This window comes from Engystomops pustulosus, chromosome 10, assembly GCF_040894005.1.
Source record: "Engystomops pustulosus chromosome 10, aEngPut4.maternal, whole genome shotgun sequence".
Taxonomy (NCBI): Eukaryota; Metazoa; Chordata; class Amphibia; order Anura; family Leptodactylidae; genus Engystomops; species Engystomops pustulosus.
Window position 1 is genome coordinate 29627232 of NC_092420.1, and position 257324 is coordinate 29884555.

The window sequence follows — 257324 nt, forward strand, 5'->3', positions numbered from 1 at the left end:
CACTTGGCCTGGGCGCCTCCCTCTATCCTCTTGCTCGCCTACTTGACTACCCCTTACTCCCCTTATCCTATTACTCTCTATTACTCCCCTCCCCATGTCTCTTTAGGGAGTTCCTTATGGGCACTTAATTGGGTCTAAGGTCTCCCTAGTGGTTTTTGTTATTGTTTTCTAAAATTATATAAAAATGGTGAGAGTGTGGAGGAAGCAGGGGCGTATACATGAAGTAGTACACCAAGAGTTGCATTCCGGTATATTTTGTCATTTATTACGATTTATGTTTGACTGTATGTACTCAATGTTACAAGGACTGCACTCCTGCTCTTTATTTGTACTCTTACTGCCAATAAAAACAAATTAAAAAAAAAAAATACAGACACACTTTAAAGCCGATCATTGCAGCCTGGGACTAACGTAACAGCATCCAGAGACCTTCACTAGAGGTCCCAGTGGGCAGAGGGTCCGTCTGTAAGTCAGGTGTCCTTAAGTAGGCCTGTATTAGAATGGTGCACATTTTATCAGGTCATGACTGTGAAACCTGAATTTTCATGGACAATTTACTTTTCATGATTTAAGATCCATTCAGGCCTCATTTATCAAACCTGTGTAGAAAACCGATCAAACTTTATAAGGTTGTAAAGAAATTGGGTACCAGCCAACAGAATGAGGGATTTACTCCATGTTATATTTACTTCCATAACACTGGCAGCAATCCCAAAGCTTGTGAGGATCAAGTGGATTTATTCCAGAAATACTACTAATACTGTTTATACGTTTAAAGTGTAACTGTAAAGTTACTGACAAATAGTTTTAGCAGAGAGCGCCTGTGACAACTATTTCAATGATACTTGTATCATGTTGCTGGCTTCTTCCTAGCCCGAGATATAGCCTGGTATATCTATCAGCCCTTGTTATAAAATCATATTCAACTGAATATATTCAACTGAATATTCAATCATATTCCTGAAGTGGGCGACACTCCCTGGTTGTGACCTCAGCTAAGGGCACTGAGGGAATTCATATGAATCAGCACAGCATATTTGTAATTGGCCGGCCTGAAGCATGTTATGCGTCAAATGCCTGTGACATCACTCAATGTACTGGTTTCTTGCCACGTCTACTACTACTACTGCCCCTCCCAACAAGCCTCCTGTGTCTCTAGCTATTATATACGGTTTCTCATACTTACCAGGAAGCATGGCAAATGAAGATTAGCCTGGGGGGGGGGGGGGGGACAAGATAAAACCTCTTAATCGCATCTAAACACCTGCAAATAGCTAATTAGAGTAAATGAGAGAATTGCTTCTTTTTGCTTAGTGCAGAGTTAGGCAAAAGTTTTTATATCTTACAGTTGTTCTTTAAACATATCTGTTAGTAGGGTTTCAATAGAAATTGGCAACTAGAAACTGTTGAAAACCCTAAGTGATTTTTCTCAGAGACACTAAGCTCTACATTTTACACAAATCACATGTGACACAGTCAAAGTCTGTCCGACGGAACTCAATTTTGGGTAACAGGCTTTATACAGATGTAGAGAATGTGAAGACCCAAATGTTTTATAATTATGAAGATGTGTGATAAAAAAGGCAAAGAAAGTGCACACTATCATCATCATTTTCCATGGTATTTATTCATACAGTAAAGCAGCACATTATTGGGATTTCTGTAGTGTAACTCATTGTCAGCTGCTCTGTAATATATGTACATATATGGACTAATTTACAAATATTTATATATGTAAACATGAGTGATATACGGCTTCAAAGGAGGTCTCCCCCGGGCGTCCCCAGACCTCAATCTCGAGGAATGTCAGGAAACCAGAAACATTGTAAACAAAGTCACTTTTATCATCTTGGTGGCTTAATGAAGGATGTTGTAGGTATCAGAACCCTCGTATTCCTCATTACACGGATCCTTTAAAAAAAAAAAAACATTCTAATTTCATGCAGCACAAAAATGATTCTACTGTTTTGATTAGTTGTGATCACTCAAGCAGCAGCATGATCCGCCAGGCTTTAAAGGGGTTGGCAACTTTTCAATAAATCTTTGCCTCCTATGAGAGCTTAAAGAGGTTGGCCACTTTACCTCATGTTTTTGTAATGTGTGTGTAAGTGTGGGGGGTAGGATATCAGGTAATTTACTAATATTCATCTATTAATAGTTCTGCTCCACTTTCTTGATATGTAAAGTGAAGCCTCCTGTCTCTTACCTCATCAGCCAGACATTACTGCCCATAACATGGCTACAGATGGAGGGTCATAGTGATTGCTCATGGGCCGTTACAGATCACATGACCCTCCATCTGTGGCCATGTTATGGTCAGGAACAACAGACAGAAGTAACAGATCTCAGAAGGCTGTACACACTGCTGATCCATAGGAATGGTTTTCCCAATGTCCACACAAGGAGCCTCAAAGTAAGTCTTCAGATGCCACAATTAATTTGGACCACATCATTTTGAGGTTAAAAGGGGTTAAGCTCCAATAATGGCTGTGAAAAGGCAAAAACCAAGCAGTTACTGTACCTGCCACCTCCTGAGCAGGGGTGCTATTTCCATGGGGCTACACAATGTCTATGAACACAGCTTTAGAATTTATTTTCCCTAATGTTTATCAGCAAGTGTAACACCTAAACCTAGAAGAACTTGTATGCTGGAAGAAACCATAGATTTTACACAGCAATTACCAGACACTTACATCCAGCTGATCTAAGAAGTTGGTGCTGACCCCATATACTGGATTAGGAATGGACACTAGTGGGGGATTTTGTAGATCTATATCTTCATCCTCTTCCTCCTTTAAACAGATACAAATATAACGCAGTGGACAATGTGATGAGAATATATGGCAGAACATCAGGTTATATTTCATAGACACGTTTTCGGTTGACCACTGTAGGCCTTTCTTAAAGGGGCAGCGTCTTGGAGAATTTTCTTTGTGTCTCAAAAACAGATGAGCAGCGATTATGGTAAATACAAGGAAAGGGGGAGAGTACATGCAGTTCAGGGAGTAGATCTATATGTTATATTATTACAAACCTTGAATTGCCTGAAGTGAAATCCCTCAGTCTTTTTCCTGTAGTAAAAGAAACCGGCAGACACTGCAGCCACAATGACCAGGACCAGCAGTGTGACCAGTGCCGAAGTAACGGGGTGAGAGATCCGGCTGTCTTTTATCTTCTGGAATGGAAGCAGAATACAAGGGGTTCATATCGGTGCAGGGGCGCAACTACAAGGGTAGCAGCGATATGGGGCCCCAGGATCTGGGGTATTGGGTGTGAATATGCTGTATGTGTGTATATGTGATGTGTATATGTTCGAGATGCATGAATGTATATGATACTGTATGTATGTATATGCTGTAAATATGTAAATATTTTTTTAAGGAGTAAATGGGGCCCAGCCTCTCCTAGTTATGTCACTGTATAAGAAAGTCCCGGATAAGTATCCCACATCTGATAGGGGTTTAGTTACCGGCACAGGCGGCGCAGTCAGGGGTCCTTTTATTATATGGATGATTCCATTGAAGGCTGGGATGTCCCAGTTAACAATAACCTTATCATTTACTAACTTTGGACACTGAGGAGAAAAAAAAAAAGAGTTTGATGTTTGATAAAGTTTTACTGTTTAGCCAAACTCTAACACAAGGAATGATACAAAAGAGAGGTCTAATAAAAGGTATAAAATCTACATTGTCACAATAGTGCTATATACTTACCGGAGCTGTGGAACAATTAGAAGCCTGTGAAATTGATAGGTTGTATCCTAGATCGGAAAGTAAAGTGCTGCCATTTGTCAGATTTGTGTATGGTACTAATAGGTCCGGCTTAGACATGTGATACTCCAAGTCCCGCCATGTTAAAGTCTGGGAAAGAAGATCAGTAACATGCTTATAATAAAACAAAATTCCTGCTGTAATCTGTGCAAACTACAGGAGACAACTTACCTGTAACTGAAAACAAAGGTTTCTGTACCAAATATAAAGTTCTGCTTCTCTATTGTATCAAATACTTATTTCATGCAATACAATTCAAAGTAATTGTTTAATAATACAATGTGATTGTGGATTTTTTTTTAGATCCCGTCTCTCACAGTTGAAGTGACCTGCAATAAACATTACAGACCTCTCCATTCTTTATAGGTGGAAAAAACGTGCAAAATTAGGCGAGCATCAAGTGCCATCAGTCACTTCATTAGCAAATCATTAGATATTTTACGACACCCACTGCTTTTGGTAAATTTTGTTATCTTGTACAAAGCAGCCAAAGGGAAAGCTCTGAGAAATGACTGCAATGTCTTCTATTAACCTACATCTGTGGATAACTAGGCAAAAAAAAATTATGGGGGAGATCAGTTTTGTGGCACAGAAGCGCCGAAATAATCTTGTGAAATGTGACTACGCCACCTTCACGCCGTGTAGGTTTGGGGCTGAGTGGGCTGGTTGAGGGTCGTGCTTCCGCTTGACAGATGCATCAGGAAGTCTAAGCCTTTCAATGTATCCACCAGGGAGGGGGGACGCAATGCACACGGGGCACCAGCTAGGAGAAATGTCCCCCTATACGTCTATCCTATACATCCTCTGCTACAATTGACATATGATACAAGTATTGGTTCTGCAGCTCAAACCTGCAAGAAGACAACATATCACAAAATATATTTCCAAACATGGACTCACCGCATTATCGTCAAAGCTGTCGTCATCTGGAACAAATAATGTTCTATGAGAGGTGTGATTATATGCGGCCAGTATGTCTACAAATACTAAGCCCTCCGAGCTCTTCAAGCTGTAGTCAGAAATATACTGAAGAGAGACAAATAATCAATATTGTTCTGCTAGAATCAATAAGAATTACTGTTACAATCAGTTTTCATGATACTACCTGCCCCCCCATTCCACCTGGCACGAGATCTGCCCGAATTCTGTTAAAGCCTACATCTGGATTCTGGTGCCATAGAAAATGCACCCACAGCCCACCCTCTATCCCCACTTGGTGGAAGGGTGATGTAGGGTGGGAATAAGCCGAAATGCAAGTGCCAGGAATTGCAACATTTCTATTCCTTATATACGCCAGGGAACTGGTATACAAGCCATGATTAGTGCCACCCTAAATATCAGTGTAACAGATAAGTAAATAAGACAGTATATGCCCACACTACCCATCCCTAATTGAAAATTATATAAACAGGGAATCTATCTTCAAATGCATCATGATAAATCAGACACACTTCTCATAGATCCAGGTACCGTGACTATGGTAATCTTCTTATATTTCTTATCTATGGGCTCCTTCCTTCTAAAATCAACTTTTTCATTAAGATAATGAGCCTGGGGGGTGTTATCAGAGCCCCATCCATGCTGCAGATACATACACTGTTACTGTGTGCTGACACTTGGTGCGTCAAGATTACGTCAGAGAGAGGGAGGGGAGACAGTGTAACAGCCTGTGAATCTGCAGCATGGAGGGGCTCTGGGAAAAACCCTAGTAGCCTTTCAAACTCAGCATAATTTTAAAAGTTGAGTTTAGAAGGAAGGAGTCCATGGATAACACATATAAGATATATATCCTGCTGAATTGGTCACTGTGCTTTTTATGGCTCCCTGCTGACAAGGTATATAGCACTCTGCACTTCTATACCTACAGCTCTCCGCTCTAAGCTTCTATGAGATATCTCTTTGTGACTTGTCTAAAAGTTAATTTGGTAAAGAAATAAGAATTCATGGCGGACAATAACTCACATAGAAAAACTTGGACATCCCAGGAGTTGCCTCCATAACTTGTAGCAGGTTTCCATTGCAGAAACTCCCATCCCCCACGTAGCGGTCCGGACACTTACATTGTGTGTCTGTAAAATCAGAAATATCATCAGCACCTACCATGGGTGTACAAGTCACCGTCATACAAAATCTACTAACCTTTCAGGCGGTAACAGTACACATCCCATTTCTCACTCGTGTTTGTTCGTGTTTTATAATCCACAATTCCAACATGATTCGACCCACAACTTTCACTGGGATATACTATGGGATAACCCGCTGTCCTGTTATCCAGCCACCCGACCAGGCACCGATGATAACCCAACTTTAGAAACCCATAAAATATATACTAGTTAATAGAAGGAAAGAAGAAGAATGACAAGGATACAATACACCTAGAGGACCACTGTACCTGCTGGGCAGCAGAGAGCTGCTGGAAGGTGGCGATGCTGGCTCCCTCTGACTCACAGGCGCCCCCTGCCTCTTCATACTTGTACTGATATTTACCTTTCGGTGACTGCAGGTGAAAAACTCCAGCAGTTGTTTCTAATAGATGAAAGTTGAGCGATTATTCAGCTACAGATCATTTATTAGATGTTTAAAAGCAGAATTAGAGTCTATGGACATTGCTGATGTTTCCCTCTATATGAATGGAAAGCCCGGAGGCGATGGTAACGTACCCTCGAAATGCAAATCTGTGCAGGTCGCCAGAGGATCGCACCCTCCATTGTCTACAACACAACGGTTTATGGGGGGAATAGCTTTTTCCAGACACTGGACCCCATTACCCACATAACCTTCATGGCATTCACATCTCCGGGATTTCTACAGCCCAAAAAAAATATTAATATTTCCTGCAGGAGAAACATGCAGCCCAGTGAGAATTACTTATTGGTAAGTAGAATGGGTAAAGAAAATCTACCATCAAAATCCAGCACGATAAACCAGGGACAATTACTCATAGATACAGACACTACGACTGTGGTAATCTTCTTATATTTGTTATCCATGGCCTCCTTCATTCTCAAAGCAACATTTAACATTTTGCTAATGAGTCAGAAGGGCTCCTGTGGGTGTTACCAGAGCTCCGCTGTGCTCTGGCTTCACAGGCTGTTACACAGTCTCGCCTCTGCTTCCTAAACACTTTCCCTTCCCTTCGCCTGATATAATCCCCCTGCAGCAGAGCAAGTTTCAGCCCACAATGGGGGCAAAGTGTAACAGCTTAAGAATCTGCAGCACGGAGGGGCTCTGGTAACACCCTCAGAGCTCTTAATACTCAGCAGAATTATAAAAGTGCTTAAATCATGCTTGATTTTGGTTGCAGATTTCCTTTAAAGGAAAACAACCACTTCGAAAACATAAAAAAACCTATTAAATAGTCACCTCCGCCCCTCTGGGCTGTTAATTATGCACGCCCTCACACCTCCCTGTCCCATGCTGGGAGCATGGGAGAGTAAGGTGATATCATGCAAGGGGTGTAAATTTACAGCTCTCACTTGACGTCACCCCCTTTTCCAACATGGGAGAGGGAGTCATGGGGGCGGGCCGGAAACACCCACCTTGTATATGGAGGGCCCAGCCTGTGAGCCCTCTCCATCAACCCACAGCTGACATGTGACCTACAGATACATCACATGTTGGTAAGGGGTTGTAATAATTATATGCTTCAAAAAAAAAAAGGAAAACAAAAAAAGGACAATGTATTGGCTGTATATAGGCAAACCTTCTTAGTAGATACATCTATATATAATCGTGCATTCTGCTTGTAATGAGACATATTGCAGCTCAGGGTTGGGGATTCAAGTCTCATGATATGTCTCAAGGAAATAAACTGAAGATAACGAATTTTAAATTAGATTGTGTCAAGGGGAACACACTCCTAAAACAGGGTGCATGCGTGTGCCAACAGAGAGGGATGTGAGTTCCACCTCTGGCACGTGCGCCATAGTATCGCCATCACTGCATTATTGACAAGTACTAGGAAGTAATTAATTCTATTCTAATTATATAATATTATTCTATTATATTATTATAATTTGTTCTTTCAAAAATAAATAAATGGCTCTAGAACCTCAGAGCAGAACTCCTGCACTAGGAGAATGTTCTGCACGGAGAAGACTAGATTTCCCACTCACCGGACCAGTATAGAAGCACGTTGCGTGTTCACTACATCCACCATTTTCCCCATTGGCGCAGAGATTGATGGGAGTGCAGACATAACCGTCCCCCTCATATTCCGGGAGACACTCGCATGAGACTTTTATGCCAGTCTGAGAGCACTTGGCATCACTGCTGCAGCCGCCATTGTAATCGCTGCACTGGTCAATTACTGTAATGAAGAAAAGCCAAAAATTATTGGCATCGGTAGCCATCACTCCGACATCACTCAGACTATAGCCCATAAGCGTGGCTGAGCTGGGTCCTAGATGGCATAGACTCATGACAGGACAGAGGGTCCCCTGTGACTGCACATCTTCTGGTGCAAGGGGCAGTTTCAACCTCTATATCATTGCCCCCCACACCCACACCCATGTATTCAATATGGATTCCACAACTGGGAAAGGTGAATAACACCATGTATTGTCCTTGTATCATAGCTGTATATTCTAATGCATGAAAGCTAAAAAAATAATAGTGGCCTCTAGTTACCGAGCCCTCTTCTCCCATATTCACACCTTCCTACATGTCTACTAACCGCTGCATGTTCTTCCATCTCCATCATAAAACGGGTTACATTCACATTCATTATTGGCTCTGCATGTGGCATTCCCATCACACGCTGGAGAACAAACCGGAGTAGTCGCTGCAAGAAATGACATAGACGTTAGATAGAGAAGTAACTGATAAGAGAACATATAACTCAGCTAACAAGCATTAGCTATATTTGGAGATGAAAAGTTTCAGAAATGGTTAAAGGGGTTGGCCACTATTAAATAAATCTGTTCCATTAGAGATGTCTCTGCATGTTTATGTACGTGATCCTTTGCCTCCTTTCAGTGCTTAAACCTTTCCACGTTCTCCCCATGCTGCCCTGTGTGTATATACACAACTTCCCGTTTCTCACTCCTCCAACCTGTCCTCATGGCGTCACCCAGTGTCACCCAGTAACTCTCTTACATAGTCCGTCCTCACTTACAAACACAGAATGAGGGGAGAGGGGAGCTGCATGAGTTATAATCTATTCTTCAGCCACTCATATCCATCACTGCTCAAACATGTAAACAAAGAAACATGAAGAGTCTGCAGGCCATACAAAAGTAAGTATCAAGAATGCTGAATCACTTGATCAACATTCAGGGATTAAAATTAAGGCAATAAAGGCACATGCTAAAAGAGTGGCCAACCCCTTTAAAAATCCTTACCAACCGATATATTATCTTGCCTTATTACAATGAATAATATTTTAGTGTTTTGTGTATACGGCTCCTCTGCAGTCTTTTATAGGTCTCACTTAGACAATGATGTCTTAGTACTGTACAGTGCTCGTAGTCTGTAGCTTAGCAAGAAGGAGGACGATGTATGACAACTGTACCGGACTAAACAACCATGGAGACACATAGGACTGTGTTAGAGCTGTAATGCTAGGAGATGACAACTTGCTAAATGTCTCATATTTCTATTTTCTATTCAAGAAATAAAATAACATTTTACAAAGTAATTTTAATGTTATTTATTACAGTCATTGGAGGCCTGAGTTACACAAAATAAAATGAAGTCTTACGCAGTTGGATTTCACATTTTTCACCAGACCATCCTTCAGCACAGTAACAAGATCCATCTCCGGAGATGCCCTCATTACACTGACCATGTTCAGCGCACGTACATTCTGCAAAGGAAACAGTCAGTAAGATGGGGAATAAGAAGGAAGCGCAAGTGTTCTCCTACAATGTAGCAACTCAAAATATGAGAGAACTGAGATTTTAGAGGGAGCTTCTAACCACACAGTCACAATGATGATCTATGGAGAGGATTTGCTTACCTTTACAATCCGGCCCAAATCTATTGGAGTCACACAGCTCACAAGCCGTTCCATTGAATCCTGTGGAACAACTGCACGTCCCGTTTCCATACATTTCATCATTACACCTTCCGTGGTTGTTACAGGGCGCCTGCAGCCCACCAGGACACACTAAAACACAGAATCATTTGTTCCATCTATGAAATGTTGCACTTGTCACTTTATAACATATTATAGGCTTTTAGGAATTTACACCTTGGTTGGTTAGTTAAAGGGAAGGTCTCATCTGAAAATAATTAAATAGTTTAAGCAAAAAATGTATTTCCCTACAAATCTTTTCCCCTTTCCCCGCACAGTGATCTCTGTACAGCTCACAGACCATGTCTAGAAACTATCCAGTATTTCAGTGAATTCCAGGACAATTATTATAAAAATGGGAAAAAAGTGCAGTTGCAAGCATCTGTGGTGGAGATATGGGTGAGAGTAACCACTAAGGGTCCAAAGGCATGTTCTGGACTAGTCGAAAAAGTAGGGATGATAAATTATTGGTATCTAAGGATGCAGTAAACCCCTCTGTGGTCGGGTGAGGGGACCAGACGGGATATGTTTGTAATTCTGGAAAAAAAACAGGGATACCGGTGCACTTCTAGGTACAGACTTAGATCCATCCTGCATCAACCGGACCTTACCACATCATCTGGTTCTCTCACGCCAGTCCCCCTGTCTAGCTCTGCTCCAAGTATTCTTGACCTGATGAAGACGCCAGCTCGGCGTTGAAACGCGTAGTCCATTAATACTAAATACATTAATTTATTTACACCACCCGGGTCTAAGTCTCTACCTGGAAGCGCATCCGTGTCCATGTTTTTTTTTCAAAATGACAAATACTGCTATTCCAGGACAAGCGTGCTCGGCCTGGTTGCTATATACCTTTTGCGCAGTCTACATCACATCATGACTTCTGTTCCTTGAGCTAAGTGACTACTGCAGCTAAACTTTGGCAATGATTCCACACATAAGCACAAAGCATAGAAGAACATGACAAGGAGATTATACAGTAGCTGACAGGTTCCCCGACACTTGAGCCAAGACCCAGTTTGGCTGCAATAACACCAAATTACAGACAGCGCTGGGATGACAAAGGAATCACAATGGAACCATATGTGGAAAGATTGAACATCACAAAAGCCTAAGAAAAAGTAGGAGAAAAAAACCACAACCAGTGTTTTAACTGGTTCCAATAGTTGGGGTGTGAGCGGTTACTTTGATCAGGCTGTCCTGATCTCTTTCCGTTCTTTCCATCTCCTGTAAATGATGGACTATTATAAGAATTTCTTACCATTGCAGTATTGTCCATAGTGGTTTTTACAGCACCGAGGCTGCCAGTCTATGGAGTAACAAATTCGTGCACACTGTGCTCTGTAATGAGCTGTGGGTGACTTCCAGCTCCGCCATGAAACACAAGGTTTTACCTCCCCCTGCAGGATTAGAAAATCACAACAATGAAGGAGAGTTGAACTTTTTTGTAAGGTAGATGAAGTGTGTGGGTAACCTGTGTCCTTCCCCAGGGCCGGCTCCAGGTATTAGTGGGCCCCTGGGCGACAGAGCCCTAGTGGGCCCCTTTATGGGCCACCCTCCAGTAGTCACACTGCCCCCCCATCCCCGTGTACACATCCCCCCCCCTGCATACACTCCCCCCTGCCCCTGTATACACACTGCCCCCCAGTAAGTAATGTCTGCACACAGCCCCCTAGTAAGTAATGTCCTCACACACAGCCCCCCAGTAAGTAATGTCCTCACACAGCCCCCCCAGTAAGTAATGTTCCCACTCAGCCCCCCAGTAAGTAATGTTCCCACACAGCCCCCCAGTAAGTAGTGTGCCTCACACAGCCCCCCAGTAAGTAATATGCCCACACAGCCCCCCTAGTAAGTAATGTTCCCATACTCTCTGTGTGCTCACTGCTTTCCCCAGCAGGTCATGTGACCATGACATCATCAAAGGTCCTTCAGCCTCCGGGGGAAAGCAGTGAGTGCAAATGTTCTCATCACGATCTGTGTCCCGATGACGCAGATCGTGATGAGAGAGGGATGGAATCTCCCGGGCAGCGGGGCTGATGTCCTGCTGACCCGGGGAGATCCGGATCTTTCGACCTAGCGACGCCCCTGGTACAATAGGCCCGGGGGCCCGAGTGGGCACCTCCAGTACCCCAGGGCTCCGGCACTTGCCCGGGTTAGCCGGGTGCTGGCGCCAGGCCTGTCCTTCTATCATGGAGCACTCTGGTGTTTTTTTTCTTTTGGTATCCCTGGTTTCCGTTTCAGTGTTACAATAATGACCTGAGGAACTTCTAGATGGAGCATAAAAATTATTTTTGCTCCATTCCTCCATTGACCTCCATCCTATATTGTTTTAGTGGCCTCTTCAACGTGGCTGAAACATTGTTAGATGGAGGAGGGCAGTGACAAGTTCTAAAGTCGGGGACAATTGGACAGGCCAATTGGACAATCGGTTTACCCATTGATCTACCAGCTAGCCAGAAATCTTGTCCATCAATTCGGTTACTAAAATCAAGTATAAAATGCAGAAGCCAAGGATAAAAAACAGCTACACTGCTTACATATGTAATAATGGTGAGTAGTATAAATAGCTGTGCCATTTGCGGACCTTGGATGGTACGTAAGGTCAAGTTATTATCGTTTTTATTGACACCAACTGAATGCATGTGTGGGAGGCGCAGCAAGTGAGTTAGAGTTGTCCACACAACCACAACATCTGGTATGGCACAACAATTACCCACAACCCTGAATGGCTGAAAGACCCCTTCCAATACAGCCTCGGTGAAACAGAACTTTATTAGCACAGTAGGCCGCCACCAGCTTCTCATTTGATATAAGCCCAGTCCGTAACAGGATTATATCAGGTTAGAAGCCAACCCGGTAGCATGTATATAACCAAAACACGGACGTGGGAATTCATGCACCGTGATAAAAGAACGATGCATGTTAAATTTTATATTTAATTGCCTTAAGGCACACTAGACGGACAGTACACAAAATAGAAACATATAGTTTAGCAGATGACAAATTATATGATATCTCCCAGGGAAGAACAATGGACACAAGAGGCGTCCTGATTATATTAGGTGCAGACACATCCCTTCAAACCCACTGGAGTGCTCTAGGAGCCCTCCTACCTTGGATCAGATCCAGGAGCTTGGAGGAGTTCTAGCTTCTCAATGGGAAGTCATAGGGTCAGTGTTGTGGTGTCTTTGGAGCTGGATAAATCCCAGGATCACATTGAGACTAGACATGACCCATTAATTATGCTCTCATTGAGAGTTATATCTAGCTCTTTGTCCAAAGGTGCTAGACCAAATTGAGAGACAAGTATGTGTTTTGCTTGTTGTCTAGATTCCAAATATGCATTTGTCCTTGGGCTGGGATGGAACATAATTTCATAACTGTCCATATCTGACATATTGTTGATTTCAGCCTTTGGACCCTCACCATTCTTTATGTGGATAGGAAAGAATATTACATTTTGGCCTAACCCTTTGAAAAATTATATATTTTTGGTTATTTTTATGGCTACAAAGTATAACTGGAAGAAGCCTTGTTGTTTTTTTTTATGCGGTTTATGAGTTTAGATTCTCTGTTGCTATAGACCAATAGAGGAAGTGGCATAATGTTCGCAGTTGCAGATACAACTAGTGCGACTGGGCCAGAGCTGGCCAGCTCGTGGGTCTGCCAAAAGGGAGAGAGAATCAATAGAATCAAAACGGCACAGGCCAAGACACGTCTGTACGCTCTGTCTGTGCACACTATGGCACAGGTGGTGCACATTGGGGCAGATTTATCAAGCTGTCTGAAAGTCAGAATAATATTTTACACTGCTGCCCACTGGAGTCTTGTTACACCATTGATTAGAGGTTTGGTAAGAAGTGACCTGATAGCACAGGTCGCCTTCTGTATCTCCCTGGATATACTGTCACAGGCAAAATAGACCAAACCAAAGTAAGTTGTAAAGATGCATTGACATTTCTGGCTTTCACCTGTAAATAACCTCTTGAATCCAGACTGGTATAATCATAGTATCATAGTATATAAGGCTGGAAAAAGACGCAAGTCCATCAAGTCCAACCTTTAACAATTAAACAAATGTTTTATCCCCATAACCCGTGATATTTTTTCTCTCCAGAAAGGCATCCAGGCCTCTCTTGAACATGTACATAGAGTCCGCCATAACAACCTCCTGCGGCAGAGAGTTCCACAGTCTCACTGCTCTTACAGTAAAGAACCTTTGTCTATGTTGATGGTTATATTGCCTCTCCTCTAGGCGTAGAGGATGCCCCCTTGTCCTGGTCATAGGCCGAGGTATAAAAAGATCTTTGGAGAGATGTGGTGACAGAAAATATAGATGTAGCTATGAAGTATTTTCAAACTGTGTAAGATTTTTTTTGCACTCCATACTTACTTTATCAATTGTTCCAGATGGGCAAGGCCTCTCGAAGCCGCACCTGCTGCAGGAATACCGTGATACCTAGAGAAACAAGATACAAGTCACAACATCACACAAAGACGTCTGCCCTCCAGAGGCAAGAATTTTTTCCTTTTTCCTTCCCATAATTAGTTGTAATAACAATAACTTATTTTTTATTTTTATGTATAAAAAAAGCTGTATGCAGTCTTGTTTTCTGTGAAATGTGCATTGTTTTTAGGATGGGTTGGGTAAAAGCAGAAAAGTGTAGAACCACATCATTTTGAGTGACATGTTCTTATGTCTTAGTGGTTACCAATGAGCACCCGAGAACATACTCATTCCTTTGGAATTTTGATTGTAAGTGTTGGACATTTTAATGCTGCACCAGATGTCTCACTGTTATATTTTTCTTTGCAGAGACCTGTGAGATGTATGAGGGCTTGTTTTCTGCATAACAATTTGGACAATTTTGAAGCCTCCACATGCAGTCTTTACAAAGAAATTAGAGCTATTCCATGGAAAGTTCTGTAGGTTGGACTCTTAGCAAAGACAACTATACAAGCCGTTAATGACCAATTTTGTGAGAAAGATTAATGTACCAGGGGGGCAGCGATCACATGGAAATAAAAATTTTCCTCATTTTCTTCATAAAACTCATTGGCTCAGTGTTACTTACTAGCATCTTTCTTTCCACAAAGGCGTCACAGCGGGCACCAATGTTGGGAGGCTCCATCAACTGATCAATTCCGTGGGCAATCCCATCCATAAACTCCATGTCTCTTTGAATTACTTTAATGTTATTCACAAGAAGTTCCCCCTGCAACATAAAAAGTCATATCGGTAATTGTTATTCATATATTGATTCTATAAATATATATAAAGACCTTTTTGTTTAAGAAAATTTTATGAATTTTCATGGAATCCCTGATCTCTGTGGAGGCTGCAGAAAACTCCTTTTCTGCCCATCTTTGCGATGTTATCCACGTGCAGTCTGTATTTGCAAGTTAACACAATCACGTGGCACTTCAAGGAGTTGGGACCAGTCACTGACATTATTTGCCAGCCATCTGGGGTTTTTTCTGTAAAAATGGACAACACAAGGACCATACATCCAGACTACACACTGATGACACATGGACCACAAAAACAGACCATGGATCCATTGTTTGCAGTCCAAGAATAGTCACATTCTTTAGTAGGAACCATGCATCCATTTTGGTCAAATAGGGTGTAAGTCCCAAAAGAACTACATCATCAGGAGACTTATTACTGATATCAGGGGACAAAAACTGCTTTTTCTTGCAAGACCCGCGATGACATCATTGATGTCCTGCCACCCCCAGAAGAACATTAATACCTGGAGGCTTGCGATGATGTCATGATCACATGACCTGCAGGAGAAGACAGTGTGCAGGGCTGCTGATAGTTAAAGTAAAAAAATGTTTAAAGGGAACCTACCACCATGATTCTACCTATAAAGTGCATGTATAGGACTTGAGGATGGCCCTTTTTAGAGTTAATCCTCACGTCCCCGCTATCTTTTTGAAATCTTTATGCCCTAATATGTAAATTTTGTAAAGCGGCTACTTGGGCGTGGAGTATCGGACATGAGGCTACACGTCGCGGCTACTCCACGCCCCAGTAGCCTCTTTACTCCTCCTACTCTGAGATCTTCGGCGCACAGCTCCTCGTAGCTGCGCATCCTTATCCGAGAAGCCAAACGCAGGCCTGCCGCCACAGCAACGAGGCCGGAGCTACTGCGCAGAACTCTGGCTTCTCGGACGAGGGCACACAGCTATGAGGAGCTGTGCGCCGAAGATCTCAGGGTAGGAGGAGTAAAGAGGCTACTGGGGCGTTGAGTAGCCACGACATCCCATACATGCACCTACCACCCGCTCTACCTTTATAGGTAAAATCGTGGTGGTAGGTTCCCTTTAAGGCCAGCTATCTGTATTTGTCCCCCCAAAAAACCACTGCAAACATTTTTAAGTGTTGCGTAGAAAAAGATATTATGGTCCTTTGACCAATAAGTATGAAAATTTGCTAAACATTCCCCAGTCATTAAAACCTTTTAAGGCCTGGTCAAAAAGGAGTTAAGATAATTACCAAATGTGTATATACTGTACAAGTGAAAACATTTAACTGATGATTATTCAATTTTTTTAGGCCATGTCCCATACATGTAATGGCAATAGAAGCAGCACAAGTATTCACTGAGAAAATCTATTTTATTTTACATCTGTATTCTAGTACAGGCAGTTCCCGAGTCACGTACAAGATAGTTCCATAGGTTTGTTCTTAAGTTGAATTTGTATGCAAGTCGGAACTGTATATTTTATAATTGTAATTCTAAACAAAAAGTTTTTTTGCCCCAGTGACAATTGGAGTTTCAAAATTTTTTGCTGTAATGAGATCAAGGATTATCAATAAATCTTCATTACAGACTCCTTACAGCTGATCATTGTAGCCTGGGACTAAAGTAACATCCAGAGAGCTTCACCAGAGGTCATAGTGGGCAGAGGGGTCCGTCTGTAAGTTGGGTGTCCTTAACCCCTTAATGATCGCCCTATCGGGAATCTACGTCGGTCATTAAGGGTACTTCTTCTGACGCGACGCCTTTCTACGGCGCCGCGTCAGAAGAAGATTTCGGGACATCGGGTCAGTATAGTGCCGGTGTCGGGCTGTGATATCACAGCCCAGACCCGGCACTAACACCCGGGATCGGAAAAACTCCGATCCCGGGTGTTTAACCCCTTATACGCCGCGGTCAAGCATGACCGCGGCGTGCAAGTGTGTCCCCCGTGGATCAGACCCCCCCCGGTGCGCTTACCGGGGGATCCGATCCCTCCTGCCGCTGCCCTGGGTCCCGACGAGTGACCCGAGGCTGTCGGCTCCTCTTCTCGCCGGGTTCTGCCTTCCTGGCAGGACCCGGCTGTAAGTAACTGAGCATGCGCGGCATGCTCAGTTACTTACACTATACACTGCAATACAAGTGTATTGCAGTGTAAAGGCTTGAATAAGTGATCGGATGATCGCTTATTCAAGCCAAAAGGTTGAAAATATGTGAAAGTAAAAAAGATTAAATCGTTTTATAATAATAATTAAATAAATAAAATAAAGTCCCATAATCTCCCCAGTTACACATATAATGCAAATACAGTATATAAAACACACGAAAAATGTACATATTTGGTATCACCGCGTCCGTATTACTGTACAATAAATATAAATCAATATTGAACCCGCTCGGTGAACAATGAAAAAAAAAATACGAAAAACTTCCCGTAATATACCATTTTTCATCAAACACCATCACAAAAAATGTTCTAAAAAGTGATTAAAAAAAAGCTACGTTCCCTAATATGATACGACTGAAAAGAACAACTCTTTTCGCAAAAAATAAGCCCTCAACCAGATCTGACAACAGAAAAATACAGAAGTTATGGCCCTGAAAATTTGTCAATAGTAAAAACAATGCGATTTTCTCCAATATTGGTTTTGCTCAGGAAAATTGAGCAAAGATAAGAAAAACTATATAAATGAGGTATCACCGCAATCGTAGTGAACCAGAGAATAAAGATAAAATATTATTTTTACATTACGGTGAGCTGGGGGGAAAAAAATGCTAAAAATCCTAAATAAAAATTGATGATTTTGTTTGTGTCCCCATTGAAATAGTTAATAAAATCTCATGAATAAGCTATAGACCCCCTAAATGAATTATTTATACATTGTATCTCATTCCGTAAAAAATAAGCCCCCATATGTTCGCATTACCAAAAAAAATAAAAAAATGTATAGGTCGTACAATGTGACAATACAAATCTGCTGTGGACGGCGCCTCCATTCATTCTATACTCGGCCGTGCGCCCGTACAGCAGTCACCACCACATATGGGGTATCAGTACACTCGGGAGGAATTGGGCATCAAGCGTTGCAGTGCGTTTCATCATTTAATTTATTCTGAAACTGTCAGTTTGGCCTAAATGAATGTATTTTCCAAAAAAATTCCATAGTTTCTAAATCGCAGGTCCATATTGTTTTAACCCATGTGAAACACTTAAAGGGTTAATGGACTTAATAGAAGTTTTTTTACATACGTTGAGGGGTGAAGTTTCTATAGTGGGGTAATTTATGGGGTTTTACTATTACTTAGGCCTTACAAAGTCACTTGGAAGCTGAGTTTTCCCTCAAAATGTGAGTTTTGGCAATTTTCATGAAAATGAGAAAAATCGCACCTAAAGTTCTGCGCCTCATAACATCCTAGAAAAGTGAGAGGATGGATAAAATATCATCTCATCATAAAGCAGACATTCCGCAAATGTAATTTATCAAGCTTTTTGGGTAGTTTTACTTCCTGTCTGGAAAGCAGAACATTTCAAACTTGGAAAATGAAGAATTTTTACAAACTTTTGCCAAATTTTCACTTTATTTCAGGATGAATCGCAAAACGTATCACTTAAATTTTATAACTAACATGAAGTACAATGTATCACGAGAAAACATTCTCAAAATCACCAGGATATGTTAAAGCGTTCCGAAGTTATAACCAATTATCGTGAGACATGTCAGATTTGAAAAATCGAGTCTGGTCATTAAGCTGAAAACTAGTGTCGGTGATAAGGGGTTAATTAGGGGACCGCCTGTATTTTTTCAGAATGGTTACTCACAGTGTTGGTTGAGCTGCACTGGAAGGAAACAAGAGAACCGTAGAGAGTCCTGAGGGATTTTCGCTCGGGTAGGTCAGCTGCAGACATCTAGAACAAATAACAATTATGAAGCAAATAAGCTTTTATTAGGTTGACATAATGCTGTTGTGGCCAACACACATAATTTACCAAGTTTAAAGGGGTGTTCCCATATCAGCAAATAAATGTTATTGTGTAATGAAAAGCACAGAGCTATCAGAGCTATGTGTTATAACGAGCTGATTACTTGACCTGCCGCTTCATTCAATAACTAAGACTAAGGCCGGCGGCACACGTGGCGTTTTGAACCCATTTTTTGTCTGTTTTTAAGTAGTCTGTTAAAAAACACATGCGTTTTTTGACCGTTTTCCAATTATCCTAATTAAGAAAAAAAAAAAAGCGGGTTTAAACGCATGGTAAACATACAAAAACATGCATGCGTTTTTAAACGGACTGAAAACGCATGCTTTAAAAGTTCTAAAAATGCAACGTGTGGCATCACCCTTACTCACCCCACAAATCTGTTATTTGTGATGGGAAAAATACTCTAAGGCTACATTCACACGACTGTAAGGGAGACTTATGTACGGTCGCAAGCTTGTGGACGTACCTACGTCCCCCATAGACGGCAATGGCTGCACAGAGCCACACATGTGGCATCGTACTGCTCCCTACACGGGAAAACGATAGTACATGTCCTATCTTTCCCCAGGTGTACGGCCTCGATTTCTATTGAGAGGGAGGATGTCACCCCTCCTCCTTGCGCTGCACATATGCCCGCCCAGCTACGGTCCGGCAGGCATACGTTCGTGTTGGACAATGTGTTGTGTTACAACCTACACAACTTACAATTCAGATCCTGCATGGATATCCCCTAAGATTCTACGGTCAATAGCAATCGTAGCATCATAGTGGTTATACAGACCGTAGGGCCCACGGCGTTACCTAATCTGCTTTTATTTACTTTTCCCATCCCCTCAAAATATTACATATTCATGCAAATCCCCCTAAATAAACAAGAGAAATCACAAAACCAAATGATAACATTTTTACTTCTGCACTCTCCAAATATAATCAAATTAAAAGTGATCAGAATGTGGTATTTAACCTTAAAGGGCACCTACCACCACGATTCTACCTATAAAGGTAGATCGGGTGGTAGGTGGATGTAAGGGACGTGAGGAGAGCTCTTTTTAGAGCTAATCCTCACGTCCCCGCTAACTTTTAATAAACTTTATTCCCCTAACATGTAAATTTAGTTATGCGGCTACTGGGGCGTGGAGTAGCCGGGCACGAGGCTACACAGCGCGGCTACTCCACGCCCCAGTAGCCACGTTACTCCTCCTACCCTGTGTGTTCGGCGCGCAGCTCCTCGTAGCTGCGCGCCCTCGCCCGACATGCTGGCGTTCTGCGCGCAGAACTCCGGCTTCTCGGATGCCGCGCGCTGAACACACAGGGTAGGAGGAGTAACGTGGCTATTGGGGCGTGGAGTAGCCGCGCTGTGTAGCCTCGTGCCCGGCTACTCCACGCCCCAGTAGCCGCATAACTAAATTTACATGTTAGGGGAATAAAGTTTATTAAAAGTTAGCGGGGACGTGAGGATTAGCTCTAAAAAGAGCTCTCCTCACGTCCCTTACATCCACCTACCACCCGATCTACCTTTATAGGTAGAATCGTGGTGGTAGGTGCCCTTTAAAATGTTGGTAATAAAACTTGTTAAAGAGAACCCGTCATGCAAAATAACCTCCTAAACTAAATATATTTTCATAAACTGCCATTAGAGAGCATTGCCTCTATCCCTTCATTGTCCCTCTACATGCCTGTAAACATAAGCAATGAGGTCCTAAGGCTGGATTCACACGACCGGTGCCCGCCGTACCGTAGCACGGTACGTAGCTGCTTACCCCCGCCCCTCTACATAGGGATACATGGCGCACGGTGTCGTACGCCGTGAAAAAAATAGGACATGTCCTATTTTTTCACGGGGTACGGAGCGGTACGGTGCCGTACCGTACCGCTCCCGTAGGGCGCCGCGCGCCCATTGCCATCTATGGGAGACGTATATTCATGAGTGGGAGGCACAGCCACACCCCTAGTGCTTGACTGACAGCCTGCATAATGATGTGAGGCTGTATAATGATGTGCTTCCTGGTGCTGGCGCCCCCTGCAGCCTGTGTGTGTGTATAGGAGAGATACAACAGCTCCAGGCTGCAGCCATGTTATATCAGAAGGATATATTAGGAGGATATATTAGGAGGATGCAGCATGTCAGCAGATAAAGCACAGACACTAGCAATTCTTTACTATACATTACACACAGACATGAGCAGGGGGAGGGGTAACAGGAGTGACATCACTGCCTCTGACCATGTGACCAGCCTAATTTACATAATAAAGAAAAGATGATTTTACAATGATTAATGTATGAAATAACTAGATAAAGGCTGGGATGGGATCCTTGTGAGCTGCTCCAACAGGTAGTGGTGACAGGACTAGTGGCAGAGACCTGATGACAGGTGTCCTTTAACAGTCCTGGAATAAAAAAACCTTATCCAAGAAATTCGGAATGCAAAAGCTCGTGGACGAAAAGAAGGTATTCGGACCAGCACTCGACACAACTAAAGGGAGATTGATTGTATTGTCACACGTTTCAGCTCCGGACTGGAGCTTTCATCAGGCCTGATGAAAGCTCCAGTCCGGAGCTGAAACGCATTGCAAATCTGTAACAATAAAAGTGACAATACACTCACGAGGCTTCAATCTCCCTTTGGTTGTGTCGAGCGCCAGTCCGAATACCTTCTTTTCGTCCACGAGCTTTTGCATCTCCATCCGCTGTTACCGAGGACGAGTGGCCTGGGTTCAACATGGATGATACAAGGATCGGCTGCCATCATTTTTCGAAGATTCTATCCAAGGCCTGCTTTCACCCTAAATCAGATGAGAGTTTTATCGTTACCCATTTTATCTATCTACATTTGCAATATCACACTAGGGTTGCGCCCCTCTGTCCTGTGCTTATTCCCCCGGTGGCTGGACGCACGGTTTCTACCCGTGTGCCCACACACTCCAGGTACCTCTTCTCAAGGAATACGGAATGTGTTTGAGTATCAGATTGTAAAAAGCAAAGAAAATTTGTCCAACGAGTAAAGAAAAAACAGCAAAAGGAAGGTAAGGAGAAAAAACGGGTGTATAAAAGGTCAGAAGGACATGGTCCATATTGTTGGCCAGAATGACCTTCTCTGTATTGTATAGATTGTATAGATATCAGAGAAGATAAGAGAATGGAGCATACAAGTAGCATCTATAAACTATACATTATACCTTTGCATCCCTGATTATATGATATTTCAGATACGCCTCCAGCTTGTCTTTGTGATCTTCATGGTACAGCCACAGCTTTTGTTCTTCGGAAAGAGAGTCAAAGGCTTTGTTTGTAGGCCACAGAGCTGTGATGGGTTGGTGAGCTTTATCCAGAACCAAAGGCATCAGATTGGAATCCTACCAAAATAATACAAAATAAATGCAAAAACTATATTACAACTTATGAAACTTTTTGTAGGAGAAAATTTAACAAATTATCCTTTGCACAAGCAAAGTATTATAGCACATAAGGAACTAGTCGACTAATTTACAGCCTTTGATTATTTCCATTATACAGGTTCATTCTGTGAGAAGGAGTCAGGTGGGCGGTGCTGAATCAGAGATCAGCAGTTAGTCGCCGAGTAGGACCACAGTTTTTGATGCAAAAGCACAGAATGAGCAAAAATATAAAAGGACAAGTTATAAGGAACTTTTCTTAAAGTACAACTATAAATCAAATAATAGTTATTTGGGGAAAGTCCCTAAAAAGCCCTTTCTAAAATAAAATATGGTGATTACAGTCATATTGTGCCATACCTGCAAAACCAGTAGAATGAATATAACTCAAATATATCAACATGAAGAATCAACATGAAGAATGTATACTGCCTCCTGGGCATTAAAAGAAATGACGTTACCTGGAGAAGTTGGATGAATTTAGAATACCCATAAAATGTGGCAGCTTCACTTAATGTTAACTGAAAAGAAACAAGGATCTTTAATCACAATGTAATATATACACTTTTAAGCAAACATCTATAAGAAGCAGCAAGTACTGACATGTGTCAGAATTTCCACACTGGGGCTCATGAATGAAACTGCCTAAAAGATAGACTGTATGTCAGGAGCGTAACTAGGAGCGGCTGAGCCCCATAGTAGACTTCTGCTTAAAAAATATCCATATTTGTACACTCACACATGTTTATACAATCACACACATCTATACATTCATATACACATGTATAAACACACACATACAGTACTGCACGTATACACACATGCACACACTTCTATGCATTCATATATAGATTCAGTGTATACACACATATAGTATATAAACATCATCATATTACACATACAGTGTATACTGTATACAGAGATGAAAGACTTCTAATCCTGCCTTCCTGCTGTCCCCTCCCCCAAGATTTCTCATCTTTGCTGCCGACTTTGTGTACTGCGGAAGATGTGAACTGTTTTATATATATGTGCAGCATAATATGTATTTAATGGTGCACATCATCCATTCTGTAGTGTGATAAACCATATACCCATACAGCATAAACACACATACCATACTGTACCATATACAGGCATACAGTGTATACACATTTTACACCATATACATACAAACCATATACATACAGCATATACACACCATATACATACAGCATATACACACCATATACATACAGCATATACATATTATATACATACGGCATATACACATTATATACATACACATACACATTATATACATACACATACAGCATATACAAACATATCCGAAAATTACAGTTTTGCGCCGAAATGCCCCGGGTTTTTGGCGCACGCGATCTGATTGTGGCGCATAGGCGCCGGCATGCACACGATGGAAATCGTGGGGTTTGGCCGTCGGAAAACCCGTCGGATTTGTAAAAACCACCGTATTTTTTTAAAAAAATGTGTCGCTTAACACGCACTTACCTGCACCCAGCATGGCTTGGTGAACTCGACGGACTTCGGCGCAGCAGCGACACCTGGTGGACATTGGGCACACTACCTTAGTGAATCGCCGGAAGACACGAATCAGCGTTGGAGAACCCGCCGCTGGATCGCGAATAGACCGGGTACGTAAATCTGCCCCAATGTGTATTTAATGGTGCACATCCTCCATTCTGTAGTGTGGCAGGTCAGGTGGCTAGGCCCTCTGATACTGAAGGCCTGGTAGCAGCTGATAAGGATGCTTGTAGTTACGCCCCCACTGTCTGTAGCCAGTAGAAACCAATCCGGACAAGACAAAACCATGGAAGTTGTGTTGTGATTGCAGAGGACACGGCGGCACTACCTTCCAGAAAGGATTTTAGGAGATTACAAGTTTATTTCATTGTGAAATAAGGTAACTGGGGCACTAAAAATGGGCACAATTGATCAATAGCACTGAAAAAAGACCAAGCTAATCAAGAGGCACAAATGGAAGGGGAGGGACAGGGTTACTCCGTCTAGTTCCGGTGCCAATCACTCAGTAATTCCAAATGTAGTAGTTAGGTAAAACTCATTTCAAGCTCAGACCGATCTCTTCCTCAGTTACAGGTAGCAAGGGGGCTCTATTAAGGGCATCATTACTGGTGGTGAAGGCACTATTTAGGGGGTCATTCAGAGGTGATGCAAATTAAAGAGGGGGCTGAAACTTGGATTGTATTGTTAAATAACCTTGTGGAGTAAACTCTAAATTTTTTTTAGTAATATTAAACCATGAGGTATTATCACAGTAATGTAGTATTTTTTGAAAATAGTTAAAATAACCAAAAGATTCACAATAATTAGGATTTGTATTCAACCTAAAACAAAGACGGCCTGTCATCAATAAATTTATTCTATGTTTGGCCAATTTAACTAACCAGTTGAGATCCCTGATCTAGATGCACATCAACAGTTGTAGTGTATATGCCAAATCTCAATGTAGCTTAAAGGTCGTCTACCATCAGTTTACTGGTGTTCTTATAAGTTCCTGAGGACTTCTTTTATTATAATTCTATATGCCACAACGGCAGAAATATAGAGTTATAAAAGTTATGCTAATTACCCTGGGGCACCCAGGCCATGTCACCCTAGTGCGTCAGGGAGCCTCATAATCTCATTTATGCAGCCTGAGCACCCCAAGGTATAACTTTTATAACTCTATATTTCTGCAATTGTGACATATCAAGTTATAATAAAAGAAGTCCTGAGGAACTTCTTATTAGGACACATCTACCATCAGTAAACTGATGGGAATTTTAAAGAACATCTACCATCAGTAAACCTACACTTACCTTACCATAAAGCAACAAGGAGATCCCCTAAGGTACAATAAATCGTATACAGGCGGTCCCCTACTTAAGGACACCCGACTTACAGACAACCCATAGTTACAGACAGACAGACCCCTCTGACCTCTGGTGAAGCTTTCTGAATGCTTCATTATAGTTTCAGATTGCAATGATCAGCTGTAAGATGTCTGTAATGAAGCTTTATTGATAATCCTTGATCCCATTACAGCAAAAAATGTTTAAACTCCAATTGTCACTGGGGCCTAAAATATTTTTGTCTGGATCTACAATTATAAAATATACAGTTTCGACTTACATACAAATTCAAATTAAGAACGAACCTCCAGACCCTATCTTGTACGTAACCCGGGGACTGCCTGTACTCACCATATTTCTATTGTGTAGAGGAGATTCTGGAATTAAGAGCTTATCAATAATATGAATCACTCCATTATTCGCCAATTTATCACTCTTTGTTATTCTTGCAATATCATTTATGTACACTTCACCCTAAAATACATAATACAGGTTATGTCTGAATTGAATCAACCACATTAAGTAACTCTGAAGACATTTCATGCAGGAGTGCGATCCTCAAAATTGTACTGTAAACTTCGCTGGCGCCATGTACAAATCAGTGCGAGAACTAATAAAACCCTGCAATAAGCTCTTTTTATCTTCAGTTACTTTGGCTCTTATGATGGTCCCTACTTCTCTCCTAAACTATTTTTTAACTCTTAAACGTCTGCATAATTTAGTCTTGCATGGAGAAGTTTGCAAAGGCATAATATAGAAGTTGCAGAGGGAGGGGGTACAAGTTGTGAGCTACAGCAGCTATGTCTTACCCATTATACTCACAAAGGTATTAGATTACATAGTTTTAAAAAGTTTTATGCATAGTAGAGAGGGAGGTTTGATTCACATCAACAGAGCTGCACAGACACAGCTCTCCTGCTAGCTACACACAGAGAGCATCACAACCTCATGACCATTACTTGAGTTCCTTCTCTGCAGTACCCCTTCCCCTCTGTAAAACTGTATATGTATTCTTATTGTAAACAAGATACAGTCTCACAGAGATAAGCATCACATCCAGGGGAGACAACTAATTTATGGAACTGGCTAAAAAGAGGAGGATAGCAAAGAAACTACTAGACAAATTTAGTCAAGATAATAGGCACATTTCTTCTATGTGACAAGAGCTATTGAACTGTGAAAAAATTATTGGAGCTGTGCTTTAAATATTTGCCCATCAAATTTATATAAAGGGACATTTGATACATTTTAGGTAAATTATGCCTCACATCCAGGGGAGAAAACTAATTTATGGAACAGGCTAAACTGAGGAGGAAAGCAAAGAAACTACTAGACAAATGTAGTCAAGATAATAGGCAAATTTCTTCTACATGATAAGAGCTATTGAACTATGAAAAAATTATTGGAGCTGTGCTTTATATAAATTTGATGGGCAGATATTTAAAGTGACATTTGATACATTTTAAGTAAATTATGCCAATGCCGACTCCAGCCATACAGAAAAATCCCCAATGTGATAAAACTCCATTGTTAATCTTCTAAACATATGTATTGTCTATAATACAAAGTGACACATGAGAGCACATATACTAGGCATTAGATATCTAAGAAACTTATAAAGTATACAGTGGGATGCACCGAGAATGCAGATAAATCATATAACTTACGTTCTTTGTAGACAATTTTATGGTATCACCAGAAAGTGTTGTTAGAGATGACACGTTCTGAAGCTCATCAATAAGTAGCTTTCTACAGCCAACTAGATGGTAGCGGAGCAAATGCTTCATAAGGTTCTTCCTCGTCCGGTCTGAAATCTAAAAAATAATATGATACCCCCATTAAAGGCCCATATGAACCCAGCAATGATCGGGATTCCTTTTTTTAAAGAATAACTAAATCTTTGAAAATAGTTTTTTTTTAAACAAATTCAGAAATGAATAGAGCAGGCGATAATAGTAAACTTAATAAAAACAGCTTCTCTATGCAACTTTTTATGATTTTGCTTTCAGGTCCTGACTTCTGAGGTCAGTCCACAACAGACAGATAAGGAGGCTAATGATTAACTAATTCCAATCCTATTGAATATTTTTCAGTTGTTTGAAGAGATGAAACTATCCAAGGACTGTCTGTAAGAGTTAAGTTTAATAAAGTATAATAAAAACGGAACTTTTATCATCTGTACTATTCATTTATGCACCTTTGTTGACAGTTTAGTGATCCTGTAAGGAATTATAATAACTTGGTCAGGGTTATGACCCCTTTTTCACCCCACTCATTTGTGTTTATAGACCTATGTACTATGACCCCACTTGAAAATGGTCATTCTGACCCAAACATACCTTCAAATAGCAGTAGGTAAGCTAATGCTAGAAGTTATTTTGTTTAGGCGCAGAAATTAAGAGTTTCATCCAAAAATCGATTTATAAAATGTGCAAATGAGCCTGTGCTCCTCACCCAGGGCTCTCGGCGCTTGGTGATTATCATAACTATGCACGCTCCTAGCATGTTTCAAAGTTTTCCCCCCACCCTCCCTGTCTTGCTCCTGAGGGCCGGTGACATCACCAAGCTCCCGGGAGCACTGGCGCATGCGCACTGCATATTAATGATGCGCAGTTGCCTGCTTTGCAGGCCTGGAAGTCTTGTAATCTTGCGAGCATAGCAACCATTGTAAACAAGCACCAAAGGTCCACCAGGTTAGTTCCCAAAGCCGCACTGGAAAGCAGGCAGCAGTCCGCATGCACCAGAGCTCCCACACCCTTTATACCACAAATTGTACAAATTCTTCCAATACATCTGTGGCAGAAATCTGGCCAACTATAAAATGAGGTAAACCCCTACTTAATTGGATGAACCAAGCAAAGGTCCTCAAGCTCTTTATGGAAAATACTGACTTGACTTTATCTAGATTTGAACAGATGGAAGAAGCAACAGTGTGTTACTGCTTGTGCTATTGAACAATTGTTGTAAAAAAACTACGGCTGCAATTGCTGACTACTCTTCTAGTAGATTGTCTACTCCTGATTGTCTATGGCCTCTTTTACTGTCCACAGTCATATAGAACTTTCCCAAAAGGATCTGTCCCAGTCTGTACTTCTTCATATACAGGCTCTTTGGACTGTATACATATATCTGCAAGGAATATACATATCTTCAGCAAGACAACCCCCTTGATATGGGGATGAGGTCTCAATAAAGACCACCGTTATTAGAAGATAACCTTCAAACCTGCTCTAGTTTCCAGCAGAGGATTGTGATGTGTGTTGTCTTTTCCACATCCTAAATTTTTTAATTTACATTATGAATTTTAATTTCATTTATTGTACCAATGCCGCCGTCATGTTGTTTTCAAGAACCTGGTTCTGTGGGACAAATACGGTGAAAGGTCCATCTCCTGCTAAATCCTTGATGTTGTTTCCCTGCACCAGAAATGTAAAAACATTGAAAAATGACAAATCAAAACATAATTCTCCAAGGTCCATCAAGGCTCAATCGTATAATTGTATGACTGACCTGGAGTTGAGAATAGAACCTGTTTGTGTCTTTATCATATTGCAGGGCCTAGAAAATATAGCAATGATATATTGTAAAATCAGAGGAAGCCCCTTCATAGGGCAGATTGTCATTATTAGATAAGTGGGGTGGAGGACCTGAGGAATTTTCCCTGTGCAGGTAATACCATCGCCTATGAATCCAAACATGCAGCTGCAGAAGCGTCTTGATGTGCCAACAAGTCTGCATATTGCATAAGGACTGCATCCTCCATTGTTCTGTAAAAAAAGAAGAGATAGGTCAACAAAATGCATGTGTGACCTAGAGAAAATATTGGGGGTCATTTACTAAGGGCCCAAATCGTTTTTTTTCATTGATTTTCCTGAATTTTTCCAATTTGCGACGAATTGCCACGGGTTTTTGGCGCACGCGATTGGATTGTGGCACATCGGCGCCGACATACATGCGATGGAAATCGGGGGGGGGGGGGCGTCGGAAAACCCGACAGATTCGGAAAAAACGCGGTATTTAAAAAGAAAAAAAGTGTCGCTTGACACGCACTTACCTGCACCAAGAAATAGAAGGTGAACTCCAGTGAACCTCAGCGCAGCAGCGACACCTAGTGGATATTGACGCACGGACCTTAGTGAATCCTGGCCGGACCCAAATCAGCGTCGGAGAACACGCCGCTGGATCACGACTGGACCGGGTAAGTAAATGTGCCCCATTGGGTGGTTAAATGTGGTAAAAATATGATGAGTAAAAACTAGTTATAACTTGGCAATTACGGTGTTTCCACAAGAAAGTAAAAAGGTAACAATAGGGCAGCCTATAGACACAGCAACATGTGCTGTCAGTCATTGGAATGTACTGAAGTGAAAGTTGAAGAATTTTTAGTTTGGAATCGTTGGCTTCCATAACATCTGAAAGGGACATGGATGTTACACTGTTTCCTTTTCCCCCCTCTCCACTTCCGGCTCTCTCTGCCTTATGTAATCTCATTGCAGCAGATGAAGTTTCGGCATGCAGTGGGAGGGGGAAGTGCTCCTACACAGTGGGGGTCATTTACTAAGGGCCCGATTCGTGTTTTCCTGACGTGTTACCCGAATATTTCCGATTTGCGCCGATTTCCCCTGAATTGCCCCGGGATTTTGGCACACGCGATCGGATTGTGGTGCATCGGCGCTGGCATGCACGTGACGAAAATCGGGGGCGTGGCTGAACGAAAACCCGACGGATTCGGAAAAACCGCCGCATTTAAAAAAAAAAAAAAGTGTTGCGGAGCTTGCACTTACCTTCACTTGGAATAGGCCGGTGAACTTGAGTGCGTTCCGATGCTCTTCAGCGCAGCAGCGCCACCTGGTGGACATCGGAGGAACTGCCTTAATGAATCCTGGCCGGACCCGAATCCACCGCAGAGAACGCGCCGCTGGATCGCGAATGGACCGGGTAAGTAAATCTGCCCCAGTGTAGCAACCTGTAAATCTGCAGCAGGAAGGGGTTCTGGTAACACCCTTAGGAGGCCTTTAGTTGATTTTAGAAGGAAGGAGGTCATAGATAACAAATATAAGATTACCACGGTCACGGTGCTTGGATCTATGAGTAAGTGTCTCTGGTTTATCATTATTGATTTCTATGGGATATTCCTTTAAGAAAACTGTGGAAACTTTAAAAAAATCTGGTCTGCTGCATAGATCTCAATGGTCCTACATTAGAAGGGCCATTCCCTACAGAAATCATATATTTCTCTTTTACAAGTGATCTGCAATAATATATCTACTTTATTATATCCATATAGTTATTAAATGGGAGTTCCCATTTTAGCAAAAAAAAATATTATGGTTTATATAATGAAAAGTTCTACAATTTCCCAATATACTTTCTGTATCAATTCCTTGCTGTTTTCAAGTTCTCTGCTTGCTGTATTTCTATGGGAAACTTCATTGTTTAGTTCCGGTAGGGAGAAATCGGTCCCTGGTCATGTGATGTCACACAGGTGCACGGCTCATTATATACCTGGTCATGTGATGTCACGGAGGTGCACGGCTCATTATATCCCTGGTTATGTGATGTCACACAGGTGCACGGCTCATTATATCCCTGGTCATGTTATGTCACACAGGTGCACAGCTCGTTATATCCTTGGTCATGTCATGTCACACAGATGGAGGGCTCATTATATCCCTGGTCATGTCATGTCACACAGGTGCACGGCTCATTATATCATTGGTCATGTGATGTCACACAGGTGCACAGCTCGTTATATCCCTGGTCATGTCATGTCACACAGATGGAGGGCTCATTATATCCCTGGTCATGTCATGTCACACAGGTGCACGGCTCGTTATATCATTGGTCATGTGATGTCACACAGGTGCAGGGCTCATTATATCCCTGGTCATGTCATGTTCATTATATCCTTGGTCATGTCATGTCACACAGGTGCACGGCTCATTATAACACACGGCTCTACTTGCTCTCTATGATACTAACGAGCCGTGCATCTGACCATGGACAGATTTCTGTCCACAGGAAGTAAACAAAGAAACCTCCTGACAACAAGTAGAAATCTAGAAAACTTTAGAAGTGATACAGAAAGTATATAAAAAAAATGGCATAACTCTTCATCATACAAAAAATAATATTAATTTTTCAATTTATACATGCGAAACGCATCAGTACTGAGTGCTTCTAGCTGCGCCGCCATTGCTGGATCACCATTTTTGTATGAATATGCACTTTGAGGTTATACATTAAAAAGGCAGCGGTTTCCGAAGGCAGCATATTATAGAGCTAGATTGTACATTGGGGCAGATTTACTTACCCGGTCCTGTCGCGATCCAGCGGCACGTTCTCAGACAAGGATTCGGGTCTTCTGGCGATTCACTAATGTAGTGCGCCCGATGTCCACCAGGTGTCGCTGCTGCGCCAAGGTCCGTCGGAGTTCACTATCCTTTTCCTGGTGCAGGTAAGCGAGTGTCAAGCGACACATTTTTTTTTTTTAAATTCTGCGGTTTTTCCGAATCCATCAGGTTTTCCGACCCCCCCCCCCCCGATTTCCGTCGCATGCATGCCGTTGTGCCACAATCCGATCGCATGCACCAAAAACCTGGGGCAATTCGGTGCAAAACGGTAATTTATGGGAAACCCGACGAAAAATAACGATTCGGGCCCTTAGTAAATGACCCCTATTGTGTTCTCTCTACAGGCAGCATGTTATAGAGCAGGAGGAGTTGAGTAAATTGCACATAGCGCCCCTATATGCCAGGATCATGTTATCGAGCAGATGGAGCTGAGTAAATTGTACATAGTGTCCTATACGCAGGCAGCGTGTTGTAGAGGCAAAGGACTGGACCCCTAAGCCCGGGGTTTGGATTAACCAAAAATTGTGATGTATGCTGTTCCAATGTTATCCTGTGTGTGGTTTTAAAAAAAAAACAAGCATGCAAATTAAATACTGTATTTGAAAAATATATTGTAACTTATAAGTAAACACCAAACCTCATCGCATAAGTTGATTTGTGTACAATTTAGTGTACCATTTCCTCTGTATCCTGGAAGGCAATTGCAAGCGACCTGCAAAACATAAGAAATGTTAGTAAGAACCAAAAAAGAATCAACAGTAGTATTGTATTAAATATTCCTTTTTGTTAGTTATATCAATAAAAGAAAGTCATTTGAGTTGTTTAAGTATATTTTGTCCCTGTACTGTGACATCACTGTGTGTATTATCCCCTGTACTGTGACATCACTGTGTGTATGATCCCTGTTCTGTGACATCACTGTGTGTATGATCCCTGTACTGTGACATCACTGTGTGCATTATCCCCTGTACTGTGACATCACTGTGTGTATGATCCCTGCTCTGTGACATCACTGTGTGTATGATCCCTGTACTGTGACATCACTGTGTGTATTATCCCTGTACTGTGACATCACTGTGTGTATTATCCCTGTACTGTGACATCACTGTGTGTATTATCCCCTGTACTGTGACCTCACTGTGTGTATTATCCATGTACTGTGACATCACTGTGTGTATTATCCATGTACTGTGACATCACTGTGTGTATTATCCCTGTACTGTGACATCACTGTATGCATGAGCCATGTACTATGACATCACTGTGTGTATTATCCCTGTCCTGTGACATCACTGTGTGTATTACCCGTGTACTGTGACATCACTGCGTGTATTATCCTTGTACTGTGCCATCACTGTGTGTATTATCCCTATACTGTGACATCACTGTGTGTATTATCTCTGTACTGTGGCATCACTGTGTGCCTGATCCCTGTAATGTGACATCACTGTGTGTATTATCCACGTACTAAGACATCACTGCGTGCATGATCCCTGTACTGTTACTTCACTGTGTGTATTATCTCTGTACTGTGACATCACTGTGTGTATTATCCCTGTACTGTGACATCACTGTGTGTATTATCCCTGTACTGTGACATCACTGTATGTATTATCCCTGTACTGTGACATCACTGTGTGTATTATCCCTGTACTGTGACATCACTGTGTGTTTTATCCGTGTACTGTGACATCACTGTGTGTATTATCCGTGTACTGTGACATCACTGTGTGTATTATCCCTGTACTGTGACATCACTGTGTGTGTTATCCCCTGTACTGTGACATCACTGTGTGTATGATCCCTGTTCTGTGACATCACTGTGTGTATGATCCCTGTACTGTGACATCACTGTGTGCATTATCCCCTGTACTGTGACATCACTGTGTGTATGATCCCTGTTCTGTGACATCACTGTGTGTATGATCCCTGTACTGTGACATCACTGTGTGTATTATCCCTGTACTGTGACATCACTGTGTGTATTATCCCTGTACTGTGACATCACTGTGTGTATTATCCCCTGTACTGTGACCTCACTGTGTGTATTATCCATGTACTGTGACATCACTCTGTGCATGATCCGTGTACTGTGACATCACGGTGTGTATTATCCATGTACTGTGACATCACTGTGTGTATTATCCATGTACTGTGACATCACTGTGTGTATTATCCCTGTACTGTGACATCACTGTATGCATGAGCCATGTACTATGACATCACTGTGTGTATTATCCCTGTCCTGTGACATCACTGCGTGTATTACCCGTGTACTGTGACATCACTGCGTGTATTATCCTTGTACTGTGCCATCACTGTGTGTATTATCCCTATACTGTGACATCACTGTGTGTATTATCTCTGTACTGTGGCATCACTGTGTGCCTGATCCCTGTAATGTGACATCACTGTGTGTATTATCCACGTACTAAGACATCACTGCGTGCATGATCCCTGTACTGTTACTTCACTGTGTGTATTATCTCTGTACTGTGACATCACTGTGTGTATTATCCCTTACTGTGACATCACTGTGTGTATTATCCCTGTACTGTGACATCACTGTATGTATTATCCCTGTACTGTGACATCACTGTGTGTATTATCCGTGTACTGTGACATCACTGTGTGTATTATCTCTGTACTGTGACATCACTGTGTGTATTATCCGTGTACTGTGACATCACTGTGTGCCTGATCCCTGTACTGTGACATCACTGTGTGTATGATCCCTGTTCTGTGACATCACAGTGTGTATTATCCCTGTCCTGTGACACCACTGCGTGTATTATCCTTGTACTGTGACATCACTATGTGTATTATCCGTGTACTGTGACATCACTGTGTGTATTATGCCTGTACTGTGACATCACTGTGTGTATTATCCCTGTACTGTGACATCACTGTGTGCCTGATCCCTGTACTGTGACATCACTGTGTGTATTATCCACGTACTAAGACATCACTGCGTGCATGATCCCTGTACTGTTACTTCACTGTGTGTATTATGCCTGCTTTCTGACATCACTTCTCTGCAATATGACCTCACTGTCTGCGTTATTCCTGTATTATGATATAGCTGTGTAGATTATCCCTGTATTGTGGTATCACTGTGTATACCTTGGACTGTGACATCACTCTATGTATTATCCCTGCACTATGACCTCGCTGTGTGCATGTTTGTCCCCATTGTAATTATGTAATTATGGTAACAGCATAATTTGAATACAATAACATTTTTATTATAGATTATCAGGATACAGTCACACAGGTATATGGCACAGCGCCCTACGGGAGCGGTATGGTGCAGCGCAAGTGTGGCACCGTACCGTTCCGTACCCAGTGAAAAGTTAGGACATGTCCTATCATTTCTCGGAATATGGTGCCGTGCGCTCACCTCCTCCTCTTCCCGGCGCTGACGTGTGCCCGCCGTGCTACGGTACGGCGGCCACACCTCAGTGTGAATGTAGCTTAAAATGAATAAATAGTGTTGGTCATTGCTCACTTTTTGTAAACAATAATGCAAGATAATGCAGGCTATTTAAGTCAGTAACCATAGCTACAGTACGGATACTTACCTTGTTAGGCCCAGTTTTAATACACTCAGCATAACGATGGCAGCCGCCGTTATTTTCTAGGCATGCATTGATTTCTGTATCAAAATGAGACAAATCATGAAGATACTTGAAAAAAAATCAGGTCTACTGCATAGATCTCAAGGGTCCTACATTAGAAGTGCCATTCCCTACCGAAATCATATATGTCTCTTTAACAAGTGATCTGCAATAATATATCTACTTTATTATATCCATATAGTTCTTAAAGGGGTGTTCCTGTTTCAGCAAAAAAATATTATGGTTTATGTAATGAAAAGTTCTACAATTTCACAATATACTTTCTGTATCAATTCCTCGCTGTTTTCAAGTTCTCTGCTTGCTGTCATTCTATAAGAAACTTCATTGTTTACTTCCAGTATGGAGAAATCGGTCCCTGGTCATGTGATGTCACACAGGTCCATGGCTCATTATATCCCTGGTCAAGTGATGTCACACAGGTGCACGGCTCATTATATCCCTGGTCATGTCATGTCACACAGGTGCACGGCTCATTAAATCTTTGGTCATGTCATGTCACTCATTATATCCCTGGTCATGTCATGTCACACAGGTGCACAGCTCATTATATCGCTCATGATGTAATGTCGCACAAGTGCACGGCTCATTATATCCCTGGTCATGTGATGTCACACTGGTGCACGGCTCATTATATCCTTGGTCATGTGATGTCACACAGGTGCAGGGCTCATTATATCCTTGGTCATGTCATGTCATGTCACACAGGTGCACAGCTCATTATATCGCTCATGATGTAATCTCGCACAAGTGCACGGCTCATTATATCCCTGGTCATGTGATGTCACACAGGTGCACGTCTCATTATATCCCTGGTCATGTCATGTCACACAGGTGCAGGGCTCATTATATCCTTGGTCATGTCATGTCATACAGCTACACGGCTCATTATAACACACGGCTCTGATTACTCTCTATGATACTAACGAGCCGTGCATCTGACCATGGACAGATTTCGGTCCACAGGAAGTAAACAATGAAACCTCCTGACAACAAGTAGAAATCTAGAAAACTTTAGAAGTGATACAGAAAGTATATTAAAAAATGGCACAACTCTGGCAGCCGCCGTTATTTTCTAGGCATGCATTGATTAAAATGAGACAAATCATGAAGATACTTAGTGTAAAGTAAGTGCATGCAATGTTCTTCAGATGGCAATGCAGTGTAGACTGTAAAATAGCAGATACCCATTGTGTTCCCCTACTTTCCAGTATGTAACAATGACACTGCCCCCGAGGTGCACATGTCCTACAAAAGCCCAACCCACCAGGTCCAACTTAGTAGTAGCAAAAAGGAGACCACATCAGGGAACCTCTGCAGGATCCTATCCTGCTCTGATGATATTGGAGAGACAAGACAATGTGGGTGTAAGAATAATACACCTTCACGAAAAATAAAAGTATATACATTTCTAAAATAAGCCATCTGAAGAAATTGTCTTATACGTTACATTCTACAGTATCTTGGGACCTCCAAAAACCTCCAAGTATGAGATATGTCTATTTACTGATTTGTTATCTATCTAAAGCCCTACTGAAACCGAGAAGAGACAAGAAACTCTGCGATTCTCACCAACACAGACGGCTCCATCTCCACTGTAGCCATCAAAACAGGTACAGCGGGCCTGACCCAGGGGAGCTCGGGAGCAATTAGCATATTTGGAGCATCCCCCATTATTCACTGTGCAGGGATCCACTTCTGAAATCACAAGGCAAACAAAATTAAGGACTATGCTTTCTTGGTTATGAATATTGTAACATAAAAACAACAGTTCAGTGTAATATGTGAATATAGGCCGAGATATATTATTTACAGTGCAACGCTCAATACGGCCTCATGCACACAGTGCTTGTTTAGGGCTGTCAACGGGCAACAAACAGCACCATTACTTTCTATTGGCTCATGGCCATTACATGCAAGGTGCTATCGTCAAGCTGACTGTCTGTGCCTCAAATTATAGGGAAGCAGGGACGTAACTAGGAGAGGCAGGGCCCTGTAGTAGACTTTGGAATGGGGCCCCCCCTTCCCCCTCAGAAAATAAACATATTTGTATACTCACACATTTCTGCACTGATATATACATTTACACTTACACAGATCTGACCCAGTAGCTGCTGAGCACATGAGGGAAGTACATAGCAGATATTACAGATGAAAGATCCGTTGTCCTGTCATTCTAATGTCCCCTCCCTCTCCCCCGAAATTTCTTATCTGAGCTGCCGATTCATGCTGTATAATGTGCAACATAATAGGTATATAATGGTGCACATCCTCCATTCTTTAGTGTCATGTCGGATGACGGGGCCCCCTGACACTGCGGGCCCCATAGCAGCCGCTATGGCTCCTACCACTGTAGTTACGCCCCTGTAGGGAAGAGTGATAGCTCTGAATGCTTTAGTGAGGACTTGAGTGACTACAATGTTATGTGTATTAAAACAATGAGCTCTAAACTATACCTGTGCAGTTTATGCCATTTCCAGCATATCCAGCAATACATGAGCATTTCCCAGTGGAGTTCGTGGCATCCGCGATGCAGCTGGTAAAAAATAATAATAATTTCTTACTATTGATTCAGAAGCAAATAAATGACATGATCACTTTCTAATATCCATTTAATGATCAGCTGCATAGCCTGAACGACGTATTATTTGGTATAAAATCTGTGCAAGTGTCTCCCGTTGTACTGTGATGGGCAATGATTTCATACATTATAAAATCATATGCTGGGGCCAGAAACTATGGCGGTCTAAAGTACGCCAGCAAATGCCATGTGAGCGTTCAATGGGAACGTTTGCATGGTCTTGGTAGCCCACAGTCTCAGGGCAGGAACGCACCGCACCCGCCCACTCTGCCACGCCCCCTTCCACACCCACTTTCCGTAGAGATGAAGGGGAAAATAATGACAACTACTGGTATTTCACAAGTAATTGCGATTATTTCACCAGTTTTTTTGGCGTAGAAGGCCTGATAAATATTCCCTTATATTACTTATACTATTTAGGTATCCACTGGCCATTAATATAGTCCTATCTACCATTATTTAAATGTTAAAAGCTATTAGATTTTTTCACTACTCCTGTATATTACCCCTGTTTTCTGTGTGTTAGCAGAGGATTTACACCAGGTATCCTCTAACCCTAAAATCTTAGTAATATAATATTGCATTATTTCCTATTTCTTGCATTATTTTTCCAATCCTTTCCAGAATACACAGAGAATCACATCATAAAATAAAATAGCAAAGAGAGACTAAAGTCTGAGGGATTTTCAAAAACTAAGTTACATATGACCTATGCAGCAAGTCCTTCAGGTGCCGCTCAGGCTAGCAGTTCTTTCCCTTTTCATGGAAAGTAAGGTCACCTTTTTGCAGCGCTATACAATGTACACTGTGTTAGGTATACAGTACAGAGGCAGTAGCACTGGCCTGAAGAGCTGACTTCCGGCAGAGGTAGTGGCCGTTGTAAATCCTCCAATATGAGATTTAACAAAGAAAAAAACAGAATGGAGAACCAAATGTCCTCCAGGTGATCCTGACTGCTGACTTCCATTATCTGATCACTCTCCTCCTCCCATATGCACCCAAATACCTTCCATTATTCACATTCATGTGGACGTCTACTTACTTGGCGTAGATGCTGCAACTGCCATTGCACAAATCTGTTTTGATATCTGAAAAGTTAATGAAATATCGGTTTATATAAATAATTAGAATAACAAATCCATCAATTACTGTATATACTCTAGTATAAGCCATAGTTTTTCAATGTGCTGAGAAACCCAAACTCGTCTTATACTCGAGTCAAAAAAGGAAGAAAAAAAAAAGAAAGTGAATACTCAGCTTTCCGCCCCCTCCCCTCCACCACAGTTCTTCTCTTCTGCCGTCCAGCAGTAGCAGGTCTGTGCGACGTTGCGGTGCATAGACTCTGACGTCATCCGCCACTAATGTGTGCTGGCTGCTGGCACACACAATATGATGGCAGCAGTGACTGACATCAGAACCTGTGCGGAGAAGAGAAGACCTGCGGGGTGGGGGGCATCAGAAAGGTGAGTTTTTACTTTTTTTTTGTGTTGGGCATACTGGGGCTGGCTATATACTGGGGTAAGGCTCGCTGGCTATATACTTGGGCAGGGGGCTGGCTATATACTAGGGGCTGGCAGGCTATATATTAGGGGCAGTTTGGCCGGTATATACTGGGGGAAGGAAGGTTGGCTATATACTGGGGGCTGGCTATATACAGGGGATTGGTTGGCTATATACTGGGGGCTGGCTATATACAGGGGATTGGTTGGCTATATACTGTGACTGGCTACATACAGGGGACTGACTGGCTATATATTGGGAGCTAGCTGGCTATATACTGAGGGCTTGCTATATACTGGGGGCAGGCTGACTAGCTATATACTGGGAGCAGGTTGGCTGGTTATATACTGGAAGAAGGCTGGCTGGCTATATACTGGGGGAAGGCTGGCTGGCTATATACTGGGGGGTAGGGGGCTGGCTGGTTGTATACTGGGGGGGGGGGTAGGGGGCTGGCTGGCTATATACTGGGGGGAGGCTGTGACTAATGCATTTCCCACCCTAGGCTTATAAATGAATCAATAGGATTTCCCAGTTTGTTATGGTAAAATTAGGAGCCTTGGTTTATATTCGAGTTGGTTTATACTCGAGTATATATGGTTATCATCAACTTTAAATTAAAGGTGATTATTTGGTTGGGAAGTTAATTAAAAAACACACGATGTGGTGACTTTTCTCTCTTTTCCAATGATGAAGATGGCATTATGGGTAAAACATTTAGCTACCCTGTTTCCCAGAAAATAAGCCCTACCTTGAATTTGAAGGCTTTTCAGGGTAGATTTGAGATGTATACAGTAAAGAAGTTATAGTCACTTGACTCCTGCCCTTGTCTCCATTCTCCAGCCCTTGAACCTATTTGCTGAAGGTAGCATGGAGAAGAAGTAGAAGGAGGAGGGAGGTGACAGATACATTGCACTATAAGCAGCAAAATGGGCTCATGTAAGAAAAATAAATTATATAAGACCCTGTCTTATTTTTATAGAAACATGGTCCAAATATACCAGGAGGCCAGAACCTCTGATTGTTTACAGAGGGGTGGGACTTAATCATTGGCCAGCGTATGGCATCCCGGCATATGATAAATCCCCCCCAGATGCCTTCATGTATCAGAAGACCTGTCACCAGAATTTTGCCCCTCACACTAGTAATACCTGGGGGTAAAGGGTCAAAAGTCCTTAAAATTATTTGCCTCATTGTACCTTAATTACAGCCATTTCTAAAGACAAAGAGTCAAATTAGGAATAAAAGTTTCTCCAGGCTCCCATTGAACCATGTCTCCTTATTTAGATTTTGCTCAGTGTCTTATCCTATCTCAGCCTGAGCAGACAGGAAGTCCCCTCCTTGTCCACTTCCTGTCGTTACCAGAATGCTGTCCCTCTCACTGCATAGTGTATTCAGCAGTGAACATTGTGTGGGAAACTGCAGATCTTCTCACCAGATTTAAGATTGGATGCCTGCAATTTTCAACAAAGGCACAGTTGGGGATGAGTAGGGTTTATTGTGCCTGCTCTTGATGACAGGTTCTCTTTAAGAAATCCCATAAGAAGATATACATTTGTTTTGCAAAGATAACCCTGTAAAAGATTTACCTATGTCACAGGTGTAACCAGTCCAGCCTTTTTCACACTGACAGAGTCCGTCACCATGTAGTCCATCATTACATATACCCTGAACACATTCACATTCTGTTAAAAAGACAATAAAAAAGAATATTTGCAACCATCTGCTTTACTGCCATTTATTACATTCAAGAAATGTTAGAATTTGAAGTAGTTCTGTAGTTACACAGAGCACTTTTTCCCTACTATACATTAAAGGGTTTGTCACAAGTTTCTAAGTTATCAAGGTGATCAGTTATGGTCTGATTGTTGGGACCCCACTGATCCTGATCACACACCCTGCGATCTGGAGAATGGGGTTCCCACTAATGTATGGATGGGCAGGCTGAGCTCCCTGCTCCAGGGATAGTCAAGTACTTTGTTTGGCAATCACATAGTCAGTATATTGGAGAGGAACGCCACTTGGTGTTACACGGGGGACAATAACTCACAATTAGAAAGCCATTGCAGATTGAGGTATAACTGCAGGTCTACATGGAATACAGCCACTAGATGTGTCTTTAGAGTAATAGTATCATATGAGGTCATCAATACTTGGAGAAAAAGAATTAAATTCACCTCCTTGGCAGTCTCTGCCATATTTTCCAGCCTCGCAGGTCTCACACGCAGTTCCATGGAAACCTTTCTTGCATATACATTCTCCGCTTCCTTTAATCCCATCTTGGCAGTTTCCATTATTCGAACAGACATTGTCCTGCCCCCCCGGGCACACTAGACACTGCCCTCCAAAGTAGCCTTCACAACACTGAAGATCCTGGGACAGGGGAAAAAAGCCTTTTAACGGGAGCCCAGATCCCAATATTTTTTATTCCGGTTCATAAGCCATGAGGCTTTCCTATTACGTATGGATAGATCTTAACATAGTGGAACTGATCACCAGGTACAGGCAGTCCCCGGGTTACTTACAGGATAGGTTGTGTAGGTTTGTTCTTAAGTTGAATTTGTATGTAAGTCTGAACTGTATATTTTATAATTGTAACCCCAGCCACTTTTTTTTTGTTCCTTGTGACAATTGGATTTTAAAAATGTTGGGTTTTCATAATCAAGATTAACAATAAAGCTTCATTACAGACACCTTTAATAACTATTATATCTCTTTATTGTAGTCTAAGGCTAACGTACAGTAAATTACCAACATCCAGAGGTTCATTTGTAACTAGGGGTCAACTGTAAGTCAGTGTTCTTAAGTAGGGGACCGCCTGTATATGGAAATGATATTTAACATATTTGTGACCATTTAGTATAGTTATCAGTTATCATTTCAGTGGCACCAATGAGATTGGTACTGAAAAGGTTGAAATAATTAAGTGTGTTATTAGGATTAACACAAAAGTTAACCTATAAATGATCATAATGGGTACTTACATCTTGTGAGGCGATACAACTGAATTTGCAGCCTTTAATAAAATTGTTTCGTCTTTTATATGTACATGGTCCTGACCCTTTGCCTAATGGTTCCTATGCAGAAAACAAACAATAGTTATTCCCTTTACTGAAACGTAAAAACTGTAAAGTAAAATAAAACAAGTCGATCGCCCTGGGATCTGAGCTGTAGTACCCTGGCATGACCACTAAACAGTGAATGGAGCTGTCTGCTTTACCTCCCCACATTGTGAAATGCCACCACAGGTAGCTGCTGAAATCTAGTCATTGGGTGTCAATTAGTTATTGGGTGTCAATCTAATGATTCGTATTTACAGTATTTACACTGATGTATCAAATGGATGCATCAAAGTGGAAGTGACTATAACTTACAATGACAATCCCAAGCAGAAGACCTCTAATACACATGTCCTAATGTGATAACTGTTTTAACTTGATGCATTGTTCTACCAGTTGCCAGTCATTTATACTAGAGCTGTAAGTCACTTACCTTAAGAACTGAGTCGTTTGGACATTGAATTCCTCTTTCGCATGACCCGCATTTTGTCTGTGACAAAAAGAAGAGAACTGAATAGTAAAAGAGATATGTTTTCAGTGTTTTCCTTACAATTACTAGCTGCATAGATGGCTAAGTGGTATAAAGGTTTTATTATATAGGCAGATTGAAATTTTACCCCATTAGTGAAAAACACCATAAATTTACTGTGCTGATAAAATATAAGCACAGGATCCTTGGACGGGATCTTTGATAATGCTAAGGATATTTAACCCCAGGGCTGTGGAGTCTGTAAAACTCCTGCAACTCATACTCACCAATTTACTGAAATTCGTATCAGAAATGGTCACCGATTCAACAGTCCTGTTTTCCTGGTCCTGACATAAGTGAAGTCATTCCTTCCCAGTGCCTTATTCTACTTATCTATAGCAGAGGAGCTTCACTCCTGAGCATGTACAAAAAGTGCAGCCACATTCCTATCAACTAAAAAAGTTCAGGGGTGCACAAACCCTGACAACAGGTTATATGCAGCTTATTTGTCTTCTCTGGGGGTTCCCAATATTTTTCTGCTCTGGGAATCTCTGGTATTATTAGTTTTATGCTCTGCGGGTCCTCAGTATTATTGTCTGCTATGGGGGACTTTAGTATTAATATTTGTCTGCTCTGGGGATCTCCAGTATTATTATCTGCTATGGGGGTCTTCAGTATCAGTAGTTTTATGCTCTGGGGGTCTCCAGTATTTTAAGCCTGCTATGTGGTCTCCAGTACTATTTTTGTCTGCTCTGAATGTGGTTTTTGGTTTCTGGGGTGTTATTTATTGCTGTACTGTGGTATTAAGAATTTATGGGGTGGCATTTTGTGCTGTCTTGTGGTTGTTGGTGCATTTAGGGTAAATATTACTGATGTGGACCCTTAAAGTATGACAATGTGGCCCTTGTACCAATATATATTGCCCACCACTGGCCTAAATCCTACGATCAAGAACAGAACATACATTTAAAGGAAATTATAACATTTTTATAATGTATTATATGTTTGTGGAGTGCCATCCTTTGCCATAGCTAATTAAAGGGTTGTTTAATGAAAAGATGATCATCACTGAGAGGCTCCACCATGGGGGGGTTACAGGAGGAGTATGAGGTTGTACAAAGGAAAGAACTCCTGGGATTCTATGGGACGCAGAATATGACTTTTTCGTTCCATCGCTCATAATTCACTTTCTGTTACAGGTACATATGAACAGGATACAACCAGAAATAATGCTCTACATGTATTCACCCTTTTCACTGTAGTTTTAGTGGTGTCACAGCGGTTCTTTAGGATTCTTATCACTTCGGATGTTCCCATTAGCATTCCATTATCCGTTTCAAAAAAGTTGCCATCTAGCTGAGCATCATGCACAAATGTCTGTTAAGAAAGGAAATACAGAATATGTACATTCTTTATGTGAAGATGCTTATAGGGTAGTATAATGGTAATATCAGATCAGCGCAGCCCACTACAGACTCTACAACTGGAAAAGTTCAGAGCTGGAATTTTATATCTATATCATTTATGCATAGGGCACCTGATGAAGACTGGGATTGGGTCTGAGTCAGTTCTGTGTTATGTAATACAATCTTCAGCCTTCAACATTTGACCTTTTCCCTGGTGACTCCCGATTTCAACATTGTAAGTCGATGTCATCCAGTGGTCAGCTAAATGGTCTCCAGCCAATGACCGATGTAATATAGAGGGTCTATGCTGTGCCTATGATCACACAGAACTATATTCTAACAGTTAGAGTGAATTCCTCTAATCCTTTATGTATGGCCACATATGTTGGCACTTATGCAGCCATGATGTGCCGTAAAACTGTGAGTTAAGAAACTTCAGGCCACGTGATGGCCACTATGTGTGACACCTCCCTTAATGCTATATGCCATTGTTTTCAGACACTTTTAGGATATAGCAGGGGCACAATGACTTTGCTACATCTGTACATAAGCAATGGATGGAAACCTATGTGATATCTGTACTGTACCTGGTTGTACCTTTTGTAAAACATCAGCCAGTAAGAAGTCCCCAGCATGCTGCTCCTATGCATCCCATCACTTATGGCTGAGGGTGCTAGTTTCTCTCCCAGTATGACATGATATTTTATTGTGCTGTTATCCTGAAAAGCAAAGTGAAAAAAAAAGATTTATAGACAAGTACAAGCGACTACTTATATTGCTTTTTGTATCCTTCTAAATTATTTGATCTACTGAATTAATAAAGATGATTTTCCTGTGCTCCCGAAGCCCCACTGTTTTCCATGAGCACCAACAAGGTGGTCCACAGAATACAGCAACAACAAGGTCACCTTTACAGTAAGGAAGGCAAATGTATTTCTGTCCATCTGCAAAAGAGTTAACTTTATAATCACAAAAGGTTTCCCTTGCCTCTCACCCAGCTTGATAGAGCCAGAAAAGGCACTATGGGTACCCTAGAAGTGGGAACTTAATTTAGGGGTTCCCCTACAGTTATTAGGACATAATCATGTTCTCTGTCATTGCAGAAAGGGTGGATTCAGACAGCTGTGTGCTCGATCAGACCGAACCAAGGCAAGCACAGGGCTGGGAGAAGGAGGGAGTAGGGGTGAGCACTCCTTTCCCATCCTCCCGACTTGTGAGACATTGGGGCACATTAACTAAGAACAGTGCAAACTGCAGTACGTGCAGTTTATCTGTGTATATTGCAGAGGCCGCCAGATGCAGGATTTCTGGTGCACGTTCTTTATGAAATGAGCACCCTCTGCACTGCCTTGACAGAGTGCACCACTTTTTTTCTGACACATTTCTGTCTGACTTTGCAGGATAAATGTGGCGCACGGTCCAACTGCGCAGAAATTTGTGTTTCATGAAGCATAGTGCAGCCGCACCACAAAACAGTCATGTGCGGCACAAATGTGGCGAAGGCACTTTCTAAATACCTGTGCCATCAGTTTGCACCTAAAAGAGCGTTCAAGGTCCGACAGAAAACTGGCGCAAGGGCCTTAAAAAAAGTGCTCCACTGTGTGCTCCCTGGGCCTTCTCAATCACATTGCAGCCCCTCTCTACTGCATGAGGCCTGCCACTTTATGGCTATGTATTCCTGGCTCATAGAGCTATGAAGGTCTCTATTAGTAATACTGACAGGGCTCCTCGGACCATAACAGTTCACGACAAGGGCTAGAAAACAAGCGAAGGGTCAGCCGTGCAAATCCAAGTTTTCACCAGCCCTCTGACGAACATCTGATCTAGATTTAAAACTTTCATTACTTTATTGAACTACCTACATGTTTCGATTTTAGCAAGTCTTCCAGGGGTCAAGGGTCAGCCATGTTTTATGAAACTGTGAATGGATAGTAATATAGGTAGTAATTCAATGTAGGTGTACAGCGGTGGACTCCCTAAAAAGACACTCCAGTCCGACATCTAAGTATACAAAGTGTTCAATTGCATAGCACCTTCTTACCAAATAGGTAATTCCTGACTGATTGTAATATGCAGTCACAGCAGAGTTGCTTGGGACAAAAATTGTGTATTTCTCTCCGCTGGATTCAATTTCTGTAATTAGTCCAATTTCCTGCAGTGAGGAGAGATTGACATTAATAATTTTTCATTCTGGTCAGAAGTACATCCAACATTTATACCTATGAAAACAATTATAAAAAGAACACTGTAGGCTCCCTTCAATTTAAAGGAAATCTGCCATCAAAATCTATCATGATAAACCAGGGACACTAAGGCTACATTCACACTGCCGTTGCCCACCTTACCCTAGCGCGGTGGGCACACGGCAGTGCTGGGAAGAGGAGGAGGGCGAGAGTGCCACTCACCCCGCCCCTCTCCACAGGAATATACAGCGCACGGCACCATATTCCGGAGAAAAATAGAACTTGTGCTATCTTTCTACAGGGTATGGAGTGGTACGGTCCCGCACATGGCCGCACATGTTGGGCATCATGCACCCATTGCCGTCTATGGGGGACATATATCGGCCGTATATACGTCCCCCATACGGCAGTGTGAATGTAGCCTTACTCAAAGATCCAGGCACTGTGACTGATAATCTTATTATATGTGTTATCCACGGCTTCCTGGCTCCTAAAATCAACTTTAAAAATTATTCTAAAGAGCGGGTAGCTTCACAGGCTGTTGCAATGAACAAAACATGTTTATGTGCAGGAGAAGGAATCACATCAGCAATTCCCTCCCTATGATTACAAGTGATTCTTGCAGTGGGAAATCATGTCATAAAAGGGATGGTCCACTTATTCAGTCCTCATATTCTAGTCCCAGAGTTGAATGTTGGTGCCAGCGTTTACAAACATACTAGAACTTACTTAGTATTAGAAGGCTTATATTTCCTTGCAGGAATCAGACAGCATCACGTATCACTTCCTGAACATCACAACTTCCTACCATTCATGTTGAGTATCCAAAACCTGTTGACCTCCGTTTCCTATGGTGAATAACCGGTCATCCATTTCCTGTATCATGTAACCTCTCTACATTCCTGGCAGGCATTGTTCTGAACTTTGCCAAAGACAATGGCTCACCTGCATCGCCTGCTTAAACGCTTCAAATGAAGGAACTTGATTTAAAATTCGGTAAAGTCCTGGCCGTGTTGGTGGTATGGCGCTCAATGGTGGGATCAAAACCTGAAGGAACAAAGAATTTATTTATATGCTGATTTAAAGGGGTGTTCCCGTTTCAGCGAGTAATTGATATTGTTTGAATAATGAAAAGTTACACCAATATACTTTCTGTATTAATTCCCCAGATTTTTCTAGATCTCTGCTTGCTGTCCTTCGATAGAAAGTTTCTTTGTGTACTTCCAGTGAACAGAAATCTGACCATGATCACACAGGTGCACGGCTCGTTATTACACACAGCTCTAATTACACTCTATGATACTAACGATCTTTGCACCTGTGTGACCATGGTCAAATTTCTGTCCATTGGAAGTAACATAGAAGCTTTCTATAGCAGGACAGGAAGCGGAGATATAGAAAACTCTGGGAAATTGATACAGAAAGTATAATGGAAAATTGTATCATTTTTCATCATACAAACAATAACATGAATTTGCTGAAGTGGGAAGACCCCTTTAATGCACGTTGAGGCACGTAAGTAGAACAAGTGAATTACATCTCATATATTTGTAGATTTACAACTTTATTCAGCATTTTTGTCTTTTTGTAAATGCTGTGCACATAAACACTCAAAACCAACAAAATTTCATAAAAGATTAGAATGTATTTCTATTTTTCCAACCATTTTCTTCTATTTTTGTACCTTTGTAAAAAGTAGGGGAGAAATAATTAGGTATCTTATTCTGATTACTTATTCTGACTCTTATTCTGACTACTTAGGTTTTTTGTTTGTAGTCTGTAACCTTGGAGACACGTGTAAATGTGCAAAGGTGTTGTAGGCCTGTAAGCCATGCAACTCCATATCTAAATGTGCAATGCCAGCACCTGCATCACTTTACAAAATGCATCCTCTAGGTCAGTGATGACAAACCTTTTAGAGACCGCGTGCCCAAACTGCAACCAAAACCCATTTATTTACCATCAAGTGCCAACATGACAATTTAAACAGTAATCCCTGTTCTTCCACAACATCCAAACGTATCGGCCTCCTGAGGACTCCAATACAGTTGAAAGCAAGAGGGGAAATTCAGACATAATTGTAGCTTCTCTCAAGAGTTTCTCTGTACGGAAGAATGATAGGGCAAGCAAGGGGAGCTCAAAAGATAATCTGGCCCTGTTCACAGCTTCTCACTGTTCCTGCAGTTCCAATCAGTCAAGGATGTGTCACCTTAAAAGAGGGTTGAGAGCAGCATCTCAAGTCCTGTTTGGTGAACACTGTCCTGCGGCGACAGCTTGGGTGCCCACAGAAAGGGCTCCGAGTGCCACCTCTGGCACCCCTGCCATAGGTTCCCTATCACTGATCTATGTGATCCTAGTCACTGGCCCATATTTTTATGATAGTAAAACTCTAACCTGGTTGATAATGAAAATATATCCATTCGAAGCCGGAATATTCTGGACAAGGATACTTGCATTATTCACTGTTAGATTCTGCAATGAAGAATATACAATGATATATTATAGCACAAAACCTCTTATTTACTACAGACTTGCACTTGCATTTTATTGCTACTTTCTCTATGTATCCTTTTAGTTTTACTGACTCACTGGATAAAAATGCTTACCCCTTTCATAGAACCAATCTCCCACTTTGTCCTTGGGTCAATTGTATCCAATTCTTGACCGATAACTTGTTGTAACTGCTCAGATGTGAAGGCTCCTCTAAGAAAGTGCGCCCTGCAATAAGACAGAAAGGTTTGAACAAAACCTCTGCAGAGACGTATGGATTTCCACATTGCAGTCCCCTGAATTGTCAATGATTGGACTTAGCAAAGAACTAATAGTGAGAGTAGTAACATAACCAGGTGGATAAATAGTCAGGAGAATAGGACAGCAACAAAGTTATAGCTACTTAATAACTGAATCAATACCTTGACCAGAACAAAGATTAAGGTAAAAGGTATCAATCACCATGATACCTACCCGAAAAAGCTTTTTGCCAACCATATTTTTGCTTTTAATTTGCAGCAGCTCCTTCCATGCCATCTCTTCAGGCCCGGAAGGGCACTGGGTGGTGGAAATGTGTCAGGGAGAATTGTTATTGCTATGTTCTTTAAAGGAAATTAACCATCAAAATCAAGCATGGAAAAAACAGGGATGCTTAGACCCAGGCACTGTGACTGTAGTAATCTTATATTTGTTATGCATGCCTCCTTCCTTCTAAAATCAACTTTTAAAATTATTCCTATGAGCCTGGTTCCCAGAGCCTCTCTGTGCTGTAGCTTCACAGGCTGCTATACTGTCTTACCCTCCCCTCCCTCTCCCTGATGTAATCTCACTGCAGCACAGGAAGTTTCAGCACAAAGTTGATGGGGGTAAGGTTTATCATGATGGATTTTGATGGTAGATTTTTTTAATGTATAAGCTGTGCTGGCAGACAGTAAGTATCTAGCCTACTTTATAAAATAATTCAATTCAATAATAATAATTCAATAAAACCATTTGAAAATGGTTGTGTTCTTGTTTTTACCTTACTAAAAAAGGCAACTTGTCCAGCCAAAATGTCCTAGAGCTTTCAGAAAGAGCAGCAATTGCTGTATCAGAGGGGATTAATGCGGTAACATTGACTCCTCGTGAAATAGAGACTTGGGAATTCTGAGTGTAAAAGACGAAAGAGAAAATGTATAATTTATAGGACATTAGAATTAAATTCTTCTTTAAAACATTATTTAACATTATTTAAAAGTAATGTAATGAATCTGAATATGGCACATCCGGTAAAAAGAATGGCACCGGAAATACTGTAACATCTTGAATTATGCAAAGGGCATGTTCGCTTAAAGGGAACCTGTCATCAGGAGCCCTTTATCTCCCTCCCCCATGTCCCCATAGAGAATAGTGTACACACTGCCAAAGAAGTTTTATAGTAAAACTGGCTTTAAAAAAAAAAAAAAAGTTGGATAAAGGTTTACCTTCACTGCAGAGCAGTGTCTCTAATCCCATGGGAGTGGCCAGAGGAGTTGGGCAGACATGTATGATCGCCTGAACGGGGGAAGCAACAGGCAGAGGAGATATGGGGGACATGGGAGTTTTTTTTAAAATTTGAAATTGATGTATGACGGAGCCGTTTCCCAAGGTTGGGGGGCACTACTCCTCACTGGCCACTCCTATGGGATTAGGGACACTGCTCTGCATACAGAAAGGTAAACTTTGACCCAACTTATCTTTTTCCTGGAAAAAGCCAGTTTTACTATAAAACACTTTGGTAATGTGTACTCTATTCTCTATGGAGACATGTGCCAGTCAGAAAAAGAGCTCCTGATGACAGGTTCCCTTAAGGAAGCAGTTAGCCTAATTGCACATGCATGTTGTTTTTGTCTGTGTGCTATCCAAATTTCAATAAATAGTACATTCACACATTCATGTCATTAGCGTGTGCACATGGCTGTGTTTCCACAAGCTGTCTGTCTGTCTGTCCTGCATAACTCAGAGCACAGCCTATTCCTACTCCTGTTTGATGCTCTGTCATCAGTGCATAAGCAGACAACGGACTGTGGATTCATGGTCTGCATTTTTGGATATTTTCAGTATTTTTTCAGTGCTTCATTGGCACAGAAATGAACTTCAAATATCAGTAAATTAATTACCTTTATCCATGTATTGAAAACAGCTACATCAGGGATGCCCAGTAGTTCCTAGAAGAAGACAAAAAATTTCAGTTTCATCAGTAAACATAAGTAAATCCTTTTATGAACCCTTTCAAGTCTAGTGAACCCAAAAATAAACTCCAGAAAAACATATATTCCCATTTGCCTGCAGTGTTGGTAGGCAACCAACACAGTTTATATGCTGTTATTGTACATTTGCAATCTCTAAACAAAGATTTATACTTACCGTTAATACATCAGCATAACAGGTAATGCCATCCCCATTAAGCCCACTAGGACAGACACATGTTCTCTCTCCTCCAGAAGTTGGCATACATGTAGCCTAATAGAACAGATTATTATACTTATGAATTCCACAATGGTTGGAACACCAAACCTGTAAAACTAACAATACTCATTACATTATCACTGGAGGAAGCAGCTCCCAGTCCAATGTGTGGGGAAGCTCACTTTCCTGATACCAGATACTGAGGTGCAGAAGAATCTGGCAGTCTACAATCACAGAAATAGCAGAAAGGGTTTACACTCACTGCAAAGGGGGTAGGTAGTCTAGAATGATGGAATATGGATCTTCATTATCAACAGAGAGATAAAATCTGTTACTAAGGGGCACTTTGCAGCCTTTTTTTGTTAATAAACTAAGAATATTTTAATACTCTAAAAATGTTCATAATTATCCACCAGATGCAATATTAAAAATGATCTCAGATGACGGCTACTCTTTAAGTTGATTATGTATGTAAGTCAGCACAAGTGTATTTTGTAAGTGTACCTTCAACACAAATTTAGTTTTTTGCCCCTGTGATAATTAGACATACATTTTAGCTTGTCATGAGAACATAGATTGAAAATGGAGCTTCACTGAAGAGCTTTGTTAACTCTTATAGAGACCTCACAGTGAAGCTTTTTTTTGCTTTTCACCTTAGCCCCAGCATGCTTTGAGTAGTAAGTAGAACAGGGGCCTACAGATCATTGCAGTCTGGGGGCAAACAACAGTAAATTCCTGCAATCCACTGAGCATCACCAGAGGTCACAGTGGGCAGAGATGTCTGGTAGTGTCCATTTGTAATAGTCAATTTCCCAAATATGGATGGCACTCTAAGATAGTGCTTACCCCGTGCTCGTGGAAAACATATATCCAATAAAGAGAAGAGGTCCTGGCACGTCGAGGTAGCAGATACATTTATTTTATTGCTGATACATCATATAGACATGAATAGCATCCATTAACATTCCAGACACGTTTCGGCTCCTATGAGCCTTTTTCAACTAAGCAGTTGAAAAAGGCTCAGGAGAGCCAAAAAGCACCCGGGATTTTTGTGGATGTTATTCATCTCTAAATGATGTATCAGCAATAAAAGAAATGTATCCGCTACCTTGATTTGTCGGGACCTTTTCTCTTTAGTGTCCATTTGTAACCAGAAGTAATTTGTAAGATGGATGTTCTTAACTCGAGGACTGCCTGTATTTAGAAGTAATGTAGGGCCCCATATAGAAGTACAGGCAGTCCCCAGGTTAAGATAGGTTCCGGAGGTTTGTACTTAAGTTGAATTTGTATGTAAGTCGAAACTGCATATTTTATAATTGTAGATACAGACAAATTTTTTTTTTGTCCCAGTGACAATTGGAGTTTCCCATTTTTTTGCTGTAATTGGACCAAGGATTATCAATAAAACTTCATTACAGACACTTTACATCCGATCATTGTAGTCTGGGACTAAAGTAAAGCTTCCAGAGAGCTTCACCAGAGGTCACAGTGGGGAGAGAGCTCCGTCTTTAACTAGGGGTCGTCTGTAAGTCGGGTGTCCTTAAGTAGGGGACCGCCTGTATATGGGTAATAAATTCTATATAAGGTCTAGGATATATTTAGCAGACAATTGTAAATTCGATCAAGGTTATTTCCTGCATTTAAGCAGGATATCAAGTCTTTTACCATTGACGTTACCAACCATTTGGTGACAGCCGCCATTGTCTTCTAAACATAGGTTAACTGGGTCACAGGAATAGCCATCACCAGTGTATCCTTTCTTGCAAACACATTCATTCTGTGTATTAGAACAAAGAATATACATATCTTAAAATGTCTGTTCCTTTATATCACATGTACTCACTTTCTTTATCATATGTAGCATTTACCTGTCCCGGTTGAGTAAATTTGCAGTCAGCATTGACATGGCAATCCCCCCTATTTTCCTGGGCACAGTTGTCAATGGGTACACATTCTATGCCATCTCCACTCCAGCCGGGATTACATTGGCATGTAACTCCTCCAGTTGGTGCCATACTACAGATTGCCTGAAGGTGTAACATTAATTCATCATATTATTTCACAAAACATGGCATAAAGGGGAATATATTACCTTAAAGAACATCTTGCATATGTAAAAAAAAAAGTTAATTTTTGAGGCCGTTGTAAGAAATAAGGAAAACTGCAGTCTAAAAGCGGTGCTGGGAAGGGAAGGTGAGTGAGACACATCTACCATTGGGTAAACTGATGATCGATGTCCTTTAAACCATACTAGGGTCTAGCAGCGTCCATTGGAAGACCCCGGACAAACATGAGGTGTGGTAAGAACTCTGATTGTGTCTCTTATAACATAAAAAGGCGGGTGGCAGAGGGCAGTAGACAGAAAGCTACTGTACATACATTGCAATTTAATACAATATCATACTTGCATCCGATGCTAAGAGGACTGTCCAGTGAGCCAGAACTCAAAATAAGTATAATTCATGCTAAAACCAGTGTGTTGAGGGTAATGTCAATAGGGGCTCTAAACATATCCCAAAGTTTGGACATTGATATGTTACATAAAAGTAGGTCACATTAAATTACTAATAGGTTACTAATAGGTCACATTAAATTACTAAAGGATGAAACTTCAGATGGCAACGTGTAAACTCACATTTTCTGAGCAGCCTCCTCTGTCTGGCATTCTGCAGTCATCTAAAGGTTGGCAAAAAGACCCATCGCCTTCATATCCGTTCTCACACATACAGCTGAAAGACAGATCAAAAATAAGAATATTCATAAGGAGTATTCTGAACATAACATATTAATATCATACATAGGTTGAGGCCAACCCATATGGAGAATTCGAGTCCTTTGACACCCTATGGAAAAGGGCGGGGTGCAACCACAAAATGAGGAGAAAACAAAGAGAGAGCAGACAAAGCACGGGTGCTATTCTATAATACAGTATAAAGGAATACCATGGCTGTAAGTACAATGGAAAGAGTGGTGTACCTACCTTGCCTATCCCCACTTCTCTCATCTCCTACACTTGACCACTTTAGTTTGTTAAGCTATGTCCAGTATGTCTCTCATAACTGCCATTGCTGTTTTTTCTTAATTATCAGAAATTATGGATGCATATGGGTGTATTTATCGAAATTGTGCACATTGTGAACCCTGTCTTTGGAAAGCAGGTAAATCAGCTATTCCGCTATAATGGTGAATATTTAAAGAGAACCTGGTAAAAACAGGAGTATGGGTATAGTAATTTTCTTTTACTTTGTGCAATGTCTGCTTTCTCAAAAGATAAGTGATACATGGATGGAGTCTATCAACAATCAAAAAATAAAGCCTTAGACAAAGTCTACACCTCTGGCGAGGAGAGGTGGGTTACCATTGTACTTCTAATTATAGGAACAGAATTGTTAACTAATACAGACTTGTACTAAGCTGATCAACCAGTGTCCGACTGCTGAAACCCCCAGGGATCATGGGAAGACACCGCCAGCAATACGGAGAAGGGGGTCCAGTTTTTATTGAATGACAGAGCGGCAGTGGCATCCTACTACTCAATTCAATAGTATAGGAGCAGTTGGCGAGCACTCGGCTATCTCCAGCACTACCATTCACTGTTTATTGCTGGATAAAAAGTCCAGCGTGTATTATAAATGGATTCACGTCCAATGTGTACATAGCCTTATTGCTGGCAATGTAAATAAAAAACATGTTACAAGTCATAGAAACCAAAAGCGAACATAAAAATGATATTACCTTGTAACGTTACCAGTAGATACACACACCGCGTTAATATGACAGTACTGGGTCATGTTGATAGACGCACATGGCTCAGAGCGCTGATCGCAGAACTCCCCAATGTATCCATCACTACAGCGACCTCCTTGACAAACTCCGCGGCTCCCAGGTCGATTGTCACAGACTCCATGCACACACCTGCATTCTACAAAAAGGAAGTTCCCCAAAAGCCAATAAGAAATCATATTCTGATGCTCATTTTTATTTATTGCTAAAAACCAAACAACACTAAACTAATTGGGCTGTGGTTTGTACTTTATTACATAACTAATGTTTAACTTTTTTCCGGTAAATCGTAGAGAATGTGAATACAAGGCTTCTCGGAGGGGGACGGAGACGTAGCCTCCGCAGGTCTCCCGTGCCCAGCGTGTTCACACTGATACTCCCTAGCAATGCTCTGTTAGAGCACTTACTGAGCATTGCTAGGGATATACTTAAAGGGGTATTCCCATCTGGGCATTTACATTTAATTTAATTCATTTGCCATATGTAAACATTTCTTCAATTGGATGTTATTAAAAAAAATGTTCCTGTGTGAAGATAATTTCTCATAAATGTAGTCATGTTGTCTCTTAGAAACGAGATGGCTGCCTCGGATATGACCACCTCACATTGTGGCAGCAGTGGCCAGACATGCGCTATTGTGTCCTGCCTAACCACACGGATTCAGCAATCATTACCACAGGACGGCTGTGGGTTATGCAGTAACTCCCGAACATTTCATATACCAAAACCACCGCGGAAATGAGAGTATGTGCGTGGATGCTGACACATACAAAATGATAGCAGCAGCAGCTGACATCAGGGCTTGCTCGCCGCAACATCGCACGGATCTGCAGCTGCTGGGCGTAAGAATATAAGACTTGCGAGGGGTCGTCAGAAAGGTGAGTATTGACTTTCTTTTTTATGTGTCGGGCATTCTGGGGGAAGGTTGGCGGCTACATTACATGCATACTGTGGGCAGGCTAGTTGGCTATATACTGGGGCAGGTGGCTGGCTGGTTAGCAATGTACTGGGGCAGGGGGTTGGCTATGTATTGGGGGCTGGCTGGCTATATACTGGGGCTAGGGGGCTGGCTGGTTATATACTGGAGGCAGGGAGCCGAATAGCTATATACTGGGGGGGAGGCTGTGACCAATGCATTTCTCACCCTAGGCTTATACTGAAGTCAATAGGTTTTCACAGTTTTTTTGTGGTAAAATTCGGAGCCTCGGCTTATACACGGTAATCATAATCCCTACTTAGATTGAGTTCTGCTGTTGCAACAGCACAGAAAATTTCTGCAGTTTATGGATGAGGTTTGTTATAAAGTGTATTCCAAAGCGTTCTTTGAGGTAAAAACCTCCCAGCAAATTTCTTCAATCAACTTCAATGTCCGTTTTTACATTTTGGAGGATGTTGTAGTGTAATACATGTACATTTACTAACCTTAGCGCTACTACACTCACCTTCTTCACAGTCATCACCATGTTTATTGGGCTCGGTGCAGATATGACAAGCAATTCCTTTATACTTATGGTAACATTCACATTTCCCGTTCCCTCTGATACCATCAATGCACTGGAACAAAATAGAAAGGACGAGTCTGAATGTGAGGTTTTTAAGAAAAAAATATAGCTAAAGCTACACAATACTACAGAGAAAAGCCTGACATTTGTTAATGCCATAAACCAAAGTAAGATCAGACTTACACGTCCTCGTCCGTAGCATGGATTGGAGAACCCACCAGGGCACGGCCTGCAATCAGAACCATAGAAACCTCCACAGCATCCATTCACCTGAAAGAACCAACATCTTTCCATTATTTGTGTCCTATATAATCTGAATACAGTTTTGGGGTAGGATGGAGAGTAGTTTTCTACATATTTCATTGCAGCTCTAACAAATGTATTTAACTTAGAAATGAAATTAATCATATGTTTTCTCATTGAAAGGATCTTTTGATTCTTTCATTGATAAGAATTTTTATTAAATTTGGACCGAATGAACACGCACGGAATTTGGAACACTTAACTTTCACAAATGTAATTGGTAGTTTTCAGATTTTGTCCATTATTTGAATACTCACAGTAATGGAGCGGCTGCAGTTTTTGGCACAGCCCTTGGTGATATTCTCGTGATCTTGATATAGACAGTCTCTATTAACGACTCCCTATAGGAATAACAGACACACATGTGAAGTCTAAATGGATCATGTCTACAAAAGACAACTCATTGTTCATTTATTTTTTCTTTACCGTGTCAGTAGTGTCATCCGGACACGGGAGAATAGCGTCACAGTCAGAACATGTCCCCTGTTCAAGACAAACATTAGCGCATGTCATTAAGGAATAAAACCAAAAATAAATTATATATAGAGATAGGGGGGTATTTATCAGGACTTTTGTGGCATAGAAGCTGTGGTATAACCCCAAATGCTAGCGTATTGCCTTATTTTCGTATTTTTTTCCCCTTCCCAATACCTTCACGGCAAGAGACGTGGTCGGCAGGAACGCCCCGATCCGGCGCACTAGCTGTAGCCAGCGACTTCCCATACATGCGAGTGTCTGGCTGTGCTTATTTCTACACCAAATAGGACCTGGTGCGTAAATAAACCGCCGTGCATCCCATCTCCCGATACATCAAGAGGCCAAAGCCTCCGCCAGAGCTGCCGCCGCAATAGCACCGGCGTACAATAAATACTCCCCATAGAGACATATTAGTGTTCCTGTTGTGATCCGTTAGTCGCTTTGGCAGTACATACTATAGGAGCCAGGGCCACACAGAGATATCCTGCAGCTTGTTCCTCTACAAGGTGTTGCAGCTAAAATTATCCAAAGTTGAGTGTTTCTTGCTGCAGCTCACTAGCAGGAATCATTGCAAATGTTAGATTTTTTGCATTGCAAAGTGTGAAAGCCACAGATGATACCTGCAGCATGTCCTCTTGTATGTCAGATGGGATTTGAGATATCATCTACATACAAAGTGACCTGGAGAACTCCTGGTGTTTTGTGGCTACTGCCTATGTAACCTGGCTTATAGGGGCCATTGGGATACTGTTTAGGAAATTTATATGGCAAAAATGTTATCAATCAATGGTAGGGGAGGTGAAGCTGTTACCTGTACAACTTCTTCTAGTGTCTCATTGCAGCTTGCTGGCAGTATTGGTAATATAGTTGAAGGAATTAAAATTCCATCTAGAACATGGATAATGCCATTGGAAGCGACTATATCACTGTGTAAAAGAGGGATTCCTTCATTTCCAAATAGGATTCTGCCCTGAAAATGAAAAAAAAATTAAAATAGATAATAAAAATAATTAGAAATTGATGTTGGTCCAACTTGGCAATTTCAATGCAACCAGACAAGCATTTAATGTATATGGGTTCTCCCAAATCTCAGACATATATAAATGATAACACGGTACTGTCTAGATCCAAAAATATAGAACAGCTGTTTTTCAGTCACAATCTACATGGTTGGAGTAGAGTCTACCAGTCTTTGATGCAGAGACATATCTTCTTCACTACATGTATATTGGCCAGTGTCAAGACTTTATAGGTTCCCATATCCGCTGTACATGGTAATATCTCCTTCTCTGAGAATGGTCTATGGTTTTATTGTGTTGTAAATTAATGTCTTATACATGATAAAGCTTTACAGATCCATAAAAAAAGATCGTTTATAAAGATACATAATAACTAAAAGATCTTGGTACTTACATTTTCTGTCACATTGATCCTTATAATCTCATTTGTGGAAGTCAGAATATGTGGCATGGTAACAATTCTGTCTAAGGTCACCTATAACGAACCAATAAATATACTGTGGAACGTTGGTTTAGTGTCCCAAATAGATCTATATTTACTCCCTCTGTGCCCATTATTAATAAGAATAAACCTTTATACTTACCTAGGGATGGGTCCGATGGGGAGCATGGGATCCATCCCTGGTGTTCCCCATGCGCGCACAATAATTCAATGAAGCTGGAGCTATATACCCCGGCATCATTATTCATGCACCATACACACAGCGCATGCGCAATGAAGCCAAGTTGTAGTATGTAGGCTTCACTATATGTTAAACATATATTTGATGATTTTTTAAAATTGTTATAATTACATATATATTAATAAAAAGGACTTTATTCTGCAATTTTACTCTTTATGGGAAAGGCGATTTATCGATTGTATATTGGCCTTAAGGCTCAGCATTGAGTATAGACCTTTCCAGGTGTACACCTCCGTAAGCTTCCTGAATTGAAAAGTCAAGTTAAAAGCTTTTTAATGCTAATTTAGGTACTTACTGCAGCCATAGATGAAATATGGTATTTAACCAGCTCCAACAGTTTGTGTTTTGCCTGTAAATTAAAAAAAAATTATTTATACCCAAATATCCATGAAGATGTACTATGTGCACAATAGCTGTAAACTGGCTTCTATGTCCTATTCAAAAACCTGCTCCCTACAGATCCATACATTTTTTTCACCTACGGCTCTCTGGCTTTTTTTTCCCGACCTGGAAGCTCAGCCTGCTTCTCTTCCGTCACGTAAGGCGCATACACTATGACGTCATGTGACCTCGAAACACCTCTGCGTACTAGTGTTTGCGCCCAGGCCGGAAAGAGAGGACGTAGCCGCAGGGCCGGGGAGAAGAAACCAGGAAAAGTATAGAGGGTTTTTTTTTAGTGACTGATGATGGATCTTCATATAGGGCCCGGGTATGGGCGTACTGACCCTGTCACTATACTCACAGTGAATCAGTCACATCTAATCTCATAGCCTAGTATACAAACAATGCATGATAGGAGCTCCCTTACCCATGTTTGTTGACCACAACGCCAGGTGTGGAAACGATCCACAAAACGTGTGTTGGAGCGCCTGGTGGGGCAGTCATCAAACATGGGTAAAGGAGCTACTATCATGCATTGGTTGTATACTGGGCTATGAGATTAGATGTCACTGAATCAGTGGGAGTATAGTGACAGGGTCGTCTTGCTCTATATGTGTGCTATTAAAATCTCCCGCTATACATACTTTGTCACAATTGTGCGTTTACCCTAAGTTTTTCCTGATACCATTTGTTTTGATGACTCCCCTGCCCGATGGCTTTTGTTGTATTGGAATCTTGAAGCGTTTTATCGTTTGTACGTTTTAGACATCACAATAAGGATGAATTGTCTTTTTCATTTGTGTTCTTATGACTCCATTCTATGTTGGCTGAATGTCTTATTTCATTTGTACACGTCTCCTATGATTTGTAAAGCGCTACAGAATATGATGGCGCTATATAAATAAAGATTATTATTATTTGTAAATTCTGAATTCTACACACACCTATCTATAGGTGATTTTTCAGCAGTGGTCCATGACATTGAAATGAAAGTCACGTTCCAGTGTCCTATTACAACCAATGAAATATCCGTACAGTGAAAGACAGATAATTCTTACCTGTGTTAAGAGATAGATTAAACGCCCGTCTCTTAAAGAGTCCACAGCTTTGTTACTTGGTACAAATATGGTGAAGGAGCCGGGTCCATTTAATATTGCAGGAAGATCACAGTTCTACACAAAGACATGAGAATAGGAATTTTGAACAGGACTTTATTTGCAGGATTTTCAGTTTTCCTTTACTATATTTCCTTTGTTTTCAATTTGCATCCTATTTATCAATGCTCTGCTCATTATATACAAGTTGCTGATTCAATAGAAAATGTTTAACTTATGTCAAGCAAATAAAAATATTGGCCGACCCCTAGTTACAAATGGCCCTCTGGATGTCGGTACTAATTACTGTACTTTATCTTTGGGCTACAATAAACAGCTGTGACAGTTATCACTGGTGTCTGCAATGAAGCTTTATTAGTAATCCTGGTTCTTACGACAATCCAACATTTTTAAAATCCTATAGTCACAGAGACCAAAAAAATTCTGGCTGGGGTTACAATTATAAAATATACAGTTCCGACTTACATACAAATTCAACTTGAGAACAAACCTACAGAACCTATCTTGTACGTATCTTGCCTGTATACCATAACATCCATAGCGAGCCCATACCCATTTTGTTGTATAAAATTATTTAACGGGATTGTACCAAGTTTGGATGTGATCCTCTATCTTTTGGATGGGGTAGAGGATGGGGTAGAGATGGCCATACTAGAAGTAAGGTACCCAAACCTAAGTATCTTGGTATCCCCGTAATCGTACCGACCAAAAGAATAAAGTAGACATGTTATTTGGGGCGTACAGTGAAAGCTGTAAAATCCAAGAGAACAAGAATATGGCACAAACACGTTTTTTTTTTACCATTATCACTGCAATTGGATCTTTTTTCCCCGCTTCCTAGTACATGGTATGGAATATTAAATACCATCACTATAAAGTGCAATTTGTTATGCAGAAATCAAGCCCTGATACAGCTCTTTACATGAAAAAATAAAAAAGTTATAGATTTTTGAAGGTGGGGATTAAAAAATGGAAACACAAAAAGGAAAAAGGGCCTCGGCGGGAAGGGGTTAAAATAGCAGAATCTTATAAGTTCCTTGGAACTGTAGCAAGATTCTTTGAATCCTGTCTGGTGAACTCTGTGCTCAGGCGATGGCTTGGGTCCCACATAGAGGGCTGTGCCACAGCTCCCATGCCATAGGTTACACCATCAGGATTAGGAGATGACAATCAAATCAGTGAGGATCTAACTGCTGGGCCACCAACTGTGGGTCATTTCCTTACTAATTGATGGAACTGCAGTCAGTTGTCAATCCACTCCATTCAATACTATGGGAGCATCTGGGAGTGCTGTGCTCTGCATTTCAGGCACCCCCATAGTATTAAATGGAGCATCAGAAGCCACACACAACCTGACACTCTGCCCATCAGGGAGTACTGGACCACTATTCTTGTAATGTTAGCTATAACAATCAAACTTGGTAAAACTTGGTAAAATACATTTAATGAAATAAAATTAAAAAATGTTAAATTTCATTGCAAATAAAATATTTTTTCAACTTAATATTTTTAATTTTAATAATGAGTAATTTTAAAGTGGCCCTCAGATTGTCTATGATATTTGTAATATGTCAGGTGCGTTTCTTATTTTTAAAATTATTATATCTTATTAATGTCTACTAGTCATTGTAGTATGGCTGCATTAGTCACGTGCTGTATCTCACCTCTAAGATAGTTTCAAATCTGCTGAACATTTCTGTTTTGACAAGAATGTCACCTATCGTCATCTGAAAAAGGAACAGAGGAGATTAAAAGACGTTGTAATTAGTAACATATTAAATTTTTTAGTTTATTATTATTATTATTATTAGCTTCCATTTCTGATAGAAGGAGATCTAGTTGTTGGAAGGGGTTTAACCACAAGTGCAATATATTGAATGAGGGCCTGCTGCACACTAGGTAGCCCCCAAGGATTCGTGTGAGTTAGAACTAAGACAATAGGCCACATTTATTTACCCACCCGGAAGAGTTCCCCGAAAGTGCATTGTCCGACAATCATGCAACTCTGCTGCAATTCACTAAGACCGTGCACCCGATATCCTGCCTGTGTCGCTTCCCCGTTCAGGTCTGACAGAGTTCACCTTTTTTTTCCTGGTGTATGTAAGTGCATTGTCTTGCGACTCAAATAGAAAGTTAAATCCCGCGCTCAGTCCGAATATGTCAGATCGCCCAACGGCATGGCCCCGATTTCCATTGCATGAAAGCCAGTGCAGCTGCGCCACAATCCGATCACGTGCGACACAATCCCAGTGCAAACCCCTGTTAAATACCTGTCAAAGCTGCGCAAATTCCAAAAACGTCAGAAAGTCCGACGAAAGTGTTTCTGTGGACCCTTAGTAATTAAGCCCCAATGACTTCTTTATTCCCAGCAGCTATGAAAATTCCAGCTATAGTATTCCCAGAATCAGAAAAAAATGTGTTCTACAGATTTCCTAACAAAATGCAATTACTAAGAGCTCACATGGAATCTTTAAAGGGAAAAATCACATGGAATTTTCTATTTTTGTGCTGCATCTAAAAGAACTCGATATCAATGCCTCTGTGTAGTATTCTTTAATAGGCTAGACCAGTGATGGCGAACCTATGGCACGGGTGCCAGAGGTGGCACTCAGAGCCATTTCTGTGGGCACTCAGGCCATCCCCCCAATTTCACCAAACAGGACAAAATCCACCAAATCTTTCTGCAGTCCCAAGCAACTTAAAGGGGTATTCTCATCTGGGCATTCCCATTCAGTTTCATTAATCTGCCATATATAAACATTTCTTCAATTGGATGTTATTAAAAAAAATGTTCCTGTGTGAAGAAAATTTCTCATTAACGTAGCTATGTTGTCCCTTAGAAACGAAATAGCTTCCTCGGTTACGACCACGTCATACTCCAGGAGCAGTGGCCAGACATGCGCTATTCAGTACTGCCTGATCACCTGGCTTCAGCAATCATTACTACAGGATGGCTGCGGAACACGCAGTAACTCCCGGACATTTCATGTACAAAAACTTTTTGTTTATTTGTGCAATCCCTCCAGCAGACGTGGTCGTATCTAGGGACACAGTCTTGTTTCTAAGGGACCATATTACTACACTTATGAGAAATTATCTTCACACAGGAACATTTTTTTTAATAACATCTAATTGAAGAAATGTTTACATATGGTAGATTAATTAATCTGGATGTGAATGCCCAGACGAGAATACCCCTTTAAGGGATGCTGCTCTCAGCGCTATTTTAAAGTGACAATTCATTGGCTGTTTAAAACTGCGGGAAAAGTGAGAAGGTGTTGACAGAACTGCATTGTCTTTGGATGTCATCCTGCTGGACCATCCATTCTTCCTGGAGAGAAGCTACAATGGTGGTCTGAACTTATTTGCCCACCTTCTTTCAACTCTATTGGTGGCCTTAGGAGAGCCAATACAACTGAATGATGTGGAAGAACAGGTAGCAATAAGATACTGCTAGAAATGCCATGTTGGCACTTCATGGTAAATAAGTGGATTTTGGTTGTCGGTCTCTGAAAGGTTCACCATCACTGGGCTAGACTCACATCTTGTTTTATTCCCTCCATTGTAAGGAGGAGGATTCCTGACTAGTGATAAGTGGACCCATCAGTATTCGGTTCCGGTGGGTTCATGGACCTGGACACGAATTTGAACATGCACAATCAGTGGCGGGTACATGCGGTGCGAGCACTGATCATCAGTGGGAGGCGCTCTTTGGACTGGAGCTGAAAGCTAAACAAGTCCAAAAGATGTCATGTGAATGTAGCCTTATTGATAGGTTATGAATATCGGATAGGTGGGGTCTGACACCAGCACCCCCTCATATTGGCAGTTCACAGGTACCCCCAGCAGATTATGTGAGCCCCAGAGATTAGTGTGACATTTACTGACATTGGGTCATTATTTTTTGTATGTATTTGGAGAACATAAATTCACTTCTGTAACATATTATTTACCTTGGGATCTCCGATGGTTTCCACATTGTTGCTTGACAAATCTTTATCTATTACATGAATTATACCATTGACAGCTGGTAAGTCTGTTTTTATGAATTTATACTTCTGGTCCGGTTCTGCCTCTTTATTAAATTCCTGCAATGTATGCGTAAATATAAAATAAAGACAATAAGACAAAGAGGAACAAAAAACACAAATGGATTAAGGATAATATTATAGTCTTTGAATATTACCCCTGTAGCCCAGGGAGTACTGAAAAATGCTGGATAAAGAACCCTCCATGGATGCAGGATCAAAGGAATTTCTATGTATCATATTATTATAGTATATTAAAATCTTAGATTTATAAATTTAAATTATATTTAACCCTTCTGAGACTACAAAAAAACTATTTGGAGTGAAACCCCTTTTAATGCTTGGGGGTTTCCATTTGCATTCAATTAATTTTATACAATATCACCTCAAAAATCAGTTTTACAAAATATGCTTATTACTCTGAAGTGCTTTGAGGCATTATTAGAGCGTATCCAGGCTCCGGCTCCACTGCCTTCTCTATGGCCGTGTTGCCTTGTTCGCTCCAATGCACAAACTGTAAAGGGGCAGTTCCCCGAGCTTCTCCTCTGAAGCTTCTGCTATGTATACGCAGCCACAAAGGAGCCAACGAGCCGTCAGACAGCATCTACCATGCATGTGCAAGATCTCGCAAGAGGACTGGGATATAGAGGAAGGTTGAGAAGGGGAAATGGGCATATCAGAAGTGCGGAGAGGTGCATAGGGGCTGGAGTCTGGTAACACCACCTCAGATAAACTAGCATATTTTTTTTAAAAACTGATTTTCGTTGGATATTGAACTGGAATATTGGAGCAAAAAACTATATCTGAGTTACGCCTTATGGGGCTGAACATCTGTGATAGATTTCCTTAAACAGTAATTATTCCTATGTACTCATCTTACATGTGATGTGTACGGACCTTTTGAGTTTCGTTATAGTATATACCAGTGATGCCCCAACCTTTTGAGCCCTGTTTTTACCAAGTTCAAAGTTATATTTTTAATATTAATTTCTTAGAATTGCTGGGCAGTAACTGTGTTGGGGTAAAGTGGCAGCACAGGGAGGAGGCTACCTCGCAGTTCTCTTCCCCAAATATTGCAGATCTCAGGGGTGTAACTACAGAGGGAACAGCCATTGCAGCTGCTATGGGGCCCGCAGTGTTTGGGGGCCTGACCTTCCACACTAAAGGATGGAGGATGTACACCATTATATACTGTATGTGTAATAATCTGATGTATATATACTGTGTGTGTATATATGAGGTGTATTTAATATATGTATGAGTGTATAAATGCTTATATGTATAAGTTTATAGATGTATGTGCATGAGCATAGAACTGTGTGTGTGTGTATATATATATAAGTATATAAATGTGTGTATGGGTGTATGAATATGTGATTGTATTAACATGTGTGAGTTTACATATATGTATATTTTTTTAAGGGGAAATGGGGGGCCCCCAAAGTCTGCTATGGGACCCAGCCTCTGCTAGTTACGCCCCTGGCTGAGCTATAACTGTGATGCCAGTGATGGGTACGTTGGCAGCAATGGTGAGATTTTGGTGGCTGCTTTAAGATAATGGCCGGGGTGTAAGGAGCACACAGGCCTGAGATGACTCTCCTATCCCCTCTGTATTCACTGAAATGGACCTTGGTCCAGTTGTCTGCCGCTGACAGGACGGCTGTGGGACAATTTTAGTGTTCACAGCTGTCTGGGTACAAGTCTGCAATAAATTTAAGGTGCTCTGGCTTCACTGACTGACTGCCTCCACTAATGGAGGTAAGATGGCTGACGTTCGCGTTACACTCTCAGCAGGAGAGTTGCCTCGCCAACGGATGCTGATGCTATCAGGTAGTGAAGCCAAAGCAGCAAGCAGGCAGCAGCATCCAGGAACGGGGACACTCTCCTGCTGAGAGCACGGTGTGAACAGCGACTATCTTATCTTCATTAGTGAAAGGAATTGTATCGTCCTCTCAATAGGAGATTCATAGGTCAGCCATAACTGTTATATACAAATAATAAAGATTTATATTGTTATATATATATATAGTGTACATCTCTTCTATATCTATTACAAAGTTGTAGCTGAAACTCTCCTAAAATTTTCTTACTATGTAGTTACACTTGGACCATTTTTAGCTAATTTCTTACCTTTTGTGAAAATGTCAGAATTTCACCACTTAACGTCCACAATTTTGTAATATTCCTCAAGTCACTTACTAAGTACTGGCCGGGGATGATGTGAGCTTTACATAAATGTTTTGCTTCAGTTTCCTGGTTACAGCAATATTTACAGACGTATAGATTATTAAATATTGATAACAGAATACAAGATCACATGCATTAAAAGCCAAATATATAATATATTTATACACTGCATTAAAATACATTAAAAGCCAAATGTACCATACATTTATACACTAATCTGCATGATACATCATTCTTATTAGCAACAATGCCTAATAATAATAAATAAAAAGTAATAAAAAAAGTATATATATAGATGATTTACATATGAGTGTTTAAATGTATGTGATTGTAACTCACATGTATGAATGTATGAGCATATAATATTTACATTTTTGTAAGGGGGAAGGGGGTCCCCATTCAGAAGTCTATCCTGGTTACGCCACATGACCAAGCAATAACAGGGTCAGATGAAACAATAAGAATTAGGGCCTTGCTCACAAGGGCTACAATACATTGGAACAAAGGAGAGCTGCAATACTAGATATAGCACAGAGAGAGGAGGTTTTATTTACAGAATGGAACAAAAATGTAAATTGTGCAAAAAAACAAAAATCAATAACACTTTATTGTATGGAAAACAAATGAGACCTCAGGCATGTGACTTCTCAATCGGGTCACAAGACTTTTTACTGCAGCCAACAATTACTTCCTAATGGCTCATTCACCACATTGTTGCCGATCTGGGCTGCCATTTTCTATTGACAACCGCAGTGTGAGCAGTGTTTGTATGTGATGTCAGACGGGCGGCAAACAACAGCACGTGACCCGTTGTTTCAGTTTTTCATCATTGATCAGACACTTATTAGCTACAATCTTAGAAAAAGTTACCTAATGGAAATTCTGTGTAACCGTGTCATCTATTAAATACTTACATCAATGTGACGTTGTTTCATCAGGGGAAGAAGTACAGTAAAGGGACCATATTTTCGCAAACTCAATCCACACCCTTCCTCTATGAAGCAGAAAATAGAAATATGCCATCACTATCAGCAAATAGTACCCCGGCAGAACATCTCAGAATAGCTCAATATGTCTCATGTTTTGGAATAGATCTGAGCAGATTGGTAAAAGAACAACACACACAACAAAAAACTTTAGGAACTACTACATATACTTACAATATAACCCTCTGGCCTGAAACATATTTGTCATTCATTGATCTGCTATGAAATATAGATGGATATAATGGATCTTACCGAATAGCTTTAGTGCACCCGGCTGTTTCCTCATTTGGATGTCATTGATATTCAGGGTCTGAATCGCATATAAAAGGCTTCCATAGCAGTTTCTGCCATCACTAATCTCTCCTTCATGACAAACACACCTATTTTATGTAGAAACTCACTTTTAATATGCAGAATAAAAAAATGGGTCAGATGAACTTTTATTGGAAATGTCTATATAATTCTACTAAATGGTGCAGTCCCAAAATAGAATCAGGGGAATGTGCGACCTTCTGTAACTGCTGAAATGAAGAGTGGAGGAAAGCCCTCTAACTAAGCTCCATTAGTGGATAGTGCATAATGGAGAGATCAAAAGCAGTTTATAACTTTGCATCCTGCTACTTAATAAATGTCAAGGAGCATCTGTTTTTGTAATTGCTGCACATAAATTGCTGGTGCTCCTAAAATCATCATTAAAATGGCCACATGGATCTTTTTAATGAAAGGTGAAAATTAAAAAGAAACTCCAATTTCAGAACGATTTTTAGCAAATTGTCATATGTGATTGCCCTTTAATTTCCAGAGTTATGGCATTTTCTGTTCTGAAGCTACTTGTCAGAAATCTTCCACAGCAGCAGTGACTAACCTTTTCCCGCATTTGTCTTAATACTGAGTCATGTTTAGGATGCCCACAGTTATCATGAAAACCAGTGATATTCCTACAAGTAAATACACTGAACACTGTCTGGTGTGCATGCAGGATCTATATGTTGACTAGCCTGGCAACTTTCTGTTATATATACAAGAGAAGCAGGCGTGTGTAAAAAGTCAATACATTTTATTATATTTAATTAGTCCAAACGAACTCTGGAAATATGACAACACTTGCACAAGTTAAAAATAATAAAAGGTATAAAATACCACAAGAAGACAGATAGAAATGATGCAATGATACAACCAGCCTCTAAAACAGCTAGTCCTGCACTTGGATGTGATTGTAGGTTTTGTACTTTTATTAAACATTTGTCTAAATAAATTGTTGGCATTTCTTTGTTGGGACTAGTGAAATATAATAAAATGTAATGCCTATTTTGACACATGTCTGTCTTCTTTTGTATATATATATATATATATATATATATATATATAATAATTACTGATTGTGTTTGGTTGTTGGTTATTAAATAGTGCCGACTCTTTGTTGTAAATAGCCTGGCAATTTTCTTCACATGGAGGAACATGCAGCATATAATAAGTAGATGAAACCAGCAGTGAAACGCTTACATGAAGTTTATAGTCTGTGCAGTGTGAGCACTAAGGGTTTACAGCTTCTTTGTTGTGTCGAAAGTGTTTGTAGAGCAGAAGATACTAGAAGCCACTGCAAAGGCATATATGACGCTGCTAGAGTTGTAGAGAGAGAAAGAGAAAGTTCTGCAAAACCGCAGACTGGGATGAAGGGACTCATACTGAAGAGCAGTGATATTTTATCTCACTACTCTGTGTAAGAGACTTATGCACTCACACAGTAGCAGACACAGCTTTACTATCAAGTCTAAACAGTGATTGGAACCGGGGTTCAGTGTGATTGTCCAGCGAATGATGGTGCAAAGAGGAAAAGAAAGGAAAGGCAGTCCAATATTCCCTGCTAGTAAAGAAAAATCCGTAGGTTTTTCCTCTACATCATTCGGACATATAACTATCTAGGTAAATGTCAAGGTATAGCCAGTAAAAACAGTACCTTTGGTAAGGTGGGAATGAGGTTAATAAAAGCCCTCACGTTCTCAAGCAGATCCTTCCTTGTGATGCGATTGTTAGTCCGCTCTCGGGACACAGCGAGCAGCTGTGTTGGTCTCTTTTCCTTCCGGATCAGGAACCGAGCGACCGCTCTTTTTCATTCCACCTCGATCCGGAAACGTGTATATAGAACGAAATACAAAGCAATAGTGTAGCACAGCTTCGATTGAAGACAGTAATCTTTAATTTTATACTCACAATGATAGGAATTAAAAAGGCCTTAAGTAAAAAATCTTTAAATAAAAGAATTCTCATGCACGTTCGGCGGTAGTTGCCCGACTCGAGTTTCGCCAATAGCGGCTTCTTCCAGGGCTAGCCGCCGTGCATGCATAATGGATTTTTATAGCTCGATGTGCAACGTGCTCATTTGTAAAAAGGAAACAGCTGTGTGTCCACAAATGATGTCCAACTGGATACAAAGTAACCCATTAAAGTGTCAGTGCAGAGTGCAATGGCTTATAAAATAAACAATTACAAAATTACAAAATTACAATTATAAAATTAAAGTGTCAGTGTGTAATTTTGTACTTTTGTAATTTTATAATTGTAATTTTGTAATTGTTTATTTTATAAGCCATTGCACTCTGCACTGACACTTTAATGGGTTACTTTGTATCCAGTTGGACATCGTTTGTGGACACACAGCTGTTTCCTTTTTACAAATGAGCACGTTGCACATCGAGCTATAAAAATCCATTATGCATGCACGGCGGCTAGCCCTGGAAGAAGCCGCTATTGGCGAAACTCGAGTCGGGCAACTACCGCCGAACGTGCATGAGAATTCTTTTATTTAAAGATTTTTTACTTAAGGCCTTTTTAATTCCTATCATTGTGAGTATAAAATTAAAGATTACTGTCTTCAATCGAAGTTGTGCTACACTATTGCTTTGTATTTCGTTCTATATACACGTTTCCGGATCGAGGTGGAACGAAAAAGAGCGGTCGCTCGGTTTCTGAGCCGGAAGGAAAAGAGACCAACACAGCTGCTCGCTGCGTCCCGCGAGCGGACTAACAATCGCATCACAAGGAAGGATCTGCTTGAGAACGTGAGGGCTTTTATTAACCTCATTCCCACCTTACCAAAGGTACTGTTTTTACTGGCTATACCTTGACATTTACCTAGATAGTTATATGTCCGAATGATGTAGAGGCAGAGGAAAGACCTACAGCTTTACTATCAGCTACACATAGAAAGCATTGCCACTTGATCTCCCCACCCCTGTCCAGAGTGTGAAGGGAGCAGCAGCCACTCCCCCCTGTGAAACCGTATCTGTGAACAATTCTACAGACTCTCAGAAGAAATCAGCACAGCCAGGAGACAAAACTAGTGCAGGAATAGGCACAAAAAAAACTCTCAAATAGAATCCAAGATTGCACTTCAAAAGAGAAGGGAAAAGAGGCACTAATGCAATACACAAATAGTTTAGTTTTAAAATGTAAAAAAAAAACCTTTTATTAATGCTACAATACATAACACAGTTTAAAAACCATGGAGACAAAAATGTGGCCTCACCGTGGAGGGTGTCCACAGGGTACAACACAATATAGGGTGGTGGAACACAGAGACAAAAAAGAGCGGTCTAGCACCGGGCTAGGTGGAACTAATATGTATGTACACTCACCGGCCACTTTATTAGGTACACCATGCTAGTAACGGGTTGGACCCCCTTTTGCCTTCAGAACTGCCTCAATTCTTCATGGCATAGATTCAACAAGGTGCTGGAAGCATTCCTCAGAGATTTTGGTCCATATTGACATGATGGCATCACACAGTTGCCGCAGATTTGTCGGCTGCACATCCATGATGCGAATCTCCCGTTCCACCACATCCCAAAGATGCTCTATTGGATTGAGATCTGGGGTCTGTGGAGGCCATTTGAGTAAAGTGAACTCATTGTCATGTTCAAGAAACCAGTCTGAGATTATTCCAGCTTTATGACATGGCGCATTATCCTGCTGAAAGTAGCCATCAGATGTTTGGTACATTGTGGTCATAAAGGGATGGACATGTTCAGCAACAATACTCAGGTAGGCTGTGGCATTGCAACGATGCTCAATTGGTACCAAGTGGCCCAAAGAGTGCCAAGAAAATATTCCCCACACCATCACACCACCACCACCAGCCTGAACCGTTGATACAAGGCAGGATGGATCCATGCTTTCATGTTGTTGACGCCAAATTCTGACTCTACTATCCGAATGTCGCAGCAGAAATCGAGACTCATCAGACCAGGCAACGTTTTTCCAATCTTCTACTGTCCAATTTCGATGAGCTTGTGCAAATTGTAGCCTCAGTTTCCTGTTCTTAGCTGAAAGGAGTGGCACCCAGTGTGGTCTTCTGCTGCTGTAGCCCATCTGCCTCAAAGTTCGACATACTGTGCGTTCAGAGATGCTCTTCTGCCTACCTTGGTTGTAACGGGTGGCAATTTGAGTCACTGTTGCCTTTCTATCAGCTCGAACCAGTCTGCCCATTCTCCTCTGACCTCTGGCATCAACAAGGCATTTCCGCCCACAGAACTGCCACTCACTGGATGTTTTTTCTTTTTCGGACCATTCTCTGTAGACCCTAGAGATGGTTGTGCGTGAAAATCCCAGTAGACCAGCAGTTTCTGAAATACTCAGACCAGCCCTTCTGGCACCAACAACCATGCCATGTTCAAAGGCCTCAAATCACCTTTCTTCCCCATACTGATGCTCGGTTTGAACTGCAGGAGATTGTCTTAACCATGTCTACATGCCTAAATGCACTGAGTTGACGCCATGTGATTGGCTGATTAGAAATTAAGTGTTAACGAGCAGTTGGACAGGTGTACCTAATAAAGTGGCCGGTGAGTGTATATGGAGTATGGTGGGCTGGTTGTCAAAGGGAATGAACCCTATGGAAGCAGTCCGTACAGGTGTGCACAGCACAGCATACAGATGGCCACTGGGATTTAAGTCTAGTGTACCAGGGCCCCTGGAATCGGGCTACCAGTTCTTACCTAATGCACGTGATTTTGTTCCACCGCCCGGGAAGGCCATCTAGCCCAGTGCTAGACCGCCCTTTTTTGTCTCTGTGTTCCACCACCCTATATTGTGTTGTACCCTGTGGACACCCTCCACGGTGAGGTCACATTTTTGTCTCTATGGTTTTTAAACTGTATTATGTATTGTAGCATACAATGTCAATTTTTGACATTTTAAAACTAAACTACTTGTGTATTGCATTAGTGCCTCTTTTCCCTTCTCTTTTGAAGGGCAATCTTGGATTCTATTTGAGCATTTAACTTGTACCGCAGTACCTAGGTGCGGTACTGCTAGGTAGGGGGCCCAACTATGATAGCAAGACAGGATACTTATGCTATATGTATTCGACAGTCAAGGCCTCCCTTAATACCTGATCCTACCCGTCAGATTACAAAAAAAACTCTGCACATATGTATGCAAAATATTAGGCAAAGTTGTTCTACATCCAAAGAGATATTGATTTTTTTAAATAAAATATTGGTGTTGGGCTTTAAATAAAAGGATAAATTATGATCAGTGCTCAAACTTGCCAAAGTCAAAACAGAATAACGAAAATTGGATAAAATAGTAGTCATTGTCCACATTGGTCCATTTCTATGGAATATATGAAACAGTAGGCACCGATCAGACTGGCCAGTTCAAAAGAGGGAGGAGTGCACCAGGTATTAGAGCATATAAGAGAAACAGGTGCTTTAGGGGTTAGATGACTCTAAATATATCACCTAATCATATTACCCAACCCAATTGGTGAAACTATGAATTCAAGTCTTTAAATAAATAAGTGGGAGGGAATTTCATAAGAAGTAAACACAAAAAAAGTTTACTTCACAAACCTTTATAAAAATTCAATAGACGTTTGATAACTTTTCCGTGGCGCAAAAACCTGTTTATTTAATGCTGAGCATATGATCTTCATGTTTTATGTATTTATAGGAATTATGAAATTGTTATTTTTTAAATTAGTGAATTAGTTTAATTAGGTGTGTATACAATTCTGTGAATAATGCTAAACACTACGCGAAACCCAGGGGTGGCCAGAATGCTTCAGCTACTAAAAAGAACTTTGGTTATTGCTTATTTTATTATAAATGTATCATAAATATATCATAAACATCATAAATGAAGTTTTAACCTTTATTTTGGATTGGACAATGTACACTATTGTTTGTTCAGAATCCACTTTAAACCTAGGTTGGTTATGACAACATGAAGAAGTTTGGTCGGATGTGATTTGACCCCAGTCTTCACCTTCTATTTTCGGGCAACAAAGGTGGTGGGATGAATCTATCTTACGTTACGATCCTATTTTGACTTTGACTTAAAAAAAGAGTTTTTCCTTCTGTCTTAGAAGAAAAGAGCCACAATATCTGGCAAAAAAACTTTCAATGGTCAAAAATTCGATGGTCAGTTGTCATCCATCAAGACTAGAATTTAGTAGTAATCAGTAAAATATCACATTTTGTACTTATAGTACAAGTCGAAGTTGTCTGATCTAAACTAACCTATAGAAAACAAGTTTCTTTCACAAATTCCAGTAAAGACTTACCTCTGTACTCCGGGAGACACCTCCTCACACTGGGCATTTCTACCGCAAGGCGATAACTGACAAACTTTAGGTGGATAACACCCCATATCACTAAGCCGACGGATCATTCCAGGTAAACAACTGCAATAAGACTGGTAATTACTTATAGTTAGTATGAAGCACTGCAAATACACTGCAAATACACTGCAAATTTCATTCTACAGTCAGTGAACCAAAAAACAACTCTCAGTGTCTTAAACCAAAAATATAATATAATATATATTGTGTAATACAACACAATCACTGCACAAATTATGATTGTTGCCTTTTATCAATATGGCAAAAATATTTGGCTTATCTATTTGAAAAAGGTAACTATTTGTGTCAGATCCTCCTGACATTGATTTCAGATGTAGACAAGGGCGTACCTGCCATGGAGCGAGTTGAGCCTCTCACCCCAGGCAGCACTCCATGCATAATAAAGGGCTAGCAAATGAGAAGGGGGGCTGACTATGAGGAGGGCAAATATGAAGAATGGATGACTGAGAGGAGGACAAATATGAAGGGGGTGCCGACTGTGAGGAGAGGACCTTTCAGGCAGCAGAGAGGCTTGGTTTATTCTTCGATGAAGTTTAATTTTAACTTATGTCTACGTCATATATATATATATATATATATATATATATATATATATATATATATATACGTAGATGTATGCAATATTTAACCACTTACTGCATTTGGATGTTCCTGAACATCCTGTTGCGTTAGGGGAAGTAAGAACAGGGCTCACGGACTGAACCCTGTTCATATCACCAGTTATTTGCATAACACCTATGATTGGTGCTGGCACCAATTATGGGTGATAACCATTTAAATACTGCGGGCAAGGGTGCCAGGGGCATTTACATATCGGCGACTCATAGGCGCCACCATTTCAATTCCGATATGCACGTAGTGTGACGTCATTGGACCTTGGGAGCGATGAGGAGCTGGCTGCACCTATGATCACCTATCTACTGGGGTGCATGTGCTGTGGCTACCTATCTACTGGGAGTATGTGCTGTGGCTACCTATCTACTGGGAGTATGTGCTGGGCCTACCAATCTACTGGGAGTATGTGCACTGGCTACCTATCTACTTGGGGGCATATGCTGTGGCTAACTATATACTGGGGGACATGTGCAGTGGCTACCTATCTACTGGGAGTATGTGCTGTGGCTATCCATCTATATATTGGGGGACATGTGCAGTGGCTACCTATCTACTGGGGGTATGTCCTGGGGCTACCTATATACTAGGAGGCTTGTGCTGTGACTACCTATCTCCTGGGAAGCAAGTGATGTGGCTACCTATGTACTGGGGGCATGTGCTGTGGCTACCTATCTTTTGGGGGTATTTGCTCGGTCTACAGGGAGGCATGTGGTGGGTGTCAGGATTTTCCGCCACAGAGAGGGGCACAGGTGTGCCTGCGATCCGAGACGTAGATCGCTGGGACTACCTATCTACTGGGGGGGGGGCATGTGCGTATTGTAGGGCTCTTACAGAATAACATTTTAAAATATGTGGTGTTCATGGCTCTCTCAGCCAAAAAGGTTCCTGACCCCTGGCATAGAATATCACTAGGAAGGACAATCTGTTGAATAAAAAACAAGCTACTACAGCTCTGTAGACAGAAAAATAAAAAAGTCATGGATTTCGGAGAGTGGGAAGCAAAAAATGGAAACACAAAAATGAAAAAGGGCAAAGGCGGTAAGGGGTTAAGGTTTTTTAAATGAACTTCCCACAACAAAAATTCTGACACCTATCAATATAGGTAAAGTAATTTTAATAATCACAAAGAAAACCATAAAACGTATAAGAAAATGGAACTACTTTGCTTTCCACATCTACAACATTTCTCTTTTCCGTCTCGAATGCATATTAAATGGAGCCATTAGGAAGTGATTTTTTCCCATCAAAAAAGTCGATTGCAAAAATAAAAAAGGGCAAATTTACTTTTAAAGTTATGTTCATTATGTAGACGTGTACATTATTGACATCTGCATCCTGGATCTAACAGTAGAACAGTTGAGTAAAAGTGAAAGATAATAGTTGATAGTGCTTACCCTTCCGGGGCTCCTATAGGCACATCTTGTAGTATTATCAGGGCATCCTCCATTGTTAACGGTACATGGATTAACAGGGACGCACGTCTTTCCATCACCATAGTAATCAGTCTTACATTTACATGTGAACTGCCGAGGACCAGATGATTTACACGTAGCAAATGGGCTACACGGGGAAGGTCTGCATGGATCCTTGGCTAAAGGGAACAGACATTATTTGAATTAATTATTTTAGTATACAGCAAGCCAGTCCCCTGTAGTATAGAGCCAGCCAGCCTGCAGTTTGCCAAGCACATAAAAAAAACAAACTTACATAATCACCTTCCGACGCCCCGATGCTAGTCGCTGCTCCGGGTGGCTCCTCTTCGGTCTTCTCTCTGCTGCATGTAGTATACAGCCAGTCAGCCCCCATGTAGTATGTAGCCTGCCAGCCCCCATTAGTATATAGCCTGCCAGCCCCCATTAGTATATAGCCTGCCAGCCCCCATTAGTATATAGCCTGCCAGCCCCCATTAGTATATAGCCTGCCAGCCCCCATTAGTATATAGCCTGCCAGCCCCCATTAGTATATAGCCTGCCAGCCCCCATTAGTATATAGCCTGCCAGCCCCCATTAGTATATAGCCTGCCAGCCCCCATTAGTATATAGCCTGCCAGCCCCCATTAGTATATAGCCTGCCAGCCCCCATTAGTATATAGCCTGCCAGCCCCCATTAGTATATAGCCTGCCAGCCCCCATTAGTATATAGCCTGCCAGCCCCCATTAGTATATAACCTGCCAGCCCCCATTAGTATATAACCTGCCAGCCCCCATTAGTATATAACCTGCCAGCCCCCATTAGTATATAACCTGCCAGCCCCTCTAGTATATAACCTGCCAGCCCCTCTAGTATATAACCTGCCAGCCCCTCTAGTATATAACCTGCCAGCCCCTCTAGTATATAACCTGCCAGCCCCTCTAGTATATAACCTGCCAGCCCCTCTAGTATATAACCTGCCAGCCCCTCTAGCATATAACCTGCCAGCCCCTCTAGTATATAACCTGCCAGCCCCTCTAGTATATAACCTGCCAGCCCCTCTAGTATATAACCTGCCAGCCCCTCTAGTATATAACCTGCCAGCCCCTCATAGTATTTAACCTGCCAGCCCCTCGTAGTATTTAACCTGCCAGCCCCTCGTAGTATTTAACCTGCCAGCCCCTCGTAGTATTTAACCTGCCAGCCCCCTGTAGTATATAGCCAGCCAGCCCCCTGTAGTATATAGGCTGCCAGCCCCCTGTAGTATATAGGCTGCCAGTCCCATGTAGCACATAGCCTGCCAGTCCCATGTAGTATATAGCCAGTCAGCCTCATGTAGTATACAGCCAGCCCCATGTAGTATACAGCCAGCCCCATTTAGTATACAGCCAGCCAGCTCCCATGTTGTATACAGCCAGCCAGGCCGCATTTAGTATACAGCCAGCCAGCCCCCATGTAGTATATAGCCTGCCTACCCCCTATAGTATATAGCCTGTCAGCCCCCTATATTATATAGCCTGTCAGCCCCCTATAGTATATAGCCTGTCAGCCCCCTATAGTATATAGCCTGTCAGCCCCCTATAGTATATAGCCTGTCAGCCCCCTATAGTATATAGACTGTCAGCCCCCTCTAGTATATAGCCTGTCAGCCCCCTATGGTATATAGCCTGTCAGCCCCCTATAGTATATAGCCTGTCAGCCCCTCTAGAATATAACCTGCCAGCCCCTGTAGTGTATAGCCAGCCCCCTGTAGTATTATAGCCAGCCAGCCCCCTGTAGTATATAGCCTGCCAGTCAAATGTAGTACATAGCCTGCCAGCCCCTGTGGTATATAGCCTGCCAGCCCCTGTGGTATATAGCCAGCCAGTCCCATGTAGTATATAGCCAGTTAGCCCATGTAGTATATAGCCAGTAAGCCCCATGTAGTATATAGCCAGTAAGCCCCATGTAGCATATAGACAGTCAGCCCCATGTAGTATACAGCCAGCCAGCCCCATGTAGTATACAGCAAGCCAGTCCCTTGTAGCTTATAGCCTGCCAGCCGCATGTAGTATACAGCCAGCCAGCCTGCAGTTTGCCAAGCACATAAAAAAAAAAAAAAACTTACATAATCACCCTTCAGTGCCCCTATGCTCGTCACTGCTCCGGGTGGCTCCTCTTTGGTCTTCTCTCTGCTGTATTAGCCGGCAGAGATGCTTCCACACAATTTGCCGGCCGGCGCACAGTATGATGTCATCACAGTGTGCGCCGGCTAGCAGATTGCATGGACACGTCTCTGCCGGCTTATTCAGCAGAAAGAAGACCGAAGAGGAGCCGCGCCGGGAATCGGGAGCCGCAATGAGCATCGGGTGCCGGGCATGGAAAGGAGGGAGGCGCCATGCAGATCAGATTTGCTATGTCACATTGTACAGGCTATAATTTTTTTTGTATTTTTATTGTGGACTTATAGGGGCTTATTTTTTGCCACATGAGATGCACTTTTCTGGTACATAATTTTGGGGCATCTATAGCTAATTGGTGAGATTTTATTAACTCTTTGTTGGTGGAGGAAATGAAAATCTGCAATTTTTAGGAACTTTTTTTTTTTGGTCGTTTACCATACCGTAAAAATAGTATATTAATTTTATTCTATGGGTCTCCATGATTTCGAAAAAGACCTCATTTATATAGTTTTTTTTTTTTTTAATTCCCATTTTACTGAATAAAAAGTAATTAGGCAAAAATGTTAATTTTAGCATCACTGACTTTCATATGCATAACTTTTTTTATTTTTTGGCTTACAAATCTGGTTAGGGGCTTATTTTTTGCGAAAAGGATTGTTATTTTTAGTGGTCTTATTTTAGAGTGCGGAACTTTTTTAAATCACTTTTTTTTTCGGAGAGTTTTTTTAGGTTGTTTTTTACGGGGTTCACTTTGCGGGTCCAATAATGATTCTGTTTTATTATGCAGATTGTCACGGATGTAGCGATACCAAATATGTGGGGGTTTTATGTATTTTATACAATTTTACTGAATAAAAACTAATTTGGAGACAATTTTGTTCATTTTAGCATCACCATATTTTCATTTGCATAACTTTTTTATTTTTCGCCGGACAAATCTGGTTAGGGGATTATTTTTTGCGAGAAGAGTTGTTCTTTTTAGTGGTCTTATTTTAGAGTGCGTAACAATTTTTAATCACTTTTTAGATCATTTTTTTTAAAGGCATCAATTAAAAATTATCTTTTTTCGGAATGTTTTTTGCGTTTTTTCCCCACGCGTTTACTGTGCGGGTCCAGTAACTATTCTGTTTTATTATACAGATTGTTACAGACGCGGCAATATCAAATATGTGGCTTTTTTTGTGTGTTTGTGTTTTTTATACTTTATTAAGTGTTTTTATGGGAAAGTGACATTTTAGGGGCTTATATTTTTATGTATTTATTTTTTATTTATTCTAATGTGTATTGTTTAGTGATTTTACGTGTTTTTACTTATACTTACTTGAACCAGCGATGCTCTGCTCAATACACTGCTCTACAATACTTTTTCATTGTAGAGCAGTGTAAACTGTCTGGCGGTGCAGACGCATGCTCAGAAAGTTTACAGTCCTTACTTACAGACCTGGAAGGGGTCTGACTGCCTCGGAGACCGGGCAGCCCCGGAGCGCTAGGCAGACTTCGGGGCTGCCCAGAAGAGGATCGGATCCCCCGGTAAGCGCCACGGGGCATCCGATCCATAGCAGGAACACCCTTACACGCTGCAGTCATGCTTGACCGCGGCGTATAAGGGGTTAACACTCGCGATCGGAGTCGGCTCCAATCGCGGGTGTTACAGCGCGGTGTCAGCTGTGATAGACAGCTGACAGCCGCTGCTTCTGGTACCGGCTCCGTTCATGAGCCGGTCCCAGAAGCTGGACGTTATACTACATCCCGGTGCGCTTAGCATGTAGCCGCAGGGACGTAGTATAACGTTGTGGTGCGCCTAGGGGTTAATTTATATTATTTTTATATTAATTTACTAATGCTTTCAGAAATGGTGAAGAAAACAACCTACCTGTACAGACATTGCCCCTCTTGTAATAGCCAGGCATGCAATCACATCTTAGGGTTCCTTGGGACTCAACACAGCGGGAGTTGAGACCGCATTTCTTTTCTTTGCAGGCTAAGGATTCTAAGTAAAATAAGACAAGAAATAATCATAGTATCATAGTTTATATGGTTGAAAAAAGACACTTGTCCATCAAGTTCAACCAAGGAAGGGATTGGATGAGGAAGGGATTTACGGGAAACAATTCTATATTACATAACCATCAATGTTATTTAGGTGTAAAAAGGCATCTAGACTAGAGATGAGCGAACACTAAAATGCTCGGGTACTCGTTATTCGAGACGAACTTTTCCCGATGCTCGAGTGCTCGTCTCGAATAACGAACCCCATTGAAGTCAATGGGAGACTCGAGCATTTTTCAAGGGGACCAAGGCTCTGCACAGGGAAGCTTGGCCAAACACCTGGGAACCTCAGAAAAGGATGGAAACACCACGGAAATGGACAGGAAACAGCAGGGGCAGCATGCATGGATGCCTCTGAGGCTGCATAATCGCAACATTATGCCAAAATTATGGGCAACAGCATGGCCATGACAGAGTGACAGAATGAAGCTAGATAGCATCTAAAACATCCAATAATTGACCCTGACACTATAGGGGACGGCATGCAGAGGCAGCGGCAGCAGGCTAGAGAGTGTCATGGCGACATACCCTAAATGGACTCAGGCTTCAAACCAATGGGTGGCAGAGAGGAACCAAAGGAGGTGAGCAAGAAGCGCTCAAATAATATCGGTACATGATAAAAGTTTGCCAGTATATTTTGTGGATTACACAGCAGGGTGGCGACAAAGTTAACATGGAAGCCATGAAAACAACCCAAAATTCTGCCTGACACAGCTCGTTTGATAAGGGGACCATGTATGGAGGCAGTGAACTAGTAGTAGATTAAAGGTGCTGCAGTTAAAACTATGTTAGTTGGATCTTGGCATGGAGCTGGCGCTCCGCTGCCAGGCGAGCTTTCGCCAATCCAAGCCCCTGTCTATAGGCTACTCCCCAAACAGCACTTCTAAGAACCTTTTGTATAAGATCAAGTGTAGTAGCGTTCTTATAAGTTTAGGATATGGCGGGTGAGGGGAATGTAAACAGATGCGCAAGAAGCGCTGAAATAATATCGGTAAATGATAAAAGTTTGCCAGTATTTTTTGTGGATTACACAGCAGGGTGGCGACAAAGTTAACAAGTTTGTTGTGGAAGCCATGAAAACAACCCAAAATTCTGCCTGACACAGCTCGTTTGATAAGGGGACCATGTATGCTTACAGTTCATGCCAGTCGCTGCACTGGCTGCCAGTCTCCTTTCGAATACAGTTTAAAATAATAATAACCCTCATCCATAAAGCTCTGTATAATGCTGCACCCCCCTACCTCTCCTCTCTTATCTCAGTCTATCGCCCAACCCGTGCTCTTAGATCCGCCAGTGATCTTAGATTAACCTCTACCCTAGTGCGGACCTCCCACTCGCGTCTCCAAGACTTCTCTAGAGCTGCACCAATTCTATGGAATGCTCTGCCCCGGACTATCAGACTAATACCTAACCTCCAAAGTTTCAAACGTGGTCTTAAAACCCATTTCTTTAGGCAAGCCTATAACACTCATTAACTGCATGAAGTTTTAACTCTTCTACTAACCCGTCCTGTGTCGTCCTCCCATCTGTTATCCAGCAACCAACAGGCACCAGACTTCTCTGCAGTCCCATTCACCCTGGACCTGGTATATAAGATGACGGCTGAGTGGTTCAAGCGACAGCAATTCCATTTATTATATTTTGTTCTATTCCCTAAGAAGAATGGCTTGACCATTAAATATTCTTTTACCTCGTGTTACCCCATCATCTTCATAAACCGTAAGCTCTGGCGAGCAGGGACCTCACTCCTGTTGTTCCATACAAATGTTGTGCTCTGTTACATTACATTTGTATTTGTTTCCTATGATTTGTAAAGCGCTACAGAATATGATGACGCTATATAAATAAAGATTATTATTATTATTATTATGGAGGCAGTGAACTAGTAGTAGATTAAAGGTGCTGCAGTTAAAACTATGTTAGTTGGATCTTGGGATGGAGCTGGCGCTCTGCAGCCAGGCGAGCTTTCGCCAATCCAAGCCCCTGTCTCTAGGCTACTCCCCAAACAGCACTTCTAAGAACCTTTTGTATAAGATCAAGTGTAGTAGCGTTCTTATAAGTTTGGGATATGGCGGGTGAGGGGAATGTAAACAGCTGCGCAAGAAGCGCTGAAATAATATCGGTTAATCATAAAAGTTTGCCAGTATATTTTGTGGATAACACAGCAGGGTGGCGACAAAGTTAACAACTTTGATGTGGAATCCATGAAAACAACCCAAATTTCTGCCTGACACACCTCGTTTGATAAGGGGAGGATGTATGGAGGCAGCTATATGGACGACTTTTGGAGGTAGCTATGGAGACAACGTGTGGAGGCTGCTATGGAGACAATTTAATTTGGATAGTGCCTGTATGTGGCAGTCCCAAAAAGTTTTCAAACCAGAGGAGCAGGTAGGTGTCCCTCCAGAAAAATGGAATAGATTGAGTGCCTGTATGTGGCAGTCCCAAAAATGTTTCAAACCAGAGGAGCAGGTAGGTGGCCCTCCAGTAAAATGGAATAGATTGAGTGCCTGTATGTGGCAGTCCCAAAAATGTTTCAAACCAGAGGAGCAGGTAGGTGGCCCTCCAGTAAAATGGAATAGATTGAGTGCCTGTATGTGGCAGTCCCAAAAAGTTTTCAAACCAGAGGAGCAGGTAGGTGTCCCTCCAGAAAAATGGAATAGATTGAGTGCCTGTATGTGGCAGTCCCAAAAATGTTTCAAACCAGAGGAGCAGGTAGGTGGCCCTCCAGTAAAATGGAATAGATTGAGTGCCTGTATGTGGCAGTCCCAAAAATGTTTCAAACCAGAGGAGCAGGTAGGTGGCCCTCCAGTAAAATGGAATAGATTGAGTGCCTGTATGTGGCAGTCCCAAAAAGTTTTCAAACCAGAGGAGCAGGTAGGTGTCCCTCCAGAAAAATGGAATAGATTGAGTGCCTGTATGTGGCAGTCCCAAAAATGTTTCAAACCAGAGGAGCAGGTAGGTGGCCCTCCAGTAAAATGGAATAGATTGAGTGCCTGTATGTGGCAGTCCCAAAAATGTTTCAAACCAGAGGAGCAGGTAGGTGGCCCTCCAGTAAAATGGAATAGATTGAGTGCCTGTATGTGGCAGTCCCAAAAGGTTTTCAAACCAGAGGAGCAGGTAGGTGTCCCTCCAGAAAAATGGAATAGATTGAGTGCCTGTATGTGGCAGTCCCAAAAATTTTTTAAAACAGAGGACCGGGTAGGTGGCCCTCCAGAAAAATGGAATAGATTGAGTGCCTGTATGTGGCACTCACAAAAATTGTTTCAAACAGAGGACCGGGTAGGTGGCCCTCCAGAAAAATTAAATGCATAAAGTACTATAGCAAGAGCCAGTGGGCCCTGTCAAAAAATAGCCAGTTTCCTCTGCTTTACTGTACAAAGAGGAGGAGAAGGAGGAAAATGAGGAGGAGGAGTGGATCAATTATTCAGGTTGAGCTTCCTTCACCTGGTGGAGATTGGAAATTCTGAGAAATCCAGCCTTTATTCATTTTAATAAGCGTCAGCCTGTCAGCGCTGTCAGTCGACAGGCGTGTACGCTTATCTGTGATGATGCCACCAGCTGCACTGAAAACCCGCTCGGACAAGACGCTAGCGGCAGGGCAGGCAAGAACCTCCAAGGCGTACAGCGCCAGTTCGTGCCACATGTCCAGCTTTGAAACCCAGTAGTTGTAGGGAGCTGTGTGATCATTTAGGACGATGGTATGGTCAGCTACGTACTCCCTCACCATCTTTCTGTAAAGATCAGCCCTACTCTGCCGAGACTGGGGACAGGTGACAGTGTCTTGCTGGGGTGACATAAAGCTGGCAAAAGCCTTGTAAAGCGTACCCTTGCCAGTGCTGGACAAGCTGCCTGCTCGCCTACTCTCCCTCGCTACTTGTCCCGCAGAACTACGCACTCTGCCGCTAGCGCTGTCAGAAGGGAAATACTGTTTCAGCTTGTGCACCAGGGCCTGCTGGTATTCATGCATTCTCACACTCCTTTCCTCTGCAGGGATGAGAGTGGAAAGATTTTGCTTGTACCGTGGGTCCAGGAGAGTGAACACCCAGTAATCGGTGCTGGAATAAATTCTTTGAACGCGAGGGTCACGGGATAGGCAGCCTAGCATGAAATCTGCCATATGCGCCAGAGTACCAACGCGTAAGAATTCACTCCCCTCACTGGCCTGACTGTCCATTTCCTCCTCCTCCAACTCCTCCAACTCCTCTTCTTCTGCCCATACACGCTGAACAGTGAAGGACTCAACAATGGTCCCCTCTTGTGTCTCGCCAACATTCTCCTCCTCTTCCTCCTCATCCTCCTCCACCTCCTCCGATATGCGCTGAGAAACAGACCTGAGGGTGCTTTGGCTATCAACAAGGGAATCTTCTTCCCCCGTCTCTTGTGACGAGCGCAAAGCTTCCGACTTCATGCTGATCAGAGAGTTTTTCAACAGGCCAAGCAGCGGGATGGTGAGGCTGATGATGGCGGCATCGCCACTGACCATCTGTGTTGACTCCTCAAAGTTACTCAGCACCTGACAGATATCAGACATCCACGTCCACTCCTCATTGTAGACTTGAGGAAGCTGACTGACCTGACTACCACTTCTGGTGGAAGTTGACATCTGGCAGTCTACAATCGCTCTGCGCTGCTGGTAAACTCTGGATAACATGGTCAGTGTTGAATTCCACCTCGTGGGCACGTCGCACAACAGTCGGTGAGCGGGCAGTTGGAGGCGGCGCTGCGCTGCCCTGAGACTTCCTGAAATGCGCACAGATGCGGCGCACCTTCGTGAGCAAATCAGACAGATTGGGGTATGTCTTGAGGAAACGCTGAACTATCAGATTTAACACATGGGCCAGGCATGGCACATGTGTCAGTCTGCCGAGTTGCAGAGCCGCCACCAGGTTACGGCCGTTGTCACACACAACCATGCCTGGCTTCAGGTTCAGCGGTGCCAGCCACAGATCAGTCTGCGCCGTGATGCCCTGTAATAGCTCTTGGGCGGTGTGCCTTTTGTCGCCTAGGCTCAGCAGTTTGAGCACCGCCTGCTGTCGCTTAGCGACGGCACTGCTGCTGTGCCTAGAGCTACCGACTGATGGCGCCATGCCCACAGACTGTGACTGGTGGAAAACCTGGGCATCGGAAAATTGCTCAGCAGCAAACATTTTTAAAATGAGAGTTATAACTTTAATTTTTTTTTAACTTTTTTTGTGTTTTTTGTTTTTTTTTGTGTTTTTGAGTTTTTAAAACCAAACGATGCTATCCTATTGCTATGGCTATTTTCTAGCCAAGTATGAAAGCACACTACTATGCCAGATGAGATGACACTGAGTTATTAAACAAAATAAACGTAAAATAAAAAAGGACAAATGGCAGACTGTGCCTAATTGAAATCCAACCCCTACTAAATTTTCCCACTTCGGTCTTTGCTATGGATATGTGCGTCACTAAGCGCAAAACACAGCGGTCGCAAGTCTCACTACAAATTGCTCAGAATTGGCTAGTACATGCACTGCAGCAAGTACAGCCACCAGCAGATCAACCAGAAATCAAATATATAACGCTACTGTAGGCGTAAGCCGTTTGGATTCTCCTATGGCTATTTTCTAGCCAAGTATGAAAGCACACTACTATGCCAGATGAGATGACGCTGAGTTATTAAACAAAATAAACGTAAAATAAAAAAGGACAAATGGCAGACTGTGCCTAATTGAAATCCAACCCCTACTAAATTTTCCCACTTCGGTCTTTGCAATGGATATGTGCGTCACTAAGCGCAAAACACAGCGGTCGCAAGTCTCACTACAAATTGCTCACAATTGGCTAGTAGATGCACTGCAGCAAGTACAGCCACCAGCAGATCAACCAGAAATCAAATATATAACGCTACTGTAGGCGTAAGCCGTTTGGATTCTCCTATGGCTATTTTCTAGCCAAGTATGAAAGCACACTACTATGCCAGATGAGATGACGCTGAGTTATTAAACAAAATAAACGTAAAATAAAAAAGGACAAATGGCAGACTGTGCCTAATTGAAATCCAACCCCTACTAAATTTTCCCACTTCGGTCTTTGCAATGGATATGTGCGTCACTAAGCGCAAAACACAGCGGTCGCAAGTCTCACTACAAATTGCTCACAATTGGCTAGTAGATGCACTGCAGCAAGTACAGCCACCAGCAGATCAACCAGAAATCAAATATATAACGCTACTGTAGGCGTAAGCCGTTTGGATTCTCCTATGGCTATTTTCTAGCCAAGTATGAAAGCACACTACTATGCCAGATGAGATGACGCTGAGTTATTAAACAAAATAAACGTAAAATAAAAAAGGAAAAATGGCAGACTGTGCCTAATTGAAATCCAACCCCTACTAAATTTTCCCACTTTGGTGTTTGAGGTGGATATGTGTGCCACTAAGAGCTAAACACAACGGTAGCAAGTCCCCCTGCTAATTCCTCACAAAATGGTACTAGATGCAAATAAAAAAAAAAAAAGTAGAACGTTATTGTAGCCCTAAGAAGGGCTGTTGGGTTCTTGGAGAATCACTCCTGCCTAACAGTAAGCTAATAGAACACCCTAACGCTTTCCCTGACCAGCAGCAGCTCTCTCCCTAGCGGCATCCAGACACAGAATGATCCGAGCAGCGGCTAGTCTATCCCAGGGTCACCTGATCTGGCCAGCCAACCACTGCTATCGACGTGTAAGGGTACCACGTCATGCTGGGTGGAGTGCAGAGTCTCCTGGCTTGTGATTGGCTCTGTTTCTGGCCGCCAAAAAGCAAAACGGCGGGAGCTGCCATTTTCTCGAGCGGGCGAAGTATTCGTCCGAGCAACGAGCAGTTTCGAGTACGCTAATGCTCGACCGAGCATCAAGCTCGGACGAGCATGTTCGCTCATCTCTAATCTAGACCCTTCTTAAAGCTCTCTGCTGTCCCTGCTGTGACCAGTGCCTGAGGCAGGCTATTCCACAGATTGACAGTTCTCAATAAGAGTGTAAATAATCGTAATTTACATAATTTAACAGTAAGGAAGTTTTTTTTCGTGTAGAAATCTATATTACACAATTTCTGCTGTTTCCATGTCTAATTTGTAAAAAAAAAAAATGACACATAGGAGTTAATAGTGGTGAGTGTGTCCACGCACTACCTGAACCTCATAGACTGTAAGCTCTTGGGAGCAGGACCATCAATCCTATTGTTCCATATGAATGTTTGTAATCTGTAATATTATATTTGTATTTGTCCCATGTAATTTGTAAAGTGCTACGGAATTTGATGCCGCTATATAAAGATTATAATTATTATTATCTGTCCAATCTGTGTTGAGAATGTCAGACTAGGCCACACCCCTTTGACAATGGAAATGCACATGTACAATTATTGAGCAATAACAGGAATAGCACAATGCAGAGTTATGTTTAAAGATTCTCCAAAACTGGGATAGAAGAATGTCTGATCTTCTGGAAACAAAAGCTGCACATTCTACAGATATTTATACCCATATTTAATGATTTCTCACCCTCCTCACATGTTGGTCCCATATAACCAGCTTCACAGATACAACTTCCATCCCCAGAGATTCCACTTTTACAAATTCCATGTTTGCAAAGACATGCTGGGGACAAAATATGTTACGTTTAATTGTATTGTATGAAATTTATTAGATTGGAATTCAGAATGAAAAAGTTTGGTAGCCGGCAATGACCTACCAGAGTCACAGTATGCTCCATATACTGATGGGTCTGTGCATTCATTACAGGAGAAACCAGAGAATCCGTCCTGTACAAAATACATAACACTGTGGATCATCTATGCTTATTCAGTCAATTTCTTTTAGATATTCATTGCTACAAAATATAGAATATTTTTCCACAACCCCATTTTTTACCCTAACTTACCAAAAGCCAAAACTTGTAAAAGTTTCTGTCATCATAGTCATAAGAAGAATTATTTTTTGCAGCGTGAAATTACTTATTAATCACACTATTTTGTGGAGCATAGAACCTATTAACAAACTTTTATTGACCCTATGGTTTTTTAAATTCTTTTTAAATGTACAAACCGTATATACTCGAGTATAAGCCGACCCAAGTATAAGCCGAGGCCACTAATTTTACCACAAAAACCTGGTAAAACCTTTATATTTTTTTACTCGATTATAAGCCGAGTTTGGGGTTTCAGCACATTTTTTTGTGCTGAAAATCTAGGCTTATACTCGGGTATATATGGTAATTCATGGTGCAGTATTTCCGTTATGCATTTTCAATATAAAAGAACAAGGTCTTTTGTTCACCATCAGTTCCTCAAGGTTCCATATATGCAAGGGTATCTATCGTTCTATCTATCTTGCTATAAGTAACAGAATCCTCTAAATGCAGATGTGAACTTGCAGAGTTTGCCCAATATCATAACTTTATTTTTATCGTATAATTCCACAGACACCAAATAGTTATACATTTGGGTCTAGTAAGCATGTGCTAAGAAAAGACCTGTGCTAGACAGCTCCTCTAAATTAACAAAAATAAAACTATGTTTCTACAAAAATGAGACAGGGTCTTATATTGTTTTTAGCACAAAACAGGAGATGTCTAATTTTTTTCAATCAACAAAAATTCACAATTATTCTGGAAAAAATAAAATAACATTTATTCAAATATAATCATTAGAACTCTCCAAACTCTGAGCATTCCATTGTGAATTTCTTGTGACTATAACCTTAAGAATCATTGGCCCCAATCTCTTATGTCTAGCAATGGCACTTTCCTTACATGAGCCCCTTGAGCTGCTTGTTTTCCTACTTCTTCTCAATGCTGCCTCAAGCTAAAAGGTTGGAGTGGGCCAGACTTCCAATGGCTATAACTTATGTATCATAACTTCTGGTGTTATTTTAAAGAGTAGAATCTGCTCTTTCATATTGCATAGGAACTGTGATTCTAGGTGCCGAGAAACTATAGATTTCCACTGTTAAAGCTACTTGGGAGTAGGTGTCAAATGTGAAAATCACACTCTCGACTTAACAGAATTCTTTTGTGGTATTAAAGAGGAGATTCTCCTTACAACAGAAACATGTTTCTATGTGTTTTAGTTCAGACGATAAAGACATTTGTAACTAGGGTTTATTTTTATGGTATGGTATGATCTGAAAAAGGCTTATTTTCATTTTGGAGAATTTTTTTTTTTTTAAGTTATGCAAATTAACCTCAGGGGTTCCAGTCTACATTAGGGTAGGTCCTTCTTTTCTGTGAAACAGGATAGCATTAACTATGATGGAAGCCTTAGCGAAGTAAAACACACTTCTAAATAAAGTGAAGTTGTCCCGCACTCACAAATTACCAACTTGTTGTCATATTTGTGTAGGATACATGACACTTTCCTACTGTCACAGCCGCTTGCACTTACATTACAAATACATGTCCCATTTCCCTGTATTCCATCCATGCAGCTTCCCTGACCATTGCAAGGGTTTTCAGATCCCCCGGGACATTCTGTTAAAGAATTACATAAAAACTGGTCATGGAGGAACATAAGACATGATTGTAAAATGATTTCTAAGTATAAGTACAAATTACTAGAAAAGGCCACATACCGGTACACGTGGAGCCCCAGAATCCTTCACAGCATTTAGGCTTCGTGACTGTAGCCTGACATGTGTGACTGCAACCCAGCATTGATAGTACCACTCCTCCTGTATTTACTGTATATCTATAGGACCCAAGCATAGAAATGTTACATAAAATAGTGTGTGGAACCTTTCACACAGGCATTCTGGCAAATTTGTGGCCAGATGTACATCCCCATAGATGCCCGATCAGGGCACAGTGAGCACACGTGTCACCATACCATTCCGTAACCAGGAGCATGCCCTTTCCCTGTACGTACGGATGGGCACCAGGACTCCCTATAGATAGGAGAAGGGTGAGCACAACGCAAGCCTCCCCCCTCTCCAGCCGAATATATCCTACGCCTGAGTCCCGGTCGAGCATAGCACACATGGAGGTACGTGGGACCCCATTGGACGCCTCATTTTCGTGATCTGTGTGGGTCTCAGCACTGAGACCCCCACTGATCAGCAAGTTAGGCCATATCCCGTGGATAGGTCCTAACTTTTCTTTGTGGGAAAACCCCTTTAAATGTTTCTGCACAGAAAATATTCTCCGTCCCTTTACACTTGAATTGTATTTGCAAAACCCAATTCAAGTGCAACATGTGAACACTGCCTCACAGATCAGGTTTTCATAGGTAATTACCATTAATTGTTAGACGTTATTGCATCTTACTGCTCTATTTCTTTCTGACCATTGATGTCCCTGCAGTCAGACCTCCCTCAATCCTTTAGCTGGAAACCCCAGCTCTTTCACTTCACTAGGGTGAAGACCTTTGACCTAGTGGTTTGGAGTTATGTATATCATGTATTTAATGGGCCCTCCTTTAAAGAGAGTCGATCACATCCTTAATCACCCCCTCATGTTAGTATCTTGATGTCTATTAGCTTCTATGTGCACCAGGGATGGGGGAATGGCTCCTGGTGCACTTATTTTCTCTTCTCCTTTCTATAAGGAGACCAATCATAACTCCTTATTCTGAAATGAGGATAGACAGTTATTTTTAAATCATTACCACCTTTATTAACAACCGCGCCATCATTATTACCTGCATCCAGCATTTCCTGCTCCTTTTGTTACCTTTGTAGTACCTTTAGGACAGAGATACTTCAAAGCAATGGCGCAGGACATGCAATCCGATTCAGTTCTTAGATAAACCTTCTCATTGCAATTTTTGGTTTTAACCTGTAATAAGAAATTTTCAAAGATATAATAAATAATAATCTTTATTTATTTTAAGCCATCAAATTCTGTATTGCATTCAGTAATCTACCTACCTACCTGAAAGACCAGTGTCTTATAATATAATTATGCTTATACGTATACTGCTTATATCAAGTACAGGACAATAGTTCTGCAGGATGCAGTGATGACTACGAGGCTGTGCGGTCTTCTCCCTGCACAGTGTATGGCCAAGGAAATCGATCTGCCATATTTCAAGGATACAATATAACCATCTAAACATGGCCTAAGGCCTAACATTTTTATTTTTTACTTAATTTTTATAGTGTTTTAATAGAAACATTACATATACAAGAGAGTCTATCCTGTTTCATTGTTACAGAGGGATACACGGCCATACTCAATAATATGAGGTTATGAATATGATCTGCGTCATGAAAAGACAAGCAAAAGTAAATCTTATAACAAAGTTCCAGATTAAGGGAAAATCTCCATGTGGTTTCTTGAAATGTTTGTAAAATTGTTATTTTCTGTTCATTATTACCTAATAGTCAAATACAGAGATGACATGTATTTTAGAGGGTTATTGTTGCAAAGTATTAATACATCACCATCCATGCTGGTGTACTCTTCGGGTTAGGTCTTCTAACCTTTAGGTATAGAAGTTAATTTGTAATAGTTGATGGTAAACGGGACTGGTCATCCATGTGCCCCATAATATAGTGAATCGAGCTATAGATGAGAACTGGTAGGACAGGATTTTCTCATAGCCACACATTACATTCATTAGTGATATGACCTCATTAATGTGGGGAGTTTCTATTGGTTTCCAATGTTTTGTGACTAGTTTGGTCAACATAAAAATATCTGAAATAATTGTTTTATGTTCTGCTGGAAAAGAGTTCATGTTGGTCATGAGAAGAGCTCGGGCTGGGGATTTCTCTGTCTTTATTGATCATGGTCATTCTGATTATAGTGTTGGTGGTTGTCCATAGATGCTGAATACCATCACAGCTCCATAGGGTATGAAATAGATCTCCTTCATTGCTGCAGTTGCACCTTGGCGAGACATTGGGATGTATCAAATGTAGTCTCGAGGGGTGTATAATACCAACATTGGTGGGTTTTAAAAATCGCCTGGTGAGAAGTGCAGCAAAAAGTTTTCTTAATAAACGAGTATGAGGATTTCCATGTTTCCCACTTTTGCATTCTGCTGGAGAGACTTAAAGCAGATTTCAGTGCTAGATTGTTGTAGAAGAACGTAATGTAGGTGTTGGATGTTGGTTAGACCTTTAGATTTCCAAAAGTTTCAGATCAAGAGTGGGATTTAAATTTTCCAAAAAGTTGATTGATATTTTTACCAGTGGAACTTTTCTATGTTCGGACTTGAGGACCATAGAAGTTTCCATGTCCAGTCTACAGTGCAGATAGCAGTGAGCTCAGATTTGGGGGGGGGGGGAGAGGGAGTAAGACTACATATATGAATTTTGTCAATATTTGCACAGAAATCCCATCAGTAGGATCATGAAGTGCCCAATTTTTACAATTGTGTTTAATTTGTTTACTCGCAGTGTGAACTGCACACATATAAGACCAAAATAAATGCAATATATTAATGGAATATATAGGGTGGGAATAATTAGGCATCACAGGCTCAGACTGGCTACAGGGGAACAAGGCCTATGCCAGGCTGGATCCCTAAACCACAGTGGGCCTCCATCCTTGAGCTACAAGGGCTCAAAGGAGGTGAAAGACTTGAGCTCCATAATAATAACAGTCTGAGGGAAGGGCTCGGCAGGAGGCTACTGATAGGACCCCAATAACAGAAATAGTCACAGACAAAGTGGTACGCAATAGGCTACTACTGTAAAAGGGCCGCTATAACAAAAACAGAGGGAAGGGCTAGGCAGCAGGCGACTAACAGGACCCCTATAACAGTAACAATCTAAGGGAAGGGCTAGGCAGCGGTTTACTGACAGGATCCCCGTAATAGAAATGACACAAGGCAATTCCTAAGGAAAGGCTGCTGATGAGAGAGAAAATGTACCGTACTTTGTCAAGTTACAGGAATTTGCAAATGTGGTCAGGTAATAGCTGAACAGTAGGAGGTGAATGGAGCAATGCTACACACTACCCATGGTCAGGTGTGGGGCTGTTTTTTTTGGAAGAAAGCAGCCATGTCAATCTCCGGAGAACCCCATTAAGTGTCCCCTCCACTATTGTCCATTATTGATGGCACAGCATAGGGTCCGGCTATCTTCCTCTCTCAAAGACAATTGAATGGAGCAGTAAGATGAAAAAAAGCATAAATAAAATATTTTAAATTCACATATAACTCAAAATGGTATACAAATAGACTACAGGGCACCGCAAAATACAAGCCTTGAAGGATAGATGACATTAATTGCTCGCAGAATAAGGTGACACTAAAATTATTTTTACCAAATACATTTAATTGTGTAGTTAATTGTGAAAAAATACTGCCTGATAAAAAAACTGTATTATTTTTTTATTGCCGTAATTGTAGTCACCTTCAGACTTTAGTAAGCAAGGAATGTATGCCGAATATATTGTACCAAGGAATATATAGATCACAACAAAATGATGACAAGGCAGACAGATTTCTTACATTGTGTCCTTACAGTAAACTGTGTCCATAAAATCATACAAAATCATTGACTAAAATACAAAGAATAATCTTTTCATCTTTTTCTCCTCTATAACTTCTTCTACCCAATTTATTCGGCGCAATTAGTTTTCTGTAAATTCACAATTTGAAGAAACACTATAGGATGTTTTTCCATCCCTCTATCTCTTATCTGATTGGATTGTATATAGTAGAAGAGTGTGAAAGACGTTCATTTCCTCCTCATGTCAGACTCATCCTGGTGTCCTTCACTGAGACACATGTGACCCAACAAAACAGAGGGGTCCTATATATATACAGCAATTTTCTGGCAGGCAAGGCATGTAACAGGCCAATTTTGACGGTTTCGTCAGACTTTAGAAGGGCAAGGAAATGATCGCCCCATCCACTCGTACTTACTATAGTCTTTCCTGGAAAATTGGTGCGGACTATAGATGAAATTTCATCTACCTGGTGGAGATTGGTAGAAATCTACCATTTATTTTCATGCATTATGAAGCAAACATACCTTGAGAATGCTGTAACTACACTGATGCAGGATCATATCTTGTTTAATCTTGTTTACCTGAACTTAGTGTTTTTGCTTAAAGAGGACCTGTCAACCCCAGAAAATACCCCCACCAAATATGTTCCCCCCTAATCCTGTCCCCAGACCCTTTATATTTATTACATTTTTATTAAAATTTGTGTGTGTAAACTTAGTTTTAATCGAAGTGGTCTATACAATATAAGATAACATTATTTTTATGGATGCCCCTAAAAAATGCAAAATGAGAAACCAGATTTGATGATTTTCTTTTCCTCCATAAATTCAATAGTTAATAAAATCTCATCAATAAACTAAAAACCCACTAAAATGAAGCTTTTTATAAAAGTGCATCTTATCTTGCATAAAAATAAGCCCTTTTATGTCCAAATAAATAAAGAATGTATAGCCCTTAACAACCTTTTTTGTTCTTACATTTTCATTTTTCACACCATCACCTTAAAAAAAATCAACTTTTTTATTTTTCCATTTAAAGGGAACCTGTCACCGCTGTTTGAAAAAATTAAGTTGCTGGCAGGTTCCCATAGAGCCTATATAGCAGTGATGGCTAACCTATGGCACTGGTGCCAGAGGTGGCACTCGGAGCCCTTTCTGTGGGCACTCAGGCCATCACCAGAGATGACTCCAGGTATCTTCCTGCAGTCCCAGACAGCCCAGGACTTGCTGTGCACAGAGGTATTTTAAAGTGACAGCTCTACCTGGGACTATTTTCTGCTTTATTGGTGCCTCAGGGGCTGGTATCAATGAAAGCTGTGGCAGAGAAGGGAGTATAAATCACTAATTAAATTTCTGTGTTGGCACTTTGCGATAAATAAGCGGGTCTTTGTTGAAGTTTGGGCACTCGGTCTCTAAAAGGTTTGCCATCACTGCTATATAGCATAAGGGCAAGCTTTCTTCAGCTAATAAAATCTCTGCTCCGAAAAGGAAACAATTATGGTATCCAGACAGAGAATCTAGCGAGTCGAGGTGGGCATATACATATGTGCGAGTCTGAGTCTTGCCCTCACCTACTTTCCGTACATCATCCGGCTGTCGGCTGATTTATCACACAAATACCTACGGCTACAATGCGCCGTGAATGTCGGCGCATGTGCGGCTTTACTGCTTAGCTATGCTTCCTGCTTTAGCTTTCGCCATAGGCATATGTGTGATAATTCAGCCGATAGCCGGATGATGTAGGGAAAGTAAGTGTAAGCAAGACTCAGGCTTGCACATATATACGCCCACCTCAACTCGCTAGACTCTCAGTCTGGATGCCAGACTGAGAATCAATGTTAATTTTTGCCTTTTCGGAGCAGAAATTTTATTAGATGAAGAAAGGTTGCCCTCATGCTATAAGGGCTCTATGGGAACCTGCTCTAAGGGAACAGCGGTGACAGGTTCCCTTTAAAGAGCTGTGTGATGGCTTGTTTTCTGCGTAACAATTTGCACTTCATAGTGATGGTATTAAATATTCCATACCCTTTTTTCTGTGAAGTGTGAAAAAAATTCCAAATGCAGTGAAATTGGTGCAAAAATTTATTTGTGCCGTTTTCTTGTGGGTTTGGTTTTTACGGCTTTCACTGAGCGCCCCAAATTACATGTCTACTGTATTCTTTGGGTCGGTACAATCACAGGGATACCAAATTTATATAGGTTTTATAATGTTTTCTTACATTTACAAAAATTAAAACCTTCTACTTCAGTGTTTTCATTTCTACCATTTTTAGGACTTTACAGCCTTTTGCTTTTTGACTTTCGGCGCTAATTTCCTTTACAGGGTTAAATGTCGTGAATAACCATTATTATATTTTGATAGATCGGACATGGCAATACCTAATGTGTTTATTTTACTGTTTATCTAGTTCTAGCATAGAAATATTTAGCAGAAATGATTTGAAAATGGTGAGGTGATAAGAGTGAGGCTCACCAGATAGAGTTGGCACAACACTAGTGGAAAGTGTGAGAGGGGTACCGTATCGTGCTGCCAATCAACTGGATCTTCAGAGGGCAGTAACCACACCGGTTTTGATCAGATATAATCGGTAGAGGAATTGTGTGATTACTCCCGATTTCATTCACTACCAGTGGGCGCCGCATCGACAACAACTCCTCTACCGATTATATCAGCAGATCGTCTATTGTCAAGCTATTATCAATGTCCAGATAGCTTAAAACTTGATGGACTTGAGTCTTTGTGTGACCCAAGACTGTCAACGGATTACCGCTCCACGATGACATCACCAAACTTTTTCAACTAACATGAGATACAATGTGTCACGTGAAAACAATCTCAAAATCACCTGGATGTCTTAAAGCATTTAAACGTTATAACCACTATAACAATGGGCTGTGTTAGGGAGTTGAAAAAGTGGCTTCGGCTGTAAGGGGTTACAGATACCTTACAGCTGCTCAGTGCAGTCTGTGACTAAAGCTCATACCACGTGTGGAACGATGAGTGTTGGAGAGCACGGATCCTCGCCCCAGACGAATGATATCCAAGTAAAACATGTTTTACTTGTGACTAAAGTTACATCCAGAGAGTTTCACCAGACTGTCTGTAGCTGGGGTCATCTGTAAGTGGTGTCTTTAAGTAGGGGACTGCCTGTGTGTATAAATAAGGTGTAATAGACTCGTAATGAAACCCATAGAAATAGAATACAGTATAAAGTAATTCACTTTAGATTCTGTTGCCTTTAAGGTGATTTGGGCTTGCATATATATAGCAATAAATGCAGATCCCTCATTGTGATGACAGATACTTTGTATACACAGGTTCAGTTATCAGTAATGACCAGCATCGCTGACTGCTGAACAAGTGATCATAAAGGAGGTTTTCACCATCTCCAAGATAGAAATCTTCATACTCTATTTAAACAGACTACATTGCATTCTTACTCCATACACGGCTTTCTGTACAAAATCTACTAATATCCAATATATTTATAACTGAAAGTTTTGCCATATTCTCCTTGTGCCCTGTCCACATAATAGTCTGGCTGAAGTTTTGGAGATGTCCTGGGAGCTTATGAAATGACACACAGGGGGAGATTTAGCATTAGTCCTATGTAGCTTCTTGGCGTATAATTGTCGCAAATTTTTGAGCAAACATCGTTTTTGTGGGGATTTTTTTTACCGAGAGAAAAACGCAACTCTAAAGTCACACAATGGCGGAAAAAATACACCACAGAGTGTGCAACATCACATTTATCAAGTGAGAATTTTAAAAAGAACGCAAATTTAATCGCAAAACTACACCACATAGAAGGTTGTGTATGTGGGTCCATTGCTACTACAGGGGAAGTTTTTGCTCAATTTTAGGATTGAGGTATCTGAGAATTTCCTGTGCAAAAACATCGCCAAAAGGCAGAAATTGGGCAGATGTTAAACATACGTGCAACTGGTGCAGTCTATTCACATAGAGCACACACAGCTGATCAGAAGGCATGTAACACTGAACATACACCGGACTATAGATCCGACCAGTCTAACACATAGACAACTGCTCAAAATCCTGCCGAATGATAAATCTACCACATGGTGTGTGTCAAAGTAACTGGCCTGATGGTGATGAACGGTACATACAGACTTAGAAAGGGTCACAGTTACTAATGGGATGCACAGGGGTCAGTATTGGCCCTATTCTATTTAATTTTTGTCGGTGATTTCACTTAAAACAGGGACGTTTCATACTCTATGTGAGGGTCTTGTAGTGTAATGGGTTAAAATATGGTGTTCCTTGTAGAATGTTTATATATTAAATCTTTCTCACAAAGCAGAGCAGTGCACTTATGAAAATACATGGCAAGATTATTTACTAAATGGTTAAATAAATTTTATCTTTTTTTCCCCAGTAGAATAAAACACTCATAAATTGGCTGAATATAGGGTCCACTATTCTGGTTTAGGTGCGGCCCAGGTTTCAGGTGAACTCACTTCTAACACACAGGAAGATGATACCTGATTAGCAGGACAGTGAATAAGATGGGTCACCACTCTGCCCAGTGATTGGACGAGCAGGTATCCCTAATTATTTCCTGTGTGTCGGGACACACTAGGATGCAACATCTGGTCCAGGCCAACAAGGGATTGAGAAATTTCCATTCAGGGTATATGGAGAAAATATATTTTAAATCCACTGCTCCATTATCATGTTACTCCCATGTCCACCGTGACTGCTCTATAGATTAACTCTATTGTGAATCTGAAATATTGTCCATGTGCACACAGGCACGCATACAAGAGTGCACACAGGTATGCACACAGGCACACATACAAGCGTGCACACAGGCACGCATACAAGAGTGCACACAGGTATGCACACAGGCACGCATACAAGAGTGCACACAGGTATGCACACAGGCACACATACAAGCGTGCATACAGGCACACATACAAGAGTGCACACAGGTATGCACACAGGCACGCATACAAGAGTGCACACAGGTATGCACACAGGCACGCATACAAGAGTGCACACAGGTATGCACACAGGCACGCATACAAGAGTGCACACAGGTATGCACACAGGCACACATACAAGCGTGCATACAGGCACACATACAAGAGTGCACACAGGTATGCACACAGGCACGCATACAAGAGTGCACACAGGTATGCACACAGGCACGCATACAAGAGTGCACACAGGTATGCACACAGGCACACATACAAGAGTGCACACAGGTATGCACACAGGCACACATACAAGAGTGCACACAGGTATGCACACAGGCACACATACAAGCGTGCACACAGGTACATACACAGGTACGCACAGAAGCGTGCACTCAGGTATGCACACAGGCATGCAATAGGAAGCCTGAATAATAGTGGTGTGCTACTAATGCCATAACTTGAACATACAGTAAGTATTTTTGTAAACATTTCAGTCTGTGCGATATATAAGATCATTGTAGTATCTATGCAGTATATGTACATTATTTAGGTTGACCAGTTCCTAGTTGGAGCCTATGGCTTTTCCCATATCCCGATGGAAAAGTCACCTCCGAGCAATGAATGAAAATATAATAGCACTGCCATCATGAACTTACCGTACTTTGTGACGATACAAATCCGGCATAGGCCATTAGTAACATGAAGACAGGTCCAGAGGAGAGCATGGTGGGAGCCATCGGTAGAACCTCATCAGACTCTGCTGGGGACAGAAACCCTTAAAAGGAACCAAAAACTAGAGATCTATGTGGACATGGCTGCAGGGTGCAGGCTACAGTCATCCTCAGCCGCTCAACCAATAAACACAAAACTCAACCTCCTCATTTCCTTTCCTCTAATGGACGGGGGAGAACAGAAACTACTCCGGACTTCCCTTTTCCTATCAGTTTAAAACACATGTAAGGGAAACAATCTCCTTCATAAAAAGCAGCAGCAAGTGAAAATGTTAAAAATGATGAGAAGGCAAGTCACAGAATGACTCTGCGGTCTGGTGGCCTCGCAACGTGCACCTGCTTTACTGTAAGCATACCATGCAGAAGATAGGGGGTATAACACATATCGGGGGAGATTTATCACATGTGCTCATGGCACCCAATTAGATCTCAGCTTTTATTTTACCACAGTTGTTTATAAAATTTAAGCTGAGCTCCGATTGGTTTCCATGAGCAACTAAAAGAGTTTTACCTCAAACTTCTGATAAATCTCTCACTGAGGCCTCTTCCACACTAGCGTTTTTTTAACGCGCCTGTTCTGCATGTGCCTTTGACGCGCAGAACTTGCATCGCACTCTGTCCCATTGTTTACAATGCGTTTTTTCTTATTTGCGTTTTTTTCACGCGCGTCAAAATCGCAGCATGCTCTACTTTTGTGTTTCACACGTGGTTTTCGCGCCCCATTCAAATCTATGGAGACGCATCAAAAACGCATTGCACTCGCGAGCATTGCGAGTGCAATGCGTTTTAAATAGATGGGTTGCTGGGTGATGTGAAAAAAAGTCATGAAGTACCAATTTAAGACTCATGCAATTTAGAAAATGCGCGTGAAAAACGCACTGAAAATGCAAGAAAAACACAAACACCACGCGCATGAAAAACGCAAAAACGCTAATGACTCCAAGGAACAAAGGACCAAAAACGCAGCAAAAAAATGGCAGTTTTTCACGCATTGCACCCTGACGTGATCTGCAATGCAAGTGTGGGGGCCTTAGGGTACGTTCAGATGGCTGTCTGGGAGGATGTTTATGCGGCCGCAAATGTTCCCACAGACGGCAATGGTGGCGGTGCAGGGCTTTTCTCTATGGAGGGGGTCACCTCAGCGGTATGCCCTAAGCCGATTCACATACGCCCCCCATAGACGGCAATGGCGGCACGGAGCGATACACGGGGAAAAGATAGGGCATGTCCTATATTATCCTGTGTGCATGGCCGTACCATGTGTACCGCTACTAACAATAAATATTAAGCATATTTTGTCCCAAAACTGAAAACATTATCCACTGATATTTAATATGGTCATAGTTATAAGATTGTTCTTTTCACATCATTATATCAAAGCAGTAATCTCTATAACAATAAAACAAAATAATAAGTCCTTTAAACAAGCACATACAATGGGGCAGATTTATCAAACTGTCTGGAAGTCAGAATATTTCTAGTTGCCCATGGCAACCAATCACAGCTACCCTTTAAAATATCCATGAGCACTGGTAAAATGAAAGCTGAGCTGTGATTGGTCGCCATGGGCAACTAAAAATATTCTGACTTTCAGACAGCTTGATAAATCTGCCCCAATGTGTTGATCCTGTAGTTGTACCCGTCTCTTAAGGCTACAGGTTTCTCACTGGTTTTAACTATTTCACAGATTTAGGCCACATTCAGACGATGTATGCCCGCGTACCACATTGGCGCTGCGGAGAGGAGCAGGGGATGAGCGCTGCGCACCCCCGCCCCTCTCCATAGGCATATACAGCGCACGGCGCCATATCACGTAGAAAGATAGGACAGAGTCGTGAGCCCATAGAAGTGTATGGGGGACGTATATTGGCCGCATATACACCCCCCCATACATGTGTGTGAATGCAGCCTTAAGAGTCTTCCTGTCAGAATTCTTTCACAACCATTAATAGGAGCCATGTGAATTAAAGGGAAGTCTATGGTCAGTTTTGACTATACATACCTCCAGACGGTGATATGTAGCAGTGCTGGAGATCTGTGTAATTATACCTTTCTTTGTGATGTTAGTAGCAGCAGGGCAGTGAAAATTTATTTTCGAGTATTGTAGCTGGACTTGAATCACTAGGGGAATGTCCTCAAAATTCTCTGTTCTTAAATCTCAATATTCAAAATGATCCCCGGTCTGTAATATCTAACCAGAAAGCTGCTACAGCTCTTACTCTGAGCAGAATGCAAAGGATTTTGCCGTGAGATCTCACATATGCATTTTTTCACAGTTCTGCTCCTCACAACACACACAAAAGTATGGTTACACAGCTCTCCATGAGTGCTGCCTAACACTGTCTGCAGCTTTATATGCCCGTAGACTTCCCTTTAGTTTCAATGCATATGCCTGACCGGGCCACTATTCACTTCCATGGAACTGCATAAGATCATCCTCCAGGAGCCCATAGAAGTGTTTCTACCTATAGCTGGCGGATCCCAGTGATTGGCAACTCATCCCCTTTAATGTTGATAAGGGATATATTTCTTTTAAGCATGATCCTATTTGTTCTATGCAAACATAACCTATAATAATAATAATAATTACTTTAATTATATAGAGCACACAGATTATGCAGCGCTGCACAGAGGTTGCCAAATCAGTCCCTGTCCCCAATGGGACTCACAATCTTATCATCCTACCAGTATGTTTTGGTAGTGTGGGAGGAAACCAGAGGACCCAGAGGAAGTCCACGCAAACACAGAGAGAACATACAAACTCTTTGCAGATGTTGACCCTGGGACTTGAACCCAGGACCCCAGCGCTGCAAGGCAGTAATGCTAAAAACTAAGCCACCGAATACATTTCTCACATGAAGACGCAAGGCAATATTTCTTCTCATATACACATCCTGAACTGTGCCAATCCACAATTACACAGGTCACGTCAATTTCACAATAGTTGAGCCTTATGTTCTCTGAGATAAGCCACTTTCTTCTCCCTCCCATTCATCACATATATTATGGCCTATCCTAGCAGAGGTAGGAAAGCATAAAACATACATAAACATAAAAACCAACAGCCTTGAAAAAGTTTATTGTGAAATTGTACTTTTAGAACATGGAAACAACAAGTGTTGCATCAAATACAATAACATTGGTTCATAATCTGTGCTTGATATACAGTACTTACCTTCCTAGCACAGTATATAAGTGCAGCAGTTTTCTTGATGTATTAAGCCAAAAATTGCTAAAAGTACAGCATAGCTCTGAAGAAGGGCTCAGTGTATTTTTCACTGAAGTGTGCATTGCCCCATAGACTCGAATGGATCAGGTTTTTCACAGCTCCATATATCTGCAACTATTCTTGTTCTCCATCATTAAATTATTATAGATTATTACATTTGTTATGCATTTGAAGGGTTGGGCCAAACTTTAACAGGGTAAGTATAAAAATCTGATGGAGTCACCCAAATTACACTTGCCATTTGCTGCGGGTCACGTGACCCATTGGTAGCAGGGTTCTGGACTTCCTGTGTCCTGCTGGGTCCTAATGAATAATGTGAAAGGATGAGCCCCAGAGTAGAGGATAATTTCCACCAGGAAATGTTTTTTTCAAATCCACTGTAAACCACCAATAAGTCTACAGCAAGCGGATTTTGTTGCCGATATGTTGCAGATATTTGCAACACAATAGGGGGAATCCATTTAATCCCAGTCTTAAACCTCCGCCAGTGCTCCGGCCTAGGTCAACCTAAGACCAGGTCTGATCTGGCAGAGATTTCTGCTATAGTGTCTGCCGGTTCTCCGGTAAGCACACAATCTCTCCTGCACCGTGACTGAGCTGGGAAGCCACACCGTTCGGTTTCAATGGAGAAGGGAGGGGTAAGTAGTGCTTACTCCCCCTTCCATCTCCACCTGGCTGTTTGCTATACCCAAGTTCTTGTCTGGGTGAGCACACGGCCATGTGAATGAGGACTAAAATTATAACATAGGGAACTTACTGCAAATCGGATTCACTTGAATTTGGCTTCATGTCTGACCCTCCAGCCCAGAACCACCCAAAACACATATTGTCCTAAGGATGTGCATCACAGGACATCTCAGCCATGTGACAAATGCAAAAAATGGTCATTTCTGATACTTGCTAAATCTTCTATGCATTGGTCCCACAATAAAGATAAAAAAATTCATTTTCAGAATAATAGGAAATGAATCGGACAAATAGTGTATGTGGATATACCTATGACTACATGCTGGCCCCCTCTTAAGTACAAGATAGATTCTGTAGGTTCTTAAGTTGTTATTTTTTATGCAAGTCGGGAATTGTATATTCTTAAAAGGCAACTCTAGACAATTTTTTTTTTCAGTGTGAAAATGGACCTTTCAACATTTTGGGATGTCATAGCAAGGATTAACAATAAAGCTTCATTACAGAAACTTTTAGGTTGAACATTGCAGCCTAAGGCCAAAGTTTGGTAACTTAAAGGACATTATCACCAGATCAAGGATTGTAAACCAAACATACAGACATACTGGTGTGCTCCCCGTCTGGCAGGATCTGCTTTCCTTTTAGCTTCTTATACCTTGTTTAAAAAAAAAAATTAAACATTGTTAAATTATGCAAATGAGCCTGAAGGGCTCCAGGCTCCATAGGAGTTAATGGAGCCTGGAGCCCCTCAGGCTCATTTGCATAATTTGAAAACAAAGGCATAAGAAGCTACAAGAACAGCAGATCCTGACAGAGGGACAGAGACTGTCTGTATTGTTAAAGACTGAATATAACAATTCCCACCAAGACTCTTTCTATATTAGTATATTAGTTTTTGTATCTACAAATCTGAGACAGGTAGGTGTGTAGGCGTTACAGGAGAAGATAACACGTTACATACAAGTTTTACAACTTTATACACAATACAAGAGTTAAATATACAAAATGTGAATTGGCTCCAGATGGCAGCTTAGTGCGAGATACATTAAATTTGCTGAATAATAGTTACATACAATATAATACAAAAACATACAGAAAAATACTTATTATTAGCATGCACATTTACTGTAAGAAGAAAATACATGGTAAAGGAAGGATAGGTGAGCCCCACACCAATGGTTAGCAATAGGTGAAGTCCTAATCCCCTGTATGCTGGAGTCCAGGAGACTGAGATATGGGGAGCTGTTTGGCTGAACCCCCTACTGGACTGTCGGTGGTCACCAAATCATTTAACAAAATATTTTTACAAAACCTTGGAGAGCAGCTAATTTCTTGGAGTATCACCGTAGCAGAAACTGCAGCTTTCCCTGTGAGACTGTGGCAAATGACCTTGTCTCTACTAATAGGTATCACGTGCACAATGTTGCTTTTGGCCAATTTTTTATCAATTGTTTCAATGGATAGCACAGGACCCCATGTATTTCAATGGACTCATACACATCATGTATGAGCTGATGAGATGCAAAACACTGAGCAGGTCCTATTCTTGCCCAAGCGTGTGTCTTTTCTCCTGTCACCTGAAACGTGAGACACACGGCGGTGATAAAAGAGCCACAAACAAGGGAGCACAAAATCCATTGTTTGTGGTCCATGATATGGAACGATCGGGTGTTCCTGCAGGAGGTACAATCATCACTTGTAGTCAGTGATGACTACAAGTTGAATTTTTAGGCTTAAAGGGAACCTTTCATCAGCATTTGGGCTAATAAACCACTATCAGAATATTGACAAGCAGCGTAACACCATCTAGTTTTTGTTTCTCTCACGTCCCAGTCTGGTGACACCATCCAGAAAATCAACTTTGAAGTGAGATGAAAATTGGTTATATAAAGCCAAGAAGGAGGAGAGATCAACACCGAAGTCAATATGGGGAGCTCTGAACACCTCCTCCTCGGTTATAGAAATCATAGATATCTTGTTAGTGATGTCTCTGGATGCAGGACCATCAATTACAGAGAAAACGGCATTATGAGTCAAGGAGAGCTTGACTTCAGAGTTAAAATCTCCGCCTCCTTGACTTTACACATCCAATTTACATCTCACTTCAAAGTAGATTTTCTGGATGATGCCACCATCCTGGGTCATGAAAGAAATATGATCTAGACCATGTTCAGCTGCTTGACAACACACTGGTAGTGGTTTATTAGGTCAATTTCTGCTGACAGGTTCCCTTTAAAGAATCTGCCTTAAAGGGAAAGTCTGTCCTCAGATAACCCTTTCAAATGTTCACAGAGTAGTGCTTATTTGAGAGGCTGTCAATCAATCATGTTGGTGGGAGAAATACATCACCTCTGCAAGTTCTAGTTTTACATATAGTAATGTAATAATAATAAATCATATAAAATGGTATAAGATGTATTTGAGACACTAAAACCAGTAGGCATTGTCCTTATGGACCAGTGTTCTACTTACCAAGACACGGTTCTCCAGTGAAGTTGGAGCAGTGCACCATGGCTTGGCCTCACTGCACATGTACCTAAAACCTTGTGCATGCACAGTGAAGCTAAGTAGTATTGCTCTGGGTGCAGAAAAACACTGTCCTGCGATCTCCTGAGAAGGTCTCTCTATGAGTATTGGGGATCTTTTTTTGCTTACTACAAATCTATATAGGACACAAGTCTATTGGTCTATAAGGAGAAGCTGACGGTTTAAGGTCCCACATTCAGCAGACATTTCCCCCTAGTGTTTGCTCAGCAAGGTGCTACAGATGTGGTCAATATCAATAGAAAAGTGCACAGGTAAGCAGCAGTAACACTATATTTGGCACCACGTGGTGTATAATAAATCTTATCCGGTCAGCTCCAATGGTAACTCCCTACCACACAGTATCTCCCACTGGCGTGCAAGTAGTGAGATGAGCTTCTCCCGGCAGTCAGCGCTGGGTATGAAGATGTACCACTGGACCTCCCTATCTCCAGCACATGGTTTCTCGGTATCAGCAGGACTTAAAGCTTCTCCAAAATGATCCATGGATAAGCTGTGCATCAGATCTTGGTTGCTGGAGTCATCAAAGACAAATGTTAGAGTTTGTGGGTAAGTCTGATAACCCATTAATACACGGTCTAGATCCCTAATGCGCCTCCCATCCATTAACTGGTACTTATCTTTCTTGGGGGGTTCTTTGACGAAATCGGGAAGTGGGTAGCTAATATAATCTTCATTGAACAGAAACAAGTCTGAGCTGGTGAGGATGAGGGTCCGTGGCTGCAGCAAGGCTTCATGTTCAGATCCTTGTGCCGAACGGACATGAAACGCTAGGACGTACAACAAAATATTTAGAGATGGTAACACCCCCGAAGTGTCGTTCTGTTCAGTCACAATGTACGTCAGGTCTCCGATCTCCTCTTCGTTGGGGTAGATGAACTTTACCCGGCTGGAATGAATCAGTTCATAATTCTCCAATTTTCCTAAAAAAATAGATAGTATTTAACCTAATTCTCAATTGGACAATGAAAAATGTATTATTAAAAAGAGCAGTACAGTATATAGACCACAGGTATACAATGTATGGGTTTTGGTTTTAAAAAGCCAAAACTCGTACAACTTCTATCTATATATCTATAATAAAAATATATGTATTCTTATAATAAAAATTAGCAATTTATACTTGTTTCTTTCACATTTTAAAAAAAGATGATATTAAACTTTTGACTGTAAAACCCCACAGATGCCACAGCTGGCACTGCATCCGAGAGAATAGAGGGTTACTGTTACTGCTAATTGATTGCTGGGCTTGATTTTACCTGAAGACTCCTTTAAAGAGGTTGGCCATTAATAAGGCACTTTACCATGGTATGTACAAGACCCTAATAAGGTCACCCATATTGGGTCATCCCAGTATAGTCTCTGTGTTGCCAGCAGGACCCACAGGTCTGATGACCCTCTGACAGCAGGACCCAGGAATTCTGGTGACATGCTGTCAGCTTCCAGCAGATGAAGTGCAGTCATTACAAGGAGATGTGCAAGCCCAATCCAACCATTGATATGGGAGTGGTGATTTTGAAAGGGGCTTACAGTATACAGTAATGACTGCACGGCTTCCTTCATCTGCCGGTAGCCAGCAGGACACAGGACATCACAGGAATCTCCAAGTTCTGCTGCCAGCATGTCAACTTGGGTGACCCTATTAGGGTTCTGTACTTGCCCCGGAAAAGTTTCTAACTAGTGGTCAACCACTTTAAGTCTGGTAAACTGGTCAGATTGAGAGTAGGAGGAGAAATAAAACAAAAATATGTAGGGTATGACATTGAAAATTGTGCCCCAAAAGGATTTTTTTTTTTTAATTTTACAAAGTACTAATAGTAGTTATGAATATGACTGTAATTTTTTTAATAAAGTTTTTAAAGCACCATGTCTTCAATGACCCTGGAGAGGCTCTTGTTGTACCTACTTTGTCTACCACCATGTAAAGTAGATGTGTATCTCATGTTATTGTTTATGCCCATTAGTAAGCATGACCAGATTAAGATAAACCAACCAAAACCAAGTGCTAGTAATCACTCTTAAAATAGATAAATATTATGTAGTTAAATAATACATAAGAGAATCTGTGGGTGTTTGTGTGATTTTCTGCAGATGCATTCCATAAGTGTGTATAATAAATATATATCAATACCCCTATCAACAGCAATAATTTGTACCAAAGATCAATACTGCTGTAGGGATTATAATTTCCATTTTTGTAATAGAAAGAACATTATATAAACTTATATAAACAAATAAAAATTAAAAATTGAAGTCACAACTCTATCACAACATATTTGGAGCAGAATGTTGAGGGTTTTTTTTTTTTGAAGAAGAAGAGCAACCAACAGAATTTTGGAAACACAAATTATATTAAGAAAGAAACTCATATACAACAAGTAGGAGAAGCAAATGTGATGTAGATGGTGTTTGAGTTGATCAGTACAAGATATGACAAGCAATGTGCAATGTTATGCACAACTCTGTGAGAAGATATTGCAGGCAGTTATATACAAGACGAGCGCTTATAAACAGGATATGACCTTTCCAGGGTCAGGAAAACAAGTGGTGATAACACGGCGCAGTGCGTCCAATGAATCAGATGAGACTATGACGAAAACTGGGTGACACTGCAGGTGGATTTGGGTGTGTGATTGTGTACTGGATTATGTATTCTGCTTCCAGATCTGCACGCTGCACTGGAATTCCTGTAATCTACAACTTGCTATTGTATAATAATCCAAAGGAAAAGAATCTAGAGGAGAAACCTCCTCATTTTTTTTAGAAGTAAATGGAGCACATAACAACTAGAGAAAGCTTAACTCCTTCACCACTGCCATACGTCCTATTGGCACATATCCCGTGCGTATATCACATATATCCAGGTCTTGACAATGTCAATCTTTAAATGGTCATATATCCTGAACTGTGACACTTAAAAACTATAGAGAATAATTTCCCCTTTGATATATCAGGTGAAACAGAACTGGAGATATTCACTGTTAAAGTTACAGTAAAAAATGTAATTTTTAAATCTCAATTTACACCAATGACCCTCAGTCACCAAGGGGGTTAAAGTAAATCTGATTCACTCCTTGTAAAGCAACATCACTGACTAAATCCACTTTGCACCCTGATGATGGATCTGTCCTTATAATAGTTTTTTACGGTCTTTTATTTAAAAAAAAAGTAAAATAAATGGTTTAAAATATGCTAATGAACTGCAAGTGCTCCAGGAGTCTGTACAGCCGGAGGCCCCCCTTTGGAGCACTTGCAACTCATTAACATATTTTTAAAGCTTTTTTTTTTTTTTTTTAGGAAACAAAGACCGTAAAAGAAATATTACAAGGCCAGATCATGTATCAGGGTACAAAGTGGATTCAGTCAGTGATGCTTTATAAGGTTTACATCAGACAGCAGATGTGTCTACCTTACCTGTACAAGTATAAACTGACAATTATACATTACTGACAAACACAGCATATACAGGTGGTCCCCGACTTAAGAACACCCGACTTACAGACGACCCCTAGTTACAAATGGACCTCTGGATGTTGGTAATTTACTGTACTTTAGTCCCAGGCTACAATGATCATCTGTAACAGTAATCACAGGTGTCTGTAATTTAGCTTTATGGTTAATCCTGGTTCTTATGACAACCCAACATTTTTAAAATACAATTGTCACAGAGACCAAAAAAATTTTTGGCTGGTGTTACAATTTTAAAATATACAGTTCTGACTTACATACAAATTCAACTTAAGAACAAACCTACAGAACCTATCTTACGTAACCCGGGGACTTCCTGTATGTGCGAATGCTTCTGCGCATGTGCAGTATTCACACCCCGAGTATCTTCCTTTATTACCACCTACTCTTCTATATCCCACTGTGGGCCAACAGGAGATCTAGTAACTTGAAAAACTTTTGAAATTAAATCCTAATAATAACAAGACATGTCCTCCCCCGGTTATAGTCAGTGCTTTATATTGAAAGCCAAGAGTGGTCCACATTCTTTTGTTTTCCTGTTTCTGGAGACTCCTTCACTTCCTGTGATACATGAGTAGAATGACTGTAACGTCAATGGATGTTTAGTCCTGGCTTCCTGGTAATGGACATACCATAACCTATAGTGATGTATGTCTTATGGTAAAGAGGAAAGTAATCACTCAGCTTTCTTAGTCACATACAAGTATATTGTTCCCTTTACTATTATTTTTAGCTCATCTGCATCCCTTTCCTATCATCACCTGCAGTTATAGAAACAAAAATTTGCAAGCAAAACTTTACATAGAATTTGCCTGACTTTTTGATGACTGTAATTTGTCAATTTTATTAATTGCGTAAAAATCTTTTATTACCGTTTCATGACCAAGAGACCAAGAGACATTGGTGCCTGAATATCCAGGTCAATATTTGCAGTTCTGTTCTTCTAAAAATGACGATATCTTTGGAACAGTTTTGTATAATCATTTTTGCTTCATTTTTTCATGACAAGTGCAACTATATCTTGATAGTTTTGTTGATTACATGTTTATTCATTTATCATTTATACTCCCCTAGACTCACAGCTGAAGATCCTGCCGCCTTCCTCTCGCACTGCTTCAATGAAGTTGGAATAATACCCCGGCGTTAATGTGCATGTGCCATACCCATGGTGCTTGAGTAGTGAAGCTGCTGTGTACTACATTGGCTTCACTTGCTGCAAACCATAGTAGCCAAATTATCCAGGACAAGGTTACTATAAATGTCTTTTCTGTTTTGAAAACTAATACAGGGAGATTTGGATCAGGTCCATAAGGACCTGAGAGTGATTTAGTGTCCCATAGCTCCCAGACAGGTTCCCTTTAATAAATCTTAACTACAATATGTTGCAAATAACATATAGTATCAAGTTGCCTTTTCCCAGATGCAGAGGGTGCAAGTACTGAATCTCAACTCAGTCTCCTGGCAGCTCCTTCTCCATTTTGCCTTCAGATGACAAGTAGGAAGACTGCAGACTTCAAATGGCTATATCCTCTGAACCATGGCACCTAGACACGCTGTTCTGGTGTTGTATTAAACAGAAGGATCACACCTTCAATATCACTTCAGAACTGTATTTATAGTTACATGTCCCCCATAATAGTTACACGTCCCCAATATCACTTCAGGACTTTATAGTTATACGTCCCTCATTAGCCAGCAATGGGCGCACAGAGCAGCACACGTGCGGCACCGTACCGTTCCCAGGGAAAAGATAGGACATGTCCCATCTTTCCTCGTTTTACGGCACCGTGCATTTCTATGGAGCGGGGTGGGGGAGCAGCGCTCACCCTCTCCTCCTCTCTCATCCGCTGACGCGTGCCCGCTGCGCTACGGTACTGCGTGCACACATTCCTGTGAATTCACCCTTAAACTGACAGCTAGGATTCCAGAGTTTGTATTTAATCTCTGGTTGTGTGGCACCTAGAAACACAATCATGATGTATTATTAAAGAAGAGTTTCTCTTCTCCTCTTTAATGTGACACCAGAACTATGTTCCAGTTAACAACATATAGCTGTTTGAAGTGGACTAACGTCATAACATCTGTACACGTAGTATCTGCATGGGCTATGTGCAATTAGGATGTATATAGCCGTTTGGCAGTCATGAAGGGGTGAAGGAGGTCTTAGAATAGTTATACCTCCTTATGAATTCCGGATTTACTGCATTTAGACATTTGCATTACACTACATTACATGCCAATGACAACAGCAGCACTTCCTAATCTGCTCATGACGTGAAAGCTACAAGCTCCGGATGGAAAGTCTTGTTCCAGTTACCTGTTTCCTTTTTCCCAAATTCAGAATAAAAGTCTTTCTCGACTGGTTCAGGAGAAGGGGTTCGTTCCAGTAAGGACAGGGCAGACATTAAGTGTTGTATGAAAGCGTGTGTTGTGTAGCTGTCTCTGGTCAGACACGTCACTATATGATTAGGAGAAGAACCTGGGAGAAGACGTACAGTATTACAAGTACAGTTAAAAAAAAAACAGATATAAAATATATTTGATGGCTAGCAGTATAATTAGGAAGACCTTACCCGTTGTTCTAAAGAACTGATCGAAGAGTCCAATGTTCACAGACTGCAGGTCACTGAATGGAATTACAACGCAGAAGCAATGGTGAAAAGCTCCCGATGAGTCTGATCTAACTTGGTTGCAGTTATCTATAACAAGAAAACTCAAAACTGATAAAAAATGTTTCGGCCATGATATCACTGAAACACCTACATATAAACCTAATGCATTAAAAAAAGGTGACACTACAACTATAGCTTCTATTTTTTGAACGTTATAACTGAAAGATATATAAACTATAAAGCTATATATAAGCTACGAAGGAAATAAAAGCAGCAAACCTTAATCTTATAACCAAATGGACACATGCCACTACAAGATTAAGTTTGATTTGCTTGAAGCCTTTTATAGAGCAGGAGAGACTAAGCATAGACTGTACACAGTGTAGTATCTGATGGGAGCAAGTTATAGAGCAAGAGGAGCTGAGCTGATTGTATATAAGGTCCTATCTGCAGGCATCAGGTTATAGAGCAGGAGGAGCGGATTGTATATTGAGTCCTACCAGCAGGCAGCATGTTATAGAGCAGGAGAAGCTCATTGTATATTGTGTCCTATCTGCAGGCAACATGTTATAGAGGAGAAGGAGCTGAGTAGATTTTATATAGTGTCCTATCTGCAGGCAGCATGTTATAGAGCAGGAGGAGCTGAGCGGATTGTATATAGAGTCCTATCTGCATGTAGAGTAGGGCATATTTCCTTTAAAGTTAACTATTTTTACTTGATGTCAACCCTAAGTTTTTCTATTTATTGAGCCTGCCTATAAACACTTACCTTGCAGATCTTGATTTCCACTTTTAAAAGTGTCATCCAGGATAAAATATATAGCTTTTGTTGACAGTAAAACACATGAGGTGATTTCGCAATCTGGTAAACGATACAATGTCACCGCGGACCACATGAGATAACGCAGCTCTTCATTGTCAACCTATAAAATAATAAGTATTATTAGAAATCGATACAAAATTCACCAGTGGTAGTGCCCTCTCTAAGTCACCACTCATCGATCCCAGCTCTATAACACCAATCATTTTTGCAATAGGTTTATGTAAACAGTTTGGCTGTTTGGCTTCTGTATATACACTACATAGAAAGCTGCAGAATGCCCTCCACTAGAGAAAACGTTAAAGGAAACCTACCACTTAAAAATGGTAGTTCTAACCCTCAAATACATTGCACCAGCTCAGGTGCTGGAGCATATTTTCATTAATTCAAGAAACCACTGATTGCTTTATTAAACTGTTTTATACCTTATATTGCAAAGACGCTTCAGCGCACCATGCACACGGCCGTGCGTGCGCCTGATTCGGAAGTGCTGGAGAGCCGTTGACGCCACCGGGCTCTCGGGCACATCCGTGCCTGCACAACGTCGCTTCACACGGGAAGTTGCACAGGCGCGAGTGTGCCCGAGAGTGTGCTCGGTGAAGTCACCGGCTCTCCAACACTTCCGAATTAGGCGCACGCACGGTCGCGCGCATGGTGCGCTGAAGCGTGCTTGCAATATAAAGTATAAAAGAGGTTAATAAAGCAATCGGCGGTTTCTGAAATTAATGTAAATATGCTCCGGCACCAGCTCACCCTGAGCTGGTGCGATGTATTTGAGGGTTAGAAATACCATTTTTAAGTGGTAGGTTTCCTTTAATACCGAATACATGTAGCCACATTTTCGTACCTCAGAGATGCTGCTATGGAAGAACTCCACAAAGCTTCTTCCGGTAAGTGCAGAGATAAAACGAAATGCCGAAGATGTCTCCAAATGGAAAGGAACCTGATTTTCTTCAGATAATTTCAGAAATAGACTCTCAGACGGGTATAGAGTCGGAAGTGTCATTTGAGGCTTAGGGCTGTTAGATACAAAATAAAGACTGGTTAGTTACAGATCTAGAATGGTAATTAATCAGGCAAAACATGAATTATAATTGAAAAAAAAAATGCTCATTTGCCTAGATTTTGGTGCTAAATACTTTCTATGGCTCAGAGGGTTTTTAAAATCTGCTTCAACCAAATGTATTTAGAGTTGAGGTCTATTTTCTGGCCTGCTGACCGAATATAAGAAGACTGAAGGGATTGAACTACGGGTCTATATGCTCTCCAAGATGAGAAACATTAGGACATTCCAAGTGCAAATCAAAAGAATTGCAAGTATGAAGAGTAAATGATTGAAATTGAAAAGCAGTTGTATTTTATGTGATGTAAAAAGGGGGCAGCCTCTTTAATAACAGGATGGTCAGGTTCACCAAAGCAAATTCTGCTCTCTGCTAGAAAATATCTCTAGCCTTAGAGTAAAAAGTCTATCCCTATAATGTTGATATTGCCTATATAGCCAAATGGAAAGCGGACAACCCGCCCATCTATCTGTGCCCAGTCCATGAGGAAAGTTACATGAAAAAGTCCAAAAATGTTCTGCTAAACTGGATAATACATGCAAGAAATATGATTAATGTGAGGATTGTATTATACTTTGAGTAAGGCTACGTGAGGTGTGCAATACTGGGTTGCCAAACAATGGACCTGTGTGTCACCGTCATGTGAAAGCCAATCACACAACAAGGTCAGTAGAAAAGATTGGCCAAGCCACAAACACAGGCAAAAATAGTCGGCTCACGCAATGGGCCATAGCATATACAGGCAGTCCCCAGGTTACGTACAGAATAGGTTCCTTGGGTTTGTACTTAATTGAATTTGTATGTAAGTCAGAACTGTATATTTTATAATTGTAGCTCCAGACAAAAAATTTTTTGTCCCAGTGACAATTGGATTTAAAAAATTTTTTGCTGTCACAGGACCAAGGATTATCAATAAAACTTCATTACAGACACTTTACAGCTGATCATTGCAGCCTTGGACTCAAGTTGAGTATCCAGAGATTACAGTGGACAGAGGGGTCCGTCTGTAAGTCGGGTGTCCTTAAGTAGGGAACTTTCGTATGTGCTATTTGTTGATTTCCTTTTGCGTGTGTGTAGAATTAGTGTTTTGCTTGTTTAGTTACTTCTGCAAAATGCTGAAAATGTTTCAAATGACAACACAAATGACAATTAAAATGTAGATAGAGGCAATAAACAAGCACACACATAAAATGAAGGCCTTACCATTTGGTTTGCAGTTGGGTTGGCTTTTCTGGGACATGTTCTGTGGTCTTACGGTTAGTTAAAGACTTTAAAACAACTATGCTTTTAACACCTTGAAGTGAACTCCTCAATGACTTATAGAGTGATATAAAGTTACATTTATCATCAGGTAACACAAAGACAGCAGTAACAGTAAAGGAATCCAGGATTATCTGGAGCGTGTGGCTGTCCGGAAGCTTTCCGTCTGTATACCGGTGCAAGGGATGAACCACCACTGAGGTGATGGGAATCCTGCTCAGTCTGAAAGCGCTGTGTGAATAGTTTGCCAAACTTTTATCTTGGCAAACTGTATGGAAATCAAATCCGACAATAACCAAATCTTGTGGCGTGAAAAATAGCCAAACTGGACATGTCCTATCCTCGTTTCCTCCAGAACTGCCATGTTTAGTGCAATTCATAGACTGCACACAAAAATTGAGGTGTTCAAACAAGAGATCTTCTTGAGAGCCTTGTAGTGAATCATTCCCCTTACAATGTAATAGACAGACTGGGAAATATCCCTTCACCATAGAGTCTGCTAGATGAATCTGATGTTCTTCGGTAAGTTGTTGGAAGAACCCTTGAACACCAGATTCATGCACTGAAGTAAAGATATGGGACATAGATTTTTCTGAGCACCGTGACTGTAAACAAGACGAAAACTCATCCATATTCCGAGAATCTGTAAGAACAATGACAAAGTCTTCTCCATTCGTCACACTCAATGCCAGGCAGCTTTCTGGTATGAGGAAAGTCATTTCCGTGATATCACCATAATAATAACAGCAAATCATTTTCATTGAAGAAGGATTAGAATGATGTTGTTGCTGAAGTTGATCACTGTGCACCTCAAACAAGGCAAGTAATGTATCAGTCAACACGAGACATGAAGAAAACTGCTTCATGCAGGATTCTCGTTGCAAATGGATGGTGAAGTTCCAGAGAACGTGGATAATATTGACATCATTGTCTTGTAGGAGAGACCCATGGTCTCTCTCATGCAGTCCCATTTCAAAGTAACCATCGCCTGGTTCACAAGTTCTAGCATCTGCTCTTGGATTGTCCCGCGTTTCCATTACCCCCTGTAGATGTTGTTTCCGTTTTAGTGCAAGGGCAATCGATGTAGAAAAGTAAGGGATAAAATCTTGATTGTTTGTAGAATATGAAACGCAAGGAATAGGAAATACTGAGTGGTGAATGTCTGGTACTACTGCGGTTTCCTCTTCTACGTTACTAGAAGGACCAAAAGAAAACCACAATTAGTATATTAAGACATTTTATTTCTCCCAATGTTCAAGGACAGGACAGCCTGATTAGATGGTTGGCTGGTTCTGTTGATATCACAGACTTCAGTCGACATTCATTTTATATGTACGGCCACCTTATGTGTTCTGTCCTTCTGGAGTACTATGTAAGGGGAAATTAAAGGGCAATTCCACCCTAGCCATTTGTGGATGAGGAGGTAATACCTTTAACACCACCTACTGGAGGTGGTTGGGATTACTATAGCGGACGCCCATGACTTGGTAGCCAACCGCCCAATCTCCCCACTATTTGCAGTAGTGGAGATTTGGGAAGACTCCACACATATTAGATGGTTGACCTACTGTAGACAACATTTTTCTATTCTTAATAATAATTCTTTATTTATATAGCGCACACATATTACGCAGCGCTGCACAAAGCATGACAAATCGGTCCCTGTCCCCAATGGGGCTCACAATCTAAACAACCTAACAGTATGTTTTGGAGTGTGGGAGGAAACCGAAGTACCCGGAGGAAACCCACGCAAACACGGAGAGAACATACAAAACTCTTTGCAGATGTTGACCTGGGTGGGATTTGAACCCAGGACTCCAGTGCTGCAAGGCAGAAGTGCTACTCACTCAGCCACCGTGCTGCCCTATTCTTTTTGGTAAATGTGAAAAACTTACCTGATCACACTAAGATTTTTGTTGATGTCAGGCAAAGATTCATCAGATGTAGTTTGCTGAAATAAAGATATGATCATGTCACCACAGTTTACTATCCAAAAACCGCAGGCACAAAGATCAGGATGCCTTACTCCAAATGGGAACATAAATTTCTAAATTAAAGTGGGTTCTTTAAAAACAAGCGCAAAGCCAAATCTCAAGCAAGAGAGTGCAACTACATTGAACATCTTGGAATGCAAAGCAACAAAAACATAAGTTGGAAGCCCAAGAGCCATTGCAACCACCCACTAAACCAACAAATAAAAGCATACAGCTGTGATTAGAGAGTGAAAGTTAGGATTTACACCCTTGTGACATGCAGGCAAGACAAAACATAAATGTGATATAAAGTGTATAATAATTCTTCCAGGATGATTGTGTCCGACATATCACCTCTGTGTTTTGTCCCCCATCGTGTATGGAATGTTGAACTCCGCATTTTTGCTGTGAACTTGGGCGATCAGTGTGTGTCAAGCTACTGGAGAATTTGCTGACTGAGGACCGGTCTAAGAAACACAAAATGATCAATCATTGGTAAGAATTACATCCTGGACAGCACTTAAAACTATGAAAATGATGAATCCTTTATCATATATGTTACTTTGTTCAGTGAGAAACTGCAATGAAAAAATATAGTGCATGGAGACATTTATCTAGTAGGGTGTCCTTCAGAACCCCAAGAAATTGTTGTGGTATATAAAGATATAATTCACAGGCTTCGACGGACCCACGGTTTCCTATAAAACATTCAACCCAATACCGCAACTACACCTCCCCGACAGGAAGTACCATATTCACCAATTCATGCCACTTTTGCTACATTCTGACCCTCAGACCAGCAACAGAAATCTTCATTTATCTGAAAAAGCCATAGGGCTTCAGGGATGTCATTTTGTAGACTGTGTACCACCCAACAATCCTCGTAATCCTCCTCCGTAATTCCAGAGGATCCTGTAATTCTGGATGCTTTTCCTTGACCATACTATTCTCAATTCACCACCACGCATCATAGTTCAGCAGCCTACCATCATATTATACATCATTTTGGCTTTGCCATTCATAAATTTACAACTATTTAGCATATGCATATTTATGCAGATTATTTGTAATTGCATTGTTACTGTTTTGTGACAAAAAAACCCCAGTGTTTTCTAAGTAATTTGTAAATCCACCTTAGCTTTCAACACTGCCTGAACAGTTCTGGGTATAAGATTCAAGCATGTCTAACCCAAAATCCAATCTCAGTTCTATTCTACAATGTCCCCAATGTTGGTGGATTCTGGTGGACTCACTGGGTACAAATACATTGATGAAGCAGCAAGAGAAACCTGGTGCATAATTCTTTATTTTAGTGTTGAATTCTTCATCTCTATCCATAAGTGTTTGATTGGCTAAACGTCTGGGGACTGTGGGGGACAATCCAGCATCTCTACTTCATTGTCATTTAGCCATATGCTTAGGGTCATTGTCCTGCTGAACACTAGGTCATCCCTTTCATACACATAGTACGCAAGTGTAAAAGTAATTGATCCGCATTGAAACCACCATCGATGCTAGCACAGATCGCGGGTGTTACCGGTAAGTCTTTGCTGCAATATGCAGCAAAGACTTACCGACTAAGGAGAGGGCTCAGCCTGCTAGCCCTCTCCATGCACCGGCACCCGGCATTTGATGTTATAATACGTCACATGTTGGCAAGGGGTTAATGACTTAATCATAGGATAAGTCATCAATATCAAGTGGAGTCTAACCCTCGAGAACCCCAGCAATCGGCCGATTCCTCCACGGCTCAGTCACAGTGATCTTGGGGTCCTTCTTTACCTCTCGCAGTAAGATTCTTCTCCAACGATTAGTTAGTTTGGCTGAATGTAGAGGAAAGGTTAGTTGTCACAAACTTCTTCCATGTAAGGATTATAGAGTCCACTGTGTTATTAGAACTTTTAGTGCTGAAGAAATTCTTTTGTAACAATGGTCAGATCTGTGCCTTGCCACAATTCTGTCTCTGAGCTCCTTGGGTAGTTCCTTAGACCTTGCGATTCTCGTGCTCCAACATGCGCTTTGAAGTCTTATACAGACAGGTATGTGCCTTACCTAGTCAAGTCCAACCAGTTTAATTAAACACAGATGAACCCAATGAAGGATTCGAACCATCTCAAAGAGGATCAGAAGGAAATGGACAGCATGTGATATGAGTGCCAGAGCAAATTGTCTGAATACTTATGATCATGTGAGATTTCAGTTTTTCTTGTTAAAAGGACATCTACCACCATAATGAAGGATTGTAAACCAAGCACACTTACATACTGGTGTGTGGCCTTTGTGGGAGCATCTACTATAGTTTTAGCTTCTAATACCCTTGTTTTTACAGACTGAAGGGTTATTTGCATAGTTTTTAAAGCCTTTTATTCTTAAAAACCAGGGCATAGGAAGCTAAAAGAAGATCGGATCCTGCCAGAGGGAGCACACATAAGTATGTCAGTGTGTTTGGTTTACAATCCTTCATCCCGGTGGTACATGTCCTTCAACAAAATTCGCAAAAATATCTACATTTTTGTTTTCTTCTGTCAAGAGGGGTGCAGAGTGTGCATTAATGAGCAAAAAGAGAACATTTTTGATCTTACCAATCGGCTGCAATGAAACATAGTGAAACATTTAAATGGATCTGAATATTTTCCGTACCCACTGTATGTTATTTTTCTGATTTCCTAATGAAAGGGAAGCGTTTTTTTTTCCCCCATACTCTAGGTGCTTGCTACATACTACTAGGTTCATCTCTTCCTATATGCCATCACCCATATAAGTAAGAGAGCGCAATTAGATTGATGGGTCATATCCTAGGTAGTTTTTATTGATTCATACTATGTGCGGTCTTTTGTCTGGAAGACCGTGAATGACACAGCAACACGCATGCTACACTCCATTTTACTGGGGGACATCAGACCCCCGTTCTCCGTGGGGCTTTCACCACTGGGATCCTGACAGATCAGCAAGTTATCCCGTATCCTATGGCTAGCGGACAACTTGTGTTTGAACAATCCCTTTAAAAGGAAAGATCCTTTGGCATCAAAGGATATTAAAGGGTTGTACACACCTTAGGCATTTTGGCACATCCATGGGGAGTCCCCATTCTAGTCATTGATAGCTGTACTATATCCTACTGATAACTAGAACAAAGCTCCCTATCTGAATGCTGCAGATGGTAATGCTTTCACACTGATCAGACAGTTTCCTCTGTCAAAGTGATAAGGCATATCTTTAAAATATCAAAATACCCCTTTTAACAGTAATGACAACAGCTTTTCTTAGCATTTTCTTCTAAAAAAAAAAATCTAATCCAGAATTGCAGGCTCTAATTAATGTTATACACTGATCACAAAGATTACATAAATCTAAGGTGATCCCTCTATGTGCTGGAAACCTTTTCCCGGGAAATTTCCTATAAAAGACCAAGAATAATGCTGACGATATGACTAACTTGTCTGTGTCATTAGTGCATGATCTAGCAGGATCCAAAAATAATACACAATAATTTCTCCTGTGATAAGCGAACAGATTGTGAAGCAATTATAGAATGGTAGAAGGGGCATCCTTTTTGTCTCCGTCTGCACAGTATACATCGGATTATTCAACCAATTATTACACTCACATGTTATATATAGATGGACACGTGTGTCAGCCTCTTCTATAAATCTGTATGACCAACTCTTTGCATAGAAATATAAAACCAAAAAAGAATCAAGAGTATTTAGGTGTAATTAAATCAATACTTTATTAAGTATCACTCGCTAACTGCATGAAATGTCAACTCTCCCTTTACTAATCCATCCTATGTCCTATCTCCCATCTGTTATCTGGCAAACAGCTGATATATACCAAGCTCCAGGCTTCTCTGCAGTCTTTTTCACCTAGGACCCTGTAAATAAGATGGCGGCTGATGGCTGGTTCAAGCAGCAGCATCGTTGTTTAGTAAATTATTTATTCAATTATTTTATATTGTTCCCTTATAAAGAATGGATGGACCATTATACTACCTCTTGTGTCACCCCCTCATCCTCATAGTCTGTAAGCTCTTGTGAGCAGGGCCCTCACTCCTATTGTTCTATATGACTGTTTGTTCTTTGTAATGTAATATAGTTGTATATGTCCCCTATGATTTGTAAAGCGCTACGGAATTTGATGGCGCTATATAAATAAAGATTATTATTATTATTATTAAGAAAAAAAGACATAAAAATAAATATGAATAACACACATATTAAAAAACATCAGTGATGGTACTCTAAAATACACTATATTGCCATCTAGCCCGATTAAAACCCAGGGAATATATTGCGGAAAAAAGTGCAAGTGCAAAATATATAAATACTAATGGGTAAACATTACTCTTTCAACATAAAAATCATTATGGCACCATGGCCATGTTGAAATTGTGCTCAGTATACATCAACATATAGAGATTAGTTACCCATTCAAGAAAGACTATTGGGTCCTGGGCTGTGGTCAATATCTCCCCCACATTGACCACAGCCCAGGACCCAATAGTCTTTCTTGAATGGGTAACTAATCTCTATATGTTGATGTATACTGAGCACAATTTCAACATGGCCATGGTGCCATCTTTTTTCTTAATAAAGTATTGATTTAATTGGACCTAAATACTCTTGATTCTTTTTTGGTTTTATACATCGGATTATGTAGCAAACACAGAATGGAAAAACGCAACAAGTTGAGGACTGTATAAGCTCAGTGGAGGCTATAATAGCCTACACGAGACGGATGCCACTGTATGGGACCTATCTACGGCCTCCATGGCCCCGAGACGTCTCCAGTGATGCAACTGTCCATACAAGAACTGTTACATCACTGGGGAAACACCCCGAACATCAGCAGCAGACAGTGATTTGCTCCTACTCCTGCTTTCAGAGAAACCAGATGATGTATCCCACTCAATGTGCATACAGATGGGTACACCCTAGCCCTCCGTTGAAAGTACTCACCGGGAATCCAACATATCCTTACAACGCAGATCTAAACGTGGTGTAAAGATGAACTCCTGAGAAGTGAGTTTAGGCACATACCCTTCATTTTGCATTTTATACATATATACACCACTCAGGAACAGATGGATAAACAGTCAACTATTAGTACTCAAGTTATAAACTCTCTGCTTCATTGGACCTATCACCCTAGGTCTATTTTTTTTTTTTTTGGACATTTTAAAATTCTTCTAAGAAACCAAGTAGTAAAACAAAAAAAAAAAATTGTGAAAATAGTTTAATTGACAATTTAAAGCCAAAGAACAAAATATGCAACAGTGCTTGTTGATCCATAGTTTATCTGTCCTATGACGCATCTTATCAAGAGCAGAACTTGGATTTCTGATCCACCCTGATACTTACCAAGTTGAATAGTTTATTTTTTTACGAGGATAGCCACTAAGTGATCCGAGTACCGGTGGGGAGGCAACCTTCTGTATGATAGATATTACCCTACGAGAAACCGGACCCTGTACACACCTCTTAGCAATCGCAGGCAGCCCAAGACATGGGCCGCTTTATAAATGTGCTGAGTGCGGTACATCCTGAGCAGCCCCAAGTCCTACCTTGTGAACTCTGTGCTGGGGCAAAGGCCTGGGTGTCCAAAAAGAGAACTCAGAGTGGAATAGATATACACACAGTAACTGACTTAAAAAGAACCTGTCATGCAAATTAACCCACCTAAAATAAAGACTTCATTCAAAACTATGTTTAAAAACCATTGTCCTTATCCCCTAAATGGTTCCTTTCCATGGCTGCAATGTTCCAAAAATTAGTTTGTAAACTTATACGCAACTCACCTGATGTGAGTAATTTACACTAACTGCGTCTGAGGTCCTGTTACATCTGCAACATCTATCACATGTATGTATCTGATCACTGCTGTGATTTCATGTGATGAGATATATGTACATAGTGTACAGTTTCATAATGTTATGAAGCTAAAGGACCTGTGGTGATGTCACACTGGTCACATGACATGCTGAGAAGAGACACGGGACAAGGAGAGGAGTAGATGGGAGGTACTGGCCGAGCAGAAAAAGCCTTCTCTGATGCCAGGGAATACATTCACATAATTCAACTTTGTTGTAAGGGAAACAATTTTTAGGTAAAAGAAGGGTGTCAGTTAGTACCCTATAGGAACCTGTCACTAGCTGTATATGTGAAAATGTGGTGACAGGTTCTCTTTAAGAACACCTGACCAACAGAAGACCCCTAGTTACATACAGACCTCTGATGAAGCTCTCTGGATGCTGGTAATTTACTATACTTTAGCCCTAGACTTCAATGGGCAACATAAAAGTTATAAAAAGGCATCTGCAATAAATCTTAAATGTTAATTCTTGTTAGCAGGAGCGCCTTAAATTTTGAAAATCCTATTGTCACAGGAACAAAGAAATTACAATAATGAAATATACCAGTTCCAACTTACATACAAATCTAATAAGAACAAACCTGAAGAACCTCTATAGTACGAATCCTGAGTCTGCCTGTTATACATAAGGATTAACAAGATTGCTGGTCATTATGCGGCTTGTATCAGATTGCCGTCTGCAAACATCTAATTCTCAGTAATGAAAACATAATGAAACATAATAAAGGGCATTATAGAGTAGTTGAACAGTATTGAAATGATTAATATGGTATATTGAACAGTATTGCTATGGATACAGTATAATGAACAGTATTGAGATGAATAAAACACTTCCACTGAGATACAAACTTCCTATTAGCTCCTAATTCCGCTTCTCCTACTCCCTGCTCCATAGACTTCCACGGACACATGTAATTTGATAGACCTGATACCTGATAAATTTGATAGTTTATTTGTAGCCGATATTCAAAGTCCAAGATGGAATTCAGCAGAGATGTAAGAAGACATTTACTTACACAAGGTTTTCTGACATGTAGCAATCATTTCAAGTCATTGTCTGTTCACACTGTACTGAAAAGCAGAGATTTCCTACAAGGGCTATAGCTTGAGCCAAAAGATACATACATGATTACCTTGACTGAAGATAACAGGCCGAGAGAGAGGTGAAGAGGAAACGTTTGCAGGAAAAGAAGAGCTGGCAGATGTGAGCCGGAAGTCCTCACTCATCTGACAAATAAAGTGATACAAAAGAGCATGAAATAAGCAGAAGAACAGGACAACAATTACAGGAAGAGCTCCACTGTCATTGCACATCAGTCAAATAATAAATGCCTTCATAAATACAGAAGGGACACTATCCGAATATTTGGATATCCTCATTTATTGAGAATTAGCTGGTGCCTGCGGTGTAGATAGCATGCAGAAGACCCTGGGAGATCAGCACTTCTTAGTAGTGGCTCCAGACAATCCGTGTAACAGGAGTGTAGAAGTTACAGGAATAGAAGTTTTATTTGTAAGGCCAAACTATTCCTCAACATTTCACCCACAATGGAGTTTACTTCCCCATCTCACAAAAACTAGGACTCATTTTATAGGTAGTCATCTAAAATTTCTTGCAGGACCCGACCGAGACAAAAAGGAGGCCTTCATCTGCCAGTATAGGTCTAGGACTATGTATGGTGTGAATGTAGCCTTAATTGTACAAAATGTGAAAGATTTGCAACTGCAAATTAGGTCAGGGTATTTATTTAAATATATACAGGCGGTTCCCGACTTACAAACAAACTTCTGGATGTTGGTAATTTACTGTACATTAGCCCTGGGGTACAATGATCAGTTGTAATCAAATGTGTCAGCAACTAAAAACTTTATTGTTAATCCTGGTTCTGATGACAACCCAACATTTTTAAATGTTTAAACATTTTTAAAATATACCGGTTTTGACTTACATACAAATTCAACTTAAGAGCAAACCTACAGAACCTATCTTGTACGTAACCTGGGGACGGTCTGTAAATATCACACTGGAATAATAATAATAATAACTCTATTTCATTATTTACATTAAGTGCAATATATGTTTTTCTTCTTTCTTTGGGTATAGCATTTTCAGCATTTCTTAAATTGGGAAATGCACACAGAAATAAAAGTAAATGTTATGATAACTTAATACACATAATATGCATTGAGCCTTTGGTCAATGGTTGGGGTTAAAAGGTAATTTGCATTGAGAGAGTTTTATTTTGCCTTTTTTATTGCATTGTATGTTATACATTTGTTTATTATTTGTACATTTTAAGAACGTCTTTTGTTGCATATTATTTTATCATCTATGACAAAAAGACCCCTGCCAGACATTTTAACTGTAACAGATTGTAAGCTCTTGTGACCAGGACCCTCACTCCTATTGTTTCATGTTCTTATTCTCTAATGTCTTATTTTGTTTGTATTTGTGCCCCATGCTGCAGAATAGGATGGTGCTATATAAATAAAGATTTATTATTATCCACAAGTAACGGCAAACACTGGAAGAATGGTTTTGGGTCCTGAAACCAAATCAGCTCTGCCATGATAGACTATGCCCCTGACAATCACATGTATGAAAGGTTCAACTGGGCAGCAGCAGTAGAGGGTTAGATTAGGGACATCTCTGCTACAGCTCTAGATGTTTACGTGCATGATTCATAGTCTTTGCTTAAAGGGGTTTTCCCACAGAGACAAGTTAGGTCCTATCCATGGGATAGGGCCTAACTTGCTGATCAGGGGGGGGTCTCAGTGCTGAGAACCCCACAGATCACGAAAACGAGGGGTCCGGCAGACTGAAACCCACACTGATCAGCAAGTTAGGCCCTATCCTGTGGATAGGGCCCAACTTGTCTGTAGGAAAACCCCTTTAAGGTTGTGTTCATATCTGGCATTTGCACTGCATTTTGAGGAGAGGAGATTTGCATAATTACATTGCAAATTATGTTTGCGCTATCAGGCAAATCTCTTCTCAGCTGTATTGCATTTCAAGATGCAACGTAAACACCATGTGTGAACGCAACCTTAGCTTGCATATAGCGAAATATAGCACTGCTAAATGCACACGGTGCTAAGGATCACATTCATGGAATATAAAAGACAAACATTTACAGAATGTTCAAGGTTCAATTGTCAAGGGGTTTTATCACTAAAGTTTGACTAGTACTTCAAAGGCCTGGACCCCCAGAATTCACCTGCAAAGTATTCAACATGTTAGATCAACACCAACATGAAACTGTCTGTATGTAGAGGGCACGAGCTACAGAAAGAATTCTACAGAATTCTGGTGTTATTGTAATAAATTTCTAAGCAATGAAATATGAAGAAAACCATTCTTACATCAGAATTATAGAGCTTAAAAAGTTACCCCTTTGTTTTACAGGAGATAAGCTGCTAGCAGTAGTTTACTACCCTTACCCGAATTATAACGTATTTATACAATAATAATAATAATCTTTATTTATATAGCGCCATCAAAATCCGTAGCGCTTTACAAATCAAATTTATATAGGATTATTGGAGAAGCGATCAGCCAGTCAGTTGTGGAGCTATTCATAGGATAGGCCACCAGTATCAGGCCGCCAATAAGCTGACAAAAGAAGCAGAGCCTTTAGAACAGCTCCATTCTCTATGTAGTGGCCAACCTCAGTTGCAGCAGATGTCCTTCCATATTATATATACACACACACACTTATGACATACAGTTACGTCAGGGTGCAAGAAGGGGTTAAACAGTAGAGCATTATATATACACACATACACATCTATCTATATATATCTATATCTATCTATATACATATATATAACGCACGTTCTGTTTAACCCCTTCCCGCACCCTGACGTAACTGTATGTCATAAGGTGCGGGTACTTGCTGCACGATGACATAGTTACGTCATGGTGATCACCCGGCCTCAGAAGCTGAGCCTTTGGGATTACCGCGGGATCCTGGCAGCATGTGAGAGCTGGGTTCCCGCATTAACAGCTGGGATTGAGACTATCCATATCCCAGCTGATTAACTCTATTGTCACCATGATCGGAGTGTCTATGGGGCATTACAAGGACGATCGGGACTCTCCGTGCCGATTGTTGCTGTGGCAGCTCTGAGGTCAGATGAAGGACCCTAGAGCTGCCTTCATAGAAGCCCGTTAAGATTGTGCTGATGTAATCTTATGCAGAAAACATAAGCTTGTTATGTAATGTACATTAGTATTGCAGTCCCACTCTGGGACAAAATGAAACCGTAAAACAGGGGTTAAAGGAACGGACACACGATCCATCAGGATAACACCCACAGATCTATTAAATATTGCATGTAATGCAGCCGTGCCCCATACTTTAAAAGGAAAGTACAGCACTCTGAGCTGCTGTTTATAGACTGAGTAGACCAGCCATGTTATTACTAATTTTGTACTCTTCCTATACTAAAACTACTCCTAAGAGAAGTACTTTTACTCCGACAGAAAAAATAAAAAAAATTAGTGGGTCCTCTGAAGCATGGTGCAATGAAGCTTAAGCGAAACATCGGTGCAGACACCTCTAGAGGTCAGTCAGATGAGCCTTATCGGAATCACATCTAGGCAAGTATCAACTTTTTTTTTTTTTTTTTAAATTGCACCCACAGACAGAGCTCATATAGGGCGATTAAGCACATTAAACCACCAGCCCCTAAGGACCCGAAGTGGGTTTAATATCCCACATCAACCAGACAGGTTCCCTTTAATTGAAAAAAAAAAAAAAAAATTGAAAAAAAGACACATTTATGCATCATATGGCTTCATAAAAAAAACAAACAATTTTTTGTGCCCTCAGTATCAAATAAAAAACTAGAAGCATAAAATGTGTTGCAATTTCCACAAAAGAACAGAATTTTAGCAAACGCAAACTCACGTTCATTTTAGATCTTTTATTTCTCGAACACGGTCAATGTACACAACATATGACAGCGACATGACATCAGAGCTCAGAGAGAACAATGCAGAGCGATTCACAGTAACATTCACACTTTACAGAGTGAAATCTCCAGGATTTCTTTTAGTAGACACAAATTATAAGCAGTTATAAAAAATAATAAAATATTAAAAACTTAACATTTAGAACCCTTTCTTTTCAGAAATCAATAGTGCAGATGATAATAGTGAACTACTTTATTAAAATGTAAACTTTTAAGCCACATTAGGATATTAGTTAACTTTGCAATGCACTTTGATGAAGAAAAGTGTTTCTTGGTCCCATTTTCCCCCCTTGCCTTTCTTCATGCATTTAACAGCGTGTATAAATCATCTTTCTCTCTGCTAATAAATAACCTAAAAGGGGTTTCCCACAAAACAAGTAAGGCCCTATCCTGTGCATGAGACCCGCACAGATCACAGGAACAAGGGGTGTCCGATGTTCCTCTGTCGGGGCGCTCCTCAAGATTAGCAGAGCAGCTGGCTGCGCCTGTCCAGTGCTGCCCCATTCATATCTATGGAGCTGACAGAGATTGCCGAGCGCATTGCTCAGCAATCTCCATCAGTTCCACAGAGATGAATGGAGCAGAACGGACATAAGCGGCCAGCTGCTCTGCTCGCCTGAGGGAGCGATGAGGGGTCCGACAAAGGTACATCAGACCCCATTGGACATCCTGTTCTTGTGATTTGTGAGGTTCAAATTGCTGAGACCCCCATCAATCAAAAAGTTAGTCAATTCAAGGATTTTCTGTAGAGGTAAAGGGGTTTTCCACAGAATAGGGCCTAAAGGGAGCGTTAAAGAGACTAATTAACTAAAGGAAGCGTTACCCGTACACATTAGATGAATATTGCCCAAATCTGCCAATTCTGTCCAATCATCCAATGTGTATGGCGCCTTGTAATGTCATGGAAAAGCCCCTCTTTTACACATCATTCCTGGCATACTTAATAAAAACTATTCATTCTTCTAATTCAATCTGAAAACTCAGCAAGGTTTCTGATATAAAAACATTAACAGGTCACTGATATCTCATATTAAAAAATCCTTATTTTTTCCTCACAACCATTTTCAGAACATTTTATAATGTAAGACTCTTTGTTACAAAAAGTACAACTTCCTCTTATTATTATATACAAGTAATACACATATTCTAGGAAAACCTAACGTTACTGGTGAAACAATAAGTAGGTGTGTACATTGCTACCAATGTAGTGATGTGCAAATATCTCAAGATCAATACTCAAAATATCACTAGTTTAATACTATGGGAATGTTTTCAGAAGAGAGAAAATCTTCTTTATACCTTTTTATCAGGATTATTCAATTTATTTTTTGCCTCTTTGGCCTTTTGGATTGCCTTTAAAACTTCCACTGTATCCAGCTCCTTTTCGGTTGTGCTGGTGTTGTCTAAACAGACCTGGAAAATAAGAAAAAATTTTTTTTAATAAAAATCAGCAATCCATCACATAAAAATATGTATGAACAAAGCTTCCATATAAAATACAGAACAATAAATTCACACTGTATCCCAAGCATGGGGAAAAAGGCCACTCTCCACAAAAAGAACAAACTGATTTTTTTTTAATAAGTTTAGAAATTGGGAGAATGATTTCACAGCATGTCATGTGTCACAATCTCAGTAAAGGTCAAACCTGCATTCAGCAGGTTCTGTTTCAGATTCTGATATCACAGGAAATCTACAAACAAAATCCATCATGATAAAACAGGGACACTTACTCATAGATCCAGGTACTGTGACAATCATATTTGCTATCCATGGCCCCCTTCTTTCTAAAAATCAACATTTAAAATTATGCTAGCTAGCCAGAAGGGCTCTGGGGGTGTTACCAGAGTCCCTCTGTGCTGTAGCTTCACAGGTTGTTACTCTGTGCAGGAGCAGTGTCACAGTGTGCTGAAACTTTCTAAGCTGCAGTAAGATTACATCATAAGGTAGAATTTAATAGTGGACAAAACTGTGCAGCAGCCACATCTAACATAGATGTGCAAAAGAAGGTCCATTAAAGTCTTCCATTCACAGGTGCGATCGGAGCCTTAAAAAGAAGTCGACCATCAAAAGTAAGTATAATGAACCAAACATAAAATGTTTATGCTTAAGTCAGAAGGGCTCTGGGGGGAGGGGCATTATCAGAGCCCCACCGTGGAGCAGCTTCACTGGTTGTTACACTGTCTCATCCCCCGTTTCCTCAGAACTTCTCCCTGATGTTACCTCACTGTAGCAGAGAAACTTTCTCCACAGAGGGGGCTCCTGCACAGTGTAACAAACACCCTCTGAAACTACAGCATGGAAGGGTTCAGGTAATGTCCCCACTGCCTTTCTGGATCATTAGCAATAATTTTAAAAGTTGATTTTAGAAGGAAGAAGTCTATAGATAACAAATATAACAAGATGCCAGGATCTATAAGCATCTCTGGTTCATGTGGATTTACTTTAAAAATGTACACGATCTAGGTGTACATAGAAGTAACTACCCAGAAGTAGCTTCAAACACGCCACGTACAGAGCCTGCTCCTGAAACACAGATGATTCTGCTTGGAAAATCCATGAGCAGTCTGACATCTCCCTGACAAAGTAAATATATGGTGAAAGCAGCATTACATGAATAACCATATAAGGAGGCATGGCTCAGAGTTTCAATGTATACCTTGGTCCACCTAGAGGTGGCACAAGGTACTGTGGTTTCAACCCATTCACTTAAAAGGGTTGTCACAAGTTTCATTATTATCCCCTATACATAGTCCCTTTAAAAATCTGATAGACAGGAGAGAGTCAGGTCATCAATTGCAGGTTGTTGGGGTATTGTTTCATTTTGGTCAGCTGAGGAAAATTTTAAGTCAGTTAAAATACACATTAAACACTGATATTACCTCGGCAGCCCGATCACCAAACTGTGTAAGAACTTTGGTCCTGTAATCGGGGACAATCGTGACGGGGTTATCAGTCAAATTGACAGTCTCCAGGCAGGGAAGGCTTCCAATATTTTTTATTTCATCCACCTAAATAAAAATGATAACTTTAGCAAAAAATGGTTACAATCTTATATAAACGTTAAGCAGATCTCCAGTTATTTGTCAGACTCCAGGGAGCCTTAATACACCATTAGGACTGCCAGATAGAGACCGGACAATCCATTTCTAGGAAACCTGGTTCAACCCAATGACAGAATTATAGCTTTGAGTTGTCAAAAGTTGCTTCTACTATTGATGCATCTAATTTGTGAACAAATTCATGCTTCAGAAATTAACAATTCTTGGTATTGCTGCAAGAAGAGATGTCCGGTGCCTTCAATAGCCCTTGGCCTTATACACAGTCACGCTCAGCCAAGTGTGCATGTGTAAAGCGTGGAGTGGCATGTGAGCCGTTGATAAATAAGGACCCCCACTGCTCTAAATGTGTATGGGGACTATTGACTATAAGCCAGGGTTGGAAATGCATTGGTCCCAGCCTGCCCCCAAGATACAGCATGCACCGCCGCTGCCCCCATTATACAGCCGTCAGAAGGCGTCGAAAGGTGAGTACACCGTTTTTTTTTTTTTAATATACTCGACTTATCCTTGAGTATATACAGTATACATATTTGAGTTCTTCCACCCATTTCCCCCTGTATCTACTGTCATACTACACTGGATACCCAAAGAAAATACATACAAAAAAAAAAGTCTTCATTTCCGATAAAACGTCTACATACCTGCGAGATTTTGTTGTTGCCAAGATCCAAGTTGACAAGAGAGTACAACTTATTGAGCCCTTTGAGGGTCTCGAGAAGGTTTCCAGATAAATTAAGGGTTTTAATGTTGCCAATCTTTGAGTGGACTCCTTCCAGGGTGGAGAGCTTGTTGTAGGAAAGATCCAAGTGCACCAGGTTGTATAAGTGCTAAATACATGGGAAAAGACAAAATCCGCGTGATTAACCATTAGAAACATGAATTGTTGATGTCATAGGTCTATATAATTGGATTTATTAGCGGTGCTGCTTACACAAATCAATGGCAGTGGATAATACCCCATTTCCAAATTTAGTGGAGATACAAAGTAGGTCTATGATGAAGTATACTTTTCAGAACTCATAAATTGTAATGAAATTAAATATTATTGTGTGACATGTAAATGGTATAAGGCTGCCTTACCTGTAGATTCTCTATTGAGCATATATGGTTATGACTCAATGCCAAAAATTCCACTTGTGGCGTAAGTTTCTGCAAAGAAAGTGCACAGTTGAAAAAAGGTTTACAAGGTTTACAATTCTGCATCCTGGTGGTAGATGTCCTTTAAGTATTCTTACCACTGAATCGTCTATAGAAGAGATGTGATTGTGGCTCATATCCACAGTTGTCAGGGAGCTCCATTTTGGAACCACGGCTGTAATAGGACAATCTGTGCATGTGCCTTCTGCCACCCAATGGTCAAATTCAAGAGCTTCTGGTACCAAGAGGTCCTACAATAAGCCGAAAGTGGCCCGATTTAGACACCATCAAATTACACAATAAAAAAAAAACAAATAGTACTATAACAATGGGTGTGAGGTTTGTGTCTGCTGATGTAGGAGCACATGCTATATGTATTATTAGACAAAAAACTATAGGACCTGCATTTAAAGAAATTTTGGGGGGATTTTTCAAACACTTTACGCTATATTTGTTATGTGAAATGTACAATAAAAGGTGAAAGATTTGACACAGTTGACGCAGTTTAGCATCAAAACTAAATTAAAGTCAAATCTACAGTTGCACCATTTGAATTAATGGCGCAAGAGATGTGACCAATTATAATTAACAGTGTTAAACTTTCAATGAATTTGGCACTTTTATCTGCAGTGTAAGGTCCGTGCACATGAATGTTGTTATTGTCCGTGTGCTACCAGTAAACACAACAGATAGCACACGGACAAAAGCTCTTCACCGGGCTCATTAACATGTCACTGTGTATGCGTCGACTACCTGAGCCACAAAACTCAGAGTAGGTCCTATTGCTGTGTATGTGGCTTGAGCAGTCTCTTCTACAGTCCTCAGTGTGTGAGTGGACCTCACCCAGCAATAACAAATGGGCCACAAATAAAGGGATGGATCCGTTTGTGGTTCAAGAAAGCACATGCTTCTGTGCAGGTAGAATGAAGAAGATCAAGACTGATATACGAGGCGTATTACACCACCTACATAATGGATAAGATTTTACAAAATCTTTCGTACATTCATTGAAAAAATTGCTGAGGGGCAATTGGTGTAGATTGCAAATATAAAATAAAGATGTGCGTCATCTCTGTCAAGTTCACCTAGCACACACACATTATACAGGGATTTATCATGCTTTGTACAAGCCATGAGCGAGGATGTGCAACTTTTTTCCTACTGCACAATCCTCATGCCAGTAAGGCATATTGGGGAATGGTATGGAGCAAGCCTGGGACGCCCTGGTCTTTAAGTACAGCATAAGCAAGGTTATAGAGTAATTCTACGCCAGGCAGCAGTTTCGGACTGGCCCAACAGAGCATCAGAGAATCCTCCGGTGGGCCCCAGGTTCTAACACTTTTTAATGGGCCCCAAAGATCTTCAATTAGAAGTCACTTGATATTATGATCTATTTCATATAGGATGATTCCAATATTATAGATTATTAGATCTTTTTGATGATAAATCCTTCACAATTTGTTTTTTATGGTATTTTATGGTTGAAGGGTGGGCCCTCAAGATCATCACCTCTGGTAGGCCCAGCACATGCCAGTCTGACACTACCAGGCAGGATCATGCGCCACTAGAATGAGAGGCCAAAGCATCCATGTTTGTCCAACGGAGGGGAACAGCAAGACTGCCAACACGATGCACCAGCTCTTGATAAGTTCTTCCCAATGAGTTCAGTGTAGTAGGGGACATGTGCTGTATGGGAGAGGGGAGAAACCTACTACTAGATTCCTCTAAATTATTGCCAAAGATTTTGAAATTCAAATACTCAATATCTTATCTCCCTTAAAATCTGCTGTGCCCTTTCAGTGGATTTGGTGGATACACATCTAGCCAGTGTCCCTTATAATCCTTTGCAACCGCTTATAGGATTTGTTTCATAAACTTTACAAACATGGACATTCAAGGATGGTGCATGAAAAGTAAAAATAATTCACAACCTTGAACTCTGATACAACAAATGAAGCAATAAAAACAAAAAAAGACCATTAATTGAAACCAGCACCTTTAATGACGATGTTGAAAACTGAACTGTCATGGTTGCCAATGTCTTCTTGCAAGAGGTGAATCCCTTGATAAGTTTGGCATCGGAATGGCAGATCTGAAAAACATTATTGGCATGATAAGTTTGTGCAGTGTTTACCGAGAACAATAGCAGGGGCAGGGCGCATCCTGGAGAGATGTAGAAATTATCTATGCTGACTATATAAAACATGGTGCAGCTTAGGGGAATTCTGTAAGCATCAGCTGCTTTGTGTGATGGATGAACTTTTACAGGAATATTATCAGCCTTCCCAGACTTGGCGGTAATCATTGGGAAATATTGTGTTAAAAAAGAAAAAAAAAAAAGGAAAAACAAAAATGTGAACAAAGGTTAACAGAAAGGTTATAGAAAGTTTACCGACTGTATAGTAGTGCAGGTCCAATTCCTATCCGAATTGTGGTCCAGACAGTTATTTTCTATGGACACCGGCGGTTTGAGCAGTGATGAGAGGCCACAAGCAGAAGCACACAGCATGTTCCTTGCGGCCCATAAAATGTTCACATTCTTATTCATGAGACCATACTAATACAACTTAATCCATCCACCATGGGATTGCTGTATCAAATACATTAGCAATGGCTAATGGATAGGTTTCATAGGTTTGTTCTTAAGTTGAATTTTTATGTAAGTTGAAACTGTATATTTTATTATTGTAGATCCAGACAATTTTTTTTTTTTTGCCACAGTGACAATTGGAGCTTCAAAATTTTTTGGTTGTAATTGGACCAAGGATTATCAATAAAACCTCATAACAGACACCTTACAGCTGATCATTGCAGTCTTGGATTATAGTAAAGTATTCAGAGAGCTTCACCAGAGGTCCACCTGTACTGTCCCAAATATACATTTCAGACAACCGCAAGTCCTTCACAGATAATACTACTAGGTAGGAGTCACTGATCATAGCTGTATTTTAGTCCTGAAGCTAAAAATTAATCAACAATGAAGAAAATATACAGCAGTAAAGCTAAATCTAGGGATTACCATGTACTATGGTGCTTGCTTTAATAGCATTGCAAGTCTTGGATAATTACTCACCTCTACCTGACAAAGTGACTTGAAAACAGACAGGTCATATGGAAGCAAGTGTTCTTGTATGTTACTCGTTCCTACAGGACCTCTAGTGCCGCTAATCTGAGAAAGAAAATGAAAAATATTAAACGGGAATGAAAAGATTTATAAAATATCATTACTTCCATCACCTTATATGGTTTTACCTTTAAATACTTGAGTCTACAAGTAAAGTCAAGTATGTGTCCCAGGTCAGTTTTGGCATCCCCGTTGATGTATGTGGGCTTGGCGAGCCGTAGTAATTGTGTTATTGCATATAACTGAAGAGGCCTCATATGAAACACTTCCCCGGCTACAAGTAACTGTTCACCTGCAAGGCATTAATTTGACAATAATCAGCATAACAACACCATTCATCATGCTTCATTACCAATGGTGAGAACTTCCAGTACTTACCTAGTATACTAGAGGTGGAACATTGCAAGTAAGGTGGAACATTGCAAAGTATATGTCATTATGGCTGACAGCAGGTCAAATGTCATTAACTTACAATAGCATAGGGACACAAAGTTGCTAGTTTTGTCCTTGGCTTGAATTCCGAAACCCCCAGATTACAGAGACCTGGTTGACCGCAGGCAGCTCCTCCTCTATAGCTAATGCTTGATTCAGGTTATTTCTTGCCTACGAACTAAACACACTAGACCTGCCCTGGCCACCTCCCCCCTCCTCCTCTATTACCCCTTCCCTTCTTCCTTCCCTCCTCTGTCAGTTTGGTCTTACAATTTTTTTTTTTTACATTTCCATGGCCATCGTCGTTGGCTAAAATTTCTGATTGCTACAAACATTAAGGTGCATGCACTCTACATGATCTTATTGCCATTGTGTTGTAACTATGATGCACTTATTTACTGTAAAACGCATTTAAATGCAGCATTCAATAAAAATGTTGTTGAACCATAAAGTCAAGGAAAGACTTGTTGGCGTTTCATATATGTCTGTATGTATTATTATACTTCTTTTGAAACCCTAAAGTCGACATACACATGCTGAATGCTCTTTCTGGCCATTTTAGGAGTAATGTGTCTGCTATGACTGCAGGAGGAATATATATATATTATACTTTATATATTATACTTCTCAAATACTGTTTATAAATCGAATGTCTCTAGCTGTCTGCAGCATGGGACATCCCTAAGGGAGTTTTATTCCAGCATTAATTCCCTTTAAAAGAAATCTACCATTTGTCTTTATGCATCGTGAAGCATCGAGAATGCTGTAGCGACACTGATGCAGAAACATATCTTGTTTGATTCCTGATCCAAGTAGTTTTGCTCAAAAAATAAATATAAAATTCAGGACCTAGGGAAAGTTGGGTGCCGACTGGCTGCTGTACATACACACATTACACTGAGCTTCCTGAACTGTCCAGGCAGGACTAATCAACCTGAGCTGGATGACTCATATACAGCAGCTGGTGGATGGTGCAGCGATTGATTACTTCTGCCCATCAGGGACAAACAAAGTGATGACATATTTTCGGTTTATGCTGGACAGGACAAGGCTGGAGCAGTGCATAATTAGGGTGTGAGGAGAAGTCCCAAGCAACCACAGGAGCGACAGATCCTCATTATTACCGTATATACTCGTGTATAAGCCGAGTTTTTCAGCACAAAAAACTGTGCTGAAAAACCTCACCTCGGCTTATACACGAGTCAAGTAAAAATAAAAAAACTTAGTACTCACCCTCCGGTGTCCGGATCGATGGCGCGGGTCCCGATCTTCAGCGCGCGGTACCAGGTGGCGGCGGCTCCTCTTCTCTCTTCTTTCTTCTATGGCCGGCAGATCGCATCCATGCGATCTGCTGGCGGGCGCACAATAAGATGCAGCGGTGTCGCGGCTGATGACGTCATCAGCCGCGACACCGCGGTATCATAGTGCGTGCCCGCTGGCAGATCGCATGGACGCGATCTGCCGGCTACAGAAGAAAGAAGAGGAGCCGCCGCCGCCACCTTGTACCGCGCGCTGAAGATCGGGACCCGCGCCATCGATCCGGACACTGGAGGGTGAGTACTAAGTTTTTTATTTTTTTATACGCTTGGCAGGGGGCAGGCTGCATACCACATGGGGGCAGGCTGCATACCACATGGGGGCAGGCTGCATACCACATGGGGGCAGGCTGCATACCACATGGGGGCAGGCTGCATACCACATGGGGGCAGGCTGCATACCACATGGGGGCAGGCTGCATACCACATGGGGGCAGGTTGCATACCACATGGGGGCAGGCTGCATACCACATGGGGGCAGGCTGCATACCACATGGGGAATGGCTGTATACCACATGGGGAATGGCTGTATACCACATGGGGAATGGCTGTATACTACATGGGGGCTGGCTAGCTGTATACTACACCCTCGGCTTATACTCGAGTCAATAGGTTTTCCCAGTTTTTGGTGGTAAAATGAGGGGTCTCGGCTTATACTCGGGTCGGCTTATACTCGAGTATATACGGTATAATTTTAGAATAGTTTTTTTCAGCAAAACCACTCAGTTAAGGGATTAAACAAGATATTCTTCTGCATCAGTGTAGCAACAGAATTCTCAAGGTATGTTTGGGTCATAATGCATCAAATCAAATGGTAGATTTACTTTAAAGGCAATTAAGCAACTTTGTATTTGACCAAGACAATTACTGTAATAGGATAAAGACTACACACACAAACGTCTACTGCTTTGGACCACCTGCCTCCACGATCCGCAGACAGCAGTTCTTAATTTGGTAGGATGCAAGGGGTAAAATGTACAGCCAACAGCAAATTTTACGCACCAAAAACCGTCTTGTAAGATGCCATTCTAGCAGCAGACAGCTGGTCATGGTGCCTTAAAAATGGATTTTCTTTGTGAGAATAGTTATTTGGATAATATACAGCTGTGGTTACTATTACGGTAGATTAAGTAGAATAATATTAGGTTTTTGGAAGCACTCAATCACGAATGATAATTATAATAAAGAAGGCACATGACAATAGAAGTCAGATTCCATGAGCAATGTTGGCATCACATGTATTTTGTTACATTTCTGCACATACAGTATCATCCCCTTTATAAAAATATATAATTACCATTGTGGAAAAGCTCCTCGGCCAGAACAGCTGCAATTCCATGGATTTCCTGAAAACACAAACAATCCTTTATTATAGGATCAGCACATGACTTTCATGTGTCTGTGACAGTCAGACGGCTGACACCGCCGGCCATCAATTCTACAGACGAGAACAGAAAGTTACCAGTATCTTGTTATAAAGCAGAACACCAGCTCCTTCTAGCAGGATACTTGATAATCAGAACATCAACATAATATTAATAACATAAAATTCTACATTGTAATTACTATATAGTAATCTAAACATTGTGGTTAAAGGTTATGAGAAAAACTAAGATCTTCTATCTGCAACACAATCTACATGCGTAAGAGATTTGGTGCAGTTTGGCATCTCATCCTCAGAGGTGTCGGATGCCTCAATTGATTTTTAATTCTCTATGTCAATAACTAAATTTCATCTCAATAATTGACATCTTACATGAAAACAAAAACAATAGGTTTTGTTTAAAAAATACCTGCGCCTATCATGATTTCATCATTTGTCAGCAATATCTGATTGGTGAAGGGCGAAGGGCCAACATTCCCCTGGCAGTGATCAGCTACTTGGGTCTGTATTCAGCCCAGCAGATCACATGCACAGCTTTTTGCTCCATGCATCGATACTACCTCTATGTACAGCACCGGCCACTACATAGAACATGGAGCCAGACTCTGTACTGCCCACTCACCAGGACTGCACTGTGTTTTTCCTAGCCCAAATAGCTGATATGGATGCCCTATCGTGCACTGGTTTCTGTGCCTTGTGAATGCAGGCATCACATCCAATAGGTGGTAACTTTTAACTCACATATAAGTGAAAGTGCAGGAAATGTGCCAAAGTTTTAGGAACATTGACAGGAAACACAGTGAGCAGAGCTTGCAGGTAGATCTCTAGATCCTTCTGTCTTTTTTCCACCAAGCTTTTGGAGTTTTTTCCAATAATCTTCTTTGGAGGCAATAAGTTCCGTTCTGTTTTGTTCTCTGCTGTTAGCTAAAATAAAACAAAAGAAAAAACAAAACAATCAATGTAAGGGAAAATATTTTTTGTTCTCTCCATGCAATATGGTAACATAAAAGCATACACATTTTTCTTCAAATAAGCGTTGGCATTCAATATCGAACTGGTGGCACTCTTGGCAATCCGTAATGGCACAAGTCACTTCACTGGCCAGTGTCCATCTGCAACCAAGTGCCATTAAACTGAAGGGGGTCCAGCTACAATACCACACATCCCTGCTGTACAATGTAAGGAATAAAGGAGCAACTACATCTCAAACAGGAGTATTTGATGGTGGCCCCCACCAATCTAATACTTATCATTTATCAATTGCATTGTATTCAAGTACCATTCAATTGAATGGTACTTAGCTGCAGATGAATGATGAATGGGATGAACAGTATATGTGATCTATATTTATATAAAATAGAAACAAAACATGGAATGTGCCTTTAAATATCTTCTACATTATGCTTTTACAATGCAAAGATAATCCATCAATTAGATAAAAACAGCCGTCATACCACATGTGACCTTAATCAGAGCAATTAAACTCAATTAGCATAAAAATGTTCCCAGTCTCCAATGGAATTTTTTTTTTTTACACGTTTGTCTCTGACAGCGAGGAGGAGGGGAACCAGACATCTCCATACGCATTAGAGCCATATGGATAATATAAATGTAAATTATCACTACAGACAGTGACAACACTCAAGGGCTCAATTAAGACTACAGGCAAAATACTCACCTTTTCATGGAGATCATAGAAGTCACTGTACCGGTGCTTCACAGTCCACTTATACACCCCAGTATATACTTCAATGATGTATACCTAGGAAGCAGAAGAGAGAAAAGGTTACTAAAAAAGGACATAATAAGTGTACAATCTCTCTCTACCATTAAATCAGTGATGGATAACACCCGATCACACTGTGACTAAGAAATTGGTTATGGCAAACTGGAAATGCATTCAGTGGATAGATGTTATCACTTGGTGCTAAACAAGGATGACCAAAAACAATATGGCCCAGACTAATTATTAGCGAGGCAAACTACACATAGTCCTCAATAATCTGGCGCACCCTGCATGAGAGGATAGCAATTACACTGAGTTTTTTTGGTGTACACAATTTAACGGGCATGTGCCACAATTATGTTGAGACTTCCGACATTAATGTGGCATACAGCCTAAATCCACCCCGGAATGCCCCTTTATGTGCCAAGTTTTGTGTTGCGGTGGACACAGTGCAGCCACGACACAAAACTGGCGCAAATACTACATAAATACACGTGCAATGTTAGACAGAAAACTGACGCAGCCAATGTGATAAATCTGGGCCCATGACTGCTGTGGGAAGTAGGGGCACTGTTGTGCTTTGCTGGGTGGTTTCTATTTGGGGAAAGAGGGTTTAGGGAACCTATTTGGATCACTAAGGGGGCAAATGATTATTTTGCATATGCCTTGTAGCTATATAACTATGATCATTGTCCAGATGATTGATTTATACAAATATTATATAGGTTTTAAACACAAGAATAACAATTTCTTCAGAGTAAGCCCCTTACTAATCACAAGCTTTCTGGCTCTCATTGTGCAAGTGACCCCTGAGACACTCCCTGGTCACAAGGATTATGTGCTGCACATTTACACATGACCACAAGGTCAGGGATTGGCTTTGTGATCACATGCTCACTGAATCCAATGCTTTTTAAACATTTTTAGCAAAACCTGAAACGTAAGAGGTTTTTCCAAGATTAAAAAAAATCTTAATTTCTTCTTCAAATCTAGCCCACGACAGGTTAGGCAAAGTTCACAGGTCGGTAAGGCTTTTTGCACACAGCCAGGCGCACTTCACCCCTCCCCTCCCCATAGAAAAAGCCGGGTAGCTTGATCAGGTCACAGTACGACACTGTGTGATCACCGCACAGTTATTGGGTGCCATAGACCTCTATGGGGACTGTGATCTGGCCCCAAATTGTGCGGCCAGGATAAAGCTCCCATTAGGGTTGTGTGCGTGAAGCCTCTCCATAGGTCAGCGAGGGATAGATCCACTACATGATGGATACCAACAGAGATTGGCAAATCTTATTGCTTTTAATTGAGTGTTTAGGTTTCTGTCATGGTGTCTATTATATACCCCAATAAAATAGCACAAAACGTGGCATTTTTTATGGAATCTCTGACATAGATGTAAGTAGCGTTAATATGTCCCATGCAGTATTGCAAAGTGCCTCATAGTAGAGACTGGAGGTAGCTGGAATTCTAAATAGTAAAAGCAGGAATTATAGTATCTGTGGCAGCACAGACCTGTGATTGGCTGCAGCAGAGAGCACATCCACAAACTAAGGGTAATGCCACACGTCACGTTTTTGGACAGTTTTAAAGCGTGTGTTTTCAGTCCGTTTAAAAAACTGTTTTTGTGTGTTTACCATGTGTTTGGCTGCTTTGAACCTTTTTATCTTCATTTCTAGAAGTGTTGGCAACTGTGAAACAGATTAAAACCAGCCAAACACATAGCTCCCTGCACGTCAATGGATGTTGTTCTCAGGCCGCTGTCCTATCTTTGGTCTGTGTGCCATTAGAGCATAATCAGTTTCTGAGCCGGATATCCACAAAAACGGGCCAATGCATCATCCATGTCATTGTGGATCCATTGGCAAATGTCACTAGCTTGTCTCAACTACTTGAAGGCCCACATGATTATTTTACCTAAATGCGGACCGCGCACAGACAATGCACATTGTTAATCCATGTTTTTACGTTCCCATAGGCAAGTGGTGGCGAACCTATGGCACGGGCGCCAGAGGTGGCACTCAGAGCACTTTCTGTGGGTACTCAGGCCATCACTGCAGGACAGTGTACACCAAGCAGGACCAAATCTTTCTGCAGTCGCAGGCAATTTATGAGATGCTGCTCTCAGCGCTTTTTTAAAGCGACACTTCATTGGCTGTTTGGAAATGCGGTAAAAGTGAGAAGGTGATGACAGAACTGCAATATCTTTGGGAGGTCGTCCTGCTAGACCAACCTTTCTTCCTGTACATAGAGACCCTGGAGAGAAGCTATTAGCCCTCTTTCTTTCAACTGCATTAGTGGCCTCAGGCGTCCGATACATTTGAAATAAGTAGAAGAACATGTAGAAATAAGTTACTGCTTAAAATGCTACGTTGGCACTTCACGGTAAATAAGTGGATTTTGGTTGTAGTTTGGGCACTCAGTTTCTAAAAGGTTCGCCATTACTGCCATAGGCTGATCAACAAACAGGACAGGAATAGGAACTGCTCTGAGTTTTCAACATAATCTGCATGGATTAAAACAGGCCACGTGGGACCCCTGCAGACCCCTGATGATCCAATACTGTAGCGTACATATTGAAGATGCATTTTAAAGCTCATGCGTCAGCCAGAATTTTTCCATACATGCTACACACTTATATTTATTTACACATCAGTTACAAATGTTATGAAAAATTGTGTCAATGCTCTAGAAAATTAGGTTTTGATGGTAAGAATGGACCTGTGTGTTCTTCAAAGGAGATAAACATTGGCAGGTGCCGACAAGAAGAGCTGTCATAGGGGAAAAAGAACCTCCCTGCAGAACACAGCAGCTTTCTGAGCCAATGTTCTGTTAGATCGTATTGCAGGGGGTTTGTTTCAATGTCTTGTGCTGTAGAATAAGGTGAAAGGAAACCTACCATCACGGATCTACCTACAAAGGTAGATCCGGAGACAGGTTCCTGTAATGTATTCTAGTATAATCCTTCTTTTGTTGAAACTTTTTGTGCCCCAGATCCTGTGCAGTACTCCGGGATCTCAGAAGAGTCACGTGCTGAAGATTGGAGAGATCGGAAGAGGCTACTGGGGGGTGGAGTAGGGGTAGCTCCTGCTATTCGATGCATATACTCCACACCCCTCTTAAAAAAATTTGCATATATCTTGGATAAAAGTTTTTTAAAGATCTGAGGCAAAAAAAAAAAAATGAGACTAGAATTCATTACAGGAACCTGTCACCGCATCTACCTTAGTAAGTAGATCTGTGATGGTAGGTTTCCTTTAAGGTGTAACTATGGTGACACATACTTCTGCACTGGAGCTGTGCACACAGTATTATATCATGTACACTGCTGCCATCTCCCTGTCAGCCTCCAAGTTAGAGATTTTATAGAGTTTTCTGTAGCTTTAAATTTGGGATATTAGAAAAAGTTTTGCAAAGTCAAATAATGATGCAAGTGTTATCTATATCCATCTATCTATTAATGTGTGACGCTACTTCTATGAGAACGTGCAGACAGCTCAGTGTAGGAAAACTACAACTCCCAGCATGCTCAGCTACCTGAGGAGGACTACCCGAGCAGCACCGCCCGGTCCCCGGGAAACCTTACAGATACAACTGCAGCCGGGCAATATGTCTGTGCAGGGACAGGGCCGCCCACTCACCGTATAATTGTCCACCAGCTCCGAGCCGATGATCTTCACCTCCCGCTGCTCCTCGCCGTCCTCTATGATCCCCGCCATGTCGTCCATGCCCTGCGGGGACAGCGAGAGAACAATCGCGGCTCCTCCGGGTTATTCGGTCTCTTGGGCTGCGGGAGGCGCCATGTTTGTTTACGCCGCGATTCCGCTTCACCAAACTTTATTGACACATTCAGCAGATAACACAGGAGGGAAGGGAATAGGGGATGGACATATAAGGACTACACTAAAGGGAATAAATGGGCTTCATAATATGATTATATGTATATAAATATATATGTGGGCGTGCGAGCATATATATATATATATATATATATATATATATATATATATATATATATATATATATATATATATATATATATATACACACACACATATATGTATATTTTTGTATGCATATATTATAATAACTTAATTATACAGGCAGTCCCCGGGTTACATACAAGATAGGGTCTGCAGGTTTGTTCTTAAGTTGAGTTTGTATGTAAGTCGGAACTGTATATTTTATCATTGTAATCCCAGGCAGAACTTTTTTGGTCTCTGTGACAATTGGATTTTAAAAATGTTGGGTTGTCATAAGAATCAATATTAACACTAAAGCTTCATTACAGACACATTTGATAACTGTTTCAGCTGTTGTAGCCTAGGACTAAAGTACAAGAAATTACCAATATCCAGAGGTCCGTTTGTAACTATGGGTCGTATGTAAGTCGAGTGTTCTTAAGTAGGGGACCGCCTGTATATAAAACATAACTCCACTAACACTTCTATATATAGTAGACATAGTTATTATACAGTACATTTTCATCTAAATAGTCCCTGGGTAGGGTTCACGCTCAAACCTCCCTACTTTGCCAAATCAGTCCCTGTCCTCAATGGGGCTCACAATCTAATCAACCTACCAGTATGTTTTGGAGTGTGAGAGGAAGTTGGTAGACCCAAGGAAACCCACGCTAACACAGAGAGAAAATAAACTCTTTTCAGATGTTGACCTCTTTTTGAATAGCACCCTCACATATGCCTTGTCTAATTTTATCCCCACTTTCTGTGGCCCCCTCACTTGTAATACTCCTCATATTACATATTATGCCCTGATTACTTGTGGGCGTCCCCTTTGTCAGCCCTTTTATTTAGCCTCTCATTTATAATGCCCTAGCTTTTTGTACTCCTCCCCCCCCCCCCTTACATTGTGGCCATGCACTCTAACCCTTTGCAACACCCCTGCAGATGCAAAGGGTTAGGTAGGTGTTGCGAAAGGTGCAGCTTCCACAGTTCCATCCCAGCCTACATCTACTACCAGGCTGGTGCTTTATTCCTGGACCACTCTCCATGACCACTCCAGTACCAGAATCCAGATCTGCTGTATGACCATTTAGGCCTGTTGCCTGCTACCTGTTGTTCAATAAAGAACCATGAATTGATTTGTACAACATTGCCTCTGTCTGATAACTGTATACGGCTGTCTACCACCACGGGCTCCCCATCCATTACCCAGGGACCAATCTTACAGACAATCAGGGGTTGCCCCAGGGAGAACCAGTACATCAGCCTCTCCTTCCATATTTCTTGCACACACCACCTGCTGGAGACCTGCCAGGCTGTAGGACAGCCCTCCGGTCCCCATACCAAGCCCCATGACATAAGCGTGCCCTAGGCTGCAATCACCAGCCACTCCGGTATTCTTTGCCTCGGCTGCCTCCAGGCCCCAAGAAACGGCTAGGCCCAAGTGGGGTATGTTGCATTTACCTCTCCTCATTCCTCCAGAGCAGTCCTGCTTTCTCCTTTGCTGCTGTTATAGGTGAATGTAACCGTCAGGCAAAATGACAGCATCACATAAAGCTTGCTGGCCATACTTACATGTCTTCCCATAACTCCTAACATCTTATTAGAAGAGAGCAGCACTGGGCCCAGAAGAAGGCAGGTTAAATAGCAACAGTACTAAGGTAAAAAACGTAAAGAAAAAAACACCTGGGCATTGATAGTTCTCTAATCCTAATTACTAACCTTAGTTGGATAGCCTACCCCTCTAACCCTCAACCACTAAAACTAATCACTAACCCTAGGTCACTAACATATACAGTGTCCCCAATTATTAATAAATATGTTTACAGTTTCCTTCACTGTAGAGACAGGACCTGTGTCAGAGATTATCTTTATTTCACAATTTTACATATATCCAAAAAACTGTAAACATTGGGGAAATTTATTGTATGATGAAGTGCCCGCCCTCTGGCACTGCCACATACATCAGGAGGCTGCTCTGGCAGGCCTTGAATGTCTGCAGGCTATAGCTGGTGCACTGGCCCACTCAACTGATGGACGGGTCCCCCTTCACGCCCCTCCACTTACACATGACGTGAAGGTGACATGAAGGAGGAAATAATCACAGTTAATGGCCGTTAGCTTGCAATTGTGATTATTTCAGGGCTTGTACAACAGAAAACTGGCATACAAACTCTCCCCCATTAAGTTCAGTTATATAATATAAAACACAAAATCTTCTCCTGGTGAGATCATCTTTTCCAACCAAGAATCCCAACCATATAGATTTCTTATATGTTATGTAAACTTATGTAAAATATAATGTCTAAGGTATATCGCAGGTAACAGCCTGCTAGCAGGGAGAGAGATCCATACTGCCCTCTACCAATCAACCTCTGCTAATCCTTTAGTCCCCTTTATGTTTTTCAATCTTTAATTGTGGTAATATACTAATTTACCAAAGCGGCTACTGGGCATGGAGTAGCTGGAGCTGAGGCTACACAGCGCGGCTACTCCATGTCCCAGTAGCCTCTTTGATCCTCCTACCCAGATACAGTATCTTCAGTATGCAGCTACGAGTAGCTACGCACCCTCGTCTGCGAAGTCAGCTCTGGCTACTCCATACCCCAGTAGCCTGTTTGGTAAATTAGCATATTACCACAATTAAAGATTAAAAAAGATGAAAGGCACTAAAGGATTAACCCTTAAAAGGGCTATCCTTTCATACATTGGGGCACCTACCACCGGATCTACCTTAATAGGTAGATCCGTTGTGGTAGGTTTCCTTTAATACTTTATTCCAGTACAGGCAGTTCCCGGGTTACATACAAGATAGGATCTGTAGGTTTGTTCTTAAGTTGAATTTGTATGTAAGTCGGAACTGTATATTTTATCATTGTAATCCCAGCCAGAAGTTTTTTGGTCTCTGTGACAATTCGATTTTACAAATGTTGGGTTGTCATTAGAATCAGGATTAACAATAAAGTTTCATTACAGACACCTGTGATAACTGTTACAGCTGTTTTCTGTAGCCTAGGACTAAAATACAATAAATTACCAATATCCATTGGTCCGTTTGTAACTAGGGGTCGTATGTAAGTCGGGTGTTCTTAAGTAGGTGACCGCCTGTACTTGGTTTGACTGTGACTTTGTTGTAGTAGAAGTAGATACAAAGCTATGGTTCTTCCACCCCGCATTGAGGTTGATTCCATCCCACTCCAGATTTGCCCCGCATATTCCCCTTCACCCCTTCCACAATTGACAAAGAGTGGTCTCCTTTGGCAACTATGTTCATACCTCCCCATAGTATAGGAAAAGTTAATACTGGACAACCTCCTTAATGTATCTACCCCTAAAACTCTTTCAAAGTGAGACACCTCTGCCAAGTCCTCAAATACAAGTCTGTGACTTTTTAACCCCTTAAGGACGGAGGGTTTTCCGGCTCATTTCTCGCTCTCCAACTTCAAAAATCCATAACTTTTTCATTTTTCCGTGTACAGACCTGTGTGAGGGCTTATTTTGTGCGTAACAAATTTTACTTTCCCGTAATGTTATTTATTTTAACATGCCGTGTACTGCGAAGCTGAAAAAAAATTCCAAATGTGGAAAAATTGAAAAAAAACCGCACGTGCGTCACGTTCTTGTGGGCTCAGTTTTTACGACTTTCACTCTTCGCTCCAAATAACACGCCTACTTTATTCTTTGGTTCGGTGCGATCGCGGTGATACCAAATTTATATAGGTTTTATTGTGTTTTAATACATTTTCAAAAATTAAACGAATGTGTACAAAAAAGAAAAAAAATTTTTTGCCATCTTCTGACGCTAATAACTTTTTCATACTTTGGCGCACGGAAATGTGTGAGGGGTCATTTTTTGCGAAATGAGGTGACGTTTTCATTGCTACCATTTTGAGGTCTGTGCGACATTTTGATCATTTTTTATTTCATTTTTTATGTTATGTAAAAAGGTGTAAAAGTCGCATTTCGGACATTTGGGCGCCATTTCCCGCCTCGGAGGTCACCGCCGGCCGTAACCGTTTTTATATTTTGATAGATCGGGCATTTTGGGACGCGGCGATACCTAATATGTCTGTGATTTTTACTGTTTGTTATGTTTTATATCCGTTCTAGGGAAAGGGGGGTGATTTGAACTTTTAATATTTTATTAATTTTTTTTATTTTTTAAACTTTTTTTTTTCTTTTTTTTTTCACTATTTTTTAGACCATCTAGGGTACAATAACCCTAGATGATCAGATCGCTCCTACCATATACTGCAATACTACAGTATTGCAATATATGGCGTTTTTGCAGGTCTTACATTACAATGAGCCACTGGCTCATTGTAACGAACCTGCATAAACCATGTAGCCTCGTGTCAAGAGAAGACCCGAGGCTACCATGGTAACCGATCGCCGCCCCCCGATGACGTTCGGGGGCGTGGCGATCGAAAAAAAGATGGCGGCGCCCGCGCGCCGCCGTCTTTTAAACGCCGCCCGCGACTTTGCGGGCGGCGTTTAGAGGGTTAATAGCCGCGATCGGTGCAAGCACCGACCGCGGTTATTAGCGGTGGGGGTTTTGTGCAAAATGCAAAAACCCCCACCTCTGTATGAAGAGGACTCAGCCCGTGAGCCCTCTTCATACTTCCCTTATACCTCTGCGCCGTAGAGCTACGGCGCAGAGCGTTAAGGGGTTAAAGTAATTTATTTTTATTTATTTTATTTTTTTTATCAAAGAGCAAAATACAAACAAGACAACACAATGCATTGAGCGTCTTCCTTTTTAACAACACCCTTGATTCTTTACACAAATAAACTTTATTCATTCATGGTTGCTCATCATGCAAAGAAAGGCGTCATCAACACAAGTAGTAAGCGAGGACCGACTTTATGCATCTGTAGCCTACAGACATATTTGTCATGTGGAAGGTTTGAGAGAAGGCAAATATCTAAGGAGCAATTCATGCATCATCGCCTATAAGCAGGAGGCCTGAAAATGATGTCTTCTTGTCCTGCCATTCATGGTAATTACATAGGGCGATTATCTACCAGGAATATTCATCATCACGTGTTCATAGATCTCTCTTTTCTTTTATCCACCAGACAATAGAAATGTTGACAGATGTGAGGTCAAGCTTTGCCAGTGTACATATTTGTGGATTTTATTGGTGTAGTAAATCTCTCTAGTTTGCAACGTTCCATTGAGAACATAAAAGTAAAGGTCCTTTTCAGGATTAATGTCTGTGACTTAAGCCTTCACTGCCAGTAAAGGCAGTCCCCGGGTTACGTACAAGATAGGTTCTGTGGGTTTTTTCTTAAGTTGAATTTGCATGTAAGTCGGAACTGTATATTTTATAATTGTAACCCCAGCCAAAATTTTTTTGGTCTCTGTGACAATTGGATTTTAAAAATGTTGGATTCTCATAAGAACCAGGATTACCAATAAAGCTTCATTGTAGACACCTGTGATAACTGTTATATCTGTTTATTGTAGCCTGGGGCAAGGTCCATTTGTAACTAGAGGTCCTATGTAAGTCAGGTGTTCTTCAGTAGGCCACTTTTCTTCATCAAAGTGGCCTGTAAGCTACATTTCTCTACTTGCTGCTGTTGAACTTTTTTAAGAACCTGTTATGGATTGTAGTTGTTGCAAGTTGTAAATCACCAGTCTAATCTAAGGTACATGTGAGTATGTTGTGTTCTAGGAATAAGAATAATTAGGGTGCCAATAACATATGTGGGCAGGATGCAGGCAGCTGCAGTTATGATGTGGGCGGCTGCATCTGTTTAATGCATTTTGCAGATAATTCTCAATTATTATTTATTAACTGGTTACTAATACTGTTAACATGATACAGTTACTAATAATGAATTATCAGCAAAATGCGTTAATTGGATGTGGCTGGCCACATCCCATCCACACCATGTATTTTCACCCTTAGAACAGCTGAATCAGGCGGGGATAGGACCTTATGGTTGGTTATGTGATCTAAAACTATTGTCAAGAGGTGATATCTGCCCAAAAAATAAAGAATTGGACATTGTAAAAATTCCTGTCTGGGCTTCCATAAGTTTCACGACTTGCAAACACATTAGAGAATAAGACAAAATCCTCAGCTTTTGGCGGAATTCAATTTAACTTGTACAGGCACTATAAAAAGGAAGCAATCACCATGACTTATGCTATCCATTGTACTGGCAGTATATTACAGAGCAGAATGATCTAAACAGATAAGAATAACTTGTATTTTCTACATATATATCTCTACTCTTGTCCTATCAGTTAATGACAAAAGCTAACAATGGCTGATGTGAAATGTCAGATATATAAATGGCAAGTAATACTAAATCTGCTAAGCCACCATGCTTTACTATATTGTTTCTGCAGATAGGACATAATGTAAAATTTCCTCAGCTCCTCCTGCTATATAGCGCAACCAGGACACAAAAGGGTCATGTGCGGCACATATGTGGTGCAGACACTTTAATACATGTGATAGAAGTTTTCACATAAAAAAAACCTGCAAAAAAAGTCTGACAGACAACTGGCGCACGGCCTTCAGTTAATCTGGGCCACTGTGTCCAATCTATTCAGTTCCTCCTGCTCTACAACATGCTGTCTGCAAATAGGAGAGTATGTACAATGTGTTCAGTCCCTCCTGCTGTATAATATGCTGCCTGGAAACAATGTACACTCTACTCAGCTCTTCCTGCTCTATAACATTTTGTTTGTGGAATTTACTTTATTTTATTTGTGACAGATTCTCTTTAAGCTTTAGGTACTCAGTATTTTGCATATGGTAAGTATGCTCAGTGTATGGACACAGGTAACAGGTTATGCCAAAACTGGTTCTTACAAGTCACAATAAGAGCTACAGTAGACAATACGAAGCATGAGATACCTGTACAATATGCTACAACTTTACAGATAGGGAACTGTCCATTACCCCATAATCTGCTGCAAAAAATATCCAATAATAACAAACACCGGATCTTCATATCACATGCATGATGTATGGATGGCACAGGTGCATGATGGGATGTTTCAAATTGTTAAAGGCCAACTCTTGGCACATGGTGTGTGTACATGATAACTTCCTTCACACAATATATAAGTTGTTATATACATATGTGCAGGGATAAACAGATATGCTTCTTCAGTGAGAAGGAAAAATGACAATAGAGGAGAAACAGATAACATCCCATTTTTAGGTCAAACCCTCACGTTTTTCGGCTGCTAAGTTTTTGATGATGAAATATCCAAGCCAGTTCTTTCTAATGTATGCAGCAAAGGTGCCTTCCATGTTACTTGTGTATTTCAATATATATAAGAAAGTTTTTTGTGGTGGCAGTGGACTTGTTAAGACTGTACAGACTGAATGTGTGTATTTCCATCCTCTGCATGTTTCTCCTTTGACTCTGTGTAAGCTCCAATGAAGGATCCATCTTCGTTGAAGTGACTGTGTTCGCCATCACTGTATTGGACAAGGCTGTCCACACTGTCGTAGGTTTTGATATCTAGGCTCAGTGAGTCCATACTGCCGCTTGTTGCCTTCTTATCACTGGAACTAAAGGAAAACAATATGTTAAAGACAGACATCATAGAAGATTGTCTACTAAGTTGTGGACTATATGAGTAGTTATATTGTATAGGGGAGGTTTGACGCATACAGAAACCCCCACAATGTTATCTTTGGGATTCCAATACAATTTAAAGTTATGGCAGAGCAGAGAGCAATATATGGTATTTTTTGTACAAAAGCTGTTGATATCCGAGTAGCAAATTCCTCATCAATAAGTTACAGTAAGGAGAAGTTCATAGTATCATAGTTTATACGGTTGAAAAAAGACCCTTGTCCATCAAGTTCAACCAAGGAAGGGAAGGGATTGGGTGAGAAAGGGATTTAGGGGAAACAATTCTATATAACATAACCGTCAATGTTATTTAGGTGTAAAAAGGCATCTAGCCCCTTCTTGACGCTCTCTGCTGTCCCTGCTGTGACCAGCGCCTGAGGCAGGCTTTTCCACAGATTGAAAGTTCTCACAGTAAAAAAAGCCCTGTCGCCTCTGGTGATTAAACCTTGATTTCGAAAGACGGAGACAGTGCCCCCTCGTCTTTTGATTTCATTTAAGTTGTCACAAAACTCTGGATAGAATGGAAAATAATTGTTAACTTTTCCTTGGTTCCCATTCTGCCTGTGTCTGATCCATAAATGTAGTCAATCACTTACCTTTGAGTGTGTGAGACAGCTTATACACTGTGCCTATCGGAAGTCTGTCACTAGCAATTATGATATTATGAGGTTATCAGACTACTATGTATTGTATAGTGTCATAAAATATAGTTAAATGTAAATATGAAGTCAGAGAAGCTGGCAAATATTTGTGGCATGTCAACTTTGACATTTGCATTATTTCCAATTTCCATAATAGATTGGTTCCTATCCCTTAAATTTGGCCATACTTTAATCAGCCATCTGGGCTGACTCTTTCTTAATAATTTTTATTACCTTATCCACAATGTTCTTGACTTGGTGATTTACTACCATGCTGAAGTATGATATATTGAGACACACTGTATGCTCATAGTATCATAGTAGTGTGAACTGCACCAAGCACTAACCTATAGTCATCAAAAAAATGTTCCTTGATAGACTGCACTTCTGGTTCAGGATGGAGCTCTTCTTTCTCTTTCACTGAAAAAAAAGGTATAATAGATTATTTAAAAAGACTTTCTATATTTTCTTATGTAGTGATTTATACTTAAAACTTATTACATTCCCTACTACTAATCACTTTAAGATTTGTACCTTCTTCTTCAAGGGAACCTGTCATCAGTGGGACACCTGTTAAACCCATAAACATACCTTATAGGGTGTAGTAAATGCTGTCCAGGCATGTCCTTATAACGCTGAGGTGCCGGCCGCATGCTGAAATATTACCTTATATTCCAAGTCATCTATTAGTCAGGGGGGTGGGGTTTGGGGCTGACTAGCCAAGTGTGCACCCAGCCTCCAACCAGGTGCGTCATCAAAACTCCGCCTACATTTCTCTTTTCAGAAGATTCCTGTCCTGCCTCCAGCACCTCTCCGTCCTCTGCGTTCTTATCCGAAATCTCAGACATGCGCAGTGCGTTTAGTATCTCCTCTCCGGACCTGCAGGGAGAAATGCGCACAGCACATGCACTGCAAGCTGCGCACCTCGCCGTCACTTGCGGGGCATGCGCATTGTGCATTTCTCCCTACGGGTAAGTGCGGGGCTGGAGAGGAGATACTAAACGCACTGCGCATGTCTGAGATTTCGTACGAGATCACAGAGGACGTGGAGGTGCTGGAGGCAGGGCAGGAATCGCCAGAAAAGAGAAATGAAGGTGGAGTTTTGATGACGCACCTGGCTGGAGGCTGGGTGCACACTTGGCTAGTCAGCCCCAAACCCCACCCCCCTGACTAATAGATGACTTGGAATATAAGTTGTTATTTCAGCATGCGGCCGGCACACCAGCGTTATAAGGACATGCCTGGATAGCATTTACTACACCCTATAAGGTATGTTTAGGGGTTTAACAGGCGTCTTGCTGGTGACAGGTTCCCTTTAAATGCCTTCTTTTGGAAATACTTGTTAATCTTATAAGTATTCTGGATAATATTTTGTTAGACTGTACATTGTATCATTCCTCTTTTATTCCTCATGGAACTTTATAAATAAATGGACAAGTGTTTATTTCCAGTTGGAGTCTGTCCCCACACTTTCACACAATGTCAGACTGTGTGGGATTACATTCCTAGTTGTCAGTTGATCTATATATGCTTAGGAAGAATAACAATTGACTATCACACCACAGGGTCATAAGAAAAGCTGCGTTCTTTACTAAAACAAGTAAGAAGAGCTTTTAGGGTGTATTTGGTGTTTGCCGTTACATGATGTACTGTCTCTTTATAATCATTGCTTCGTATTATTCTGTTTGTGATCTTTAGACATTGGTGGAAATGTCTTGCCAGAAAAAATATAATATAAATTCTGAGAATTCTCTATGGTCCATTCAATTTCTATTAAATATAAAAATCAGGGTGTGAAATTCACGGTATGATTTCAGTCATGCAAGAACTAGAGCTGGACACATAAATATTCTATTTCTGCCAGCGACCCCAGCCCTTCCATGGGTATAATACTCATAGTCAATAGCTTTCACTACAATAATACTCTCATGTCATTAATAAAATTAATCCACACTGTAAGTCTCCTTTTATGTAGTGTTAAGGCTAAGTGTAATTTTTTTTGGTGTTTTATGCTCATAATAAATGCAAATGATGCAATTATTCTTTTTTTTTTGTCGCAATTTGCATCATAGCTAAATATATTGCACGCATTGTTTTATCGTGTACCCAGGGCTTAGAGGGTCCTTCCAATGAAAACTACACAACTACTATATGAGCACATCAGCTATTGCTTCATTGTTATCAATCATTTTACCCTAGTACCAAGGGAAAAAGGGACATATGGTAGCTATCTCAGTGTGGAATTTAATGCACTTAAAGTATCACTGTTGGTAATGATTAGTACTATCCTGCCCATCCTGTTCCCCTGTGCTGTAGTCTGTACTGGAACGGCTGCATTTGGAGGAAAATCACCTCTTGAAATTATTCAAATTAGGCTGAGGCACTAGGTCAAGCCTCTCTTGGTTCCATCAGGATTAATTTATGCACGCCATGTCCCAAGTTGTCCCATCTGGCACCACCTACTTGTAGAGAGCTGGCTGCACAAGGAATGTAATTATTACACATGCATGAGATTTCTGGAGAGCCGCTGACGTCTCCGGCTCTCTGCAAGCTCTGTAGGCATTGCCAGGTGGAACAACACAGGACCATGGGTGTGCAGAACTTAAATCCCAGTGGTGCCGAGAGAGGCTCTGCCCAGCACCTCAGCCTAAGGGCTCTTTCAGATTGGCGTTTTTCACGTCCATAGTTCGATGATTTCCATGGATGCCTCAAGTGTGATGACATCAAATCATGACACATGTCCTATTTTTTTCATGGATGCGGATCACGGAAGGCAATAAAAGTCTATGGGTCCTCAAAAAAAACCCCCAATGAAATTTTATTTTTTTTCCACTGATGAGGCTGAAAAACCAGTTGTGATGATTTCAAAGCAATGGTAAACCTTCTGTTTTAGACAAAACGGAAGGGACACAATGCAACGGATGCGCGACTGAAGCTGAGCGCCAATGGTAATGTGAAAGAGCCCTAATTTGAATTATTTGAAATAGTGATTTTCTTTCAAATGCCGCTGTTAAAGCACATAACAAGCAAAGATTACAGCACATGGAGACGAGACCGGGAGGTGAGTACTAATCACCTATCCTCAGTGAATATGATGGTAGATGTCCTTTAATATACGAGAAAATATAGCATATAAGACGACTGATGCATATTACAAACATGGTCAGGGACACCTTGGAAATGAAGGAATGACAAATACATATATATGGATAGATAGGAGCCAATTAAAATGCTAGTGTATTATACAATGTCCTATAATATAAAGGAGGCACCAAAGGCGAAGATAATACCACAATGAACAAACAGGTAAAGTGCAGTAAGCCGAGCTTACCTCCTACATTACCGGGTGATGGAAGTCTTGGTTAGAAGGTGGAATGATGCCCCTGTATAACCCCCTCACACCCTTCTCAGGGATAACTTACTCCTAGTTAGCCCGCAAATGCATTACAATGGGGTGTGAGTTGTTGAATATGTTATTAAAGAATTAAGGGGTGGGGTGCCGGTGACATATAATAAGAATGTAGCACAATACATTGTGAGTTGGTGTATAAAGTATTTCTTACAGCTTAAGATACCTGCATATTTTCCTCCTCGGTTTATTTGCACAAAACAACCGACCAGCATTAAAAGTGTTAATAGAGCCACAGCGCACATCAGTCCGATGAACCAGCCCCGGGTAGATAGCCCCTGAGAGGCATTAGCGAAAGCTGCAATGGAGAAACAACACCACACACAATATAAGTATTCAGATTAGAGAGAGTAAATAATACTTTATCAATCCCCAAGTGGAAATGATTGCAATACAGTTTACATAGCTTTATATTATACATAAATGTAATGGTTCCTTATTATTAAAACAGGTTACATACTACTATGCATCTACTGCTACAAACTACATACACATCATACACACAGACTGCAGGGAACAACAAGACAAATCTACTTCTCCACAGGATATTCTGTCTATTATATGTGATTTGGTTAATTATATATAAATATTTAAGCAACATTTAAGGAACATTTTTTATATAATTAAAAGGGAACTTAGCACTACAAAGAGTTTCCACTTATCATTCTTGGCTCCACAGTCACACATACACTTAAATGAGCAGCAGGGGCGTAACGAGAACACCAGTTAAATAAACCATACATTATAGTCGGGGGCCTGGCACAGACTTTGTACTGGGGCCCATCAGCTTCTAGTTACGCCACTGATGAGCAGGTTGTATGGAGAGGTAATGCATTTGTGTGTATGAGCCCCATGTGTAACAAGTTCATTTGGTTTTGTCATAATATTAAAGTACATGACTAGTGAAAAAAAACACCATCATCTAGTAGTAAACAGTTCCAGTACAAAAAGTAATAAAACATCTTTCTAATTTTCACTCTAAATAGGCAAAATTATATATTTTACAGTATCTTGAACTCCTTTCTTTTGCTATAAATCTCCATAGCCCCTGACTCCCTGCATACATCCAAAGGGCAATAAAGATTGTTCCATGAACAATATTTATCCCCTGCCTTTTATTGTTTGAGGACTGATGGGACCCCATAATCATGAGAACAGTGGTCTCGTGTCCCATGTTTGAATCAAGCAATGATCATACAAGCACATCGGACTGGTGGAAAAAGTCAATTACAACGGTGGAAAATCTTTTTATGTTCCACAGACTATGAATGGAGTGGTAGCACATATCAGTGATCATTGCTCTATTAGTGAGAATCCCTGTTCTTGTGATCGGTTTGGGTCTCAATCATATACACCGTAAGTGGATCATACAAGTATCACTCAGCCTGTGGTCATGGAATGACTGTTTACAGGCCATTCCCTTTGATGAAATTCTACCTGATGTTAAAGGAAATATGCCACCAAAATCAAGCGTGATAAACCAAGGACACTTACTCATAGATCTATGCACCATGACTGTGGTAATCTTCTATTTTCGCCTTCCTTCTAAAAATCAACATTATGGTAATGAGTCAGAAGGGCTCTTGGATGGGGGGATACCAAAGCCCCTCCAGCTTGCAGCTTCACAGGCTTTTACACTATGCAAGAACACTTCCCCCTTCCACTGTATGCCGAAATGTCCTTTGCTGGAGGAAGAGGGAGGGTAAGACTTCGAGAGGCCTTTTGGCTCATTAGCATATTTTTAAAGAAGGAAAATATAACAAATATAAGAAGATTACCACAATCACAGTGCCTGGATCTATGAGTGAGTGTCCCTGGTTTATCATTCTTGAATTTTGATGGTAGATTTCCTTTAAACATACATGCACATATGTAGAGTTTATTTATTGTATAAGTAAACAGACAGTGAAGAGGCAGGGTGCTAGTTTAAAGAGCTTTCCACCATACTTTCACCTTGATAAGCCATGGTCCCTGAAGTAGGACCCTTGAGGATCTAACATTTACAGTATGTCTTTTGGATAAGGCCGACTACTGGTAGGTATTTGGTCCATGGAATCAGACCAGCACATGATCCTGTGTCCACAGACCGAGCTGCTCACACACTCTAATCATCTAATGCTGGAAACCCCCTTTAAGGATTAAGAAAGCCATCTAACACAGTACAAGGATTATTGCATAGACAGTCACATCCCAAGTCTGACAGCAAGCAACAGCACAAACCTATAGCAGGAACTTTGGCAGCAAAAGCAGAAGTTTGAGTTGGAGAGGAAGAAAAGGTAGAAAATCCTGAAAGAAAGAAGAAGTTTTGAAGATATTTTCTTGTGCACAATAACATTTTACATTGGATTTCTCATCTGTGTCACCAGAGAATTCTTCTGATAGATTGTAACAATTATTTTGCTAGAAAATGAACTTCGTTGACAAAACCGGATTTCCTCTAAAAAGCATAAACCCAGGGGTAACATTGTGATCCTATTGATTACTGCAGCGCAGCAGCACTCATGCTATGTGTTTGCCATATATGTATTATTTAGTAGTCAGTTTGTTTCTTCATATTTGCGATGATTTCAGCAATGTTCTAAATTTCTTATATTATTGTATAATTCTTTTTTTCGCTTTATTACAATAATCTCTCTCCAAATAAATTGGTAATGTCAGAAAACAGTAATAATGCCATGTATCCAATCAAATTGTGTAATAAGTTTATGCTTATACCTATAAAATCACTGTCAGCAGATTCTGGCACACGTAGGATAGACCTGAAAGAGAATCTCCATGCTTTGTGTGCCAGGCGGTGTCTGAATCTGGAGATGGCATATTGAATTGGAGCCAAGCTGCAGTACCCGCCATTGGTCATTTAACAGGGAACAACCATGTACAGGATAGGGCCTAACTTGCTGATCAGTGGGGGTCTCAGTGCTGAGACCCCCACAGATTGTGAAAACAAGGGTCCGACGGACCCCCTCGCCGCCCTTAGACTAATAGAGCAGACAGGCGCGCATGACCGTTCTGCTCCATTACTCTGATGGAGTGACGAGGGGTCGGTCGGACCCCATGTTTTAGCGATCTGAGGGGTTATAAGCACTGTGACCCCCACTGATCATCAAGTTAGGCCCTATCCCGTGGATAGGGCCTTACTTGTCTTCATGGGAAAACCCCTTTAAGCTTCTATTCTCAGCATTTTGAAATAAGATGAGTGGCATGGTCCTATCTAACCTCCCATTGGATAGGTATGAAGATCTGCCATTGCATAGAAAAGCTAGAACTATATGTACTTTCCTGGGAAACTGGATATGAACCAGCATTTGTGAATCATCATAAGTTATGATTAGGTGTGTCATGTCTGCCATGAAGTGTCTGCTTAAGCTTTATAGAAAAAGATAGACAGTCTAATACCATAGTATTCATTGCAGGTGGTCCATCTTGTAAAAAAAACTACATTCCCCTATTGTGGCAGAAAGAACCAATTGCTTGGATTTTGGGTGTTCTCATAAATATACAGTCAGGACCCATCATTATAGTGGTTTTTAATCATAAAGAGACACAACTTAAGACTTGATAGGACGTCCATAGACTTGTTCCTCCAGTGACAATACTCATGAAACTCAGCGGTTTGGCAAAAAAAATGCTGATAGGACAAATGTTTTATAAATGGTCTTACTTGCTTGTGTCCTGGGCAGTCCTTCCTCACTCACAGGTTTGCTACATCCAATACGGGTACATGCGCGAAGGTAGAACTTGTACGTCACACCGAGCTCAAGACGTGGAATTCTCTGACTGATTGCATTCGGGTCTGTTATGGTGATGTTGTGCAAACTCCCAATGATATCACTGTCATTAACTAAACAAAACAGGAATAAAACATAATTAGGTAGATAGAATATAAAAAGGAATCCATGCACCAGAGTACCAGAGAAGCACTCAGTGGGCCCAGGCTCTAAGACTTAATGTTGCTTTCCAAAGATCCAGCAGAAGACAAACCCATTTGGAAGAAGAATAGTCTATGGTCAATTATTATATTAAATCTTATTGATGATACATGAGATGGAGGGGTGCCCTTAAATTCACCACCTCTGGTAGGCGCATCATACCACAGTTCGACAGTGAATCCATATGTATAAATGACACACTGCATTGCGACACAATTTAAATGTTAAATCCCGTGTGTTGTCCGAAACGGCCCTTTCCTTGATTTGTGTCACGTGAAAGCAGGCGCCGATGTGCCAAAATCCGTTTGTGCGCCAAAAACCCCTTCTAAATTCACCGCACATTGGAAATCGACGGGTATTCTGATGATAGTGCGGACCGCGGATCCTTAGTAAATGAGCCCCAATGTATCGAAATCTCTGTACTTTTTCAAAACCAACTTTTTAAATACCAAGTTCCTGTCATTTTTGGTACTGAGCAACTATGCTGTGTTGGTTCCTACAAGGGAATCCTCTGAGAAGATTTGGTGCAGAGTAGAGCGACAGAATCCTTATTTATCATACGCTGGTGCTCGTTCACCGCTATATAATAGCCCACCGACCCCCTGGTGGGTTGCTGCAGAGCATTATATTTCTACACCTTGTCCTACCTAGCGTAGAAGTAAGCACGGCCAGCGACTTTTCATGTTTGAGAAATCGCTGGCTGCAGCGTGTGCATTCCTGTTACGCCACCCCCCATGCCCCCTGGTGTCCACAAGCCACTTTAGTGCCATAGAAGTCCTCATAAATGCCCCCATGGTCTCTACATTATCTCATGTTATGCAATCATTTTATGCAATAATTAGTTTTTGTTCAGATAGAATTTTAATTTTTGCAGGTTCACTTCCTGCTCACTGCACAAGTGCCCCCCAGGATCATTAGCATGAATAAGGATTTATAAGACTAAGAGCTTCACTAGAGTTACACAAGTTCAATGCACTGGTACATACATGTGGATCTTTTAAAAAGATCACTGTATATATCACTACATTCTCCTTTCCTGGTTTTTAAAGCCATCATAAGTTAAAGGCGATACTGTAAAAACGAATGCCTCACATAACATGTTACCCATCAGCTGCAGAATCGTGCTCTGCTCATGAATACACTGGACTCTATGGGGCCGATGTATCAATCAGTAATTTACACCCCAAAGAACAGAAAACTTTTGATAAATGTGGCACAAGATGTTTTAAGCAGATAGTTTCTAGCCCCTTTTTTGACTGCTGCAGGAAAGGGGTGTGACTTCAGCAAGACTTTAGGTGTGCTACAAAATCACAAAAATGCAGAATTTTCCTCACCAATTAGTAGGAGGTACAAAGTGCAACCAGCAGCAGACACTGATAAATATAGCGCAGCATAAGACTAAACCATCTGACTTTTAGACACTTGATAAATCACCCCTGCCATGTGTCTAATGAATTTTTTCAGTCCTCCTATTCGACAGCCCAACATTTATAGTACGATGTGGCAGAGCTCCTAAAAAACTGCGCAAGATGCCAGCCAACAACAAATACATACTTATCTGGTGCTGTAGTATGTAACTGCTAAGGATGCCATTGGTTCTCTTTGGTGGGGCCCAGGAGAGTGTGAAGGACTCCGGATCAGAACTTACAATTCGCAGAAACTGAGGTTGTTCAGGCACTAAAAAAAAAAAAAAAAATTGCAATACGATAGATTATCTACCCACACAGAGGTGTCAGACATACCATATACTAACCCCACAGAGGTATCAGACATACCATATACTAACCCCACAGAGGTGTCAGACATACCATATCCTAACCCCACAGAGGTGTCAAACATACCATATCCTAACCACACAGAGGTGTCAGATGTACCATATCCTAATCCCACAGAGGTGTCAGACATACCATATCCTAACCCCACAGAGGTGTCAGACAGACAATATATAATAACTCTACAGAGGTGTCAGACATACCATATCCTAACCACACAAAGGTGTCAGATGTACCATATCCTAACCCCACAGAGGTATCAGACATACCACATTCTAACCCCACGGAGGTGTCAGACATACCACATTCTAACCCCACAGAGGTGTCAGACATACAATATCCTTCCCACACAGAGGTGTCAGACATATCATATAACCACACAGAGGTGTCAGATGTATCATATTCTTCCCACACAGAGGTGTCAGACATACCATATACTACCCCACAGTGGTGTCAGACATACTATATACTAACCCCACAGAGGTGTCAGACATACCATATTCTTCCCACACAGAGGTGTCAGACCATATTCCCAATAATTTACGTAATATATGTTTTCGTCTCTTACCTCCTTCTGGAGTTTGGAAGGTGACAGGGATACTCTCTGGGCCGTCCCCTTGAGTGTTATAGGCTGTAACAGATACTTGATATTCACAGTATGGATGGACTATTGGGATTATGCCTGAGCTCCTATGACCAGTAAATGACAGAGTATGGCGTTCACCATGGTGCCTCTTTCCATCATGCAGACTTTTTACTTTCCAGTAAATGATCTAGAATAACACAGGCAAACAGAGATGTACATATAATCAGTTACCATAGATATTCTTAATGTTCTTCTTATGGAGAAAAGCTGAACTGTAGCCTATTGCTCAGTATTCTATAGTATTGAAAAGATCTAAGCTAAGCTCAAATACGTACATTTTCCAATAAATCTAAACTAAAAAAACTTAATGGGAACCTGTTCTGTGACCGAAGTCCCATAAAGGTGCACCAACCTATTATTGAGCAGGTGACAGGATCGCAAGGATGGTTTATATTTTTGGAGATCCAGCACAGAAAAAAACATTGTCAGTTTACATATTATTGAAATACTGCGCACAGCGGGACGGAGGGAGTCACGTTGACATGTCCCCTTCTGGCTAATTGAAGTCTCATGGGCCAAATGCATTTTCTCCAGCAAACTGCAGGGTAGCAGCTGATAAAAGTATTTTATGACAACTAATCCAGGAGGGGTTCAAGCCAGCATTAATCTCCTCCATCCCTTGTGATATTCTATAGGAAATTTGAATATAGAATTAAATAAAATCATTCTTGGTGTAATACTGATTTTTCCTGAATACAGGGCATCATCGTGATCCTTTAACTGTCCTGGATAACAAGTTGGCGACTACATCATGGGTCTACATCCTTGTGACAGGTTCCCTTTACAGATCTGTGTCTACAGCAGACAAATACATATCCATGGTAACAGACAACAAACAAAACTATGTGTAGTCATATACTGATTATATAGTGTAGTCCCTGATTATATAGTGAATATACTCTATTTTTTAGTAAAATGCATATGGTATATTAGCAAATGGTACAAGGTATAGAAGGAGAATATAGTACACAGGGTGAGTCTGATGTCTACATGGCTATAGACGTCAAATTAATTGACATTTTAAGAAGCTGATGAATGACAGGTGGACATAGTGATTCAATATTGATCTCAAACATTAACTCAGTCCTATTTTGAGTAGCTTGAGTAGTGTTTATACTATGAATGCTATATTGTATTGCTTCTATGTAGTATACACTCCATACCTTGTAGCCTGATAGGTGTCCTCGTATCCTGTCCTGTGTTATTTCTGACCATGTCACATTGGCGATCATGTGGTTTATAAGGTTCACTGACACATTAGCTGGAGCTGCATCAGGAGCTAGAAAGACATGTTATAATATGGACATTTGTTGATGGCCATGCATTGGCCCCAATATCTACAGAAGAAAAATTCTGATGGAAAAATAGACATATTGGGGCAAATTTACTTACCCAGTCCTGTCGCGATCCCCGATTCGAACAGTCCAACGAAGATGACGTCCGGCGTGATTCACGTAGCTCGTGCGCCCGAGTTCCTGCATCCGTCGCTTCCCTGCCGAGGTCCGCCGGAGTTCACCTTCTTCTTCCCAGTGCTTGTAAGTGCGTTTCTTGCGACACAATTCGAAATGTTAAATCCCGCACGTAGACCAAATCTGTCGGGTTGTCTGACGGTCCACCCCCCCAATTTGTGTCGCGTGTAAGCCGGCGCCGATGCTCAAAAATCCAATCGCTGGCGCAAAAATCCCCTGTTAAATGCGGCGCAAAAACCCGACGAAAATGCGCACCGCGGACCCTTAGTAAATGAGCCCCACTGTAACAATACAGAATCTAAAACGCGAGCAATTCACTTTGTATGAAAAAAAAATCTAAATATATAATTCACTGATTTAATGAAAAAAGTAGCATAACGTGAAACATAACTACAATCAACAACCTGGGCAACAATATTGTTCAATAATCCTGTTATGAAACCATAAACCAAAAAAGAATACTTTAAATAATAATAATTCTACCAGAAGCAGCCCACATCCGGCTATGGGTTATACCTGGTATTCTTGCTCAGGTCCAAGTAAATGGATATAATCTGCAATACCCGGCACAGCCCATTGACAGGTCTGAAGCTGTTTCTAGGAGTGTTTTTCCTAACCATGTACAACGCCATTAACATACTATTCAGTACTCACTATCTTCGCCGGAGTGAACAGTGTGTATCTCTGGATCAGGACCAAGTCCAATATTATTGACAGCTTGGACGCGAATGTCATATGGAACAAAGGCTGGGGTGTTCTTTATTGTAAACTGTGGACGTTTCACTTTCTTATGATGCCAGTCTGTCTCCACGCCCTGTAAGCGCCAGCTCACCTTGTACTCGAATCCTGGACCATTTTGTTCTTGAAAATTCATGGGCTGAAACAGATCACAATAAAGCTTTGAGTAGAGAAAATTTTCTACACTTCACAATACAACAATATTTGGTTGGACGTAGCTTCCATATCTTCTGTCTAGTGGTGCACACAAGAGCCTGACTTATTCGGAGGATGAATTATTCCAGTGTGAATACAATATGATGCACGACAGCCTGAATACATGGGAGTTAAAAATTTACTGTACGGTATTTTTAACTGTATTTTAAGATCAAGAATACACCCAGTCTTAAAGATTTGCCCTACGTATGTGCAGGGGATTGTGACCACATCTAAGAAATATAAAGAAATCATCACTGTTTCAAGGATATACTGTAAATGGAAATTTGTGACCATGAAAATGCAATATAATCTCTATGAACCATGTTATAGAGCAGGAGGAATTGAGCAGATTATACAGTGGGGCACATTTATTTACCCGGCCACTGTCCGACTCCAATGAACTGTGCCGTGATTTACTAAGATCGTGCGCACATTGGGGCAGATTTACTTACCCGGTCCATTCGCGATCCATCGGCGCTTTCTCTGCGCTGGATTCGGGTCCGGCCGGGATTTATTAAGGTAGTTCCTCCGCCGTCCACCAGGTGGCGCTGCTGCGCTGAAAAGCATCGGAACGCGCTGGAGTTCACGGCTCGGCCTGAGTGAAGGTAAGTGCAAGCTCCGCGACAGATTTTTTGTTTTAAATGCGGCGGTTTTTCCGAATCCGCCGGGTTTTCGTTCAGCCACGCCCCCCGATTTCCGTTGCGTGCATGCCAGCGCCGATGCGTCACAATCGCCACAATCCGATCGCGTGCGCCAAAATCCTGGGGCAATTCAGGGAGAATCGGCGCAAATCGGAAATATTCGGGTAACACATCGGGAAAACGCGAATCGGGCCCTTAGTAAATGACCCCCAATATGTGTCATTTCCCCGCTCAGGTACGACGGAGTTCACCATCTTATTCATGGTGCATGTAAGTGCTTGGGCTTTGAAAGTTTAATCCCGCACTAAATTGTGTTGCATGGAAGCCAGGGCAGTTGTGCTAAAAATCGATCACGTGTGCAAAAATCCTGGCGCAAACGCTAGTTAAATACCTGTACAAGCCGTGTAATCCCTGAAAAAGGCGCACAGCCCGACAAAAGTGCGATCCGTGGCCCTTAGTAAATGAGCCCCATAGTGTTCTATCTGCAGGAAGTATGTTATAGAGCAGGAGGAGCTGAGCAGATTGTAAATACTGTAGTTGCCCATTTGCAGGCAGCATGTTTAGAGCAGGAGGGTCGAGAAGATTGTACATAGTACATTCTATTACGAAGAGCTTTTTTTTTCAATAAATCTGTTCTTCCCCGCTCAGGTCCAACAGAGTTCACCATCTATTTAGTGGTGCATGTAAGTGCTTGGGCTTGCGACATAATTTGACATTTAAATCCCACTATGAGTCCGAATCAGTCAGATCGTCCAGTGGCAGGCCCCCTAATTTGTGTCGCTTGGAAGCCAGTCGCGTGCAACACAATCCCAGCGCACACACTAATGAAATACCTGTGCAAGGCGCTTTAGCCCCGAAATCGGTGGATAGTACAACAAAAGTGCGTGTGTGACCCTTAGTTAATGAGCCCCTTTGTGTTTTATAACATGCTGCCTGCAAAATGGATTGGATAACACTTCCAGAGTGACAGGCTACCTTTAAGAAATGTGTCCATTAAAGTATACAATAACTTTAAGTGCAATGCGTATTATGTGATATAACTAGACAGGCAAATCAATTTAATTGTATTAGAACTAACAACCAAGTTTTTAGAAGAGGAAAAGATATACTTCACTATCAATACTAATAACGCACCTCCCATCTCACTGTCATTTCATCAGGGCGGTTTGCTTCAACGAATACTGTATGTGGGTTACTGTCAGGCGCTGGAAAACAGTAATTAACCTTATTTATAGGAGTAACACAACACACAATCCAGGTTTATTGAAGTTATACAACTGACCTATATTTTATGTAAATCAGCTTGCCAAATTTGGCCACTTCCATGTATTAATACATTAAAGGGGTGTTTTGCAAATAATGCTTTAAGGGATTGTCTAAGACTCAGTATTAATAACTTATCCTATATTTTCTAAATTACAGCAGTTTAAGTTACTACATTTACAGTGTTACCTGCAGGTGGCGTCCTATAATTTTCTGAGACAAGACTTGGAGGACTGTTCCCAATTCCATTCACAGCAATAACACGGAATTGGTAGTTACAATTGGGGATGAGCTGCACATGAACTGAGGTTTCATTTCCAGGGATTCTGGCTACTTCTTCCCATTCTCCAGTCTCGTCGATGGTCTTTATGAATTGGATGATAAATTCTACAAAAGAAATTAAAAAAAAAAAAACATATGTGCCAGGCATGTATTTTTGTCCTCACATGCTTTCGCCCTGCAAGATGTGATCAGTTTCAAGCTGAACTTTCTGCTGTATTCTGTATTGCTACCAAGAAGGACAGAAGCTCACTGAGGTTTCATATTACATAGAAGTTCTATGGAGGGGGGGGGGGGGGGGGAGTGAGTCACAGCAGCTAGGTCTCCATTCAACAACTCGGGACAAGTGCAAATTATAGTTCTAAATGGCGGAAGGGGAAACTGATAGTTAATAAAGATCACGGCCGGGAGATTTAATCAAAGCCCGAAAAGAACAGTTCAGCTTTGAATTTCCTACACCTGCTTTTAAAAAATTTCCCCCATAATGCTTAGACATTTTTATTTTTTCTGTGTTTTCTTGGAAGGGGAAAAAGACCTCAAACCCCATTGCAAACCCTAGGGGTCAGGGACTACTGCTCGACCTTCCCTAAATTTAATAAGTGCTCGTGAAAGATGACAAGTCACAGCCAAGACAGACAAGCAAAGTCAGAATTGGGTCAAATCCAAAGTGGTGGCTAGGCACAGAATCAGGGTCAGATACACAGCATACCAAAACAATAGTAAAGGGCAAGAGAAACAGAAAACAAGTGACAGAAGACTGAATTAACCTGAAATCCGGACTGGGCAGATATATAAAGGAGTGTCTGGACACTGCCCCAGGCAGCTGACTGGGTCGACTGTCAATCACTTAATCCACAGCTAAACACAAACTGAACTAAAATGACAACCCAGCTTTCCCAAGAAACAGATCCTGAAAAGCAGCTATATATCAAAATCACCCCTGGGAGCGATTTTCAAGCACAGAAGCCTGAAACCTGAATTCATTCAGAGGATTCTGACAATATGTTTGTGCTTAACAAATATAGAAAAACAATAATAAAAATACTAACAACAACATACCTGAAATTGGACTGTTATGGCTGTCACCGGGTGTCCAGGACAACACAACACTACGCTCCTGCTTTTCCAATAGCTGTATATTGTTCGGAGGCATTGGAACATCTATGAAAATAGAAACTCTTTAAATGGAATTGGTCACCAAAATTTAACTTCCCGAATTCACCGCTATGTTATGTAGATCTATGTCGGCACATGACACACATACCATTATCTTCCAGCTTCTCCTTTTCTGCCAAAACTTTAATTTTGAAACATGTAAATGAGGCTGAAGTGCTTAGTGGCTGTGAACCGGGCACCTTAGGGCTCCAGCTCTGCTGCAAATCCCCCTGCTACCCTCCAGCCACACAGCGCCTGCAGCAGTGAGATGTAGAACCAGAGGTGCACTGTTAACGCCCCCAAAGCACTTCACCTTAGAAATATGTAAAATAAGCTGAAGTTTTGGCACAGAAGGGCACAATACTCTTCATCAGGGGTACTCGTATTGATTGAGAAAACAACCATATGCTGTAGTATCACACATACCTCTCACAGTTAGATGACTCTGAGTCTCCATCGAGTCCAGCAAAGTACTGGTAATGCAGCTGTAGTTACCTCCATCTTCCCAGTTTACATCACTTATAGACAAGTGGTTTGAGTTCACTTGTATTCTGCATTAAAGAAATAATGAAACGAGTGAACAAACACAAAATGATAGATGAGAGATATGTAAAGACTATTTTATTGTGTTTACAGGAATTCTACCACCAGGATGGAGGATTGTAAACCAAGCACACTGACATGCTGACATGCTCGGACAGGGTTCGATTTTATTTTAGCTTCTTATGTCCTTGTTTTTAGAAAATTAAAGGCTTGAAAAATTATCCAAATTAGCCCGGAGCCCCTCAGGCTCATTTGAACAATTTTTCAAGCAATTTATTTTTGTAAAAACAAGGACATAAGGAGCTAAAAGAAGAACCGATTTGTAACCAGGCCTTTGTGTCTATAGTTAGTAGAGGCAGGACTGTGAAAAATATTTTTTTATTCTAGGATTATAGTTGGACTTGGTGCATTGTGAAAGTGTCCTCACACTGCTGTGCCCTGATATATCGGCCCTCCACAGCCCCTCTCTTTTGCCCTGAGTGAGTGTTATGGTATTCCATCAGAAACCAGCTTCTAGAAGTTGGGAGGCAAACAACTAAGAGAACAACAGACTAAGGTTACATTCAAACTGCCCCCACAGACATCAATGGGCGCATGGTGCCCTACGGGAGTGGTGCAGTGCAGCACACTTGCGGCACCGTACCGCTCCGTACCCCGTAGAAAGATAGGACATGTCCTTCCTTTCTCCGGAATACGGTGCCGTGCTCCATATATTCGTATGGAGAGGGACAGGGGTGAGCGGCACTCACTTCCATCTCCTCTCCCCGGCACTGCCATGTGCCTGCCATGCTACGGTACGGCCGGCAATGGCAGTGTGATTGTAGCCTAAGGATAATTTAATCCTGCAACATTTGGAAGAGCACCTTAAGATTTAGACTAATGACAGAAGGCAATTATTGCTGCTGGTTACTGACTTTCTTGCACAGCAGCTTTCAATAGAAGTGTCAGACGGTAGGTCGAAATACCTTGGGTCGTTCTTTCTGAGCTCCTGTCCATCTTTTAACCAGGCGATCCTCACAGAAGAACAGAGGTGTGGATCACATTGAACATGACAAGTCAGAGTTATGGAGTGCCACCTCCTTACCCATGGGTTCTCAGGAGACACATACCCTTTTGTAGGTTCTAATGAAGATACATAAATATAAGTTATACTGTATTTGAAGTTAGTTTACCTCTCCATAAAGCAAATCACAATGTATTATTACAATAGTGAATGTACCATACCTCGAAGTATAAGGTGTGCTTTAATTGAAGAGGTCCCTTTGGTGTTTGACACTTCACATGTGTATAAGCCAGCATCCTCTGCTTCCAATGTCACAATGTGAAGGGTGCCATTGCTGTCTATTATGTACTGTCCACCTTTAGGTTCGACTATTTTCCTTCCGTGGTACCTTAGAGAAATACATTTGATTAAATGGAATTTTATTACTTTGACTTCTAAAAGCTTAAAATATGCAATACACAAATATAATATAGATCAAAAAAATAAAAATATATGCGTCAAATATTTTTCAAAATCTTTTTTTTCAACATCCAATGATACCAAACGCGACCCCCTACGTCCACCCTCTGGGGGGCCTCTTTAAAATCTTAAACAGGAATTGTAAAGAACCTGTTACCTACTGGGTAAGTTGTGGCAAACTCATCCTGTTACGTCCCTGCAGGCTATATCCCTGCATTTGACCTTCATCAAATGGGATGTTAATGCCACCGGTCTGTAGCTGTTGAGGTCCGATGCTGGTTTGACTGATAAAACCAGGTCAATACCAAGATGGCGGCAAAGGTACAGAATCGAATAACAATAGAATGGTTGGAAGGCGTAGCAGAAGTCAATAACACAGAGTGGGAATAGGCCGGTATATAAGGTAGTTCCCGGATACGCCTCCAGCAGCCGACTGGAGCAGCTGTCCATCAGGCTAGTAACCCTTGCAGGACATGGCTGAACTCCAGAGAGCAGGGTTTGGCTCAATGAATCCAAACTCTGTGAAACTTAAGCCACAGTTCATACATAAACACAGACAAATTAACAGCATCTATTTTGCCAACTGCGGATAGAGGGACGTTTTGGCACGGACATTACAGGAATCCCCATTTTGTATTGCAGATTCAGATTCCCCAGGAAAAATTACATTGATTTGACACGGGTCTTTTGAAATTACACTTATTTAGAAAATAGACATTTACTACATGTTGTTGTTCCTGGGTTACGCTGGATATTGGTTCTACATAAAAAATTAGATTTCCCCCACCGCATTGAAATTCTTACCCATATTGAATATTAACAATAGGAACACCATCTGTCAATGAAATGACTTGAATCGTAAATTGAGTCAAATCAGTACTAAAAAATGGGGGTTCCTGTTTAAGATTTGAAATTTGCCCAGCCCAGGGCATGGGGTTGGAGGCCAGGTTTGGTGGCATTGGATAGACTTTAGAAAAATATTTGACAAATCCCCTTACCAGGTAACATCAGCCACAGGAAAGGCAAAATTATTGCAAAATAATGAGATATTTTGTCCCCAAACTGCTGTGTACGTTGTGTTCTCTTCAGTAAATATTAATGGTACAATATCTGTAGGAAGACAAAAAAAACAAAATAATCAATAATGACAACATATCAGTACCAAACATTGTGAATGAATGTACACAGCATTAATAGGTACACATTTTGTGCAAATATTATTAGCAGTGGGCATAGTTAATAGCAGTGAAATTACTGTTAATGGATGATCAATGTTGTCAGGTATTACTTAAATGATCACTAATGTTTCAAATAACTTTATGTGAATGAATTTTTAAGACAAGGAATTAGTGTGAGCCCTGCATTTCCCACAAACTGTGTCCCTGCCTACTTGCCAGATCTGCGGTAAACAATAGGTGACAACTGGGTGGAGGTCCCTACCCAGGATAAAAGCACAGTACAGTAAGACAAACAAAGAAACACAAGAAAGACAACAAGGCAATTTCAAACAAACTGGGTCGAAAACCAAAATATCGGTTAATAGCAATAAAATTACTATTAATGGATGACCAATGTTGTCAGGTATTACTTGTATGATCACTAACGTTTCAACTAACTTTATGTGAATGAATTTTTAATACAAGGAAGAAATGTGAGACTTGCATTTCCCACAAACTGTGTCCCTGCCTACTTGCCAGATCTGCGGTAAACAATAGGTGACAACTGGGTGGAGGTCCCTAGGCTGGATAAGTGCATAGTACAGTAAGACAAACAAAGAGACACAAGAAAGACGGCAAGGCAAGTTCAAACAAACTGGGTCGAAATCGGTGTGGTACCAAGTCGTAGGGCAGGCGAGTAGTCAGGGTTGAGCCAAAAGGACAAAAGTCAATAAAAGGCACAGGTATAATAAACAAGCTCATAGAGGCTGCTAACTCTATGAATAGGCTCTATGAATTGTGTTGATTAGTACAAGTGTTGATTAGTACAAGCATAAAACCTTGTAACATATCTTATAAGAGAAGTGCTCCTATCATCATTCCTCCCTCCTTCCCTCCAATCTTATTTATTTTTTTTTTTAAATATTAGTTTCTGAATCTGAAAATCTGATTTATAAGACTAAGCTCAATGATAAACAATTTTTCATTGTATTGACAGTGATCGTTCTGAAAATGGCCCCATAATGGTAGCGGTGGTTCATAATTTTTTTATGTAGCATCTTGAGGTGTAATTTTCCAAATATAAGTGTAGCTGGCATACCTAGCACATCAATGTTGGCACTGGTGAGAATGGTCCCATGCTTGTTAGACGCTTCACACTGATACACTGCGCTGTCCGAGAGCTGAAGTGAGTGAATGAACAATATTCCTCCTATCATCTTATGATTGTGAGGAAGCGTTTCTCCTATATTTAGGGGAAAAAATATTTAAAAATCACAATTTTATACTATATGACACGAATTACAAAAGAAATGTTCCTTCTATGAAGGCTGTTTAATTGCAACTGCATAAAGGCGGCTCCTATGTATGTACAGGCAGTCTCCTACTTAAGAACCCCAACTTACAGACAACCCCTAGTTACAAATGGATGTTGGTCATTTACTGTACTTTAGTCCCAGGTTATAATAAACATCTATAACAGTTATTAAAGGTGTTTGTCTGCAATTAAAGGAAACCTACCACTTGAAGTGGCAGGTATAAGAGGGAACTACCGAGCACCAGCTCAGGGTGAGCTGGTGCCGGAGCTTATTTTTGTTAGTGTTTTAAACCGCAGTATCGCGGTTTAAAACACTTTTTAAACTTTATGGCCGAAGCTGCTTCGGCGCAGGGAGGTACGTGCTCGGTGCTTACCATGTGTGCGACCGTGTGCACGGCTCTCCTTCACTTCCTATGTAACCGTGTGCACGGTCGCGCGCATGGTAAGCGCCGAGCGCGTACCTCCCTGCGACGAAGCAGCTCCGGCCATAAAGTTTAAAAAGTGTTTCAAACCGCGATACTGCGGTTTAAAACACTAACAAAAATAAGCTCCGGCACCAGCTCACCCTGAGCTGCTGCTCGGTAGTTCCCTCTTATACCTGCCACTTCAAGTGGTAGGTTTCCTTTAAGATTTATTGTTAATCCTGTTTCTTATAACAATCCAACATTTTTATTGGCTGGGTTTACAATTATAAAATATCCAGTTCTGACTTACATACAAATTCAACTTAAGAACAAACCAACAGAATCTATCCTGTACGTAACCCGGGGACTGTCTGTATAATAATGGCATATGGACAGGGTCGGCTCCAGGTTTAAGTAGACCCCTTTGCAGTGAACTCACGTGGCGGCATTAAAAATTCTGAAAATAAAACAGTCTCCTGTTCCCTAAAATATTCCCTAGTTTGTAATACCAAACAACCCCCTCATGGTTATTTTATAAAAAAAAACCTCACCCCCTATAGATGCAATAGATACAGACCTCCTCACCACCATTAATTCCTTATAAACAGCTTTATGTGGGCCCCCCCTTTCCCCCCAGCAGGTCTGGGCCCTGACACTTGCCCAGATATGCCCAGTGCTGGCTCCTGCCCTGCATATGGATATCACATGTATTAGTGTGAAGAATTGCTGCAGATTGCCTTCTAATCTGTAGGACTTGGTGTGATAGGCCTACTATTGCATGACACACGAAGGAAATCAATCCCAAAACCGGCTAAAGGTCATGTTGAGGCACGTGAAACATACGGCTCACTTTGGAGGCATGGATATAAGAACTACGTAGAAGAAGAAATCCTCTGGCATGGTGTCTCTTAGTGCATAAAAAGTCAAATCTTTATTGGTAAATAAAATGCCAGATTTTTTATAGAAACTGTTTGGGGATATGCTGTTTATTGGCTACAAGGGTCTCTGGTGACAGGTTCCCTATAATATTTGGTTTCATTGTTTGATACTGGACTACAAAAACAGGAAGCACTTCCATACCCCCTGAGCTTACTTTTCATAGGGATTCCATTCCTCTGCCATTGGATTTCTGGTTCTGGTGTCCCGGCAGCTGAACAGTTCAGGATGACTTCAGAGCCCACACTTTGTAATGAGCTTTTCAGCTCTTTTTCCCATCTGGGGGGCTCTAAAACAGTAAACATAACAGCTAAAATTATATAACATTGTACATTATATGCACATTTTATTTTACATGTACACTACTTGTGTTAAACATTAGCTGCTTCTTTGAAGGTACTTTCCTCCTTTTTCCAAATTTCCTATTAGGAAATTATTACCTTACATGTGGGCTCCCTAACAGGAACTTTTTTAAAGCCAATTAACAATATATAGAACAGCTCCCTTTATACAGTTTTGGCAATTGTGTTCAAGAAAGAAGAGTGTAACCTGATAATATGAGACAATGATATTACCTTCTACAAGAACATGAAACCTTTGCTCAGCAGATCCCATTGCATTTTTGGATTCACAGACATATACTCCTTCATCATCTTTAGTGATGTCCTTGATCTTCAGTAGTGTCCCATGGCCTTCTACTATGGCACGATATTTTATTGATTCCTCTCCTTCTTTCCGCCATTCATTTGTTGGAGTGGGCCTAAAATCATTAATTTTATTATTATGTACTTTTTAGAATACTTGCTTATTGACCTTCATGTTTTATTTGTACCATTCCCTACTTAATGTGAAGTATGCAGCCTCTCAGTGAATGAACCTACCATACAGCAAAGACCACAGGGTGTCAATTTGTATAACGGTACTGGAAAATGTAACATTTTTGGTACAGACTGTTATGTCCATGTCTGTATCTTCCTCAATTCCCACTAATAGATTGAGGAAACACTGACTGTTTCTGTGGTTTACTCAAGTCTGGCAGTGAGAACTAAGTTCTAGTAGCTGTCTGTGAGTTGTATTCACCAAACTCGCTTCTCTGCAATTGGGCTCTGGACCAGCAAGAGTTAAAACCATGTGACTGTGAGTTCCTGCTCCGACCACCTGGGGCAGAAATCTTCCTAATTATAAATATATGCAGCTCATTCCTTGCTGGTAAAATTCTTTGCTAGCTCATTTTCTGTCCTACTCTGTACTCTCTGTGTTTTTTGATTCTTGGCTTTATTTAGTGACTACTCTTTTGTATTTGCAATTCTGTTCTTTGTATGTTCTCTCAGATGCCACCCGATTTTTTTGCATGTCTGCACAGTAACCTAGGGATGGATTATATTCATGGTTGTACTCTATCGATAGGATACAAAGAGGCAAACAGGTAAAGCTGTTGGAGGGGACTGGAGCTTAGGGCTCGCTCTCCTGTCTGTTATCTCTTATTACGTTGTCATTACATAGACATTATATTACAAAATACTTGCAAAATGTTTAGGTCTTACTAAATAATTTTTACTTTAAAGTGATTTATACCTTAATATGCACATTGAAAACAGATTTACACAATCACTATTCTATTGTCTTTTCTAAGACAATTCTGATGAAACTCACAATCCTTCTGCGATGCATTCCAACTGCAGGACTTCGCCTTTCAACACTACAATTGGCTTGTCCATTCCTCCTTGAGTAGTTAGTATGTTTGGTGCTCGATTTTTAATGGCATCACCTAAAAATATAAGAAATAATTTCATTACATACAAGGGGAGGTACATTCAAGATGCTGAGTAATCTTACTTTGATAAGACTCTTGTAGAGTAAATTTGTCAGGACTGGATAGGGAAGGAATAGTGAGCCCTAATAATAACCCCCCTCCCCCAATCTCTTTGTGGCTTCTTGACATCCAGCCAACATGATGATATCCAACTGGGCAATGATCCCTACTTGGTAAGGTGAAATTAGAACAAGAATCGGCAAACCAAGTTGATGGCAGGATTGTGCATCAAGATGAAAATCACAAACCAAGAGAATTTCCCAGTCCACTCCAAAAGTCACAACTAGAAGAATAAGTAAATGCCCAATTCAGAAATCCAAGGAGTAGTCAGGGAAAACAGTCCAGAATGTTTTACTTACAGACAGGAACTAAGAAACAGAAACTGTCTCCTGAGCAAGTTCTTAGGAAAATTTAATTAGTTAGTAATCAACTGAAAGGGGTATTCTAATTTTGTCAAATTAATGCTATTGTTTGCATGATGACAAATTATCCATCTTTTTAATATACTTTCTGTACCAATCCCTCACGGTTTTCTAGATCTCTGCTTGCTGTCATTCTATAGAAAGCTTCTACGTTTATTTCCATGGTCACACAGGTGCACAGCTCATTATAACTCACAGTTCTGATTACGCTCTGTGATATAACGAGCCGTGCACCTGTGTGACCATGGTCAGATTTCTGTCCACCTGAACTAAACAATGAAGCTTTCTATAGAAGGACAGCAAGCAGAGATCTAGAGAACAGTAGGAAATTGATACAGAAAGTAGATTGGAAATTTGCATAACTTTTTATTATACAAACAATAACATGTATTTGCTGAAATGGGAATATCCATTGAAAGACAGGTGTAGGGTAGATGCAAGGAAAACACGAGACTCCGCAACAGTGCTTGGTTAAAAATATTCGTCTTCCACTGAAGAACTCTTTATTTTCGGCAAATCCAATAAAATATGGCAAGCATAATCCCCGCAAGTGCATATGAGGTCATAAAAGCCTACATGTTTCTGGTGCACAGTGCACCCTTAGTCATGGCTAACTTTCCATTGTATGTGTCGGAATAAGAGCCGCTCCTCCGCCCCACCTCCGTCACATGACTAGGTTGTTGCAGAAGAACGGACCGGACTCCGGCACTAAATACCAGTGTATTAAAGGTACAACATATTACCGTAATTAAAAGATATAATGGATTTGTTAAAAACAGAAATTCAAGAAAAAAAAACATATATATATTTCATCTACATGTACACAAGTGGATATTTTTGATACATATATATCCAGTAGTGATGGTTGGAATATCCTGATATAACAGATATTCCGGTCCAGAGTTTGGTATATGCTCCAGTAATACTCATATTATGACTTTAAACATGACAAAATATCAGCGAGACAATCTAATAATGAAACATAATTTCGTGCTTATGATTTAGACCTTTAGGGAACCTTGTATCAAGGCAAAAAATCCAATAGGCCTCTCTATCCCGTAGGACTTTAGCTCTATCTCCTCCCCTCACCAAGGGTTTTATCTGTTCAATTACAGCCCCATATAGAGATGCTACCTTGCCTTTATGTACATCAATAAAATGTCGTGCTACTCCCGATAAACTCTTCTTTTTTTCACTTTGTTCCAGCGTGTTTAGTTTGTACCAGTTGTTAATATCCCTGAGGTGTTCTAGGAATCTTTGTTTAAATTTACGAGTCGTACACCCCACATATATCTTACGACATAAGGTGCAACCCACCAGATATATTACATGGTCGCTATTACAGCTTACATAGCTATTAATGATGAACCTGTGATCTCCGTCCGAATTGAAAAAATACTTAGTGGGTGACACAAAATTACACGTCTTACATGGGTAAGTTCCACACTTGTAGAAACCCTTCTGTGCCAACCAGGTACGATTACTTCGCTCCTTAGATCTAAACAAGCTAGAGGAAACATGGTTGCCTATAGTTTTTGTTTTCCTAGCGACCACTTGGCAACCTTTTTTCAAGATTTCAGACAAGATCCTATCCTCAAACAAGAGATGACTAGGGCCAAAAGAAATTGTACAGAGCAAGAAAACTACAACCATGAAACCTCCCAAATACAACGCAGATTGACTGATAGAAAATACCCACAGTGGATGATGAGAAGAGCAGGGGCTATAGTTGATAATAAGGAACGGGAGTACATGCTTACAAGAAAGGAGAAACCTTTAAAAAAGGACATACCTAGGAATGCCCCCGTCTTAAGCTTACAATTTTCAGACCAGTTCCACGAAATAAAACAAATTATACATAGACACATACCAATTTTGTTTGAGGATAGGATCTTGTCTGAAATCTTGAAAAAAGGTTGCCAAGTGGTCGCTAGGAAAACAAAAACTATAGGCAACCATGTTTCCTCTAGCTTGTTTAGATCTAAGGAGCGAAGTAATCGTACCTGGTTGGCACAGAAGGGTTTCTACAAGTGTGGAACTTACCCATGTAAGACGTGTAATTTTGTGTCACCCACTAAGTATTTTTTCAATTCGGACGGAGATCACAGGTTCATCATTAATAGCTATGTAAGCTGTAATAGCGACCATGTAATATATCTGGTGGGTTGCACCTTATGTCGTAAGATATATGTGGGGTGTACGACTCGTAAATTTAAACAAAGATTCCTAGAACACCTCAGGGATATTAACAACTGGTACAAACTAAACACGCTGGAACAAAGTGAAAAAAAGAAGAGTTTATCGGGAGTAGCACGACATTTTATTGATGTACATAAAGGCAAGGTAGCATCTCTATATGGGGCTGTAATTGAACAGATAAAACCCTTGGTGAGGGGAGGAGATAGAGCTAAAGTCCTACGGGATAGAGAGGCCTATTGGATTTTTTGCCTTGATACAAGGTTCCCTAAAGGTCTAAATCATAAGCACGAAATTATGTTTCATTATTAGATTGTCTCGCTGATATTTTGTCATGTTTAAAGTCATAATATGAGTATTACTGGAGCATATACCAAACTCTGGACCGGAATATCTGTTATATCAGGATATTCCAACCATCACTACTGGATATATATGTATCAAAAATATCCACTTGTGTACATGTAGATGAAATATATATATGTTTTTTTTTCTTGAATTTCTGTTTTTAACAAATCCATTATATCTTTTAATTACGGTAATATGTTGTACCTTTAATACACTGGTATTTAGTGCCGGAGTCCGGTCCGTTCTTCTGCAACAACCTAGTCATGTGACGGAGGTGGGGCGGAGGAGCGGCTCTTATTCCGACACATACAATGGAAAGTTAGCCATGACTAAGGGTGCACTGTGCACCAGAAACATGTAGGCTTTTATGACCTCATATGCACTTGCGGGGATTATGCTTGCCATATTTTATTGGATTTGCCGAAAATAAAGAGTTCTTCAGTGGAAGACGAATATTTTTAACCAAGCACTGTTGCGGAGTCTCGTGTTTTCCTTGGATTTATGTGCAGCACCAACACAGGTGTGGATCTCCAGCACGTGCGCAACCAAAGAGTCACGGTGAGCTGTATCTTTTCTTTTTTCTTGTTGATTTGTAGGGTAGATGTCAGGGTTTTAACCCTTGCCTGCCTCTCAGTCGCATTCTGCCAGCATGTGACATGAAGAATAAAAGTTACAGAAACTCTTAATTGCAAACTGTAAGGGCTTCAATGTAGGGAATCGTTACTTTTTTTTGTTGACATTTTGGTTCCGCTATGTAATGCAGTTATCCTATTAAATAGTACATAAGATTCAGTGGACAGTCATGGCTGATGCATTTCAATCTGCCACACTTCTAAGTTGTAGATGCGGCTATGTGGTAGATCACTAACAACAAACACAAGTTTTCATAAATTAGCTTTGGGAAATTAACAGTATTTGAAAACTGGAGCAGAAATGCTGTTAATAGTTCCCACAAATCTATTATTGGTGGTTAAAGTTATAACCCAATTTCCAGAGTTTTTTGTTGGAAAAAACATCTTACTGTTATGTATGCTGAGCTTCACCGGCATCCTCTGTGACATATGTCTGATCCTGGAGTACACAGCAACGCAAAAGTAATCTATCTTGCTGTCCATATGAACGACATGTGCAAAGTATAACTTCCCATCCAGTCCAACAGACACGCGCTTGCTGAGAGGAATCTGACGTAGATCTATAATGAAATAGATTGACAATAGAAGCTTTTTGTAAACTAAAAACTTGTTGGTACCAAATATTTTTTAGTTTCATAAGTATTTATTAAGGTTTCTAAAAGAGTATAAAACAAACATAACCAAGTAAAGTGCAGGGTCGAATTATAACAGTCAATGATACAATAATTCACCATATATCATGGCTTGTGCACTAGACAATGATGGACATTCCTCATCTTCTTGGGTGTACTGTTAACCCATGAGACTTGATTTAGCGCCTAAATACATTTTTTTATCCTAGCCTTGGAATTTGAAAACATCATGGACCAGAATGGACCAAAGAGTAGATCAAATATGAACATTACTAAATACAATCAGCTACAAAGAGGCACTGGTCTTACCAGGATTTCATGATACATACATTAGTGTAAGATACTATTCTTGAGTATATGATTTTGGAAATTTGCTCATTTGGAATTTTGACCAATGGGGTTCTACAGAGAAATCTATCAGAATTTGGTGGCATCAAGGTGTAAAAAAATGGTTGTTGTTTACCCATGGGTCTTATAATTTCTTGAAGGTTACGATTTTACTGTTAACCTGAGCAATAGTTTATTTATAGCTCTTGATAGAGTCAGCAATTTCTTTAAAAGTAGGGGTATTGTTGGTTTCCAGCATATTGTTATGCACAATTTAGCTAAAATAACAATTTTAAAGGCAAGGATTTGGTGTTTCAAAGGAATTCTAGACATATCCAGATAGAGCGGGACTTCTTCTGGTGAATTGGGAATGGAAGCACCTATCAGAGTAGAGACAAAGGTACAAACTGAGGACCAATAAGGTTGTAAAATTCTACTTTCCCATAGACTCTGAGACTAGAGGGCATGCTTCATTCCGATGATCAGGAGAGTAGTACCATCTGTATATAGGTTTATAAGCGGCTTTTAAGTGTCTCAAACCTTGCAAAGAAGAGTTGACCAATCTGTTTAAAAGGATGAGTGATATTTCAAAGATATAACAATGTAGCAATGCTTCATGTATTAAGAGGAACATAAAAATGTCAGATTCAGAATCAGTGGCAGTCAAGTGATTTCTGTGATTAAGTGGTGGCAATAGAGATGACATCCCTTACTACTTGCTAGAATGAAGGCACATCAGGACATCAAAGGGAACTAATCATCAGATTTGCGGCCCATCAATCAGCATCAAGTCTTTATGGCTCCAAACTTTGTAACCCCCTATCATTTACACTACTTTCCATAAACTAAGGGTTTCATCCTGCCAAAGATGAGTCATGGCTCTTCTCCAGCAGCTCCGAAGAGATATTCAATGTACAACAATTCAGCTTGCGTTGCACGCTGCGTATGTGTCTGGAGTTGCCATAGTAGGATCATGGTTCCTGTTTATCTAAAATAAAACTTTAGATTTCTGTAGAATGTTGTGACAGAGGGGACTTGCATCACCAGGTTTTGTTGTTAGGTTAAACAGGTTTCCTTTAATGCCTATAGTGGCCTTATGTAAATTACTATTGTGGCCATAGGGAGAAATATCAAACATGAGACATGGTGAACAAAAGTGCAGGCATGGCATTATTGCATTTACTGTATACACCTACCTTGCATCATCCAAACTACATTGACTGGGGGGATACCAGGAGGAGGATCACAACTTAATACCAACGGGTCCCCCTCTTCCAATACTACAGGTGGGATAACCTCTTTGGGAAACCTAGGATCTCCTAAAAATAAGAAAACCATTGAATCTAGACATTTTCAGATGTAGCATACATTTTTACTTTTAGCTTTCAAATTGGATGACCATAGATTGGATGGTTCCCTTTACCAACTCGTCATAGAAAAACAGGCTACGTTTCTCCTTTAAATGGCTTTCCAGGAATATGCAAGGCCGAAGTTGGAGAAAAAAATACATAATTACCCTGTTCTGGCTCCTATTCCCTTGCCACTCCAGTACTTCTAGTTTTTGTGACGGCGCCCAACAAGAAGTCAAAGGGAGTCACAGGACCTATTTCAGCCAAAGAGTGTCCTCGATGGATCAAGATAAACAGTGAAGTCCTCTGAAAAAAAGAACTGATGTCCTCTAGTCCGAGGAGGCCACTCTTAGGCTGAAGCAAGTCCTGCGCCTTTTAGAAGGAACACTTATTTTAGTTTTCTCTCAAAATCCATGAGTTATAATTTTAATTTTCTGTTAAAGGGGTTTTCTCGTCAGGGTGCGAAGAGGGGTCCGATTGAGGTACCTTGGACCTTATCTCGAGATCTGTGGGGGTCTCATCACTGAGACACCCATGACCAGGAAGTTAGGCCCTATCATGTTGGAAACCCCCTTTAAGGTTGAACAAATTGTAATTTTAAATTGCACCACTTTGGGCACCTATAAATTATTCATATTATTAATTGCAGACCTCTAAATGTTCCTTGTGATGTCAACAGCACTACTATGTTTAACTGTATCTGTGTGTTAAGTAAAGGGAAACAAATGAATTTTAGGAAGGGGAACCAGCTTGTAGGCACAGGGATTGAGAAGTTCTGGTTTAAGCTGTAAAAGCAAAAGGAGCCTGTCATGTAACATACCTGGAATGAGAAACGTTGTCTCTTCCGATATGGCGGTTCCCAACTTATTTGTGGCATAACAACGGTATGTTCCATTGAAGGATAAAATATTCCCATCATTATGGATAGTAAATGAACCAGAATCTTTCGTAGTCCTGACATTGTGGTCTGCTAATGGATCATATGGATGTCCATTCTTCGTCCAATGATATCTAATATACAGTAGAATAAATATGTGTTATAGTTCAGTGTACAAAATCTAGTGTACATGATTGTTTTTTTTTATGCAGCCAAATGTCTGAGATTGACTATTAACAGAAATACTTACTCCGGAGTTGGGTTTCCTTTAGCTTTACACTTGATAGTAAAATCTTCTCCCACAGGAAAAGCAACTTGGATACCTTTGGTGACTTCGATAATTGTTGGCAATTGCTCCACTGTAAATGATAAAGTTTGGGTAAGTTAAACCCTCTTCAGATGATGATGTGTATTGTATTGAGGCCTATATGGTGAAATACGGTGTGTGATACCGTATCCAATAACACAGAATGTATATTGGAAAATAGATGTTGCATTAAAGCAAATATACATGAAGAAAATTGTGAGTAACCGCTCATCAATTACATTGGCTTCTTATTTTGCTCCTACTTCACATGGACAGCACACTGAGCCAGCACTTGTGAGATCATGCATTTTAAAGTCCACAATGTACTCTAAAGCAAAACTCAGAGATATATTTAAGAAGAACTTACACCTATAAAATAGTTTACAGTTGTTATTAAAACTCTTTCCATTCTATATCCACCAGTTTGGGTAACATTGTGTACAGCTCCAAAAATCTAATTTCTCTGTTTCCCAATCCCTTGAACAGAAAGGACCAGAGGTAAAAGAAATATAGCAATATTCTTTCACTGATGAACACAAGTGACTCACTGCCTTAGTATTGCCAGAAGCACATTTATTCACAAAGCTGCTGGTCATGAGGTCACAAGGTTCTACGCTTTTCAGCACTTGTTTTGTTAAAAGCCCAATGAAAAGGGCACTGAATTTGTACCTGTAATATTAATAAGTTCAGACTTACTGTCCTCAACTAAAGTGTGGAAAAGCTAAGAACCCTGCAAAAGGACCAAGAACAGAAATAATTGAAGGGTTTCAGAGAACAGAGGAGTCTTGAGATCTCTAGTTTATGAAGCAGAAGTGGAAGCATCTCCAGTACTTTTAAACTTTCAAAGTGTCGATAATTCAGACTTGAGTGTTGAAGTTCATTTGAGTTTTTTATCCACTGGACTGTGGGCTGGAAGAGTAAAGGCTAAAATCAAGAGATATATGTGTTGGTTTCCAGCCTATTAAAGGGAACCTGTCATCAGGCTCCCCCATGTCCCTGTAGAGAATAGTGTGCACAGTGACACTGCCAAAGTGTTTTTATAATAAAACTGTCTTTTTCCGATGAAAAGAAAAATTAGATCAAAGTGTACCTTTCTCTCTGCAGAGCAGTGTCTTGTCTCCCATGTGAGTGGCCAGGGAGGAGTGATCCTCACCCCCACCCTCGGACGCTCCCTCATGCATCTATTTCAAATTAAAAATTAAAATATCCCTCCTATCTGAAATAGACGCAGAGTGGTTTCCTGAGTGTGGGGGGCCACTCCTCACTGACCACTTCTATGGGACACTGCTCTGCAGAGAGAAAGGTAAACTTTTACCTAACTTTTCTTTTTATCGGAAAAAGCCAGTTTTATTATTATTACACTTTGGCAATGTGCACTCTATTCTCTATGGGGACATGTGGGGAAAAATAGAACCTGATGACAGGTTCCCTTTAAAATGAATTTTGTTTTACAAGTTTATTAATACATATTTAGAACTTTACCACAATACAGATGTGAAAGGTTTCGGTTTAAAGAGTAATCTTTTTCAGACATGGATTACTAAAAGGTGGGGCTAAAAAGCCTTATTAGAGAGCGCTGTATTGTGGTGGTGCCTGCTGCTACTGAAAGGTGTTGCTCTGTGTCAGAAGAACACTAGGCCAAAACGGTACATGTTTTTTTGTGGGGGCCCGAGTACTACATTTGTATCATTAAAATACACAAAACAACTTATATTCCTGTCAAATCATCGGGTCCTGAAAGTTTTCTTTCTTCTTTCTGTATGTTTGTACATAGAGGAATAGGGGCAATAACAGATTATAATATGGGTGGGTTGGTAGATTGGTCGGAGGCCCAGGGTTCCTGGAGGCCCATGGGCTCCCAAAGCACCAACCCAGTTTTTAACTGCACCAGGGCCGCCATTATGGGAGATCTAGTGGGACTGTGTTCACGTGCCCCCCCCCCCCCGTTTTCCAAACAAAAGGGGGGCCCTACGGTCAGATGCGCCAAAATTCTGAGTGGTGACCCTGTACTGCCCTAAAGAGAAAATAGAGCGTGCACTCCACCCTTTTAATTCTGATACGCGCCCAGGCTTCTATGCACATGTATACATTTAGAAGTTCAATAGCGTGATACAAGACATAGATGCCACTCACCAGATTCCAAGGCGCAGTAAAGCGTGCCACAGAGACAGGCCGTTTCAAGCAACTTTAGGCTTCTTCAACCAGGTTGAAAAAGCATGGAGTGTGTGACGTGGAACGTCCCTGTGGTGTGCATCCAAACCTAGGCCTGATTTGCTATAATAAAGAAACTTTGCACCAACATTTCAACCCTAACAACCCTAAGGCTACATTCACATGGCCATTGGTGAACGTATATACGGCCGCCGTATATACATCATATATATGTCCTCCATTGGCCAGCAATGGGCGCACGGAGCCGTACAGAGTGGTACGGTGCAGCACACCTGTGGCACTGTACCATTCCGTACCAAGGGAAAAGATAGGACATGTCCTCTCTTTCCCCGTAATAGGGCACTGTGCGCCATGTAACTTAATGGAGAGGGGTGCTCATCCCCTCCTCCTCTCCTGGGTGCCGACGTTTACCCGCCATGCTACGGCACACGCTCATCTGAATGTAGCCTTAGACAGATATTATGCCTTGACATCATCCCTGCATAATCATTTGGGTAGTGGCTATATTTTCAACTCGTTTTGACATACATATAGAAGTTCCTCCAAAGGTTTTTAAAAAGAACCTGCTACCTCTGCTACAACCAAAAGCCCCAAATAGTACCTTGTTTAATACTTAAAATGTTGAAATGGTATTTTTATATCTTGAAAACATTCCGGCATTCTTCTAAAAAACACTTTTATTCATGTCTTGACAAAAAAAAAATCAAGGAGGCAGGAAATCTCAACTATCCAGTCAAACTACCCTGCCCCCTCATGACCATTTGGACTGTTAAAGGGGTTGTCCACTTTCAACAAATAATTGATATGGCTTGAGTAAGGAAAAGTTAAACAATTTTCCAATATACTTTCTGTATCAGTTCCTCACCATTTTCTAGATCTCTGCTTGCTTTGCTTCTATAGAAAGCTTCTAAGTTTACTTCCAGTGGATGGAATCTGTCCATGGTTATGTGATAGACACAAAGGTGCATGAGCCGTTACTGTCACATAACTCCTATTACTCTCAGTGATTAGAACGGCTCGTGCACCTGCGTGTCCATCATATCACATGGACATGGAAGTAAATAGAGAAGCTTTCTATAGAATGGCAGCAAGCGGAGTTCCTGAAAACCATGAGGAATAGATACAGAAAGTATATTGAAAAATTGTATAACTTTTCATTACACAAATAATATCAATTATTTACTGAACGTGGACAACCCCTTCAACCTTGGCCCCCTAGCGCCAATGTCACTTTATTCTTCCTTGGCTCTCTTGCTCTTGAAGGGGTTAACTCTGGGCATAATTGGCCCTACTTTAATATTATGATGGTAATTCTCATATTCTCATTGTGACCTAATATTCTGGTTCAGGTGACCGATTTGCCTAAATTTATAATGTATCATTACAATACAAACTTTATTATACAGCAACATAATCCACAATATAAATAATAGTATACAGGCAGTACAAGATAGGTTCGGTATGTTTGTTCTTAAGTTGAATTCGTATGTAAGTCGGAACTGTATATTTTATAATTGCAGCTCCAGACAATTTTTTTTGGTCTCTATGACAATTGGATGTTGGACTTTCATAAGAACAATTGTTAACAAAAAAGCTTTGATAACGGTTACAGCTGTTTATTGTAGTCTAGGGCTAAAGTACAGTAAATTACCAATTACCAGAGGTCCGTTTGTAACTAGGGGTCATCTGTAAGTCAGGTGTTCTTAAGTAGGGGATTGCCTGTAGTATGATCAGGAAAATGCAATGTACATAAATGACAACAAAGGAAACAGAAATCGTCAAATACTGTAATGATCAATGGGGAAGGAGATGACAGGGTCTGTTCAGTGCATAGAGTCTAAATCATCATTAGCTGGAAGAATTCGAGTTAATTGTAAGTGTCGGGTAATTTAGAGAAATCATCCCTGATGTGTCCTGACAAGGATGTATAATATTCATGATGGGGATGGCAGCACAAAGGGAGGTGAATATTTCTAAGACTAAAGATGAATCACTTTTTATGGCTGTCAAATATTCTCCTGCAGTATTCTGCATAATACAGGGCAGGATTGGCATTTAAGAAAATATACAGTTTGGTTTCAACTTGTTGGGTTCAATTTTAGCTTGGAAATAGTTCAAAGATGATCATATAATATCCAAAAGATGCATCATTTATGAGTGTGTCCAATCAATGCTGCATGTTCTGTCAGTGTAACATTTGCATAGTTTGTACCGTGTTTGCACATGTCAAGTTCACTTATGTTTCTATAGAAAGTACGGGTGCTTTTCCACCGAATCTGAATCTAATTAACAGTCAAGGGAAAATCTCTATTCATAATTATACAAATGTAGACCACATACATGACATCCTCATCATTTCTCATAATAAACCATTACATTTTATATATAATTTTCACTCTGCAGATGTGTAATATTGGGAATTACAGACTGTCAGTGTTATTAAGACACTGCTGGAGATCTATGAGCTAGTACCACAGCTGTTTTTTGGTAGAATGACTTCAACTCTGACTTCTGTGATTGTACAAGGACATTCTCTGTAATTTATATGACATCCATGGAAAACGTTACAGTTCCATATATACACTACAAAAGGCACATTCTTACATGTTGCTAGTTCCTTAGTTGCTTTGTGATACAGCACAATACAGGTTAACATGACCACATTACATTTCATAAGGGAAACGATTATTCAATTAATTAGCGTTGATTGGAGTGTTCATTTAAGATACATGGAGTTAATTGGGTGGACGTGGATGGAAAAAAGGTGGCAACCTCCATATTACATCCAGGGGGTAGGGAGAAGTTCTCTAAGATGGACCATAGGTTTATTGTGGTCCAGTAAAATTTGTTAGAATTTGATTAAATTCAGTAGTCCATGTTGAAAAAGAACATAGTCGATGCAGTCATTTTACGGTAATCCCATCTTTCTCCACGTAGCGAAAGAGTTTAAAGGCCAACTCTAATTCACACTGGAAATGGCAACTGTACACTAAAGTACCACGCAGAGTGCGATAATTCAAGATATTTGCCTGTGGCACCAGATGAAGATGACTCAAATAACCTCGCCCATTATTTAACTGAAGATTGCAAATAGTGGTATAAAAACCTATGGCAACAGAGTAAATATTAAATCACTATCACTATCTCAATATGGTTTTAACTTGGGAGAAATAAGCTTTTTACCTCTAAAATCTTTTTACTGGTACTGAATTGCTCAAAGCAAATTGGGGGTTTTTGGAAAAAAATGTAATATTTCAAACCAGAACAAAACTGCAACTATATCTTTATAATCTTCTTTTACACAATTTTGTAAGGGCTGGTCAGGAGCTCTTCTATTGTATATTTAATGGTAAGGAAGTGAGTAATACAAAGTGTAATAAAACAAGGTGTTCAGGTTGATCTATTACATATGATTAAAGGAGGGTGTGAATTTTGAGGTTAAGCTCCACCTCGGTGCTCAAAAACATGTGAAATACATAAATACTGTATATATACTGTATATATTCATATCTTTCATGAACAAATCGAAAACTCCTCTCCTTACCAAACCTACCTGCAATTATGACATTCATGATAAAATACAAATATAACATTTTATTTTGCCCAAAAAATATCTATTGTTATAGAATTTTTGTTGCACACCAATTTCCTTAAAAAAAAAAAAAACTTACCTTCAAGTGGTATTTCTACAGCCTTAATGCATGTTGTAAATGACAGGAGACAGAAAACAAGTCTTCTCCAGAGGCAGAGCATCTTCTTTATGATGAGACTGTTTGATCGTCGTCTTCCTTCCAGCCGTCAATCATAGAGCACATTAGACAATCGCTGCACCTGCAGAGCGAGACAAAACAAATCATTGTCTTCCAGCATGAAAGGATACATGGCACAAAAGAAGAGCGTTTTACTGTATTCTGCGCAGGTGGATATGTAACATGCCTGACTATCCTGGTAATGTTGTATTGTAGGTTATTATATTAGACCCTGTACTTACTTTTTGTTCTTGTTCAGATGCTTAATCATCAAAGAGTTGGCTCATTAACAAGTGGAACATCTGATCTATAGGAGAAGCTGATACTTTGTGGCAGAAGTCTCTATAATTGATCGACTCACCGGTCTCATGTCCAATCTGGTACTCTACACAAATCTGATATACCAATTGTTTGCTATGCCCCCAGCTAAAAAGAGGGTTTAACTGTTAAACAAAAATGTATGTTCGGTGGCAGTCCAACCACCCCCCACATAAATATAAGCAGTTCCCTCTTTGATTTTAGATATAGCTCCCCTTTAATGACTTTAAATACTGAGCTTCCCTTCATTATTTAATATATAGTGACCCCTTAATTATTTTACATACAGCACCTCTTAATGAATTTATATACAGCCTCCCCGGCTATACAGTTCCACGTATATACTTATATACACAACTACCAGCCCTATACAGTGCTCCATCAATAATTTGTATACTTATACATACCACTATGTTTTGCCTCAGCTGCTGTGGAAGGACCCAGGCGGAAAAGTGATGGCACCGCACCTTCTGTGTTGTGGAAATTGTGCGTGCAGAGCTTGCTCCCAATCAATGGTGACTGTGTCTTCAAGACATAGATAGCATTGATTCTTTTATATCTTGTATGTTTCACCCTATAGCTTTAGGCAGGCCTGTCATTTCAGTGGGTGATACCTAATCCTTTTCACTTTAGAGGGACTTGTGGTCGGTTTGCTAATCATTGGGTTATCTTAGCAGTCGGACACCTAGTGATCAGACACTTATCCCCTATTCGGTGGATCGAGAGTGCATGCCTTTAGATCTGGCTGTACAAACTGTTAGAAACAAATAAGGTAAAACCCATTCAGTTCAACCTAAAACGTCACCGGCCGTGCTTGATAGTCCAATAACGTGGTCTGGTCCTATAGTGCACAGGCAAACTGTTAACCAGGTCAAATAACTGGACATTTTCATTTCACTTTGCAGGACTTTAATATTCATAGCCTAAGGAAGCCCAAGGGATCAGATCTGTAGCTTTAAAATGGTAGAACCTTTAGAAGATATCATTTTATATGCTGCTTTGCTTCCTGCAAAATGCTTTCAAATGTATTCTGCAGACCCTTAGTAAATTCTGACACACTTCAAAACCACTTTCAGCAGTCATTTGTTTACAGTCATTGGGCAGGATCAGTGCTGTATAATGACCTTTTAGTTGCTTTCAGCCCATCCTTGCATAAATACAGTGTCGCAGTGTGTAATTAATAACATCCGTCCTGACATCCAGAACACTAGGGGTGAGTTCAGAATTGTTTAAAATGAATAATAGGTGGCTGAGTCTAATATTGAAGTTCAGTTCCATTTATTTCAATAGGAGTTCTACAGAATGTACCATCTGCCTAATTCATGTGAATTTGCAGTCAAAAAGAAGAGGCTACAATAATAGTCAATATGCCATAATTTGACAACACTCCTGAGCAATAAGCCCATATGCAATTTTTTCAAGAACCCAACTTTGGCCAGACTTTATGGAAGATTAAAGTAGTTAGACATCTTTTTATAAAACTATATTAAAGGGAACTTTTCACCAGGGATCTAATTTTCACTAAAGACAGGTTACAGCAGCCCATTACAGCTGCATTGCACATCTGCCTTTCTACTTTCTCTCAGCATTTGCATTACAATATAATTGTGTGGTTAACTTATATGGCTTCCTGACAGAATTCTGTGTTTAGTCCCAGGGAATGGCTTTGGTTTTGATGCATTTAAAAAACAACAAGTGACACGTGACTTGTCTGTGCTGATCACTCCTCAGCTCTCAGCCCCCACCTTTGTGCTCTTTCACTGGAACAGAGGTCACAGCATGGTGAGATGACATCAAAGGGGGAGGGAGGAGCAGTACAGGAGCACAAAGGTGGGGGCTCAGAGCTGAGGAGTCTGTAGCACAAACAAGTCACGTGTTGTTTTTTTTTTACATGCATAGAAACAAAAGCCCAACCCCTGGGACTACACAGAGGATTCTGTCAGGAAGCCAGATATATTATAACACACAATTATATTGTAACACAATTTCTTAGATAAGACAAAAAGGCAGATTTGCAATGCAGGTGTGATAGGCTTCTGTAACCTTTCTATAGTGAAAATGAGGTCCCTGGTGACAGGTTCCCTTTAAAGGTGATACCTTAGCTCCCCTGACTCTCCCCCCTGCACAGGTCACAGAGCATGCTCACAACACACACTCATATATGTCAATATAAATTGTTTTCCAATTGAAGATTTTTCTGCTGTTCTCAGCTAAAGGCAACAAACCAGGCCGGATGCCATCAGTCCCTTCCTAGATGTTGTACTATTTTAGGAAAGGTGGACTCTTTTTTTGTCCTACAAATCTTTTTTAAACCTCATATTAAAATCCATTTCCCAGTGTCCTGAAAAACAGGTTCCATTATTAAGACTGTGACAGCTCTGCAAATGTCCTCGCTTTTTCAGCCTCTAATTGATGTAATTGCTTGTAAAACTCAGAAATTGTGAGACTGCCAAGTGTTAAAACTGTAGAAAAAAGCGCCACATTGGCAACAAGACTCGGAGATTCAGAAACGCGATGGAAAATCCCTTGGTAACCAACGAGACCTTTAAGGCCACACAAGGCCACAGTCTTATTAATGAATATACTACGGGCCAACTAGATTCTTGCCACAATGTAACTAATGACGATGACTTCTAGCCTCCGAGCAATTGAATTTGGCATCAGTGTGGTATTTTTTATTCTGCTTACTTATTAGCCTTTAAAGGGCTGGTAGCATTTATTTCTATAATGTGATTTCTATACGTCGCTACTTGCTTACAAAAGGCTTATCATTGGATCCTGTCCTTAGTATTCTGACTGCCTCCTCTGAATTCATGCTTATAACAATTTAGGACAGCAATAAGAAATCTCTCTCGTTGCATTCCAATTACAAGTGTGAAAGCAGAAAAATGTACTGCTCAGTTCGGGACACCATTCCAACAAATATCTCTGATTTATACGAAATCTACCATCAAAATCCATCATGATAAACCATGGACATTACTCATAGATCCAGGCACTGGGACTGTGGCAATCTTCTTATATGTGGTATACATAGTCTCCTTCCTTCTAAAATCAACTTTTAAAATTATGCTAATGAGTCTGAAGGGCTCTGTAGGGAATTAGCAGAGTTCCTCCATGGTGTAGTGTCACAGGCTGCTGCCACAGTATGCAAGGAGCACCTCTACCCCCAGTGTGTGCTGAAACGTCCTCTGCTGTTTATTTTAGAAGGAAGGAGGACATGGATAACAAATTTGAGAAGATCACAATCACACTGCCTGGATCTATGAGTAAGTGTCCCTGGTTAATTTTTCCTTAGATTTCCTTCTATTCTCTATGGCAATGCTGTATTTTGCAGAGTATAGTACTGTCCCATAAAAATTTAATATACTGGCAAAGTCCATGTCCTTCCGCTCAACAGATGGAGAATGGAATCCCCATTCTCACAATTACTGCCACCACCTATCCTATAGAAAGAGGATGCTGCCAAACTTTTTGACAGTCACATTCGTGGTGATCTAGGGGGTGATGACGTTAAATGTCCATTGCCTAGAGACTAAGCACTTCTGTAGCCCAGATACTGTATATCATTGTGCCTACAGCTGTTTTTGTCCATTTTTCCACAAAAAAAAAAAAAAATGGCGCAGATTTATCAAACTGGCTCCAGCAGTTTTCTGGGGCATTTTGCACATAAATACATTTGCAAACTGCTTGCACAGGTATATATGAAGTGTTTGCGCCAGCATGTGGTGAATGCTCATTGAACTTAACTTAAATTACGTTTTGGTGCACATTTCCCAAGCAGTGCAGGGAAGGCTGGATTAATGAAGACCATGCGCCACTTTTGATGAATCTGCCGCACCCTGCACACTATGCAGTTTTCAAAACTTTTGATGAATGTGGCCCTATGTCTTAAATTTGTCACTTTTACTAAATGTACACACATTGCTACAAGTATCGGCATTGGTACAAGTATTACATGAGTACTAAAATTGTGACTCAACAAATGAACTAGTAATAGTTCTTTCACTTGTAGAGAACTTGAATGTTTTGCATTGATGTGGGAAGTGAAAGCTGCGTGTTACATACCTGTCATGTTAGCACTTGTGCCAATTCAGTTTTCCAGAGCTTTAAGCAGCAAGTACATAATAATAATGTCATGCCTCTATAATAGAATGACTAAGGGCATAACTCTTTCTATATTCCAGGAGCTTATTCAATGCTCTTACTTGTGATTTCATAAGGAGAAGAACAATTTTGTCTAATCTCTCCAGAATTTCTTGGGTCCATGAAACATGACATAGATTTTAAAGAGAGCCTTTAAAGAGAAGCTGTCAGACCTTAAACCAACAACAGGTGGGTCCTAAATTGACTTATATGATAGCTGTACAGGGTGTGATGTAAAAAAAAAAAAAATGTTTATACTCATCTAGATGTGAGTCTGAAGATCTCAGGATTGACACCTTCTTTCAAGTTGCTTCAATGAAACCGGGACTATACCCCCGCTACTTTGCGCATGGGCCATACCTACAGCCCTTGCGTAGTGAAGCCAGGTTCACTCCATGAAGGGGGTTATTACGTGTTCCAAACCACCTTGGCAGGTTCTCTTTAAGTGAAAGCTCTGGAGTCAAAGCTGGTCTGCAAAAGATGACATACCTCCAAATTGTCCCTGATTGAGCAGGACAGTCGTAGATTTATGGATCTGTCCCGTCATCCTTGGCGGCAGAAGTATGTTTTGGGCTTCAACTATATCTGCATCTCCTGGCCGCAGATAGAGTTGAATACAATGGAGAAATAGGATTCCATATGTTCCCATCTCCACCATTGCTTCTTGGCTGCAAAATGATGACGTTGTCGCAACTTCTAACTTCAGAACCACACACAGCTTTAGCAGTGAAGAGGAAAAGGACAGATGCATGTGGAAAGGAGGATTTTTGGGAGTTGGGTAATTGGTGGGGTTATGAATTAAAAATCTTTGTCCCTCTTTTACCATCTGAAAAGTGGAAGGTGTGTACTTAGTTGGGGCATCAGCAAACTGCCTAAAGGAAATGGTGACAAAAACCTAAATGATTGTGGAAGAAAGTCTTCAGAAGACCTTCTTTGTAGCCTATTCATTTTCCTAGACAATATTTTCTGTTCCAGGTTTTTAAATCTATCACATCTATATGCATTTACGTTCCCAACTATAAAAAGGTTACATAAAACAGAGATGATCCCCGACCCTTCTCCAAATACTTGGATCCGGCATGTTACAACAGTAAAGTAATTCAAATGCTGGCATCTTTAGAATTAGTTTACAATGCACCACGCTGGTTTCAACATATCATGTATGTAGACTGTATTATTAAACACAGATCAGTGAGTCAGTGTTATTTGTGTTAAAATATGTACCCTCTGGGTATAGTTGACAGACCCTTCATAGGAAAACTCCCAGATCAAAGCACTACCTAAAATGGGAAAGGTAATCGTACAATTTAATAGCATTGCTCAGATCAGGAGGGTGTGGGGGACTGTATAGTCACAACATTAAGCCATGCTACTGCTTCCATACAGTATCTGAATCTTTAGTTATGTTCTACTTATGCAAAGTCTCATAAAGTATATTGCTAAGCAGCCCATACAAATTCATGTATGTAAGCTACACTTGACAATTTTGGTGGGTTCTGTTTGGTTTAGGAGATTTTCAAACTTTTTCCAGCAGTAATGGATTATAATACAAGTGGTTTAGGCAGCCACCTATGGCCCATGGCCACTTAAAGCGTTCACCAAATTTGATACTGCCCTGTAGAGAGATATCTCATTTCTGCACTCTTCACACATGCAAGAGCCCTTTCAGGACCTTTGAAGGTCTTTCAAAAGCTGATAAACTACAGCATTGAAAACTGAGAAAGTGTCAGGTGGGAAACTTTCCAGATGTCATACGTAGACACTCAATCCTTTTGTTTTTCGGACAAAAAGACCATCACTAGAGCAGTCCGGCAGTGGCTTTCCTCTCTCTACTATTCTGTATACACTGCTTGACCAAGGATGTGTGTGTAGGGTAGTTGGTTGATATGGTTCATGGCTGAACAAGAGTTTGATACAGTTCTATGCCAGTTCTCCTGCCTGGCATAGATTTGCGCTATAACCTGCGCCTGGTCCTTTCGTAGGCGATAGCTGGTGAGTGTGACTCCACAATGTGGCATCACTCCCACCCTACTCACGTAGCGTTGAGGGGTAAATAGTGGCGATTCTTGGCTCTCCCATGATTTTGGTATGTGATAAATCCCCCACAATGTACTGAAGCTTTTTATTTATATCAGTTGCGCTTAATTCTGGCGCATTGTTGCACCAGATTAATCACAAGCTACAACCATATGTGATGAGTTGAGTTCATGACTCTTATTAATCACTTTTCTTTAAGCACAGTTTAGGCACAATGTTAGATTCGGGCACTCCGTGTGATCCTCCTACAAGCTCCTCTCCCGCACCCCAGCATGAGAATAACCCTCACAGCAGAGCCCAGGTGTGTGACACCTTGCACCCAGTGACCTCCTCCTGGAGGAGATCCCTCAATGCTGATCTTCTGCTGCCCCCCTGTAATTCTGGCCAGTATCCTCCTCAGACACTGATACATGGGGACACTTCTCTGTACTGTCTGCAAAATCCTACAAACTTCTCTTCCATCCTGCTCTGAGCTGCTGCTTTTGCAGATTGTTTGTAAATAGAAGGTCATGAACTGTAAACAGAGGCTGCAGGTAGTGTCTGTAGTGTCTGCTGAGCTCTGCTCTGCTGGGGATACACTGCTCTGCACAAGTGCTCCGTGCTTACTTCTCAGTTTACGCCACCTTCAGGCTGAAGTTTTTGCTCCCATATAATTACTAAGTGACCAATGCTATCATATAATGACCAGATAATACCACCATATTTATACGCCCATGCAGTTAATAAAAAGTACAACATTTTTCTGAAAAACATTAACATAAAGCAGAGCAAATAAATCACCTGCAAACAGAGGGGTTAATGTATTAAAAAGGACCCTTTGCACGCCAGTTTTCTTCCCCAATGGCATGAAGTGGCCTTGGTCTACTACAAACTCTGGTCTCTCAGAAGATCCGGGAACCTGGACTTTTCAAAGGCATTTGACACCGTGCCACATAAAAGGTTGGTATATAAAATGAGACTGCTGGGAATAGGAGAAAATCTGTGTATTTGGGTAAGTAATTGGCTTAGTGATAGAAAACAGAAGGTGGTCATTAATGGCACATTCTCAGATTGGGTTGATGTTACCAGTGGAGTGCCACAGGGGTCAGTATTGGGGCCACTTCTTTTTAATATTTTTATTAATGACCTTGTAGTGGGTTTACACAGTCAAGTTTCAATATTTGCAGATGATACTAAGCTGTGTAAAGTAATAAATACTGAGGTCGATAGTTTAGCATTACAGAGGGATTTGTGGAAGCTTGAGGGATGGGCAGAGAAATGGTTGATGAGGTTTAATGTAGATAAATGTCAAGTTATGCACTTGGGCCATGGAAACAAAAAGTATAATTATGTTCTAAACAGTCAATTACTTAGTAAAACTGAAGCTGAAAAGGACTTGGGGGTATTGGTGGATGGTAAACTTAATTTTAGTGACCAGAGCCAGGCGGCTGCTGCTAAAGCAAATAAAATAATGGGATGTATCAAGAGAGGAATAGATTCTCATGATAAAGACATAGTTTTGCCCTTATACAAATCCCTGGTCAGACCACACATGGAATATTGTGTACAGTTTTGGGCACCAGTGTATAAAAAGGATATAGTAGAGCTGGAACGGGTGCAGAGGAGAGCAACCAGGATTATTAGGGGAATGGGGGAACTAGAATACACTGACAGATTAAAAAATTTGGGATTATTCAGTTTAGAAAAAAGACGACTGAGGGGAGACCTCATTACAATGTACAAATACCTGAACGGACAGTACAAGGATCTCTCCAAAGATCTTTTTATACCTAGGCCTGTGACCAGGACAAGGGGGCATCCTCTACGCTTAGAGGAGAGGCGATTTTACCATCAACATAGACAAAGGTTCTTTACTGTAAGAGCAGTGAGACTGTGGAACTCTCTGCCGCAGGAGGTTGTTATGGCGGACTCTATGTACATGTTCAAGAGAGGCCTGGATACCTTTCTGGAGAGAAAAAATATCACAGGTTATGGGGATAAAACATTTATTTAATTCTTAAAGGTTGGACTTGATGGACTTGCGTCTCCTTCCAGCCTTATATACTATGATACTATGAACCTCTGCCAGGGTCTGTTTAGACCAGATCTGACTTGGTGAAAATTGCAGCTATAGTAGACTACAAGGGGCATAACTACAGTGATAGTAGCCATAGCAGCCGCTTTGGGACCCACAGTGTCAAGGGGCCCCATCACCTGACCTGACACTAAAGAATTGAGGATATGCATCATTATATACATTTTATCCTGCATGTTGCACAGCATATCTTGTATATAACATATATGTGATGTATATATGCTGTATGTGTGTGTATCTGTGATGTGTATATGCTATAGGTGTACATGGTGTATGGTGTGTATATAGGCTGCACTTCTGTATATGTGTGTGTATATGTGATGTGCATATGCTCTATATTTGTTCGTTTGTGTGTAAGAGTGTATAAATGTGTGTGTATGAAGTACTTTATGTTAATATATAGAGGTATATAAATGTGTGTATATATGAGAGGAACATGTATATTTTAAGCGGTAAGTTGGCCCCATTCAGAAGTCTGCTATGGGGCCCTGCCTCTCCCAACTGGGTGTCACCAGTTGGGGCCGTGCCCCTCCATAGGCTTGTCGATTTGTTCTTACATTTTTAGGCTACATTCACATTGTTGGGTGCCATGGAGAGGAGAATGGGTGACCCCTCCCCTCTCCATAGAAATGCACGGCGTACGGGCCGTAACACTGGGAAGGATAGGACATGCTTGAAAATGTCTTGATTGAATAGACGAAACGTCGCATCATGAAGGTGGAATAAAAACACATTTACGGAGTGCTGCTTCAGTATTTTCTTCTTTCCTATCTTTTCCCTGTGTACCGAGTAGTACAATGACGCGTGCAGCACCATATCGCTCCGTGCGGTAATTACCGTCTATGGGGGGCATATGTACTGCCGCAAGCTTGTGGCCGTACATACGTCCCCCATACGGTCTTGTGAATGTACAATAAGAAATTATGCTCCGGAATTGTTATTACATAGGGAAAGCAAGTTTTTTACTGAAACTTTACTAGTCAACGCCTTTGTAAAAATCTGTGTGCAATAATTTTCCAACAAAAGAGAACAAGAGGCACAGAGCAGCACCAAAGCCAGAGGGTACAGAGGTATACAGAAGAAAGCAGCCTCCAGTGTGCCCGCTCTGTCCTTGGGCACATGAGGGTGTTTCCCTAGACAAAAACATTGATTGTTGACATCTAATAGCAGCTGAAGAGTGAGTAAACAGCGCAGATCTAGGGCACAATTCGTAACGCCGGCCGTAGCCAAGATAAATATTGGCTAAGGATCCAACAGTTTACCCCATTGAAAGGCCATTGGTTGGCTACTTGCTTTCATGAGCCACCACTCTATAGAATTCAGGATCCAGAAATCCTCAATTATTAAAACCTCAATTATTAAAACCGTCTAGCAAGAATAAACTGGTCTCTGGGCAACAAAATCCAGTTAATTGTGTTAATCTTACTAAATCATCAATAAAGAATTAGTTTGCTGTTTGGATTGTCTTGTAGTCGCCATAACCTGTAGCTCTTTTATAATTGCTCTTGCATGGATATAACTGTCCCCCCATAACCGATTCAGGATCAGAGTACTCAGGGCTGGATTAAGAAAACCATAGGCCCAGGGCTGTAAGAAGTCACTTCCTATATATGGTACTAGAATCAAGCATCATGGGCAATGGACCATGCATCCCTTCTTCCTTCTTTCAATCTGCAGTTTTAGGGCCTTTGGAGGACCTCTAAAGGTCCTGAAATGGCTCTTGTTTACATGTGTATTGAGAGCAGAATATACAAGGATTTCATGGGTGAATTCTCTTCCCAGTATAAAATTTGCTGGGGGGTCTGGGTGGCCATGAGCCCCCCTAGAAGACAACTGCCCAAATGGCCTATATTAAGATCCAATACTGAGAGTCCTGAACCTCCTTGTTACCAAAAAAGAAATTGGGAAATCTCTACTTGGTAGGTTATTTTTAGAACTTTTCAAGAGGGGGCTAATAAGCCCTAAGGCACCATAACCAAGGAGTAAAAATTAACTTTTATTAGTAATAATTAATAAATGATGAACAAAAAATTGGTTTAAAAGCACAGGGTTGCATCCACATCACGTGTGCATATGTCCTAGTGCTGATTGTACGGATCAGCCAGACTAGATATTGTGAATTGTCACATGTGCATTGGTGGGGCAGACTGTGACTATGGGTGATATCTACGGTGTGTCAGGTGAGACTCCAAGCATGGAGTGTGTACAATTTGTAACTAGAGCAGGTGGGTGCAAAGGGGCGCTGTTCACTCCTCCTGGTCAATGCGGGAGGGGTTAATTCCTTTATTACCCAAGCGAATTATTGGGGGGAATATTATGATTATATTACACCCCTATGAGGGTCCAATTGGTGTGACCCGATGGGGAAGTTTCAGTGGTGGAATACTTAAAGTATTGAAGAAATTTAACTACAGTCAGCCCCCCAATAGGGCAGACTGAACTGGACAGCGCCTCTAGAAGGATATCATGTGGTTTTATCCTCCCTGCATGCTGATTATCAGCAAAACCAGTCTAATTCATGTGTGTGAGACGACTGGTTTTGCTGATAATCAGCATGCAGGGAGGATAAAACCACATGATATCCTTCTAGAGGCGCTGTCCAGTTCAGTCTGCCCTATTGGGGGGCTGACTGTGGTTAAATTTCTTCAATACTTTAAGTATTCCACCACTGAAACTTCCCCATCGGGTCACACCAATTGGACCCTCATAGGGGTGTAATATAATCATAATATTCCCCCCAATAATTTGCTTGGGTAATAAAGGAATTAACCCCTCCCGCATTGACCAGGAGGAGCGAACAGCGCCCCTTTGCACCCACTTTCTCTAGTTACAAATTGTACACACTCCATGCTTGGAGTCTCACCTGACACACCGTAGATATCACCCATAGTCACAGTCTGCCCCACCAATGCACATGTGACAATTCACAATATCTAGTCTGGCTGATCCGTACAATCAGCACTAGGACATATGCACACGTGATGTGGATGCAACCCTGTGCTTTTAAACCAATTTTTTGTTCATCATTTATTAATTATTACTAATAAAAGTTAATTTTTACTCCTTGGTTATGGTGCCTTAGGGCTTATTAGCCCCCTCCTGAACCTCCTTAGCACTAAAGTCTAATGGGGCATATTTATCAATTTGTTCATGTAATTTGCCACAAAAAGTCTGTGCTATATCTATTTTAGGGTTTTAGACACTTGGGGCATGGCTTTGCAGGAAAATTATACATCAGATTAATCATTACTACTGATACAAGTAATAGGGGGCACGGACACAATGGGGGGATTTAGCAATTTGTCTCAGGTTCCGCCCGTTTCTAGCTAGAAAACACTTGTCTTTCTCTGCAACAGATTTATCAATGTGATGATGAATTCTGGTGCAGTATAAGACTGTCGGTTTCTAGTTCAGACCTACTTTTAGTTGGTCTAAACTGCCCAAAATTTTGCCGCACGGACAATTTCCAGCAAACCACGCCCCTTTCTCACAAGGACACGACCACCTCCCAGAAGGCCACACCTTCTTAATCAGACAAGTCGGGAAAGTACCAAAACTGGTCTAAAAGCCATGATAACTGTGGTGCAAGGCATTTTAGACAGTGTTCTTGGTGAAAAACCACCAGAATTGTAGCGCAAGTGCGTTTATAAATCCCCCCCAATATACTCCCACCAATTCAAATGGATGGTTTCCAAATAACACCACCAAAAAGAGGAAACAAAAACTAAATATAGAAAGCATAAAATGACACTTTATTAGATTACAACAAATCCATTTAAAAAGACAACAGACATAGAAAAAATCCACCAAAGGTCAAATACCTAAATATACATAATAAATAGATCACAATAACCTGTAGAGAGGTATGGAAGGTCTAGTCCTCAGAACAAGTCAAGGTATTTGCCTACAAACAAGTATTTCACATTACCCAGAGGAATAACAGAGGGCAATGGACACATATACAGGTATATACAGACCAAGGGTGGACACCTTTTTGACAATGGTTAAAATATTTAGCTATTTTGACCATCGGTCTATGTTGTCTTTTTAAATGGATTTGTTTTAAATGATCTAATAAAGTGTTATTTTATGCTTTCTACATTTTGCTGAAAAATCTGGCACAGTATTAGATTGTCTAGTTTACCTTTGAGGCACTTTTGATAAATCTGTCACAAAATTTCCATTTTTTGTCCTGTGTTTGTTTCGAGGTTTTTTTTTTAATGTGCCTAGCTAGTGTGGTGATATATTACATGTTTATTTTAGGGTATTTTAGGACTTAATGCCAATTTGCCAGAGAGGTAAGTATGTGTAATATGCGTTACTATATGTATCTGTATATCCGTGTATGCATATGTGTGTATTATATATACTGTATATGTGTGTAATGTGTATATGACACTATTTCTTGTGTATGTGCATTAGTATTATGTGCATTAGTATATTTGCTTATTTACTTGTCCAAAATTCCTTACATCGCATTTATGATCTACCGTATATACTCATGTATAATCCGAGTTTTTCAGCACAAAAAATGTGCTGAAAAACGTCCCCTCGGCTTATACACGAGTCACTAACCAGCTGTAAGGAGTAAAAAATACTTAAAAAATAATAAACGTATATACTCACCCTCCGGTGGCCCCGATGTGCAGCGCTGCTCCCCTGATGTCCGCGCCGCTTGTCTTCAGGCTTCTGCGCCCGTCTTCTTTCTTCTGCAGGGCGCCGCCATGTCTTTCCCCCGGACGGCGCCTAGTATGACGACAGCAGAGAGCAATGGCGGCGCCCTGCAGAAGAAAGAAGACGTGCGCGGAAGCCTGAAGACAAGCGGCGCGGACATCGGGGGAGCAGCGCTGCACATCGGGGCCACCGGAGGGGCAGGCTGTATACTACTAAGGGCAGGCTGTATACTACTGGGGGCAAGCTGTATACTACTGGGGGCAGGCTGGGTTGGCTGCATACTATAGGGGGCTGGTTGGCTATATACTGGGGGGGTCTGTGACCAATGCATTTCCCACCCTCGGCTTATACTCAAGTCAATAGTTTTTCCCAGTTTTTGGTGGTAAAATTAGGGGTCTCGGCTTATACTCGGGTCGGCTTATACTCGAGTATATACAGTATTTTAAATACTTTATGAGAGAAGTTGTGCCTTGTCCAATAAGGGGTGAGGGCTTATCAGAAAAGGTTCACACTACATACATATTAGCAGGTCACACTTCATTTATTTCTATTTACATTTTTTGCCATTGGGCATAACAAATTATTCTTCTATATCCAATATGTTTACAATCTTAAATACCCAAATATGAAATACACAGATAATAGAAAGCCTAAAAATGAACAACATATCATCTGCACATTTAATGTTCCACTCGATCCTTCTCTATAGCTTAGTATTGATAAGTCTAGCCCATTGTGTGTGAACATGTGTTTATAAAGTGTCCACGACACATTTGGGTCGTGGCTGCACTGTACCTGACGTGACACAAATTTCTTCACATAACCGGGCTTTCCAGTGCACAGCTGGACCATGCGCCACATTTATTACCACGACTCCAACTGTGCCACGCACTCTGGGAGGGATTTTTTCCCCACTGTGGGACTAATAAAGGATTATCTTATCTTATCTTAATTGTGTCGCAACCTCGACAGTCGGCATCTGACATCCGACTATGGAAAGCATAGCCCGATGCATTAAAGTAGCGCGCGGCTGTAAGAAATTAATGCGCAGATGGAACTTATCAGTCGGGCGACATAAAAATGGTGACACAAATGAGATAAGCGCCCAAATCGTACATGGGTTATGCCTGTTTTTCTTTTTCTTTTGATTTCAGACCATTTTTTTCCTGGTCTGTGCCAAAAACTGCGCCTAAAAAAGCCACCAAACTCCACATAAATTTAGCGGCTAATGTGGAAAATATAGGCAACGCCAACTTGGGCCAAAAATGACGGACGAGTCAGGATAGTCGGAAACATCTGTTCTTTCTGGCGCAAACGCATTATAAATGATCCGCAACACCCGACGCTTTTTTGGTGCATATAAGATAATACATCTGCCCCTCTATGTTAAAGGTGGAGCAGTGCAGGGGGCGCCAGATTCATGAAGAACGGGCGCCACAATTCATTAATCTAGTGCCCTCTGACTGCACTGGGAAACTGCACCGTTGCACTGTTTTTGACAATTGAGGCCCAAAACATTGGAAGGGTGCTGGTACTGTATATATATATATATATATATATATATATACATGGGAATATCCTACACTGGGGGATAGGTTTCTATATATAGTACCACATCCTACTGTTACTGACCTTATCATTACTGTTTTATATCTTTACAGCCCAATAAATGATTTTTACAATGTTGTATTGTACTTGTATTACAGTCTGTTCATTCTCAAACTATTCCGCCCCCCGGTTCTGGTTTCAGTATTCCTATTATATTATCATATTATAATACACATATCTTACATGTATCTCCTATAACGGGATAAGAGGTTACATGTCTGATTACTCAGGGTGTGACTGGTCTGCAGGCAATAAATGGGGGTCCCCCATGTATAAAGAACTAGAGCACATACTTGGTCAATGCTCCGATCACTGTGGGAGCGAGATGTGGAAGTCCCATAGAAGTGAATGGAGAGGTGGCTCAGGATGCACAGTACTGTTTCATCATGTGGGCCACATTAATACCCTAATACTTATGATTGATGGGCGTATTCCCTTATCCTATGAATATGTAATTAGTAGAAAAAGCCTTTTTATGAATACATTCTGAAAATGTGTACATTTTAGCACTTAATACATGTGGTAGATTTTACATTTTTAGTTCTATCCATCATCCTTCATCCGTGTACCGTACATACAATATTAGTGATTATTCATATAGAATAATTAAACCGCTTGCAGAATGCGTTCACCTGGGAATCTTTCCTCGAGGGGCTATGAATGCATTTGTCACAAATGGTAATCTCACTGCAAAGCTGTCAGGTTCAGGCCGCGGCTTCGTGCTAATAAACATATAACATTAATAACTGCGAGACAAGTTTAAGAACCCGTAATGACAGCCTGACACACGGCCAAGAACTAAGTCTAAGTAATTGTACATTTTTAGCATGCAAAACAACAACAACAACAATAATAATAGAATATAATCAGTATTCCTAGAATTATATGTCTATCTGCATAATAAAGCGTTACCTTTGTGTCCAGCTCTCTGGAAATGATGGATAACATGAAAAGTACTCTAGGAAATATAGTGGTAGGTGGATGCATGAAGCCGCACCCATACATTCAGTGCAATGTAACTGACATCATACCGGGCTGTCATATACAATGCACTATCCCTATAATTGAGCGCTAGAGCAGACAACTGTACTCACCCTATGTGTTGCCAGAGATTATCCTCTTAGTTGTATAATACCCAGTACAATGCTTTCTGAATGCTACAATTACGTGGCAGCGCAAGATTTCAGTGATCACAACTTAAATCCAGGTACACACTATACTTAAAGGATTGCTCAACGCTCAGTCCTTCCTGGGAAATCTGCGACTAGTCACTGCATGTTGTGGGCTCGGCCTCTGTAAAATCTCTATAGGGCATTTACACAGCCACAATAGAGAAGTGGTGCTAGAGAGGGGAGAATAAATTTATAACCTTCTTTGTCCAAATCGTTTGGTTAATTAAAGTGGAAATGAGTCTATTGTGTTGTGACAGGTATTAGAGAAGTGTCAGTGTCTGGACTTGTAACAACTCATTCCTTGTAGAGGTAAGCAGGTCACGTGCAATGCTGCAGTATAGACTATGCTCAGGGTGTAGATCTCTGTAATCTGGGGTGCAATTACCTTACTGCTAGGATAGGGGTGCAACCCCAACAATAAGCCTCACCAGCAGGACATCCTTCTTCTATACCAGTCTGTGCTTCACTACACTCATGTTTACTGTTCTTACTTCTTTTACTGTTTGTCTATATGTTGCATAGTTACATGGGTCAGAAAATAACACAGGTCCGTCAAGCTCAGCCACTTTTGGTCAATTATATATCATTATGTGTAAAAGGTCTGGGAAACTGGATGATCAGAATGATGCTGCTTCAATGTTAAAGGACATCTACCACCAGGATGAAGGATTGTAAACCAAGCACACTGACATGCTGGTGTGTGCCCCCTCTGGCAGAATCTGCTCTCCATATGCTCTTCTATGCCCTTGTATTTAAGAAAAAAAATTAATTAATTAAAAAAAGAAAAGTATGCTCCCTTAACACTCTCTAGTTAATTTTACAAATTTTAAAGGCCTTTTTTGTAAAATCCAGGGCACAAGAAGCTAAAAGAAGAGCAGATCCTGCCAGAGGGGACACACATGTCAGTGTACTTCATTTACAATCCTTTATCCTGGATAATAAAGGATAATAAGGACACAATTATGAAGAGCCAGTATCATCAATTAGGAGAAGGAAATATTTAACACATTTTGACATTGGAATGATATCTTCTTCAGGTCAGATCTACTTCAGGTGAAGAGCCAGTACCATGGAGTGTGGATATTAGATCTTAATCAATAAAGTAAAAAATATCTAAAACACATATTAACCTCAGCATGATGCTTTCTTAAGGTCAAATGAGCCTGGACAATCAGGACACAATTAGGTGTCTTAGTGGATTTCCTTCAGGTGATGATCCAGTATCATGGAGTGTGGTTCTTCCTCAATTAGGAGAAGAATATTTTTTTAATTGAATTGGATAACGGTCCTTCATCAATTACGAGGATATCCCCAACACATTTTGATATCGGAATGATGTTTTCTGCAGTTCAAATATCCTTCAAGTGATGAGCCAGTATCATGGAGCCTAGAGAGTTGTTCTTCATCAATTAGGAAAAGGATGAATACAATGGGGTTTATTTACTAAGGGTCATGGATTTCACTTTCGTCACTTTCCTCTGGGACAGGTATTTTGCATGGGATTGCGTCGCACCTGATCGAATTTTGGCACAGCTTCGCTGTCTTCCATGCGACAGAAATGGGGGGGTGGGGAGGGGGTGGCACAAAGCACTTACAGGAAGAAGAAGTTGAACTCTGTCGGACCTGAGCAGGGAATCGACACATCCAGGATGATGGGCGAAGAATCTTAGTGAATCGCGCCAAAGTGCATGATCGTCGGAACAATGCACTTTGGATGAACTCCTCGGCCGGGTAAGTAAATGTGCCCCAATGCGTTTCAATCTTGGTAAGATGTCTGATTTCCTACAGGTGAAGAACTACTATCCAGGTTCTATGCTAGTGGCCATCACCGAAGAATATCTGACCAAAGAAGGCATCATGCCAGTGTCGAAATGTGTTGAAGATATTGTCCCAGTTAATAAAGAACTACTATCCAAGCTCCATTATACTGGCTCATTATTTGAAAGTTATCTGAAGTGAACAAGACATCATTCTGATTCTGAAATAGGTTTTCGTGTTGTTTTTGTAACAAAATCCGCTGAGTAACCTAATTGTGTTGTGAGCATCTTTCACACAAGTCAACAACTTTCTGAACACCTTTCCCAGACCTTCTAACCCATTTTTGGGACTCCAGCAGTCAACTACCGTATTTTCCAGACTATAAGACGCACATAAAAGCCTAGGACTTCCTTAGAAATCCAAAGTGCGCCTTATAGTCCGGTGCGCCCTATGTATGGAGGGCAGCGGACCCTACTTACATAGGTCCCCGCTACCGGAGACCGGAGACAGCAGATCTCCAGCGGGAAATGCAGACCACGCGGCACGGACAACAGGCACCATAGCGCGTACCAACTTCTGCCGCGTGTTCTGCAGTTCCCGCTGGAGATCTGCTGTATCCGGTAGCGGGGACCTATGTAAGTAGCGTCCACTGCCATCCTCCACCTGAAGGGACCCCCTTACCCGCTCACCTCTCCGGTCTCCGCTCCGGTCGGTCTCCACTCCGGTCGGTCCCCGGACCTCCGCCACGCCCCCGGACCTCCGCCACGCCCCCGACCCTGCGCCTTATAGTCCGGTGCGCCTTATATATGGAATTATTCCATATATAAGGCGCGGACTACTAATGCGCCTTATAGTCCGGTGCGCCTAATGGCCCGGAAAATACGGTAATCAGTATACTATCACTAATTTATGAACATCTATGGAAGTTTATGGGTCTTAACTCCATAACTTTATTTAGTAATTATTTGTTTTGGATTTATAAAAAGGCTTAGAACACCTTTACCTTTTGTATTTCACATGCGTGGTGCCTTCTTTTCTCTCATCTGAGCAACTTTATATCATTAAGTGTTATATTAATTATAATTTTCATTGTGAGTAATTCAGTGTATGTCATTATTACATTTTGAGGTTTGGCTTTGCAACCTCAAAAGAAGCTTCCCTCTTCGGAATGAATACATTAAATACAAGTTCTTTTAATGTATCCGCATATAAATGCACATTAATATAAGCAGCGGCCATAAAATACACCTGTTATGGCATTGCCCATGTGTCAGCGTTTCTACATCTTTATCTGATAATAGCGCACATTTTTAAAAAGTTTTCATTTTCAAAAACATTTATAAGCAAAAGAGGATTCAAAAACAGTGAACTGGAGTCGGAGATGATTCTAAGTACACCCCACCTCCCCTAATAACTTTGTGTTAGGGTTCTGGAGGCATGCTGGGAAAGTGAAAACAAGGGGGGTCAAAGATAACTTCCTGAATTGCATTTATATTACTCCAGAACAAATGGCCCCAATATCTATAACATCTTCCAATGGGAAATTCTTAGATTATTTAAACAAAAAAAAAAAAAAGAGTTTTCTGTCTGTGAACCATAAAGCATTTGGCCCTTGAGATCCATTTCCTTCTTAAAAGTCTTGCTCAACACTATTCTGAAAGCAATTACTATTTTGCACACACTGCATCCATTTTATTTTCTGTTTTTCTAAATTTATGTGACTGAAATATCTTTAAAGGTGAGAAATGACACCTAGGGAGAAGCAGCCTCGTATCTTTCAAACTCTTTGTAATGAAAACATTACGCACAAAATTGCTTGGTAAATATTTGAAACATTTCAAAGAAAGCCTGGCCGTCTGAATTTATGAAGTTTTCCGCTATAATGAGAAGTTGCCTAGCAACAACTGAGAAAAGAAGGGCATTTTTGTGATCTTTTTTAAGTCACTTATAATGCAGTTCTAAGAAACAAGTCCCTAGTCAATATCCTTCCAATTTCGAGTTGAGAAAAACAAGCCATGAACTTTATTACTTGATATTTTAATTTCTGATTTCACTTCAATCCATATTTTGGGCTAAAGAGATCAGAATTGATTAAATGTATTACATTATTATCAATGATAAATATACTTGACAAATTAAATTGGGATTGTTTCTTGTGGGTTAGCTAAATCTTGGTGAATTCAATTATGGAAAAAAATTTAAGTCTAAAAAAAAGACACAAATTGTTTCCAATTCCAGTTCTTTCAGGCCTAATTGCTGTGGAAAGTTGCAGTGAATAGTGACCCTTGCAGTCAATGGACCGGTTCACACAAATAGCTGTTGATACAATGGGGCAATAGGGTTTCTCAAATTCTTGCCGGCAACTTATTGTACGTGTGTCATTTCCATGACAATTGCCTTATTCATGGGTAAAATACCTAGAGATCGCACCAATCCCCACCAGTGACTGATTAAGGAACTCTTTGGCCCATAGCTGTAAATTATGACAAAATTAAAAGGTGTTCGGGACTAGAAGTTTTCAATTCAGCCCTTTCATCTCTTCTAAATCTAGACTACTTCTACGTTACAACTTTCTCTCGACCTTCCTCGTGGTGACTCTACCAAGTCTTATGCCACATATAGGAATGGTGCATAACGGTGGAATTTGGTTAAAGAAATGCCTCAACAATAAAAGTAAGAGTACTCCACCCCGATCAGGACAAACATAACATTTCCACTTCACTTTCTCTTGTTTAAAAAATTGGAAGAGATCCCAGTAAGATCTGTTGCCGCAAGTCAAAATTTAGGCGGCTGTGTGAGCCCAACCTCAAAGTATTGCTTCAACCCATAATACCACACTATGGCATGTTTTTGAGAATCTTTTATATTATTGAATTATAATATGACCACTAAAGTAAATTCTGACTTACAAGTTAATTTTGTTCTTTGATTTTTTTTTATTTTCCTGATCGGGTCCTCATTAGAGCCATAGTGCTGTTCTGGATGACTATCAGCCAGATATACCTTATATACTCGAGTATAAGCCTAGTTTTTCAGCACAAAATTTGTGCTAAAAAACCCTAACTCGGCTTATACTCGAGTCAACTAAAAACATAAAGACAAAACTCACTTTTCTGACGTCACCCATAGGTCCTCTTCTGTCTGAGACAGTCTGAGACAGAAGAGGACCTATGGGGGACATCGGAAAGATGAGTACAGTGTTATTTTTTTTCCTTCTACAGGGGCTGGGTAGGCTACATGCTACAGGGGTTGGGTAGGCTGTATGCTACAGGGGCTGGCAGACTATATACTGGGAGGCTGTAACCAATGCATTTCCCACCCTCGGCTTATACTCGAGTCAATAGGTTTCCCCAGTGTTTTGTGTTGAAATTAGGGGTCTCGGCTTATACTCGGGTCGGCTTATACTCGAGTATATACGGTACTTAAAAACTGTAATGTAAAGTTACTAGGGAATTTTGGAAGCTCTGGAATTGCTCACACAACTGTTCGGGTTGACTAAACTCCTAGTAAGTTAATGTTATGTAATCTGAAACATACATACAAGAATCTTATAATGATCAGATTAAGGCTACATTCACATGAACGTTTGGGGGGCGCATACACGGCCGACATATATACGGCCTATATACCTCCCCCATACACAGCAATGGGCACACAGCGCCCCACGGGATTGGTACAGTGGAGCACACATGCGGCACCATACCATTCCGTAGCCGGGAGAAAGATAGGACATGGAATATGGCGCCGTGCACCATTTATTATTATGGAGAAGGGCGGGGGTGAGCTGTGCTCATCTCCTCCTCCTTTCTTCGGCGCCAATGTATGCCCGCCATATTACGGTACAGTGGGCATACATCGTGTGAATGCAGCCTAAGATGTAAAAAAACACCCGTCATATGACACACTGACGGCATTTATTATTTGATTTCTACCCATTTTACGTCCGCCTTAATTTTTGTTGCCACGTGCGCTATATTTATTATATGTCAGTGACACAATTTAGTTTATTTTCTAAAACACACTCCTTTTTTTTTGCTCAATTTCGGCGCAGCTCAATTAGAATCCTGACATTTTTCCTGGATTTCCTGACATTTAGTTTCCTGATACTTTATTTGGCACATAATTACACTTCTTACGGTGCGCCAAACATATTAAAGCCGTTTGCCACAATATAACAGAGCAAATCACTGCAAATCACTGCTAAAATCAGGTGCCAAAAAACAATAACTATCAACACTAATGACGAATGCCCCCCATTGTGGTATGGGTCTACTAGAGAAACACATTGAAATTCTAACATAATTTGCCCCAAATCATTGTGTAACAAGCCTTGCGACACACTAACACGTGTTTTGGACACTTTGTTTTTAATCTATAATAAGGGGATCAGGTTTGCCGATAGTTGGTGTGGCCCATGTTGTGAAACTAGGCAAACTAATGGAAGGTGTAAAGTTAGACTACACAGTCTAATAGTGTGACAGATCTATCATCCGGCCTCATACACTGATTAATCTCTTGCAATCTATAACTCTCTAGTTTACTCTTGTAGAGTCCAATTTGTATACAGTATAAGGCAAGCATGCGGTGGCTCGCTGGAGAGGAGGAGGGTGACCCCTCTCCATAGAAAATAATCTCGTGCTCACCGTACCGAGCCCGGGTGCTATAGCTGTCTATGGGGGATGTATACCCGGACACAAATTTATAGGTTGCCCAGACGGTCGTGTGAATGGACCCTAAGTAACTCTGCCCCATTTATGTGTTCCTAAATAGTAGTATCAACTTCACAATGCATGACATATAAAATATTGTCAGCTTAAAATATATACATTACAGGGATTATTATTGTCTGGGTTTATTTTTTGCCTCACCTTTATAGTTAGATACCTAGTGGAATTCTGCAGTCACTGTGACAATGATGACAATTTTAGAAGAACCTGAGAGATTTGGTAACTGATTAAGTTAATTACAGGCTAATTAATCGTGTCAATGTGGAGAAATATTTTGGATTCTTTGACGCAGTCTTGGAATGGTTACCCCATTCCAGTATGCCAGAAAATATGCCATTCAAGACGTCTCATGGTTTACCTTGGATGGTGTTGTCAACATCTGATCTTTGACATTTAGTATGAGCTGAATAGAGCTGTTATAGAGCAGGCGTAGCTGAGCAGATTATGCATAGTATCCTATCTGCAGGGAGCAGGTTATAGAGCAGGAGTAGTTGAGAAGAATGTACATAGTGTCCTGTCTGCAGGCAGCATGTTATATAACAGGAGATGCTGAGAAGATTGTACCGTTTCCAATCTGCTGACAGATTGTTATACAGCAGGAGGAGCGAAGCACATTGTACATGTCCTATATGCAGACAGCATAGAGCAGGAGGATTTGAGCTGATTATGTATAGTGTCATATCTACAGGCAGCATGCTATAGAGCAGGAGAAGCTGAACCGATTATGTATAGTGTCCTATCTACATATCTACAGGCAGTGGGGCACATTTACTAAGGGTCCGCACACCGCATTTCCGTCTGGCTTCCCTATGATTTTCAGATTAGCACCGCATTTAACAGGGGTTTTTGGTGCATGCGATCGGATTTTGGCGCAATACCAATAATGCAACACAAATCGGGGGGCGTGGCCGTCGGACAACCCAAATGATTCGGAGTAAGTGCAGGATTTAAAATTCAAATTGTGTCGCAAGACATGCACTCACATACACCGGGAAGAAGAAGGTGAACTCCAGCGGACCTCAGCGGGGAAGTGACACATGCAGGATATTGGGCGCACGATCTTGGTGAATCGCACCGGACTTCATCCTTGTCGGACAACGCACCTCGGGGATCGCGTCAGGACCGGGTAAAGTAAATTTGCCTCAGTATGTTATAGAGCAGGAGGAACTGAGAAGATTGTACATAGTGTTCTATTTTCAGGCAGCATGTTACAGAGCAGGAGGCACCAAGAAGATTGGAGCCCATATTTATTAAACTTTGCATTAGAAAGAACGTGTAATCTGCTTGCACATGTATTTATAAAGTGTCTGTGACCAGACAAATGTGCACCTCAAGGGGCGTGTTAGTGCTTAGTCAAAGTTTGCAACACGTTTATTACTGCGACTCAACAGAATTGTGTTGCACGCTGTATACAAGGTTATCTTCTGTGTCCTGCACATTTGTAAGCACTAAGGCATTTTGCCTCATTTTTGAAAAAATCTGGGCCTGTATATACATTTACTAAGAGTAGTGAAAACCTGTGTACAGTGCAGGGTGCGACAGATTCAGGATTTTTGGCGCATGTCTTTAATGAATGTGTCGCTTCCCTGCACTGCACCAACAAAGTTCACCAACTTTTTTGTGGTGCACCTTAAACATAGTGCTTGCGCCGGCGAATGGCAAATATGCCCCTATGTCAAATATGTAAAGTTCCCTGTGCTCTATAGCATGCCGCCTATAGATAGGACACTTTGTACAATGGGGCACATTTATTAGGGGCCGTGCACCATTTTTCTGTCAGACTTTGAACATTCTTTCTAGTGCAAACTCCTTGCACAGGTATTTTGATGTGTACCTGCACTTATCTTCATGCAACACAAATTTCTACAGTGAAGGGGGAGCCCCGATGCTCAGTCGGACCATGCATTAGAATTAACATGCAAAGACCGACAGAAATATGTTGCACGCCCCAGGTGTCAGATTCATGAAGAATGGGCACCAGAAATCCGGAATCTGGCGCACCCTGCATACTACACAGACAAACTGCATATAGTACAGTTTGTACTATATACATCAGAAGGATTCCCTATGTATCCTAAAAAAGGAGTGCAAGCCCATAAAATTAGATGTCATCTGGTTTGGCTCCTCCCCCTGGAAGCAGTAGGCGTGGGCATCGGCAGCTGCAGTTATTTGCTGCCAATCTCCAGGTGTCTCCCAAGTGATATAAATGTCTATATTTTTTCAGTTATATAACTCGGTAAACACCCACAGTGTAAGCTCAGTGGAGGCTGGTCATGGATGCCATACAGTGTCAATAAACCCCCTTCAAGTGTCAATAATGGCCTCCACTGGGCATAAACTACGATCTTGAGCTGGAAGCAGTGTGAAAAATCACTTCTTCTGCTGGATGCAATGTATACTAGTGGAGGCAAAAATATACCTCCACCTACCAGCTTATGTCCATGAACATGTTTAATGTGTACTCTGGGAACTTTCCTGGCATAGACATGTCCAAAAACAGCTTGTGAATAAAGCCTTATGTGCACCTGTGGGGAAACTGAAAGATAAGCTTTGAGGCTTGACATAAGTGGTCTTAAAAGGAGCTCTTACTACTGTCATTTCCCCCAAAACAAGTGCCTGCAGCAGATCACAAACCTAGAGCAATGGATCTGATATCACTTGATAATGAACAGCATTGACCAAACACAAAACAGTATATTTTTATGTTTTTATCTTTTAACATGGAAAATAATGGAGCTGGTTTGGTCACATGGGAGAATTCCGACCATAGATACATGTTTAACACATCATCCCCTTCCTGGAAATGATCTCTGTGCACCTTGTATGTGAAGTATATAGGAAACCATAATATACACAGATATAGATTTCATTAATAAATCATAACTGTCAAAGAAGATCCATGCGATAAAATGTATTCAATTGTGTCATGCAGAGGACTGAACAACCTGCGTCTCTGTTGTAGGACTACAAATCCCAGCCAATAACTTCCATATTGGGAGGGCTGTGAATAACGAGTCTCCGCAGCGCTGGGCACTACACGGTCCACTCATAGCATCTTCAAAGACACATGTTGCTGCATCTCATCTATTATTGATTTCTCAGCAGTGCCTTCAGTAACTGGTCTGCAGAGATTTACGACACTTTAGTTCTGACGGGAACTGAATAACCATCACCTTTTACAAGTTATGGATCTTGAATAAGTTGTAGAATTGGCTATAAGAAGTAGTTGCGTTTTGCATGTTGCAGACACCCAGTATCCTATGCACCTGCAGCCCTGCAATTGTATATCATATATCCCCAGAAGTACAATATAGAGCACAGAGGAGCATTACCCTTTAAACCCATACATGCTGGTATTTTATATGATCCCAATAAATTAGCCAGAGTTGTATAAAGTAATCCCCTGCTGTTGCAGCATAATTTACTCACCTCCCCAGCATTGGTATCCCTGGCTCATCTCAGGGTCCTTATGCTAAAAACCAATATCCCCCTGAAGTGGAGAACAGTACAACCTCATCCCACCCCAATCCTCCCCCGTCCGGCTTCCTAAATCAATCAGACTCCACACAAAGCACTAGAGAAGATCGTGACCAGAATCCAGATGTCTGAGAGCACAGACAGGAGCCATAGCAACTGCAGCAACACTGCGACTATGTGCGGAAGGGAGACCCCCTCTACAAACAGCCTGGGGAGGGGGGTGTGAGAAAGAGAAAACAGGAGAATTCATCAGGAAAGTGAGAGTAAAAAGAAATTAAAGATGAATAAATAGAGAGTCAGGGACTGGATCGAGTCAGAGGTGGACACAGGGGAGCTCATCAGGTGGGCAGGAGAGGGTTAATGCAGCGCGCAAGACCGCACGGTGTGCAATAGACACTTTCAGACTAATTTGTACTTGTTCGTTCATAAATAAATCATGGAAAATGAAGTCAAACTAAATGAATGTAAATTAAAACTGAATCAGCAGTGTGAGCCCCGCAGGATGTCTATGGCGTGTAAATTCTGCTGACAGTTACTCCTGTGAAGTCTACATGGAAGAAAATGTACTTCACAGCAGATTAGGTTTCTCTTATTATCATGTTTCTATATTTCCTTATGTAAAATAATGGGGCACATTTACTTACCTGGTCCTTGTGCGATCCCTGAGGTGCGTTGTCCGGCGAGGATGAAGTCTGCCGTGATTCAACAAGATTGTGCGCCCTAGATCCTGCATGTGTCGCTTCCCCGCTCAGGTCCGCCGGAGTTCACCTTCTTCTTCCTGGTGTATGTGAGTGCATGTCTTGCGGCACAATTTGACTTGTTAAATCCCGCGCATAGTCCGAATCCGTTGGATTGTCAGTAGGCCCGCCCCATGATTTGTGTCACGTGAAAGCCAGCGCAGCTGCGACACAATCCGATTGCGTACGATGCAATCCCCGGCATGATCCCCGAAAACGTCGGAAAACCCGATGGAAATGAGGCAGCGGGACCTTAGTAAATAAGCCCCAATGTCTTCTTTGCCAGGTATAGTTCTGGTATACAGGCGCTCCCCTACTTAAGAACACCCGACTTACAGATGACCCCTAGTTACAGACGCACCCCTCTGCCCACTGTGACTTCCGTTGAATGCTTTACTATAGTCCCAGACTGCAATAATCAGCAGTAAACTGTCTGTAATGAAGCTTTATAAAATTTTGTCTTGCATACAAATTCAACTTAAGAACAAACCTATGGAACCTTCCTTGTACGTAATCCGGGGACCGCCTGTAGTTCTGCATGTGTTCTAGACAATTCTAGACAATTGTTCTGTATATTGGTTAAATAACCTTTAGGCTCCCTAAATATGAACATGAGAAAAATTGGCTGTGAGAGACGTTATAGTTTTTGATGGATCCTTAGAAACCACTGTATTTCTAAGAAATTAAAATATTAAGGTATTACATTATTTTTTTGACCCTGAAAATTGGTTAGTGCTTAGTTATAAGGGATGTCTTTTTTTTTCCATAAACAAAAATCCATCTAGTCTTGAACAAAAGAAATCAACATTTATTCAAATGTAGTTATATTTTAATCTTTTAGAATATCAGCGTAACTTTCTAAATCCTGAATTACTGTCAGCTCCCTCTTCTCTGCAGCTCCCTCCTCCATGCTGCCTTTAGATGATGGGGCGATAGTGTGGCACATATAAAAAGGCTATAAGAGGAATTTATTGACTTGAAGTCCTAAAATTCCCTAATCGGCACACAATGGGGGTCATTTACTAAGGGCCCGATTCCGGGTTTCCCGACGTGTTACCTGAATATTTCCGATTTGCGCCGATTTCCCCTGAATTGGCCCGGGATTTTGGCGCACACGATCGGATTGTGGGGCATCGGCGCCAGCATGCACGCAAAGGAAATCGGGGGGCGTGGCCAAACGAAAACCCGACGGATTCGGAAAAACCGCCACATTTAAAAAAAAAATCTGTTGCGGAGCTTGCGCTTACCTTCACTCAGCCCGCCCGGTGAACTCCAGTGCGTTCCGATGCTTTTTAGCGCAGCAGCGCCACCTGGTGGACGGCGGAGGAACTACCTTAATAAATCCCGTCCGGACCCGAATCCACCGCAGAGAATGCGCCGCTGGATCGCGAATGGACCGGGTAAGTAAATCTGCCCCAATGCGCTGAAAAGCATCGGAACACACTGGAGTTCACCGGGCCGGGCTGAGTGAAGGTAAGCGCAAGCTCCGCGACAGATTTTTTTTAAAAAATGCGGCGGTTTTTCCGAATCCGTCTGGTTTTCGTTCGGCCACGCCCCCCCATTTCCGTCGCGTGCATGCCGGCGCCGATGCGCCACAATCCGATCGCGTGCGCCAAAATCCCAGGGGAAATTCAGGGGAAATCGGCGCAAATCGGAAATATTCGGGTAACACGTCGGGAAAATGTGAATCGGGCCCTTAGTAAATGACCCCCAATGTGCCAGGTCTACTTAGAGGCTCTGGATGGGATTGGACCTGTTTAGACCAGGTCTTACCTGGCAGAGATTTTTGCTATAGTCATTGCCGGTTTTCTGGCAGATGCTATAGTAAATATGGCGTCCCAGGACATTCTTACCTCCTGACAATTATTTACAACTATAAATAAATTTACATACTGTGTGAGAACCCAGGCTTTTATTAATTCAGCGGCTAGCAACACTACAAATTCCAAAAACTGTTGCATCATGAGCTTTACTTTTTGTCATATTACGTCTCCAAAGAGACATGAAGAAGTACAATTATTACTAGTACAGGCGGTCCCCTACTTAAGGACACCCGACTTAGAGACGACCCCTCTGCCCACTGTGACCTCTGGTGAAGCTCTCTGAATGTGTTACTATAGCCCCAGGCTGCAATGATCAGCTGTAAGGTGTCTGTAATGAAGCTTTTTTGATAATCTTTGTTCCCATCACAGCAAAAAATTTTGAAACTCCAATTGTCACTGAGGCAAAATCTTTTTGTGTGGATCTACAATTCTAAAATATACAATCCTGACTTACATACAAATTCAACTTAAGAACAAAACCCAGGAACTGACTGTAATTGAAAGTGCTCTGTCCAATGTTTTGGGATGGGGATGTTTTCCATTTCAGTCACCATTATGGAAATTTCAGCGTCAGTTGTCATGAAAGGATGGAAGTTATGTTTGAATTCTTTGAATTCTGCTGCTTTTATTATGTTTTTCTTTAATACCAGAATTACAGTCAATTATAGAATAACTGTCAATCAAAATTTTTTTATGTTTTCCTTTTGTTAATAAAGCACTCAGTTTTTATGCAGATGGAAGGGGCACAATGTTGATATGTGTGTTCCAATGTTATATTTTGTTCTGTTCTCAACATACCAGTGACATCTTATCATTTATATAGATGTGCCCATCCTTCTGTTACACTCATACAAATTACAGAACCCCATGGATTCATTGGGGGGAATTTATGAAGACAGGGGTTTAGAACTCCAGCCTTAAAATCCCCCCCGCCTGTGCTTCTGCGCTGATATATACTAAGAGGCTCCGGCCTCTTATTAAATATTGGCATAAACTGTTGACCAGGTTGGAACTGGCTGAGTTTCTTGTTTTAGTCTCTGCCGGAACTGTGTTGGGCCTGGTGACCACGCCTCATCACGTCCTCTTCCCACCCAGCTCTCCATCTGGTCTATGCCCTGACACACCCATAGTGGCATGCGGGTCATAGAAACACGAAAAGTGGTGAGGACAGGGAGATGATAAAGGGAGAAGCCATAATAAATCTGGACCATCATATTTTTTTCACTGTCCCCCTTAATTATACTATATAAACTGCTACCCTAATTCATTCTTCCCTAATTTACATACAACACCCCTATGTACTTAGTTTATAAACAGCACCTCCTAATTAATAAATTGTTATATTACACCCCTAATTTATATACAGTTTCCCCTAATTAATTATTTTACATAAAGCAGCCATAACAACACCGTAAAATACTGCTACTTCTATGGAATATTATGTACCTTATTCAACATATATTGGCATTGGGAAGGAATTTTTTCCCCAACTGCGGTTGGGGTTGTACATTTGCAACTTTTGGGCCAGCCAAAGCGTTAAGACTGATATGCTCTGATTTATAGTCAGAAGTAGCTGAAAACAGGGAGTAATAGATTCTCTTTAATACATTTATACCAAATAGTATTGATACACTTAGGTTATTACAATCTATTTCCTTAGTTTTCCTTACACTGCGTAGTGTGGCTCCGATGCCAGCTTGCCGTCTTCATGGCACCTCGGGTATCTGTGAAATCAGGCTTTCTATATTTTTCTATACTGTTGAATAATCATATTGTGACAAGTGCTGACACTGTGTCGCATTCTGAGTAGGGGAAAGCACTACAACAAGATGTCCTGTTTATCGGAAGCCTGAGATCCTCTGGGAAACCATATGAGGCTGGTGCCATCTGCAGGCTAAAAATGTATGAGATCCGTACTGAGAGAAAAAGGGGATCTTCCAGCTCAACGTGACTCAGGCTCTGCCGGTTTTCTTTTGTGTAATTCTATTGTGTAATTTGTTTTTTTTTTTGTAATTCTAATGAGGATGCAAAATTTTGACTGGTCAAATATGTCAAAAAGACAACATTTTGGAAAACATTCGGCTGTAGGTTTATACAGCCTCGGCTATTGAACAACAAAAGATAAATTCACCTATAGTATCAGCATAGTATAGTATTCCATGGGATCATGGTTAGCACACAACGGTTGTGGGCATGTAGCCAAACAATGGACTCCACAGGTACAGTATAAAACAACCTAATATAGATCGTAATTAAGTGTCCTAGTGGAAGATGAAGAGTTTGCCTGCAAAATAATTTTCTTTGGTGTGCCCAAGAAACTACAGTACGACACCGAGTTTGCCATAGTTTACACCGGTATCGGTAGTGAGTCATAGCTGAAATGTTAGCACTTAGTGGGTACCACTAAAGGGCACCAAATAAATCTCATCTCAATCAAGGGCAGAGAACAAGTCTGGCAAATTTAAAAAATCTCCCCCTTAGGTCACCTTTCCTTTGACTGTTCGATGTCAGCTTTGAAGGGGCTTCCTACAATTAATGGGTTAATCAACCTAAATTACTTAGCTCAACTATATCTACCTTCCTCAACAATATAGTCAATGGCAGCTAAAAGAAAATACCGTACCTAAAAAACTTATATACAGGCGGTTCCCTACTTACACCCGACTTACAGACAACCCCTAGTTACAAACCTACCTCTGGCTTTTGGCAATGAAATGTACTTTAGCCTTAGACTACAATAAACAGCTATAGCAGTTATCAAAGCCGTCTGTAATTAGAAATTATTGTTAATCCTGGTTCTTATGAGAATCCAAGATTTATAAAATCCAATGGTCAAAGACCCCAAAAATTTTTTAACTGGGGTTACAATTATAAAATATACAGTTCCGACTTCCGGGGACTGCCTGTATTTAAAAACAAACAAACTTTGATTTCATCTTAGTCATGGAACTATTAGATGACATTCCAGCAACAATGACCCCACATCCTCCGGTACCCATATCCACCAAGGGTAATGGCACGAGCTGGGTACAGTGCACTACCTTTTATGGATTGCTGTGAAAACCCAAAAACTGTAATGCTAGGCATAATAAATATGGGGAGAAAGTACATCTGTTTATTACTTTTTTATACCAAGGTGCTCCTATTAAATAAACGAAAAAAAAGTAAAATGTAAAAATTACTAAAATTCCATTTCCTATAACCAGACAGATAGATTATAGCAAAAGCAGTCTGACATTCCTTTTTTGATAAAGTTAATGTTTTTTGGATTTTTACAGCCTAATAATACCTGTCTACAAAAGGGTGAGTGCTGAATGATGGGTAAGATAGTGGAGGGGGATTATGGGATTGTTATTATTCAAGTTAACACTGAAACCCAGGCTTAGTAGTGGTTGTCATCTACTCAGGGGGTTGATTTAGTGTTAATGCTGCTTTATGCACTCAGTTCTTACCCATCCTATTGGTACTGTCATGGAAAAAGCCTCTGCCCATAACCCCCAGCTTCAAATGCCTAGTATGCCCACACAGTATAATACCTGGAATAATGGCTCTTACAACATTCCCATTCCCTGTCCCCTCCTATTGTAGTCCCTTTCTCTGCTCCCTCTCTTATCATGAACCAGTCTCTCCTCCCCCTTTCTTTTCATTGATTTCAATTTTTCTGCTCCCCTTTCTTATTATGCTTCTTATCTGCTCCCTCTCTTATTGTGTCCCCTCTTTGTGCCCCTTCTTATTGTGCCCCCACTCTGCTCCCCCTCTTATTGTTCCCCTCATCTGCTCCCTGTCTAATTATTCGATCCTCTGAATTTTGTGGCCCCCTGTCCTCCATTCTCAGCGAGGTAAGTTACTAATCTTTGCCAGTAAACTTAGATTACTGACCCTTATTTAAAAGTAGCATAGGTGCATGCATGCATGTGTTCCGGTAGTCTGAGATCTGGGTGGGATGACTACTCCCGTATATCCAGGCCAGGTGTTGCCTTGCATTTATTACCCAGGAAGTTTTTTTAGCAGAGCTGAGAGTTTTTGGCTCCAAGGCTGAAGTGTTGGTCTGGTGTCTTTCTCCTGCTGTAGTCTCAGGACTGGGTTAGAGACGCTGCTTGAAGAAAGTCAACTTTATGTTATGCCTTCATTTTGCACCCAGCTGGAGAAAGCTTTGATTTTTATTACTGACTTTATTGGACATTACAGTTTTGGTGACCTTTGTGACGAAGCATAACCCCCACAGTCCACATATGCACATACTACCCCTTACATAAATACATACAGGTTACACTTACACAATGCATAACTGCATGCTTGTTGGGTGGAGAATGGAGAATATCTGTGAATAAATCTGATGCAGGAGGGAAAGTGGCCCACACTTTTCTCCCTATTTGTGCACAGCGAGCTCACCCACTCCTCTCTTTCTCTGACAGCGGGAAGCTCCTGCCCCTGCCCTTGGCATCCATTACAATTGTCTGGGGAGCAGGTGGGTGCCCAGCACCTGCTCCACCAACACCAAAACCCCCCCAATGGGATAGGGGAGGGGGTCAGTTGGGTCCCATAGACAACTTTTTTTTTGTTGATAAATACGTGCTTGCCTCTGCACCCCCTTAACTGGCCACCGTAGCACCGTTTCCATAGTGCCTACAGGTAAATATGGCCCTGCATCTACTATATAATGCAAAAAATAAATGTATAAAAACACAAATTAAAATAATGAAAAAACATACCACACCCATCCTACTTGAAAATGTTATTTATTATTTTTTAAAAAGTTGACATATCCCAAAGTGTAAAGGATCTGAAATTGAAAAGAGTACATAAAATAGAAAAAAAAAAAAATACAGCCGTGATGAAGCACGTCCTGTATGGACGTAAGGGGCTTATTTATTAAGGGTCCGAGGACAAACTTTCGTCAGACTTTCTGACGTTTTTCGGGACTTGCGCTGCTATGACAAGTATTTAACAGGGTATTGGGCCTTTCATGCAACAGAAATCAAGGGGCGGGCCTCCGGACAATCTGACGGATTCGGACTAAGTGCGGGATTAACTTTCAAATTGTGTTGCAAGATCAAGCACTTACATTCACCAGGAAGACGAAGGTGAACTCTGATGGACCTTAGCGTGGAAGCCACACATGTAGGATATCAGGTGCACGATCTTAGTGAATTGCGGCACAGGGCATTGGAGTCGGACAATACACTTTCTGTGAACTCCTCTAGACGGGTAAATAAATGTGCCCCTATGTTCTTATTTAATGACAAACTGATTTATTAATAATAAATGTATTTATTGGAGATTGTACTTGTGCCATCACAGCATCCTTCTTTTATTCCTGGGAGTGAGCGGGATCTTGTCCATCCAATTCTGCAATGTCAAAAGTGACTCAGGTAGAGATGAGCGAGCACTAAAATGCTCGGGTACTCGTTATTCGAGACGAACTTTTCCCGATGCTCGAGTGCTCGTCTCGAATAACGAGCCCCATTGAAGTCAATGGGAGACTCGAGCATTTTTCAAGGGGACCAAGGCTCTGCACAGGGAAGCTTGGCCAAACACCTGGGAACCTCAGAAAAGGATGGAAACACCACGGAAATGGACAGGAAACAGCAGGGGCAGCATGCATGGATGCCTCTGAGGCTGCTTAATCGCACCATTATGCCAAAATTATGGGCAACAGCATGGCCATGACAGAGTGACAGAATGAAGCTAGATAGCATCTAAAACATCCAATAATTGACCCTGACACTATAGGGGACGGCATGCAGAGGCAGCGGCAGCAGGCTAGAGAGTGTCATGGCGACATACCCTAAATGGACTCAGGCTTCAAACCAATGGGTGGCAGAGAGGAACCAAAGGAGGTGAGCAAGAAGCGCTCAAATAATATCGGTACATGATAAAAGTTTGCCAGTATATTTTGTGGATTACACAGCAGGGTGGCGACAAAGTTAACATGGAAGCCATGAAAACAACCCAAAATTCTGCCTGACACAGCTCGTTTGATAAGGGGACCATGTATGCTTACAGTTCATGCCAGTCGCTGCACTGGCTGCCAGTCTCCTTTCGAATACAGTTTAAAATAATAACCCTCATCCATAAAGCTCTGTATAATGCTGCACCCCCCTACCTCTCCTCTCTTATCTCAGTCTATCGCCCAACCCGTGCTCTTAGATCCGCCAGTGATCTTAGATTAACCTCTACCCTAGTGCGGACCTCCCACTCGCGTCTCCAAGACTTCTCTAGAGCTGCACCAATTCTATGGAATGCTCTGCCCTGGACTATCAGACTAATACCTAACCTCCAAAGTTTCAAACGTGCTCTTAAAACCCATTTCTTTAGGCAAGCCTATAACACTCATTAACTGCATGAAGTTTTAACTCTTCTACTAACCCGTCCTGTGTCGTCCTCCCATCTGTTATCCAGCAACCAACAGGCACCAGACTTCTCTACAGTCCCATTCACCCTGGACCTGGTATATAAGATGACGGCTGAGTGGTTCAAGCGACAGCAATTCCATTTATTATATTTTGTTCTATTCCCTAAGAAGAATGGCTTGACCATTAAATATTCTTTTACCTCGTGTTACCCCATCATCTTCATAAACCGTAAGCTCTGGCGAGCAGGGACCTCACTCCTGTTGTTCCATACAAATGTTGTGCTCTGTTACATTACATTTGTATTTGTTTCCTATGATTTGTAAAGCGCTACGGAATATGATTATTATTATTATTATGGAGGCAGTGAACTAGTAGTAGATTAAAGGTGCTGCAGTTAAAACTATGTTAGTTGGATCTTGGGATGGAGCTGGCGCTCCGCAGCCAGGCGAGCTTTCGCCAATCCAAGCCCCTGTCTCTAGGCTACTCCCCAAACAGCACTTCTAAGAACCTTTTGTATAAGATCAAGTGTAGTAGCGTTCTTATAAGTTTGGGATATGGCGGGTGAGGGGAATGTAAACAGATGCGCAAGAAGCGCTGAAATAATATTGGTAAATGATAAAAGTTTATTAGTATATTTTGTGGATAACACAGCTGGGTGGCGACAAAGTTAACAACTTTGATGTGGAATCCATGAAAACAACCCAAATTTCTGCCTGACACACCTCGTTTGATAAAGGGACGATGTATGGAGGCAGCTATATGGACGACTTTTGGAGGTAGCAATGGAGACAACGTGTGGAGGCTGCTATAGAGACAATTTAATTTGGATAGTGCCTGTATGTGGCGGTCCCAAAAATTTTTCAAACCAGAGGAGCAGGTAGGTGGCCCTCCAGAAAAATTGAATAGATTGAGTGCCTGTATGTGGCAGTCCCAAAAAGTTTTCAAACCAGAGGAGCAGGTAGGTGGCCCTCCAGAAAAATTGAATAGATTGAGTGCCTGTATGTGGCAGTCCCAAAAAGTTTTCAAACCAGAGGAGCAGGTAGGTGGCCCTCCAGAAAAATGGAATCGATTGAGTGCCTGTATGTGGCAGTCCCAAAAAGTTTTCAAACCAGAGGAGCAGGTAGGTGGCCCTCCAGAAAAATTGAATAGATTGAGTGCCTGTATGTGGCAGTCCCAAAAAGTTTTCAAACCAGAGGAGCAAGTAGGTGGCCCTCCAGAAAAATTGAATAGATTGAGTGCCTGTATGTGGCACTCCCAAAAATTGTTTAAAACAGAGGAACGGGTCGGTGGCCCTCCAGAAAAATTGAATATATTGAGTGCCTGTATGTGGCACTCCCAAAAATTGTTTAAAACAGAGGACCGGGTCGGTGGCCCTCCAGAAAAATTAAATGCATAAAGTACTATAGCTAGAGCCAGTGGGCCCTGTCAAAAAATAGCCAGTTTCCTCTGCTTTACTGTACAAAGAGGAGGAGAAGGAGGAAAATGAGGAGGAGGAGGAGTGGATCAATTATTCAGGTTGAGCTTCCTTCACCTGGTGGAGATTGGAAATTATGAGAAATCCAGGCTTTATTCATCTTAATAAGCGTCAGCCTGTCAGCGCTGTCAGTCGACAGGCGTGTACGCTTATCGGTGATGATTACACCAGCTGCACTGAAAACCCGCTCGGACAAGACGCTAGCGGCAGGGCAGGCAAGAACCTCCAAGGCGTACAGCGCCAGTTCGTGCCACATGTCCAGCTTTGAAACCCAGTAGTTGTAGGGAGCTGTGTGATCATTTAGGACGATGGTATGGTCAGCTACGTACTCCCTCACCATCTTTCTGTAAAGATCAGCCCTACTCTGCCGAGACTGGGGACAGGTGACAGTGTCTTGCTGGGGTGACATAAAGCTGGCAAAAGCCTTGTAAAGCGTACCCTTGCCAGTGCTGGACAAGCTGCCTGCTCGCCTACTCTCCCTCGCTACTTGTCCCGCAGAACTGCGCACTCTGCCGCTAGCGCTGTCAGAAGGGAAATACTGTTTCAGCTTGTGCACCAGGGCCTGCTGGTATTCATGCATTCTCACACTCCTTTCCTCTGCAGGGATGAGAGTGGAAAGATTTTGCTTGTACCGTGGGTCCAGGAGAGTGAACACCCAGTAATCGGTGCTGGAATAAATTCTTTGAACGCGAGGGTCACGGGATAGGCAGCCTAGCATGAAATCTGCCAGAGTACCAACGCGTAAGAATTCACTCCCCTCACTGGCCTGACTGTCCATTTCCTCCTCCTCCAACTCCTCCAACTCCTCTTCTTCTGCCCATACACGCTGAACAGTGAAGGACTCAACAATGGTCCCCTCTTGTGTCTCGCCAACATTCTCCTCCTCTTCCTCCTCATCCTCCTCCACCTCCACCTCCTCCGATATGCGCTGAGAAACAGACCTAAGGGTGCTTTGGCTATCAACAAGGGAATCTTCTTCCCCCGTCTCTTGTGACGAGCGCAAAGCTTCCGACTTCATGCTGATCAGAGAGTTTTTCAACAGGCCAAGCAGCGGGATGGTGAGGCTGATGATGGCGGCATCGCCACTGACCATCTGTGTTGACTCCTCAAAGTTACTCAGCACCTGACAGATATCAGACATCCACGTCCACTCCTCATTGTAGACTTGAGGAAGCTGACTGACCTGACTACCAGTTCTGGTGGAAGTTGACATCTGGCAGTCTACAATCGCTCGGCGCTGCTGGTAAACTCTGGATAACATGGTCAGTGTTGAATTCCACCTCGTGGGCACGTCGCACAACAGTCGGTGAGCGGGCAGTTGGAGGCGGCGCTGCGCTGCCCTGAGAGTGGCAGCATCTGTGCTGGACTTCCTGAAATGCGCACAGATGCGGCGCACCTTCGTGAGCAAATCTGACAGATTGGGGTATGTCTTGAGGAAACGCTGAACTATCAGATTTAACACATGGGCCAGGCATGGCACATGTGTCAGTCTGCCGAGTTGCAGAGCCGCCACCAGGTTACGGCCGTTGTCACACACAACCATGCCTGGCTTCAGGTTCAGCGGTGCCAGCCACAGATCAGTCTGCGCCGTGATGCCCTGTAATAGCTCTTGGGCGGTGTGCCTTTTATCGCCTAGGCTCAGCAGTTTGAGCACCGCCTGCTGTCGCTTAGCGACGGCACTGCTGCTGTGCCTAGAGCTACCGACTGATGGCGCCGTGCCCACGGATGGTAGTTCGGAGGAGGAGGTGGAGGAGGGGTGGGAGGAGGAGGAGGCATAGTAGGCCTGAAACACCTGGACCGAGGTAGGCCCCGCAATCCTCGGCGTCGGCAGTATATGACCAGCCCCAGGGTCAGACTCGGTCCCAGCCTCCACCAAGTTAACCCAATGTGCCGTCAGCGATATATAGTGGCCCTGCCCGGCAGCACTCGTCCACGTGTCCGTGGTCAGGTGGACCTTGTCAGAAACGGCGTTGGTCAGGGCACGGGTGATGTTGTCTGACACGTGCTGGTGCAGGGCTGGGACGGCACACCGGGAAAAGTAGTGGCGGCTGGGGACCGAATACCGAGGGGCGGCCGCCGCCATGAGGTTGCGAAAGGCCTCGGTCTCTATTAGCCTATAGGGCAGCATCTCCAGGCTAAGCAATCTGGAGATGTGGACATTAAGGGCTTGGGCGTGATGGTGGGTTGCACTATATTTGCGTTTCCGCTCCAGTGTCTGGGGTATGGAGAGCTGAACGCTGGTGGATGCTGTGGAGGATCGTGGAGGCGACGATGGGGTTTTTGTGGCAGGGTCCTGGGCAGGGGGCTGACTATCAGCTGACACAGGGGAAGGAGCAGTGGTGTGCACGGCCGGAGGTGAACGGGCTTGTTGCCACTGAGTGGGGTGTTTAGCATTCATATGCCTGCGCATACTGGTGGTAGTTAAGCTAGTAGTGGTGGAACCCCTGCTGATCCTGGTTTGGCAAATGTTGCACACCACAGTCCGTCGGTCATCCGGTGTTTCCTTAAAGAATCTCCAGACTTCTGAAAATCTAGCCCTCGCCGCAAGAGCCCTCGCCACGGGAGCTTCACTAGTTGACACATTTGGCGCTGATGCACCAGCTCTGGCCCTGCCTCTCCGTCTGGCCCCACCACTGCCTCTTCCAACCTGTTCTGGTCGAGGACTCTCCTCCGTCTCAGAAGCACTGTGTTCACCCGGCCTATCAACCCAGCTTGGGTCTGTCACCTCATCATCCTCCGATCCCTCAGTCTGCTCCCCCCTCGGACTTCCTGCCCTGACAACAACTTCCCCAATGTCTGACAACCGTGTCTCCTCATCGTCGGACACCTCTTTACACACTTCCACTACGTCAAGAAGGTCATCATCACCCACAGACTGTGACTGGTGGAAAACCTGGGCATCGGAAAATTGCTCAGCAGCAACCGGACAAGTGGTTTGTGACTGTGGGAAGGGTCCAGAAAACAGTTCCTCAGAGTATGCCGGTTCAAATGTCAAATTTTCCTGGGAGGGGGCATACTGGGTGGGAGGAGGCTGAGGTGCAGGAGCTGGAGGAGTGGCGATTTCGGTGACATGGGTGGACTGCGTGGAAGACTGACTGGTGGACAAATTGCTCGAAGCATTGTCGGCAATCCACGACATCACCTGTTCGCACTGTTCTGGCCTCAACAGTGCTCTACCACGAGTCCCAGTAACTTCAGACATGAACCTAGGGAGTGTAGCTCTGCGGCGTTCCCCTGCTCCCTCATAAGCAGGTGGTGTCTCACCCCGGCCAGGACCACGGCCTCTGACTCCTGCAGTAGTTGGACGCCCACGTCCCCGCCCTCGTCCTCTACCCCTAGCCCTCGGGTTAAACATTTTTAAAATGAGAGTTATAACTTTAATTTTTTTTTAACTTTTTTTTGTGTTTTTTGTTTTTTTTTGTGTTTTTGAGTTTTTAAAACCAAACGATGCTATCCTATTGCTATGGCTATTTTCTAGCCAAGTATGAAAGCACACTACTATGCCAGATGAGATGACGCAGAGTTATGAAACAAAATAAACGTAAAATAAAAAAGGAAAAATGGCAGACTGTGCCTAATTGAAATCCAACCCCTACTAAATTTTCCCACTTCGGTCTTTGCAATGGATATGTGCGTCACTAAGCGCAAAACACACCGGTCGCAAGTCTCACTACAAATTGCTCACAATTTGCTAGTAGATGCACTGCAGCAAGTACAGCCACCAGCAGATCAACCAGAAATCAAATATATATAACGCTACTGTAGGCGTAAGTAAGCCGTTTAGATTCTCCTATGGCTATTTTCTAGCCAAGTATGAAAGCACACTACTATGCCAGATGAGATGACGCAGAGTTATGAAACAAAATAAACGTAAAATAAAAAAGGAAAAATGGCAGACTGTGCCTAATTGAAATCCAACCCCTACTAAATTTTCCCACTTCGGTCTTTGCAATGGATATGTGCGTCACTAAGTGCAAAACACACCGGTCGCAAGTCTCACTACAAATTGCTCACAATTGGCTAGTAGATGCACTGCAGCAAGTACAGCCACCAGCAGATCAACCAGAAATCAAATATATATAACGCTACTGTAGGCGTAAGTAAGCCGTTTAGATTCTCCTATGGCTATTTTCTAGCCAAGTATGAAAGCACACTACTATGCCAGATGAGATGACGCAGAGTTATGAAACAAAATAAACGTAAAATAAAAAAGGAAATGGCAGACTGTGCCTAATTGAAATCCAACCCCTACTAAATTTTCCCACTTCGGTCTTTGCAATGGATATGTGCGTCACTAAGCGCAAAACACACCGGTCGCAAGTCTCACTACAAATTGCTCACAATTTGCTAGTAGATGCACTGCAGCAAGTACAGCCACCAGCAGATCAACCAGAAATCAAATATATATAACGCTACTGTAGGCGTAAGTAAGCCGTTTAGATTCTCCTATGGCTATTTTCTAGCCAAGTATGAAAGCACACTACTATGCCAGATGAGATGACGCAGAGTTATGAAACAAAATAAACGTAAAATAAAAAAGGAAAAATGGCAGACTGTGCCTAATTGAAATCCAACCCCTACTAAATTTTCCCACTTCGGTCTTTGCAATGGATATGTGCGTCACTAAGCGCAAAACACACCGGTCGCAAGTCTCACTACAAATTGCTCACAATTTGCTAGTAGATGCACTGCAGCAAGTACAGCCACCAGCAGATCAACCAGAAATCAAATATATATAACGCTACTGTAGGCGTAAGTAAGCCGTTTAGATTCTCCTATGGCTATTTTCTAGCCAAGTATGAAAGCACACTACTATGCCAGATGAGATGACGCAGAGTTATGAAACAAAATAAACGTAAAATAAAAAGTAAATGGCAGACTGTGCCTAATTGAAATCAAACCCCTAATAAATTTTCCCACTTTGGTGTTTGAGGTGGAAATTCCTCACAATATGGTACTAGCTGCAAATAAAAAAAAAATAGTAGAACGTTATTGTAGCCCTAAGAAGGGCTGTTGGGCTCTTGGAGAATCACTCCTGCCTAACAGTAAGCTAATAGAACACCCTAACGCTTTCCCTGACCAGCAGCAGCTCTCTCCCTAGCGGCATCCAGACACAGAATGATCCGAGCAGCGCGGGCAGCGGCTAGTCTATCCCAGGGTCACCTGATCTGGCCAGCCAACCACTGCTATCGACGTGTAAGGGTACCACGTCATGCTGGGTGGAGTGCAGAGTCTCCTGGCTTGTGATTGGCTCTGTTTCTGGCCGCCAAAAAGCAAAACGGCGGGAGCTGCCATTTTCTCGAGCGGGCAAAGTATTCGTCCGAGCAACGAGCAGTTTCGAGTACGCTAATGCTCGACCGAGCATCAAGCTCGGACGAGCATGTTCGCTCATCTCTAGACTCAGGTAATAAAAGTCACCTTCCTCTACTGAAAGGTGCCTGAGGATTGAGGTCCCTAGTCTGGTATCTTATTCTGGTTTTCTGACTATGGCTCTGTGAAATAATGCAATTTGTGGCCTGCAGCCTTGTTATTCTGATTCACTAGTGGTGACTCTTAACCAACCCCAAAACTGTAGCTGCCTGCCCTGATCTTTGGCATATAAATGGACAGGGCTTTAATTCTTCCTGCCCTGACTTTGCCTTTTTTTTGACCATTCTCCACACCACTCCTGATGCTGAGTCTTCATTTTCAGATATCACACCAATGACCTCAAATAAAGACTGCCTGAGCCCCAAATAAGGACCTGCACCGAGTTCCGTGTCTCAGCTGCTTTTACAAGGGAAGATGAGATCCCCACAGATCACCAAAACAGGAGGTCTGATGGGGTCCAAGGTACCTGTGGATAGGGCATAACTTTTTTCATGGGAAAACCCCTTTAATGCTGGAATTTAAACCCAAGACCTTCTGCATGGATGGAAATGATATGAAAATGTAGGTACAGCAGATAGAGATCCCAATATAAAAGTAAGAGAAAAAGAAATGTCATAATTCCATATATATAGGATAGGAGTAGTTGTACTGTACAATGGCAAATTTTCAATGGCATCTTACACGAGGCTTAAAGGAAACCTACCAGTTAGAATGGCCGGGGTAAGCTGTAAGTACCGAGCACCAGCTCAGGGTGAGCTGGTGCCGGTACTTACTTTCGTATCGCGGTTTTAACACTTTTTAAACTTTAGAGCAGAAGAGGCTTCGGCGCTGCGTGCGCACGATCGTGTGCGCGCCTACATAGGAAATAGCGGAGATGTTGCGCGCGCACGGTCGCGCGCAGCGCCGAAGCCCCTTCTGCTCTAAAGTTTAAAAAGTGTTAAAACCGCGATACCGCGGTTTATAACACTGACGAAAGTAAGTAGCGGCACCAGCTCACCCTGAGCTGGTGCTCGGTACTTACAGCCTACCCCTACCATTCTAAATGGTAGGTTTCCTTTAACCCAGAAATAAAAAAATGTGGGAACACTATAAACAGCCAATCACCAGCTACCTGCTTCCTCACAGCCCCCATAACACCCTGACTGGCTGAACACAGGGAAAGGTGCTGTAGGCAGGGAGAGCAGAAGCTGAACGGACTGTCAAAGGATAGGAAGGGATAGTCTTCTGGCTGGCTTGGTCCCCATTCACACTGCTGCTGCTAGAAGTTGTCTGCTATGAGTTTTTGGTGTCTATACACCTGCATTGTGTGCCTTTTGCATGATTTTGATCCGGCTCCTCACCTTTTTTAGTTAGTGCAAAATACTGTTCATATTCTCCAAGTTTCTAAATTTTTGTGGAAATATAGGGCAGATTTACTTAACCGGTCCATTCACGATCCAGTGGCGCGTTCTCCGACACTGATTCGGTTTCTGACGGGATTCATTAAGGTCGTGCGCCCCATGTCCACTAGGTGTCGCTGCTGTGCTGAAGTCCGCCAGAGTTCTCCTCTGTCCCGGTGTATGTGAGTGCTATTCTCGCGACACAAATTCTTTTTTAAATTCTGTGGTTTTTCCAAATCTGCCGATTTCTGTCGCGTGAAAGCCGGCACTGATGCGCCACAATTCGATCACGTGTGCCAAAATCCCGGGGAAATTCGCTGCAAATCGGAAAAATTCTGGAAACCCGACGAAAATGCACAATTCGGACCATTAGTAAATGTGCCCCATAGTATATTTCGGAGTTGATTACAAAATACAGTGCATAATTTTACAGTTTCTAACATTCCTGGAAATATAATATAGTATATGTTATAGTATAGGTTCACTTCCCCTCACTACTGTGGGTAGTGGCTAATGGGGCCTACTGGGTGCTTTGTTACTATTGGCTAGTGGGGCTCCAAAACTATAGGTTAATAGAGTCTTTATGACTATCGCCTACTGTGTGATTACTGGTGCCTGTGTGACTAGTGGCTACTGGGGGCTGTGTGACTAGTGGCTACTGTATGACTATTGGCTAACGGGTCTATGTGACTACTGGCTACTGGAGGCTGCATGGCTATTGTATAGTGGAGCTACATGAATACTGGCTAATGGGGCCTGTGTATCTCTTGTATGACTACTACAGGCTCAGTGACTACCTAATGGGTGACCATTGGCAAATGGGGGCTTCTTCACTATTGGCTAATGCAACCTAGATGACTAGTGGGTACTGGAGGCTCTGGCTACTGGGAGACTGTGTGGCTATTGGATACTGGGGGCTGTATGACTAATGGATAATGGGGGCTGTGTGACTACTGGGGGCTCTGTGACTATTGGCTAATGGGGCTTAGATGACTATTGGCTACTGTGTGACTATGGGCTATTGGTTGCTCTGTGACTTTTGTCATAACAACATAGAAACAACACACAGACGGTTTGCCTCAGCTCTCATCTTTAAGTTAAAGTGTGCACAGTCAGGGGGTCCCCTGCTGCCATATTGGGCCCGATACAACTACACCCTTTATCCTATAGTTAGGCCCTGGACCTATTATATATCGTAGAGATATCATAGAGTTGTGCAATGACATTATAATATGCGATTACCTCTTTAATGACAAATATGTTATTAGAAAGAATATTTCCAAAAATATAAGGGAACAGATGTGATGTGAACGGCTTCTGACTAAACAGATTTTTTTAAAATAGGTCTGTTGTTAAAATGTATTACTTTCTATAAATATTTTCATAGAATCTGTGACAATAACTGATACAAGCTGACATTTATTTGTGATTTAATTTGTATAATTTAGTATACTGACACGTCAAGAGCTGCGAGATGGTGTCATGTGTACAAAAACAGCAGCAGGAAAACATGGTTTAAGGCCTTATTCACACATAGAGGCACATTTACTTACCCGGTCCTGTCGCGATCCCGCGTGGATTCGGGTTCTGCCGGGATTCACTAAGGTTGTGCGCCCAATATCCAGTAGGTGTCGCTGCTGCGCTGAGGTCTGCTTGATCTTGCGACACATTTCATTTTTTAAATCCCACGGTTTTTCCGAATCCGTCGGATTGTCCGAAGACCATGCCCGACGATTTCTGTCGCGTGAAAGCTGGTGCAATTGCGCCAAAATCCAATCGCGTGTGCCAAAAACCCGGCGGAATTCGGCGCAAAACGGGAAAATTCGGGAAACCCAACGAAAGTGCTGCCGCAGAGCCCTTAGTAAGTGAGCCCCAGTGGCTTTATCCGTGTGCTATCCATGATTTCCTAGGATACATTCTGGCTATTCTTTTGTCAGTCTGTTTTGTGTCAGTATTATATCCAAATTGTTTTTTTCCCCACGTCCACCAGAAAAAAACTGATGGATGGATTTGTCCTAAGAATTTCAGCATTTATTAACGATGATTACTTTGTGGACAAAAAACAACATAGTTAACTATTACAACCTGTAGAAATGCCTGTATATTAGCATTGTACATGGGTATAATCATTAGGGCCGATACATTATATACTGTAATGGCTTTTTTCTATTATCTCTGCAAGTATATTAAATATTTCACATTTTCCCAAAGAGAGCAGCCAGAAACATTAAATCACACAGATGCTGAACCATGAATTGTGCAGCAATGCGTCTCAGCAGTTATGTCCTTACCCAACCTATCATTTCTAGACTTTTCTAAATCCATCAATAGGGGGAGTCATTGCACCATAAATGAGAAGTTTGGTTTTTAGGTATGAGTAAAGCTTAATTACGCAGGTTGATACATCAATCTGCCATGATACACCGGATAATGTGCCCCCTACTGCAAAATAGAAGAACATTAGAAATCAGAATATTAGCAATCAAAGGTTTCCATTATGATAAAAAGGCAGGAGACAGCGTGATAGCTGCACTTCCACAGGTTACAGCAAAAAGGAGCCAATATTCTTTAGGATTTATATAATTTCTTATTATACAGTAGAAGCCACAGCTGCTACAATACTTTCATGTGAAATGTTATTCCTTTTTACCATTGATTAATATACAGATATATTACAAAATACAAAATAGACTTCTCATTTTTTTAACAATATGTTCCATAGGAACTGGGTTTTCCGTGTTCTGCCTTTGGAAAGGTGTGTGCATGTTCTGCAGCAGCTGAGGTATGTATATTTAGCAGTGGTTGAAGTTTTTATGTGCTGCAGCATCTGAAATGTGAATATTTTTCAGAGCTGAAGTACCTGCATTATACTGCAGCTGAGTTGTGTATATTCTGCTGTGTATATTGCACTAGAGCTGAGTTGTGTATATTGTACTAGAGCTGAGTTGTGTTTATTGGACTGCAGGTTGTTGCCGCTCCAGTGGACCTTCGGCAGTTTCCTCCTGGAAAGACCTACGTCCGACCTGCTCTTCGCCCTTATTTCCCGTTTCTACTGGTGGCCAGATCCGGTCAAGGATGTACGGGATTTTGTGGGCTCCTGCACTTCCTGTGCCTGACACAAGCCATCTTGTGTCAAACTTGCTGGTCTTCTCCTGATGTTACCCATTCCCAGCTGCCATGGACTCAAATCAAACGCAGGCCTCCTCCGATCTTCTTTCCGGGTGATAAAGTGTGGCTGTCCTCCAAGTATGTCCGGCTGAAGATCCCCAGCTACAAACTTGGTCCACATTTCCTGGGCTCTTTTGATAAACCCTGTGGTGTATGAGATCGCCCTTCCTCCGACTTTGCGCATCCCACTCCTTCCACGTCTCTCTCCTGAAGCTAGTTATCCTGAACCGCTTCCCCAGGCAAAAGTTCCTACAGACCAAGAATAAAGGGAGGCTGAAGTTGCGACCCATGTCGCGTGTTGCAGGCGCACCTGTGTGCCTTCCTTTACCCCCTCTTCCCTGCAGCAGCACTGCTTACTTCTCCTTGTTCCACCAGCGGTCTCCTCGCTCTGTTCTGAGATTAAAAGGGCCAGCGCGCTGATAATTGGCTATGGGCGGCCGCCTTCCCTGTTAAATTCCCGGCGCCTTCCTGTGTCCCCTGCCAGATCTTTGAGCCTTGTGCCTTAGAAAAAGGCTGTTCCTATGTCCTGTGCGTTTATAGTGATATCCGTTTTGACCTTGATTCCGTTCCTGACTTCGCGGACTGATTAAAGGGCCAGCAGCATGTTAATTTTTCATTACAGTGTATGTCAGCAGCATTTTGTCGCTAAGAGGAGCAAAAATGTAAATAACAACTAATTACACATTAGCTTATATTTTAAGGACCCATTTGTATATGAATCATGCTTATTCCTGGAAGTCATCTTCACGTCCGGTGTGTACTTTGCTGCATGGTCCTACCTGTGACGTTACGCTGTCAGGTAGGACCAGGCAGTGAAGTACAGAGCAAAGCGGGGGTTTATACATAATCCGATGGTGGAGCCGAGAGAAGCTCTGGTAACGTAGCTGGATTGCCTGCAGCTCATTAACATATTTTTATAAAGACATTTTCTACCGTCATCCAGAGGTCCCTGAGGATAATAATGAAGTTTCCATCCCCTAGAAAAAATGACGAGCAGCTAAATTTGAGGTGCACCTACTTGTTGATGCAATGAAGCCAGTATATTTTAATGGTAGATTTCCTTTAAAGGTACATTAATCTTTTGTTTGAGATGGATTAATTTTTGTTGCTTTTGATAGAATAGAATTCAGGACATACATCCTGGATAAGAAGTTATGAAACAGTTACATTGTATTTTCTGACTACTGGATGTATGTTCTCTGTAGTAGCTACTGATTTCCTGCAAGTGTCACTCTTACTATAGAAATTTTATATTTTTATTGAACATGTCAAAAAATATGAAGTCATCCTAGCAATTTTTATGTCTCAGGAGAAAATGTAAAATGGATCCCTTCCTATAGGAACCACATGCAAACCTTAATTACAAATAATAGTTTCATACATTGCAACATAATATTGACACCCACGACTCATGTATAGTGTGTTTTAATATACAATTCTCCCATACAATGTAACATTTGTTCAATACTGGCAGAAAGCATCTAATTGTACTAAACACCACAGCAATGGCTTCAGATACATCATTTGTTGTTCTGCTATCAGTTGCAGGTGCCACTATATTGCATGTTGTGGGCAATGACTGGGTGATGTGGATGATGCATATGGCGTCATTATTGTGGAACTTGACACGTAGAAACAATACACCATATGTGGGTGGTGCTCAATGTAGGATTCTCAATCTGTCCTTGCAAGCCCAGAGGCGTATAGCCGTTGGGCTAATGACTGCACAAAGGGGTCTAAGTTAGCGGGGTTATAAGTACAGGAATAGGCCCTCTTTAACTGAAGTGGTTTTTCCCTTTCCTTTCTGTCTCCCTGCGTATCCCAGGGAGGTGGGGGCTACGTGACTAGGGGCGGGCTTGTGTCGTGGGTGGTACAGGAAGTGAGCATAGCATAAATAGGGGCTGCAGACGTCACTCACCCTCTTTCCGTATTGCGTTTCCCACCCGCCCTCCCTTTGTTTAAGGTATTTTCGGCGTTGCTTTTGTCACAGCTGGCGGTTAGTTGTGTTATTTGGTCTACATGCCCATTGGCTGGCAGGCATACAGGTGGGAGGGGTTTTGTTGCTCTTTGTTTGTTATTTAAATTTGTTACCTGTTCAATTTATGTTTTAAATAATACAAAAAAATAATATAAAAAAAATACAAGATGTTTATTACAATAATATATAAAGCTGTGGCCGACCCTCACGTCAACCCACATATGTTTAACTTTAATACAAGTCTCTGTGTGTTTATTTATCGGCGAATATTGGTTTAAGGTTAAAGGGGCCTGTGCTCCCGGTGGTTTATGGTTTTAATTTTATTTGGGCAGTCATAATCCAAATAGAGAACATGGCACACACCAAACTGGATATTTTTAAAACTTTTTTATGTTAGTGAATATTTCACACAGTGGAGCCTTCACCGTAATAAATGAACACAAATTGCATATTATTGTACAGATCAGAAATAGTTTACGACGTTTCGGTCATCACGACCTTTGTCAACTATGATCTGGCTCTGTCTGCAGTAGTAGGTAGGAGAGTGGTGAGGCTTAATTTAACTTAATCTAGTACGTATCCTGGGGACTGTCTGTATAGAGCTATGCCAACCCCAGTACCTCACAGAACCCTCAGTATACACAGCCTGCACCCCCCAGTACAAACAGCCTGCCCCTGCAGAATACACAGCCTCCCACCTCCCCAGTATACACATCCTGCCCCCCTGTATACACAGCCTCTCCCCCTGAGTATACACAACCTGCCCCTCTCAGTATACACAGCCTGCACCCCCCAGTACAAACAGCCTGCCCCTGCAGAATACACAGCCTCCCACCTCCCCAGTATACACAGCCTGCCCCCCTGTATACACAGCCTCTCCCCCTGAGTATACACAACCTGCCCCTCTCAGTATACACAGCCTACCCCCCCCCAGTATATACAGCCTGCCCACCAGTATACATAGCCTCTCTCCCCCATACACACAGCCTCTCCCCCTCAGTATACACAGCCTGCTCCTCTCAGTATACACATTCTTCCCCCCCAATATATACAGCCTTCCCACCAGTATACATAGCCTCTCTCCCCCGTATACACAGCCTCTCCCTCTCAGTATACAAAGCCTGCCTGTCTCAGTATACACAGCCTACCCCCCCAGTATATATAGCCTGCCCACCAGTATACATAGCCTCTCTCCCCCCTATATAAACAGCCTGCCAAGCCAGTATACACAGCCTGTACCTATCTCAGTATACACAACCTGCCACCCTAGTATACACAGCCTTACCACCCAGTATACACAGCCTCCCCCCCAGTATACACAGCCTTCCACCCTAGTATACACAGCCTTACCACCCAGTATACACAGCCTTCCCCCCAGTATACACAGCCTGTCCCCCTCAGTATACACAGCCTGTCCCCCTCAGTATACACAGCCTGTCCCCCTCAGTATACACAGCCTGCCCCCCTCAGTATACACAGCCTGCCCCCCTCAGTATACACAGCCTGCCCCCCTCAGTACTAGTGTATACAGTAACCAAACAGAAATGATGTAATTTTTTTATAGCATGCCCCACACAGCCCTGATCATCTCTGTGTGCACTGAGATATACACAGCGCTGATTGAGGGCCTGGAGTCGGACCGCATCTCGGGTCTTATGACAGGGCTTCACTTGCTTCTAAAATTCTCCACCTCCTTGACTTTATACAGCCAAATTTCATCTCACTGCAAAGTAAATTTTCCAGGTTGCATGTGCAAAGAAACATGATCCTGAAGGTGTTGACAACAAACCAATTCTGGGTTATAAGGACCATTTCTGCTGACAAGTTACCCTTTACGGCAGCAGGGTGTTCCAAAAACCATTCTGGTTTCCCTTTTTAACCCCTATATTGGAATTTGAACGAAAGAAATCCTAAGGTCAAAGATGAGAAATAGAAGTGGAGTTGAGAACCATGGAAAAGTCAGGAATTTAGGAATCATTCAGCATAAAGGAACTCTGTAGGCACCTTCCTGTGGAGAACAATGCTATCTATCCAGGGGTTGCTACCAAGTAGCTGGGTACATAATAGTAGGTGCGCAGGTTGACCCTTTACAAATCAGCAGGAGCTGATGTGTCTACCCTATGGCCACAAGAGGAGTGGAAGTGTTGACGCCTGCAAGCTGGTCCGTGTCTATAACCAAAAGTCAGGAAATATCTGAGCAACTGAGGAAGAGTCTAGTACGGACTCGAAACGTGTTTTGCTTATTGTTTTATTTCTATATTTTTAAAAAAGAATTATACATATAAAAAAGGATTATAAAAGTCCAGCGCTGATAATCATGGAAGATTTTTATCACAAAGTTCCCGACTTTTGGTAGGACAATAGAGGACGGCAGGAGCAGGCAACATTAGTAAGATAAAACTGAAAAAAAAACACAAACTGCCAGAAGTAGATATACATGTGCAACTTCACACAATTTTATGTCTGTCCGCACCCTTTAGAGCAGGGAACCTTTTTGGTCCAAAGGCTGCATTGTCATACCACTCATCTTCAATAGACTGCACTAGTAATCCACTACCACAGCACAAAATGCCACCCCAGAAAATATAAATACCACAGTGCAGCACTAAATACCACCCCAGAAATCAAATACGGAAATCAGACTAATACAGAGCCGAGACTAGACAATTAATGTAGTGCATAGACCAGACACTAAATACAGTACCCAAACCAGGTAATAAATAATTGAGACCCCAGAGCTGAGAATAATTATGGAGATCTCTTAGCGGACAAAAAATAATAATGAGACCCAGTGAAACCCATTGGTTTCATATTCTTCTACTTCCTGTCAGGAGAGTTCAGGTCACAGCATGAGGCAAGACCACAGGTTGTGTACCCCCCCTGCTTTATCCAATTTGGTATACATAGGCTCCTCGCACAGAGTCTATGGATATACTTCATACATTCTGGCAGAAAATGAGGTCTAATAAAAATATCCCTAAGTATAGATGAGATATGGAGAAAAATTGAAGATACAACAAATTAGCCACATTATATGTCAAGCACATGATAAAGTAGTTTTCAGCCAGTCATCCTAGTTTATTATATGAAGCTAAAATTAAAAGATCTTCAAATGCTCCAACGAACCCTTCATCTATCTGCCTACAGGAGATTTGCTTATCTCTACTTAAGACAAGTTCTTTGTGGTGTGTAATTGGTTTTTCTAAAATCAGTACAAGGTGGTGGGCATTAGTCTGCCTCCTTACACATTAACATCATCATTGTTGCATAAATGGATTTATTCCTTGCATTTCTAAGCAGCAAAAATGATATGACTAAATTACATAATTCCACGCTTTATCCTATGCTGGTGAATACTCTATTATATTTTTATTTAGGGAGTGCAGATTATGGTATGTCAGGCTCCAGGGGTAGTGGACCCACCTGGGACTAAAATCTAATTGGCACCCGGTTTTCACCAGAGCCCGCCGCAAAGTGGGTTGGCCTTGCTGCGACGTGGTACCTCAGTTCGTTCCACAGGTGCGACATTGTCCGCAGTGGCAGCCAAGGCAAGGTACACAGAGGTCAAACAGAATTGTAGTCGGGGACAGGCAGGAGGTTGGGACTGGCAGCACGGGATCAGAGTCAGGGATGTAGCAACAGGTCAAGGGAGGCAGCAGAGGAGAGTAGTCTGGAACAGAACCGGAGTCACAACGGGAAAACACACTGATTGCAAAGAACATGGGAACAAGCTTTTTCTAAGGCTGTGAGGCACAAAGATCCGGCAGGATGCGCAGGGAGAGGCTGGAATATAAAGGATTCTGGGAAGTGGCCAGCGCCAATTAACGGTGCGCTGGCCCTTTAAATCTTCTGAGCCAGCGCAGGAGAGCCCTAGGAGACAGGGACTGCGCGCATGGCCACCAGACCAGAAGCAGGAACGAGGACGGGTGAGTAGCATGGGAGCCCCACTGGCAGGAGGTGAGGGGCACAGGTGAGCCTGCAAACCACGATATGGGTCGCGGGAGTACCCATGACGACTTAAAGAACATCTTGTACATCTTGGTTTTGTTTTCACAAACTTTGCTTGTCCTTTGAGAAAATAAAATAGCCCTCTGCTGAAGTGCAAATGTAAGAATCCTGAGCTGGTACTGGAATAGTAAAGGGTAGAACTCTAGGGGGGGCGGATTAAGACTGCCATGTGCCCTGAGCTGTGTGAATATTATAGCCCCTACAAGTTTGGAAGTCACTTCCTACATATGGTATTAGAATGAAGCTTCTTGGTGAATGGAGGATGTGTCATTCTGCCTGCTTTCAATCTGTTGTTTCAGGACCTTCGGAGGACCTTCATGTGAAGTAGGATTTCATGTGATAAGATCCTTTTCAGTATAAAACTTGATTGGTGGTTTGGGTGGCCATGGGCCCCTAGAAGGCTTAGGCCCTGGGCTGCCACCCAAATCGCCTATATTATAATCCACTACTGACTCTAGGCTTAGACACAGAACAAGTCAAATGGAAACAATGAGATAGAGCTGAGAGTTTACCACAGTTGTTTTTTTATCATTATGGCTCACACTTTAACCATTGTAGTAAGACTTTAAAGGATTACTTGTATAAACAGCCTACTGTAACAGTCTGACCAACCTCTTCGTTTCTGGTGATGGGATGTCAACTCCAACCCCATGTACCATATTTATTTCCTAACATCACCTTAATAGGTCATATGTCCCCTATATCAGGCGATTACTATACTCCAACATAAGCCTACTATTCCTAAATCTTCCTGCTGGTGCAATATTATACATTAACCATGATAGTACATATAGCATGATAGTCAATCCCACACTATAATTCCTAGCCCGCAGGCTGCTTAAGCCTGGGGGCGGCAGGACTGGCAGTGCTCCGCCTTCCCTCCCCCCTTTTTTGTTTATTTTAATCAAAACCCCTCCCGGGTCCCGTCCCCTGCCCGGGGTTTTTTCCTGGGCAGCCAATCAGGTGGCCAGGAAGTGCTTCCTGGCCACTTGATGGCGCTAGCCCTGGGCTATTTAGCCCTGAGCGCGGAGCTAGTCCAGCCTCTTTTGGACTTGCTCCGCGCTCAAGAGTTTTCAGAAGTTTCCAGGAATCCCCTGCAGGACTGCAAGTATGGCAGACCCTGTAATACTGGCTTTCGTGGAGGAAAAGCTGAGGAGGGAGGGCTCCGGCTGGCTGGCGCCGTTAATGTCGCAGCCGGATCCCTCTCCTCTGTCAGCAGCTGCTCCCCCATCACCGCCCCCCACTGCCCGGCCTGCACGGCGCGGCCGCGCACCGTGCAGGCTCAGCCCGTCCCCCATAAGGACACGGAGCCGGGCGAGGGCTCCGTCTCGGAACCCGACCTCGGCTCCGATGGCGGCAGAGCGCGCTCACAGTGATTACGCCCCCGCGTGTGGAGGAGGCACAGGACAGGACGGCCCGGTGCCTCCTCCCCCTGGCAGCTTGCCTGCGCCGATAGGCGCAACGCAGGCTGCTGGGGTAGACAGGTCAGGCCCACCACCCAAACAGCCTGGCCGTTTGGCCAGGTGGTTTGGGCTGGGGGCCAGTAGTGACAACATGCAGCTTTCCCAACCCCCCCCTCAATCACCTCCACCCCCACCTTCCACTCCCACCAACCATCCAGAGTTTAATGCGCCTGCGCAGCCGTTGGCGCTTGCACCAAACACCATGCAGCCCCCCGCACACACTTCCTCCCCCCCCCATCCCAGCAACCGGGTCCCGATAGCGGGAGTGACAGCGGGGATTCTAATGAACCCGTGGATCGCCAGGGCACAATTTTGGTGTCTGGTGGTTCGCGGGGCAGGCGTTAGAGGGGCTCCAGTCGCTCGAGCGTTGCCTGCAGTTGCGCGGCACTGCCGCGGCATGGATGTTGCTCGGGGGCTGGGTCCCGCGCGCGTAGCCCTGTGGGACGGTCACGTTCAGCCCGCTCTTCTTCCTGCGCTTCTTATGCGAGCCGCCGGCGGTCAAGGTCTCGTGACAGAGACAGTAGGCATTCTGGGAGATCTAGTTGGGGCCGGACTTGGTCCAGGCGCTCTTCGTCCTCATCCAGTGGTGGTCATACCCTCTCAACTGGCAGGCGGTCAAGGAGACGGCAGGACAGTTCCCCCCCTCACGGGGGTGGATGAGGCCAGGGTGCCGCCGTCGGTTCCAGCTGCTGTGCTGCCTAGTGCACCCATGGCGCCTCCTCCTTCACCAGCGATGACCCAGGTCGTTCCCGCAGCGGGTGAGTTGTTGTGTAACAATGCTTGGAAAAAATCGCATATTGCCGGGGATGGTGTGGTAGGCGCCCTTAAGGCAGTATTAGCCATGATGGAGGCTGGGGCGCCCCCAGGGGCGACGCAGTTGCCGCCTGAGCAGGCTGCGGGGTCGGCTGGAATGTTGTTTAGAGATTCCCATTTTTGTGGCGTTGCTCCTCTGTGGCTGCGCGTGGCGGCCGACCTCAGGGAAAAGATTGTGAATTTCGAGTATATTGATATTTGGTCATTGTTGTCTCCTGAGCAGTTGACCGTCGATAAGGAAAGACGGTTCGAAAAAAGTGATGATAGGAAACCAAAGGTTGCTAGGACCTTTGGAAATTGGCTCCAGGCTTTCGCGATTATGGCAAGTATTGTGGTTCAGCGAAAGCCGGAGTGTGCTCGGGATTTGTTTGTGTACATGGATACCATTTATACGGCGCACAAGTTACACGGTGGTGCGGGATGGTGGAAGTATGATGAGGAGTTTAGACGCCGCTTGGCGGACAGCCCGGAGGTGGGCTGGGCGTCAAAGGCGACCGATGTTTGGATTCAATTCATGATATCACAGAAGCCGCAGGTTCCCTTTCAGTCGGGAGCTGTCTCGGGCGCTCAGCCTGGGGCGGCCACCAAGCGACCGGGATCATGTTGGCTTTTCAATGAGGGACACTGCCGCTTCTTTGCCTCCTGCAGATTTAAACACGAGTGTTCCATATGTGGCGGGGCGCACTCTGCCCTCCGCTGTTTTAAGAGGAACAGACCCCCATCTAAATCCGCTGCTTCAGGCAGGGGGGAGGACACCAGTACAGGTGCAAAGGATGCGGCCGTGGCTAGACAGCTACCATCTGAAGCAGGAGGCAAAAGTGTTGCGTGAGGGTTTTGCTTTTGGTTTTGTGATCCCCTTTGTGCCTCAGGACGGTCTGATTCTATCCGATAATCTTAAGTCGGTTAGGGATAATGAGTCGATGGTGGTTGAAAAATTGTTTAACCCCTTAAGGACGGAGGGTTTTTCGGCTAATTTCTCGCTCTCCAACTTCAAAAATCCATAACTTTTTCATTTTTACGTGTACAGACCTGTGTGAGGGCTTATTTTGTGCGTAACAAATTTTACTTTCCCGCAATGTTATTTATTTTAACATGCCGTGTACTGCGAAGCTGAAAAAAAATTCCAAATGTGGAAAAATTGAAAAAAAACCGCATGTGCGTCACGTTCTTGTGGGCTCAGTTTTACGACTTTCACTCTTCGCTCCAAATAACACGCCTACTTTATTCTTTGGTTCGGTGCGATCGTGGTGATACCAAATTTATATAGGTTTTATTGTGTTTTAATACATTTTCAAAAATTAAACGAATGTGTACAAAAAAGAAAAAAAAAATTTTGCCATCTTCTGACGCTAATAACTTTTTCATACTTTGGCGCACGGAGATGTGTGAGGGGTCATTTTTTGCGAAATTAGGCGACGTTTTCATTGCTACCATATTGAGGTCTGTGCAACATTTTGATCATTTTTAATTTCATTTTTTATGTTATGTAAAAAGGTGTAAAAGTCGCATTTCGGACATTTGGGCGCCATTTCCCGCCTCGGAGGTCACCGCCGGCCGTAACTGTTTTTATATTTTGATAGATCGGGCATTTTGGGACGCGGCGATACCTAATATGTCTGTGATTTTTACTGTTTGTTATGTTTTATATCCGTTCTAGGGAAAGGGGGGTGATTTGAACTTTTAATATTTTATAAATTTTTTTTATTTTTTAAACTTTTTTTTTTCTTTTTTTTTCACTATTTTTTAGACCATCTAGGGTACATTAACCCTAGATGGTCAGATCGCTCCTACCATATACTGCAATACTACAGTATTGCAATATATGGCATTTTTGCAGGTCATACATTACAATGAGCCACTGGCTCATTGTAACGAACCTGCATAAACCATGTAGCCTCGTGTCAAAAGAAGACCCGAGGCTACCATGGTAACCGATCGCTGCCCCCCGATGACATTCGGGGGCGTGGCGATCGAAAAAAAGATGGCGGCGCCCGCGCGCCGCCGTCTTTTAAACGCCGCCGGCGACTTTGCCGGCGCCGTTTAGAGGGTTAATAGCCGCGATCGGTGCAAGCACCGGCCGCGGTTATTAGCGGTGGGGGTTTTGTGCAAAATGCAAAAACCCCCACCTCTGTATGAAGAGGACTCTGAGGACGTGAGCCCTCTTCATACATCCCTTATACCTCTGCGCCGTAGAGCTACAGCGCAGAGCGTTAAGGGGTTAAGGAAGTGGAGTTGGGCAGAATGGCGGGCCCCTTTTCCTTTCCGCCTTTTGAGAATTTGCGGGTATCACCTCACCGTTGGGCCTAGTCCCAAAGAAAGAGTCAGGGAAATTCCGTTTGATTCATCATTTATCATACCCGGCGGGTGAATCGGTGAACGATGGTATTCCTCGGGAGGAGGTGGCTGTGTCTTACACTTCTTTCGACAAGGCCGTGCTGTTGGTTAATGCGGCTGGCCCTGGGGCCCTTATGGCCAAGTTGGACATTGAATCTGCCTTCCGCCTCCTTCCGGTGCATCCGTCCTCTTTTCACTTGCTGGGTTGCAGAATTAATGAGTCTTTCTTTGTGGACGTGTGCCTTCCTATGGGTTGTTCTATTTCTTGTAGTTATTTCGAAATGTTCAGTAGCTTTCTGGAATGTGTAGTCCGTTTGGAGTCGGGTTCCAATTGGATTATTCATTACTTGGATGATTTTTTATTCATTGGTAAGAGCGGTTCCGCAGATTGTTTGAGGCTGCTGAATGTTTTCCGTTGTATGGCTGATTATTTTGGAGTTCCGTTGTCGTCTGAGAAGACTGAGGGCCCCACCACGAGGCTGACCTTTTTGGGCATCCTGATTGATTCTGAGGCCATGACCCTTGGCCTTCCAGCCGAGAAGTTGGAACGCCTGCGCGGGGACATTGATTTATGTTTGCTGTCTGACAAGGTTACGCTGCAGCGTTTGCAGTCATTGTTAGGGCAATTAGCTTTTGCATGCAGGATTTTTCCTATGGGTCGGGCTTTTTCAAGGAGGTTGTCGCTGGCTACTGCCGGCACCGTCAAGCCGTACCATCACATTCGTTTGACCTCGGTCTTGAAGGCAGACCTGAGGGTGTGGCGGTCCTTTTTGACCGATTATAGCGGTGTGTCAGCGTTTTTGGAGCAGGAGATCGACAACACCGATTTGCAGTTATATACGGATGCGGCAGGGTCGGTAGGATACGGTGCGATTTTTGAAAAAAAGTGGTCTGCAGAGCGTTGGCCTGTGCAGTGGGTTGAGAGAGGTTTCACCAAGAATTTGACATTGCTGGAACTCTTCCCGATCGTGGTGGCGGTGGAGCTGTGGGGGCTAGAAATGAGAAATAAGAGGATTCGTTTTTAGTCGGACAATGAGAGTACGGTTCAGGCTTTGAATAACCTAACTTCAAGTTCGCTGCAGGTTTTGGCCCTGCTCAGACATTTGGTGTTGCGCTGCTTGCAATTGAATGTTGTTTTTAGGGCAAAACATGTTCCGGGTGAAACTAACTTTGTTGCCGATGCATTATCTCGTTTTCAGCTTCAGTGTTTCAGGGATTTTCACCCCCTGGCGGACCAGGAGGGGTCCCCCTGCCCCTCTTTCCTGTGGGAGCTAGTGATGCACAGTTGACTCCACTGTTGCAGACCTCATTGGCGGAGAGTACTTGGAGTAGCCACGGTAAGGCGTGGGGAGAGTGGTTTAGTTTGCTGCCAGCAGAACAAGGGCATGCGGTAACGGTGGCTAAGGCTACTACGTTGCAATTCTTAGCCAGGCTGCGTGCCGACGGATTGTCGGTCGCGGCTGTTAAAAAGAAGCTGGCCGGGGTGTCCTTTGTTCTAAAACTGTGGGGTTTGCATGACGTTTCAAAAGATTTTCAGGTTCAGTTGCTGTTACGGGGTTGGGGAAAAGAGCCAGTTGTCAAGGATTCGCGCAGGCCTGTTTCTTTTGCATTGCTGCAGCGTTTATGCATGGCCGCATCGGATATATGCTCGTCGGAATATGAGGCATTACTGCTGCAGTGTAGTTTTGCGCTGGCTTTCTTTTGTGCGTTGAGGGTCAGTGAATTAGTGGCTGCGTCCAGCCGTGCGAAGGCTAGCTTAGTTGAAGGGGACGTTATCGTGGTTGGGGAATTTGTTAAGGTCCTCGTGAGAAGGTCTAAAACGGACATTTATGGCGGGCCGCTGGCTGTCAGTGGGCAAGGTGGGTGGTCCATTTTGCCCTTTCCTTTTGTTGGGTAGTTTCATCGCGCAGCGCCCAAAGGCCTCCCCCTTTTTGTGCCACCGGGACGGGTCCCCCCTCACAAAATTTCAGTTTATTTCTTTGTTTAAGAAGGCGCTGGCGTGTGCGGGACCCACTCGTTTCGGATCGGGGCCGCAACTGCGGCCGATGCGGCGGGGCTTTCGGATGCTGATATTATGCGCATTGGCAGGTGGGAGTCTGATTGCTTTAGGCGTTATATTCGCCCAAATTTGCTGTTGGATTAACATGTTTTCTTTTTGTTTTTTGCAGAATTTGCTCGTCCGAAAGTTTGGATTGTAGGACATTTGTACATACATTGGGCGGCGCGGAGGGCCGCTGTTTGGCCGGGAGGCCTGAAGTTAGGTTTTACCTCCGCAGACCTGTCCTGGAGGGGGATCAGAGGCCTTAAATGGCTTCAAGTTTTGCCGGAAGTGGTGGCCATCAGCAAGGCTTCTCCGGGGCCTACAATCCTTGTTGTTCACGCTGGGGGGAACGACATGTGTTCAACGCGGCTCGCTGATTTGATTTCGGTGATGAGATCGGATTTCGAGCTTTTTTCTGCCTTTTTTTGTGATCTAGTGGTAGTGTGGTCGGAGATAGTGCCACGGGTGATCTGGAATGGCGCCCGCAGCCCCGATTCCATTGAAAGGGCTAGGCGCATGCTCAATATGCGGGTAGCCCGTTTTGTGAGGTCAAGGGGTGGAGTAGTTATACGCCATAGGCAGTTGGAGGGGGATAATTCGGGCCTTATGAGAGAGGACGGGGTCCACCTGAATGAGATTGGTCTGGATATTTTTATATCGGGCCTTCAGGACGCCATTGAGAGGGCCCTGTTCCTTTTGTGTGGGGGTCGGAGCACAGTGTAGGGGTACACTGTACTCCTAGTGGCCTGTGAGGAAGCTGGACCCTCTCGGCTTACGTCGTAATCACCTGTCGGACCAACAAGGACATGCCCCCGCGTAGGCGGGGCCAGGCATGCGAGGTGAATAATTCCGGAAGGGTCTGGGTCTTCCCACAGGTCAGTTTATTTGTAAATATTGTTAATTAATAAAGCTGTGGCCGACCTCCACTTTTTCTCCCATCAGACAGCTTCATGTTTAGTTTTTTGGCGCAGGGGACAGGTGGGGTTTATATCATTGGGTTGGTTTTATTGATACTGCCAGTCTTCCTAGCCCGCAGGACTGGCAGGACTGCGGCAGGACTGGCAGTGTTCCGCCTTCCCTACCCCCTTTTTTGTTTATTTTAATCAAAACCCCTCCCGGGTCCCGTCCCCTGCCCGGGGTTTTTTCCTGGGCAGCCAATCAGGTGGCCAGGAAGTGCTTCCTGGCCACTTGATGGCGCTAGCCCTGGGCTATTTAGCCCTGAGCGCGGAGCTAGTCCAGCCTCTTTTGGACTTGCTCCGCGCTCAAGAGTTTCCCACCCGCCCGCCCTTTGGAAACTTTTTTCGGGTTTTGGTTAGGTATTTGCTAGGTGAAGTTTTTTGTTATGTATATTTATTTACCAATTGTTTGGAATTTGTTTTGTGTTTAATGTTCTCAACAAAGTTTGTTGGTATTCACAGCTTGGCCTGTGAGGAAGCTGGACCCTCTCGGCTTACGTCGTAATCACCTGTCGGACCAACAAGGACATGCCCCCGCGTAGGCGGGGCCAGGCATGCGAGGTGAATAATTCCGGAAGGGTCTGGATCTTCCCACAGGTCAGTTTATTTGTAAATATTGTTAATTAATAAAGCTGTGGCCGACCTCCACTTTTTCTCCCATCAGATAGCTTCATGTTTAGTTTTTTGGCGCAGGGGACAGGTGGGGTTTATATGATTGGGTTGGTTTTATGGATACTGCCAGTCTAGGGTGTTCAATACATATCTGTCAGGATTCAGGGGTAGTAGACCCACTAAACCACCATGGACGATGATGTAAGCCGACACCTGGGAGCGGAGTCTAAGTGGTACCCCGTTTTCACCAGAGCACACCGCAAAGGGGGTTGGACTTTCTGCGGTGTGATACCACCAGGTTGCTCCACAGGCACTACTGTGTTGGTGGCCAAGGAGAGGTGCACAATCGTCAGGCAGAGACGGGCAGGAGACAGGACAGGCAGCACTGGATCAGAGTCGGGGACATAGTGGAAGGTCAAAACAGGTGGCACAGAAACAAAGTCAAGAATGGAATTGAGGTCACAACGGGAAATCACAATAAACGCAAAGGACATAGGAACAAGCTTTTTCTATAGGCATGATGCTCAAAGATCCGGCAAGGGACACAGGAAGGGGCTGGCAATTTATCAGGGCAGGCGGCTGGACAGCGCCAATTATTGGCGTGCTGGCCCTTTAAATCTCACAGAGCCGGGCGCGTGCGCGAATTAGCAGAAGGGGTAAGGCACACCAGGGCGCAGGGACAGCTGCTGGAGCCAGGGAAATAGAGGCTGCAGACTGGGGAGGCACACAGGAGGCACATGGGTGGGGATATGGGTAGCAGGAGCACCTGTGTAATTGTATTACACATAATGAAACTTTGGACAAAAATGCATAAATGAGTAGTACATATGATAATAGTAAATTTTCTAATATAGTTTATTAAAGACATTTGTTCCTGTGTCTATTTTCCCTCTGTCTTTCTTACTTATTTAAGCAGTTTTTGTAAAACCTGCGCTATGTCCTGTGTTCCACTGCAGCTGAGTGATAAAGGAGCCTGACAAAGTTTCTAAAGACAGTCACTGGAATTGTCTGATCACCTCAGTGAGCTGAATTATCAAAGGAAATATTCTCTTGGTGTGGAAAGAGTAGACAGACCACGGGACTGTTACACTGCTCACTACAGGAGAAAGAGGAAAAAAGATAGGGAAACAGCTTTACTTAAAGGAAAACTACCATGAGGCATCTACCATCAGATGTAGATCTGACAAGTCTACTAGGGTGTGGAGTAGCCTTAGCTCCCAGTGCCCGACCAGGTTACAACATGTCCAGTAGTTTCTGCAGTTAACTTACATATTACTAAAATAAAGTTTATAACAAGGTAGGTTAGGTTCCAGGATTATTAAATTAAATCAGATCTACTTCTGATGGTAGATTTCTCATGGTAGGTTTCCTTTAATGAAGTATATTACAAAGTTTACTATTATCACTTTTATCTTCATTTCTGAAACAAAAAAAGTTTAAAAATGTCTTATTCTTGAACCATTGAAATATTAACTGCATGCCCCATAACAAAAACAGTGCCCCAGCCTAGAAGGTCCACTATGAGTATTTCCAGCCACATAATGCCTCCATATAGCTGGTAGTTTACTTGGCCTCTGTTTCACTTCCACCTACTGTATGACTGTACTATGTGAGCACTTTATGGAGCTACTCGGTTGCACACTTTGGCATCAAAGGCAAAGAAACCGGGATAAATCCTTGACTGCTTCCTGGTTTGGGGCTTCACATCCGGGAGATGTTTCTAGAAGGATCATTTGGCAGATATCCAGTATACATCTATGTCACCTAAGCTATCAATACCTTATCTACAGGACATGACCCTCCTCATGTAAACACTAGTAGATGTGCTGGTTTACAGCTGCTCCACAAACATGGCCACATACGGCATACACATCAGTAATATGACTTATCAATGACATTATACAAATGAATGGATATTCGGTAGAAACCTGGCCCCACCTCTACCCCAAACTAGCTCACTCCGCACCCTCTTGGCATAAAGATAGCGGCATAAAGGGGAAAATAGATGCAATTCCTGGTAGTGCACCAAAAATTTTGTCTTTTTCAAGGTTTGTTCGCCAGTAAAAGCCTTGATAAACAGCCCCATGATATCTTAAAATATCTTTATGTTGGACTTGTACACGGTACAGCTATTGGAGGACTGATGCTGGAAAACCCCAAGATGCCATATCCACCTTCATACATTAGATAGTAAGTCAGTGCAGATGACTTATTCTAATGTTTTTGCTACCTTTTTGAGTAAAAGTAAGTAAAAAAATAAAATATGTTCATGTATCAGTGAGCTGACTAGAGGACCGCACACGGCAAGCAATTCAGCGCAGACCCCTTCAGCAGATTATTGATTTCCAAGACATTGATGAATATAAATCCTCTTCTTGATTCATGACGACATTGACAAATACTTGACAAATAAATAGTAAATGGCATCCTCCCCCTGGCCTCCACTGAGCGTAAAATCTAGGAGGTCTCCAGTGATATCACTGGATACATATAAGGACAGGGGTGGGGGAGGAGCAAAATAATGTATCTCTCTGTATGTGCATATAGTGGAAAGCCTTGGAGCCGTCAGTTGAAAGGACACTTTGGGAATCCACCTAATGTACAACATAGGAGAAGGATGTCAAGTGAACCTAGTCTTAGGTTAAACCCCTTTTACCAAAATAATATGAGATCTTCAGAGGCCACATAATTTACTACACTAAAACTATAGTAGTCATATGTTTGCACCCAATTTAGAATATTTACAATCCACTAAGCAAAATAAGATATGGGTTAATTATTATAAATAGTTAATTGCTGTATATTCCCAACATCAACACGGTGTTTGGCCCATTTGTATTCATTTCTGCTCATTCTCCGTGTGTATAATTCAGTTCAGTTTTGTTCTTTCCTATCCATTGGTTTTATGAACATACCTCAACCGAACAGAAGTAGCCATTATTAAAATTTATGTCAAATAATTTTTCCCCCTGTCATGAGTCCGCTGCCTTCCCTCAGTGTGTGCTTCCATAAAGCAGTGTGATAGAAGTATTTGAAAAGTATATGACGCATTGCGGAAGGAAGATATGAAAACGACACATTCATTATTGTAATGAATACTGCGCTGTGTATTTTAGCACTGGACGAATGGTTCCTATAAAACATTAAAGGGAGCGAGCAAAATGCTAAATGCATAATAATAAATGTATCACTAGTAATAAACCACAAGTCACCGTGCCGAACATATCTGGAGGATTCAGCTGAGGACATCACAATTCAAATAAACTCTATATCAAAGGCAGGGAATTGTCAGACATAGGAACAAGCCTGAAGCCTCCTAAAAAGAGTCCGCGCTGTGCTGAACCTTATTGGGAACCAATACTAGACCTGCAGTGGAGGAAGTCCAGAGGTGATGTTTTTATTGTCTTCTTTTATCTCTTGTACTGTTTATAAAGTTTATCCCATAATCTGGGATTTAGCTATAGGGGATGCAGGGGCAATAACCATAACAGGTCTCTTTACCATATATTAAATTATAAATACATTAACCTGTCATCAGGATATGACATTTCCACCTGATGACAGGTTCCAATAGCCATAAAGATTCCAAGAATGCTTTTATATCCCTGCTTGCCTGTTCCAGTAACTTGTAAAAGTATATACAAATTTAGCTTTCTCCCTGCCAGTGAGCCATGGAGGCATCAGCTGCCGGGCCCCATGAAGGCATCTCCCCTCCTCCTTACTCATCCCCCCTCCAAAGATTCTTCCATAAACTTCTATAGGACATCCAAGAATATCTAAACCTCCCTGCTAGAAGAAAGAACTACTGTATATATGCATGGCCAGCTCCTGGTTCAGTGTGATTGTGAGGCAATGATCTGGGGACTCCCATTCTTTAGAGGCAGGACTCACATGTATCCAAACAAACATTCAAAACTAAATGGACAGAAATGGACTTATCAAACTCATGTTTCTTTCATGATCCAGTGTGGTGGCGTCATCCAGAAAATCTACTTTGAAGTGAGAGGTAAATTGGTTGTATAAAGTCAAGGAAGCGGAGATTTTAACCCTGAAGTCAAGCTCTCTCTTCCTCAGAAAGCCCCAATTCACTTTAATTGATGGTTCTGCACCCAGAGACATCGCTAACCAGATCTTCTGAAGTCTGATTCATGATTTCAATCACAGAGGATGAGGTGTTCTGAGCTCCCCACCTTGACTTCAGTGTTAAACTCTCCTCCTCCTTGACTTTATACAACCAATTTGCAGCTCACTTCAAAGTTTATTATCTGGTTGATGCCACCACCATGGGCCATTAAATAAACCTAAACTAACAGGTTCCCCTCAAGGGGATTTTTATTTCATTTTGATGACCTACGGCAATTTTAGGGACTGAACTGCAATAATCACTTATGGCCTCTACACAATGTACAGAACTTTGACCGTTTCAGGAGTGCCTTGGTCCTATCAGCTGAATCGTGGGAGGTGGATGCACCATCGATCGGATATATAAAATAAGCCAAAATAATAACATCCCTTGAAGCCCCATATAAGGTGTGTCCTACCAAATTAGTGCAGTCTACTGCATCAATCTGTACCTACTGGCTCGCACTTCGGACTGATGGTATTATACTTTTTTGGATTACTTTATTGAAACATTTTATTAAAAAACTCTATCAAGGACCTCAATCATGTAGCAGTTTGAGTAGTTGCGGTCCCATAGGCCACATCGACAAATAAAACCAGCAGCATTGTCAGTAGGATAGTAAGCGTTGTACTCTGCCTATTGATGGATGTCTTTGCTCAAAGCAATTGGTAGGAATCTCATTTTAACTTCTTGTTTCATCAGCACAAAAATAAATACATGAACATATTTGGATGCCGAATACTAGATTTAATGTTGTCACTACAGAAGTCAGTAAGATAAATGTGACTCCCTCAGGTAACCTCAGTTTGTCACTTATTTTAAAAGCTTCAAAATTATGGTCAAAACAGCAACTAATGGAAAATCCCTACCGGCACCTGTAGAATTAAATGATAATTCTCAGTTAAAGGGGAGTTACATTTTCCATCACTTTCTGATTGGCTGCGGTTTGATGGGAAGGGATCACACGAAGAATAAAGGGACAGCAGATGAGTCCCAGTATTTCTCAGTACGGCAGAACTCCCTGCCACCTGCCATGTGCTGCAGATAAAATTGAAGTGATGGCTATATCGTATTGTTATGTCATTACTTGCTGTAATAGGAAAACACCTTTAAGTTCTATATAGCACATATAATAATTTTCTTAAAATCCTATTTTGTTGCTACTCGGTTCTTTCAACAAATTTTGCAAATATCAAAATTTCCTTGCTCGTGACTTATCATTGTCAGGGAATTCCTTAATTAAGTTCAAGATTTCAAAACTTGCAGATGGATCAGATTAAATGCCCCCCAGCTATAGTAATGAGCAGTTTGTTACATTATTGCTTGTTGATAAATAACTATGTCTAAAGGGTGCTCCCTCGACCCACGTCTCGGGTAACAGGCTCACCCGTGACCCTCTGTGTTTCCCAGCGCCTCTTCCCGTTCCTGACTCCCATCCGGCAGCCTTGGGCCCTCTCCAACGCAAGCCAGGCTATTACGGCGCACGTCGGGAAGGGGTTGAGATTGGAAGTTGCTGCGTTCCGGTGCTCAGCCAGACCATGCACCAGATTTAACATGCAAAGTCTGTCGTAGGTCCTATGTTAAAGGTGCACCTGGAAAAAAGCTGGTGCAGTGAAGCGCCACATTCATGATTTCTGGCACACGTTCTTAATGATTCTATAGTACCCAGAATTATACACAGGCACAGCACTTTTAGTGCAATTTCCTACATTCTTAGTAAATGTGCCCCTGTATGTCTGCAGTGGGGCACATTTACTTAACCGGTCCTGTCGCGATCCAGCGGCGCGTTCTCCTGCGAGGATTCGGGTTTGGCCGGGATTCACTAAGGTCATACGCCCGATGTCCACCAGGTGTCGCTGCTGCGCCGAGGTCCGCCGGAGTTAGCCGGAGTTCACCATCCTATCCTGGGTGCATGTAAGCTCGTGTCAAGCGACACATTTTTTAAAAAAAATTCTGCGGTTTTTCCAAATCCGACGAAAATGTGCGATTCGGACCCTTAGTAAATGAGCCCCAGTGTGTCTGTGCTTCTGCGCTTTCTCTATATTTTGTATTGTAATGCATTTTTTACTATAAACCGGTACGATGGACATTTGCAACATCTGTCAAAAGTGCATTGACCATTTATTACTGGTAACTACAGATGGGTGAATCTACTAATCATCTCTAGTTACTGTAGGTTCAATACACATCTATTGAGTTCCAGCACCGAATCAAATCAGAATTTTTTGTTGATTCGCTTCAGATGAATTGATGTTGCTCCATATTTCCAAGAAATTGTTAATTTTATACAAATTTATATGGTCAGTGTTTACCCTAAAGCTCATCATAATGAAAAATGTTGTATAACGAAATGAGATAGGACCTTTTTATATAAAAATCTGTACTTTAGAGCGCTAGAGAGAATTAAATACAAATTTCCAGAACAGTTGGTGCAAAAGTGGCTCAGACCGATGTAATTCAGACTTGAAATTAATCTTTCATAAAATTTGACATAGCTTAAGCAAATGGAATCTTAAATGATTCTCTTTTCTCCATTGGTCACCAGGGGCGTAACTTGAGGTGGTGCAGAGGTTGCCATCGCACCTGGGCCCAAGAGGTTTAGGGGGCCCAAGAGGTCTCACTTTCCCATATGAGAAGACTATTACTATAAACCGTACATTATAGTCAGGGGCCTGCACAGACTTTGCACTGGGGCCCATCAGCTTCTAGTTACGCCACTGCTGGCCACCTTATCTTATATAATATCTAATGAAGTATGAAGATGCATACATAATCTTGAATACTGTACAATAAACCATTCTGTAACTTAAATATTAGAAATGTTTCCCTTGAAAACTGAGATTTATGTTAAAGGTGTTGTCTGTGAATAAAAAAAATGAATATATGGTTTGGGGGGGGAGGGACGGGCTCCAAGAACAATAAACCTCTAATACTCTCCTCTTTCAGTGCTCAGGTTCGTCCGTGACGCCGCCTGTCAATATCAGGTCTCTTTTTCTATATACAACATCTCCACAGTGGACCAACACTATAAACCTCGGTTGTGGCCTAGCCTTGGGCCCAAAACCCAGGGCAGAACCTATAATTATAGAATTTTGGAGTCAGTCCCTGGAATGTTCTGAGGAACCAACCAATCAGACAGCCTGTATTGCTACAGGTGATTATAAAACATACAGTTAAGGGAAATAAAACCTGGCTAACCATGTGTTAAGAGAACAGAATGCAATACATTTACAAATTCCCTCTCCGGACAGTAAATGGCAGCCTGGGATTACCATCGAATAGCTAAGCATTTAGAGGTTGGCTCTTTAAAGAGCACTAGAGAAATTAGTAAAGACCCCACCTTTGGGTCGTAAAATAACAGAAACTAGTGATGCCGTCCTGACCACAGCAACGTGCCTGCTACAGCAGGAGTTTCAGGCAGTAGCAGGTACATGGCTGTGGTCGGGACGGCACTACCAGCCTCTGTATTCCCGGACAACCCCTTTAAAGCTGCACAGTGCATGTCAGTGTCAGGACAGGCCTTATGTATGCATCCATATTCTGGCCGTAAAATGCATCTTGTAGTACAGATATCTACAAGATGGATGGTCATATTGAATCGTATTACAGTACAGGCGGTCCCCTACTTAAGGACACCCGACTTACAGACAACCCATAGTTACAGACAGACCCCTCTGACCTCTGGTGAAGCTTTCTGAATGCTATAGTCCCAGGCTGCAATAATCAGCTGTAAGGTATCTGTAATGAAGCTTTACTGATAATTAGAGATGAGCGAGCACTAAAATGCTCGAGTGCTCGTTATTCGAGACGAACTTTTCCTGATGCTCGAGTGCTCGTCTCGAATAACGAGCCCCATTGAAGTCAATGGGAGACTCGAG

General features: G+C 41.7%; 3 protein-coding genes across 15 annotated transcripts; all 3 read right to left on the reverse strand.

Annotated features, from left to right (window-relative positions):
- Positions 1-1614: 1614 nt before the first annotated feature.
- Positions 1615-99916, reverse strand: STAB1 (stabilin 1). 3 transcript variants are annotated; one of them, XM_072128840.1, is made up of 69 exons: positions 99718-99916; positions 91357-91493; positions 90293-90408; positions 90106-90191; positions 88416-88485; positions 88226-88321; positions 80545-80661; positions 76494-76690; positions 74407-74537; positions 68094-68221; positions 67770-67849; positions 66799-66921; positions 64594-64728; positions 62305-62367; positions 60584-60697; positions 59440-59493; positions 58856-58936; positions 58254-58412; positions 57392-57448; positions 57223-57306; positions 56846-56932; positions 56603-56714; positions 55113-55299; positions 54013-54106; positions 53246-53404; positions 53059-53154; positions 51336-51431; positions 51089-51136; positions 49972-50096; positions 49067-49178; positions 48855-48932; positions 47406-47507; positions 46319-46429; positions 44865-44996; positions 44120-44248; positions 42836-42892; positions 42328-42420; positions 41521-41716; positions 40933-41028; positions 38889-38934; positions 37722-37801; positions 36838-36963; positions 35212-35285; positions 32268-32342; positions 28925-29044; positions 28788-28835; positions 28601-28693; positions 26945-27091; positions 25629-25751; positions 22872-22931; positions 22195-22371; positions 18856-18942; positions 14862-15002; positions 14180-14245; positions 11048-11186; positions 9730-9879; positions 9472-9576; positions 8446-8553; positions 7886-8079; positions 6431-6575; positions 6163-6296; positions 5910-6075; positions 5733-5839; positions 4671-4796; positions 3714-3860; positions 3470-3574; positions 3035-3175; positions 2694-2792; positions 1615-1911 (listed from the first exon to the last, which is right to left on the reverse strand). In XM_072128840.1, the coding sequence occupies exons 1-69, from the start codon at positions 99796-99798 to the stop codon at positions 1858-1860; spliced, it is 7602 nt and encodes a 2533-aa protein (XP_071984941.1). In that variant the 5' UTR covers positions 99799-99916; the 3' UTR covers positions 1615-1857. The 3 variants fall into 3 exon arrangements, 2 of the variants coding, with proteins under 2 accessions (XP_071984941.1, XP_071984942.1); XM_072128841.1 differs by lacking the exons at positions 88416-88485; positions 90106-90191; positions 90293-90408; positions 91357-91493; positions 99718-99916 and having other exon boundaries at positions 74407-74526; positions 88226-88317; XR_011850476.1 differs by lacking the exons at positions 1615-1911; positions 2694-2792; positions 3035-3175; ... (2 more) ...; positions 4671-4796; positions 6431-6575.
- Positions 99917-104376: 4460 nt separating this feature from the next.
- NISCH (nischarin) lies at positions 104377-144327 on the reverse strand. Of its 5 annotated transcripts, XM_072127504.1 has the most exons (21): positions 144111-144327; positions 140425-140508; positions 139488-139670; positions 138660-138708; positions 135743-135906; positions 135564-135659; positions 134487-134582; positions 132589-132741; positions 132434-132502; positions 131995-132180; positions 131174-131302; positions 129591-129704; positions 124448-124541; positions 117798-117910; positions 117366-117421; positions 115414-116664; positions 113997-114168; positions 113099-113252; positions 112291-112416; positions 112035-112196; positions 104377-107172 (listed from the first exon to the last, which is right to left on the reverse strand). In XM_072127504.1, exons 1-21 carry the CDS (start codon positions 144195-144197, stop codon positions 106553-106555), a joined length of 4158 nt encoding a protein of 1385 aa, XP_071983605.1. In that variant the 5' UTR covers positions 144198-144327; the 3' UTR covers positions 104377-106552. The 5 variants fall into 5 exon arrangements, 4 of the variants coding, with proteins under 4 accessions (XP_071983605.1, XP_071983606.1, XP_071983607.1 ...); XM_072127505.1 differs by lacking the exon at positions 117798-117910 and having other exon boundaries at positions 124440-124541; XM_072127507.1 differs by lacking the exons at positions 104377-107172; positions 112035-112196; positions 112291-112416; ... (1 more) ...; positions 113997-114168; positions 117798-117910 and having other exon boundaries at positions 116527-116664; positions 144111-144324.
- Positions 144328-149206: 4879 nt separating this feature from the next.
- Positions 149207-214873, reverse strand: CHL1 (cell adhesion molecule L1 like). 7 transcript variants are annotated; one of them, XM_072128891.1, is made up of 26 exons: positions 214764-214873; positions 188743-188902; positions 182843-182951; positions 182536-182726; positions 181563-181685; positions 179797-179967; positions 175650-175764; positions 174572-174756; positions 174154-174285; positions 172441-172584; positions 171183-171294; positions 169947-170113; positions 169688-169844; positions 168606-168730; positions 168084-168185; positions 166935-167132; positions 166617-166687; positions 164560-164782; positions 163600-163715; positions 162359-162563; positions 161573-161695; positions 159751-159930; positions 158310-158375; positions 156256-156387; positions 153028-153100; positions 149207-151972 (listed from the first exon to the last, which is right to left on the reverse strand). In XM_072128891.1, the coding sequence occupies exons 2-26, from the start codon at positions 188822-188824 to the stop codon at positions 151765-151767; spliced, it is 3510 nt and encodes a 1169-aa protein (XP_071984992.1). In that variant the 5' UTR covers positions 188825-188902; positions 214764-214873; the 3' UTR covers positions 149207-151764. The 7 variants fall into 7 exon arrangements, with proteins under 7 accessions (XP_071984992.1, XP_071984988.1, XP_071984991.1 ...); XM_072128887.1 differs by having other exon boundaries at positions 156244-156387; XM_072128890.1 differs by lacking the exon at positions 214764-214873 and adding an exon at positions 205235-205253 and having other exon boundaries at positions 156244-156387.
- Positions 214874-257324: the final 42451 nt, after the last annotated feature.

Coding starts and splice junctions, on each gene's coding strand:
- STAB1 (XM_072128840.1), bottom strand. CDS start 99,798: ATGGCTCCCACCATGCTCTCCTCTGGACCTGTCTTCATGTTACTAATG. Junction 47,508..48,854: donor ATATTTTCATTATCAACCAG/GTTAGAGTTTTA, acceptor TTGTTCCTTCAG/GTTTTGATCCCACCATTGAG. Junction 29,045..32,267: donor AAATCAACTTATGCGATGAG/GTTTGGTGTTTA, acceptor CTTTTTTTACAG/AACAATGGAGGATGCAGTCC.
- NISCH (XM_072127504.1), bottom strand. CDS start 144,197: ATGGACGACATGGCGGGGATCATAGAGGACGGCGAGGAGCAGCGGGAG. Junction 132,742..134,486: donor TTTCAACATCGTCATTAAAG/GTGCTGGTTTCA, acceptor GGCTTATTGTAG/GACCTCTTGGTACCAGAAGC. Junction 112,417..113,098: donor TGGAAATCAAGATCTGCAAG/GTAAGTGTTTAT, acceptor TTCTTGTTATAG/ATAACTGCAACCAAGTTAGA.
- CHL1 (XM_072128887.1), bottom strand. CDS start 188,824: ATGCTCTGCCTCTGGAGAAGACTTGTTTTCTGTCTCCTGTCATTTACA. Junction 166,688..166,934: donor TTATAGGACGCCACCTGCAG/GTAACACTGTAA, acceptor ACTGTTTTCCAG/CGCCTGACAGTAACCCACAT. Junction 156,388..158,309: donor TGCCAAAGTTCCTGCTATAG/GTTTGTGCTGTT, acceptor TCTCCATTGCAG/CTTTCGCTAATGCCTCTCAG.